Source organism: Homo sapiens, chromosome 18 (assembly GCF_000001405.40).
Source record: "Homo sapiens chromosome 18, GRCh38.p14 Primary Assembly".
NCBI lineage: Eukaryota > Metazoa > Chordata > Mammalia > Primates > Hominidae > Homo > Homo sapiens.
This window is the reverse complement of record NC_000018.10, coordinates 51,342,776-51,631,133: the sequence shown is the minus strand read 5'-3', so window position 1 is coordinate 51,631,133 and position 288,358 is coordinate 51,342,776. Positions and strand designations below refer to the sequence as shown.

General features: G+C 40.4%; 1 long non-coding RNA gene, 1 other non-coding gene and 3 pseudogenes across 3 annotated transcripts, besides 6 other annotated features; 2 read left to right on the top strand and 3 right to left on the bottom strand.

Annotated features, from left to right (window-relative positions):
• Positions 17,649-18,775, top strand: RSL24D1P9 (ribosomal L24 domain containing 1 pseudogene 9; annotated as a pseudogene).
• Positions 18,776-68,664: 49,889 nt separating this feature from the next.
• On the bottom strand, positions 68,665-239,092 carry LINC01630 (long intergenic non-protein coding RNA 1630). 2 transcript variants are annotated; one of them, NR_040074.1, is made up of 3 exons: positions 238,877-239,092; positions 70,248-70,541; positions 68,665-69,953 (listed from the first exon to the last, which is right to left on the bottom strand). It is a non-coding gene; the product is annotated as a long intergenic non-protein coding RNA 1630 (long non-coding RNA). The 2 variants fall into 2 exon arrangements; NR_040075.1 differs by lacking the exons at positions 68,665-69,953; positions 70,248-70,541 and adding an exon at positions 162,756-165,727.
• On the bottom strand, positions 84,686-84,787 carry LOC124904365 (small nucleolar RNA U13). Its single transcript, XR_007066483.1, has one exon. It is a non-coding gene; the product is annotated as a small nucleolar RNA U13 (small nucleolar RNA).
• Positions 183,622-183,681: an enhancer, noted in NCBI's record as "active region_13333". NCBI's record gives its function as "activates an Ori minimal core promoter by ATAC-STARR-seq in GM12878 lymphoblastoid cells {active_cell/tissue: GM12878}" and the evidence as "EXISTENCE:reporter gene assay evidence [ECO:0000049][PMID:35858748]".
• Positions 183,812-183,861: an enhancer, noted in NCBI's record as "active region_13332". NCBI's record gives its function as "activates an Ori minimal core promoter by ATAC-STARR-seq in GM12878 lymphoblastoid cells {active_cell/tissue: GM12878}" and the evidence as "EXISTENCE:reporter gene assay evidence [ECO:0000049][PMID:35858748]".
• On the bottom strand, positions 196,195-197,891 carry LOC100420949 (neuroepithelial cell transforming 1 pseudogene; annotated as a pseudogene).
• Positions 203,526-204,725: an enhancer, noted in NCBI's record as "MED14-independent group 3 enhancer chr18:48952779-48953978 (GRCh37/hg19 assembly coordinates)". NCBI's record gives its function as "activates an origin of replication core promoter dependent on BRD2, BRD4, P300/CBP and CDK7 cofactors, and independent of MED14, by STARR-seq in HCT116 cells {active_cell/tissue: HCT116}" and the evidence as "EXISTENCE:reporter gene assay evidence [ECO:0000049][PMID:35650434]".
• Positions 205,568-205,697: an enhancer, noted in NCBI's record as "active region_13331". NCBI's record gives its function as "activates an Ori minimal core promoter by ATAC-STARR-seq in GM12878 lymphoblastoid cells {active_cell/tissue: GM12878}" and the evidence as "EXISTENCE:reporter gene assay evidence [ECO:0000049][PMID:35858748]".
• Positions 208,945-209,719: an enhancer, noted in NCBI's record as "H3K27ac hESC enhancer chr18:48947785-48948559 (GRCh37/hg19 assembly coordinates)". NCBI's record gives its function as "activates a minimal SCP1, AML or CMV promoter by ChIP-STARR-seq in primed H9 embryonic stem cells {active_cell/tissue: H9 hESC(primed)}" and the evidence as "EXISTENCE:reporter gene assay evidence [ECO:0000049][PMID:30033119]".
• SS18L2P2 (SS18 like 2 pseudogene 2) lies at positions 209,893-210,481 on the top strand (annotated as a pseudogene).
• Positions 213,052-213,599: an enhancer, noted in NCBI's record as "OCT4-NANOG-H3K27ac hESC enhancer chr18:48943905-48944452 (GRCh37/hg19 assembly coordinates)". NCBI's record gives its function as "activates a minimal SCP1, AML or CMV promoter by ChIP-STARR-seq in primed H9 embryonic stem cells {active_cell/tissue: H9 hESC(primed)}" and the evidence as "EXISTENCE:reporter gene assay evidence [ECO:0000049][PMID:30033119]".
• Positions 239,093-288,358: the final 49,266 nt, after the last annotated feature.

The window sequence follows — 288,358 nt, the reverse complement described above, 5'->3', positions numbered from 1 at the left end:
TTTAAATACAAGCACACACACATACACATGCACATCTTGGATGTTAGCTTTAAATTAAGCTGACTTTTAACCATTGAGTTCCTTTAAACAAATCTTTTTAAATCTCATTACTATATTTCAGCTAGGACAAACTGCTGCTATTTCAGAAGTACCAAGTATCAAACAAGAAAGAGCTTGATTTAGGAACCAAAGCCAGGTTGTCATGGTGAAAAAAAGAAAGCAGAACCTTAGCTATGAAACTGCAGCATGGGGTGACAGCCATTGCTTTTTCAGTTAGGCCTAGCTAGCAAACAGGTGGCCTTGTTATATAAATAAAACCCCTTAAGTAGTCAAAATAAAAAATCTTTCCCTTTTTTTTTTTTCTTTCTTTTGCTGGCCATTTTTCTCCCCCACCACACCACCATTTTTGTGTAAGTGGGAATTTAGCCACTTCAGAGGCCTTGCTCCCCATAATTTGGAACTTTCCTTCAATTTGATCAAGTTGGATAGAGTTGATCAAATCCAATGGGAAAAACACTGAAACAACAAAAACAGACACAAACAAACAACAAAAAGAACCAGTTAAGCAAAACAAACAAATGATCACACAACTTACATGATTACTGAGCATTCTAATAGTAAGGAGAAAATAAGACCAGCTGGTTGTTAATCTTCAAGTTAGCCAAGACAAACCCCAATTCAGTTACTTTAGCCAAGACAAACCCCAATTCAGCTAGGGATTGGTCTCAGGCTGAAGACTACTCTCTGTCATCCTAGAAGCAGGAAAAAAAGCAACAACAACAACTCATCTTCTCTGTTGGAAGTGAGCTCAAATTTCATAAAGGAAAAGGAGTTACCTGCCTTTCATTGTCATAGAAGCAGGAAAAACGTGCCCTTCTTGTGTTGGAAGCAAGTAAAACTCCAAAAAAAAGAGGAGTTGTACAGCAAAATAAATTTTAGATCTCAACCAAATTTGGGAAGCTTAAGGATTCCCTGGAGGGAGGTGCTCTCAGGCCTCAGTAAATTATGCTATTGGTTTGAGCCATAAAGTTAGCTCATGTTGGTACCAAGCATCAATAAGAGATTAGTCAAAGGTCAGGGGCATCTCCACTCAGAATCCCTCTGTTGTTACCAAATGTGAACCCCGAATATCTGAGACAGTCTCAGTTAATTTAAAATTTTTATTTTGCCAAGGTTGAGAGTGCATGCCCATGACACAGCTTCAGGAAGTCCTGACAACATGTGCCCAAGGTGATCAGGGCACAGCTTGGTTTTACACATTTTGGGGAGACATAAGACATCAATCAATATATGTAAGATGTACATTGGTTCTGTCCAGAAAGGTGAGACAATTCAAAGCGGGTAGGAGGTTTCCAGGTCACAGGTAGGTGAGAGACAAATGATTGTATTCTTTTGAGTTTCTGATTGGCCTTCCAAAAGAGGCAATCAGATATGCATCTAGCTCTCTGAGCAGAGGGATGATTTTGAATAGAATGAGAGGCAGGTTTGCCCTAAGAAATTCTCAGCTTGACTTTCCCTTTAGCTTGGTGATTTTGGTGCCCTAAGATTTATTTTCCTTTCAAAATCCAAATGTAGATGAACATCCATCTTGGAGCATGGTGCACACCTCCAGTTCCATAAAAGGACAGGGGGCATGTGTATAAACAGCTCAGACAATGGCTCCAATGATTCAGCAAGATTCACCCCAAAATTGATGGTTGATGCTCAGCTGCCTTTGTGGTCCAGTCTTCTACAGTATAATGACTCTAAATCCATCACCTCCAAAAATGTTCGTGTTTCTCAATGGAATGATATCAATTTACACTTTTTGGTTAACACTTTTCAGTGATTTTCTTTCACTCATTTTCCATAGGCTTGTTTCTCTCTAAGGATTTCTTAATGTTCTTTCATATATCCTGGCTTACATACATAAAAATGCTTAGTACTGCTGGCATTCTCAACTCCACATTCATACATTCCAGTCCTTGGCACATTAATATTAGGAGCAAATGAAGTGCTGGATATGTGCCAAGTGATGTTCTAAGCAACTACATATATTCACTTATTTAAATTTTTGTGACAACCTCATGAATTACGATTGTTTTATAAAGAAATGGGAACGCAGAATGTTCCAGCCATTTGCCCAGTATGTATTGGCCAACAATATATTTATACTTCAACCCTAATGTCTCTCTTGTAGCTTTAACTTATTCACACTATATTACTAACTTCTACACATATACTAGTGCAAATGTTAGGGCAAGAAATTTTCCCAAAATATCAAAAACTTAAGGCAGTAATAATAATGGCTTCTATTTATGGAGCTATTGGCATTTCTTATACCTTACAGTTTCAATGGCAAGCCTGCAAAGCTGTACAGTTGACCATATTTTTTTAAAACTCTCTTAGACAAGTCAGATGAGTCAAGTAGATTTTTTAAGATCATCAGCAGGTCTGTGGAGATTTGACACAGATCTGATCTCTTTCACTATAATTCATCACCTTAATATTAGCACAATGGGCACAACCAGCCTAGTATAGGCAAAAAACCACTTGGATAAAGTATAATTATTTTAGAACTTCTTTTTTTTTTTTTTTTTTTTTTTGAGATGGAGTCTTGCTCTGTCACCCAGCCTGGACTGCAGTGGTGTGATCTTGGCCCACTGCAACATCCACCTCCTGGGCTTAAGCGATTCTCCTGCCACAGCCTCCTCAGTAGCTGGGATTACAGGTGTGTGCCACCACACCTAGCTAATTTTTTTGTATTTTTAGTACAGATGGGGTTTCACTATGTTGGTCAGGCTGGTCTTGAACTCCTGACCTTGTGATCCGCCTGCCTTGGCCTCCCAAAGTGCTGAGAGTACAGGCGTGAGCCACTGAGCCCGGCCTTTTATTTTAGAACTTCTGATATCCGAAGAAGGAAGTGTTGCCCACAATTAGACATGAACTCTAGGCCTTAGGAAAAATGGTTTCTAAAAGTTCAGAGAAAAGGTAGGTATGACTTCTGATGACACTAGAAAAGTTAAAATGTCTGAAAGGGGAAGGAAGGTTCACAGAAAGTAATTCAATCAGAACAATAACAAATGACATTGATCATGAAGGAAAAAATGAAGCATTTTTTAAAAAAGAAAAAAAAAGCTCTACAGAGATCTCTAATGATCTCAGATTTTTTTAAGAAATGCATGAAATAATTAAAGGAGGCACATATAACAAAGCAATACAAACCAGCCATGATGCTACTAGGAAAAAATGGAGCCCAAACTGCACTGAGGCTTAACAGGACAGTGTAAGAGCACTGAAAGAGGGCATTGCACTGGTTTCAGAGCAGAAAGAAGAATGAGGAATGGAATAGCCCAGTGCTTGGGGGTAAATGGTGTCATATTGAAAGCAAACAGAGAGAAATAGGACAATTCAACTTCTATATTGCTTTCTCTATCAAGGAAAGCAATCTTCAAACTGGGATGGCTAGAACAAATATGGTTAGTAGGAAATTGAAACCTCAGATAGGCAAGAAGACAATAAGAAAACACCTAGCCACTCTAAATGAGTTCAAGTCCACAGAACCAAGTGAATGACTTTCATCCCACTCCGAAGAAAGGTGTGGACTGTGGAGCAGCTGCAGAGAGAATTGTAGGATTAGGGAGAACAGGAATATGCTCCAATTTTTTAAAAAGCATGGAATGGGTGTATTACATAAAGTTGTAAAATATCAATGCCCAGCAAAATTTTAAAAGTTTAAATATATTTTAATATTTAAAAGATAACTACTAAACAAAATTACTTGTGCCAACATAATTCTTATAAAATAAACTTTACCAAACTAACTTTGTCTCTGTGTTGAGAAGTTACCATGGGATGTCAACACAGTTTTCTAGGTTGAGATTTCAAGAAGTCATCCTCAAACTATCCCTATGGACAATATAGATACACATAGATTGAAAGATGGTTACATAAAGAAGAGTTTCTTAACTAGTTGAATATCTGGAGATGTAGGCTATTTATACTTTCATTTCTGTCCACCTAGAAAGCAGTGTGCAGTGATGGAGGGGCGCTCTTCTTGCTCTGGAGAGACAGCTCATATATTTGGCACATTTTTTATTACTCATATGACTATATAGAAATTAGACACATGATATTTTGATGCAGTCATTTTGAAGACAAGTTGACAGCCCTAAAAAACAACTTAATGTTAAGAAACTTTTTAAAGTAGCAATTAACATAATTACACACAAACTTCATTCCTGATCTTTATTCCATTTCTCAGCGAATTTTAGAAATGTAGTCAGGTCAAGCCCAGGAATGGGACAGGGCTCTGAGATATCCATTGCTAGAGAATAAAAAATGATACATTTTAAGAAATATTTTGATATAAAATGTAAGCTATTTTGAGTTACCCATTTTGATATGACCAAATTAAAATAGCCACATCAAGATGACTGCATGAAAATCTCTTTCCATGTATTTATCTGCATCACAGGTTTTAAAACTCCACTGCAATAAGGACAAATCTCTCCAGCATATCACCATAAGTTCACTTTCCAGGTCGGCCATAACTCATTATGCTTCTAATATTTGTGAGGATAGAAGGATGGAGGAATAGCTGGTATGCTGGCTGGAGGGTCAGTATTTCATGGCTCTCCCCTAAGCCAGATGGTGTCTTCTCACCCATAGGGAATATAAGTAACTAGACTGCATGTCATTCTAGGTTCTTTGGTGCAAGCAACAGAAATAGACCCTGGCTAACCAAAGCAAGAAAAGATTTTGTAGGAAGAACACTGGGCAGTGGATGCAATAACAGAAAAGGTGAACAACCAGATCTTGAGAACGCCAAGAATCAGAGTAGCTTCAGGATGTCAGTAGACAACCCAAAGACTGCATCTGCAGGGAAGTGCCACGTACAGCTTCAGATCCACCATCCATCTGTCCCTCAGTGTTTCTACTCAAGTTTCAGAGCTCGTCTCTTGTGCCCTCCCTGTGATTAGGGCTCCTGGAGTCATGTGACTGAGGGACAGCCACATGGATAGAAGAGGGCAATTTCCCAAGGGAAAAAGAAGGGCACCATTACCAGAAGAAAGAGGCAGTATGCCAGGAAAGAGAGAAAAAGAATATACAAATATATCCACCAGAGACTTGTACTTCAGTCACTCATTTTCAAAAATACAGGTTTTGCCTCACCTGCTTCATGTAAATAAAGGATGTTGTTGACTGCAAGCTCAGTAACCGAGAACAACAGTGTTTATGCCACACGTATTTGATTTTAATAACACTCTACTGTCAATGCAAGGGTGAGGCTAGCTACATCGCTCAGCTTTATTCCCGTCTTATGTAGAGTTTAGTTTTCAATTATTGGTTTTACATTTTAGGAAGAACACTATGAAGGTATTTGTCTCAGGCCCCATTCCCTCTCTTCCGTCCTCTTCTCTGTAATCTAGAGGGCCTGAGACTCTGGAAAGTTAATTTCTGCAAGTCTCTTGCCAGTGGCTTTCAGTTAGGGTATGCCAATGGAAAGCACGGCAAGAAACTGGGATATGGGAGGAGGGAAGAAGCAGCTCTCTTCCTGAATCCAAGTTCTCTCCACATCTTTCCAGCAGCAGGTGGCAGCTCACATCCAAGGTCTTTTGGCAGTTTCCACATCTGCATGGAAAACCTCTTCCTTGGAGCCAGTGCCGATCTCACCTGCTGAGATGCAGCATGTTAGTGATGCCAGCAGCAGCCATGGTGGTCCCAGCATTAACCAGGCAGTGCCCCTTCAGATGTTCCAGCACCAGCAGCTCAATTCCCCTTGGTAATACCAGCGCTGTCCATGTACCTCTGCCATGGTTCCCACTCTGCCTAGGGTGCTCCCCACCCCCACCCCACTGGGATTCCAGGCAACAGGACACTTCCTATTCATTCTGTAGGAATGGAAGTCTCTTCCTGAATTTACTAATCTGTGGGTTTTCTCACTTTTGCCTTTATTAATTGCCTTATATTAATTTCCCTTTATTGGAAATATTGAGAGTATTTATAGCTTCTTTTTAGACTTGAAATGTGCATTTTGTACAAAGGAAAACTTAAAGAATGTGATAACTGGCTTCAACTATCTGAAGAGCTTTCATCTGAAAAGGGGACTATATTTATCCTGTGTAGCTCCAAAGGGCAGAAAAGGGATTAGTGAGCAGAAGTTTCAAGAAAAGGGTTTCAGCTCAAAATAAGGAACAGTTCTCTAAGCACTTAAAATGCCCAGGATGGAATGTACTGGGTTCCTTCTATTGAGGGGTAGTCAAGTAAACAATGGGTTTCCACTCCTCAGAGACACTGGAGGGGAACCTACCAGAGTGACAAGCTGGACCAAATCAACTCTCAGAGGCCTTAGAGTTCCCATGAAGAACTACAGACTTTAATGAAAGGTTTGATCATTTTCTACTGGAGCTGTAACACAAATCTAGGATATTTAGTGACCTGCAGAAAAATGTAACATTTATCCTCTGGGGTCTATCTTGGTCCCAGACTAATTTAAAACAATGACTCTTATCCCCAAACTGAAGAAATTCAATCTCCACTATTTTACACCCTTCTGAAAGCTGACACCAGTTAGTAGAAAGAAGCCCCTCATTTGCTTTCCTTTCTGCTCCCTCTGGGTCCATTCTGTGTGCCTGGGATTTATGCCCCGAGGGCTTTAGGGAGTCAGGGACAAGGATGACTGCAGTCTCCAGCTAATGGCATCAAAGTGTTCTAGTTCTCTGAAGAGAATTGCTCATCATTGTGAATCTTGCTTGATGGATCCAAATCTCTGAACTCTTCTATTCCAGGCTAAGGCTTCCCATCTCAGCCTTGGAATTGCAAAGGATGGGTAGGCAGTTGTGAGGAACCAGACAAGACATCAAAACCTTAACAAGATTATCTTCCTGCCATCACGAAAATCCCAACCACCCTTCCAATTATTACTACAGCTGTCAACAAGTATTGCACATCTGCAGAGCTCCCACCTTTCTGATGTTTGGGGCATATGTGATGAGTCTCAAAACAGCTGTTCTCCATCCAGTGGTTTTCCTTTCCTAGTATAAAATGGCCTTGAGTCTCACAATGGCAGTTTGGGGGTGAGGGGGACACAGAAAGCCATTCCTTCTTGGGTACAGTTCAACAAAATAGAGAAACATAAAATTCTAACCTCTAATATTCTCAGAAAATGGTTAAGTTCTGGCATACTGAAAAAAGTATTCTCACATTTTCAGTGTCAAGATAGGAACATTGGACTGGAGAGGAAATGCGATGACTTAATCCAAAGCAACATACCACAGATATAACATGACCAGAAATGAAACTGGAGCTCATCTTGTCCCAGTCCAGGGAGTACCCTCCCACCTCCACCTTATTGCTTCAAATAATCCTACATTACAAAAGAGAAAACTATGTAATTCAGTGTTTCAGTGTCTCAATCTAGCTGCTTAGCAAGTGAGGGTTCAAACTGACAGCAGGATTTCAGTGTCCTGGAAGTAGCATCTTTTGCAATACAGCCCCTTGCAGATTTTATTCTGCTTCCTCTTAATTCATCCCCAAATTCTTCCTATTTGTCCCATGTCATGCCGTGCCTGCCCAGAAGAGAAAGAGAAAATACCCCAGAAGTGGTGGGCAGACCGACTTGCCTATGAGTGTTCAACTCTCTGGGCACTTGTCATGGTTTAGGGACACGAGGGTTAAAATACTTACATGCCTGGAGGCCTAAAATTCCAACAACAGTAAACAATAATTTTGCATACAACATCCTCTTTCTAAAAATGTTCACACCCACCCTCTCCACCCCCAGTTAGGACAGTAAGGCCATGTTCTCTTAATGAAAAGCTCTTGGTTAGTTCCTAGACTGAAGGAGTAAGTCTAGGCAGAGGGCAGTGCTAAAAGGGAAGAAATCGGGATGAGTACAGAATATCATGGTGTGGCAGGAGGTGTGTGTGTAGGGGCTGGTATTCTGTCATGGGTGGGCCCACCTATGGGATCAACTCTCCCGCCAGGAGTCAGGAAACCCCTTCCTCATCTTCCAGCCCCTGAGATTTGAATTGAATGTTTATCCAGCTGCTCTGTTTCTTCCTCAGATAGCTCTCTTACTACCCCTCATATCGTTCCCCTCCCTGCCCCTTTCTGTTCCTGGACTCTCTCTCTGCTCACCCCACCCCCTCCAGTCTGAGGCAGCCACCTGGGGACCCTGCTATCCAATAATTAGCCAGGGCAGCTGCTAAACCAAACAAACTCCAGAGATCCGCAGCTGTCAGAGCAGCGTCCTGCCTGGAGGAGGGGGAAGCCAGAGGAGGTCCACCAAGCCTTCTCAGGTGGCCAGATGACGCCTAATTAGCCCCCCTGCTCCGGAGGCCTCACCAGATGGGCAAATGCCTGGAAGCCTTGGGGAGCCAGCAAGACGCTCTGGGAACTCCCAGCATGCTGATTCCTTTCCAGCTGCCTCTTGGGCAGTGGGGGAGGATGGTTAAAATAGTAATTGGCACCTTGGGTCAAGAGATGAGCCTTTCCCTGCCAGGAGGGAAGATGCTCTGCTTCCCCATGGGCAGCCCCCTACTCACCCTTCTCCACCAGCTTGGGTTCTGAGTTGTTGATGCTGTTGATTGAAAATGTGTGCTTTTTTAAAAAAATGCACACCAGAGGAGCTGGCACTGGGAATATTTTTCTAAATCTAAACTATGCACACCATGAATTCACAAAAAGCAAAATTTGTGAATTTTGAAACTTGAGGGAAATACATAGGTTTCATTCTTTTTCTCTCCAGCCTGCAAATGTGAGCGGCAGACAGCGTGGCAGAGGGAGGGTGAAGCAGTTAATAATTTAAACTTGACAGACTGCTATTTCTGGGCAAGGAAGAAGTCAGGACACAAAAAGTAAGGGGAAGGGGCACGATACGGAAGGCATAGGTTTTACATTTCAGAGTGTGACCAATGCCCGCAAGAGAATCCTGCGGTTCTGCTAATCAACCTGGCCACTGCACCACTGGCTACCCACAATGTGGTCGTATCTACAAGCAAAGAAGGTCGTCAGGATCCAGGCAGGAGAGCAGAATCTTACAGTGCCCTCCTCCCACTGTGCTCTGTCATCATTAGAAGGAGTTTACCTTTCAGTACCCAGCAAGGCAGGACTGGAAAAAGTGGGAATGAAGGTTGCAAACACTAAGACGGAAAAATGCAAGAAGCAGCGCTGAGAATGTACCACACGACCTCTTTGCCCTTCCCTTTTACTGGCTTCCCTAACTCTCCTTTTGTGTGACAAAGGATGTCTTTGCCTTTTGATGAAGACAATGACATCTGCGGTGTTCAAGCTCTTGACTCAAACAGCCTTGTTGTAGAAAAATAAAGGTTACGAAAACAGGAGAAATCTGCCTGCTACCACAGCCCTCGCGCCTCGGTTTGTGATTCCCTGCAAGCGCCCATATGGATTCGGAGAGGCAGCCCATGTGTTTCATCTGGTGGTTTCCTTTTTTAAGCAGTCGCAAAGTGAACTCACATCAGAATTGGTTAGCTTATAATCACCCTCTAGCCCAGTAATGATTGTTTTCTAATTAAAATATGAGGAAAACTTTCAGAAGAAAATGTAATAAGACTGAGAAAATAAGCATACAAATAATATTCCTTATTTACCCTTGCGATTAATGTCCCTTACTTATGGGACCAATGTGAGAATGGATTACATTTTTGGCCAGCAGAGGACCAAGCTAACAGCCAAACGTCTTTGAGCAATCTCAGCTCTCTGTAGTTTCTGGAGTATAACATATTTTCTGCCGGCTTTGGCTGATACAGTGGACATTAATTGTTAATTCTTCTCCAACAGCCGTCTGCTGAAACGCCGATTCCCTGCAAATCTGGGGAAACAGCGCCATCTAGCAGCCTTTGCTCCAAGTGCTTCAAAGCTGGGTTCATTGTTGACTGGGCTAGGTGGAAAGAGACAGTTCTTTTGGGGTGGACTAAGTTGGAAAGATGCTCCCCACAAATCCACCTCTGGTACCTGTGAGAATAATCAGTTTGCAAAAGTCTGGGCTCCATTTTGCTTCAGGAAGACAGCTCAGCTTTCTACTCTGGATGGATCAGCGGAGTTTCATAACATTGCATTAGCATAGAGCATTTTATCCAGAAGATACCTTGGGGCCATAGGTTTAACAGATGAGGAAATTGATGCCGGGAAGAAAAAGGTACCTCTTCAAGGGCACACAGCTAGTGTGTGTTTAAGTCAGGCTCAGAAGCCAGAACCAATTCTACCATTCCCAGAATAGGAACAACCATTTATCAAAGGCTAGCTAAAGATGAAGGCAGGAATAAGACACAGAAGTTAGAGCATCCATCAGTAAGCAGAATCTTTCTGAATCTATAATATAATATCAGTGGTATGGCAAGATGCAGATTAAACCCAAGGGCAGATTTCGACCTATGTCTAGAACACAGGCACATGCTATGTGTTAGAGCATCCATCAGTAAGCAGAAGGGATGGGTATCTTTCTGAATCTATAATATCAGGGGTATGGCAAGATGCAAATTAAACCCAAGGGCAGATTTTGACCTATGTCTAGAACACAGGCAAATGCTATGAACAAATCTTTGAGCAGCCAAACACTGATTTGGACTTATCTTAGTCTGCTTAGGCTGCTATAACAAAATACCTTAAGCTGAGTAAGTTATAAACCATAGAAATTTATTGCTAACAGTTCTCAGGGCTGGCAAGTCCAAGATCAAGACATCAGCAAATTTGGTGTGTGGTAAAGGCCTGTTCCTCATAGGTGGTGCCTTCTGTGTGCCCTCACATGGTGCAGGGGGAGTGGGGCTTGCTCAAGCCTCTTTTATAAGGGCACTAATCCCATTCACCAGGGTGGAGCCCTTACGACTTAGTCCCTTCCCACATGCCCCACCTATTAATACCATCACACTGGTTATTAGATTCCAACATATAAATTGTGAGAGATACCAACATCCAGACCATAGCAGGACCATTCCTCAACCCAGCTTCCCTGTGCTCTGACCAGTCAAATTTTTCCCACAGAGAACAACGGTGGCAGGTTTTAATTTTAGAAACAGAGGTTTTCAGGTTTTTCACCTCCAAAGGCTCTTTGTAACTTTAACTTCATATGTGTCAGACTGTCTCTCTCTCAGTGAAGGAATATCTTGTAAACTCCTCCCGTCGAAGCTGGAAGCTGGAAGAGACCTCAGGGAAGACTTCGGCCAGCAGGGCTCACCCCTGAATGCACATCTGAATCACCAGAGGAGATGTAAAAACATCAGTGCTTAGCCCCCACCCCAGACCAATTAAATCAAAATCTCTAGCATAGGACTTAAGTATTCGTCCTTTTTAAGTTCCCTGAGTGACTCCAATATGCAGCCAAAGAACGAGTGACTTCAAACCCGACTTCTCTTCTTAGAGATGAGCAAACCAAGGTTCAGAAAGACAAAGGGATGTGCCCAGTAAGCCACGTGGAAGTGATGGCAGAACTGAGACTGGTTTTCTCTTCCCTGCCCTTTGCTGCCTGCTCTGGTCTACAACAGAGTCCCTGCCTCAGCCTCAGTTGTGTAGCATGCTAGGCCCCACGGGCAAGCAGCCAGACAACCAGAGTGGGTTTAACTCTTCACACACAGCCCCTCAGACATCACTGTCTGTGTGTGACCAACTGTGTATGGGAAGTACCCTGAGCACTGGACACTCACTCAGCACTTGGGAACCTGAAAGATGACAGGCTAAAGAGTTCTAAGCAGTGTGGGACCTCTGCCCACACTGATAACATTTATTTTCCAACTCTGACTTCTGAAACTGGAGAAATAACCAGAGTAGATCTGCAGAACACTTTAGTTACACTGAGAGGAACCAGAGCCAAACTCCAATGGTCACATAACTGGCAGACAGTAGTGAGAGTAGCAGAGTTTGGGGTCTCCAGTGTCCAGCAGTTCCCCCAAAGTCTGGTTATATCCCCTTCCCTCATTAACAGTCACCCTAATAAACAGCCACAGGTCCCTGTGGGAAGATTGGGAGGACAATTGACAGTGTACATTGTTGGCTATGTCGCAAGATCTCCTTAAGGAGACTGGTCCTCCTCTCTTTCCCAGAGGCACTGAGTCTACAAACTGGTTCAAAGCTAGGAATTGGGTGAGGGGCTAGGACCTACTATTGTGGTGATTCCACTAGCCAGATCTAGAGCTTTTCCATCTATGCAAAACAGGTGAGATTGCTTTAGTCTGGCCATCTATTTCTGCTCAAGGAATATCATGATCAACAGCCAAGACAGTGATTTCTGTGGGTCATACTTGCTGGGCGAGGTTTCAGAGCCCTAGCATCAGAAAGTGGTCATCTCACGGGTTGATAAGAGAATTTACTGATGACAGTATAGGTTTGAAGAAGGAAAGTTTTATTAAAAAGAAAGAATGCTGCAGAAGAGGACAGCGGGGCTCCTCAGCGAGACAGGACAGAGCAAGCCGGTGGATTTTTCCTTAAGGGTATTTATGGACCTTAAAGTGGGAGCTAAATGGTAGTTTGCATGATAAATGATTTCATTTGTAGACATTTTGGTGCCTTAATGTCAGCAAGAGTTGCACAATGAATTTCAGCATGCATGGATTCTGGAGATGTATGAAAATTCTAGTTACTTATAAATTTTAAGTTGAAAAGAGGCCTGGAACCAGTTTCGGACTTCAGATAATAGAGAGGTCTAATTACTTCTAAATTCCTCAAATAAGGAGTCTTTTGGCTCCAGGTAGCCTACTTGATGGTCACCAGGTGGTTTTTGCTCTCCTCAATACTATTCTGATGACTACTTCAGCTCTGATAACCTTTACAATAGCCACACCCATCTTGTCTTTGATAATTAAATAGCGCCCCTTGGTCCCTGCCAGCCCCTCTCATCATCACCACTAAAGTCAGAGTCCTATCCAATGGCAGCCATGCCCAGTGCCACTCCTGGCGCACTACAGAGCTACTCAAGGATGCTGGGCTTCCTCTCACAAGTGTGTCTCAGCAGCCTTGGGAAAGGGAGTGGCCTCTGGGCCCTCTGTGGGGAAGCAGTTAGGGAGTGTGTGAGCCAGTCTCCTACAATCTGTTCTCCCTAAGCCTTTGGATACTTCTGCTTCACTGATGACATCCAACGTTGTCCTGTTCCCACTTGTTGGAAAAGTCTGGTCCAAGAATTGTTGCCTTATTTTCATCATGACAAATCAAAAACCCCAGAGAGTCCATGTTGCATCCAAACCACACCTCCCTGGCTGTTTCTCAAACTTTAAAATAATTCAAACATCCCATGTTAGACAAAGTGCCCCAGGTTGTATAAAAAGGCCTGCTCACAGGCCATGAAATAAATAATGGCATCAATACCAAACATTTAGAAGAGAAGGGTGACTCAGGCAATCTTAGCATAAGATCCTCTAGGGTGAGGTCTGCTGTGACCAGGAGCATCCTGGCAGGACATCAGCATGAAGATTCCAGCTTGAGCTCCCCTGACCCACCCCCCAGTTCCACCTTCTTCCTTCAATCAGGGAAGTTTAAAAAAGGAAGGTGAGGAATTTGGGCCTCTTGGAGCAGAAATAGTTCCAGAGCTTGTAACCCCTTCACCCTTGATTTTAACTTTTGACATTCCTGAGAGTAAAACACAGAGGTTTTAAGGGGTGGTAGTGTTAGTGTCATGTACAGGAATCTGCATCTGACTCCCCACTACACCTAGGGGTGACCTTGCCTGCAAGCCTTTTTTTTTTTTTTGACTTGGGTGTTTTGGCCAAACTAACGCAGGTTGTCAAATGATTCATTCCAGGAATCTTTTAAAACTGTGAGTCAGATCATGTAGCTCCTCTGTGAAACCTTGGGTTAGCTTCACATTTCACTTGGAATAAAGCACATAGATTATTCCACTGGATGTAGGCCCTCGGTGCTCAGCACCCCTTCCCTCCCTGACTCATTTCCTACCCCCAACCCTCCCACCCCGTCCCCTGGCTCACTGCCATCCAGAAACACTGGTCTCCTTGCTCTTCTTCAAAACACCTGGACCCTCGCACTGGCCTTTCCCTCTGCTTATCGTGCCCCTCCCCCTGACCTCTTAATATTTGCCTGAATGTCACCTAAGTGCCACCCTGATGGGCCCATTTTAAAGTGCATACTCCACCCCCATTTCTGCTGCTTTTTTCCATGGTGCATGTCGCCTTCTAATATATTGTATACTTTATTTATTTTGTTATTGTCTGTCTCCCCCACTGGAATAAAAGTTCCATGAGGGCAGGCAGGTTTATCTCTGTTGTCCCTGCTAAATTCCTAACCCCTAGAAAATGTCTGGCATGGTAGGTGATCAATAATGATCAATGGGGCTGGGGCTCAGTGGCTCACGCCTGTAATCCCAGCACTTTGGGAGGCTGAGGCGAGTGGATCACTCGAGGTCAGGAGTTTGAGACCAGCCTGGCCAACATGGCGAAACCCCACCTCTACTAAAAATACAAAATTAGTCAGGTGTGTTGGCGCATGCCTGTAATCTCAGCTACTCAGAAGGCTGAGGCAGGAGAATCTCTTGAACCCAGGAGGCAGAGGTTGCAGTGAGCCGAGATGGTGCCACTGCACTCCAGCCTGGGTGACAGAGCGAGACTCCCTCTCAAAAAAAAAAACTAAACAACAAAAAAGCCAAAACCAAAACAAACAAAGAAAAAACAATAATGGTCCATGGAAGAGCTAGTTGTGTGGCCAGTTTGACTGCTTTCCTTCTCTACCAAACCGGAACAATCTTGCCATGATTAATATGATTACTGTGTTTAGAAATTGTCCCAGCCTGGTAAAACATACAGATTCAGCAATTAACATTTCTACAGCATTTCTTTTTAAAATTCTTTAATTATAAACACACATGGGTGGTTAAAGCGAGAAGTTTTCACTCCATCTAAGCTTGCCATATGTTTCTTGTAAAAATAAGTTAATCTTGTCCCGCTAATAATGGGCTTCATCATTCGCTTGGGAGAGGCTTCAAGTAAAATGATGATTGTAAATAATGGGCTTCATCATTCGCTTGGGGGAGGCTTCAAGTAAAATGATGATTGTAACTCCTTTCACACTAAATGTATAATAACTTTACGAAAGTGGCCCACATTTAACCACACAGATATGCCTTGAGTGAGAATTCTATACCCGAAGATAAGCAGCATTTGTTTACAACAAGAGGAGGACACATTTCCCAGGCCCCCATCTTAATGTTCTTTTTGCCAAATGAAAGCTTTAGCCCATGAATTACTTAGTTTTTACAGTCTATGTTGAATTAAGACAGCTTTGTTATATTCTGGAAATTGATTACAAAGTAGATACATTGATGAATTGGGAAATTAATCGGATCAAAGTTATTCTTTATTTGCCAGATACTGACTTAGACCTCCATAGGCCCATTGAATATAGAAGGAAACACTTGGGGACACTGTAGAGATAGGAAGTGGAGGGCACTGGATGTCAGGAAGGAGGGGCTCCAGCCAAGCTTCAGGGATAAGGTGCACTGAGGGCAAGACCAGAGGGAAGAGGAAGCCATGCACGTGGAGGAGGGCGAGCACTGCGGAGAGAAGACAGGCAAAAGCCCCAAGGGGGAAATCAGTTTGACACCTCAGCCTCCTTTTTGACTTCTCTCCTTTCTCCCCTTGGCTGGAATCCAGACTGCTCATCCTGGCCCAGAAGCCAGCCTCCCTTTCTGGGAGATCCAGGGACTTCCCAGCCCTTGGTCTGACTGGACATCTCAGAGTAACTCTGCCCCAAAAACTGTGGTTGCCATGGACTCTAAAACTAGTTCTCCAGGTAAACAAAACTACTTTGCTCACCCACATACAGGAAACGGCAGATTTCTGGCCTTTCAACACAGGTTTTCCTCTGCCGGCAAACTCCAGCATCCAGCAGAGGTGTTGGCAAGACTCCACCTGTTTCCTGGCAGAAGCCCCAAACCACCCCACCTCACACCGGCACAAAGGAGCTCAAACCATGAAATATAAGGAAGAGCGGAGCTCCATGAAGGACAATCTGTGTGTGTTCATTCTGTTCCATTTCTCACAGGCTTGGTACACGTCATCATGAATGACCAAGCTGGACTCCCACCTCCATCCTCATCCCTGCCATTTGGGGATGGAAAGAGGGGAGTCCCCTCCTCCAGAGCCAGGCTAGGATTACAGATTAGGGACGTGTAGTCCAGGCCAGCCCCCACTCTCCAGCAGGCTCGCCCCACCCTGGAGGGAAAGCATCACAGGTAGTGGGGGAAAGAAGCCAGGCTGTGGGCCCAGCAGCTTTTCTAATGGCCAACAGTGTGCAGGCTACAGGCTCTGCTGAAATGGGTCCAGGTTTGTGAATGCATTAATGTTTTTAACTATTGTTTCCGATTTATCTCAGCCTCAGTTCTAGCACTTCCCAATTCTGTGCTCATAAGCAAGATTGGCTATTTATTTAAACAGAAATAGCATACAGAGGAAATTTAAAGGATTCTAGAAAGTCAAGGTGAACCAAAATCTCACTGAGTTATCCACTGCCTTCTCTCTGCAGTCTTTTCTTATTGTGGGGCTGCTGTATGCATTGTGTCAGGTACCTTCTACTTGTAACTTTATTTAACTGTCATTGCAATGACATGAGATGAGTCTTAGTGTTCACATCTTACAGAGGAAAGAACTGAGGCTCAGAAAGGTAGAGACACCTGCCCTAACACACAGCTGTGAAGGAGCTGGACCTGGACAAAAGGAGTGTATGGTTTTAGGGTGAGAATAGACTGCTCTTTGTGAAATCCATGCAAAGATGCCTGAAAGAGGAATAAATATTTACTGGATAGTTGTGGATGAGTTAAATTTTGTAATCCACCCTCTTAGGATGAAAGCACACGGTATCAGGATTGCATTATGTTCCTGGTAGGAAATGGGTCAACAGGAGTAGGAAGGGTGCCAGAAAGATGCAAGCCCAGAAGAGGTCTTTGCTGACTCTATGTGTTTGTTTGCCCCAGGCTGACTGAGCTGGCTTTTCGTCTCAGAGATAAGGTGAGAGATGCCTGCATTAGTCAGCACTTGCTCATAGTCCAGCTTCCTATCCTGCCTGGCAACCGGCTGGCCTGATGCATGAAGTAGAAAGCCACCCAAGCAGTGGGAAAGGAAGCGAACCAACAGGCCTGCCATTAAAAATCTCCCCACCCCACGGCTTGAAATTTCCGCTTATTTCACAGATGCAAATACAGAGGCACAGAGGAAAAAAAAAAAACTGGTCCAGAAGACATCACCAGTCAGGGAAGAATCAGGACTGAAAAGAATGGAGCAACTCACCCAGAGCTCATCCATCCATCCATCCACCCATCCATCCATCCACCCATCTATCCAGATTCATCAGAACAGTGAAGTCCTTGCAGTCATGGAGTTGATGTTCAAGTGAAGGAGGTAGATTACAAACTAATAGATATACAATACAGTGTAAGGTGATAGAGAAGAATATAAATGAGTCAGGGGAAAACCTCCCTGGGGTAACTTTGAGCAGAGACCTGAATTAGGTGATCAGCAAGGGCGAGGTTACTAAGGAGGAAACATAGCTGGGGTGTGCAGCAAACACCAAGGAGGCCAGAATGCTTGGACTGAATTCAACGAGAAACAGCAGGGTAGAAAATTATGTTGGGAGAGAATTGGTGCTGGATCATAAAGAAACTTCATATGCGAGGAACAGGAATTTGGATTTTTTAAATAGTAATATACAGCCATTCTCAAGTTTGCGTTTGGTCAGTGGGGAGCCACGTGGGTTCAACATGCATATCAGAAGTGTTATTTCTGGCCGGGCGCGGTGGCTCACGCCTGTAATCCCAGCACTTTGGGAGGCCGAGGCGGATGGATCACGAGGTCAGGAGATCGGGACCATCCTGGCTAACACGGTGAAACCCCGTCTCTACTAAAAATACAAAAAAATTAGCCGGGCATGGTGCGGGCACCTGTAGTCCCAGCTAGTCGGGAGGCTGAGGCAGGAGAATGGCGTGAACCTGGGAGGCGGAGCTTGCAGTGAGCCGATATCGCGCCACTGCCCTCCAGCCTGGGTGATAGAGGGAGACTCAGTCTCAAAAAAAAAAAAAAAAAAAAAAAAAAAAGTGTTATTTCTTTTCGGGGCCCATCTACCCTGGCCACGACATGATGTTTGTCTGCAACAATTGTAAGGTGTTCAGATTTTGTAAATCTAAATGTCATAAAAACTTTAAAAAGAAGTGCAATCCTCGCAAAGTTAGGTGGACCAAAGCATTCCAGAAAGCAGCAGGTGAAGAGCTTACAGTGGATCATTCATTTGAATTTGAAAAACATAGAAATGAACCTATCACATACCAGTGAGAGCTATGGAAGAAAACTATTGATGCAATGAAGACGGTTGAAGAGATCAAACAGAAACACCAAGCTAAATGTATAATGAACAGATTGAAGAAGAATAAAGAGCTACAGAAAGTTCAGGACATCAAATAAGTCAAGCAAAACATACAGCTTATCTGAGCCCCTCTTGCAGGCAAAGGGAAGCAGTTGGAAGAGAAAATGGTACAGCAGTTACAAGAGGATGTGGACATGAAGATGCTTCTTAAACATCTCTGTAATCATTTCTTTTATGTACATTTGAAAATGCCCCTTGGAGACTTGGAACTGCTCAATTATTAGTTTATTTTTTACATAAGATCACTTAAATGAAAGGAGATTAAAATATATATTTCCTACAAAACATCAGATACACGGATGTTAGATTGCATCTCAGTGTTAAACCTTCACCGATAGATGTACTTACGTAAATCATGAAAATTCTACTTATAACTATAGAAGTGAATTGTGGACATAAAATGCTTATGCCATTTGGATAATGGCACTAGGCAGCATTTGTATAATAACTAATGGCAAAAATTCATGGCTAGTGATATGTAAAATAAAATATTCTCTGCAGAAAATATTCTCTTTATTAATGTTATAGAAGGGGAGGATACAACAAGGAACTAACAACTTGTATGACAGTGTCAAATATTATTTTGATTTTAGTATTTCCTGTTTGGTTTATTTGCATCTTAGAAGAGCATAATGACATTGTTTGATGAAGCCTAATTATGCTGGACTGTTTTGACCTTGTTTAACCCTTCTGATAGGTAGTTGGGGATGAGAATTGAATAATCTTTGCCTGGAGTGACCCTATACTCTAGAATTTCCAATTTGGAGAATACTCAGTTCTAACTTGTGATTCCTGGTAGAACAAACTTTATTTTTCTAGCCTAGCAATAATCCAGAAGCAGAGGAATCCCAGTGCCTTTTAAAAGCTGTTATGTGGCTTTCTTTTAAAAACGCTCCTGATTTTGGAAAGTAGAATTTATGGGTAAAATACTTGTTCATTATTTGCACATAAAATAAAACCACTTAAAAAGTAAATAAGAAAAGTACTACACAGCCATGGAAGAGCTAAAAAGAACAGAATGTCATGACCTCCTTTATGTTCTTTTTTTTAAATCATTCTGGCTACCATATGGGAAGAAACCATAGAGAAGGATAAGTGTGGAAGATGATGTTGGCTGGAACTAGGGTGAGGATAATGAAGAACATGAAAAGAGGTTAGAGTCAGGTAGTGCTGTAAAAGGAGACTCAAAGTGCTTTGCTGATGGATTACAAATAGGATGTGTGAGAAACATACTATTCAAGAATGACAACATGGCTTTCAGCCTGAACATCTTACTGAATTGTGGTTGCCATTTACCAAAATGGAGTTCCTGACATAGATGTCAGAGTCTGTGTTCTATTATGCTCTCAATCTCTAGCCCACAGAACAGTCGATGTCACATAGGAGGGGTTCAATGAATTTAAATGATCAGATGAATGCAGTGATTAGTACATGCATATATACACAAACATGAATTCAACTACCCTGCTTCCCTTTGGCTTTTGCTGTGGTTTTCAATTATTTTAGCTTTTTTCAAATGAAATCTTAATTGGAACCAATGTAAGACAGGCAAATTGCAAAATTTTACCAACTAAAATTTATAATTTGACTTCATTTGTGATATTTGCCTATTATGAAGTCAATCAATGAAGCCAGATGATTCTGATGACCACAGATATTGAAAACTAAATGTTATGGATAACAGTTGCAGTTTTCTATAAGCTCTAATTTCCAATATATTTCTGTTTTGTTTGATCACATAAGAAGTGGTTACAAATGGCAAAAGTTTCTAATGTGTTGTGTGCCAGTTACTAACACCTTTGGCTCCATGTCGGAGTTAAATGTCAGTAGCTTAACCATAAGGGAATTTATTATTGATTAACAAAAGCCAAGAAATACAGAGAAGTATACCAATTAGAAACAGCACTTAGAAGACTGGAACCAGTGCTCCAAAGTAGACAATCTGGAACTAATTCAATAGCTCAACAATGCCATAAAGGACCAAGGCTTTCCGCCCTCCCATTCCACCATCAGCAGGCTGTCCTTCCACCCCTGGAGGGCCACTTCATGGTCATTCAAATGTCATCTTGAATTGCAATCTTCATAATCCCTACATGTCAAGGGAGGGACCAGATGGAGGTAATTGAGTGGTTTCTCCCATGCTGTTCTGATAATGAGTGAGCTTCTCCCATGCTGTTCTTCTGATAGTGAGTGAGTTCTCAAGAGATCTGATGGTTTTATAAGGGGCTCTCCCCCCTTCACTTGGCACTTTTCCTTCCTGCCACCTTGTGAAAAAGATGTCTTGCTTCCCATTCACCTTCTGCCATGGTTGTAAGTTTCCTGAGGGCTTCCAAGCTATGCCTAACTGTGAGTCAATTAAACCTCTTTCCTTTATAAATTACCCAGTTCCGGGCAGTTCTATATAGCAATATGAGAATGGACTAATACAGTCATGTTCATCACAACACCATAGAAAGCAGGAGCAAAGAGGCATCCAGGACAGAAGGAAACCGTTTCTTTGTAGACAACCCTCTCTTTCTATTAGAAAACATCTCTTCCAGAAGCCTCCAACAGAGTTCTCTTTAGTCCAATCAGCCAGATCTGGGCCAGGTGCCCACTCTCAGACCTTCACTAAGCTACAGGACCCTTTGCCTAATAGCTAAACAAGACCAGAGAATAATTTGAAGAAACTTTTTAATAACTAATCTGGAAGCTTGAAAGGCAAGTGGCAAAAACATTTGGTGTAAAGTGGAATAAACACTCCTTCATTTATAAAACTGGGTCATCTCCTGCTGTTGACAGTGGCAAAAGGCAATTTTGATTGGAGCTTTTCTGAAGACTTCAGAAAGTGGAAATACAAATTGATTGACATACATACACACACACACACACACACAAATACTAAAGATTATGTTTTCCCATTTTTCTTCTCAGAATCCCACTCATAGTAGTCCAAATCTCTCTTCTCTTTCCCAAGAGCCCTCTTTAAGAGCATCATCTTCTCCTGACTCTTCCCCTCCCTCAACCTCTTTCCAAAATCACTGGTCCTGATTTCTCCATTTGCTCACCCCAATCTCCACTATCTTGATGTATGAAAGGAGTCAGCAAACTTGGTACCTCTCTAAGGGTGGAGAAGGACATGACCCATGGGATGCACCCCTGCTTCAATATTTTTAAGTCTTTCACTTGATAATAATGAACCGTTCTCATTGCCCCTCACAGATACCGGTCAAACCAGAAGTGTCTCACATTAGCAATAAGGGTAAAAAAATTACATACCATTCAACATTATCAATATGTAGCATGTTATGAGTGAACCCACTAACCCACTGACTACAGCAACATGACATGAACAGGCTCTGAACAATGAGCCCAGGGTCCTGCCTGGCATCTACTTTAGTATGACCCACATATGCTTTAGGGCTAAGCTCTTTTATACAACTTTCTGTGATTAGTTAGATGCAGTCTTGAATTTTTTGTAAGCTGGTAGTATTTTTTCTCAAGTTAAAAAGTATACCAAAGATGGTAGAAAAAGCTTTATCTTGAAGGTTGCACTACTACACACACACACACACACACACACACGCACACACCACAGAGAGAGAGAACCTGACAACACAAAGAAAGATAGTAGTCACTAATATTAACTTTAAAATAGAAAATATTTACTGTGGGTCTTTTTCTTTAGTCTATAGTTTTTAGATGAGTTAAGGATATACTTTTTTTTTTTTTAAATCCTAGATTCATCTCATGGCCGGGTAAACATGAGTTGCAACTAGTTTTTCACATTATTTTTCCAGAGACCTTTGTAAATACTTAAATGTATTAACCAAAGAGGAATATCATGTTAACACGTTAGCAAGAAAGACAGGTCTTCCAATAAATTCCCAACCCTGCCTGTGTACAAGGGTTAAAATAAAATCAGGCAATTTGCTCTGTGAATTCCATGCAGTTGTCCCCTCTTTAAGAGCTATGTTGATTCTCTTTCCACTGGAAGAATTTTAAAATGTAGAAATTGAGCAAAAAAGACTCTGTGCCTGAGTGTGGAAAAGACCATGTCTCAAATCAATAGAAGACCCCACTCCCCACCATGCACAGGCTATTTGAAAAACGTATTTCCTGGAATTGTGGTTGTATATCTCAAAGGCAAAGACTGGGTCTCTCTTTCTTCTCCACCTTGGACAAGATAACCTAGTGATAATAATAATAATAATACCAATAAGGCAGAATGGTTGAACTATAGGAGAGTCTTGAGTCTCATTTTCAGTTCAATTTTCAGCATCAAAAGTTCAAATTATGAAGCATCACCTCTGATGAAATTGAAAACTGAAAGACTACCTGTGATTTCAAACCAACCTGAACTGAAATTTTCTGGCTTAGAAACTCTTCAGAAATTCTTTATGCACTTTTGATTTGAAGTAATAACTTCATTTTAAAATAAAGTAGCTATAGATGTTGAGGTTGACTTGCTTTTAATGACTGTGGGTTTTCTCAACCCAACACAGGACAACTAGCCTGGCCTTAGTCATTGCGCCAAACGAGTTAATTAACTCCATGGCTACTGTCCTATCCCTATTCTTTGACACAGATGACAGATAGGAAAAGTTATTTGCAAAAGCAACTCCAAGCCCCAATTTGCCTATATCCCTTAAGCCCCTTCTATACAGAAACTGGAGCTGCTTCTGTCTGGCCCTGCCTTGCTCTCTGCCCCCTTAGCTGAGCCACTTGATATCTTTGCAAGCTCAGACCTTACCCAACTCTCTCAGCCCAATGGCTCATCAGGCAAAGGAAATGTATGATTATAGATGTTCTGTCAGTATCTGCAGCTGGTTTTGTTTCTCTTAATCTCCATTTTCTACTCAATTCATCCACAGTTACCTGGATCATAAGTAACTGTATTCCAAGACATAGCAATAAAAACTTCATGCAATGTTTTTCATAGTTTATAAAGCGTTTTTCCTCTTTTTAGAATCATATATCCCAAGAGCTAGAATTTAACCATAAATTATGCTTTTCCTCATACTTTAGTTCTTAAACTAATGGTTTGTTCATTTAACATTTTCAGTATGAGTTCTTAGCTCACCAAAGAGCTGCTAAAATGCAATATGGTTTTATCAGATACCATGCTTTGGGAAACAATAAGAGAAAACCCAACTCAGATGATTTAAACAATGAACAAAATGTATTAACTCCCATAACTGGAAGATTGGAGACAGATTAGGACATGATTTTTAGCTCCATCCATTTCTTTGAGGACTCAGATTTCTTTCTTCTCTCTATTGTGTTTAATTCAGCAAGTTATCCTGTAGACCTCATGATCATAAGATGCCTACAACAGTTCTAGGCAGCACAGTCTGACATGACAACATCCAGAAGCCACAGAAGCAGCATATAAATTACTACTTTGCCCCCAACCTCCAGTTTTCTTTTTGTCACCTGGAAATTCTTTCACAGGAATCCCAAAGCTGCTTCTCCATCACCTCTCATTGGCTAGAAATGCATCACTTTCCCATATCTCAACCAATCACTGACAAAAGGGAAATTAGACCACCTAATTACCTTAAGGCTAGTTGTATTTACCTTGGGTTGAGACTGTAGCATAACTTTCTTTGAAAAAAAATGTACAGAAGAAAAGAAGAAAATGAAGTATAAAAAACAGCAAAGAAGAAAAGAGGGAAAGACAGATATTTGGGAAGGCAACCAAATCTGCTATAAGTTCCACTGGGGACCAAAATGTAAATAAATAAAAACATAGTCACCAATTACTCTATACCCAAAGCCACTACTTGATATGGTCAGAGTTACCACTCAGAACTGCCTTCCTAGTACGGATAGAAATGTCAACAAAGCCATTAGAAATTCATCTAATAAACAGCATTACCTTTTTTATTGAGTTTCATACACACTTCTGTATTTTAAGGTACATTACCCTAGAAGATTTTTGAAATATGAGTGATTCTTTCTCATCAAACATAAAATTAAGTTACCACCTAGGACACTAGATGCAGTTCATCTCCATTGTAGAGAGGTTTACAAATGCATTAGCATTACCTAAAGATAGATAGAGAGATACATACATACATACATAGATATTCACTACATAATGAGACTTACACTAAAACTACAGTAATCAAGGCCATGTATTATTGGCATAAGAGTAAGTAAGGAGATCAACAAAACAGAATAGAAAGCCCAGACATAGACCTACACACTTACAGCTGGTTGACAGTCAATAGGTGAGGCAAGGTAATACAATGAGGAAAGAAAAGGTTTCATTCAACAAATGCAGCTGGAAAAAAATGAACTTTGATCCCTACCTCACAGTATGCACAAAAATTAATTTGATAGATCATAGACATAAACATAAAAGAAAAAGATAAAGCTTCTAAAAGAAAATGCAGGAAATTATCTTTATCACCTGAAGTTAAGCAAAGATTTCTTAGACAAGTCACATTTCAAGAAAGACTTGTGCAGGAATGTTGAACAGTTTTCTTCATAATAACCCCAAACTAGAAACAACCCAAATATTCAATAATAGGGAAATAGATACATAAATGTGGTATATTAATAAAATAAAAGATTAACTATTAGTACATTCAACACTTGAATGAGTATCAAAAACATTATGACAAGTGAAGGAAGACAAATACAAGCATATATATGCTGTATTATTCTATTTAAGATGTTCAAGGACAAGCGCTACTAATTCAATGGGACATAAAGAACAATTGGTTTCCTCTAGGTAGGCCATTGACTGGAAAGAAACACAAGGAAACTTGAAGCAGTGATAGAAATGGTCTATATCTTGATTGGGGCTCTAATTTCATGAATGTATATAGGTATCAAAACTTATTGAATTGTACATTTAAACTCTATACATTTTGTTTATCAGTTATATCACAATGAAAACAATACATGAATGCATGAATACATGAGTGCTGAATTGTAAGTTGTATTCTTCTTTTGTCTACATTTTAGGATTTCTGGAATAATGACGTGTCTTTTAATTATGGCCTACAGAAACTTTCTAGCCATCCAGCATTGAATTTTTTAAATAAAAATGGTATTTATCTAGCAAACCGTTTACTACAAATAACATATAGGCAGAGACCTTAAATGTACAGCTCAATAATTTTTCATAAAATAAATTCTCCACATGTAACCCCCTCTCAGATCAAGATATAAAACATCACCAGCACCACAGATCCTCCCACTGACCCAAAGTGGGGGAAAAGATATTAGGAAAAGGTTGCTTGTCACAAATCCGGAGAATGCAATTCAAAGCAATAGAATTTCCCAAGTTTTCATAATAACCCCATGAAAGAGATATCACTATCTCTGTTTTATAGGTGAGGAAACTGAGTTCTGTAATTAGCAAAGTCAGAATTCAAAACCAGATGGGTCCAATTCTGATACCTGTGTTCCTTCCATGTACATCAAACAGAATATAAAAGAAGCAAAGAAAAATTCATGCTCCTTGTCCATTAATCATCATAATCTATACTTTTCAAATATACAGTCTCGGTAGAATGCCAGCTTTATTTACAATACATGTTTTTATAAAAGTATTGTATAAATATATTTTTTAAACATATATTTACAACATTCTGTGTGAGGACTAAGCTCCAATTTTTTTTTAATCTTGCCCAAATTCCTATCTAAAAGGTCTGGGGAGTCATGCCCTACAAACCATAAATTCTTGTCAGACAGGTTTTATTTAGCCCTATATATTGTGACTTTCTTTCCACCCTGAATCTGGCATAACATTATGAGACAAGCAAGAAAATCAAAATATTTTACCCCAAAACTTGTTTATTTGCCAGATCTTGAAATGGCCCCGCCAAGCTGTCCTTTGTGGGAAAATGTGAATCTGTAAAGAAGCTCTAATTACATAGTTAGATCTTTTTCTTCCAGGCCCTACCAATCCTGAAGAGATTCAGTCAGCATCTAGCATCTTTTTAAAGGTCTGAATTGGAAACATTTGTCATCTATTGTCTCTAAGGTCGGCCACTATAAGACATCAAAATAACCTTGGTCTCCACAGTCTTTTATCCTAACCTGAACATTTATTTTCTATTGATCCCAGATCTTTAGACAAACTCAACCAATTGTCAATCAGAAAATGTTTAAATTTACCTATAGCCTGGAAGCCCCCCTTTGCCCCCACTCTTTGAGTTGTCCTGCCTTTCTGAACCAAACCAATGCATTTCTTAAATATATTTGATTTATGCCTCATGCCTCTCTAAAACGTATAAAACAAAGCTGTGCCTCAACCACCATGGGCACATGTTCTCAGGACCTCCTGAGGGCTGTGTCAGGGGTTATGGTCATTTATATTTGGCTCAGAATAAATTTCTTTAAATGTTTTACAAAGTTTGACTCTTCATTGACACATGTAACCCAAGAAAGGAAGGGATATGGGAATACTTTACCGTGAGAAAATGGAGAAGTTGAGCTAGCCTCATGATCACAGAGCCAGGGCCAGGATGGGACTCCCCTACTCCCTGGGACTGTAATAATGTTTCACAGTCATAGGAGAAATTAGCCAAGCACACCCATCTCCTGTCACCTGCATCTCACCGCAAGTCTGAGCTACAGGGGTAAGTGGGTGGGATGCAGGGATGTCTTGGTCCCTTCTCCACCCCTTACTCAATGCTACATTCCCTTTTCTCAAACAAGCAGCAGAAGAGAACCGGGGAAAGGACATTTTTTTTTTCAGGATTTTGTGTTTCAATTGATTACTCCTCCCCTAAATTTATGAATTTACAAAACATCATTGCTTAACCTCCCCATCCCCTGCCACACACACACACAAAAGAGTAACCAATGATAGAAAATTCTACTTAATTAGAGAAGGAAGAAATATTTTAGAGATAAGTCTTGGCGCTACATAAACCAGGCTGTTGGTAAATTCTAAAGATTAAAATGTCCAGCAACCTAGTAGGTACTACTTGTGCTGAAACAGCCTCTCCATTTAGAACTGAGATTTTCTTTGAACCACATCACTCATGATAAGGATAAAGACTTCCCAGTCCATTGACTAAGATAAGCGTTTAAGTGGCCTAATTATCCCTGAAGTGGCAAATCACCCTTACAAGAAAGCTAATGCGTTTTGCCAACATAGCAACGATCCAACTGTTCCTTTGTCTTATAATGATTGGGTTAACAAGGCAGGAAACACCTTTAAAATCAAGTTTGTGTACATCTTGATTCATTGTAGCTGTCTAAAGTAGTTTTCCCAACTAGGGGATAGAAAGTCTTAGCCACTTGGACAGCTGGCAAAATAGAACATATGTTTCAGATGCATGGCCAAAAAAAAATTTATTTCCCAAGGTTTTTAATTAAGTATAATAATATCTGAAAAATAAATAAGTCTCCAAGCTGCAAGCAACCCTGGGAAAATGAATAATGAAGTTCTAGGAGAGTCTGGCTGCCTTCAAACAGTGATCTCTGCTAGTGGGAAAGTCCTCTTTGCTCAGCAGGGAGCCAAAGAGCAGGCCAGAGGCAGTGTGAGGATAGAGGTATGCCATCTCTAAGCCTCCATATGCTGAATCAACCACTGGCTTTCAGTAGGGCCTCAATCTTAACAGGAGGCTAAACAGGCATGTAAGAAAATACTTTTAAAGCCTAAAGTTACTAAAAGGCTAGTTCCTGCAGAACTTAGACCCAAAAAAAAAGTACAATCAATGAATTTCCTTCAGTGTCTCCAACTCCCTTTCTCTTTAAAATAAACCCTGGAAGGAATCATTTTGTAAAGTGAAGAGTTCTCTGTGATATGAATAGTTCTCCTTTCATTATTATGCCTTATATGTTTGGATTTTTATGTATTGACTTTTTCATACAGCTGTACTTCAGAAAATTGAGAATAAAAAACATCATTATATGAAGCTTGGGGAGTCAATAGAAGCCAAAGAAAAACTGCACCAAATTATTCAAAAGTACTCGGATAATTCCCTTTTCATTTGGCCATAGACAATGAACTCTTCATTGAGTCGAGAAGAAGGTTCCTGTTGGAAAACAGTGAAATACAGAGTGGCTCCCCAGAGGATGTGGATCTTCACAGGGACCTTGAAGGATATTAGGGTTTGATAGATGTTTCAACCCCCCTTCTAAAATGATTACTGCATCACCTTTTACTCCTGGATTCATAATGCTGAAACAACCTTGATGAACCCCAGTTTCTGTCACACAATACTCCCTCACTAACAATAAAAATCATTTTCAAATAAATTTTGGGAAAGGTTCATTTTAACTCCCTTATGAGAGTCAAAATCACATCTGCACAGTAGAAGCCACAAGAAGTTCTGTAGTAATAAAGCTGTTTACATTGTTTGATGCACTATTTCCAAAACATTTCACCACGGAACGCTTTTTCATTAGATTTATTTTATTTAACTCTTCAAGTGTAACACTCTTTGGAAGATGTTGATCTACTTAGGAAAATGTTGAAATAGCCCAACTTCCTCATTTAGTTGGTGGGAAAAAAAACGTTGGAGAACAGGCATGAGAAGGGAGATTTTCAAGTTAATCCATCAATTAGGCCAAGAACCTGATGGGACTTACAGTCAGGGTCTCTCTCCACTAAGTAATCCTTGGGCCACACTCATAAAGGAAGGCTACCTGGCTTTTGGCATCGGGAATGGTAATATGGAAGAGTATTTTGCACTGTATTCCCCTGTGGGAGGGGTGCATGTCACAAAGCAAATCTGCTGATTAATTTTCCAGCCAGTGCTTCTCCTCTGGAAAGAAATGCTCTGGTTCCATTCCAGTGTCTTTATAGGTTAAGTCAATGATTAAGAAATAGTGGCAGGTATCTGGCCCTCTGTCACAGGAGGTGACTTCTAGGAGTTGATACCTAACATGAGAGCCAGTCTGGTATAGAGCAGTTTGCTCCCCGGACTGTCTGACTTGCTTAAGGAAGCCTTAGGCCACTAATGACAGCATAGTTTCACCTTCATTTACACAGATTTGTTATCAGGTACTATTCACGAGCCCTAGGAAATCCAAAGCTAAGAGGTTTTAGTCAACCAAAGTTAAATTGAGGAATTAAACATAACTAAGTTTTTTTTTTAATTAAACATAAATACTTGTCAAAGTTTATGTTGTTATTTCAGGCCCAAAGAGGAATTATCCAAATTTCTTGTATGTGAAAAGAGAAAGGGTTCTGTGGTCATATGGTTCAGCTCCATCATTTCACAAATAAAGAAGCTGAAATTCAGATAAATTGGTTACATAATCAGTTAATGAAAGCTAAAAGGTATAACCAACAGAGACTTAGAGCCCAGAATTTTTTTTTTTTTCTCCATAAGTGCCATCTCCTCAGAGTCAGAGAGTGAAAACATAGACTGGGCATGGTGGCTTACATCTGTGATCTCAGCACTTTGGGAGGCTGAGGCAGGAGGATTGCTTGAGCCCCGGAGTTCGAGATCAGTCTGAGCAACAGAGTGAGATCCTGCCTCTACAAAATATTTTTCAAAAATTAGCCAGGTGTGGTGGTGCACACCCATAGTCCGAGGGGCTCGGGAGGCTGAGGTAGGAGGATTGCTTGAGCCCAGGAGGTCGAGGCTGCAGTGAGTCGTGATCATGCCACTGCACTCCATCCTGGGCAACAGAGTGAGACATGTCCTTAAAACAAAAACACCCTAGCAGCAGGACCCATATTACTGATCTTGTATTTGTCATGTTGCTGCCTCTTTTTCTTCCTCTTCTTTTTTTTTTCTTGATTACTAGTGTGTTCAATTTTTCCTCAGAACTAAACTTTCAGGGTTTAAAATTTGCCTGAACTGTTTAAACAGTTAAAACCATGATACTAAAAAAATCAGGTAAGATTATTTCTGTTAGTGAATATTTTTAAAAGGATCTGCACATTTGTAAACAGAAAATTATGGAGACTCACAAAATTGATGCAAACGATGGTTAAAATTAGAATGTTGTGCTTTCCAAGAAATAAAATAAAAATGGTACACAAGTAATTTTTCTGCTTACATAAAAGTTATTGTAAAATCCCACTACTAACTGAGACCACAGTAATTTCTCTTTCTGCACCACAGGAGAAGAGCTTCCTGGTCCAGGCTCAGCAAAGTGCCAGTTTTCTATCCCATCATCAGCTCCATCCCTCCAATCTGCTCTTAGGCCTTAAGCATTTATCGTAATCTTTAACCAAAAGAGGCTTAGCCCTGTTCCTCTCACATCCCAGTCTGTAATCTCTGGAACCTGACTTGACTTCCCAGATACAGTAAGTCCTGGCCGTGGTTGGTCAGGAAATGAATGGGACAGGAAGCTGACTGCAAATCCTGAATAAGCCCAGGGACCCCAGTCATCATCACTTGAACATCAACTCCATGAGTACAAGGACTTCACTGTTTTGATGAGTCTGAATGATGCACTGGGAGCCATGTTTGAGACAATACACTAAACCTTCCCAAAGCGGCTGGGATGTTTGTCAATTATTGCTGCTGGCAGTGGACCGTGGTCTCTGGTAGAAGCACTTCTTATTTAACTTAACTTAACTGTAAACCAAACTTGAAGCCAAACAAAGCTGAGTTTCAGTCGAGTTCTGTAGTTTACTTACTGTGTAGGATTTAGGAATAAGAAAAATAGTTTATATTTTTACAGTTATTATTCAAAAAGAGAATTTTCCTGTCAAAACATATCTGTCAGATGGAACAACCATGAAAGCATAGACTGATCAGTCACAACCTTGGGGGACGTAAACTAAAAAACTAATCTTGGATTATTAAAGTGGTATGATTTAAAGTAGAGAATTTATTTATAAAGCCTTTTAGAATAATTTCATTGTATAAAAATTGCAATGTTTGGATTTCCAGGTAAAATCTTTTCACCGCAGCTCTTGGTATTTGGGTAATATTTTTATTATAGCATTATACCACTGGGCCTCTACTAAGTTCCAAGTGATTCCTTGTGTCTATAAAGTGGCTCAGAATGTTGATCTCATTCATTGCATTCAGTCTCAACAGGTTTGCCAGCAAGCAGGGAAATGGGACTTCTTCTTAAAGAGAAAACTTCCCAGTGGAAGATGGGAAGAGATGGAAGCAGAGAGTGAGTCTCTCTGCCACCTTGACTGTGGGGAGTCCAGGCAACAGGGCCTGCACAGTGGACCATTCTATGAAACCATGAATCCATAGAGGCAAGCTGGAGCTAGGGAGGAAGTCAGTCTTGGAGGCTAGACTACAGCAAATTCGTTTTCCAGGATAAGCTCTGGAAGGTGAAAGAGCCTGTGAGCCTGGGAATGACCTAGAAAAAGGTAATTTCAGAAACCTAAATTTTGCAACCTGTTCTTGTTTCTAATATTTTCCTGTATGTCTCTGTTTATGTCTCACTTGTAAATGAATGATCCATTCTAAAATGGATCTCACTTGTAAATGAATGATCCATTCATTTTGAAAACCCTGACTTGCCTCAGTTGTGATCAAGGGAGTTTGGAGAATAAGATTTATCCCTGATCTGACGACAACTCTAGTGGTGCTGGCCCCTTCCTAGAGGCCAGCCAGACATGGGAGGCAGGGATCGATGGACACACATCCCACAGGGAAGTTGAAACTCAGGAAAAACGGCCAAGTTTCTTTCATCCAGCCCCCTTATTCATATGAAGATTTCCTCTCTCACACTTAAAACGTGAAGGCTCTAGAATTTTTAAATGTATGCTTTCCCTTATGCAGATCTCATTCCTCTATGTGACAGCAGCAGATCTAAAATGCTAACACTCTCCTCCACCACTCTCGCCCCAAACATCTTTGATTCCTGCTTTTCAAATAACATAGAAGTAACCAGGCATGAACTCCCTTGATTTTATTCCATCCTCCCCTCCAGAAGCATAAGTACATTTATCCAAAACTTCTTCTTCCTTTCTTCAATGTCTACACGGAGAAGTATTTCCTAATCCTTTCTAAGACTCACCCTTAATCTCAATCCAGTTTTCTTCCTCATCTTCTGGAACTCATGCACTGAATTAGTTCCTTTCCTTTCAAATATTCCCTTTCTATTAAATTCTTCTTCCATCAAAAAAGAGGTGGGGGAACTCTTTTGGATATTCTCCCTAAATACAACCATCCATTTTTCTTCCATTCTGTCAAAATATGTAAAAGTGTAAGTTATATTTACTCTGTCTACTTTTTCTACCTCTCTCACTCCTCAAAATTCTATGACTTAGGTCTTTCAACCACTCCCCCCAGTTACTCCGGACCTCTTAATTACTGGAGGAAGAGATTCAGACCTTGTCCACTGACTTGCCCTGCAGGTCTCCCTGCCTTCAATTCCTCCTAAAGCACAATATACTGCAACACTGCTGGACTCTTCTGCATCACCCAAAGATGTTATGCACTTGATCTGCCTTCCTTGAAAAATTACCCTTGTAGTTCAAGCAACAAACTCCTACTCATCCTTCAAAGCCCAGCTCAATTTTTACCTTCACTGTGAACTTTTGACAAGTCCTCCCTCTCCTCTTCCAAGAAGAATGGACACCTTTCTGTGCACCAAAAGCACCATGTTGTTTCCTCCCTTGTATAACTTTCAATGGTCTGTGATGGTAACTGATGCTCAGATCTTTATTTCCTACATTCTAATTTTTCTAAAAGTGATAGCAACAGGAGGCAGACAAATGCCTAGGCAGACAGGGGCAGGTCCCCTTGTGAAGCCCTATCTTCAAGCTGAAGACAGACCTGGATAAATCTACAGACTAGATTGAGAAACTGCCTTCCTCTTTGGCATGATTTCCTGTGATTGATCCCCACCCTCTACTTATTTTGCATAAACTTAACCTTCCCTAAATTTTTTTTTACACTGTCATGCCCACCTTTGAGTGATGCCTTTTCTTTAGCCTTTTTGCACACTCACACACCAATCAGCACATACTCCCCACTCTGAGCCCATAAAAGCCCTGGACCCAGCCACACTGAGAGATAAACCACCTCACTGCAGAGGTGGGGTACCACTCCCACATCCCCTCTCAACTGAGAGCTGTTCCATTGCTCAGTAAAATTCTTCTGTGCCCTTCTCACCCTTTGAATTGTCAGCATAACCTCATTCTTCTTGGACATGGGACAAGAACGCCAGAACCACTGAATACAGGTATAAGCTATAACACAGGTGGGCTGGTCACTCCCAGCTCAGCCATGGGCTGAGCTGGCACACAAGCCAGATGCAGCCTGGTGGGCCTGGTGGGCAGGCCACCTCCTGAGTCAGGCCCAGGGCTTAGGGAGGCCTAGGCAGGGGCACCTCTGGCTGGAGGTCCCTGGCTGGCAAAGTGGCCAAGAAAAATCCTGCATCAAAACTGCAACTATGTTTTGTTCATTTTTATATTTTAACATCTAATATGATGCTTGGAGCATAGTAAGCACGCAATAAATATCTGTTTGATGACAAAACAATCATATTTTAATTCTGGCTCCCCCATAAGCATAAACTGAAGGTGACAGAGACAAGCAAAAATTTCTAGAGCCAGAGCCAGGCAGCAGGAGAAGATCATTAGAATCAGTACAAGACTCTGGACCAAAATAAAGAATTACAATGAGGCTTAAATATGCACCAATGCCAATGTCAAAACATCTAAAAAGGACACTAAAAATAAAACCTAAGAATATGAAGTTCCTTGAGTTATAATTAAGAGAGTGTGTGGTGGTGGTAGTTTCTCAGGCACTAAGTCAGTCCATGCCAGGGGACCAGTACAGTGGGCACTTTCAGGCCCCAGTGACAGGTATCCACTAAGCATCATCACCAGACACAGTTGGTGTTTAGGACTTGTGCACTGGAATGGAAGAACTAAGATGGGGAAAATAAGGAAAAGATTGGCCATCTTTCCCCAGGGAAACCTCTATTCACATGGACTCTTAAGATCCATATTGCAATGGCTGAAATCTTGTAATTGAGTTTTAATGTACCTCCCATCCACAATAGAGAAAGCCTGCAAATATGTTTACTGTCTTAATCTTTGCAACTCATTTTATTGCCTCTTCAGCCTAACAATAATTCTGAATAAAAATCTGAAATTCCATGTGTTGAATCAAACATCACTTACAGAGGACTTATAGGGTGAGTCTCTCCACCTGACAACTGAGTTCATCATCCCTGCCCCACCAGCCCATATTAACTCTAGTCTTATGGTAAAATTTTCTTCCTTTTTTCAAATGATTCAAATAAAATTATGACCATAGTGACTTTTTTAAGGTCAAAGCAGAAAGGAAAAAACTGGAACAAAAGCAAATGGCTGGCAGAGAATCAAGTGTTCTTGGGGCAATATGAAAGAAATAAAGAAGGTAAACTGCACAGCTTTAAATTCCCAAAGAAATTGAGGGAGGGCAAATAAATACCTGCTGTTGAGAAGCTTTTTTCCCAATAAAGTGAGAAATCTGTTCTCTTTAACCTGATCCCAACAGGGAAATATCACAGAGGCTACTTCAACAGATGGAAACATTCCACCTGCCTCAAGGATATACCACAGCATAAACAGGTACTGTTTCTCATGTGTCTTGTTAATGTTTTCTGTACACTGAAGTCCTGTGCAATTACATAGTGTGTTTTCTCCTAGGAGCTTAGGGCCTTTTATAAAGAGCTTAATGCATTAAAAAGTGATTTCCTGACTCCTTCCATGAAGTTCGGATAATTGAAGGAGCTGTCATGATCTAAGCTGGCCAAATCTGGTTCTCCTCTCCTGAGTCAGATATCTCTCATGCAACACTCTTCTGACCCACCTTTTACTCCAGCTGCCACTGTAGAAACCAGCACCCTGTGGGTGTACCTTGAGGGGCCATGCCTAAGCTGCACTGAAATCTCTTATTTTCTTCTGGGGGCTTCTCTGATGAGAGGTAAGGGATACAGTAATGCATGAGCAACCTGAAAGTAGAAGGGACTTAACCCCCCACGGTATGACCAGTGGGCACATGAGCTAATTAATCAACACTCTCTCTGGGGAGTAGACTGGTGATTCTCAAATGTGAACATGCACAAGACTCACCTGATGAGCTTGTTGAAATACAATATACTGACCCACCCCCTCCCCACTTCCACCACATTTTGGATTCAGGATGTCAGGATGATGCCCATGAATTTGCAGGTATATCACAGTCAAGGTGATGCCAACAAAGCTGATCTACATTTGTAGAACTTTGGGGCATCAAATTTTGCCATGTATTCTGTGCAGGTCCTGAGGCTCCCAGCACAATTAAGCTATAGTCACCCACAAAGATGGCCGACTCTTAGTGTGTTTTTGCAATGCCTTCCTTGCCTCTGTTTCACTCTCCCCAGCCCTTTACTGCTGTTTCCTGGGATCACTTCCCAAATAAACTACCTAAAATGCCCTTGGCTCAGGCTCTACTTTCAGGGAAACCCAGCAAATGGCTCTTAACCTCCATTTGCCTTCAACTCTTCTACTGGAGTCACTTGGCCTTGTCCCTTAGAAAATGTAGTTATTAATTCTGCCTTCCTATTGCAGCAATAACATGTAATCAGAACTAACAACTTGATGTAGCTGTTCAAGCCAGCAGGGCTTCTCTACAATCAGCTATTTAATGGGAGTTTGGGATGGTGGCATTGTTTTATGGATTTAAATGAAGAACTTGGTTTCCTAACTTTTAAGTTGTCCATAAGCCCACCAGGGGCTTACATATTTTTTAAAGGATCTCTCACTGCATTGGAGAGTAACACATAGCTTTTGGCATTTAATATTTACATGTTAGGTTGTACCTACCCAACAAGCATTCCTCTCTTCTAGCTAATAGCACCTGGGTTCCTGCAGTATCCCAGCTCCGGGGCATGAATTATAATTGTCTGATCTAATCATGGCTACAGTACAGAAAACCATTGCCAGTGCTTATTTCCCAGGCTCCCTATTGCTGGTATGTGTGTGTGCAGAATACCTAATTCTGGCCAATAAGAATTAAGAGGAAGTTTGAGAGTGCTTCCGAGAAATAATTTTTATCTCCACTGAAAGAAGGAGTGATCACTCAAGGACCTCTTCATATTGCCTGCTTGTTGCCCTCACTCTTCCTGCCTTTGAATTCAGGCGTAGTGCTTGAAGCAATCACAGTCATAATGCTTGAAGCAATCACAGCCATCTTGCAACATGAGGTCACAAGCTAAGCATGAAAAGCCAAACTGCTAAGGATGGCAGATCTGCTTAGTTAGCCAAGGGCTGCATGGCTCTAGAGTTTTTGTTATATCAAAGAATTGATATTGTCATTGAAGTCACCACTAGTCAAGTTCTATTTTTTGCATCCAAAAGTATGGCTGGCGTATATGTGACAAAAGATTTGTATTCATAATATACAGAGAATTTTTACAAATCAATAATAATGAGACAAGTAACTCAATAAAAGTAGGTGATATATTTAAACAGGCAGTTTATAAAAGAAGATATGCAAATTGCCAATAAGGCCACAGAAAATTTTTCAAGGTAATTGCCCATCTGAGAAATGAAAATTAAAACCACAGTAAGATACTACTACAAACCCACCAGAATGGCTAAAAATGTTTTTAAAATGGCAGTATGAGAGTTAGTGAGTATGTAGGGTAAGCGGAGTTCTCTAACATTGCCAGGGGGAGTGTAAAATGTTGGAACCATCTTGGAAGACAAGCAGTAGCTTCTAACAATGGTGAATGCCTACCTACACTACAGAATTGTTTTAGCCAAACCACAGGGCTGCAACCAAAACCACCCACTGCTCAGCACTGGCCACACTCAGGGCTGGAAAGGAGAGACTCTGCCACTCCAGGAGAACCAGCATGTTCCACTCTCCAATCCCACCCATCCACGTGGGGCTGCCACCTCAGATTACTTCTTCTGTCCTTTAGCACTTCATGTATGATGTTCCCCAGATGAATTCAAAGACAGAGGTGGTGTCTTATGTGATTTTAACTATTTTTTAAACCAAAACTGATTACTTAGGCTGACAGGGACAGATGCAGTTATGGAGATAGTGAGTAAAATGTTTTACATCAGGACTTCTCTGGATAATCTAGGGCTTGAGATATGTACTTTCATTACTTTATAACCTCCTAACTCCTTACTAAATAAATTTGTATTTTATAGATTCTAAATAAATATCTGTTGATTTGAATTGATTTTACAGTTAAAGCCTCAGAGAATAAATACTAAGATTCCTAGATAGCTATCCCTTGAATGTGCCCTCACAGACACTCTCTCTATAGATATAGATATAGATATAGATATATAGATATAGATAAATAGAGATATAGGTATCATTTCTTCCTTTCTATGTTAAAGAAGAAAGCATAGCAAAAAAAAATTAGGGGGCAGGAGAAGCCATGTGTCACTTTATCAAAAAGGCATTTGTTTTACCACCAATAAAATGAGGATAAAATGATTTTACTTTCCTCAGTATGGAAACACGACCAGTGATGTTTTAAGGCTGCTTACAGCTCATGAGAGAGCTAAGACTGGGATTCTTTCCTCCATAGTTGTCTCTCTCTTTCTCTGTTTTTGCTGTTTATTGTTTTTCCCTCTTCTTCAATTCTCCCTCCTTTCTCTCTTGTCCTTCACCTTGCACAAGCATGTGTCCACTGCTCCCCTTCCTTCCCTAGCACAGACCTATTGCTCAACCCCTCCTCAAGGCCCCTGGGGTCCCCACTGTCTCAGAGGATTTCTCCAGCCCTTCCTAAACATTCACCATCAGAGAAGGGCTGCATTCCCTCTACGACACCACATGGGAAATACAGAATTCTTTGGAAAAAGAAGGTATGTTTGCTATTTTATTGATAGAATAAGAATCGGTAGGGGTAAACAGTTGATGGATTTTTTTCTCTATCCATTAAAAAATTATGATGCCAAGAACTAAAAGAAAAAATTATATACAAAAAGAAGACAATACTTTTATAATAGCAGTTGCATTCTTCATTTTTCTACCACTATAGGTAAAATCTATTCTTACTCTACACATATCTTAAAGGCATGATAAAATATATCTTAATGGATACTGTTGTCCCATGGAATTATATTTTAATGGTCAAAGGTGGATAGTTTCATTTAACATAAATATTGGAGAACAATATATGCCACAGAAGTGAAAGTTCTAACATCTATGCATTCTCATAATCATAATCATTAAAATAGTAAAATTTTATTCCAAGATTCACAAAATAGACATAAGGTAATGACCAAATGGATAAAAGAAGGTTTCTTGAGTTTTGTCAAATAAACAAGGAGCCCATAATAAAAAGATTTCTATTTTATGAGACATCTGACCTAAGTTTAATTCAAACTATACTAAACATCAATTAAACATCATTAATGATGGTTTGGCTTACCTTTTATAATTTAGGGATTTTAGAGGATAACTGGATATTCCTGTTGGGGTTTTTTACATTACTGGTAGAATTTTGAACTATCTCCTTTTAATTTTTTGTTACACCTTAATCTAGATCCTCTGGGAAGCAAAACAGATAAGAAATTAAGTGTTGATGCTATATTTGGTAGATGTAAACACAGGACAGGTAAACTGAGGTAAAAGGAAAGTAAGACAAGTAATAATGGAAGCAGTGCAAATGGTATGCATTGCTGTGGAAGCATTCTATTGGCGATAGCAAGTCACCAGATTTGCCCAGATCCAAGAGGTGGGAAATAGACATTGCTTCTCAATGGAAGTAGTTACAATGTCACATTGAAAGGGTGTGCATACAGGGAAGGAAAGCATTATGGCCACTTTTGCAATCAATCTACTATATCCTGTCTTTTAGGATCCAAATGATGTAGTTCAAATTTCCACGCGACTTTCCTAAAATTTCTCTGTATTTTCTGTATGCTCGTGATCCCCTTGTTAATACTCTGTAAATTTTTTTCCTGTTGAATTCTCTATCACTATACTAATTATTTTGTCTCTGTATCTGCTGCTATCTCTCTGTAGTCCAATCTCTTCTCCTGTGTTACCAAAGGCACCTTTAATGCAAGACTACTGTACAATAAACTGTGAAACTGTGGAGTGTTTGGAGATAATGGGGTGGAAGAAGTCATTACTACCAGTATAGAACAGAAAACAACCTAAAACTGAACATTAGACCCAACTATTCCGTTGTTGTTGTTGCTGTTTTTGAAGATTTTTAAAAATTTTTAAATTAATATTGTACATAATGAACACATCTGTTCTTTATAAGTTTTTCAGCTGTATTCACTGGCCAATTTGTTGTAGATTGTCATTTTGCTCCCACAAAATTTGTTTAAAGACTTTCTCTCTTTTGAGCTGCCAAGACACAATCCTTAAAAAAGGAAGCCTTTGAAAATAGTGCTTGAAATAACTGGAAAAATTTAAAGTCAAGGACGTGGAAGCAACTATATAGCTCTCTACACATGTATATGGAGTCATCATAGGCCAGAGGAAGGAAACTGATTTGTGCATTCAAGGGACAAATTTAGGTCTTATCGTTGGAAGATATAGGTTGACAGATTTCAACTCATTAAAAGAAAAATATTTCTAAGTGGTAAAATTGTCCAAACATTAAGGAAGTGGCTATGAAGTAAAAATTGATGAAAGCAGGAGACAGATGTTATAGAAGAGGTAATGCTTTGTCTGTGAGAGTGGACCACCAAGAATCTACAGTTCCTTCTGCTGTAATTGGGATATTTGACCCTCCAAATCTCATGTTGCAATCTGATCCCCAGTGTTGAAGATGGGGTCTAATGGGAGGCATTTGGATCATGCGGGTAGAGCCCTTATGACTGGCTTGATGGCATCCTTGTGGTAATGAGTGAATTCTTATTCTCTTAGTTCCCACAAGAGCTGGTTGTTCAAAAGAGCCTGGCAGCTCCCCCTACTCTTGCCTCTTTTTTTGCTATATGATCTCCACACACTCTGTCTCCCTTTCACCTTCCACCATGAGTGGAAGCAGTCTGAAGCCCTCACTAGAAGCAGATACTGGCGCATGCTTCTTATACATCCTGCAGAACTGTGAGCCAAATAAATCTCTTTTTTAAAATAAATTACTCAGTCTCAGGTACTTCTTTATAGTAACACAAAGGAACGAAGACACCTTCCAAATGTAGTATTCTGGGCAGAACTTAACGTAAAAGCTTCCCAGTGTCATACCATGCAATATAACCAAAACCATCTCATGTAAAACCTTCAGCATTGTCTAGAAGCTGTCAAGTGTAATGATCTTCAAAAATGAGGAACATATTCTTCACAGTTACACAAAAATAAGATACTGGGATACAGAAAAAAATAGATATTATATTTTTATTTAATTTTTATCTAAAGTATGAAAATTAAGCTTTTCTAATATTGTATATACAGACTGACAGTGTCTTTATTTACTCTATAAATAAATATGCATAAACATAAGTATATGCTCATTTTTGAGACCATTGAAGTGCATTTATTTATCCAGGTAAAAAAAATTTATTAAATGCTGTGTCCCAGACATTGTTCTAAATGCCAAGGAGACAGCAGAAAACAAGATGACAATATATATATTCTCTTGGAGTTTGGCTAAGAAAGGACTAATTGTAAAGAAATAAATAAATACAGTCAACTCTCTTTATTCACAATAAGTATGTTCTATAAAGTTGCCACAAACATCGAATTAGTGAAGACTAAACCATTGCTCTTAAGAAAAGTACGGAGTTAGATTGCTGTGAGCCCTTGATTACATCTTCATCAACTGATTAATACACAAGCTTGTTTTATGTGTGTTTTTGTTTAAAGGTACCTTATCTAATATGTATATATACACCATTGATTCATTAACATTGAGCTCATGTCCAACAGCAATATAACTTATGTCTGACTACAGCATATTTAACACCATGTTTTGTATGTAAGGCATATACAGCCTTCCTGCACATAAAACTCCAGACAGCACTTCAGAACTACACTTGGGGGCCATTTTAAACAGAGAAATCACCAACAAAAATGTGGGGAAAAAAACATGGCACTAAATATATCACAAAAAGGACACCTGTTTACAAGAAAATAGATGATTACCTTGTTCAACCCTAGCTGGGAACCTGTGCATCAGGTGACTCACGTATTTTGCTGCTCTGCGCATGCCTGCAAATGACCACAAAAGTAACTCCAGTACTCGCGCCTGTAATCCCAGCACTTGGGGAGGCCGAGGCGGGTGGATCATGAGGTCAGGAGATCGAGACCATCCTGGCTAACACGGTGAAATCCCGTCTCTACTAAAAATACAAAATATTAGCCGGTCGTGGTGGCGGGCACCTGTAGTCCCAGCTACTCGGGAGGCTGAGGCAGGAGAATGGCGTGAACCCGGGAGGTGGAGCTTGCAGTGAGCCGAGATCGCACCACTGCACTCTAGCCTGGGAGACAGAGCGAGACTCCGTCTCAAAAAAAAAAAAAAAAAAAAAAAAAACGTAACTCCAGTACTGATGTTGAAGTTACAAATAACTTTTAGCAAGCAGGCAAACTCACAAATATGGGATACAAGAATAATAAGAATTAACTACATATTCTAAACAGATCATGTGGTAATAGGTGCTATGAAGAAAAAATAAATCAAGTAAAGGGAGTAGGGAGTGTTGGATGAATGGTATATATGGCATCCATTCTCCTGTTCTCAGGCCTTCAGGCTTGAACTGAAACTCTACCAGCTGTTTTCCAGGATCTCCAGCTTATAGACAGGAGATAGCTGGACTTCTCAGCCTTTGTAATTGTGTGAGCTAATCATCATAATAAATATCTATCTATGTATATTTCTATGTATGTGTATGTATGTATCTATCTACCTATCATCTATCTATCTTGTGTTTGTTCTATTTCTCTGGAGAATCCTGACCATGGTGAAAGTAAACACACCATCTCATTTACTTTCCAAATTGGAAAATTTTGAAAGCAAAGGAGAATGCTATCAAAACTTACACTAGATGACAGGTATAAACTGGAACTGTCTCTGGCAAACTAGGATGTTTCATCATCCTACTTATGACTGATTTTAAGCAAATTAAGCAACACCCCTGCTGCAGCTGAAGAATGCTAGATGCCACCTTGCACAGCCCGTGCCACCAGACTTAGAGTTGCCTCTGCCTCTGCCATTGCGTCTGCTGCCAGAATGAATTCTCCACTGAGCCTACCTGTTTGCCTCATTTAGCAACGATTCAGAGGATGGAGATTATCTGAGGGATTGAGCCTTGCTCACATGCACACTCTAGCTGCAAGGGAAACCAGGAAAGAATCTGTCATTTTTGGACTGCTACCTTGCCACCTTCTTTAGCAGGAGGTGAACCCTGCTTCCTACCAAGACTCATAAGGTGGCAGATTTCTCAAACACAGGAGGGGGTTACAGGCTTGAAGCAGTTAAGAAAGACCAGAAAGAAAAAAAACAGTAAATGTCCTTCAGAGTCACCATTTCTTCTTCCTCCTTAGTTGAGACCTTGAAACGCAGCCAACATCCTCTGTGTCTTCTTAATCTTATAAGACACTATTAGGAGTTCAATTTGGGAATATTTGATTAATGACATAGATTCAATCAGAGTGCATTTATTACCAGTATTGCAATAATTTCACATCGGAAGACGTAAATGTGAGCAATAAATTCACTTTCTAAAATGCCAATTTTACACAAATAAAATCAATTTGAAATTGATTAACTCATAAGCACTGGTATTTTCTGATAAAATATGAACGGTTTAAATTATTCTTAATAAGTATTACAGAAGTGTTGAAGTTTTCATGGGTTATTCCATAAAACATTTTATGACTTCATGCTTCACTGTCCATTTATAAACAGATTGCAGAGACATCTCAGAGGTTGGGGCACACCCTCTAATCAATACTCCCTGATTAGGTGCAGCATTTCTCTTTCACTATGAAGACACTGCAGAGCTGTTTTTCTTAAATACAAACAGGCACTTGCTAACTTAAAAGCTACATCTCAGTGTTTGCAATGCAGAATTCCTTCCAAAATAATAACAAAATAACAATAACAATATGTTTACTCTGTGCTGGAGATTATATTGTGTGCTTTATAAAGATTAATTTACCTAATCTTCATAATACCTTATAAAGTGAACAGGATTATCAACATAACTTTATAGATGAAAAATCAAAGCTTGCTGAGGTTAGCAATTTGTACAAATTTATACTACTAGTAATTGTTGGAGTCTAGATACTGACTCAGGTCCACTTCAGAGTAACCCACCCCCTTGGCCATCCACCTTGTACAGCACATTCACACATACACACACATTCACCATCATCATTGCACAGCTGGGTACTTGTGATTACATTTAGGGTCCACCCAGATAATCCGGGATAATCTCCCCATCTCAAGATTCTGAGCATCCTCACATTGCAAAGTCACTTTTGCCATATAAGGTAACATTCACAGATTCCAGATGCAAAAGCAGGATCTATTTGGAGGTCATTCTTCAGCCTACCATTAAACTCCTAGTCACTAACAATTCTTCAACTTCAATGAAACCTCTATGCATGAAACCCACCACTATTTCACTCTCTATTACCCCCTCATTATTTCTCTTTCCACTTTATCCAGCCTAAAGTCCCTGACCCAAAATGACAGTCAGTCCATTGAAAACATCTTTAACAAATTCACCCCCTCCCTTTTTTACACACACCTAGAAAAACCCCAACCCTTGTCAAATCAAAATGTCCACACACTCTGAACCCTGAACCTTCTCCCCAACAGCTGAACGTTTCTTCTTCTTCTTTTTTTTTGGGTCGCCCAGGCTGGGGTGCAGTGGCACAATCTTGGCTCACTGCAATCTTCACCTCCTGGATTCAAGTAATTCTCATGCCTCAGCCTCCTGCATAACAGGGACTACAGTTGCTCACCACCATGCCCGGCTAATTTTTTGTATTTTAGTAGAGACTGGGTTTCACCATGTTGCCCAGGGTAGTCTCGAACTCCTGAACTTAGGCAATCCACCCACCTCGGCCCCGCAAAGTGCTAAGATTACAGGCATGAGCCACCATGCCCAGCCGAATTTCTAGTTTTAAACCCCACTCATATTATTATGTCAGGTAACCTCAATGTAATGATAAAAATCCCGATAAGCACTCAACTCCCTAGTAACTTCCACTTTACATTTCCTGGAGTTCTTTTACATCTTCTGTCATCAAATCTCCAATGCATACTCCCATCACCAACACCACACTCAGCAGAACTTGATGTCACCCAAAAGCCATCAAGAGACTAGAATCAATCAGACAGAAGCACCTGTGTCTTCCCACCATCGAATCTCCCAAGCCACGAGAACATCCACCCTAATTCTTTCTTCCTTCCTGACACAGTGAAAGAATTGATCCTCCTCCTATCAAAGGCCAGCTCCTGGACTTTTTCAGGACAGTGTGTGCCTCTTGCTAATCCAGGCTTTTGTCCCTGCAATTGTCCCCTCTTTGGTATCATTACTTATTACTCACTATGGGGTCATTCCCACTGGTATATATGAGTGCTCTAGTTTAGTCCATCTTTTTTAAAAAAATAAATAAATCACTTCTCTCCTCATTATAATCCCTCAAAATATCCATTCCATTTCTCTGCTGAATTTCAAAGCACAACCATTCACTATATGCTAGACTTTCTTCTGGTGTTCAAATTATCAGGTTTGATTTTAGGAATGGAAAATTCCTGACACTATACCCCACAGAATCTTCCCACCAACTAGTAAGAGCCAGAAATTCAACTCTGAGGCCTTCACATTGAGGCTTTTGTTCCTGCTAAAAACACACTATGTTACTTTGTTTCCTGTCATTTATTTCTTGAGTAAATGAAGTCTCCATGGTCATGTACATGTGGATGAGGGAGGGGGATGCATAAGAAACAATGCAATAAACAAAAAAATTAGTTTGCTAATTCGGGGGTTGGGGGTGGGGCATAAAATTCCTATGTCTGTTTGATGCTAGATCAGCCTAGGAAGCAGATTCCCAATTTTCCTGGGGTTGCTGGGGGGCAGACAGAGATGATGAAGGGAAGACCAGGGGAAGTAGATGGGCTACTTCTCTCTTTGGTAGTCCAGACTCCAGGATAGTTAAGAAGCGTGGGTCTAACCTGGGCATAGGATGTGTGGACAGGCAGGCAGCAGTCAGAACTAAGTCGTTAAGTGTGGGCCAAATAGAAGAGGTGGCATATCTGGCTGACTTTAAGTTGGAAAAAGACCCAGAGCAAATGGAAAAATGTCCCCCTGTTCTGAGGCCCAAGTCCCTAATGTCATCCAATCAGTAACTCCCACCACCTTTCTCTATGGGTATCGTCACTACTCCCAGTAAATTAGGTTCCTCATGGAGGTTTGGAGTCCCACATAAGCTGAATGAGGGCTGTTCACTCAGCCTTACAGTCCACCAGTGCTGGAATCAGAGTTTCCTCTTCAGGACCATCAGCCTAGCCTCCATGAAGACACAGATGTCCAGGGAAATTTGTCTGTGAACATCATTGTGGAAGAGTTTCACTACAGCATCAGCATCTAGTTCACATCATGAGAACAAGACAAGTCCAGTCCATGGTTTTGCCTGGCCTTGGTCCAGGGAGTCTCTCTCCCACAGCACACCTTTCTCCCCAGGCCCAGTAGAGAAGATGCAGCTGGCCTGAGAAAAACTTCCCTCTCCCCAGCTCAGTGCATTCACCCATCCCATCCATTTCTTTCTTTATCTTCCTACATCTTATTCACTTTTCAGAACGTAGTTTGGGCCCCTTCTCAAGTCTGCAAATGATGTCTCTCTTTTGGGCTCCCACAGTCTGGTGCTCATTGTGTGAGAATTGCCAGTTTCCTTGTCTAAGCCTTAATATACTTGTCTGTTACCTCTCTTCCAAGGGCATCAGTGAATATTTGTTGGATAGAACTATGGCTTCTTCAGACCTGCTGAGACCTGGGGGTAAAGTGGCCACACTCAATCCTTGACATTTTGGGGCACCTTTTAGCTTCAACTTTCCTTGTTTTGCTTCTTGAGTGGGACCTATAACTTCTCCAAAATAAAGTGAGTTCTTCTTACCCAACTTAGCATGGCGAGATTTCCAAAACAACACAAACCCAACTCCAAAGACTTGAAGAGCAATGAGCATCTTTAATGAAGACCTTTTCATTTTAAAAGGGAGGACAAAGTGAAGAGAGACCCGCACTACCCAATGCATAACAATACCTTCCTTTGAAGTTCTTTTCTCGTCTCTTTCCGCATCTCGCCCAAAGCCACATCACCACAGCTGATACAAGTTCATCTCCTCCCTGCTTTGTAAAAGCTTCAACTTTTGCAAGTTCTCTTTCTTACCTCACCTTTCCTCTCTCTCACTCCACCTCCTTTGCCCACCAAAACTACCTCCTTCACCCACCAAAACTACCTCCTTCCACTAGACTTCTCACCCCACTACCCCTGGAAGCACATCAATGCCTTGCCCAACAAATGTGTCTTTCTCTTTCGAAGGCAATAGAAAGAAGAGATAGTAAACACTTAACACATTTTTTAAGCACAAGGAAATTGGAGAAATTTGTCTGATCTTAGTATCTCTACATGTTCTTTAACATATTCTCCATTAAGACTGCAATTGTAGAAAAAATGTTAACATTAAGAACACAATGACAATACAAGGCAGAGAAAACAGAAGTCCCAAGAGAGAAACAAGGCACTATAATGAGGCCATGGGGAAGAAAACTGAAGATCTTGGGTGAACAACTTCCCTTTCCCTTCTTTGATGTGGTACATTTAGCCCTAGAAACAGTAAACTGGCCAAGACCTCAAGGTTTTCCCTTGCATATTCAGGCTACTCCTACATCCTGCTGGATTCCTGTCACATTTCTCTGCCTTCTCCTCTAACACCTCTATTCCAACAGCTTCCACCAGCCATTTGGGGATCTAGTTCATTTCAGAGCTTCACAGCTGGATGGAGAGAGGGGTACTCAAGGGGAAGCTTAGGGAAAAGGTAGTGTTAGCAAATGGGCTCAGTTCTGGGAAAGCTGAAGTATCTCCATGCATGGGCAAATACAACTGCTTTCCAGTTCTGAACGGCTGAGGGGTGGAAAAAAGGCCTCCTCACTTGCTCTGCCTGGAGAACTGTCTTTGAGAGAAAAACTACACTTACTGACCACTTACCATATATAAGCCGAACACCTGTTCATGCCCTTTACATACGTTAACTCCTCTTCTTCTCAATAACCATATAAGGTAGGTGTTGTCATTATGCCCATTGTTTTTAGACAGGGCCCAGGAAGGAAGCCTGTCTCAGAACACATGGCCAATAAGTGGTTTGGGTGCCCATGCCCTGACTCCTTCCCTGCTTTCTTGACCCCAGCACTGTACCTCCTCTTTAGCGCACAAGGAAATGTATTGAGCAGCTTCTGAATGTTTGGTTTAATCCACTTATTTCCCATCTTTTCTCAGGGGTGGTGGGTTGTGTTTCTGGGTGGAAGAAAGAGCTTAAAATAAAACCAGGGAATCACATTCTGGCATTGTGTCCATGGGAATAGAAGACACTTCTTCTAGGCCCTTATGGAAACACGCAAGTGTTCTGTGGAGCCCAGAAGCTCAAGGTAAAATCCTCAGTATGAACCTGCAATCTGTAATATAGGGGTACATGGAGGGACCACTCCACCCCTCAAAGTTCCCCGCTCCCTCAGAACTTCTTATTTTCTTGGCTATACATCCAACTAGAAATTCAGGTTGACAACTCTTATTGTCAAATACCAATACTAAGGCATATGATTCAAACCACAGCAGCCGCCACCCAGCGGAGTGCCCTCTCATATACACTTTGACATAGGATCCTGCATGCAACAAGTTTGAATGAATTGCTGTCTCTCTCAAAACTGGATTTAATCCCTAATATCAGCATTTGGTTGGTACTCTTTCAGAGATATACCTTGAGCATTCAAAAAATACTTAAAAGATTCATTATTTTACTATCATAACAGTAATAATGACAAAGGCTAAAATAAATTATTTATGTCTAAATCTTTCAAGAAGATTAGTCTGGCAGGCTAGAAAATCCAGCCAGTATTTTTTAAAATGTTTTTAGTTTTCTAGAGACAGGACAGGGATATCGCTATGCCACCCAGGCTGGTCTCAAACTCCTGCCAGCCAACATAACATGAGTCAGCCTCCAGCCTCCTTCTCCAACAGCAGCTGCAGTGTATCTCAGTTGCTTGATGTCAGCCAACACTCAGGTTCTGAAATTACTGAATGCATTACTTCCATTCCAGTGTGCAAATAGGGTAAGTTATTTTTTTTAAGCCAGGAATGAAAATAACCCTGTTAGGAATCAGTGCTATCAACAAATGAGGTAGGCTGGGCATGGTGGCTCATGCCTGTATTCCCAGCGCTTTGGGAGTCCAATGCAGGGGAATCCTTTGAGGCAGCAAGTTCAAGACCAGCCTGGGCAACAGAGCAAGGCCCCATCTCTACAAAAAAAGTTTAAAGTTAGCTAGGTGTGGTAGTGTGTACCTGTAGTCCTAGCTATTTGGGAGGCTGAGGTGAGAGGATTCCTTGAGCCCAGGGATTGAAGGCTGCACTGAGCTCCATCATGGCACTGCACTCCAGCCTGGGTGACAAAGCAAAACCCTGTTTCAAAAATAAAAATATAAGTGAAAATTCTTCTATTTCTCAATAATGCCATATCTTTCATGAAATCAAAGAGAAAAAGCAACCAACAAGTCTAGAGTATTACTCTTCATACCAGATATTTAGATCCACATATAGAGATAATTGTCTACTATGTATAGCTTGTTTGGAGCCTTTGCCTAATAGCACCATGGCTTCATCAAAACCACTAATAACTATTAGGTGACGTAATAATCTAGGACGTCTCAAAGGATCAAAGTCTCTTTTTGGTCTGACATTTCCAAGCACTGATAAATATATTAGTGACTCAAAATAGACACTACACAAATTTCTCATTGCAATGATACTTGATTAATTTACTCCATGTTGATTTTCCAAATATGTTGTTGCATGGTCTGACTACAGAATTTGCTTTAAAAAAGACAACTTCCTTGGATATTCTAGCACAAGTACACACATACATACATACACACACACATTCCTTGGCATTCTAACTTCTCAAAATATTTAAGAAAACCTGTTCTGCACATGGATGCACAAAGGGGAACAACACACACTAGGGTCTTTCAGAGGATGGAGGGTGGGAGGAGGGTGGGAGGAGGGTGGGAGGAGGGTGGGAGGAGGGTGGGAGGAGGGTGGGAGGAGGGAGAGGATCAGGAAAAATAACTAATGGTACCTGGGTGATGAAATAATCTGTACACCAAGCCCCATGACACAAGTTTACCTGTGTAACAAACCTGCATTTGTACCTCTGAACTTAAAATAAAAGCAAAAATCCCTCTATTTGTATACATTTATAGGAGACTTATTTTGCAGGATTATTTCATTAAAGGTAAAATATTTGGTATTATGAAAAAAAGAAAAGAAAACATGTTCCGTACTGAGACAGTGGGAACCTGACTAGGTGACAAGAACTGGGGAGGGGAGGTAATTTTCGAGCCTAGGGGACTTGGAGAGATCGGAGGCAGAGCAGTCAGCACTGCTGCAGGGAATTGGGGCAACTGAGTGTGAGCAGGAGGAAGATAGAAAAAGAGGGGCAAGGCCCTTGAGGAGAAGGAATGGAGAAGTGAATAATGGGCACAGAAAAGGAAGAATTGAGATGGATTTCACCTTCTCTGCAATGGTTCTGAGTGTAGTCTCTTCTTAACAATTCTTGACAATAAATTTTATGTCCCAGTCTGCTCATCAAACCTTGGATTGGCCTTTCCAAATTTTGCACAGGTTGCTTAAGCCTTTGATGCTTCTCAAACTGCTCCTTCCAGTTTTTTGGTTAACTGACCAAACATTCGTTGGTCAGTTGAATGTATTGGAAACCTGAACGTATTGGAACGCAGTTCTACCTCCTAAGTAGGAAAACTCTAATCTGAGAGTCATATTAATCATGTCTTTTTATTTTCTGTGTTTTTGATGCTTTCACATCTTGGGAACTTGCTGACCTGCAAGGGACAGCTTCTCCCAAATTACTAGAAATGACTCATCTGTACGTACATCTTTCATATGCAAACCAACCTATCCAGGGCGCTCTCTCCTCCACACTCTGGGTCACTATTCCTCTGCTCTAATCACCACAGGGCCAGGTACCAGACAACTACAGACAACTCCGATGCTCCAGAGCCTGCTGAAATTATTCAAACTAACCAATCCTAAGCTTGCTTGCCTTGCCTTTCCCACAGAAACCACAATAAAGGCTCTTGCCACATTGTCCCCTCACTCTGCCTAATGACCGACCCTGGTGCTTCTCCCTGTGACCCTGTGGCATGGTACAGTGTGCCTGGTCCTCTTGGGAACTGTAAGTAGCAAACTGTCTTTTAAATGGCAGTCATCCTCTAATCTGTTGGCCTTACCATACCTGAACAATAATAAAACCTACATGTAGAACAACGGTAGGCAGTTTTTAAAAGTGATGGTTGGGAGATTAATTTGCAGGCTCTATAGGAGGAAAGAACTCGGTATAGAAATGGCATTTTGGATATGGATTGGTGCCTATGTATCTATGTGTACATGTCAACGTGCACACACTTGTCCTCATTAACTTTTTCTTCTCTTTTCATTAATATTAGTAATGTGTTTATAAAAAGGGCAGAGGAGAACAGACTTTAAGCTTCATTAGACTTGGTTTTGAAATTAGATTTTCTGGCATCCAAGTTCCTGATCAAGAGCACATTGAGGCATCTCTGAACCTCAGTTTCTCTATGACAAAACAGGTCAACAATATCAATCCCACATTGAAGTAGGAATTAAATGAATAATATATGTGACAATGCATCCACTGTTTGGTTATCTAGAATATACAGTGCCATTTCAGGTATTATCTCATGAAACATCACAGGTCATTGGATTTAACATCCTTATTTTTGATATGAAAAAACAGAGGCTCAAATAGGTTAGGAAACATTTCCAATAAGAAATAGACAGTAAATCACAGATAGGAGGTTAGAGACCAAGGCCTTCGGGCCACCTTCAGAACATGCTTTCAATGTTTGCTTCTGGGCCTTCATAGCTGAGCTTTATAGTTCTGTAGGAGAAAGAACCTCACCAACTAATTTAATTTCAGGTATTTTAAGATGAATCTGGTTTTCAATGCACCTGACTGTGGGGATTGGGGGTGAGTAGAGAGAAAAGGAAAGGAGGCCGTGGCAGTGACTGCAAAGGAATAGCAGGAGGGATGTTTGTGATGAAACTGTTCTGTAACTTAACAGTAGTGGTGACATACAAGTCTACACTTTTGATAAAATTTCCTAGAACTAAGTACACACACACACACACACACACACACACACACACACAAAAATGAATGTACATAAAACTGGTGAAATCTCTATGCGGTCAAGAGATTATATCAATGTCAATTTCCTGTGTGTGATACTGTACTATAGTTATACAAGATGTTACCATTGGAGAAAATGGGGCAAAGAGTACACAGGGTCTCTCTGTTTTATCTCTCACGATTACATGTCAAGCTACAATTATCTTAAAATAAAATGTAAATAAATGCTCCTGAGAATGAGTCCAGGAAGGTGGAATTTTCATTTGGGGTAGGAAAGGAAGTGGAAGAAATATGTTGTAACCAAGATGAACTACAGAGGTCTTTTAGGTATGAAAGGTCCTTAGCCCTACCCCACCAGCTTTGCCCTGGCTGTATGCAATCAGACAGGAAAGGAAGGCTTTTAGTGAGGTGCTCTAAGCCCCCTTATCCAACCTTGACACCATACTCAGGGTCACTATTCCTCTGGAGTGGCCCAGAGACCACTGCAGCCTCTGTCTCAGAACACTCCTGCAGATTGCCAGGGAATCCAACAGGGCAGAGGGAAGGGAGTTAGTCATGGAGCCATGGCTCTCACTTTTCCTTTACCTGGAGGTTAGGCAGGGGTCAAGCACAAGTCACAGAAGACACCGGCTTAATACAATTATGCATCTCAAGTTTATGCCACAGTATGGGGTAATAGTCTGTGGGTTTTGAGGTGGGGGCTTATTGTGGGTTATGCTGTCCTTTGGTATGTGACATAGTTCTTCTGTTCCAGGGGCCTCATGACTGAAGCAAGTATTCTGCTGTCTCCTTATTGTCTTCAATTAATGTGGGAATTAGTTCCACATTCCCTTCTCACTCCTTTCTCTTTCCCTCAGAAAGTCTAAGGAAACACATACCAGCTGTAGAATCCAGCGTCACGCCTGGCTTTAGACACTTCAAAGCCAGATGCTCTCTTCCAACTGGCGCCGAGCAGGACAAAGCTGGTTAAACCTGCCTTTGTGCTCCAGATGTACAGTCTATGTCCCTTTCACATTTCAAAAGTGCCTCCTTAAAATCCTTCATGCACCATGGTCCTACAACATGCAGGTATCAGGGACTGAAAACAGCTTAATAATAATGCCTCCTATGTCGTAAAGTGCTTTATTGTTTGGGGAGCTCGTGACAACCCTGGAAGAAGACAAAAAATTAATTATTTTCTCCATTTTATGGATGTGAAAATTTAGTCTATAAGAAGTTAAGAGACTAGCCATAGACACAGAGTTAGTTAATAGTGAATCTAGGATTCCAGTTCAGATTGGGTTGCCTGACCTGGTAGTTTTCACTTTACTTCACAGTTCATTTCCTCATCCTCAAACTGTGTTAAGTTAACCCCTATCTACTGAAAAACCAGACCCAATGTGCATAATAGCTCAAGCATAGAACTTTACATCTTGCTCCACACAACAGTACTAGTACTGCATGGCCCAGTAACTCAGTGAGGTTGCCCTCCTCCATGCAGTCATTCAGGGAACCAGGCTGACAGAAGCTCAGCCATCTTCACCCTGTGGCTGTGAAAGTCACCTTGGGGCCATCTCCTTCTAGCCAGCCAGAAAGAGAAGAATCACAGGTAAGTGAGTGTGGGAGGTTTTTATGAGATAAGCCTGAACGTTTGTGCACCCATAAACTCATATATTTAGATCCCAACCCTCAGGTTGATGATATTAGGAAGTGGGGCCTTTGGGAAGTTATTAGACCATGAGTGCAGAACCCTCACAAACAAAATTAGGTCCTTAGAAAAAAGGACTCCAAAGCGATCCCTCCCTTCTTCTGCCATGTAAGGTCACAGCAAAAGACACCATCTATAGACCGCGAAATGGGCCCTCATTACACTTAATCTACTTGCACCATGATCTTGGACTTCCCAGCCTCCAGAACTGTCAGAAATACATTTCTGTTTAATTTATTCTGAGATTTGGCTTCTCCTAGAGGCATTTCCTCTTTATCAAAAACTGAAACCTTGCCAGGCACAGTGGCTCATGCCTGTAATCCCAACACTTTGGGAGGCCAAGGTGGGTGGATCATGAGGTCAGGAGTTCGAGACCAGCCTGACCAATATGGTGAAACACGGTCTGTACTAAAAAATACAAAAATTAGCCACGCATGGTGGTGCACATCTGTAGTCCCAGCTACATGGGAGGCTAAGGTGGGAGAATCGCTGGAACCCAGGAGGCAGAGGTTGCAGTGAGCTGAGATCATGCCACTGCACTCCAGGCTGGGCAACAGAGCAAGATGCTGTCTCAAACAACAACAACAACAACAACAACAACAACAAAAACTGAAACCTTAAGCTAAAAAGTATTTCAGCCAGTAGAATTCTAGCTGTTTGCCATTCACCTGGCAGCATGAATGGGGAGTCAAGGGACTTCTGCTGCTCTGAAACCTCAATGCAGAACTTCTGCCAAGACACAGGGCCAGGTAGCCCTATCAGGCACTCCCCAGGCATTTGAACACACAAGGAGACAAAATTATAAGGGATGCAAGAACAAAATAATGCTAGACCATGGTCCTACAACTGTTTGTATCCTTGACTTCTAAAAGTATTTGAACACTTGTTTAAAATTTCTGCAGTTCAGTTTTTACTTTATGAAATGGAGGAATAACTCAAACCCCAGATTAAGCATCAGACTGAGAGGAAGTCTCACTGACTCCAGTAATCCCATTGAGAATTCTTTCTTTGTAGTCCTGAACAATGACGTGTTCTTTGACTCCAAGAAAGTAGGGGTTGCCAACCCCCTCCCCTCAGTAAGGTATTTTCACTAAACATCCCACAAGGGTTGGTATACAAGTGGGGTCTTTTCCCCAGTACTATAAGGGGAAAGGGACTCAAGTCTCTTTTCATGGTCAAAAGGACCTCTGAAACTGAAGGATGTGATTAATGAAGATTGAAGAACCATCACCATCCAACAAGCAATCTAGACTGAGTGAGGGTGCTCAACTTAGACCTGCCCCTTTGCCTTGCTGTGCCTTCCTCCCTCACACCCTCATCCCCAAGGGTTTTCTTTCATAGCCTCATTTTGCACCACAGGAAAAAAATGAGTGTGCTGGCAAGGTAAACCCAATACTCCTGATTGCCTCACAAAGCCATGAAAAGCTAACTGAAGACTATCTATACAGCAGGGGAAGTACCCAAACCAAATATCCATCTTCATGCATCCCAGAAAGATTTAAGTCAAAGGTGGTAATGCTGTTTTCTACTGTGAACCACTGACCCATGGAAAAATCAATGGAAAGCCACAAACAAATACAAAGCAACCTGGTTCTTTATTTTCCTTAGAGAAATATAAAGTATTAACCTGCTTCCTAAATTATAAATAAGGAAGCCTTGGAACAAAGTCAGTTAAAGTATAATATTAAAAAGATTGAAGAAAAAGAGACTTGTAAGATTTAGAGGAAAAGGCAGAGTTATCTCTTTTTAATGCTTACTTTCAAAGATAATCAGCTTACTAATTTTCTTGACTTTTAGGTCAACCTTAACCTTTTAACACATTGGTTGTTATCTGGAGGGTGCACACCTGTGGAAAGTAGTAAAACTGTACTTTCCTGGGCCATCTACAAGATCTTGATTCATTGGGGCTTTATCATATATGTATTTTTTGCTCCATGGGTAATTCTCAAGCACCATTCTGGTTCAGAATCTTGGTTTTAACTTATGGTCTCAACAAGGCAGCCCCACCAGTCCACAAAAGGATAAAGATTTCAACTTCTCTACCTTCTTCAATATCATGCTTACCCATGTAGCTTGATTTGGTCAATGAAATGTGGGCAAAGTGTCACTTTGGGAAAAGAGTCTACTTACCCAAAATTCATTGGCTTTTACCCCCTCTGCCACCATGATTAGTATGTGTCAGATAGAGGCTGCACCATTCTCCTGAATTCTACAGTGAAGAGGAATAAAGATAAAGCTGACCCACAATGGACTTGTAGCATGAGCAAAAATTAGGCTTTGTTTTTGCAGCCACTGAGATTTGGGGATTTCTGATGGTTAATTTCAGATGTCGACTTGACTGGGTTAAGGAATACCCAGATAGCTGGTAAAGCATGATTTCTGGGTATGTCTGTGAAGCTGGGCCTGAAAGTGATGGACATTTGAATCAGTGAATTGCATAAGGAAGATCCACCATTAGCCAGTGTGGGAAAGCACCATCCAATTGGCTGAGGGCCCAGGTAGAACAAAAAAGCAGAGGAAAGGTGAGTTTATTCTCTCTCTCTCTCTCTTGCATGTGCGCACATGTCTTTCTCTCTCTCTGAGAGCTGGGAGAGCTGCCCTTATACATCAGAACTCCAGGTTCTCTGACCTTCAGATTCCAGGACTGGTACCAGCACCCCCATCAACCATGTTCTCTGGCCTTCAGACCTGAACTGGGCCACCCTATTGGCTTCCCTGCTTCTCCAGCTCGTAGACAGCATGTCATGGGGTGTCAGCCTTCATAATTGCATTAGCCAATTCCCCTCATAAATTTCCTCTTGTGTATCAATATATATGTATATATCTTATTGATTCTGTTTCTCTGGAGAATCCTGACTAATACAGGACTGTTTGTTACTGCAGCATAATCTAACCTATTTTGACTGATACACAGCTCCCCAAAATAAGATAAATGTTGTATTTCTTTCACTGGCTGGAAAATCCTTGTCTCTGCCTTACGTAAAAGGAGGAAAGTAGGCAGGTGACTCCTACCTGCCTGGTGCATTACATACCTGCCTGGTGTCTTTTCAGGTTTTTAACAATGCCATAAGGAAGTTGTCCCTTATTTCCACGCCCCAACCTCTTATCTCTGCACCCCGATCCCTTATTTCCATGCCCCGACCTCTTATCTCTGTGCCCCAACCCCTTATTTCCATGCCCTGACCTCTTATCTCTGCACCTCAACCCCTTATTTCCACGCCCCAACCCCTTTCCCACTTTTCTGGAGGATAAGAACCCCTCAACCCCTTCCCTCCGTGTCCCTACTCTCTCTTTTCTCTGGGCTTGCCTCCTTCACTATGGGCAACCTTCCACCCTCCATTCCTGCTTCTTCTCCCTTAGCCTGTGTTCTCAAGAGCTTAAAACCTCTTCAACTCACACCCGACCTAAAACCTAAATGCCTTATCTTCTTCTGCAACACCGCTTGGCCCCAGTACAAACTTGACAATGGCTTTAAATGGCCAGAAAACGGCACTTTCGATTTTTCCATCCTACAAGATCTAGATAATTCTTGTCATAAAATGGGCAAATGGTCTGAGGTGCCTGACATCCAGGCATTCTTTTACACATTGTTCCTTCCCTACTCTCTGTTCCCAATGCGACTGGTCCCAAATCCTCCTTCTTTCCCTCCCGCCTGTTCTCTCAGTCCCAACCCCAAGCGTCGCTGAGTCTTTCTACTCTTCCTTTTCTACAGACCCATCTGGTCTCTCCCCTCCTCCCCAGGCTGCCCCTCACCAGGCGGAGCCAGGTCCTAATTCTTCCTCAGCCTCTACTCCCCAACCCTATAATCCTTTTATCACCTCCCCTCCTCACACCTGTTCCAGCTTACAGTTTCATTCTGCGACTAGCCCTCCCCCACCTGCCCGGCAATTTCCTCTTAAAAAGGTGGCTGAAGCTAAAGGCATAGTCAAGGTTAATGCTCCTTTTTCTTTATCCAACCTCTCCCAAATCCGTTAGTGTTTAGGCTCTTTCATCAAATATGAAAAACCCAGCCCAGTTCACGGCTGGTTTGGCAGCAACCCTGAGACGCTTTACAGCCCTAGCCCCTAAAAGGTCAAAAGGCTATCTTATTCTCAATATACATTTTATTAACCAATCCGCTCCTGACATTAAATAAAACTCCAAAAATTAAATTCCGGCCCTCAAACCCCGCAACAGGACTTAATTAACCTCACCTTCAAGATGTACAATAATAGAGTAGAGGCAGCCAAGTAGCAATGTATTTCTGAGTTGCAATTCCTTGCCTCCACTGTGAGACAAACCCCAGCCACATCTCCAGCACACAAGAACTCCAAATGCCCGAATCGCAGCTGCCAGGGGTTCCTCCAGAACCTCCTCCCCCAGGAGCTTGCTACAAGTGCCAGAAATCTGGCCACTGGGCCAAGGAATGCCCATAGCCCGGGATTCCTCCTAAGCCGCGTTCCATCTGTGTGGGACCCCACTGAAAATCAGACTGTTCAACTCACCTGGCAGCCGCTCCCAGAGCCCCTGGAACTCTGGCCCAAGGCTCTCTGACTGACTGACTCCTCCCCAGATCTTCTCAGCTTAGCAGCTGAAGACTGACACTGCCCGATCACCTCGGAAGCCTACAGGACCATCACAGACGCTCTGGGTAACTCTCACAGTGGAGGGTAAGTCCGTCCCCTTCTTAGTCAATACGGAGGCTACCCACTCCACATTACCTTCTATTCAAGGGCCTGTTTCCCTTGCCTCCATAACTGTTGTGGGTATTGACAGCCAGGCTTCTAAACCTCTTAAAACTCCCCAACTCTGGTGCCAACTTAGAAAACATTCTTTTATGCACTCTTTTTTAGTTATCCCCACCTGTCCAGTTCCCTTATTAGGCCAAGACATTTTAACTAAATTATCTGCTTCCCTGACTATTCCTGGACTACAGCCGCATCTCATTGCTGCCCTTCTCCCTAACCCAAAGTCTCCTTTGCATCTTCCTCTCGTATCTCCCCACCTTAACCCACAAGTATGGGACATCTCTACTCCTTCCCTGGCAACCCGATCACATGCCCATTACCATCCCACTAAAACCTAATCACCTTTAACCCGATCAACGCCAATATCCCATCCCACAGCATGCTTTAAAAGGATTAAAGCCTGTTATCACTTGCCTGCTACAGCATGGCTTCTAAAACCTATAAACTCCCCTTACAACTCCCCCATTTCACCTGTCCTAAAACCAGACAAGGCTTACAGGTTAGTTCAAGATCTGTGCCTTATCAACCAAATTGTTTTGCCTATCCACCCCGTGGTGCCAAACCCATATACTCTCCTATCCTCAATACCTCCCTCCATAATCCATTATTCTGTCCTAGATCTCAAACATGCTTTCTTTACTATTCCTTTGCACCCTTCATCCCAGCCTCTCTTCGCTTTCACTTGGACTGACCCTGACACCCATCAGGCACAGCAAATTACCCGGGCTGTACTGCCGCAAGTCTTCACAGACAGCCCCCATTACTTCAGTCAAGCTCAAATTTCTTCCTCATCTGTTACCTATCTTGGCATAATTCTCATAAAAACACATGTGCTCTCCCTGCTGATCATGTCTGGCTAATCTCCCAAACCCCAATCCCTTCTACAAAACAACTCCTTTCCTTCCTAGGCATGGTTAGTGCGGTCAGAATTCTTACACAAGAGCTGGGACCGCACCCTGTAGCCTTTCTGCCCAAACAACTTGACCTTACTGTTTTAGCCTAGCCCTCATGTCTGCGTGCAGCAGCTGCCACTGCTTTAATACTTTTAGAGGACCTAAAAATCACAAACTATGTTCAACTCACTCTACAGTTCCATAACTTCGAAAATCTATTTTCTTCCTCATACCTGATACATATACTTTCTGCTTCCCAGCTCCTTCAGCTATACTCACTCTTTGTTGAGTCTCCCACAACTACCATTGTTCCTGGCACGGACTTCATTCCGGCCTCCCACGTTATTCCGGATACCACACCTGACCCTCATGACTGCATCTCTCTGATCCACCTGACGTTCACCCCATTTCCCCATATTTCCTTCTTTCCTGTTCCTCACCCTGATCACACTTAGTTTATTGATGGCAGTTCCACCAGGCCTAATCGCCACACACCAGCAAAGGCAGGCTATGCTATAGTACAAGCCACTAGCCCGCCCCTTAAAACCTCTCGTTTCCTTTCCATCGTGGAAATCTATCTTCAAGGAAATAACTTCTCAGTGTTCCATCTGCTATTCTACTACTTCTCAAGGATTATTCAGGCCCCCTCCTTTCCCTACACATCAAGCTCGAGGATTTGCCCCACCCAGGACTGGCAAATTAGCTTTACTCAACATGCCCCGAGTCAGATAACTAAAATACCTCTTAGTCTAGGTAGACACTTTCACTGGATAGGTAGAGGCCTTTCCTACAGGGTCTGAGAAGGCCACCGCAGTCATTTCTTCCCTTCTGTCAGACATAATTCCTCAGTTTAGCCTTCCCACCTCTATACAGTCTGATAACAGACCAGCCTTTATTAGTCAAATCAGCCAAGCAGTTTTTCAGGCTCTTAGTATTCAGTGAAACCTTTATATCCCTTATGGTCCTCAGTCTTCAGGAAAAGTAGAATGGACTAAAAGTCTTTTAAAAACACACCTCACCAAGCTCAGCCACCAACTTAAAAAGGACTGGACAATACTTTTACCACTTTCCCTTCTCAGAATTCAGGCCTGTCCTCAGAATGTTACAGGGTACAGCCCATTTAAGCTCCTGTATAGACGCTCCTTTTTATTAGGCCCCAGTCTCATCCCAGACACCAGACCAACTTAGACTGTGCCCCAAAAAACTTGTCATCCCCACTATTTTCTGTCTAGTCATACTCCTATTCACCGTTCTCAACTACTCATACATGCCCTGCTCTTGTTTACACTGCCAATTTACACTGTTTCTCCAAGCCATCACAGCTGATATCTCCTGGTGCTATCCCCAAACCGCCATTCTTAACTCTTAAAGTAAATAAATAATCTTTGCTGGCAAGGCTATGCTGAACCTCTTTAAGCACTCTCTAATTAGATGTCCTGGGTCCTCCCAATTCTTAGACCTTTAATACCTGTTTTTCTCCTTCTCTTATTCTGTTTAGTTTTTCGATTCATACAAAACCGTATCCAGGCCATCACCAATAATTCTAAATGACAAATGTTTCTTCTAACAGTCCCACAATATCACCCCTTACCACAAAATCTTCCTTCAGCTTAATCTCTTCCACTCTAGGTTCCCACGCCGCCCCTAATCCCGCTCAAAGCAGCCCTGAGAAACATCGCCCATTATCTCTCCATACCATCCCCCAAAATTTTCACCGTCCCAACATTTTACCACTATTTTGTTTTATTTTTCTTATTAATATAAGAAGACAGGAATGTCAGGCCTCTGAGTCCAAGCTAAGCCATAATATCCCCTGTGACCTGCACGTACACATCCAGATGGCCAGTTCCTGCCTTAACTGATGACATTCCACCACAAAAGAAGTGAAAATGGCCTGTTCCTGCCTTAACTGATGACATTATCCTGTGAAATTCCTTCTCTTGGCTCATCCTGGCTCAAAAGCTCCCCTACTGAGCACCTTGTGACCCCTACTTCTGCCCGCCAGAGAACAACCCCGCTTTGACTGTAATTTCCCTTTACCTACCCAAATCTTATAAAACAGCCCCACCCCTGTCTCCCCTTGCTGACTCTTTTTTCAGACTCAGCCCGCCTGCACCCAGGTGATTAAAAGATTTATTGCTCACACAAAGCCTGTTTGGTGGTCTCTTCACACTGACACGCATGAAAGAAGTATTATCTTCATTTTAAAAATAAGAAATGTATGATTCAGAGAAGTAATTTGCCCAAGATTAGCAGTAATAATTTATCTTGGAATTAGACACACCCATGTCTAATTCTCAAGTTCACATACTCCAACATGGAAAGTTATTCAAAATATAACTACTTATGTCATTCTGTCTTTTATTTTTTTCTTCCTCTCTGCCAGGGTTTCTGTTTATGATGTTAGAAAGAAAGTCCCATAAGAAGAAGAAGAACTAGGAGTGAGTGTCTCAAGAAGTAAGAAAGGGGTATTGCCCCTGAGTCAGCCTCAGTGAGAAGCACGCACCCCAGGATCCCTGTGACTGGGCCTCTTAGCACGTCTTTGAAACAGATGACTGTTGGGAGCATGTCTTACATGCCAGCAAAGAAAATGCTGATAATTAAATGAAAATGAAATATCTAATGCAAATTGCATTAAAATATAATCCAGCTTATTTTTGAGAGAGGGAGGGTGCTGGTAACTGATTATAAATAAAATAGACCCAAAAAGCATTGATGTCTTGCTAGAGGAGTTACATATTTATAACCCCTTTAAAAATAAATTGTCATCCAAGTGTCATGCTGGGTTCTGCATCTCCATTGCTCCTAAAATAAACATGGGAGTACAGCCCAGAGTAAGATACAAAGGCTTTTTGCTCCCCCAGGAGCAAAGCCTTTCTTATAATCATGCCCGAAGCAGGCCAGAGACACACAGCTGTCCTCCACTCTACAGTCCTGTCTGTTTATTCTGTCCACCTGCGGAACCATGGGCTGTGAACAAGAGTGAGAACACACTCATCATACTGTGACACTCCACCCAGGGCATGATGTGACTCTGAGGGCAAAAGATCACACAGTTCTTGAGATAATACAACACACACACTGCATATAAAGTGTGAATTACCAACAAATAAATATTTATGTTGTTTTTCCAGAACAAGAGTTATAAGAGAGGTTTCTATTATATTACAAAGCAGAAAGATATTAACCTGTCAGATGCCCAGTGCTCCTCATGCCGCCAGTGCCAGCTCACAGGCCTGTAAAGTAAGAAGTTTGTCCTTGACGAGGTCTTCTTCCTCTTTCTGAAATGATTCTCCCACTCCCTTAGGCTGCCGCCTCTCATTTCCAGTGTTTAGCTATGTCTTTATTTCATTTATTAGCCACTATCTCTCTGGAAGCTTTCTCTAAAATCCAGGACAAACAGCACCTCCTGTATGAAACATCCTCTGACTACCCTCAACTCTCCATGACTTCGCTGTCTTTAGGAGCTCCCTCTACACTGACTTTCTGAGTTCAGCACTCCAGTATTTAATGACACCCTGTATGGTACCATTTATGGTTTCCCATTGAAATACCATACTTCCCAGAGTGGACATGTAAAGATCTGTTACCTGTATAGCATCCCTTCCTATAAGAAACAGCTCCTCCCCATTCTAAAGTAATTTGGCTTCATCTCTGTGGTTGAAGTGGGGCTAATCCCCCCATACCTCCTTCCTAGAGTTTGACAGAAGATGCAGATTTGACTAATCAGTAGAATTATCCCCCTTCCCAATAAGTGGTTCTAGAATTGAGTATCCTAAGTTAGGATAATCTCTGGACCATTGTCCAAGAGGGTTCAGGAACTGTAGCAACAGAGTACACCTGTGGCTGCCAGCAGCTGTGAAAAAAGCCAAGGCAGGCAAACAGAGATGAGAGACAAGAAGACGGGAAGAGAGAGATTATACTGCTTGATAACCCTGGCTCCAGCCATGCCTGAAGCTAAATACACCCCCCTGAAGTTAACATTTATATGAGTTAATCCTTTTTTTTTTCTTAGTCCCAGCTGACATTCTGCCACTTGCAACAATAGGAGGCATAACTAATACAATTTCCCAATCTAATTATAAACTCAAGTTATTGGTCCATGCAATAATATTTGTATTAGGGGTATTACATGTATATTATATATTTTTTGTATCTTTTGTGGGAGGATAAAGTGGCAACAACCCTTACACTGATCATCATATTTAAAGGCATAGGTATATTAAGATAAAAGAAAATAATCAGAACTAGTGCCTGAGTTTCTGGGTAGCAATATAAATGTGCCAGACATTTACAGTAAGTGGGGTAGGGAAACCCTTGCAAGGTGAGTTAGGCCAAAGGAACAAGTCAAATTCCCCTTAACACAATAATGTCAAGGTCTAATATTTCAAAAGAAGTGAAGTTAAATCCATGTTAACTGTGGGACTGTCCATTCTTCATATGATATTGGACGGTGCTGTCTTTTAGAACTCTCTCTTTGGTAACATGTGACTGCTTCCTAGCTGAGCAGTGAGGAAAACAAGTTGTTATTGGGACCAGAACCCACTATTCCCAGTCTATCACAGCTAAACCAGGGAAGCACTTTTATTAATATCCGGCGAATGACTGAAGCCTGATAATTTATGAGAAAAGGAGGAACAAAGGATCCTGCTTTTCTTTTTGGGAAAAAGATAGGAGGAAGAACACCTTCCATGGGGCAAAGGGTGGAAAGATCCAGACTGATGAATTTGGAAGGGAGGGATGCATGAAAAAGGGGGAGAGACAGGGATAGGAGAGGGAACCTCATAGGCTATCCTCCATCCAAAGGTCTGAGCCTGAACCACACTTTGGAAGTGTGGTATAGAGCAATTAATTCTGCTGGAAATAATTCCAGTCTCTGAAATTCTGACCCTCTAGGTCTCTTTACGTAAGAATCCCTTATCCCTTCCCAAAGACTAGAGTATGTAATCTGGAGAAGTCTGGGGAGGTGGGAAAAGGGACTTCACCTTGTCATTTTGAGTGGTAAAGAAACTCTAGAAGACTTCTCCAAAGTGCAAAAGGCAGTAAGATCATATTTCCTGATTACTAAGTCCTCTCTATGAGGGTTAGCAAAGGCCACCCTTTAGAGAAAAAAGCAAGGATAATGCTATAACCAGGCCCTATGTGACACTGCCTGAGTGTACAGCAGATAGACAATGGCTACTCTGCTCATTCTTCTTGTGGTCAACATGTGACCAGTCAGAGTTGAAGGTTACTATCTTTATTAGAAATGATTGGCAGAAATTCAGTTTTCTCAAAACAATGATGCTGAGTCATGTTGGATTTTCACTATAGAATGTTATAATGTGTTTACTGAGTGAGAAATACATACGTGCTCACTCACACAACATATGGATATGGCATGTTCTTAATATTAATAGCCTGAAAGCCATTGAAAGAAAGGGTCTCCAGTGGTTTGAAAAAGGAGGGGTAGGAAGAAAAATATTGGTTTAAAATATGGCACTTAGAGAATCTATTTTTTATGTCCTTTAAAGCACTACCACTTTTCAGGAGAAGATGAACTGAAAGCCCTATTTTAATAACTGGTTAGAAGTAACCTCTCTGGAAAGAACAAAGCTCATTTTCTGAAGACAATCCCTGCACCATGATAGTGAAAATGATGGGCAATTCAGGAAAATAAAAGCTAGCCTAGAAATCATATGCAACAAACCAAACAGCTTGTCCACAGCCCATTCCTCAGCAAGTGGGCAGAATAAACAGACAGGACTGCAGCGGGGAGGACAGCTGTGTGTCCCTGGCCTGCTTTGGGCAGCCAAATGGCTCACTCAAAAGCTCCAACTTGGAAGCTACAAGTTCAGTGTACTCAGTTTCACCAAGTTTAACTGAAAGAATTGGCTAGCACACTGATCTACAAGTGAAAAGACTTAAAGTTTAGTCTTATCTCTGCCAATAATTACCTCTGTGACCTTGAAAAAGTCATCTAATGTCCCCAGAAATCAGATAATCTTCAAGGGCCATCTAACTCTAACCTTCTAAGAATAAGTAAATTCTAACTTGGGTTACAGAAGAAAAGTCTCAAACTTCAGGATATTGTGAGTTGAACAGTAACGTCTTAACTGATGAAAATCCATTTGCAATGATTTTATTGAGATTGAAATAAAAGCTACTATTTAATGAGCACTTATTATATGCCAAGTCCTCTATGTCATCTGCAACCATTAACCTCATAAAGAAATATTATTATCCCTGTTTCACAGATCTGTAAATTGAGGTATAAAGAGTTTAGGAAAATTGCCCAAGATTTACAAAATTATTAAATTTTGAAGCCAAGATTTATGCACAGATCTGATTCATATTTTTACCCCCTTTTTTTCCTGTAGCTGGCTACCAATTCTATTTTTATTTATATAAAAACTCACAGTAAAAGAAAGTTTCTGAGCTCTGTGATGTGAAGTTTCTGATAAATATATGAGCAATTATGACAGAGATGGATAGCTGAACACCAAAATATGTGCACATCTATAGTGGGAGTATTGCTGGGAGGTAGACACATAGTCACCCACTACATTTCCTAGCACAACCCCTCTTGCTTCCAGGAAGGCCCAATAATTCTGTTTCTCCAACAGAATGTTAAGGACGTGATATATTTTGACTTCCAGACCGTGGAATTTGAGAAGTGCATGGGAGTTCTGCATACTCTCTTTTCTCAGCCACCTACAGCAAAGAACTCCAAGGTAGAAGATGTAAACCATGAGAGGGTAGGAGCATGGGTCCCTGAATTACTGTGTAAAAGAGATCAGCCTACTGTTCAGGAACAACTACACTGAACTATCACATTAGTGAGGAAAGAACATTTGTTACATAAGACAGTAACATTCTAGGGTTTGTTTGTTACATCGGCTAGCATTTCCCTAAGACAGGTAATCAGATGAACTATGTAGTGAACTTCTTATCTCTTTGCCCCTACCTTCCTCTAACACAATATTTCTCAATCTGTGTGTTGGGGAGAGGCAAAAGAGTTGGGATAAGAGAATGGGGAAGCTTTAAAAGACAGAAAAGCAGAGGAATAGAATGGATATATCAAATTGTCTTAGCCCATTCACAGACACATCCCATTTTGGTAGTTATGACACACACACCCATTTGGTAATTGTATCTTGGTAATAATGATATGTGCCAACACACACACTACATCTACCTTCCTAATACCCAGCCACACGTATCAGTTGAGAACCACCGTCCTGACATTCAAAGATGGTCACAACTGTTGATTCGGTCCTTCGCCAATCTTTTAAGACAGTTCTATTCTCATGCCGGAAAATACAAGAAGGACCAGACCAGCACCGTAGTGGCTGGACTTCCCAATCTGTCAGTTTGGCAAACTAGCCCCACAACCAACTCAGAGATCCATCCTAAGCCCAAGAAAATTTACCTCTGAACTTGGGAAGGGAGTCAGGAGGACACATGAGATACCAGATCCAGGAAAGTGTTAAAAGCAGCCAAGTTCCTCTAGGAGAGCCCAGGACTTGATGGTGGAAAGTAGGTCTATGTGCCTAAGAGTCCTCGAAGGGTATGGTATGTGTGGGCCGGGTAGCTCTACAAATTCTCACAAAGTCTAACACAAGTACACGAAATGCAATTACCAAAGGACAAAGCTGAATTGTGGCTGGAAATCCCAGACAACCATCCCAAGTTTAGGAGAATGCAGGTATCTGCATTCAGATAGGGAAAGAGGTGGGGAGTCCCATAAGAGCAGCATAAAGCATCCATTCAGATCTTCATGTCTTACCACGTCCTCAGGTGAATCTGATAGGAGGCAGGTTTCCTGTTCAACTCCTCCTGTATTCCTTGTCGTGGCAGAAACACATTCCAAGGGCTGGGCCGCTCTGAGCTCATGGAAGAGGAGAGGTGGGTGAGTTATTATAAAACAGCATTAAGACTTTTCTAAACCAGGAGGTAACTTAGGGATAATTTTCCACCCCCTTACTTTACAAACGAAGGACCAAGCTCCATTTGCTGATTTGAACTAGATAAGAGACAGACAGAGAGAGAGATAAGGGGATAGCACAATGCCTGCAGCCTCCTCCTTGCCCAGTGACTGACCAGGAGCCACATACAGGAAGAACTACAGGTCAACTACATTGTCTCCCAAAGCTTTAAGTGGCAGGCTGTGAATGTGAGGGGAGAGCCTTGCTGGAAGAAATGGCTACACAATGCCAGGCTTCCCCATGGGCCTTCAGAGAGTCTCAGTTTAGCATCAGTTTGGAACATTCAGGCCTGAGCGTTCAGGACGGATGAAGCCGACTGTTGCCCATTTCCTCCTCACAGGTGGCAGTGGCACTGCTTCCACCCGGTTTCACTGGAAATCAACTACCCCCCACGCCAAGCTGTGTAGAGAAGGGTTTGAGAGCAATGATCAGGATTAAAAAACAACAATGACGACAACAACAAAAATCTTTCTTGGATCAGACATCGCAGATCCTGCTGAGAACTCTGTGCTGCTTTCCATGATGTACTCGAAGCAGAAGAATCCCCCAAATTGGGGCAACAGGAGGCACTGGAGAGGCTGGGCTGTAATCAGACTCCATTCATTAGTGAGCTCTACCCTTAGCACAATCAGAGCCAAGGAATTTCACGCTTGGGTCTTGGAGCCTCCTCAGTGTTTAATCAATCAGCGGGACAGGTTTGCTAGATTCTCCATCTCAGCAGGGGCCTGAGCTGCCTGCCAAACACTTCCTGTGAGGAACTTCTGAAAAAAGAAAAAGGACAGTGAAAGAAAACAAAAACCAGCAAGCTGTGTCGGTGTGACAGGAAGGGGCCCCGTGGGACTAAGGGCAACTTTTCAGATAGAAGAAGGGGGAGCAGGGCCAAGTCCCACCTTGCCTGGCTCTGAGCGTCCCAGGGGCAACCTGTCACCTGCTCTTTAAAGAAGCGTAACATCCAAGCATGCAGGAGCCATGGGAGAGGCATAGGTAGCATGTCTGAAGAAGGCTTGTTTATGCATCCCTCTCCGGACTCCCTCTCCCTACCCTCCCTAGATGGGATCAGATGCCCCCTGTCACCAGACCCTTTTGTCAGACTGCAGAGTCCCTACCAATCTGAGTCCCTCCAAAAGCTTTTGTGTTCAATGAATTTCAGTTTCCAGGAGGCAATGTTTTAAATGAGTCACTCTCCAACTCCCTACCTAAGTGATTTCATTTTTAATGAGCTTCATTACCAGCGGCTTCGTTGAGCAGGGTATTCTGATCAGAGAATACATAGGGAAAAAAAAGCCTTAGAAAGCATCAAATCCAGCCTCACAGTTTTTCAGAAGAGCAAACCGGGGTACTCTAATAAAGTGCTAAATATATAACGTGTGCTGGATATATTATGCTATATACTAAGATGGTAAAACCCATAATTTCTGCAGTATTAGGAGGAGAGATCATAAAACTTGTATAGAAGCAGGTGGTGCCTAAAACTATCTTACATTCCTCAGCATGAAAATAAGGGTAGTGTGTTAGTTTCCCAGGGCTGCCATAATAAAGTGCTACAAACTGGGTGACTTAAGACAACGGAAATTTATTCTCTCACAGTTCTGGAGGCTGGAAGTCTGAAATCAAGGTGTCAGCAGGGTTGACTCTCTTCAAGGGCTCTGTGAGGGCATCAGTACCCATGCTTCTGTCCTGGTGATGGCTGGCAATCCTTGGCATTCCCTTGGCCCATAGATGCATCACTCCAACTGCTGTCCCCAGCATCCCATGACACTGTTCCTGTGTTTCAACACATCATCTTCACTCTGCGTGTGTCTCTCTTGTTTATATAAGGACCCCAGTCATACTGGATTCAGGGTTCAGCCTAATCAAATATGACCTCATCTTAACTTGGTTACGTCTGCAAAAACCTATTTCCAAGTAAGGTCATATCCACAGGTACCAAAGGTTAGCACTTCAAAACATGTTTTTGGGGACACAATTTAACCCATATCAGGTAATATCTTTCCTGTCTACTTGTTCTTAAGGAGAGTAGATGTTAAAACACACAAACTTGTAAACTTTGTGTATACGTGTATACACTTTGTGTTTTTTAAAAACCTTTTGTCTTCTATTTTCCTCAAAAGTACGGGCTGTAAAAGATATACCCTGGGCCCCGTTCCAGTTCCTCCTTAGAGCCTGTGTTGTTTCCTCAGAAACCCAAGCTGTGTATGTGGCACAGCAAGTAATGTCCAGAGAGCAGCTTTCCCAAGGTCAGGCTTGACCTCACATGCATCCAGGCTCTCAGCCAACACAAGTGGCACCCCAGCCCCCAGTGCTCTGTCATCTTTTTGTGATGGTGAGTTCCTTCTGCGGTATGTGTGCGCTGCTGTGAAGGATTGGAGAGGCATCTGAAGGAGACTGGAAAATGAACTTTGGCTTCCTTTAAGGAATTTAAAAGATGGAAAAGTCCTTGCCTCTCTACACTTGCTGCTTTTCTTTCTGAATCTCAGCCACGTTTGCCACTTCCCTTTAGCCTCCCAGTAACCCCTTGTGGCTCTGACCATGAGAGCGCTGAAGTTCAGAGACCACCTCACCCACTTGAGATTACCAAATAGTGGCAGAAAGTGGGGCTTGGGCGCAGAAGGTATATTTTTCAGGTTGAGAACTTTCTGTTACATGCTTCAGCTCTGCAGAGAATGACTCTTCCCAGAAATATAATTGGAAAGGTAGGGTCCATAGGGTTTCTGGGTCTGCAGTTTAGATAAGAATACCAAAATCTAGAAAACATGAAAGATGGATCCTGTGAGGAGTTTCAGTGAGTCTAGTAACTCGAATGAATTCTGGTGTTAGCTCATAGCCTTACTGCCTATTAAAATGAAACCTTTCTTAGCAGGAATCAGATTCAAGTTCAACTCATTATAGTTTGCTCAGAGTGAGCCACAGGTCTAGAGCACCGGGTTTGATTGAAATACCAGGAAGCTGTTTGGTCTCTTCCAGTCCACATGTAATTAAATATCTATAGGGTGCCAGTGTCGCTATCCCCTGAGCACTGTGGAGGCTACATCAGAAGCCCAGGACTCCACTTCTTTCCTCAAGGAGTTTAGAATATCATGGGGAGGCCTGATTTGTACACCTAAAATAAAGAGTTTTAAATGTTAGCATAAAACAAAACATATCAAGGGTCAACAAGTACAGCAGTAGGATCCACAGGCAGTCGGCATAAGGAGAAACCAGTGTCTAATGGAGGTAAAGGAAAGACTTTCTTTGGAGTCAGTCCTGCCCATCCCAGCTTTGCCTGGCTACAGCTTCTGGTAAACCCTCAACTTGCAAATCCAGAACAATTCCATCTATTATCTCAGTTTTTCTTGAACTTTTTGACCACAACACATAATTAAAAAACTACTTTCTATGACAATTCAGTACTCACCTACAAAAACATAAAGAAGCAGTATTCTTCTGGATGGGTTTCTTCATTTCTCTAGATTCAGTGTCCATCCTGCTTTTCTCCCCAGGTAGCAGATGCAAGGGGACCACGTCAATGGGCTCTGTTGCCCTCCAGCCAAAGGTGGGTTTGGCCAAAAGGAGGCACCATTAGGAGATAGGGATGGCAGGAGGGGAGTGGTATTGGGGCATGTTGCATGCCAGCTCCCACTTGCCAGCTGGTGTGTGATGTCTGCCTCCCTCTTCCAGAGATCCCAGCATTCACCAAGCAGGTCAGCACCTGTAGATAACAAAGCCAGGGAGATGAGGCTTTGAGCCACTAGATTTGGAACTGCTGAGCACATTGTTTGGAGGCTAACTTCCTAGGTGGGCCAGTGCCTCCGTTCTAACAATACTCAGCCAAAATTTCTTATTCTCCTGGCTAACTGATTCAAGGAAGCATGAGGTGTTAAACCATGAAGCAAGGAAGATGGGTCCTGAAGAATGGAAAGGGTTTTGAAAAGTGAAAGAAATCATAAAAAAAAAAAAAAAAAAAAAGACACAAGGTAGCCCTGTTCTTTAATCAAGCAACTCATTTGATTTGATGCTCAGATTGGCAATAGCATCCCCTTTGAAGGTCTGTGAAAGCAAAAAGAACATCTTTCTTGCATGACTCTCAATATTTCTAAGACTAATTTCTCTTATATACTGAACAATGTCTCCCTGTAAAAATAAAAAGTGCTACTCACTTCTTTCAAAGATTATTTCATGAAATTGGCTATTCATAGGAGTCTAGCTCCATCTCCTGTTCAGGAGCACTGGGGCGTATCTAACCTCTGTGCCAGTGGCTGGGCTTTCTCAATCAACCTGTTGTATGTTGCTGTTGTATCTGACTTTGCAAAGAGCAGCCTCACATACATAGAGCTGAAGGTAACTGGTTGGCATTTTTATGAGCTTTTATTCTTTATTGCATTGCTTTAATCTAAGAAGAAAAAAGTGAATTTAAGGTTTTATAATCCTAATAACCCATGTTGCATTTATTATACATCCAGCCCATAAGCCTCTGATCATGAATATTGACTATCCTGAGTAATGACAAGGGGAGACAGTGGTTGGTTGAGCCTTCCGAATGTTGGCAGCTGAAGAAAGCTGTGGTTTTCATGTGGTCTGCATGTCTCATCAGCACTGAGGAGAGCGGTCAAGCCAGAGAAGAAAGCTGCTTCCCTTCCCCTGTGGAATGGAGACTGTGCAGCCCTGCCCTCTCTGGCAACCATCTCATCTGAAAACTGTTGAAGTAGATGAAAAGAATCTGAAAATTTCCTTGAAGAAGATTATGCCCATCCACAGGATTTTGAGCCACTTTCATTGGCTTGGTGTGGCAGTCTTCCCTCCATAAAAAGTATAAGTCACCTGGAGCCTGCATTGTTTCCTCTTTAAATGCTTTTATCTGGCTCCCCATGATGAGCCATTAGCAGCACTGTAAAGTGATGCAAGCTACCTAGTGGAAGTAAAGTGGACCTTGACATCTGAAGCATAGATTTGAGTCTTGGCCCATTCCCCACTGCCTTGTGAACCTGGGCTAGCCATTAAGAAGACTGAGCTTTTATTTTCTTGTTATAATTCAGAAATAATAGCAATATTTCACTTATGGGTTTGTTATGCAAGTTAAATGAGTGTTTGGAGGTTGGTCCTAGAGAGGAGTTTGGGTCATGGGGACAAATTCCTCAGGAATAGATGAATACCCTCTCATGGGGGTGAGTGAGTTCTGTCTCTCTCACAGGAATGGATGAGGTCCCACACGAATGAACTGTTAAAAAGAGGCTGGCTTCCTCCGCTTTTCTCGCTTGCTTCCTCTTGTGCCGTGTGATCTCTTTGCACTTGCCTGCTTTCCCGCTTTCCACCATGAATGGAAGCAGCCTGAGGCCCTCACCAGAAGTAGCTGCTCAATCATGAACCTTGCAGCCACCAAAATCATGAACTAAACAAATTTCTCTTTATAAATTGCCCAGCCTCAGGCATTCTGTTGTAACAACACTAAACGGAGTAAAACAGGGGATAATCCTTAGATTAAGGGAAGACCCTTAATCCAGATGCACTATTAAATGTAAAAGAGTAGCAATCCCCAACCTTTTTGACACCAGGAATGAGTTTCACAGAAGACAATTTTTCCACAGATTTGAGGGTGGGATGGTTTCAGGACGATTCAAGCGCATTACATTTATTGTGCACTTTATTTCCATTATGATTATGTTGTAATAGATAATGAAATAATATACACCTCACCATAATGCAGAATCAGTGGGAGCCCTGAGTTTATTTTCCTGCAACTAGATGTTCCCATCTGCGGGGTGACAGGAGACAGTCACAAATTATCAGACATTACATTCTCATAAGGAGCACACAACCTAGACCCCTCACATGTGCAGTTTACAATAGGGTTCATGCTCCTGTGAGAATCTAATGCCACCAGTGATCTGACAGGAGGCAGAGCTCAGGCAGTAATGCTCACTCACCTGCCACCCACCTACTGCTGTGCGGCCTGGTTCCTAAGAGGCCACAGACCAGTACTGGTCCATGGCCCAGGGGTTGCAGACTCCTGTAAAAGAGCGGCACAGGCAGTGGAAATTGCAAGATCGTTCAGGGTAGCTCCAGTAGCTGAAGATGCTGAGAGAGCAGGTGTATATAAAAGTGTGGTAGAAAGTGAAGAATGACAGGCAGGCAAGGACCAGTCCACGATAGCTAGAAAACTAGTTATGAAAGCCCCCAATAGGGTGGCAATTGAGCCATGGGTATACATGAGATTGTCCAGGGAGAATATGTGGGATTTAAAAAAAAAAAAAAGGAAAAGTCATGAGAATTAAATCATTTGGAATATTCAGATTGAATGGAAAAGTGAAGAAAAAGTTATTCACAATGGATACTTGAGAATTAGTGTCATAAAGTCAGAAAATGAGACTTAAAGAAAAGAAACCACCTTGGAAAGTGTAGCAGGGAAATTGCATAAGACAAGAATTAATGGTATCTGTTGGGTTTGGCTTTTAGGTAGTCTCTGGCAGTCTGGAGCAAAAGCAGTTTGAAATGGTGATCGTGAAAGCCTGATTTCAGAAGTTTAAAGATAAAACAGAAGATTAAAATCTGGAGGTCATGAAAGAAGCAATATTTTCAAGTGAAGAAAAGAAAGAATGTGTTAATAGATAGGTTACTGAGTAGAAAGAGGTTTACCAAAACCATAGAGACACGAGTCTATTTATAGAATTCAATAGAAATGGGATAATTTAAAACACAAGAAAAAGAGAGGGATAAAAAGAAAGAGGTAACTTTATGTTGCTCTCCAGAAACTCTGGAACTACCATGAAGGTGACTCTGAACTCACACTCTGAACATCTCTGCCTATTCCTTCTACCAAGCTATAACTAATGTGTCTATCCTTCTGCCAAAAACTTCGGCATAACTGCTATCCCATCAAACATACATAAAGGCCCTAATGTCAAGGTGTAGTAAAGACATAGAGTGCTTAGTGGTCCAGAAGCAGCAGGCCAGGAAGGTGGAGGAGGACAGAAGCAAGAACAACTTCCAGAGAGGAGGAGGAGAAGAGCTGCAGGAAACAGGCTTCTGTTCCCATGACCTTTAACCTTCTGCTAATTGCAGTAAGTGCATTGTGTGCCAGGTGGGGAGGATGCCAACAAAAAACAACAACAAAAACAAACACAAACACACACAAAACCATAGTCTTTTGGGCCGGGAGAACCTAAAAATTGAGTCTGGAGAATTATGACTGTGAAAGAGTGAGGGTGGGGAGCAGTCCCAACAGAGAAAGGGCCAGAAATGTGGTCTCCAAATTCCATCTATACACATTGCTGACTGACTCCTGAATCATACATTTGGGGAAAAAAAAAAATCCCCTCAAAGCAGCTCTGCTAAAGACAAAGATCTTAAATTGAGTCTACACTGCATGAGAAACAGAGTTTGTAACACAGGACCAGCCAAGAGAGTTGCTTGCTAAAATAAAAGAACTCTCATTCAAGAAAAGTGACAGGATCCAGAATCTGTACAAGATTGCATTCACAATATTAAACTTATAATCTAAAATTAGCCAACATGTAAGGGCTTTAAAAATCAGAAGACGGCCGGGCGCAATGGCTCATGACTGTAATCCCAGCATTTTGGGAGGCCGAGGTGGGCAGATCACGAGGTCAGGAGTTCAAGACCAGCCTGGCCAACATGATGAAACCTTGTCTCTACTAAAAATACAAAAATTAGCTGGGCATGGTGGCATGCACCTACCTCTAATCCCAGCTACTTGGGAGGCTGAGGCAGAAAAATCGCTTGAACCCGGGAGGCGGAGGTTGCAGTGAGCCGAGATCATGCCACTGTAAGTAAAAAAATAAAAAAACAGAACACATTCTCTAAAGAAAAGAAAAATCAAGTGAGATTTTATCCTGATCCTAAGATGTTGGAGTTAGCAGTGAAGATTTTAAAGCAGCTATTGTAATCATGCTCAGTGGAGTAAAATAAAATATGCTTGCAACAATTGCAAGGATAGGAATCTCAGAAGAAAAATGTAAATACAGCAAAACAAACATATAAAAATTTTAGAACTGAATTCTAGAACTGCAGCAACGTGGTTGCAAAGTTTTTATACTGTATGTGAACTGGTACAATTGTAGCTGAAAAGGGACTGTAGAAAGATAAGATTATATATTGTAATCCTACAGCAATTATGCTTTTATTGCAAAAGAGTACATGTAAAAATCATGAAAAAATTAAAATAGAATTCTAAAATATCTTCTAATAACGAAAAAGTCAAGACAGAAAGATTAAAGAGGCAAGTAAAATAATAATTAAATAGATTCAAATAAAACTATATCAATATTTAATGTAATTACTAATAATAGGCTAAACACTCAAAAGGGAAAAATTGTCAGAATAGATTAAAAAATACGAGCCCACTATATTCTATATACACAAGACTAACTTTAAATATGAAGACACAGATAGGCTAAAAGTAAATGGAAAGAAATGATAAATCATGTAAATAGTAAGTACAAAAAGATGGAGTAACTATATTAATATCAAATAAAATGAATTTTAAGAAGAAAAATATTAGCAGACACAAAAGTGATAATTCTTCATGTTAAAAGTGGCAATTCATTAAGAAGACTTAATCATAACTATGTTTGTACTTAATAGTTTCACAATATATAAAGAAAAAATTAGCAGATTTAAAAGAGAAGTAGACATTTTTACAATCACAGCTGCAAAGTTTAACACCATTCTCTCAACAATTGCTAAAACAATCATACAAAATATCAACAAAGACACAGGATATCTGAATAACACTATCAACTATCTTGACTCTATTGATGTTTATAGAACACTCAACCCAACAGAGGCATAATACATATTTTATACGTGCACGTAACACATTCACAAAAATAGGCATAATACATATTCTTCACAAGTACACAAAAATATCCTTAACCATAAAACAAATCTCGATAAATGTAAAAGACTGAGAAGAGTGACTTCACCAAAATGGCAGAGTAGAAGCAATCTGGCTTCACTCTCCCCCATGGAAAACTGAAAACAAATATCTAGAGCCAAGATTATCAGCAGCAGTATCTCAGAACTCAAATCTGAGGCCAAAATGATCCCCAGGGCCATAGAGAGGTGAAAAACTCTGAGTAGATGGTACAAGAAATGAACTCTACATCTGTGATGTCCTTTCCCCAAGCTGCCGCTCACTGCACAGAAAAGTCCCCACAGAATCAAACTTTCTACATTAGAAAAAGTGAGATCCAGGCAGACAGCTAGCTTTTCCACCATGTCGAATTTCTTCACTGGAAAACCTTTCCTGCCTAAACCACAGAAAAAATTCTGAGTGGCTGAAAGGAGGAAAAACCCTGAGGGCAGCTTGAGAAAAACAGAGAAGATGGGACTAGCAACGCTGGCCTTTGAAATTGTCCTGTTTATCTCAGCCAAAGGAGATGCCAAATCAGTGCAGCTTTTCAGCAGCATCACACCATAGGTGGTAAGGTCCACAGGTCCCTTGGACATGAAACCCTACCTAGTCTTTCCACACAGCCTGGGTAGCCCCTGCCCAATCGGGATGGGCAGCAGTCTGAATGTTTGTGAGAATCAAGGCAAACCTAGGCTTGAGGAGGTGCCATCTACTGCCAAAAAGGAGGCAGTGAGGTAGGGTAAAAGGGGCTCAACACGCGAACCGCAAAGAACCTCTAAGCAAACACACTCTAAGAAGACCAAAACAAGCCACACAGCAAAGACTGAAATAATTAACTAATCCTTCAGTGCAAAGACATAGATGTATGTCCACAAGAAACAACAGCAAACAGGGAACCATGGTCTCCCTAAACAGACAACGAAAGGAGCCAGTGATCAACCCAGCAAGATGGCGATGTGTGAACTCTCAGATCAAGAATTCCAAATTATCAGTTTTAAGGAAACTCAGTGAACTTCAACATAACACAGAAAATAAATTCAGAAATTTGTCACAGAAATTTAACAAAGAGATTGAAATAATTTTTACAAAATCAAACGCATCTTGGAACTGAGAAATACATTTGCTAAAATAAAAAAATGCATTAAAGGCTATTAACAGCAGAATGGATCAAGCAGAAGAAAGAATCAGTGAGCCTAAAGACAGGTTATTTGAAAACACATTGTAAGAGAAGAAAAAAGAAAATGAAAAGGAACAAACTACACCTACGGGATATAGAAAATAACTCCAAAAGAGCAAATCTAAGAGTCACTGGTGTTAAAGAAGGAGTTGAGAAAGAGTAAGGAGTAGAACGCTTATTCAGAGAAAACAAAACAGAAAACTTTTCAAACATAGAGAAAAATATAAATATCCAGGTACAGGAAGGTCAGAGATCACCAAACAGATTCAATCCAAATAAGACTACCTCAAGGCATACAACAGTCAGACTCTCAGATCTCAAGGACAAAGAAAGGAACATAAAAACAGAATGAGAAAAGAAGCAAATAACATATAAAGGAGCTCCAATCCATCTGGCTACAGACATCTCATCAGAAACCATACAGGTTCAGTAACGAATGGAATGACGGCGGGGTGCGGTGGCTCATGCCAGTAATCCCAGTACTTTGGGAGGCCGAGGCGGGCGGATCACAAGGTCAGGAGATCGAGACTATCCTCGCTAACATGGTGAAACCCCATCTTTACTAAAAATACAAAAAATTAGCCGGGCGCAGTGGCGGGCGCCTGTAGTCCCAGCTACTCGGGAGGCTGAGGCAGGAGAATGGCGCGAACCTGGGAGGCAGAGCTTGCAGTGAGCCGAGATCGCGCCACTGCACTCCAGCCTGGGCGACAGAGTGAGACTCTGTCTCAAAACAAACAAAGAAACAAACAAACAAAACAAAAATGGGATGACATATTCAAAGTGCTGAAAGAAAAAACAAAACTGCCAGCTGAGAATTCCATACCCCAGCAAAACTATTCTTTAAACACAAAAGAAAGTTAAAAGTCTTTCTCAGACAAACAATAGCTGAGAAACTTCATCACCATCAGACCTGTCTTATAAGAAATTCTAAAGGGAATTCTTCAATCTGAAAGAAAAGGACAATAACATACAACAACAAAAAAAAACTGAAAGCGTAAAACCCACTGGTAAAACTAAATACACAAACTCAGAATATTCTAATGTTGTAATTGTGGTATGTAGGACACTCACAGCTCTAGTATGAAGACTAAATGGCAAAACTACAAAAAATAATAACTAAGCAACTTGTTAATATGTAAAGATATAAATTGAGATAACAAAAAGTCAAAATGTGAGGGGATGAAGTTAAAGTGTAGAGGTTATTTTTAGATTTTCCTATGTTGGTTTATTTTCTTTGTGACCTGAGACAAGTCATCATCTGTTTAAAATAACTTGTTCTATCTATGGTTTTTGTAAGCATCATGGTAACCACAAAGCAAAACCTGTAGTAGATACACTAAAAATAAAAGCAATGAATTAAAACATACTACCAGAAAATAATCACTTACCCACAAAGGAAGATGGTAAGAAAGGAAGAAAAAAAGAGGAGTTACAAAACAACCAGAAAACAGGTAGCAAAATAAGTTACTTATCAATAACTCCTTGCCTATCAATATTAACATTGAATGTAAGAGTAGCCTAAATTCTTCAGTTAAAACAATAAAACATAGAGTAACTGGGTGGATTAAAAAAAAAAAAAAAAACAGGACCCAACTATATGCTTCCCATAAGAAAATCACTACCTGTAAAGACACAACAGACTGAAAGTGAAGAAATGGAAAAAGATATTCCATGCAAGCAGAAACCAATTAAAAAGCAGGAGTAGCTATACTTTTATATTAGATAAAACACAGTTGATCCATGAATAATTCAAAGGTTAAGGGTGCCAACCCCCTGCACAGTTGAAAATTTGTGTATAGCTTTTGGCTCCCAAGAAACTTAACTACTAATAGCCTACTGTTAACCAAAAGCCTTATCAATTACATAAACAGTCAATTAACACATAGACTAGCATCTACATATATTTTATGCACTCAAGATGTATCTAACTTTTTAAAATTTTTTTCAATATTTCTAGGCTATGTGCTTCGTCTGTGAGTTTTATCAAATTGTCACAAATCTCCAAAAAAATTTCCAATATATTTACTGAAAAAAATCTGCATACAAGTAAACCCACACAGTTCAAACCCATGTTGTTCAAGGGTCAATTGTAGACTACAAGTTAAAGATCATAAAAAGAGACAAAATGGTCACTATATAATGATAAAGGGGTCAGTTCAGTGAGAGGATATAACAAATGTAAATATATATGCACACAACACTGGAGCACCCAAATATGTAAAGCAAACATCAATGGATCTAAAGGGAAAATAGACCGCAATACAATAATAGTAGGGGACCTCACCACCCTACTCTCAGTAATTGACAGATCATCCAGACAGAAAATCAACAAACACATTGAAGTTAAACTATACATTAGACTAGATAGACCTAAGTGATATTTACAACCTTTCACTCATCTGCTGCAGAACACACATTCTTCTCATCAGCCCGTGGACATTCTCCACTATAGGACACAAAACAAGTCTCAACAAATTCAGAAAGATCAAAATCATATCGAGCATCTTTTTTGGGCACAGTGAAATAAAACTAGAAATCAATAACAGGAACTTTGAAAATTACAAAAACACATGGAAATTAAACAATATGCTCCTGAATAATCAATGGGTCAATGAAGAAATTAAGAAGAAAATTCTAAAATGTCTTGAAACAAATGGAAATGGAAATGGAACATATGAAAATACACGGAATACAACAAAATCAGTACCAACGGGGAAGTTTATAGCAATGTAAGATTGAAATAATACAATGTATGTGCTCTGATCACAAAGAAATTAAATTAGAAATCCATAGCAATAAGATAATTGAGAAAACCCAAATAATTAGATGGCGTACTTCTAAATAATCTTCTGGTCAAAGAAGATATCATGAAAGAAATTAGAAAATATTTTGAACTGAGTAACAATGAAATTATCATTGATATCAAATTTGTGGACTGCAACTAAATCAATGCCTAAAGGGAAATTAATAACTGTGTTTAAATGCCTATGTTAAAAATAAGAAAGATCTAGAGTCAGTGATCTGAGATCTCACCTTATAAAATGAAAAAACAAGAGCAAATTAAACTCAAAGTAAGGAGAGAGAAGAAAATATAACAAAGAGCAGAAAACAATAAAATAAAAAATGAACATGCAATAAAAAAGAAAAGTGAAAAGAAAATCTGATTCTTTGAAAAGACCAACAAACTGGCAAGCCTCAATAGATTGAGCAAAACAAAAAATAGAGGTACAAATTATCAGAATAAGGAATGAAAAAAGGGGCATAAGACTAGAGATACTATGGATATTAGAAGGATAATAAGGGAATATGTTATACAAGTTTAAGCTAACAGATCTGACAATGTAGATGAAATGGGCAAATTCTTTTAATAACGTGAATTAAGAAAATCGATCCAAGATGAAATCAATAAATTAAATTTCCCTATATCAAAAAAAGAAAATTGAATTCATAATTTAAAACTTTCTCACAGAGAAAACTCTAGGGCAAGATTGCTCTAATAATATTTCTATCAAATATTTAATAAATAACACCCAAATCTACACAAAGTCCTTCAGAAAACAGAGAAAGAGGAAATACTTCCCAGCTCATTGTATAAGGTCAGTATTATCCTAATACAAAACTAGACAAAGATAACACAAGAAAAAAAAAGAACTATAATTCAATATTTCTCATAAACATGGACACAAAAATTCTAACAAAATGTTGGTGAATGAAATACAGCAATATATATAAAGCCTAATGTATTCATGATTAAGTAATGTTTATGCCAGGAATGCAGACTTAGTTTAATATTCAAAACTCAGCCAATGTAATTCTCCATATTAACATGAAAAAGAAGAAAAGGCATATCATCATTTTAATTGATACTAAAAAATTTAAAAGCATTTTATAAAATTCAATACCCTTTCATTACAAAAATTCATAGTTTGGAATGGAAGGAACAAACTCAATCTAATTAAGGGCATCTGTGAAAAACCTATATAGCCAACTTCATATTCAGTGAAGGTCAATGGTGAAAGGTTCAGTGCTTTCAGCCCAAGATCAGGAATGAAGGACAGTCATCCACCCTCACTTTTCTTCAACATTATACTGAGGTATCTAACTAATGGGCTCAAAGAAATAAATAAAACCATAATAAAGGGAAAAGAATAATGAAAACTTTCTTTACTGATATGATATGATCATGTATATAAAAAATTCTGAGGAATAAACAAAAAAAGAACTAACAATTGAATTTAAGAAAGTCATAGAACACAGTCAATTTACAAATATCCATTACATTTCTATATTCTAATAATAAGAAATTAGAAAATAAAAATTTTTAATAATATACTTAAGAATAAATTTAATAAGAAATGTAGAAGACCTCTACACTGAAAACTATAAATCAACACAAAAGGAAACTGAAGAAAAATACACTGTGCTCATAGATTGATCAATAGTGTTAAGATGGCAGTTCTCCCCCAAACTGATCTATACAGTCAATGCAGTCCCGATCAGAATCTTAGTAGACAACTTTAAAAAAATTGACAAGCTGATTTTAAAATTTACATGAGGGGCCAGGCGCAGTGGCTCACACCTGTAATCCCAGCACTTTCGGAGGACAAGGGGGGGCAGATCACCTGAGGTCAGGAGTTCAAGACCAGCCTGGTCCAAAATGGTGAAACCTCATCTCTACTAAAAATACAAAAATTAGCTGGATGTGGTGGTGGGCACCTGTAATCCCAGCTACTCTGGAGGCTGAGGCAAAAGAATTGCTTGAATCTGGGAGGCGGAGACTGCAATGAGCTGAGATGGCACCACTGCATTCCACCCTGGGCGACAGAGCGAGGTTCTGTCATAAAAAAAAAAAAACAAAAAATTAAAAAAATTAAAAATATAATAAAATTTACATGAAAAGTCAAAGGACTGATAATAGGCAAAACAATTTTGGAAAAGAAGAATAAAATTGGGGGATTTAATTTCATGCTGACTATAAAGCTACTGTAATTAAACAGGGTGATATTGGCATAAAGATAGGCATGTAATTAATGGAGCTTGGAGACTCCAGAAATAGACAATTATGAGCAATGCTGCTATGGACATTTGTGAATATGAATCCTGATACACCTAAGCATAACTTTCTATAGGGCACATGTCAAGGAGTATAGGTATAGTCAATAGGTATGGGTATCTTCTACTCACTGCAAAGACTGTTTTCTAAAAGCAGCATACCAATTTACTCTTGTCAGCAATAAATGGCAGTTTCTGTCTTTGAGCACCCTTTCCAGCACTTGTAATTGTTGAACTTTTTCATTCTAGCCAATCTGATAAGTACACAGTGTTACCTTATCAAAGTTCCAATTTTCATTTCCCTGAGTAATAATAAGCATATATGTCTTTTCATACATTACTTGGTCATTTAGATATCCTATTTGTAATATGCTTATTTAAGTCACTTCCCATTTCTCTATTAGATAACATGTATTTTTACTATTAATTTGAAGAAGTTTTAAAATATACTCTAGATATAAACCTTTTATTCGTTACATGACAAATAAAAATATGTTACAAACATATTTTCCCATCTCGTGGTTTGCTGTTTGCCTCTCATTATTTGTATTTTGGTGAGCAAAAGATCTTAATTTTAATGTAGTCCAATATATTAATCCTTTAGAGAGCCCAGAAATAAACCCATACATCTATGGCCAATTGATTTTTGACATAGGTTTCAAGAATATACAATGGGAAAAAGATAGTCTCTTCAATAAATGGTGTTGGGAGAACTGGATATCCATATACAGAAGAGTGAAATTAGATCTTTTTCTCATACGATGTGAACAAATCAACTCAAAATAGACTAAAGATTTAAATATAAGACTTGAGACTATAAAACTACTAGAAGAAAACATGCTCCACAACATTGGCCTGGGCAGTAATTGATATAGATAGATAGATAGATAGATAGATAGATAGATAGATAGATAGATAGATAGATATGGATATAGATATCCGAAAACACAGGCAACAAAATTTATATATATATAAAATAGACAAATGGATAGTATCAAACTAAAAAGCTGCTGCATAGCAAATGAAACGATTAACAGAAGGAAGAGACAATCCACAGAATGAGAGAAAATATTTGCAAATCATGTACCTGGCAAGAGGTTAATAGCCAAAATACATAAAGAACCTAAACAACTCCAGAGCAAAAAAACTAATTACCCAATTTTAAAAATGGGCAAAGGATCTGAATATATAGTTCTCAAAAGAAGACATACAAATGGCCAACAGGTTCATGAAGAAAATGCTCAACATCACTAATCATCAGAGAAATGCAAATTAAGACCATAATGAGATATCACCTCACACCTGTGAGAATGGCTATTTACCAAACTGAGGAAAGATTAACATTGGCAAGGATGTGAAGAAAAGGAAACCCTTGTACCCTATTGCTGGATATAAATTATTATAGCCATTCTGTAAAATGGTATGGAAGTTCCTCAAAAAACTTAAAATAGAACAACCAAATGATCCAGCCATCCCACTGCTGGGTATATATCCAAAGGAACTTAAATCAATGTCTAAGGGCTACCTGTACTCCCATGTTCATTGCAGCATTATTTACAATAGTCAAGATATGCAATCAACCTAGGCATCTGTCAACAGATAAATGGATAAAGAAATGTGGTATATAACCTAATGGATTGCTACTCAACCCTATAAAGAAGTAAATCCTGTCATTTTCAACAATGTGGATGAACCTGGAAGACATTAGGTTAAGTGAATTAAGGTAGGCACAGAAAGACAGACACTGTACAATCTCACTTACGTGGGATCTAAAAAAGCCAAACTCACAGAAGTGGAAAATAGAATGATGGTTACTGGAGGCTGGGGGGTGCAGGGAAGTAGGGAGGGAATAGGGAGATATTGGTCAAAGAGTACAAAGTTTCAGTTCAACAGGAAGAATAAGTTTTTGAGGTCTATTGCACATTACATAATAATGTATTATACATTTCAAAAAACCTAAGACAGTAAATTCCAAATGTCTCACCACAAAAACAGAGGTGCTAGATATGCTAATTAGATTGATTTAGTAATTCCTTTTTGTATACATGTATCAAAACATCACATTGTACCCCATAAATGTATATTGTGATTTATCAATTAAAATAATATTAATGAAAATCAATAATTACTAAAATATATAAATAAAAGTAGTTAATATTGTCTTAAAAACAAATACATCAATCCTTTATTTTATAGTTAGAGCTTTCTGAGTCTTGTTTTTCCACACTCTGAAGTCTTGAAGGCATTCACCTGTATTACCTTCGAAAAGCTTTTCCACTTTGCCATTCACACTTAGGTCTACTGACTGCCTAGAATTATCTTTTATATATAGTGTGAGAAAAGGATCCTATTTCATTTTTTCCTTTATGGATATCAAATTGTCCTGGCGTTATTTATTGAAAAGATAGCCTTTTCCCAATATTTATATATACTTATATACTAATATACACATATAAATAAGTACTTGGCTTATGTCCCCTGTTCCATTGGTCTATTTTTCAGTCTTCATGCCAATATCACACTATCTTAATCATTATAAATTTACAAGTCTTGATAGTGAGTAGGCCAATTTTTCTCAAGCTTTTTTTTTCCTTCAAAGGTGTCTTAATTATTCTGTCTTTAATTTTAGTATCCATTTTTCTTCAAGCGTGTCTTAACTATTCTCAGTCTTTTAATATTAGTATTTTTAGGTTAATTTTAGAATAAGTTTGTCAGGTTCTGGAAAATACCTGACTGGTATTTTGTTTTGTTTTCATGTCAGATGGTTAACGTGCCTACATCATAACAGGGTTCGAGGGAGGCACATCTCATGCATGAGGGTGAAAACCCAGTCATCACTTACGAACTACAAAAGGATCTGCCTGGTAGTTTGACTGGGATTGCACTGAATCTTCATATGCATTTGGAAGAACCAACATCTTCATACTCCGTGTGAGCTTGAAAAATAATATGCATTCTATGGTTGTTGACTGCAGACCTCTATATATGGACATTAAGTAGTTTTGTTAGTCATGCTGTTCAAATTTTCCACATTATTAATAATTTTTGTCTGCTGCTTCTATCAATTACTGACAGAGGTATTTCATCATATCCCACTATAATTGCAGACTTGTCTATTTCTCTTTGTAGTTCTATCAATTTTTGATTTATGTATTTTAAGCATATTATTAAAAGTATAGAAATTTAAAACGCGATAAAGCCAAATTTTTAAAAATTCAAAAGCAAAGAAACTAGCAACTATAAAAAGTGGTAACAAACTTGAAAAAAAACCTGGAAGTTCTAGAATTGGGGAAAAAGGCAATAACAAAAGTTAAGAATTCAATGGATGGCTTTAATCCCAAATTAGATACAGCAGAATTATTAAACTAAAAATTAGGTTAAAAGAATCTATCAAGATGAAGTATGGACAGCAGACAAAAAGATGGAAAATACAGAGAAGTAGGTAAAAGACATAGAACATGCAATGAGAATATGCAGCGCGCAATTAATTGTTATTCCCAAAAGAGAAGCAAAAGCAATATTTGAGAAGATAGAGAATTTTCCAAAACTGATTAATTTAAGAAGCCTAGAGGGCTTAAGTCGACCAGGACCATCTTAATCCAATTTCAAGGCTTGGGGTTTTGTGATCTACCCGGAGGACTGGAAGCTCAGTTGTGGGAGCTGTTTTATTCCTGATTAACTCCTACTTACCAGGGTGAAATCCTTGATGGGTTCTGAATTCTTTTTTTTTTTTTTTTCTTTTTCTTTTTTTCATTTTTTGAGACGGAGTCTCGCTCTGTCGCCAGGCTGGAGTATAGTGGTGTGATCTCGGCTCACTGCAAGCTCCGCCTCCCGGGTTCACGCCATTCTCCTGCCTCAGCCTCCCAAGTAGGTGGGACTACAGGCGGCTACCATCACGCCCAGATAATTTTTGTATTTTTAGTAGAGACGGGGTTTCACCATGTTGGCCAGGATGGTCTCAATCTCTTGACCTCGTGATCCGCCCGCCTCGGCCTCCCAAAGTGCTGGAATTACAGGCCTGAGCCACCGCGCCCGGCCAGGTTCTGAATTCTTATTGTTTTTCACTCTAGTCTCAGAAAGCTGCCAAAGTGCAGCTCAGAACCTTAGATACTGTATCAGCTAGTGACCATTGAGAAAAATGAAACCACCCTATATTTCTAGCAGAGAAGGATTTAGTTGTTTATAATCAGAGAATTGGTAGTAAAAATGTTGCAAGAACTGGAGAAGTGAAAGGGAAAGGAAATATCACCCAGAGATCAAGAAGTCACCTTAACCCCTGGGTTGTAGTCCACCAGCCCACACGATTGCCACTGCTCCTGGCACTGCTACTGAAAATGACCTACCGCTTCTAAGAAGCTCAGGAGTTAACCCCATCAATGCTGCAGAAACCAACACCAAAGTTGTTGGAGCCTACAATAAGTCACTGTCAGAAGTGGAAAAATGGCTTTTTTCTCTCCTCGTCCAATCAACTTAAGACCACGGGGGCAACGCTATAGTTCGAAAAAGACAGATTTATTCGTCTGTTGCAACGAGGGAAACACCAGAGGAACCATGGAGCATCTCACCAAACACCAGGAAAGACAGCGTTATTACAGGATTTGGGAGAAGTGTACAGTTTAGATGAAATTAAAGTGAAGCAGTGTTTGAATAGGCTCAAAGCAAAACAAGGCTGTGTGTAAAGGGTCAATATCATATCTGGACTGCAAAGTGGATCAGAGTCCTGTTTCCTTCGAAACTAAAAAGTTAAGATACATGTGGTATGTTGTGTCTAGAAATCACTTATCTGAAACTCAGCATACAGATTGGATATCAAGTTTGCTTCTCTATATCAAAGAGGCTCAGATCCTTCAGGCAAAACTGAGATGTGTTTTATTCTTATAGATATAATTTCAAACCACAAATGATTTTTGGAAAAGGTATTTTCCAATGAGTAGGAAAGCAGTGGTGATTTAAAGAAGATATTATGACACTATACAACTGCAGCATGGCCTTAGAGAAATATTGTTTCCCATTAACTTTACACTTTGGCAGCTTTCTGGAACTAGAGAGAAAAACATTAAGAATCCAGGACCTATCAAGGCTTTATCTGTGGCTGTTGCCCTAGCCTGTTGAATGGCAGGACAGATTGTTACTTTCTCAGTCTGGGTTCACTGTTATATTCTCATCCCTTTCTTCCATTTTCAGTCTTCCTCTAGTGTTTCCCATTGCCAGAACCTAACTAGATCTCAGCTGGCAAGAAAGTCTGGGAAAAGTAGTTTTCAGGCTTGTTGCCCTGAGATACAAAGCAAAGAGATGAAATGGAGCTGAGAGCCAAGAGGAAAAACAACTGACAGAATATATCTTTTCAAGTTCAGTAAATGCTCAAGAACAAAGTAGTCTTGGATGATGATCTCATCTCTCTAGTTTCTCATCTCCACCGAGATCTTAGCCCATAGTTCCTGACTACCTTTTTCATTCTCTGACACATAAAATGATTTTTAGATTTTCCAGCTATTTTAGTTGTTTGAACAGAGTGGATATTTTAGCAAAATTACCTACTTCACCATTACCCATCCCTTCTACTTTCTGTTCAGTCTTATCAAACTAATCTTCCTAAACTCAGCTCTGATCATGTCACTTCCCTTTTCAAATATCTCACATGGTTCTGTGTCTCCTGAAAAAATCTAACATTTTTACCTGATATTCAGGGACCTCTATGATCCACTTTTGATGTAACACTTCATTCATAATTATCTTCCTCTACTCTCTCATAGGAATAGGATGAGTCACTTCTACAAGAGACTAGGGTCACCAGCCATGGTGGCTCATTCCCGTAATCTCAGCACTGTGAGAGACTGAGGCAGGAGAATCACTTGGGTCCAGGATTTCAGGACCAGCCTGGGCAACATAGCAAGACCTCGTCTCTACTAAAAATTTAAAAATTAGCTGGGTGTGGTGGCATGCACCTGTAGTCCAAGCTACTGAGGATGCTGATGCAGGAGGATCGTTTGAGCCCAGTAGGCTGAGGCTGCAGTGAACTATGATCATTCCACTGCGCTGTGGTCTGGGTGACAGAGCTAGCCCCTGTCTCGAAAAAAAAAAAAAGAGATGAGAGTCAAGCCACCAGTATGAGACTGCCTTCTTTAAAGCACAAGGACCACGGGTGGATGTTTATAACAAGCAATATCAATCACCGTCCTTCTGTGCTTTTCAAATGAACCTGGGACAGAGTCCCCATTTTCTGCGGTAAGGATCGGAGCCCAGGGTTTCCCATGCATATGTGTCCTGCTTTAAGGAAGCTGGTCTGACGAAATAAAGTCGTTGGGAAAAGCAGTCTTATGTGCACAGCATTTCAACCTCCTCTGGGCTGTGCAAGAACTGGACTTGGGCCTAAAACACTTCCTTACAAAGAGAAAAGGAGTCCTCACAGGCTGCACTGGACTTATCACCTTGTGTGGGAATGCTTTGCCCTGTTTCAGACTCAATGTGTACCCCTTTGTTCTGCTTAAGCATGTGTGTCTTATGGCATTCGACCAACCCCACCACTGTTCTATATACAGCTATAGTCTATCTGTGCCTGCAGGGAGGGGATGGGGTCCTTCCGCCATATATCCGTTCATGCAGGGAGGGGATGGGGTCCTTCTGCTGTAACACAGAGGGATGTGTTGCAGGCTCAACAGAGGACCTCAGACATTACACTCTCAGCATTGGGTTCTCATCTCCATTATAAATCCTATTGGTGTAGCAACAGCTGTCAAGAGGTGGCTCAATATGTGCAAATGAGAAATGAGACCAGCCAGTGTGTAGACAGGAACATTTTGCCTGTAGATGGTCCTTGATGCTGACCTCAATAGGTTATGTGAGCTCAGGACAGAAGGCAATTTTTCTTAGATTGCACCATTCAATGTCCTTAAATTCAGTGCAACCCAAAATGTTTTTCCAAGCTATCACTTCAGTAAAATTGAATCCATATTATTTTAATTCATGGACAATTGACCAGTTAACAAGTTGTATGGTGAGAACAAGTTAATGTCTCCAAACTTTTCAAACCTTGTATTGAAACTCATTTTTTCAGTTATTTTTCTTGGAAACAAAAAGCTTATTATGCAAAAAATAAGTAAATAAATAAACAAACTAACCCCAAACTCCATATGGTCTCAATTAGTCAAGCCCTAGGGGAGCTTAGAAGTGTGTGGTGGGGGAAAGGGTTTGTGACCTAAGAGAACCCATGTTTCTCCCTTTATAAGACTGTAATTCTTCCCTCTCTTTGACTTTCAGATCTCCCCTCCAGATCTATGACATCAAATTTTTCACCCAACGTATTTTATAGTTGTAAAGGGTTTTTTCATCTATCATTTCACTAGATCCTCAGTAAAACCCTATGAAGTCAGCATCTCTAGACAGTAATTTTGTTCCCATTAAGTAGAAGGGAAGGTGAGGCTGAAAGAAGTTAGATATCTAAAGGCTCACAGTGTGATATCAAGCCTTCAAAATAGCCCCCAGTGACCCCTGCCTCCCACATTGTACCAGGATTGGCCAGTGTGACCAATAGCAATCAGCTGAAGTAATGCTTTGTCACTTCCAATACTAGGTTATAAAAAGTCAATGACTTCAGTCTTAAGATCTCATGTTCATTCTCTCTCTCTAACACACCTCTCTCTCTCTCTCTCTCTCTCTCCCTCTCTCTCTCTCCTATGACAGGCCAATGTGATAAGGAACTGAAGTCTCCAGCCAACAGCTAGAAAGAAACTGAGACCTGCCAAAAACCATATGAGTGAGATTGAAAGTAGATCCTTCAGCCCCAGTCAAGCCTTCTGATGAGTTAAACACAGAAAAGGGTGAGCAATTCAGATTCATATTGACTCTGAAATATTGAAGTCACCTTTAGGCCATAAATTGCACCCATGTTATGGATATTAGATAGCATCTACTAAAGCCTTCTCATTTTATAGATGAGGAAAATGACACCCAGAAAGGAGAGGGACTTACCCCAGGTCACACAGCAAATGGTAGAAACAAGACCAGGACCCAGGCTCTCTCATATTGTATAGGAGTCTTCTATTACTTTTCCATCATCAAGACTGCTCTTAAATGTTTTCCAATGATGGTGTTCCTGGAGGCAGGCTAAACAGGTCAATCTCAGGCCAAAATTTAAAATGAATAGCAGAAATCATTAATGTATCCCCATGCCCTACTTCACAAATGGATTTTGGGGGGAATTTTGCTTAAATCTGAGACAAGCTAAAGGAAAAGAGAAGAGAGATGCTGATGCTGCATTTTTTTAAGAGCTGGGTCAGAGACACAGAAGAGAGAAATGAAATGAGGTTACTGACCACCCACTTTAAAACATTATACAATTCATATGGATCTTAAGAGGGCACCAAGAAAGAATGTTTATCAATTTCCCATAAAAATATGAAGTCAGTCTTTTAATAAGACACAAATATTGCAACTTCTTGGAGCAATTTTGCTGAGTGGGCTGAACTGGTATAGAATGCCCTTGTTACATATATCTTCACTATAATATACCCACTTAGTAATTTAGTGCTTGAGACCATCAAAATTATTTTGCGTTGCCATGTATTAGATTTCCAGTAATGGACAAAGCATTTTCACTGATCCATCTCTGCATGCACTGTAGTAGTTTAAATACTTTAACATCATTACAATTAAATACAAATGTTCTCCAAATATTTTTACTAACATTTAATTTATTTAAATGTCTAAAGCTACTGAAGTAAAGGTGAATAAGGTGAGTCATGTTAAAATGGTTACTAGCCTGATCGATGGGCCAAGAAGATACTGGGGAAAAAGAAATGGTCCCAAAATTAGCCCATAGTCAGCGATAAATAGGCCTAAATACCGACTGGGAAGCCCTGCTTCACTACTAACAAGAAAGAGGACACTCTCTCCCAACTTAGTTATAACAACAGTCACTACTAACATTTATTGAGCATTTACTCTATGCTAAGCAGTGTACCAAGCACTTCATATGTGTTATTTTGCATAACCTTTATAAGAACCCTATCAGGTAGCTAGTATTACATTTATTTTACCCATTTTATAGATTAAAAATATGAAACTTAAGGAAATTAATTAGCTTTACCAAGATCTACTGGCTAATAAGAGTAGATCTCAGAGATTCAATGACACCAGGCCTCTCTCTCCACCTCTCATTTCTTTTTTTTTTCCCCCACCTCTCATTTCTTTCTCATTCTCAACATCAACTTTATTCTTCAGCCTCCTCCATGTGTCTAGAAATGGGCAAAAGAGGTTCTGGGGTGACATTTATAAAGTTATTGATCCAAGGAAAAGTCTCTAGTTTGCATCCAATCCCAGGGAAGACGTAGATTAGCCTGGCTTAGGCCACATACCCAATTCTGGGTCAATCATTATGTCTGAGAAGGCTCCATGATTACCTATATCCATGGTCATATACCCACCCCTGCGATCAATAAAACAGATGCTATGACTGGCAGCATTATCAGGTTCCATTATTGTAGTGGATCAGCATCCTAAAGGAAGTGGAAGGGTGCCAGACAGACAAAAACAGATACCCACTTTAGTAGCCTGTCGTGGTAGTGGTAAACCCCAGAGTGGAGAAGTGTCCAGGCAATGGTCAGTCCAGAGGAATTCCATAAAGAAGATGAAATGTCAGCTGGGTGCCGTGGCTCATGCCTGTAATCCCAGCACTTTGAGAGGCTGAGGCAGGCAGATCGCTTGAGGCCAGGAGTTTGAGACCAGCCTGGCCAATATGGCGAGACCCCATCTCTACTAAAAATACAAAAATTAGCCTGGCATGGTGGCATACACCTGTCATCCCAGTTTCTTGGGAGGCTGAGGCAGGAGAATTACATGAACCCAGGAGGCAGAGGCTGTGGTGAGCAGAGATCGCACCACTGCACTCTAGCCTGGGTGACAGGGCAAGACTCAGTCTCAAAAACAAAACAAAACAAAACAAAAAAACAGTTGAAACATGAAGAAAGGCATGAAGATGTTAAATATCATAATGCATCCAGAGATCTGCAAGTATTTTAGATGTGTCTGGATAGTAAGATGTGTATGGCAAGGGAGAGAGATCTGAGATTAAAGGCTGTGAAGAACTTTGTACAATACCCTAAGGAGCTGGTGCTTCATTCTAAAAGCAAGGATAAAGTCATTGAAGGGTTTTAAGAAAGGGGAAAATATGAGGGGTTCTGATTGTGAGAAAGATTAGTCTTTGGACAAATATAAAAGGAAGGTTAGGAGTAGAAAAGTCAGTGAGAAAATCTACAATAGTCCAGGCAAGAGAAAGTGAGAAAATGAACAGCAGCAGTTTGCAGTGGGCTTGGTGATCAAGATATATATATATATATATATGCGCGCGCGTGTGTGTGTGTGTGTGTATTTTTTTTTTTTTTTTTTTTTTTTTTTTTTTTTTTTTGAGAGAGACAGGGTCTCACTCTGTCACCCAGGCTGGAGTGCAGTAGCACAATCTCAGGTCACTGCAACCTCCGCCTCCCGGGTTCAAACGATTCTCCCGCTTCACAGTAGCTGAGATTACAGCCTCAAGAGTAGTCAGGATTACAGGTGCCTGCCACCAAGCCCAGCAAACTTTTTGTATTTTTAGTAGAGATGGGGTTTCACCATGTTGGCCAGGCTGGTCTTGAACTCTTGACCTCAAGTGATGCACCCGCCTCGGTCTCCCAAAGTGCTGGGATTATAGACGTGAGCCACTGAGCCCAGCCATTGTCCCTTATATATTAAGGTGGTAGAATAAAGTTGACTATGTCATAACAGTGAGTTATTCATCCCAGTATGTGCATTGGAATTGAGGTGAATTAATTCCTTTTCTGTAACATTTTCTAATAAATTGCATCTACTTCTTGAGCTTAAATTGAATAAATAAAGTATCTCACAAAAATGTAAAGTTTTACTGTATTCATAGCCTTGTGGTTAAGATTATACTCCGTAGGAGATACCAATAAATATGCTTATGTAAATGGCAGACCATCACAGGAGAGTTTATTCGCAAATGAAGTTGTGAGAAATTTCAGCAATAAAATAGCAGATAAAGTAGTGATAATTTAAATTTAATAATTCAGAATATATATAGGTATAATTTTAAAGGGACATGTGTTCCCCCTGGCTAATGTTCTTTCTTGTTTGCCATTTTATGTTCATCAGTTTGTTAATATTCTTTAACCTCCTCTCTTATCTTTAAGACAAAAGGTAATGAACTAGCCCGATGCTTTGTATTCCCATAGTCACTTGGGTTAATAGTTTTCCTTTTCCTCTTCTACTTTCTTTAAATCTATTGAGATTTGTAGCAATAGTTCAGCCATAATTATGACCTAGAAAAATTGTGAATAGGAAAATAGGGCAATCACTTCACTATGTATATGTATATCAAAACATCATATTGTATGCTTTAAATATATACAGTTTTTAAAAGAAAGAAAAATGTGGCTTTTAGTTTTCTTTTTCAATGTATGTTAAGTGCCTAGCGCAGCAGCTGGCCGGAAGGAGGAGCTCAGACGCAGGCAAAACAGGGCTTGATCTGCATCCTGCTAGTCCGTGCCCTCCCATATGCAAATGAAGCCCTGGCAGAAGAAGTCCATCCGTTGAAGTGCTTCCTAGTGAACTCTCTGCCATGTCTGCTATTTAGTTCCTTCTACGTCTTACCCAGAAAATAGAGGCTTGTTTAGGGCTATTATAGTCAGTAATCTTTCATGATAAATAATCATAAATCAGACATGCAGAATATCTACTCTCCTCCTAAAGAAAAAATAAGTAATTTCTTACAATGCCAATCAGTTGGTTTGTTTTTGCTCCAGTAGACTGGCTGAGAGCCATTAATAGAAGGAAATGCACATTGCAGGTAACTGGAAGGATAAATCTTAGTAAAATTAGTACAATAAACCTTTCTCAATTACAAATATACTTCATATAATTCTAATACAGGTGACCCTGGCTTTAAGCCTGCTGCTGAACTTACAATCCTTCCTACTTTGACATTACTGTAAAGACCAAACCCCATACTGAGGACTATTAATTTCTGCAAGCAATGCTTCAGCATTTTGATTGCCAGCCTGATATGCTTACCGAGTATCATATGACAATAACTCAGCTACCATGGTCTACAGGTACACTTAGAGTAAGTGAATCTCTTTCAAGCTGCTCTACATTTTATTTTAGCATGTTTTCTGTAAACTTTTAAATGCCCTGCTCTTCATTGTGTCTAAGAAAAAGATGTGATGGAATGCATAGAGTACCAAAACTACTTAAAAAAAAGGTGAGATAATCCATCTCTTTGAAAAGGAAACATGAGAGTTTTAACAGTAAGAGAAATGAATGTGAATGAGCAAACTTCCAAGTCCACTTGTCACACTCACAAACACAAGCACAACTCTGAAGTTCAAGGAAACATCTCTGGAGACTCTGAAGAGCACTGAGCCAATGCAATGGTATTTTTAAAAATAAAATGGAATGATTTATCACATGGAAGACCTTACATTGTGTGATGGGGGGTGCCAAAGCCATGCTCCACTTCTTTGTCTAGTTGAATAGAGCAAGTCACCTTGGAAAGGGGCTTCCTTAGTCAAAATATAATTTTCAAGGGCCTCTCTTATCTAATAGATACTCACTGCTCCAGAAATGTCTGTAACAGATTTTTTTTTAATGTTCTGACAAAGGCAGGCCCTTGCAGTGTGTAACTTGTGGCAGGAGAAGTTACACCAAGTTTAATGATTTTTCTTTAGGCTTTTTAAGAAGGCAGGAACAAAGACCTCAACACTTGCTCCCCAAAATTCAAAGTTAAGAAAAACAGAGTAGATCAGGATTGGCTGACCCAAGTTCTGCTGGCCAAGGAGACCTAAAGGATATTAAAAGTAAACTCACCACTGGGACTGAGCTGATGTCCAGTTCCAGCACAGGAATCTTAAGAGTTCTGGTCCAGGCTGGAGCTAGAAGCACCTCTAAACTTGATTGCCTGGCACCATAATTCCTGCTTTGAAAATGCAATGGCTGAACATGCAAATTCAAACAACAATGAAAAGGCTCCAGCAATCAAGCCTGTGGCACTACAAGCAGAACCTGGGTAAGCACAAGCATTGTTCCAGGGTCTATAAGAGTCCATTGTAACCTGCAAGGCTAACCTTCAGATAAGATATAGAGCACCTGCAAAAGCACCATCAGGGCTGACCTGTTTCTACATTTATCACACCAGAATTTCAACTGATTAGAAAATTGGAAATGAAGGAAAGTCCATAGAATGAAAACATTAACTGCCTGTTAAAAGGTCATGTCAGGAATTGAACATTTAATTCAATATAAATTCAATAAATTCAAAAATTAATTCAAAGTAATTGTGTTTCTAATGAAATTAAGAAGCAATTCCAGGCCGGGCACAGTGGCTCATGCCTGCAATCCCAGCACTTTGGGAGGCTGAGGCCGGTGGATCACCTTAGCTCAGGAGTTGGAGAGCACCCTGGGCAATATGGTGAAACCTCATCTCTACTGAACGTACAAAAATTAGCCAGGCGTGGTGGCGGGCACCTGTAATCTCAGCTACTCAGGAGACTGAGGCAGGAGAATCGCTTGAACCTGGGAGGTGGAGGTTGCAGTGAGCCGAGATAGAGCCATTGCACTCCAGCCTGGGCGACAAGAGTGAAACTCTGCCAAAAAAAAAAAAAAAAAAAAAAAAAGAAATAATTGCATTTACAATAGCATCCAAAATAATGAAATACTTAGGAATAAAGTTAACAAAAAAAAATACAAAACATACGCTTTGAAAACTACAAAACATTGTTGAAAGAAATTAAAGAAGATCTAAAAACATAGAAAATCGTCCCAAATTCATCGATTTAAAGAATTCATGTTGTTAAAATGGCAATATTCCCCAAACTGATCTACAGTTTCAATGCAATCCTAATCAAAACCCGAGCTGCCTTTTGGAAGAAACTGACAAGCTAATCCTGAAATTCACATAGAAATGCAAGAGACCCAGTATAGCCAAAACAATATTGAAGAAAAATGAAGCTGAAGGATTCACACTTTCTGATTTACTACAAAACTTACTACACAGCTGAAATAATCAAGACAGTAGTGTGCTACTGGCATAATGATAGACATATAGAGTATAATTGAGAATTCAGAAATGAACCCATACATTTATGCACAATTGTTTTTCTACCATGATACCAAGACCATTTAATGGAGAAGGAATAGTCTTTTCCACAAATGGTTCTGAGAAAACTGGATATTCATATACAAAAAAAAAAATGTGTACCACTTCCATACACAAAAATGAACTAATTTTTAATTCAAAATAATTGTGTTTCTAATGAAATTAAGAAGCAATTCCAGGCCAGGCACGGTGGCTCATGCCTGTAATCCCAGCACATAAAAGTTGATCATAGTCCTAAATGTAAGAGCTAAAATATAAAACTCATAGAAGAATGCTGTATTAGGGTTCTCTAGAGAGACGAAACTAGTAGGAGATATATATATATAAAATACTTAATAAACTTCCCTTTACATATATATATCATATATATGATATAGTTATATCATATATATGATATATATAATAGTTGTATCAACTAACACTCTACTGTAAAAAGCATGAGTCTCCCCATCAATCTGCATCCTCACCTGCATTTTGTTTTTCAAACTTCTTGATTTTTTGCATTTTATGTGCACATATATATGAGATATATATATAAAGGGAAGTTTATTAAGTATTAACTTACACAATCACAAGGTCCCACCATAGGCTATCTGCAAGCTGAGGAGCAACAAGAGCCAGTCTGAGTCTCAGAACTGAAGAACTTGGAGTCCCTTGTTGGAGGGCAGGAAGCATCCAGCCCTGGAGAAAGATGTAGGCTGGGAGCCTAGGCCAGTCTCTCATTTTCATGTTTTTCTGACTGCTTTATATTCCCTGGCAGCTGATTAGATTGTGCCCACCAGATTAAAGGTAGATCCGCCTTCCCCAGCCCAGTGACTCAAATGTTAATCTCTTTTGGCAACACCCTCACAGACACACCCAGGATCAATAGTTTGTATCCTTCAATCCAATCAAGTTGACACTCAGTATTAACCATCACACATACATAGGTGCAAATCTTTGTGGTCTTGTATAGGACAGTGGTTTCTTAGATGTAACACCAAAAGCACAAGAAACAAGAGTTTCTTGAAAAGGACAAATTTGACTTTATAAGAATTTAGAATTTTTATCCTTCAGAGGACACCACCAAGAAAATGAAAAGACAACCTGCAGAATGATAGAAAATATCTGCAAATATTGTTTACAATAAAGAATCTGGTATCCAGAGTGTATTCTAAAAACTATCGTAAAGTCACCAATAAAAAGACAATTCAGTTTTTAAAGGGGTAAAGGAATTTTTTTTTTTTTTTTTTGAGATGGAGTCTCACTCTGTCACCCTGGCTGGAGTGCAGTGGAGCGATCTCTGCCCACTACAAGCTCCACCTCCCAGGTTCACGCCATTCTCTTGCCTCAGCCTCCCGAGTAGCTGGGACTACAGGCGCCTACCACCACACCCAGCTATTTTTTGTATTTTTAGTAGAGACGGGATTTCACTGTGTTAGCCAGGATGGTCTCGATCTCCTGACCTCATGATCCACCCACCTTGGCCTCCTAAAGTGCTGGGATTACAGGCGTGAGCCACCACACCCAACTAATTTTTTGTATTTTTAGTAGAGATGGAGTTTCACCGTGTTAGCCAGGATGGTCTCGATCTCCTGACCTCGTGATCTACCCACCTTGGCCTCCCAAAGTGCTGGGATTACAGGTGTGAGCCACCATGCCTGGCCTTAAAGGGGTAAAGGATTTTAATAGACATTTCTCCAAAGAAGATACACAAATGGCCAATAAACATGTAAGAATACACTCAATCTCATTAATCAATGCAAATCAAAACCACGTAAGATACCACTTCACACTCACTAGAATGGCTATAATAAAAAAGATGGGTAATAACAAGTGTTGGCAAGTATGTGGAGAAATTGGAACCCTCACATACTGCTAACGGAAGTGTCAAATGGTGCAGCCACTATAAAAAACAGTCTGGAAATTTCTTAAAAGTTTAAACATAAAGTTACCATGTGATCCAGCAATTCCACTCCTCCCAAGAAAAATGAAAACATATTTATACAAAAACCTGTACAGAAACATTCATAAAAGTATTATTCACAATAACCCAAAGTGGAAATAACACAAATATCCATCAACTGATGAATAGTTAGCCAAATGCTGTCTATTCATACAGTGGAATATTATTCAGCCACAAAAAGGAAAGAAGTACAGATATATGTTACAATATAAACTGTGAAAACATTATACTAAGTGAAATAACTCAGTACAAAGGCTATATATTATATGATTCCATTAATGTGAAAAATCCAAAATAAGTAAATCTATAGAGACAGAGTGGCTGTCTAGGGTGGGCAGGGGAAGGTTAGGGAGTTGACAGAAGAATTGACAGGGCTTCTTTGGGCATGATGAAAATATTCCGAACTTAGATCATAGTGATGGCTCTGCAACTGTGTGAATATACTATAAGCCATTAAATTATACATTTTAAAGGGATAACTTTTATGGAATATAAATTATATCTCAATAATGATGTTTACAAAAGAAATATACAAGTACGTTCTTATTTTCTCTAGGAAATGGAGATAACATTTTCCTGTGGGGCTATACAAACTTTAAAGAATCCACTTATTTTATATATTTCTCATAAAAAGATTCAGCATGGAGAAACAGTATACAGTAGTAGGTAAGAGCATGAACTCTGGAGCTGGACACCCCAGAACCAAAATATGACCCAGGCTGGAGTCACAGTTCAGTGCAGCCTCGACTTCCCAGGCTTAAGTAATCCTCCCACCTCAGCCTCCCAAGTAGCTGGGACCATACAAGTGCACCACCACACCCGGCTAATTTCTTACTAGATAATTTTTTTGTAGAGATGAGTTCTTCCTGTTTTTCTCAGGCTGGTCTCAAACACCTGGGTTCAAGTGATCCTCCTCCCTTGGCCTCCCAAAGTGCTGGTATTACAGATGTGAGCCACCATGCCTGGCCCAGTTGTATCATCCTATACCTCAGTTTTTTCATCTGAAAAACAGGGATAACAGTAAAACTCACCTCACTAAATTGCTGGAAAGATTAAATGAAAAGTGTTTAGCATAGTGCCCAACATGAAGTTAAGTGCAAAATAAAGTTTAATATTCAAAATAATTTTAATATACATATTTAATGTAGTCTTTAAGAAAATGATAAGGTTGCTTGCATGGGGGAGAGAATCTGTAGACTAGGTGAAGGATGCAGGAGGAAGATATTTCACACTGTATCATCTTTTCATATTTTTAGATTTTTGAATCATGTAAGTGTATTACACATGCACTGAAAAAATTAATTTAATTAGTTATTTTTTAAAAAATAAAGCAGACTGTAACTGTACTCCCAAACTGGTCTAGCAGGCTAGACTAGTTATGCTCGCATGACTGTAGGATCAGGTAGAGCAAATCTAATACCTGGCGAAAATGTTGGCAAAGGTATGCATCTCATCCAGATGATGCATCCAGATGGCATGTTGGAAGATACGCAACAGAAAAGTTTTTATTGTAAGCAATAGGTAGATGTGTTTCTTCAGATAGAAAACTGATTGATAGGGAGGCTGAGGCAGGCAGATCACGAGGTCAGGAAATCGAGACCATCCTGGCTAATACGGTGAAACCTCATCTCTACAAAAAATACAAAAAATTAACCAGGCGTGGTGGTGGGCACCTCTAGTGCCAGCTACTCGGGAGGCTGAGGCAGAGAATTGCTTGAACCCAGTAGGCAAAGGTTGCAGTGAGCCAAGATTGTGCCACTGCACTCCAGCCTGGGCGACAGAGCGAGACTCCGTCTCAAAAAAAAAAAGAAAAGAAAAGAAAACTGATTGATAAAAAAATTAAACAGCTGCTGGGCATGGTGGCTTATCCTTGTACTTCTAGCACTTTGGGAGGCTGAGGTGGGTGGATCGCTTGAGCTCAGGAGTTCAAGACTAGTCTGAGCAACATAGTGAAACTCTTTCTCTACCAAAAATATAAAAATTTGCCTGGGATGATAGCATGTGCCTGTGGTCCCAGCTACTCGGGAGGCTGAGGAAGGAGGATTGCTTGAGCCTGGGATGTGGAGGTTGCAGTGAGCTATGATTACGCCACTGCACTCCAGTCTGGGTAACAGGGTGAGACCTGTCTCAAAAAAAAAAAAAAAAAAAAAAAAAAAAAAAAAAAAAAAAAAAAAAAAAAGATGTGGTGGTTAGGAGCATGGAATCTGGAACTAGACTTCCTGGTTTGAATTCCAGCTTTCTTATGACATTGAGTAAGATTTTTTTAACCTCTCTGTGCCTCAGTTGTCTTATCTGTAATGTGGGGATACTATCTTAGGGTTTGTGAGAATTGCAATAACACTTAGACCAGAACCTGGTGTATAGTAGTGCTACAGAAATGTTAGCTATTGTAATTATTGGGGAAATTGCAAGCACTGACACAGAGGCATGGAAGAATTATCTGAAAAGTTAAATTATCCCTTGGTTTCCAGAAAAAGAAAAATGAAAAGTTAAATTAAAATATCAAAAATACAGGCTATCATTTGAGAAAGCTCTTTCACACTGACAAATAAAAATATTTTGGAGGCAAATGTCTTAGACATAATGCACGCTCAAGGAATCAGGAACATTTATAAATTGACAAACTATCAATAATTTAGTTGAAATTAATAAAAGGAAAAAGAAAAACAAAGGAGAGAAAGGAAATGTTGCCAAAGAGTCATTCTTCTGTTACTTACTATTGGCAAATTTCAAAGGCATCCATGAACACTGAAATCAGAAATGAAAATTGTTGAGAAAGGCAACTCTAATTTTGAACACTTCAAAGGTGCTTGGAGAATGAAGAAATTCCCATTGCTAGAAGAGCTTTCCAATGAAAAGACATACCTTTTATTCAAACTTCACTGGACACTTATTTGAAAACTACTATTCTTCCTATACAAGGTCTTTGGGGAAAAATATATCAGATTCATTGCATGTGTGACACATGCATAAAGAAGGAAGCATGATAGTAAAATGAATGCCTATGGATCCATCACCCGCTTAAGACTTGGAGTATTAACAAAATTACTGTATCTATATGTGCTCCTTCCCTAGCTCATTCTCTAGCTTCCTTCTCAGTATGTTGTTTTTAGGCATTTTAAAAATGGTACCATTCTATATGTACTATTCTACTGTATGACTTTTTTTCTCACTCAGTAATATTTTTAAAGATTCATTCATAATTATGCATGAATATGAGACTCATTTACTTTTCATTAACTTATGTAAAATTCCATTTAAAAGATATTCCACCATTACGGAAATTATATTCTGGTCAGTGAGCATTTTGATTGTTTCAGGATTTTTGTTCTTACCAACCATGCTCCAGTGAATGTTACCACATGGGTCTCAGTGTGTATATTTAGAGTATTTCTTCATGACACCTATGAGTGAAATTGATCATTTGTAGAATAATTAAGTGTTCAGCTCTATCAGGGAATGAAAACAATGTTTTTTAAAGTAGTTGTATCAACTAACACTCTACTGTAAAAAACACGAGACTTCCCATCAATCCGCATCCTCACCTGCATTTGGTTTTGTCAAACTTCTTGATTTTTTGCATTTTTGTGTGCACTTAATTTGCATTTCTTGATAACTAATGGTGTATCTTCACTTATATCCATTTGCCATTTGTGTTTCCTCTTCTATGAAATGGCTATAATCTTTTGCCCATGAACAGAATTATTTTTCAGTTATCGTTTTTCTTTCTGATGTGTGATCCTCTGCAAATATATGCTGTGTGGCTTACCTTTTCAGACTTTTTTTGATAGAGACCTTTATTTCCTTAATTTTAATGTAAAATATTGACTCATCAATTTTTTTCCTCTCTGTTAAGAATGATTTCTCTACCGAATGTTTCAATTAAATTTAAAATGTTTGCCTTTCATGTCTAGCTCATTAATCCATTGGGAACTGATTTTTTATATGAGAAAGGGGACTAAATCCACTTTTTTTCCCATGTGGAACACCATCTTTCCCAACCCCATTTCCTGACTATTCTATTTTTTCTCAGTGGTCTACAATATTACCTATGTCAAATATAAAATTTCCCAATATGCTTGGGGCTGCTTCTGAACTCTCATTTTCTTTTATTGGCCATTTTATCTATCACATTAGCAATACAGCACTATTTTAATTACTAAAGCTTTATATAATTACTAAAGCTTAATATAAAAAGAAAGTCTCCCTACCCCTCCATCTTACTGTTCTTCAGGACTATCTTGGTGATTCTTGGGCTTGCCTATGACATACAATATTCTAACAAGTAACACCGGCCTCACGATAGGCCAGATTATGCTCTAAGAACTAACAATCTCCATATCTGAGTGGTTTAAAACAAACAAAAAAAAAGGTGATTTCTTGTTTATGCTACATAATCTTTTTTACTCTTTTCCATGACAGCCCCATTCTAGGGGTCAGGCTAACAAAGCAGTCATCTAAGACTCATTGTTTTCCCTCCACGGTAGAGGGTAAGAGGGCAGGAGGACAGCTCACTGTCAATCAAACTCTGACAGGAAGTAACGTGTACTTCCAAATACAGCTCCTGGGCCAGAGCTGCTCAAGTGCTCGCAGCAAACTGCAAGGAAGCCAGAAAGTGCAGTCTACTATGTATCAGAAAGACAGTCAAAAACCTTTGTCAAACTAATGGCTACAACCTGGACCATGACCTCAAAAGCCCATGCCTCAGTGCCTTCCAAGAATCTTACACAAGAATACAGATAGAAATAGGGGGTGGCAGGTCAATAACCTGGATACAGAATCTGAAGAATCCCACTTCATCATTTGTCATTTATTTGGTGGAATTTTAGGTTTAAATCAAGACTTTAGTTAAATAAGCTTCTGCCAAATGCTGTGGAAGTAGAATAATATCAGTCACCTCTTTGAGAATGGAAAGTATTGAATCAGAAAATGGGTTTACCTTCTTATATTAAAGGAAAATTAGGAAGCTGTCCACTTGAACCTAAAATTCCTTTGTTCCAGATGCTTTCTTATAAACCCCTTCCCTGTGCTAGCTAATCAGAAAGCCCATTTGTTGACTAATCCCATGGAAGATGATGTTTCAAGTAAGAGTGTGTCTGACTATTCGTGACTAATTTTTGCCACAAATTACAAATCCTCTCTTGTTATTTCCTGACATTCAATGTAAAGAGATGAGGACTCTGTTGCTCTTAATTCTTTTAGTATGCATCCAGCCTATACTAGCCTGAAATAGGAGACATTTTAGATAACTTTGAAAAGTCATAGAATATGACTTTCAACTAATTATTTATCATTGTACCTGGTGTTAATAAATTTATTGTTTCAAGTAAGACAGAATTGACAATGATCTTATCTATTGATGTTTTGTTCTTTTTCCACTTAGAATTGACTCCATTATTACACAAAGTCTAAAATGTTTGCTGCAACTGGTTAGTGTTTGAGATAGATATAATTGCAATCTTCCTGCTGCAGTTGTTTACAACAAGCATGCTTTTTAAAAAATGCCTCTATTTATACATCTGGGTACAATACAATGTCTCATTCTCCCATTAATGTGTATAACTAGTCTACACTGTAGAGTTCCTAACTACTAAGCAATAAGCTATGAATCTCCTGAATCCACCTGTCGTCAAGAAGAAAAAGAGCTAGCACTCAATTAAGCACATCTGGTAGAAATATGTAAAAACACACACACACAAAAATTTAAACATAGTAAAATGAAAAGAGTGAGGCCTTGAGTCAGGCTGCCTGGGTTTGAGCCTAGCCTCCACCTGTGAACTGAGACAATTATAACACAGAAATAAAGACCATGGGTTCTAGAATTAGGTTTGCAGATTCCGCCTCATGAGTCTTTGGGAAAGTTATTTAACCTAAGCCTCACTTTCTTCATCCGTAAAATGAAGATGATAGTAGTAGTTACCTCATGGTATATGTATTACATTATGCTTTTAAAGTTCTTAGCATAATTCCAGGCACACAGTAATTGTTCAAGGAATGAAAGCTGCCGTTGCATTAGTAACATTGATATTATCATAAAAATTTATGTATATTTACTACAGGGAAATTTTATTGTGTTTGTCATTATAGGCAACAGCAAGTTCATAAATGATGGATATAGATTTGTCTTCACCTTCCAAAGATCACATTTTTTTTCTACTGGGTCAGCTGGAAAACATAGACTTTTCTGGAAAAATGAACACAGGATCCTAGGAATGGACACAGGCTCAATTGATGGATATTCACAAATGTAGTGATATGAAGGTATATAGTCATATGGCAAAGACTTTCCATACATAGGGGCAGAAACCTACAAGGCAAGCAAGCCCACTGCCTGACCACTGGCTGCATTATCTGCCCCAGGGCTGCTTCTACCCCAGGGGCCTGCAGGTGGTCCTGGAGAGCAAGACCTCAAGAATACAGCCTGGCTTCTAGAAGACAAGAAACCTCCTATGCTTTGTACAAGGATGTGTGGTTGCAGCACAGTAAGAGGCAAATTCAGGTCATCCTTGCAGCCCTCCTGATTTCAGAGGGAGGGTTTCCACTGTGGGCAGAGGGAAGACTCTTGCCCAAGTTACCACAGTAAGTTGGCTGCCACCTTGTCCCCAATTTGTAAACACCCCCACAATCGACAGAAATTTCCAGACTTTCTAATTCAGTGGAACTTGGATGTTCTAAAATAGAATAGGAATCTTATTTTATCTTAAGCATTATATCAAGTACTGGCTTTTTCCTCCCAGGGCTGAGAAATAGTGGAAAATGTCAATGATGATGCTGAACAGAGTAAGACAATAACAAAATTAGCCTCTTTCATGCTAAGGGTCACGAAGATGGGTCTTTTCCATGGATGGCTCGGGGTTGTGTGTACTGCAGGAAGCTCATGACCCATGAGCCACTTGTGCATGATTTGGCCCAAAGAACCGTGCTAATTGGTAACAGGTTGCAACTCTTCATTTCCTTCTCACTCACCTTCTACAAGCACCTTTGGCCTTCTCCTTCACCCTAGCTGTTGCTCATGTGTTCTGAAAGATTTCCCTTCTGCTTTCAAGGGCTAGCCTGGCTTAGTTAGCCACAACGCCCCCACTTCCTGCCCAGATGCCCCTTCATGAATAACCCCATTCATCCCATGCATGGGAGAAATTGGCTCATCCTCAAGCTCTGATTAATACAACCTCCAATACTAGTTTCTTTCCAACAAAGTAACCTGGTTTCCTATCAACAGACCAGTACCTAAAATCTAGGTGGGGTGAGGGGGTAGTTTAAAACAATGAGAAAGTCCAAGAACTTTTTGTTTAATTTTCTATTTGCTAATGACTTGTGCAACTCCCTCCTTTCGTCCCTTTTGCTTGGTTGATTGGTTGGATTTTTCTTTCCTTACTGGGGAAAATTCAGGCTATAACATTTTAAGAAGATTTTCTCTGGTTTGTATGTCAAAAGAATAGGTAAATCTTATGGTCCAGATGGGCCTGTGGGCGTAGTGAATTCCTGAAGAGATTCCAATTCCTAAAAATGTGGGAAACTCCCTCCCTCTGCCTGTAAGTGGCTGATGGGACACAGTGGTGATCATAGACTCAGGAAGACCACAGACAGAGAGGAGTGCATCAGATCATCATGTACTAAAAACCTCCAGTATTAGAATCAAGACCTGGCTTAATCAAAGATATTTACCCATGTCCAGGCACTGTGTGGGTTGCTGTTGAGAAATTGAAAATTGTCACATTGCCCTTGTCACTAATGGGCTCACAATCTATGGTGAAGAAGAAATACATATACAAAGAACTCCAATCCAGGATAGAATGATAGAAATTCCTTAAAAGTTCAAAATAAAAAGATCTGTGAGTTAAAAGGGAAAGAAATAGACAAAGACTAAATGGGGAGACAAAGAATGATCCTATGAAGGAAGTTAGGCTTGAGAAAGACCTTAGAGGAATAAGGAAGTAAGGAGGAATTAATCAGACAGAGACCCTTGCACCGGCTTTGTCTATCTTCATAAGGTGAACCATAAGGAGACATGATGTTATACATCTACTTACTCATCAATCGGTCGTCTCTCCACCCAATAGAATATGAGATCCATGAAGACAGAGGCTCTAGATGTCCTGTTTTTGTCACAGCACCAAGAGCAGTGCCTGCCACATAGTAAGCACATCATGGCTATTTGTTGGATACGTGATTGAAGTGTCCAAGTAGTCCAGGCAGAAGGGACAATGTAAGCAAAGAAAGACTGAGATTTATAAAACGAACAAACACATACTCATTTGTTGGCTATTCTGTTTCAGGAATTAAGTGCTTCCAAGGTATTCACATTTACTGTCTGTGTCTAACGCAGGGCTCAGCAAACTTTTTCTGTAAAGGGCCAGATAATAAGTATGATAGGCCTTCCAGGCCATACCGTCTCTGTGGCAACTACTCAATTCTGCTGTGGGAGCACGAAAGCTACCATCGATGATATGTTAAAAAATGGGCATGGCTGTGTTGCAACACAACTTTATTTACCAAAACAGACAGCAGGCCCAATTTGGCCCACAGGCTGTAGTTTGCCAATCCCTCCATAAATCAAAGGTAAATAAATTATTGCACTATACACTATTAACCACTGCACATAAATATGTGAGTAAAGAGAGAAAGAGACATATTATGAATCTGTTATGGACTGAATGTTTGTGTTTTCCCAAAATTCATATGTTAAAGCCCAACCTTCAGTGTGGTAGAAGGTGGGGCCTTTGGCAGTTGATTAGGTCATAAAGGTAGACCTAAGCCTTTAAGAATAGTATTAGTGTCCTTATAAGGAGAGGCCAGAGAGGGACCTAGCTCACTCTCCTTCTGCCTTGTGATGATACAACGAGAAGTCGGTGGTCTGCCACCCAGAAGTGAGCCCTCACCAAGAACCCAACCCTGCTGGCACCCTGATCCAGAACCCAACCATGCTAGCACCCTGATCTGGGACTTCCAGTCTCCAGAACTGTGAGAAATAAATGCCTGTTGTTTACAAGCCACCTGGTCTAGGGTACTTTGTTACAGCTGCCCAAACTAATACACAATATCTGCACCATTGATTGATTACCTGACTACAGGTATTTTAGTCCCACATTATCCTAAGGAATAAAGGATTTACTCAGTCACATTAACGTTCCCAGGCATGAGTTGAAAACTCAGCTCAGTTCCCTCCAGAGCATTTTGAACCGTTATCAGATAGGATGAGCAAATTCCTAAGCACATGGCAGAGACACTGGAGCAGATGTCCCCAGGAGAACTTCCTTTCATGACTCAAGTTTAAATTTTCATTTGAAATATATAGATGACTCAGCACACCTCTTGTCAAGTGCAAATATATATGTGTGAATGTGGGATAAAATATTCATGTCTTTTGTGGGGATTTCACACAGAAATTCCAACTATTAGTAGACCATAGTCACGCTGAGATGAAGACAGCAACAGTATAATATCGACCAGGTTGTACCACAACCCAGATTTAGTGACATGGAGGTGGCTGGCCATGTACTCAGACAAGTTAGAAGGAAAGCTGATGCAGGCACAGCTAGGGCTGCAGTAACTGACACAGAAATTCAGGCTGTCAGGAAGTGGAGCCCAAGGAAATCAGCCAGAGCAGCAAGGGTCAAGCAAGTATCAAAGGTGTAAGAAGGTCAGGGGTAAAACCTAGAAAACAACCAAGACTGAAAGGTTCAGACAGCTTGCCACTGGTTCAGAGAAGTCAGGAAAGGGAGCCAAAGGAGCCCAGCACAAAGCTGACCATTGGCCTCTTGGCCACATCCCAGGAGATTTGTCAGGTGGAGACTTACCAGCCCTTCCAGTGTATAACATTGTTCTGTTCATGCAGTTCTCCTTATCTTGTGAGCAATGAATGTTGGCCAGGAAGACTCAAAAGTCACATCCAGGTTCTTTACCCAATGTCAAATATATCAAGTTAAATCAAAGGTTTAATTCCTTGCACCTTTATCATTCCTCATTTCTACACTTTCTATGGATGAGAGATTGATGCTAATGAATAAATAAATGGGAGTCTTGTGGCAGACTCATCTTCCATGCCTGAGCATGCAGATAGATGCATGCCTGCCTGCATTCCCCACCTTCCTGTCAGCCATATGACTATGCATAATCATGCATTCCCAACCTGCCTGTCAGCCATATGACTGTGTACTAACCGATGGGATGAGAATAGGAAGTGATGGGCTGTAACTTCCAGGCCTGGCCCCTAAAACTTCCCAAATGTGGTCTTTCATCTTTTTTTGTTTTGTTTTGTTTTGTTTCGTTTTCGCTGTTGTTGTTGTTTTTTACAAAGAGAAACTCAATATTCTTCTTCAAAAAAAATGCACCAAAAAGGATTGAGTACAGAATCACCCCTGGCCACATCCCCCACCCTAAGCAGGGTCTGAGATGAGGCCAGGCCTCACCTGGGCTTGGGAGAAACTGAATGGGCTCCCTGTAGCCTTGGCGAGGGAATCAGGGAATCAGGCAGGCCTGGGAGTGTGACTTTGCTGTTAGCACCAGGAGCCGCCCGCAGCTGGGCTCAGCGACAGGGCAGCACATGGCCTTGTTGGCTCTACCTGAGGGTCTGGGGAAGGGCTGGTGTCAGAAAGCTCCCTGCAGGAAGTCACCTGAATGACTCTCAGATTCCCAGACCCCCTCCACCCCCCACCAACCGCTGTAAACATGAGAATGGGCTCGAGAGCCCCCCACCGTTTCAAGCACCTCAGGACAAGATGAGGGTCTGAAATGTGTGGCTGGGCTTCAGGCAGCCCAGGAGCTGCCAGGCTTTCTCCCCTTCCACTTGGCTGGAATGGAAAAGACCCCCAGGGAAAAATGGGAGTGTATATAAGATGGCAAAGGGACAAGATTGAAGGAACCCGGGTTCCTGAATCACTGTGTGGAGGGGAGACAGCAGTCCAGGAGAACCATCATTGTTCTGTGATATGGGCTTTAAGCCTCTGAGATTGGCAGTATATCTATTGTGGCAGTCCACATTACTCTAACTAATGTACAGTAGAAGAACACACTTAGGTATTGGAAAATCTCTGCGACCATCTCCTGACTTCACAGAGCCTTCACACTGTAAAACTCAGTGTGAAAAAAAATGAATAAGAAGAAATAAATGAAATTAAGTTAAATGAACATTCTTCTCATTTAAGCAAAGTTCAATCATATTTCCTATGCATAAAGAAAATAAATAAGTAGACAAATAGCCCTTGGGAACTGAGATAGGACTAAAGGATCTAAACGGATCTAATTCTTATAGACCATTGAGAAAATGGTGAAAATAAGAGACTTCTGAAAATGACCATACTATGAAATGCATAGGAGGACCACTGGCAGACACCAAAGAATAGTTTCTTTTTCTTTTGCCTTAAAAATTACTGTTATTTTTTCTTTTTCCTCTCTATTCTCTCAACTATCATAGTTGTCAGTTAGTCCCACCTAACACTTGATTATGTAATATCTTTCCTTATTAGTTTCATGCAAATAACTGCAACTAAATTGCAATTCCCTAAGGGCAAGGACCAAGTTGTCAACATTTTTCATTCTGTCCCTTACCAGCTTCTAAATTGAGTCTACCATACGTCTCGGCCCAAGATCCACAATCATCATTGATCTGTGACCAGGTCCCTGTTTTGTTGTTCGGTTTGGTTTGGTTTGGTTTGGTTTGGTTTGATTTGGTTTGGTTTGGTTTGTTGTTTTCCCCCTTTATCCTCCAACCCCAATCTCAATTTCCCTTTCCCCAATAGAATTACTCACTTTAGTTTATTAAATGCATATATTCCCATTCCATCATTCATATTGTCATTTAGATATGTGTTCAACCTTGAAAAATAGTTGACATTATTTTGTGTGTGCATATTATATTTATAAATGATATATTACTATTGATCCCATTGTGTACCTTGCTTTTTTCATTCAGTCTTTTGTTTTTGAGGTCTATGTATGTTGCTACATGTAAATTTAGCTCACTTCTTCTGACTCATCCATAGTATTCTCTAGCATGATAATTGATTTTGAATCCATCCACACATCATAAAAGTAAGTATAACAAAACAACTTGATGAGAAAGTTCCTAGTTGGCCATGAATTGTCTGGATTAGACTGGAATTTTATTAAATTTAACTATTTGGTTAATGACTCAGAATCAGATTTGGCAGTGTGTTCATTTCATTCACAAATGATAAGAGTTTTAGAGGTAAAGAGAGTAACCGGATGACACCCCACTCTCACCCCTCCCAGCCTGCTGTCTCTGTCATAATGTCCTCTGTCTTTATCTGATTGTAAATTTGTGAGAAATTAACTTCAGTAGTTTCCTGTTTTGCACAGCTTCTGTAAAATTGGCATGTTTGGGCAGTTCTTGGGAAGACAGAAGTGACTTACTGATGTTTTTCTTTAGATATCAAGAATACCATATTTTATCTTTCCTCTATCCTACACCCTACCATAATCACTCCCTCCTTTATGCAAAAAAGCGACGGTTATGATCTGAAACATGAAGCCCTAATTCAGTGTTTCTTAAGGTATGGTTCACGATGTCACAAGAATGTCACAAGAATGCCTCACAATGGCATCAGAAAGCCTCAGCATTTGTTAAAACGATGATCCCAGAGCCTTCCCCAGCTGAATCAGATCCTCTGATTAGGAGTAAGACCCCAAAAATTGCACTTTTTTCCACCTCCTTTGGTGACCATTGTGCATATAAAGGCTCAAACTCCTCCGTTATTTATTATGCATATAAAGGCTCAAACTCCTCTGTTAGTTATTCAGTGTGGAAATTAATGGTATTTAATGGGTCCAGATCGCAGCATACTTCATGGTTTTAGAATACTGTAATGAAAGCTACTCACCTGGCTTTACCACCTGGGCACTTGATCTTGAAATGTATAGCAAGAAGGATCCATGTAAGTACAAGCATTTATATGAAACAATAGCCAAAGAGGCTTGTTTCACTTCAGGACTTTATAAAGATAACAGATTACTTCAAGATATCAGTTCAAGTTCTATATTCTATGCAGAAAATCATACTCTATTTTCTACACACACTTCTAGGTAACTGAATTCTGAACAGAGTTTCCTAATTGAGGAAATGGTGACCTCCTTTAAAGCTAAAAAGTCAAGCCTCATCCAATCCACATTCTCTTCTCCTGGAATACAGATGCTCTACTGTTAGAATTTTGTACATTCATCTTTGTGCACATGTTTGCCAATACTTGACTTAAAAAAATGGTGCCTGAGCCTGCTCTTTCCACAATTGGAAAGATTCTTTTAAGTTCACTGTAACCGGCAGAGATCCTTCCTACTAAAATCAAAACAGAAGTGAGATCCCTTGTTACTTAGAATGTGAGAGCCCTGCTGCTTCTTGTGCAATCCCATTAAACATGACTCCAGTGATAATGAGGTTCACATTGGCTGGCACATGTGAGAAGGCAGGGTGTATTCAGCTCTGCCTCCTGCTCCAGGGCCATCTTTAGCAGGGCAATGGTAGGGGGAGCAGCACTGTCAGTGGGGGGAAAGACACAGGTCCAAGCCTCATGGGAAGTCCTGATGCACAGGCGTGTACTGAGCCACACAGCATGAGCCAGGCATCTATTTGCCTCTGGCTGCCACATAGCACCCGGGCACTGAGGGCTAATGGCTCACAATTCAATGAAGTACCCTTGGAAGGGTTCGATGCAGCTTGCCTCATCAAATCAAGGCTCAGATGAAGGCTTTATTTTTTGGACAATAATCACTTAAAACAAAAAATTGCAATCAGCATTTCTGATTATCAACAAATCATTTGGAAATTATTATAATGATCTGATGAAATTTGTAGCTATTTTAAGCTACTTCCTAAGCAATATTTTAATACATGCATTTATATATGTATTATACATTACATTATTAAGTGTTTTTAACATCACCTTTGAGTGCACACATATGCATGCTTGTGCACACATGAGTGTGTTTGGCTGGGAGAATGCAGTGAAGATTAGTATTTGATTTCTTTATGCCCAGTTTTGTGTAAGAAAAATCTGACTTTAAATCATAGAACTAGGTTTATATTTTAGTGGCGAGATGTTCTCAGCCTGATACCAATTAAGTAGATTGGCTGGGCTTCTAATCATTCTTTTAAATCCAAAGGCTGAAAGAGTGGTGTATCTTATTTTAGCTTATAACGCTTAGGAAAATATCTGTCCCTTTATCAAGACAGATAGTCCTTAGTCTCCTTGCACATCTTAATAAGTGTTTGAAGACACCCAAAGATTTATGTGAGATTACACTTATCAAGGGAATGGAGATCAAATACCTTGACCACTAAGAGCCCCCATAGTCAGGCTTAAATCACCCAACCTTCCACCAACACACACCTTCACTCCATTCCAGACAGGCTCTTCTATTCACTGTCTCCAAAATAATGCATGCTGTTATGTGCTTTCTTGCCTCTTTCCTTTGCTATCTCATGTATCAACATCTCTACCTTTTCCCAAACTGGGTTACCTTACCCGTTCCTTTTAGCTTTTCCAAATCTTGTTCACTCTTTAGGATCCAAAAACTGTTCCCATTGCTTAACATGCATGGCCTTGCCCCATGCCCAGCCCTCAAAAGCCCTGCTCCATCTGAGTTCATGTAGCATATACCACGTACTCATTTTACATTTATCATGTGCTGTCGTGATGTCTCATGTCTGTCCTGAATTTTTGTTTTTGTTGTTGTTGTTGCCGTGTTGCCTGTTCTATTGCCCTTAACTTTTCAAATGCATTATGCCTTCTATGCCTATGTAGATTGTAAACTCTTGAGGGCAGGGCTTATTATTTTTGAGTCAACGGTAGCCCTGGGTTCAGGAACCTGCACAGAGAAGTGTACATCAAAGTCCCCTTGTTTAATTTCTCTTGAAAGACTTCCTCACTGCTTCAGGCACTCCCTTTGTCAGCAAGTCTAAAAAAGTTGCTTGTTGTTGCCATTCAATCCCTTCATAAAGTGGGCAGTGTCCTCTCACAGTAAATGTCTTTCTTCTCATTTATGACATTTTTTAGCAGAAAATATATGAACTACATCACTTAAAAATACATTTAATATACCCTTTTTCAGACAGGCAAAAATAGTTATTCTTAGTTAAAATACATTTTGAAAATTGTCACCTAGGGTCGAAGATTCTAGATTGTAAGCTCCGCTGGATATAGTGAGCATTTTAAAGATAAGAAGTAAAAATGATACCTTTTAATTTATGCATTATTTTTAGACTACATCTCATAGGCAAGATTCAATCTATAGCAAAGGCACCTTAACTTTAAAAAGAGCAGTTTAGCAAATCATTCCCAAGGATGCTCAGACTCACTGGTGTAGTTCAGGAATTCATGACAGCTTAAATCTGCTTTGGGGCACATAAGTGCTTTCTCCGGAATGCAAGTTTCTCATTTAGACTTCACTTAATGCACAGACTCAGGAACAGAATGGTTGGGAAGCAGCAGTTCTCTGTGTGTGACCCACTGAGGATTGATACAGGAAAGGGAAAGTTTGCTTCATTAGAGTTTAGGTCCTTGGTGTGATTTTGCAAAACATTAGATCTCTCCTAACTGTGATAGTAAGAAACTAGCATCAGTCAAACAATTTTTTCACTCAATCTTGTTTTCCTCACCTGTGGAATGAATATCCTAATATTATCACTGCCTCATAAGGTTCTTGGGTTGACCCCAGAAGAGGCAAATACCATCAACAGCATCTGGGGAGTAAGTTAATGAATAGACTTCAGTGCCTGCACTCTTGCTTTTGAAATCACACTAGTTCGAAACTCTCACTTTCTCTTGAATTACAATATGTGTTTCCTTGAAGGTTTATCTCTCAGGAAAACTCCCTCAATGCCAATGTAAATTCTGTTCCAAGCCCAAAATTAAATCACATCCTATGCAACTCAGAGGTCATAAAAGTAGATAAAAGGAAAGCTGAGTGAATAAAGGACACCAGTTCTTCTTGGAGGGAAAACAAAGTTTGATTGTTTTTTTTTAAACTCTGAGACTTCTGAGATGCAATTCTTCTAATCTCTGAGATGTGCAGCCTAGAGATTTTCAAGAATTGAAAAAAAGAAAATCCAAACAAAGAGAAAACACATTTTAAAATTTTAACCATGGTCTTGAGGTTCTGTGGGGATAGCACCATCTAACCTGTTGTCTGTTGATGCATAACATACCATCCCAAAACTCAGTGGCTTAAAAATAACAACCATTTTATTTGCTCATGATTCTGTGGGCCAACAATTTGAACTGGGCTCAGCTGAGTGGTTCTTCTTCTGGTCTCACTTGAGATCACTTACGTGGCTGCAGTTATTTAGTGGCTCAACTGCAGTTCAACGATGTAATGTGACCTCACTCGCTTGTATGGTGGCTGGTGAGACTGTCGGCTGTGTCATGTGTTTCCAGCAAGCTAGCCTGAGCTTGGCCACATGGCAGATGATTTTCCAAGAGGGTGAGATCAGAAGCCTACACCTAGGCTTGCAATTCCCACAGTGTCCCTTCTGCTGCATTCTATTGGTCAGAGCAACCACAAAACCAGGCCAAATTCAAAGGGAGGGAAATAGAGCCCAGTCTCCGTGGGAGAAACTGCAAAGAATCTGTGGCCTTTTTAGTCAACCACACAGTCTAGTTTCCAAAACACAGAGGTGGGACTAAGTATTCTGACCTCAGAAGAATTTTCTTTTTTTAAAAGATTACTTCACAGGACAAAAAAAAAAATTGTTTTTTGGTAGAGATGGGGTCTCTCTTTGTTGCCCAGGCTGGCCTCAGGAACACTTATTTTGTGACAATATCAGGACCACAGGTATTAAAAAGACTCAAGGTTAAGATATACATAGCATGGAATCAGAACACAAATAATGAAAATTGATTATTCATGAACTGAATAGTCCAACAGTGATAAAAAAAAAGTGTGTGTACATATATATATATATATATATATATATTTTTTTTTTTTTTTTTAAATAATACATGACCATGGTATGAATATGAAACTTGATGAGTGATAGGGTTAAATCCCCTTGGAAATAAGCTGGGAAGATTTTGCAAAATATTCATACCCAAGCCTCACCTCAGATATACTAAATAAAAGTTCCCTGGATGAGAGTTTTTCCTTTATTGCTTAAATTTTTATAATGGAAATTTTCAAAGATACGCAAAGGTAGAGAGAATAATATCATGAATTCCCAGGTACTCATCACCCAGCTACAACAATTAACAGTTTCCCAATCTTCTTTTATCTTTCAGTGCTCCACACTCTTTTTTCTTTATGGTATATTAAGGAAAGTTTCAGACAATATGGTATTTTACTTGATATGTGTATCAAGTAAAGACTTCCCAGATGATTGATACACAAGTGGCTGTGACAGAAATAGTTGGTGGTCACCATGTAGTCCATGAGCTCCTCTACAATTCCCAGCCTTCTTTGTACTTGGGTCAGGGCCATGTGACTTTTTCTGGCCAATAGCATAGCCTACGCTGAGATTTAAAAAAAAAAAAAAAACTGGTAAAAAAGAAACACAATGTTAGGGGCCCTATTTGCCACTAGCTTACCATATGAGCAGAGGCAAATCAGCAAAACTCTTTAAGCCTCAATTTCTTCATTCATAGAATGGGTAACAATCACATCCGTGGTCTCTACCTCACAAGGTTATCATAAGCGTGATATAGTGAAAGTAAAATCATTTGACAAGTTAGAAATTATTGTAAAATGTGATGTTTTACATCGTACGAGCAATAATTTTAAAACATAGTAACAGCTACGCACACTTGTCAGAGAGAAAAGCTTTTATAATTTATAATGTTCATATTTTTAAAATTACTAACATTGGAGTTGCATGTGTCTATATCCACGATCTGAAAACTTTAGTGGTAGAGTATATGGAGAAGAGATAGTTTTGAATCAAGCGATCCATTCTCTGCCACTCTTTGTTTATTTTGACAAATTTTCTTGAATACTGTATTAGTATTTTTATTGCTGCCGTAACAAATTGTCACAATCTTAGTGGCACAAATGTATCATCTCACAGTTCTGCAGGTCAGAGGTCAGGGCTCGTTGTGTTAAAGTCAAGGTGTTGCCGGCTGTGTTCCTGCTAGAGGCTCTGGGGGAGAAGCTGCCTTCAGGCTCATGCAGGTTGTTGACAGGATTCAGTTTCATGCGGTTGCAGGACTGAGGTCCTGCTTCCTTGCTGGGTATAGCTCTCATCTTCTCACAGCTACCTACATGCCTTGGCTCATGACCCCTTTGTCTTTAAAGCTAGGAAGAGCAGTTGAGTCTTCTCATGTCTCAGGCCTCTCTCACTAACTTCAGCTGATTTTAAAAGCTCATGGGGTCAGATTGTCTACTGAACAACGCAGGATACTTTCCCCATCTCAACATCTGTAACGTTAATCACATCTGCAAAGTCCCTTTTGCCATGTAACTTAACATATTCACAGGTTCCGGGGATTGGAATGCCATTATCTTTGGAAGGTCATTATTCATCCTACTGTAGCCATTGATTCTTGCTTTATGTTCTCAGTATCCTATCTTACGTCACTGGAAATATTACTATGGCTGGGTTTTAGCTTTTTATTTTTAGCATACTGTCTTTTCAGTATGTTTAGTTAGATCTAGTTACTGTGACATATTCCATTCTATGTTTTACATTGCATTCCACTTGTTGTCTTTCTTATATAGTGCTCGGGCTTCTTAATGCCTCATGAAATTTGCCAGAGAGCTCATCCACATGACCTTTAGACTGTAGGCTGCCTCTCCTTTTCACATCGTGTGTGTACTCTTGAAAGCTGTGACTCAGCTTGTGTTTTCCTCCCCAGGCCTGAGGCTTGGGCAGGCCATGTCTTGCATTTGAAGGGCTCACATTTGAGGGCCTCTCCTGATATCCTGTGAGAGACTGGTTTGGGTTTTTGAGCCACTCTGCCTCTAGCTGGGACTTCTATTTTCTGTTCCTCTCCCCAGTCCCCATTGAGGCAGTGCTATTTAAGAGGCTGAGGCTTGAGGCAGGCAGGTTGTTTTGCCAAGCCCCTGCATTATAGGGATGCTGAGATGCAATTCTGTCTATGGATGAGAGGCTCAGCTTAGCTCTTCCTGTCCAGAGGTTGAGATTGGAGCTTCCTACCCAGTCAGCGCAAACTGATGTTGGAGGGGAGAGTATATGCCCAGAAATCTCCACCTGCCCTTCTGTAGTCTGTGGCCCTCTGGTCTTCTCCCCTGGTCCTCTCTCACCCAAGGCTGTCTCTCCACCCTACATCATGTCCCATTAGCTTCAGATGGTAAGGGCTTTTCACAGCTTTCTCCCAGTCTGTTGAATGTAGTTGGGTATTCCCTCTGGCTGTCCATGCCTTTTCTGGCAACTTCCTGGCTGGTGTTTAGTGAGTGATGCAATGCCAACCTTAATCCCTTTGAATCACTTGGGCAGTGTCTAGCTGTAGCAGCCACTCACTGCATTAGGGACTGTCTAGATCCAGCTAATTCATTCAGAACCTCCTAAGCTTCCTGTACAGTGTACATAATGAAAGTCAAACTGGGTAAAGCCAAAGATTACATTTGCAAGCTAGGAAACACACATACACAAAATCAGAAGGAAGAAAGACATGGAAAATATACAAACTATGTTAATGAATATGAGGTCAGGAGTAAAAGTGTCCATAGCAGCTTAATAAAAATCCCATAAGAACAGGAAAAAGAAGCTACAGAGGGGGCAATATTTGAAGACATAATAACCAAGAAATTGCCTCGTAATTAAAAATAATTATAGTACATACTGAAAGGGCTAATAGAATATTTACCAAGAAGACATAATAATATTTCAAAAATATAAATAAATAAGCAACCAAACCCACACCCAGGTATATCATAATTTAGTAACATCAAGAAGAAAAATTGAAAACTAAAAACTTTACAGAGGGAAAAAGTAGAATAAAAATCAGAAGAACATCATTCTTCTCAACAGAATACTAGCAGTCACAGGAAAATAAAGAATAACTTCTACCACTGAAACAGTACATTTTAAGTGTTCTCACCACAAAAAATGCTAAGTATGTGAGGTGATGGATATATTAATTGGCTTGATTTCATCATTCCACTATGTAAACGTATATCAAGACATCACATTGTTAGGCCCCATAAATATATAATTATCATTTGTCAATTAAAATAAAAGTAAATAAATTTTAAAAGTGAAACACCTATGTAAAGTTTTTCTTAAAAACTTTAATGGTTTTAATTACATGTGAGTGATGAAATAAAGGTGTTTTCAATAATACCAGGCCTTAAAAGTATTCCAAGAGAACCAAGAGCAAACAAACCCCAAAGCTAGCAGAAGACAAGAAATAACCAAGATCAGAGTGGAACTGAAAGAGATAAAGACATTTTTAAAAACCCTTCAAAAAATCAATGAATCCAGGAGCTGTTTTTTAAAAAATTAATGAAATAGACAGACTGCTAGCTAGATTAATAAAGAAGAAAAGAGAGAAGAATCAAATAGACACAATAAAAAATGATAAAGGGGATATCACCACTGACCCCACAGAAATAGAAACCACCATCAGAGAATACTGTAAACACCTCTATGCAAATAAACTAGAACATCTAGAGAAATTAATAAATTCTTGGATACATACACCCTCCCAAGACTAAATCAGGAAGAAGCTGAATCCTGAATAGACCAACAACAAGTTCTGAAATTGAGGCAGTAATTAATAGCCTACCAACCAAAAAAAGCCCAGGACCAGATGGATTTACAGCTGAAGAAAAAGAAGTTGTCTAAATTTTCCAATGAGGTTAATATTATGTTGATAGAAAAACAGAGAGACAGCACAAGAGACTTTTGTTTCCAGTCTAAAAGGGACTAGATTTACCCTCTCACCTGAGACAGTTTTTAAAAATAGAAATATTAGACATTAGACACATTAGACAACAAAAGAGAATAATCCCTGAGAAAGGGTAAACAATGTAAGCTCCATGATTGCCCCAGAATATTGCCTGCAGAGTTTCCAGAGAAAGCTCAAGAGATCAGCAGAGGCTCCCCATCAAGTCTTCAGCTGAGTACAGCTCAGTGGATACATGTGAGGAAATTAGCTAATGATGAGGAAAAAACTATCCAAAGAAGCCGAGGGAACGATGCTTAAAGCTCACATAAGGCTAAAACTAGTATGTATTCAAACCAGCCAGAGTGGAAAACCTTGTAATTTCACAGAGCATTTAAGTAGAGTATATGGAATGGTATGGTTTCAGTAGTGGGGTAAAATTAGCCTTAAAGGCCTCTCTAGTTCTGCCTAACAAAAGTTGAAAGCAAGCCTTGAAAGGAACAACTGTTTCTAAGTAACTTAACTGCATTCTAGAACAAAGTTCAAATATTTATAGAAGAATAGATAAAACTTTCAGCATCCCATATAGTAAAATTCTCAATATATAGCATCAAATAAAAAATTACCAAGCATGCAAAGAAATAGGTAAAGATTAGCCATCATATAGAGTAAGATTAATCAATGGAAGCTGATCCAGAAATGACACAGAACTACAAAATTAGTAAATAAAAATAGTAAAGCATGTAACTATATTCTATATGCTCAGGAACATAGAACAAAGATTGTGCATGCTATGTAGAGACATAGATGGTTTTTAAAAAATACATGACTTAAAATTTTAGAGATAAAAATATGACTGTGATGAAAATACACTGGGTGAAATTAACAGTATCTTAGATACTAAAGAAGAAAAGATTAGTGAACCTGAAAACTTAGCATTAGAAACTGTCTGAAATGAAGCACAGAGAGAAAGAAAAATTGAAACAAAAGTGGCCAGAGCATTAATGGGCAGCCTAATATACATGTAATTTAAGGAGAGTAAAATGTTTGAAGAAACAATAGCCGGAAATTTTCAAAATTTAGTGAAAGAAAAACACGGATCTAAGAAGCTCAGCAAATCTCAAGCAAGAAGAAGCATGAAGAAAAGTACACTGCAACACATCATAGGCACAGTACTTAAAACCATTGATGAGAAATTCTTGAAAGCAGAATTATTGTAATAAAAGTTGTATTATGTACAGATAAAGATAATAGCCAACTTCTCATTGGAAATAATACAACATTGGAAATGTTGAAGCAACATTGCTAAAGTGCTAAAAGGGAAACAAATGCTGACTTAGAATTCTACACCAAGTGAAAATAATTTTCAGTAATAAAGGTGAAATAAAAATGTTTTTCAGATATACAAAAGCTGACTAAATTCATTGTGCACAAACTTGCACTACAAGGCAGAAGGAAAATGATATTGGTACAGTGTACATTGCTCGGGTGACAGATGCACCAAAATCTCAGAAATTACCACTAAATAATGTATCCCTGTAACCAAAAACCACCTGTTCCCCCAAACTATTGAAATTTTAGAAAGATGGAAGTAGGGGTCTACACAAAATAATGAAGAACACTAGAAAAGGTAAATCTGTGAGCAAATATAAAAGACTACTTTCCTTGTTTTTAAAATCTCTTGAAAAGATAATTGTTTAAAACAAAAATAAAAAAAACAGTTTTTAATATATATAAAATGTATTACAATAATAGCACAATAGCCAGGAGGGGGACATGAAAATCTGCTATAATGAGGTTGTTATGTCTCATGTACTATAATATTACTTGAAGGTAGACTATGATAGGTTAAGGAGGTATACCATAAGCCCTAAAGCTATCTAAAAAATAAAAATAAAATAAAAATTAAAAAAAAAGAGGTATTGCCAACAAGACAACAAAGGAGGTAAAATGGAGCCATAAAGTGTGTTTACTTAGTCCAAATAAAGACAAAGAGGAAAAAGGGAACAAAAAACAGATTGGAAAAAAAAAAACTGAATAAATAGCAAAATGGTAGATTTAAGCCCAACTATAGCAATAATAACATTAAATGTAAGTGGTCTAAATACCCTAAAGAAAAGACAAATTATCAAATTGGATAAAAAATGAAGACCCATGTAAGGCAGGCACAGTCTTGTTTATAATTATCTAAACTTAGAACCTAAACAGATATACACAAAATTATGAAATAATGTTGTATGGATTTCAGGAATACAATTACCTCATAAATTTTTAAAAGACTGCATTTTGATATTACTTTAGAAGTGTATCATGATATTTTTAACATTTTGCAAAATAACATTATCAACACCAACACTTCTCACAGCATTTGAGACACATTTCAACCTACCTAATGTGTCTGAACTTGTAGCTGTTGATTTGCAACAATGCTCCAAATAGATACAAACCTCTATAAAGGGGTTTTGTTTTTTTTTTGGATAGCTAATGACCAGTCATTTACATATTGAAAACACACTACTTTATTAAGCAGCCAGGGTGGCAGTTAAAGAAAAATTTTAAAAATAAATAGAAAACATGTTATTTTATAACCAATTACTTCCTTTCTATTTATTTTTCTTTATCACATTTATGATATAGACTTTTAAACATTATATGTATTGGTGGTTTACATTATATATGAGTTCTATTTCAGGACAACAAAAGTAGCATTCAAGCTCAACCATATCAAGGAAACATTCAAAACGTTTCCCACTGATCAATGTTATTCCATCTATTAGACCTGGAAACCACTGGCATTGACCAGCTTTCATAAATCACAGTTGAGACACCTGAAGTCTAAAGAGGGAAAAACCGACTTATCTGAAGTCACACAACTAAGTTCATACTCCCAGTGATGATATATACTGGATTTTTCAGGACAGTCTTAAATTTAAATATTATGTCTCATTGTTCCTACAAATCACTGAACTATCTTTATTACAATTTCTAGATTACTTATTATAATGCGAAGAAAGACTGAAAAATCAGGACACCAGTTCTTTAAAATGTCATAGATAATGTCTCAAGCAGGAATTAAAACCAACAAAATTAAACACAGTAAGGTACAACAACAGGAGGACAGATACTCTTCTTTATGAGCATTCAAATAATCTTGGTGGGGGATAGAGAAAGTGGGGAAAGGCTTCTGTCAGTTGAAGACTGTTGGGAGCAAGCCCCCCAAAATCTGGCCATAAACTGGCCCCAAGACTGGCCATAAACAAAATCTCTGCAGCACTATGACATGTTCAAAATGGCTCTAACGCCCAAGCTGGAAGGTTGTGGGTTTATTGGAATGATGGCAAGGAACACCTGGCTCCCCCAGGGCAGAAAACTGCTTAAAGGCATTCTTTTTTTTTTTTTTTTTTTTTTTGAGATGGAGTCTCGCTCTGTTGCCCAGGCTGGAGTGCAATGGCACAATCTCGGCTCACTGCAAGCTCCACATCCTGGGTTCACGCCATTCTCCCACTTCAGCCTCCCAACTAGCTGGGACCACAGGGGCCCGCCACCACGCCTGGCTATTTTTTTTGTATTTTTAGTAGAGACAGGGTTTCACCATTCACAGGATGGTCTCGATCTCCTGACCTTGTGAACTGCCCGCCTCAGCCTCCCAAAGTGGTGGGATTACAGGTATGAGCCATCATGCCTGGCCAAAGGCATTCTTAAGCCACAAACAATAGCATGCGTGATCTGTGTCTTAAGGGCATGTTCCTGCTGCAGTTAACTACCCTAACCTATTCCTTTAATTCTGCCCATCGCTTCGTTTCCCTTAAGGGATACTTTTAGTTAATTTAATATCTATAGAAACAATGCTAATGACTGGTTTGCTGTTAATAAATATGTGAGTAAATCTCTATTCAGGGCTCTCAGCTCTGAAGGCTGTGAGACCCCTGATTTCCCACTTCACACCTTTATATTTCTGTGTGTGTGTCTTTAATTCCTCTAGTGCCACTGGGTTAGGATCTTCCCGACTGAGCTGGTCTTGGCAGAAGACAAAATTGTTTACTAATATAACACTTTCTATTGGAAAGAAAAAACTTGCTTTGAAACTAAAAAGTTTCATGAAAATATCCTGGCTAGTGAAAATAGAGGCTAATAAAAAATTGAATGGTTCAATTGTTCTTAATCAGAGCTATGCCCTGCTAGGATTATATCCAAATATCAGTACAGAATGACAATGAGATTATTATCCTTATCAAAAGATGTTTTAGAAGTTATAGAAACACTAATATAAATTATCTTTAATGGTTCAAACTGGAGTGCCCAGTTTGCCAGCAGCAGCAACCAACACTGTGCCCCCAATATGGTACCATGACCCACCCAGGTGGCAGCTTGGGTACATTGAACCTCTGCCATCAAGAAGGAATTCTCACTGGAATAGACACTTATTCTGGACTTGGATATGTTTTGCTGCTCACCACCCTTCTGCCAACACCACTATCCTAGAACTTACTAAATGTCTATTCGTTTTCAATAGATCCACAATATTGCTTCTGACCAAGGAACTAATTTACAGTAGGTGTAAGAATTTATTGATCTTATCATGTATCTCATCTCCAGAAGTGACCGAGCTTGTAAAACAGTGAATTCCCCTGTTGAAGAAAGATTTGAATCCCCATCTTGGAGACAATTCCTTCCAGGGATGAAGGGCTGTCCTAAAGTGTGTGGAATATTCTCTGGGCAGCAATCAATATATGGTGCTTTCTCTCATAGTAGAAAGATTCAGATGTGGAAACTGAAAGGTGAACTCAGGAGGGCATCTTTTCTTACTCTCCTATAGCACTGATCTATGTTGGTTCAGTAGTGGTAGCCCCCATAGAGAAAAATACTGCCACCATAAGACAGAGCAAATAGTTCCACCAAATTCGGAGCTTGTGCTCTTCCAGTGTCTGGGACCTTTTTGCTTTCTCGTTATTTGGGGATGTAGATGCCTACTTCTGAGAGGCATATTCGGCTTTGGAAATTCAAAGTAGTGGCTAACAACAAGTAAACAGGTCAGTCCCTGCTTAGAACAGAAGAGTACACTAGAGTTAAAGAGGAAAGATTCAAAAGGAAAGTCAGGATTCTTCTAGGGTTTCCAACGTGACTCAACAGAGTGAATAAGAAAGTAGAGAGACACAGCAGAAGCTGGTCTTGGAATAAAGCATGGGCATTAAACCTGAGCTTCCTTCTACAGGGAGAGAATGGTTGCTTTTCCCATGTTACCGATGAGCAAGTTCATGCTTAAAGAAGTTAAGTAACTTGCCCAAGGGTGCACAGACTCGAAGCAGATGTGCCCAGAACCCAAGTCTTAAGAAATAAAACATGCTATCTCTGACTCAATAGCTCTTTAGAAAAATAAACACATACTCCAAAAAGAAGTCACTAAATGTTCTGGGGTGAATTTATGCAGCTGCTGCTTTCCTGTTTACTGGAGATGAAGAGTAAGGAACAGAATATGTTCAAGGGGACAAGGTTGCTTGGTGACCATAAGATATCCATTGGAAAGTCCATGTACTTTGAGGCTAGCCTTGGTTTTGAGAGCAAGCCTGAATCAAAACCACAGCTCTCAGGAAAGCAGAGGATGAGTTTCTCCCAGGAAACTGGCATCAAGTTATCTCATTCACCTTTCTCTCTGTGCCCCAGATCTGACCAACGGGAACTTCCTGCCTGGCACTTTTAATCTCAAGGGAGCAGTGTGCAAAGGTGTAGGGACAGTCTAGTTCACCATTTGATACCACCATTCCTCTGAACTATTGCTGCAGCTAGCTAACTGATCTCCCTTTTGGTCACACCCCTTACTCCCTCAAATCTCTCTTTGCAATAGCCAGACTAATCTATCAAGAAGGCAAAACCAACCGCAGTCCTACACAGACACCTGCATTGGCTCACTACACACACAGAATGCAACCTAAGCTCCTTAACACATTCACTGCCTCCAAGATCTGGTCTCTGTGCAACTCTCCAGCCCCATTGCTTACCACTCTACCTGTTCCACCTTCACAGTAGACTCTACCATCATTGAACCCGTTAGACTTTCTCACTAATGCCCATTCTGTTCTTTTACCTTGCCAGGCCTTTTTGCCTGGATAACTCTTACTATTCTATTCTTGAATCACTCAGATATTTTCTCCACTAGGAAACTTTCCATAGCCATCCCCAACACCATGCAGAGGCCCAGACTGGTTTAGATGCTTCTCCTTTCTTCCAGGGTCCACTCTGCACACTTCTGTTTCAACATTAACCACAATTAAATTATGTGCTATATTTGTGGCTGTATCCTCAGTGAGGAATTTGAGGACAAAAAAATAAATAAATTAAATAAATATGTCTTATTCATCCTGGGATGTAATAAGGATCATTCGTACAAGTGAATTGCAAGCATAGGAGTTCGGATTTTTTCTTATTATCTCTGTAATAAGCTTGCTCTCCTGTCTCCCACAATGATTACTTCATCCCTTCTTCCTGACTCTCATAATTCTGATCAATTTCAGAATTAATCTTCACTTGCAGAGACTCTCATCTCTTACTTCATAATAAAACCAGAAGTCCACGTGAGGGAAATGCCTGCATCTGTTCGCCTCTAAGTCCCCTAGCCTGCCTATATCCCCACCCATCTTCTCCTTTCTTCCTCCTGTTATGATCCCTCCCCCGTCGAAAGGCCCAGTCCACTTTCGTGTGAATATTTTCATGGTTAATGATAGCATTAATATTGGCTCTAAATCCTTCAAGGACCTTCAACCTAGTTTATTTCTGAGTCCAAACAAGCTCTATTCTCTTCCATCTTAAATTAAAAGCAAACAAGGCAAAAAGAACTGAAAACCTTCCCTAACCCAACAATTGCCCTATTTCTCTACGTAACATTCATAGCCCACCTACACAATAGAATTTTCTGCATATCGTGTCTCCAATTCTTCATTTTACTTTTCCTCTTCAGTTTATTCCAATCTATCACCTATTTCTTGCATTCCACAAAACGTGCTATTTTCAAACACATCAACAGTCACACAACTGACGAAATCTTACTAACCCTCTCAGCAGCATTCAACACAGCTCTGTTCTTCTTTTTGAAAAATTATCTTTTCCCAGCTTATGTGACACCACACCTTACTTTCCTGGCTGCCCTTCTACTTTTCTGGCTATTCCTTCTCAGTCTGTATGCCTGACTCTCCTCCTCCATCTGAACATTACTGGAATGAATCAGGGTTGGAACCTGGGCCCTCTTCACTCCTCACCCATCATTTTCTCTCTTGGCAATCTTAGGCACTCCACAGTGCCTATGATTTAGCCCTTTAGATGCCAAAGACTCTCAAGTACTGATCACCAGCCAAGACCTCGCTTCTGGGCTTCACATGGGAATATCCAACTGCTTAGTTGATATCTCCACCTGGGATGTCTCAGGAGCATTTCAAACTTAACGTGTCCAACACTAATCTCTTGATCCTCCCAGCCCCAAACCCTCCATTATCTCCTCTTCCAACCTTTCCCATTTCAGTAAAGGCCCTTTAATCCATGCAGAGCTCATGCCAGAAACCTGAAAGTCATCCTTGGCTCCTTCCTTTCCCTCAGTGCTTATATCCAACCAATGACCAAATCCTGTAGATTTTACTTTCAATATAAACCTCTAGCCCATCCATCCCAGTTGCCACCCTGCTAGTGTGGCCACCATCAGCTCTCCCCTTATTTACTAAAGACTCTCCAATCTAGCTTCTATTGTCTGCACCCTCTAGAATCATTTTTAATTAACAAATATCAAATCTTAACATTTCCCTGTTTAAAACACACTGATGACTTCTATTGCACTTGAGATAAAATCCAAAACCCTTAAAAAAACCCACAAGATGTTACATGATCTGGTCCCTGCCTAATTCACCAGCCAAAACTCATTTCACCCATGCCACAATGGCCTGTTTTCCTTTCCTGAAAACTATCTAGCACATTCCTGATACTGGGTCTTCCTATATCCTACATCCCTCTACCCTGCCCCTGGCTAGTATCTATTTATCAGGATCAATCCTAAATTCATCTTCATTAAAGAAGGCCTCTCTCCTCTCCCAAGTTAAATATGATCTTTTTTTCATATAACTTCCATAGTTCATAATTATTTATTTATTCATTTGAGTACTCATCTAATGACCATAAGCTTCATGGCACCAGGAACTACATTTATGTTGCTCAGAGCTAAGTCCTAGTCCCTAACCCAGTTCCTAGAATGTAATAGGCATTCAAAATATACTTGTTGAATAAATGGCCAAATGAATTGTAGACAACAGAAAGCTACTAGATGTTTTTGTACAAGAGGCTGACCATGTGAAGTCATTATTTGGTAAATTAAATCTTGTTAGTGAACAGAGAATAAATTGGAATGTGAGAAGACTAGAAGTCAGTGATCTGGTTTATTTAAATTGGGGATACTTGCAGCGAGCATAGAGAAGAACATTTGAAGGCTATATTTCAAGAAAAGATGAACTGACTGTGGTGGCCTGAAAAGAGGACTACTTAAAGATGATTATCAATCAACTATTACTTAAGAAACTATTATGCATGTTTACTATGTACCCAGCACTATACTAGCTGCTTGTGGTACAGAGATAAGAATCCTCCAGCCTGCAATGGAATGTTATTCAGCCATAAGAAGAAATGAAGTACTGATAAATGCTGCAACATGAACAAGCCAGATGCAAAAAGCCACAAATTATCTGATTGCATTTATTTGAAATGTTCACAATAGGGAAATCTTTAAAGACAAAAAGCAGAGGCATGGTTGTCAGGGACTAAGAGAAGAGGGTAGTGGGGAGTGCTGATAGGTATGGGGTTTCTTCTGGGAAGATGAAAATGTTCCAGAATTAGAAATGATGGTTGCACAACTCTGTGAATATACTAAATAGGACTGAATTGTAAGTGTTAAACAGATGAAATATATGGTATATGAATTATATCTCAACAAAGATTCTTTTTTTAAAAAAAAAAAAAAGAATACAATAGCCTTGCCCTCAAAAGCTCACAGTGAAGATATTACACAAATGCAAAGCAAAATATGGAAAGTGCTTTGAGAGAGGGAACCACTAAGTCTCCCCAAGACGCTGTAACCCTGGGCTTAATCAGGGTCATCTAGATTGCTGACGCTGGGAGGGGGTTCTGACCTGATTAGACTGGCATTCTAAGGGATGAACATTTACTGCAGGGACAAAGAAAAAGGGATGCAAGATGATGAGGAATTTTCTTCCCACCCCCTCCATACTTTCCCTGGTCACTTTGCAAACCTAGGAACAACCTTCCCTTAAACAGAAAGATATCTTTCTGCATACGCACATTTCAGTGAAATATCAGTTCATGAAAAAGACACACAGCTCAATGTACAGCCTCCAACCTCTATTGTCAGCCCAAAATGATGGCTGACATACAAATCGGGGAGGCCTGGAGACCACAGTACTGCCAATATCAAACAGCCAGTAACAAGCAAGTCTTCATCTCAGATCAGCCTCTGATTGCTTGATATAAAATTGTATAAGGTACTTTCCCTTCATTATAAAAGTGTTTGTCATTTTTGCCTTTTTCCATGCAATAATTTTATTTTAATATAATCATAAAATGTGTATAATTTAAAATTCTATACTTCCACATAACATTATGGCATGGGTACTTAAAATGTTATTACTTACTTTCTTAAGCAATTGGCAACTTTATGATGTTCCATCAAATATATATTTCACAGTTATCTTAACTAATCCCTGATGGTAAAACATTTAAGTGGCTCCCAATCTTTGGCTATTATGAAAATGCAGCAATAAACATTTGTACATAAAACAGTTTCATACTTCGCTTTATTTCACTAAGATAGATTCCCAAAAGTATCATTTATATTCCAATTTATTCTTTTTTTCAGTCCCCTAGCAAAGGCACATTATTTTGTTTATATTGAGCTGAGTCCTTTGATCAGAACTTACAACAGCCTGCTCCTCAAAATGACAATGCAATAATTAAAACTGTGGGAACAGGCCGGGCATGGTGGCTCATGCCTGTAATCCCAGCATTTTGGGAGGCCGAGGTGGGCAGATCACAAGGTCAGGAGTTTGACACCATCCTGCCTAACACGGTGAAACCCCGTCTATACTAAAAATACAAACAAATTAGCTGGGTGTGGTGGCGTGCACCTGTAATCCCAGCTACTCGGGAGGCTGAGATGGGAGAATTGCTTGAACCCAGGAGGCGGAGCATGCAGTGAGCAGAGATGGCGCCGCTGCACTCTAGCCTGAGCGAGAGAGGGGGACTCCATCTCAAAACAAACAAACGAACAAACAAACAAACTGTGGGAACAATCTCCACACTTTCTTGATACATTTAATACAACTAAATGATACATAGTAAAACACCCCTTTAACACTTGTATTGGACCTACTCTGTGCAGAGCATTGGTCTGTTTCAAAAATATTAACTCATTTAACCCTTTCAACAACTCTAAGTAACAACTGTCATTCTTTCCTGTCCTGGTTTTAGTGATGAGGACACCAGGGCAAGGCTGCACAGGTAGTAAGTGATGGAGCCAAGGTAATCCACACTGGGTTCAGAATCTGGCTGCAGAATCTGGGTTCTGGGCCACTACGTGGCACCCACATTTCGATCAGAAGATCCAGGTTCAGGTTCTAGCTCCTCCCCTCACTGACCTATCCGCAGGTCAGTAGGCTGCTCCAACTAGTTCTGTCAAATCTCTTACTAAAACATAAGCACACATGATTTTCCATAAATTCATGTATGTTATCATATAGTGAATTTTTAGTGCAGTCTTCTTTTCTTTTTTTGCTTAGCTACACCCTTCCCCCTTTCCACTCCCTCCACCCAATAGGCACTCACAGCCACCCCTAGATTCCATGTTAATGACCCAGTACTTATCTTTTTATGATTTCCCCATTCTCACAGAATCATATGCATGCACATACACCACACACAGTCTCATTTTATATGGGTTATCATTGTTTACACAGGAAGATCATATTTGTTTTAGTCAGGACCCAATCAGGAAAAGAGAAATCACGCTAAGATAATTCAAGCAGAGGGAATTTAATGCAAGTTATTGGTTACACCAGTGATGAGAGAGCTAAGAAACCAAACATGGAACAGTGAGTCAGCTGAGAGATTCGCAAGAGTAGGGAACTGCTACCAGCCCTAGCTGGAAGTGCAAAAGAAGGAGGTAATGTTATCTCATCCCAGCAGCTGGGGTCACCTGGTAGACGTGGCAGCATGGCAAAGCTGTCCAGAGCCATGAAGAAATAGCACCCCTAAAGATGCAGCCTGAGGTGGATACCCTGGCTTCTCCCTTGCTTCTAACCCACAAATGACTCCCATTGGCTGAATTCAACTGTAGCCAACTGACACAGAAGCCTGGAAAACACATCCTTCAGGAGTCGGCCACCCTGCAGCACAGAGGAGAGCAGAAGGCTGCGGAATGGATCAGAGCGCCAACATGCCAATAACCACCATGGTGTTATACACACTTTCCTGTACCTGCTTTTCTCAATCACCATTACCTTGGGAAAATCCCAGCAAATCAACAGGTAACCATCTCATACATCCTTTTCATGGCTACTTAATTATGTATGTAACTATTCTGCTGTTAATGAGTATTCATGGTCTCATGTTCTTAAATGGGAATAATATTACCTTTCCTGCCCAGTCCCTCTAAATATAAGGTGCATCATGTAAATTAATGGAAGTGAAGCTACTTTATAAACTAGAAACCTCAGTATCAGAATGTAAGTTTATTTAAAAGTAGTATGTCACTGTGAGGTGGCATTCATGCTAATTGCTGAAAACCTGATGAAACCACAGTCAGGCTGTAAGTCATGACTGAATCAGGATAGACTCAAACTCTGGGCACCAGAGAAACGCTCACTGGCTTGTACTTACCCCCTCAGGGAAGGCAAGTCCTAAGACCTCCCTCCACACTCTCACCTTGTTCTGCTTTCCAAAATGCTGTTTCTTCATTTAGAATGAACAGTAAGTAACATCGGATTTATGCGTTGTAACAGCACTGTCCAACATAACTTGCTGTGATGACGGAAACATTTTACATTTGCACTGTTGGATACGGTAGCCACTAACCTCATGTGGCTATGAGTACCTGAAAGTGGTTAATATGACTAAGGAACTGAATTTTCCCCTTTATTTTACTTTAATTAATTCAAATTTAAATTATTGCACATGACTAGTGGCAACTGCATTCCATGGTGCAACTTTAGAGCCTCAAAAATCATTATCTCATGACAGTAATATTTCTTTTTCTTTTAATCAATAAAAAAGCAGGTTTTTATTTGCATATTTTGTTACATTTAAACCTAAGTATTTCATTTGGGGGGCTGCTAATGTAAATGGCACTGTGTTTTTAATTTTGAATTCCAATTGTTCATTGCTGGTATATAAGAAAGTGATTGAATGACTTTTATATATTAACCTAGTATCCTGCCATCCTGCTACAATTGCTTATTAGTTCCAGGATGTATTTTTATTAATTTTTTTTTAATTTTCTACAGAGACAATCACATCATCTGTGAACAATGACAATTTTATTTTTTCCTTCTCAATCTGTATATCTTTTTTATTTTTCCCTCTTCTCTTGTTGCATTAGCTAGGATTTGCAGCATGATGTTGAAAAGGAGGGGTGAGAGGGGACATCTTTGCCACATTCTTCATCTTAGTGGGAAACATCTAGTTTCTCACCATGGATTATAATCTTATCTGTACGTTTTCTGGACATGTTCCTCATAAAGTTTAGGAAGTTTCTCCAAAAGTCCAAGCACCAGATATTCTGATTCAGTAAATCTGGGGTGGAGTTAAGTGTACGTATCTGGAAAAATCTTCAGTTGACCCTCACATGTCACCCTGAGTAAGAAATATGTTTTTTTTTTTAACATGGGGTTTTTTGGAGGGGGATTATAACTTACAATATATTTTCATTTTCTCCCCAATTCTCATCAATTCTAGGGCAGTCATCTTACATTTTTTGGAGAGCTTAAGGTTTTAATTTGTTCTACTTTCAAGGCAAAATGTAAGTATTTTGTGCATTGTGGAATGTTAGCGTCTCTCTTTTAGAGTGTAGTATTTCTTACTCAGGGTGACATGTGAGGGTCAACTGAAGATTTTTTCCAGGTACAGATTCCTAACCCCACCTCAGATTTACTGAATCAGAACCTCAGGTGCTTGGACTTGAATGGTCTGTTAGGTGCCTTAAAGCTATAAATTCTCTATAAGAAGGAGAAGAAACAGAGAGAAGGTGCCTGCATTGTGTTACCTGGAAAGATTAATACATTAGCTTACCTACTGATTAGTGGAGATTAAAATTTCTTGGACTGACTTGTACTTATTATCTCGTATGGTCATCCAGCCGAGAACAAGACCCTACAGCAATGGAAAAAAGAAAAAGAAGCAGCAGGTTTTAATAGAGTAAAAGGCAGACAAGAAAGTCCCCAGAATTTGGCAATTCCTTCTGAAGCCTTTGTGTTTGGCATCGCTAGGCAGCCCAGGGTCAGCATAAAGGCACTAGAAAGAGAGGCATGTTGTCTACAACTTTTACCTACTTAAAATGTTTCCCAGGGTCACCTTGGCAGTTCAGAGGGCAACGCCAGGGGATCTGGAACTTAACAGGCTCACAGTGTGAAAAGGAAAGGTGGCCCATGCCAAGATGCATCGTGGCTAATTAAGCAGTCAGCTGCTCCCATTGCACAATGGGATGGCTAAGAGTGCTGCTGAAAGACAAATGATGAAGCAAAGCACTTATTAAATATCAACACAAAGTTGGAGGTGAGGTGTTAATTTTCAAGGCAATAGACAGTTGCCAAGACCTGTCACATAATTCTATTTCATATTAAACTTATTATAAGCAATAATATAATACTGTCAATGACTTACCTCTATTCCTCAACAGGAAAGAAATTAATGGTGAGCTAAAACATTTCTAGCCCTGAAGTTAGTACATGACTTGAGGGGATAAAATTAGAAAGGGAGAGATATGAAAAATGCAGAATGAATGCTGCTAATGGTATCCTGGGCCCGATTGTTCAATGTTGCTAAGAAAGCATTAGCATGCCCTGCTCTGCTCTGGGTTCTGCCTGCAGCAAGAAGGAAAACTTCTTAGACCTCATTACAATGCCTTTAATAAGTGCAAGTGTGGTTCAATGGAGCCTCACACACTCCACCTTCTCCCTTCCCCTTGGAGAAAGGGTATAACCTAATAAACAAATTAGGATTGACAGGAACTACAGTGGAAACCTGACATTTCAAAGATGAGCTGAGGGATTTGCACTTGTCAGGTTAAATTCTTCCTAACTCACTTCTTTTATTATATCATAAACTTCATTCCCTACCTACCTCCCAAACTGAAAACTTTGAAAGTGTTATCATTGCCTATAAGGAGAGCACATACTCTTCAGTCTGACTTCGAAGCCTTTACAAAATTGTCCAACCTAACCTTTCTATCTAATATTAATGAATTGTTCCCCTCTGAACCTTCACAGAATAATATAGATGGGAGAACATACTGGTGAGGTGACCAATGACAGGTTAACTCTTATGAGCTGCTTCCTTATCTGTGAAATGAATGGAGAATCAAGGATGTGATGGAATTGCCATGAACATGAAGTAAAGCTCCTGGCACAGTGTTGGCTTTATAACATGCAGGCTGTCTTCACCTTCCCACCCTAGCTCACCAGTCAGACTTGTCTTCTCATTATCTCTAAAACACCTAGCAAATTCCCACTTCCCTTTCTCTCATTCCTGTCCCCCTTCCCCTCCATCACCTCCAAGCTCCTGCTAGAATCTGCACAATCTCCATTTCCCAGTTGTTCACTTAGCCAATCCTACGGTCCAGGCCTGACGGTCCAGGCCTCTCTGCACCCTTCCAAAGTAAAGTCAGACTCAGTTTCTGCATTAAAAGAAGGACTTAAGGCAACTTAAATTTTTCTGTCCAACCCTAACATTTTATGACACAAAGAATACTTAGATTTTGCTTTGAAAGGAGAACAAATTAAGACCTCAAACTCTCCAATGAATATAAGATGACTGCCATAGAATTGATGAGAATCAGGGAGAAAAAGAAAATACATTGTAAGTTATAACCCCCTTCCCAAAAAGACCCACCATATTATGTAAAAGGTTGGTATTTTAAAGTCTTTCGTAACTTGGAGCTTGTTTCATGCCAGGTAAGGACTCTACCATGTGTGTATCTTAATCTTTCCTGCAAGGTAGTGTTAATCACCCGTAGTTTCCAGATGATCGGAATACTGAGGGTCAAACCACTCAGTTAGTAAGTGAAAATCTAGACTGTGAAATCTAGACCATGGACTATGGCTGTGGTCTTGTGTAGAAATCTGGAATCACCCTTTCCATGATGTTCAACTTCCACAAATCCACCTATTTATCCAGTGCTGTTATGTACAGGATTCTTGGTTAGATACTGGGAAAGATGGACACTTGTATATAAGATGTGCTTCCTCCTCTTAATAAGTTTAGAGTCTAGAAAGAAAAATGAGGCACTATGTAAATATAATATAGAGGAAAGTCTCAGGATGTATCTTATTGGCATAGTATTTGAAGAAAATCAGAGAAGTGGGGACTCCTTGGAATGAATATGATCAAAGAGCTCTGTCCAGTTACCTACCTTTTCCAAACTGCATCTACCCCGCTCTAGAGAAAAACACAAAGCTCTAAAAGCTCTGCAAACTCTTAAAAAATACCTCAGAAGCTTATTTTTTTATACTTCCTTCATGATCAACTTTTGGAAGTCTTGAAATCTCCTCCCTAGCAGTAATTCTTCTGTAATTTCTCATTGCAAATGTGCTGAAGACAGTATATAAAATCAAAGTGATAAAGTTGGATTTTGTGACATGAGATTGAAATGTAAAAGCTAATACTTCATCTTAAAATGACCATGATATAAAAGAGAAGATAAAACATTTTCTCCAAATGGACTAAAGAAATCCCTAGTCATATTAAAAATTACTTACGATTCTCTTTCTTGGCACTCAGAAAGTAAGATAGTAATAATTTTCCTCAGAACTCCTGAATTGATCATGCTTCCTTTGTGTCTGAAATCCATCTTTCAGAATCCGGTGTGATTCATCAGAGTCAAATATGAGCCACATTTACACACCAGCCTTACCCCTTAATAGTCCGACCTCTGCACAAGTAGCCCCGTGCATCAAAATTTTCCATAAGAGTAAATAGAAATTTTACACTTACTCTTCACCTTATTATGAAGCATATCTTTAAATTGACAAAACATTTGGGAGCTGGGCCAACCTGACAGCTTCAGTCACTTTGGAAAAGAATAGTAAAAATGTGTAATAATAAAAATAATAATAGGTTATGTTCATTGAACACTTTGTTATAAGCACTTTCCATGTTTTATGTTATTGAATAATGTTTTCCATCATTTAGTCCTCTTAAGTGACCCCATAATATCAGTAGTATTATTGCAACCACTACGCAAATAATGATTAACCACTAGCTGGACTAGTGGTTAATATGCCAATGTGACAGCGTGAATGAAGAGCCCTATCCACTCAAGTGAATCAAGCTAGGAAGAGGTTTCCTCTCCTACCTTCCACTCTCACCACCACCTCAACGACAGAAGTAATTTCATATTGGTACAATGTACACTATTCGGGTGATGGTTACACTAAAAGCCTAGACTTCACCACTACACAATTTATCCATGTAACACAATGGCACTTGTACCCCTAAATCCATAAAAATTGATGTTTCTCTTTAAATGAATCATTTTATAAATCTTCCTTTTTCCCAGGGGGTAAGGAAAAAGACAATAGGTGCTGATCTGGGTGAGGATGAATTTTTTGGGAACCCAGAGATGGAGAATGGCCATAAAGGAAATAGGCATGGTGGGGTGTGGGGTGTGGGGGAGTATGCACAAAGTATGTACACAACCAGACCTGCAGCAACAGTAGGTGCTCCAGCCAGTTCCTAGCATGGGGTGGGGAGGAAGGAGGTTTACTCACTTTGTCTGAATTGGCTTAGGATGAAGAGAAGCTCCAGAAAGATAGAAAGTAACAGCCTGTGATGGTGCCTAGAAATGATGGCCAAGTGTCTATTACTGTTGGTTAGCTAGTCAGACAGAAAGACATAGACAGAAATAAGCAGGCAGTAGGGTAAAAGCCAAAACTCGCCACCTCTTTCTCCTGAGTTTTTCTGTTGCTTGAACTCTCACGTGTGAGCACACATATTTCTTTACAGACTCCTTTGCACCCATTTTGCTTCTCCATCTCTTTCTTATCATCATGTGGTCTCTCTTTCTCCTGCACAACATGCCTCTCTTACCAGTGTGCCTCAATGCCCTGTAACTCAAACACTTAACGAAGTTTCCATTACTGTGGGAGAAATAAAGATGTAAGGGACTCAATCATTGCTTTTTTTTTTTTTCTTTGAGACAGAGTCTTGCTCTGTTGCCCAGGCTGGAGTACAGTGGTGCGATCTCGGCTTACTGCAAGCTCCGCCTCCCAGGTTCATGCCATTCTCCTGCCTCAGCCTCCTGAGTAGCTAGGACTACAGGTGCCTGCCACCACGCCTGGCTAATTTTTTTTTTTCTGTATTTTTAGTAGAAACAGGGTTTCACCATGTTAGCCAGGATGGTCTCGATCTCTTGACCTCGTGATCTGCCTGCCTCGGCCTCCCAAAGTGCTGGGGATTACAGGCGTGGGCCACTGCACCTGGCCAATCCTTGCTCTTAAAAGGCTTATAGTCTAGTGGGAGAAGCATTATAAGTCAAATATAGAGCAGTTGTGTGATGCATCACTATCTTCTCCAGAATTCTTTCTGTTGCAAGCAATTGAAACCCAACTCAACATGGTCTAAGGAGAATAAAGCAATGTATTGAGTTTCCTAGCTGGAAAAGGTAATGAGGTATCTCATGGGATAGAAGGATGAGCTGGAAGAACCAAGACTTTATAGACTAGAACTGGATCTCAAAATGAGCGGAATTCTATTCAGTCAACAAATATTCACTGAGCAGCTATTATGGGCCACACACTGTGCTAGGCACAGGAGAAACAATAGGATGCAAAATTGATGTTTCTTATCTTCCCTCCCCTTGCTTTCATACTGCAGATGACTTTCTCCATATGGCAGCAAAGATGCCTGCTGGAAGCTCCAGAGTCACAATTTGAATCAACAAACACAACAAAAATAGAGTTTCTTTCTCCCAACATCCATAAGTCAATTTCAGGGAAGACTTATTGGTTCACTTAAGTCATATGTTCAATACATGGCCTAATCAATATTCGGAGAGAATGAGGAGCTCTGATCAGCTCAGCTGGGTCACATGCCCTCCCCTGTGTTCATGAGATGACAATCCCTCTGAGTGAATATAAGTGTGAGATGAATCCCAAAGAAAAGGTACAGGGCAATCCTCTGGCTGTTTCTCTCCCCTTTCTTGTTTGTAATTCTCAAGAATAATTATAGAATGTGCTGGGAATACAGTATCCTAAGACAGGGAGAAACTGCCTGAAACAGCTCGGGTCTTGCTCCTGTTGCTTTTAGAGATTGTAACGTCTTGAGTTAGGGGGTAAGAGCTGGGCCTTGTTTCTCTCTCCTCTAGAAGCAGGATGTCCTTCAAACTTTAGCCTAGTGAATCAAGTACACCCTGAGTTACATAACCAGGGTGGGCTAACTTTTAGGATCCCTAATCTGTGGTTCAAGTGAAATTGAGACTCAATCTGTCCCAGGGAAACTTTCTGAGCCCTGGGGGACTGGCTCACAATGAATCCTAGGATTCTGTTTTCTCTTGCTTCACATCTGTAACTAATAATTCCCCTTCATATAACTTGTCACATGTGACTATATTTTGTCTCACCAGACTCAGAGAAGTTGGAAACTCATGCACAGTGAATTTGCTTCACAAAGGGATGCAGTAACTTGAAGCAGAAAAGTAATAAGGAGCAAAAACCAACACAGACATCAAGAGTAATGCTTAGGGTTGGGCACGGCGGCTTATGCCTGTAATCTCAGCACTTTAGGAGGCTGAGGCGGGCGGATCACCTGAGGTCAGAAGTTCGAGACCATGCTTGCCAACATGGTGAAACCCAATCTCGACTAAACATACAAAAATTAGCCAGGCATGGTGGTGCATGCCTGTAATCCCAGCTACTGGGAAGGCTGAGGCAGGAGAATCACTTGAACCCAGGAGGCAGAGGTTGCAGTGGGCCAAGATTGCACCACTACATTCCAGCCTGGGCGACAGAGCATGACCCATTACCCTATCTAAAAAAAAAAAAAAAAAAAAAAAAAGCTATGCTTAGGACAAACCGTTATGAGAGTTTAGATGAGGGAGTAGGTTGGGAAGATAAGGAATAGCTTCATAAGAAGAGGTATCTTGGCATATATGTCATCTCTGTCCAGTGGTTTAGGTTTCCTAATGCACTGTGGTAGGTGAAATAACATTTTCTCAAAGATGTTTATACCCTAATCCCTGGAACCTATGAGTACGTTGTGTTATGTTGCAAAAGAACTTTGCTGATGTAAAGTTATGGACCTTAAGATGACGAAATTCTCCTGGACTATATAGGTAGACCCAGTATAACCACGTGAGCCCTTAAAAGCAGATAATTTTTTCTGGCTGAAACCAAAGAGATGTGTCAGAAGAGGAAAGTGGAATGATTCCAAGCATGAGAAGGAGTCGATGTCCATTGCTGGCTCTGAGGCGTAGCAGCGTGGAAGGACTAGAGGTCTCTAGAAGCTAAGAGCAGCCACCAGTTCCAGAAAGTTCCAGAAATGCAGGAACTAATAGCTTATGATGGTGCCTAGAGATTATAGCCAGGTGCCCCATTGCTGTGGGTTAAATCAAAGTTTGGAAAACTGCAGGCTGAATTCAGCCCACCACCTGTATTTGTAGATCCCAAGAGCTAAGTATGGCTTTTTACACTTTAAAATAATTTTTAAAAGCAAAAGATGAATAATATTTTATATGTGAAAATTACATAAAATTCTAATGCCAGTGCCCATAAATAAAGTTCTGTTGGAACACAACCACCTGCATTCATTTACATATTGTCTATGGCTATATTTGGCTGCCATGGCAGAGTTCAGTAGTTGGTATTTGAGAGCAGAGGGTTTGGGTCTAGAAAGGGTATCATGTGAAAATGTTTGACCTATTGAGGAAAACACTAAAGGAAGAGGTGAATACTAGCTCAAGCATTTTTTAAATCTGTGATATGAAACAGAGACCACAGCTACAGAAACCTAGAATGTGAGAAGTGGAAAGGCTATATAGCCTAACTCGGGCCTGGGAAAGACATTTCCAGTGGCCTGAGAGAATCCAGGTCTCTGGATTCTAGCCTGTGTTCTTTGCACGGTGCTACAAGCTCCACGCTGGTGTTTCCCATTAAGCTCCTGAATCTGTCCCAGGGCCTTGTAGTTAGAGAGGGAGGCAGGGCCATTGTCTTGGCTGAATTCCATCAGCCACAGCCATCTATGTCAGGCTGACCCAGCAACTTGCCTTCCTAGGGCTAGCTTGGGTAGTCCCCTTGGTCATTCAGTTCATCGCAGACAAAAACAATGCTGAACATCTATGCAATGCTTTTTCTAATTAACCCACAAATTCCCTTTCCAAGCACTTCTGGGAGGTCAGGCAAGATGATGATGATTCTATAGGTTAGTATTTACCATTAACACTGCACTACACACTGAAATCAGATGGTCTCTCTCTTACTCAATTTTCCCTTTAGAATAAGCAAGGTTACATCATTCACCCACAAAAAGTCAATGTCCCAGCCAGTAATTTTGAAAAGGAGAATTCATTACGAGAATCAAAGAAGAAGCAAGGCCAAAAAGCACTTGATCTGGGGAGGCAGAATCGTGCCCTAAGAAGTGCAGTAGACTTCAACCTTAGTGAAAATCCCACTTCTTTTATTAACAGGGCACCTCATTTTTCTAAGCCTGCAGTATGGGGGATAAAGCCTGTATCCCAAGTAGAGAGAATGGATAAGACAATGTGTCTGTGACTCCCAGACACTGCTCAAGGAAGGATTCACTAGACATTAGTTGTACCTAAAATGAAGTAGGTGGGCATAAGGAACCCGGGGAACACTAGAGACTCAAGGGATAAAAAGGGAACCTAGTAATGCATGCTCCCCTACCCCTGCCTCACCATCAACTACACCAGGAGTTGTTCTCTTGTGCCAAGTTGTTGCCTCCTCCCTCCCAGCCCTTAGGACATAAGAGAGGGATAATTGGAAAGGATGCACCAGCGAAGTAGACAGCATACCAATGAATGAGTCAGAAGGGCTAACAGGCTTAATTCTTGTAGGGTTAAATGCAAATCATTCATGCAACCTGGTAAATTGCTCAAACCATGTAGTGGAGTGCCGCTTTGCTGGGGAGAAATAAAAGTTCTGAACCATAACCCAAGTTTCAGAGGAAAAAGTGGCTTCTAGACACTTCAAGAGAAGGAAGGCTGGCCACGTGGACACATTCCCTGGGCATTCAGATACTAGAGACTGCATGAGGCAGGCATGGAACAAGAGGAAACCAGACACCAAGAAAGAGGGCTTGGAATAAGCAAGTGAAACAACACAAGGAAACTAGGGCTTGATTTGTCATTCTGCAAAGAACACTGGTGACCATCTTGTGCAGCATTGCACTGATGCTCACAATGGTTTACATGTTGACCTTGAACCCCAAGATGCCCAGCGGAAGCTGCAGTGAGGTTACTGCTAGACTTAGAAGTGCATGCGGTTTCAAACAGGAAGACCTGGTTTTGACTACTGTTTCCATCTCTTGCTGGTTTCGTGACCCTGGGAATGTCACAGTCCTTTCTTTAGACCTTGATATCTTCACTTATAAAATGAAGGTTAGACCAGGTAAACTCAAACCTTTCTTTAGGCTCTGGTTCTAAGAGGAAAGGGCATATGACTAGGGAAAAAAAAGCTTCCCTCCCACATAGAGTTTGCTGCATTCCTTGTTTATATTTTTCTGGGGCAGGGAACATGGTTCTGTAAAATTCTCACTGAGTTGAGAGAATGATGATGTACATGAGTCTCGATGGCCAAGGAGCTCAGGTTATTACTTCAGTCCACAGACACTCTGCACTGTAGCCATCTCTTCAGATCTATAGCAAAAGAAGACTGTGTTTGCTTCAGCTGCTTTGGAGTCAGGAGGAGGGAGATGGCCAACTCCATTGTCTTGCAGCTCTCAATGCATCTGTGTCCCTGTGTTTCTCTAACATATCTTCACCATACTTGCCAATTTTCATGCCTTTTAGCATGTGTTCTTGGTTCCTGGACTGTTTCATGTCCCAGCTGGTGTTCTTTTCTCCCACAAGCTGCCTCAGAAAACATGGCCCTGCTGTCTGTCCACCCACCTCCCTCAAAGCTACTTTCTTTCCCCAAATGGTGCCATGCCACTGAGTCCAGAGAAGTTGTCATTCCAGTGTTACTGAGGGCCAGAGAGTATGGAGCCAATTCTAGGTCTCCGTGTCTCCCATTGATTGCACACACACACCAGAAGATGAGTGCACACAGACTCTGCTTCTGCCTTTTCTCTGTCTTTAACATCTCTTTTCATCTGGATTCTTCTTCAAAATGAATGCAGTCTGGTTGTAAAACCAAAGAGAGGGATTGGATATCTCCCTCCTGTATAAATGATAAAACAATGCATTAACTCCTCACAAATTTGTGATGTGCCTACTATGTGTCAGGCATTGGACTGGCTGAGATGAATGCAGTGAAGAATCAGGAACGGCCCAGAGAAGATTAAAAGCCAAATCACTGACCAGTGAGGCATCCCAAAGCTGTTCCTTCAAGGGAGTTAGCCAATGCATTCAAGTGAATGATCTTTTCAAGGAAGCCTTGTCAACAGTTCAGGTCTACTGCTGTCGGAATTGGAAACACTTTTCTCCATAACATTCCCAGTAAGGTTCCCTGTTCTGTCCATCACTCGGATGTAGGGAGAGGTGTGTCATATGGTGTCGGTGTGGAAAGAGTACTGGATGGGGTTAACAGCCCTGGAGCTTAGGCCCAGCTCTGACATTTAACTAGCTTATACATTCACTGAGGTGTTTGACCTAAGGTAAGTTCTCTCACTGTGAACTATCCAATGTAGGAAGATTGGAGCCCATTGTTTTCAGTGTCCCCTTGAGCTCTAAAATGCTCTCATTCTATTACCTGCTGCCTGAAATTCATTAAGAAAGGCATAGTTTGAGACCTGTAGGAAGGAGAAATGATGTGGGGAAAGGTTCTTACAGGGGAAGAGGACCCAAGAGATGGTGTGTGGTATTTGTAGGGGCCAAGTGACTGAGGCTCCCTGTGAAGAGGGATTGGGATGCAGACACAGATCAATTCAGCCAGCAGGGAAATCCTGCCTGGGCAGTTAGATTGACATTATGAATGACTTCATCTTGCCCCATGAAAAGCCTAATGAGCATAGGGCTTTTTGAAGCACAGCAGACCCGATCATGAAGGGTGTGTGTTCATGCATGCATGTGTTTACATGTGTGTGTGTGCATGTGTGGGCACACATGTGCACTTCTCCCTGCCTGTGTTTAAGCACAGGCTTCCACCTCACATCTGAGTGTCAACCATTCATCATTTTAACAATCTTCTTTTTGCTTTCTAAATGTCCTCCAGCCTCAGCTACTTTTATTTCTTCCCTCTTTCCTTTTTTCCTCCTTCCTTTTTCTCCCTTCCTTTCTCTCACTCTCTCTTGTGAATACATGGTTTAAAAAAAAAAAAAAATTAAACAGCATGGCTGGGTGCGGTGGCTCATGCCTGTAATCCCAGCACTTTGGGAGGCTGAGGCGGGTGGATTATGAGCTCAGGAGATGGAGACCATCCTGGCTAATATGGTGAAACCCCATTTCTACCAAAAATATAAAAAATTAGCCGGGCGTGGTGGCAGGCACCTTTAGTCTCAGCTACTTGGGAGGCTGAGGCAGGAGAATGGCATGAACCCGGGAGGTGGAGGTTGCAGTGAGCCAAGATCGCACCGCTGCACTCCAGCCTGGGCGACAGAGTGAGACTCCGTCTCAAAAAAAAAAAAAAAAAAAAATTAAACAACACAAAACAGCGTAAAGTGAAAAGGCTCCCTCTCTTTCCTTCCGCTGGCCCCTAGTTCTCCAGTTCCCTCTTCAGACACAATCGCCATTACCAGTTTTTGGCAAACTTTCAAGGATATTATCTGCCCAGACCTGCATGTATTTATTCATAAAGCCCTTTTATACAAAGGTTCTGCCTCCTAATTTTCCCAAGTTTTGTTCATTTACAGTACAACTGTACCTCATTTTATACAATACATGCACTCAGAAAGCTGTATAAATACAATTTTTTAGTTATTAAAGAAGAAAAAAAAAGATGCACTAAAGAATAAGGTAATTGATTTTTTTTAATCCTTGTGCTAATAATTATTTCTTCTCACCCCTCTACCATTGAATCAGTTGTGTGTGTACTTTGGTATTGGGGTTTTCTTAAAACTGAGCACTCCTGCATTTTAATTGTTCTCATGGTTAAAAAACATTGCTCTCAACTCAAAAAAATACATTATGACTTTTCAGACTATTGTGCATTTTATAGTTTTCCATAATGAGCCAAGCAAGCCTATTAGTATTCAAACCCCAGCAGGGTAGTGGCGCCCCAGAAAAGTGCACTGCAAGTGACCTAGATGAGAGGATCAAGTTGAAACTGTATCACATAACTGCCAGCAAGATGTTCACAAGTAGCGAGCAAGGAGCTAATCGATGCTGAGCACTGCCTTAAGCGGTGCGAGAAATTCAAGAAGTTCAGGTACTTACACCTTAGGTAAAGACAAATCTTGAATCGAGCTGAAGAAAAATCATAAAACAGATTGAAATTACCTGCCAAAATTATGCATAATTGTGCCAGGCTTCAAGCATCATTGGAATTCTGAGAAGGCAGACAGAGGAGGTCAGTGTGACCAGTGGGATCGGAAAGGCTTGCTGGAGAAGCTGAGGCTGAGTGGGCCTTAAAGGATGAGTGGAGCTGAATCAAGGGGGAACAGGGGTGTGTTAATTTCCTAGGACTGCTGTAACAAAGTACCACAGACTAACCGGCCTAACATAACAGAAGTTTATCCTCTCGCCTTCAGGAGGCTCAAATCTAGTATCCTGGTGTCAGCAGGGCGGTGCTGCCTCTGAAACTTGCAGGGGTGAATCCTTCCTTGCATCACCCCAGTCTCTGCCTCTGTCCTCATATGACCATCTTCTTGTGTATCTCTGGGTCATCACGTGGACTTCCCTCTTACAAGGACACCAGTCATATTGGATTGGGGCCACCTTCCCTGGGATAACTTCACCTTAACTTACCTAATTGCAGCTTTAGTGACTCTATCTCCACATAAGCTCACATTCTGGGGTACTGGGGATTAGGACTTCAACCTATGTTTTGGTGGAAACAATTCAATCCATAACAAGTAGCAAGGATTTTCCACATGGCTCTGTTTCCAGTCTGCCTCACCCTCTGCCCTCACCCTGGGTAAATTCAGTGCCCAAGGACCTCACGTCTCCTTCAGCAACCCATTCACACAGCCTCACTACAGAATGAATATCTTATCCCGCCAGAACTTCTATTTCTGCAAAATAGAAAACTCTGCGATCATCTTGTCTGAGCCCAGTTTCCTGCCCTTCTACTTTGCCTTCTTCCCTTCTCCCTCCCTCCTCATAGTCCCAGTCCACCAGCTCCTTTTCCTCATCTGCTCCCCACTGTCTGGATTCACAATCCTCTCCAACCACCTCAGACCACACTAAGTCACCTGCGCTCTCACCAATGATATCAACATCCTTGCCCTCTTGACAGCTCAACTTGCACAAGGCCTGCCTCTTGCAACCATGGATCTATAGTGCAGTGGAAAACCAGGAAAAGGCCTAGATACTTCTCTAGAAGAAAAAAAAAAAGTTAAGTTCAATCTTAGCTGTATGTTAGCATGCACATTCTCATTCCCATTCGTTTCTATTCCCCGTTTCCCACATGAACTCCCATACTCTCCCCACCCTTCCCAAGTCCAAATCTTATCTGCATTTTCTTCCTTCCCTCTGGAAATGACATTGTCCTCTATTACAAGCAGCAAATTGAGGTCCTCAAATATAAACTTGTTTAACCTCCTCCTGCTATGGCTCAAAATGTATGCCTAGCTTTTCTCCCATGCCCATCCCTCCTCTAGAGTTCCATGGCACTTTCATAAGGAGAAGGGAACTCCTATTTATTGAATCCCCTCTCAAGTTCCAGGCATTAGGCTAGGAGTTTGCATATATTATTTCATTTATGTTTCTGCTGTGACACTGACATTGTTCTATCTTTGCTTGTTTACCCTTCTATGTGACCCTCCAACTACAAGCTTCTTGGGAAAATCTCTTGGCCTCTTTACTCATTATGCATTATTTCATGTAATCCTCTAAAACTTTAAGAACCAAGCGGAGAACTGCTATTATCTCTAAGTTACAGATGAGGCAAGAGAGGCTCACTGAGGGTAAGTCACTAGACCAACCTTATACTGCTTGGAAGTAGGGGAGCAGGACATAGGCAGAGATACTTCTATTTACAAAGCCTGTGTGCGAAGGACCAGATCGCATTGAATGAACTGAAGGGCACAGCACCAAGCCAGGCCTAGACAAGAGGGAAAATGAAAGCCTGCTCCTACTTCCTCCATCAGACGCCTCTCTTCTCTTTCACCGGGAGCTGCTCCCAGAGTCTGGAGTGAAAAACATCTGAAAATTATTCAATTTCCGTAGGCATCCTCGCATCCATTAGTTCAACAGATATTTAATGAGTACTCTGTATGTGTCAAACTCTGTGCTCAAAGCTGTGAACACAATTATGACCAAAGCAAATCTGACTCCCTTTCTGCCCCCAAGAACCTTGCAGGCTAAGGACCCTCTCCAGAAATGAACATAAAGATGAACGGGGGCCATTCCTAGCCCAGCGCACAGCCTGTCCACAGCCTTTCCATTTCATCCAGGACATTCAGGCCTGAGAGCAGGGATGCATTCCCTCCTCCAGGGAGCCCTGGGGAAAAGGAGAAAGAAGCAGGCTGCACTGTAGTTTTCTCTTGTCATCCCTAAAGGGAAATGACAGGCAGGGCTTCTTCCCGTCACTGGATTTAGATATCTCAGCTAGAGCTCAGACTGTTCCCAATGTGCATGAGGAAGCAGAATCCCACACCAGCCCTGACTGCAGCTGTTCGCCTGTCCCCACTGCCCAGGTATATAGAATATGTGTGTGTATCTCCCAGTAAGCTTCTGCTTGTGCAGTGTTTCTCCACTTCAGCACTATTGATGTTTGGATTGAATAACTGCTGTCCTGTGCATTGTACGATGTTTAGAAGCATCCCTGGCCTCTACCTACTAGATGCCAATAGCAACATCACCAGCCCCCATCCCAGTTATGACAACCAAAAATGTCTCCAGATATTACCAAATATTCCTTTGGTGGGGAGGGGCGAGGAGTGGAAATCAGCCCCAACAGACAACTATTGCTCTAGTGCATTGAAAATTGCTTGGATGATCTCCCAGAGACCAACTGGGGATGCACATTACCTGAATGCCACAGAGAGGCCACTCTAAGGAGGACGACCCTGTGCAGCCAGGAATCTCCCGCAGCAGAAGGCTGCAGAGGTGACCGCCGCAGCTAGGATCCACAGCTCAGATTCAATACGTCCAACCCCACCTGGAAACTCAGGGAAGGCCTACCTGTGCCTGGGAGCCGCAGGGCATTTGTAGCAGGGCCCACAACAGGATAAGTTATAGGATATTCCTGCTGAGGTCTCTGATCTGAATGGTTGAAACTTGTATCTTATTTCCAAGGCATTTCCTGCTAGCTACCTCGTTTGCAATCACTTCCTGGAATGCTTTTGTTAAAGTATTGTCTTTTTTTCTCATGCCTTCTCCTTTAAAATGTGAACCTCCCCAGGAGAGCGCAGTATATCATGGACATTTTATATTGTATTAGCCGATAAATCACCAGATCCTGTGAAAATCAGACACATGTCAGACAGCTTTGACTGGAAGTTTTCTAGATCTCCCAGAGCTTCTCAACAGGTGGCTTTTCAGCCATATCTTTTATGTGCCAGGGTGAAAACTGGCTGAATTTGAGTGTATTATTATTATTATTTTATAATTATAATAATAATTATATTATTATTTGACAAGGAGTCTTGCTCTGTCACCCAGGCTGGAGGGCAGTGGCACAATCTCGGCTCACTGCAACCTCTGCCTCCCAAGTTCAGGTGATTCTCCTGTCTCGCCTCCTGAGTAGCTGGGACTACAGGTGTTCACCACCACGTCTGGTTAATTTTTATATTTTTAGTAGAGATGAGGCTTTGCCATGTTGGCCAGGCTGGTCTCTGACCTCAAGTGATCTGCTCGCCTCAGCCTCCCAAAGTGCTGGGGTTACAGGTGTGAGCCACCGCACCCAGCCAAGTGTATCAATTTACGGGGAGTTTTCCTGATTCTGTTATGCAACCCATCACAACCCAGAACATCTTAACTAGTGTAATGGTACTGAATCAGAAAACACCTCTTCCTTTCCATGACCCTCCATTTCCAGGAGGGTCCTCAATGGGCACCTCGGTACTGTGGTGGAAAATAAGGGCTAGTGCTATGGAGCAGAGAAGGATGGAGGTAGGGAATATGGGGACCCCTGCCAATTTGACTTTTCCCACCTGCTTGGGTGAGGACCTGTGGAGACTGACCTGCTCTATTTATTTCTTAAGGAGAAATCATTCTATTGGTATTTACTGAGAATTTACTTTGTGCCAGACCCAGAAGGGTTGATTTGCACTCTCTTTCCTTGCAGGCCTCGTTCTAAGGTGGAAGTGGTCCCACTGGCTCCCCAGTAATGGCTGGAGAATGTGCCATTGGAAGCATGTTGCCAAGAAATAAAGTCATGTATCCTGCTCAAAATCAGTTCAGTTCCAACCAATTATAATATGTGGATTTGAAGCTGAGACAATGGTGTACAGGAAGGCCCAAGAAATCCAGATGTGACTGGCTGTCACCCAGAGTTTTTGACTAGATAGACAGAAGAGAAGATCCAGAAAACTTCTTTGGGCTTCTTTTCAGCAGACCCAGAGATCTGGGCTGGGAACACGCACTCATGCCAACCCCACCCTAGAACCAAAACCACTGGGAAGCTGAAGTGCACCCCTTGTGGGTCTCCTGGACAGGGAAACTAACCCATCTGAGTTAACACCCCACTTTCTGTGATAGATTCTCTGCTTCTACATGGCTGCAGATGCCCTGAAAATGGCTTGGCCATTGGTATAGGCACATTCCAGTGTTTCTTCAAGTGTGGTTGTCTTGGTCCATTTAAGTTGCTGCAACAGAATACCATAGACTGCGTGGCTTATAAACAACAGAAATTCATTTCCCATGGTTCTGAAGGCTGGGAAGTCCAAGATTAGTCACAGCAGATTCAGTGTCCAGTGAAGCCTTCCAGGTTCAGACATAGCCATCTTCTCACTGTGTTGTCACACGATAGAAGGGGTGAGGGGGCTATCTGGGGTCTCTTTTATAAGGCCACTAATCCCACCACTAGTCTAATTAGACTAATCTTGGGTCTCATTGATGAAGGCTCCACCCTCATGACCTAATCACTTCCCAAAGGCCTAGGTTTCAACAGAGGGATTTTGGGGGGACATAAACACTTAGTCTCTAGTAACGGTACTTGCTATGGTTTGAATGATGGTTGTTCTCTCCAAAATTCATATTGGAACTTAATACCATTGCAACAGTATTAAGAGGTGTGGCTTTTGAGAAGCAATTAAGTCATGAGGGCTCCCGGCTCATGAATGAGATTTGCACCCTTATAAAATAACTCAATGGACTGGGCGCAATGGCTCACACTTGTAATTCCAGCACCTTGGGAAGCCGAGGCGGGTGGATCACTTGAGGTCAGGAGTTTGTGACCAGCTGGCCAAGACGGTGAAACCCCATCTCTACTAAAAATACAAAAACAAAAACAAAAAAAATAAAAATAAATAGTTGGGCGTGGTGGCTCATGCCTGTAGTCCCAGCTATTCAGGAGGCTGAGGCACGAGAATTGCTTGAACCCAGGAGGCAGAGATTGCAGTGAGCCGAGATTGTGCCACTGCACTCCAGCCTGGGCAACAGAGTGAGACTCAGTCTCAAAACAAAACAAAAACTCAAAGTTAAACAGGGCCCTTCTCTTTTGCCCTTTTATCCCTCCTACCATGTGAGAAGCCAGCATTTGTCCTTTCTGGGATGCAGCAACAAGGCATCCTCTTGGAAGCAGAGAGCAACCCTCACCAGACACCAAACCTACTGGCATCTTGATCTCAGACTTCCAAGTCTCCAGAACCATGAAAATAAATATTGATTGTTTATAAATTGCCCAGTTCGTGGTATTTTGTTATAACAGCAAAAAAGGACTAAGACAGGACTTCAACCACCTGCATCAAAATCAACTGTGGAGTGTGTTTAAAATGTACATTAAAAATGCAGCCCCACTTTAGACCTAATAAATAAGAATCTCATAAGGATAGGGACCAAGTCTCTGACTTTTGTTAGGCACACTGATTAAGGAATCATTGACAAGGTGAAAAGAATGCAGACTTTTAAGCCAATTGACCTACATTCAAACCCTAGCCCTGCAACTTCTAGACTGTGTGGCCCTAGGAAAGTTATTTAACCTCTTCTTCATTTCTAAAGTGGAGAGTAATAAAACTACCTAATAGCATTTGGGATAAGAATCAATATGGCCGGGCGTGGTGGCTTACGCCTCTAATCCCAGTACTTTGGGAGGCCAAGGCGGGCGGATCACGAGGTCAGGAGATCGAGACCTTCCTGGCTAACACAGTGAAACCCTGTCTCTATTAAAAAATACAAAAAATTTGCTGGGCGTGGTGGCGGGCCCCTGTAGTCCCAGCTACTCAGGAGGCTGAGGCAGGAGAATGGCGTGAACTCGGGAGGCAGAGCTTGCAGTGAGCCGAGATGGTGCCACTGCACTCCAGTCTGGGTGACAGAGTGAGACTCCGTCTCAAAAAAAAAAAAAAAAAAAAAAAAAAAAAAAAAAAAAGAATCAATATGATAATGTGTTAAAAAATACAAGCTCCGTGCATTGTTTGTGCTTTCATAGTAAGTGCTCAATAATAGTACGCTGCTATTATTTTCACAATAATTTTGTGGAATTTAGTCAAATGATCCAATGAACTGTGAGTCCTCAAACCTGCTGAATCTTTCTGGAACCCTCCAGCTACGCCCTTGCTGCAGATTGCAACAGCCAAAAACAAGAGATATGTGTTATCCTGGATCATTGTTACTCTCCAGTGGAACCTCCCAGGCAGGCTCTTCCCAGCCCAGAGGACCTAACAGAACTATACTCCCACCAGACCTCTGAGAATGGCAGGCAGGCAGAGTGCTGCTAACCCATCTGCTCTTTTTTAAACCTTCAGACACCATGACTTCTAAAGACCCTGATCTCAGCAGCACAGACATCACCCAGAACCGGCCTTACCCATCATACCACTGCACTAGGCTGGCACCTACAATGCAGCTGACAGGCACAGTGTGATAAGTAAGCTATTTTCTGAGTCTGCACAAGAAATGTTTCATATTCCAGAGCTCATACAAATGGAAGAGTCTGCTAAACAGCAGTGTCAGAGAGTTATGCATAAGAGCATTATGCGTTTCACAAGGAAATTATTTTTAAAAGCTTTTCCACTGACAGTTTCTTCAAAGGGAGACAACTGTTCCCTTTGAAAGTTCCTATTTTCTAACATAGATAAGCAGCTTAGGCCTGCTTAGGGGATGACTAAGTGCTCCTTTACACTCTTATTTCTACCCTGGATTATTTCAAACCCCAGGCCTCACAGGAAATCAAGTCCCAAGCTTTGGGATTAGGCAGGAGGTCTCTTGATCCCCAAGTTCTGAGCTGTAAGAAAAAGACTCCAGTTTAAAGGGGAGAGGTTCCTCCAGTTAGGTATTTTGGGGACTAACCTTCCTTATTTCATAATCCCCTCAACAATCACAGTCCTAATTCATCCAAGGACCTGCAAATGTTAGGTCCTATAAGAAGACAGCCCATTGAGGATCTTAAAGACAAGTGCAAACTCACTGAGATGTCTCAGGAATGGTTACACAAGGGACTTTATCTGTGTTTTTTGTTTTTGTTTCTTAATTTGGGTGATGAGCACATAAGTACCCAATGTTTTATCCTTTACAAATTTTTATACATCTGAAATATTTTCGTAGGATAATCTTTCCTGATATGCAATGAATATGCCTGGAAGACATCTTCTGGACAGTCCCTAACCAATCTGTGTACCATCCAGCCTCTGACATGGATTCTTTCAGCTCCTTCCCCTTGGTCATCCTAGCACGTGGTTGCTATGACCCTCTAGCGGACAACATCATTTAAGAGCAGGGACCTTTGAATTTCCAGCACATTGCGTAAGGCTGAACACCTGATAAGGCTATAAGTTGACAATTTTGCTCATTAAATTGTGGCCTTTCCCCCTCTAAGAACCTCGCTTTTAGAACTACAACTATTTCCCTCTCTTTCCCCAAATGAACCTACTGTATGACGGCCAAGGCCATTTCAGTGAACACACAGTTGTATAACAGTGTGTTGGGATCTCAAAATTGATAATATAGTTCATATAAGTTATATGCATATGCACTTATATTTCATTAAATCAGCTTGATGTGAGTTTAAAGCATAACTAGTTTCCCAAAACTCATGCTGTTCTCATACCAGTTATCTCTCTGGTTCTTCCTTTAGCCTAGACCCTTGGGTTATTTTCTTTCTTTCATGGTCATCTTGAGGTAGAAGGTGGAACTCAACTCAGGAGGTGACACTCAACTTCAGAGGCAGGACTTGGACACTGGAGCAAAGTGAGGACTAGCTAAAACAGGGACAGGGCAGAAGTAGCTTTCCATAAGACATGCCCACCAGTGTGCCATGGCAATTTACCATTTCCATGACAACACCCAGAAGTTGCCATCCCTTTCCATGGCAATGACCCAACAACCTGGAAGTTAGCACCCTTTCTGGAAATTTCTGCATCTGCCCCTTAATTTGCATATAATTAAAAGTGAGTATAAATATGACTGCAAAACTGCCTTTTAGCTGCTACTCTGGGAGCACTGCCTACGGGGTAGCCCTGCTCCATAAGGAGCAGTACCTCTGCCGATGCTGTACACTGCCACTTCAATAAAAGTTGCCAACACCACCAGCTCGCCCTTGAATTCTTTCCTGGGTGAAGCCAAGAACACTCCCGGGCTAAGCTCCAATTTTGGGGCTCGCCTGCTCTGCATCAATCTTACTTCCATCTTCCATGTGAAGATGTACTCAGAGAAATGTTCTGACTTTCTCCTGTTCGTGGTTTATTACACTCTCCTGGCTTCCCTGAGCAGCCAGTCTCCACCAGCAATTCTCGAATTCCTCTTGGCCCTCCTTTTCTCTCCTCCTCTCTTCCCAGCCCCAGCACCCTTGGGAAGCCCAGATCCCTCACAGCTTTGTTCACCAGTGTCACCTTCCAGGCCTCCCCACTCCACACCCTTCCTACTCCTGTGTCTTCCCTCATCCAGAACCAGAGGCCCACCTCTGAGCTTTCAACCCCTAGTAACTTTTCTCCTTGTGCTTTCCTTTATCCACATGGGAGCATAAATGAGCTAAGCCAGGTTTTTGTAGGCAAGAGCCTGCTCTGGCCTTCAGAGGTGCCCTTGCACACGAAGCAACGATGCCACCACTGGCCAGGTGCAATCAGTGAAAATCCATAAGAGCAATGTTCTTTCCCTCTGACTTATGCTGTGTTTAAAATGAGGAAAGGGAGGAGGTACAGTGGTCTTGCTGGAAACCCAAGATCTCATCAACTTATGACGTTCACCTTGTATACAAGGGTCCCTAAGCCTGCAGGCACCACAAGGGAAGATGGGTAAGGCTGCTTAAATAACAGTCCACCAGAACCAACTGCTGCTCCTCTCTGATCCACAGGCTTTGTTGCAAGGTCTAGATTACTCTACAGAAAGTTTCTCCCTTTACAGTCAAATTTCTCCAGGAGACACCGTTTTCCTTCTTCCCATGATGCTTGCCCAGTGGTCCTACCCCTCCATACCCGCATTATTCCTCTTCCACAACCAATGGAAGGGATTCAGTTTATCTTCAGCCCAATTGCGAGCAGTGTTTATGTTGTTGTGGTCAGTGTTGTTGCCATCGTTGTTTATCCTGGAGGCAACACCACAAATGTAAATGCCTCTCAATGAACTCTCAATTCCCAGGACTCCAGCCAAAGCAGAGCTGTCCCCCAAATCTCACGTCATCTAAGTAAATAGGTTTTCTGCTACAGAGTAGATTAAAATCAACTTCAGAAATTAATACCCTTAATCATCCAACTCTCATTTGACCCTAGTTTGGGTAGTATTCTTGGAGGACCAGGAATCAGAGCAAATTATTTTTTGGAGATAAATTCACTGGTAGCATTGTCCAGTTTTGAGCTAGAGTGTCTCACATTTGATCATTTTTCATCCCAAGGAGATACCGCAATCTCAGTAAGAGCTTAACTCAATTGCATTGCATCCTCCTCCTCCTCCAAGCAAGTGCATTTCTCAAGGCCAGATGCCCATTACTAACACTGACTCCACATGGGAACACATCCACCCCACAAGCAATAATCATTATTTCCTTCCCTAAGAGCTGTGTCACTGTCAGACTGATCTTTGGTTAGGCATCACCAAGACTTAAGAACCAGAAGCAAAATCCCAACAGAAAAAGTTCAGTATCTGAATAAACAATAACTGTATAACTGAAAAACTGTTCAAATAGTTGGAACAAGTTTATTGCTGAGTTATGCAAGGCAGAAGGAAAAAAGACTACAGGCTTATTTCTTCATTACTAAATTCATTTATAAAATGCTGAACATTAAAAAATATGTATGTTATTCATTGATTAAAGATATGAATTCAACCAAAGTTCTATTTGCAGAATTTGGAAATTAGGATTTTTTATGATATGAGAGGTAATAAAGGTTAATGCCAGCAGTTACCTTAAGGAATCAGTATTTGGGTGGCAAGAGAAGGAAGGAGTGGGGGATGTCTGGTATCTTTGTCTCAGTGCTTAGAAGCTGATTACCAGATGAAGATTTATTAAGAAAGTTCTCCCAGGGAAAATCAGTAAGGAGGTAGACGCGAACATTTATCTACCAACTGTAGATGACTTCAAGTGCAGTTTTTTTAAAAAATGTGTCTAAGAGCCTTGCTACACTAAATGTGTTCCTTGACTAACAACATTGGTGACACCTACAAGATTGTTCAAAATGCAGAATCTGGGATTCTACTCTAGGCCTTCTGAAGCAGAATCTGCATTTTGCAAAGTTCTCCAGGCAGTTAGAATGTACATTAAATTTTGGAAAGCACTGCCTTATAGAAAGCTAGATACAGTGGGAAATAGCCATATCAGGTAGCTAGTGACATAATACCAATTGTGAAAATTCAGACAGATGAGCTGACAAATTCCCAAAAATAGCAAATTAAGCCCTTTGACAAATTAGTTATTGGATCATACAGAAATAGCCCAAATCTGCAAATTTTGGATTAAAATTGTGACCCTATTTTTAAAAAGAGAAAGCTAGTAGATACAGCTACAGTCTAAAAAGAACAGAGATGAACGTCTACTGCCAGAGACAGCCATTAGTCAATTGATATGTACACATCTTGTTTAAACTTCTGTTGTGAATAATAAATAATTACCTGTTAAAAATTTATTTCTCCTAGTAAATAATGAGCTCTGAGAGACCAGAGACAGTGATATGTGAGCTATTTCATAAAATCTTCCAACACATGTCTACATAGTTGAGGTTCAGTAAACATTTGTATGTGAGTGTCATTTCTTGATAAGACTATAAAACCAGTGAAAATGAGTATTTCAAAAATTAAACAATATGTACTTAAGCAATGACACTAACAGTTAATTTCTTCACCAAACTCTCGTGAGATATCTACCATGTTGCGAGCATGTGTCAGGTGCTATGCATTCAAAGACAAATAAGATGCCAACTGGCCTGGGGGGGAGGGGACAAGAGTTTAGTTAGGAGATAGATACATCTGCAGGGAGTCTCAGTATCATGTGGTAAGATCTGTGATGTATGAATGGAGTTTGAAAGCAAATTTAAGGGACTCCAAACTCAAACTGTGGCAGAGGGGTAGAAATCAGAGAAGTAACTCTGACCTCAGACATGCAGGATTAAAATACGACTAGGAACACAAAAAGCAATCGGAGGAAGGTATTTTAGGTAGATGGAACAGCATGAGCAGAGAAAATCTACAGCTCATATACCGAACTAGGAGTACTTCAGAATAGTTGGACTGTGTATGTGTGATAGGGACTGGCATGAAATAAGCTGATGAGAGAGGCAGGAGCCAGACATACAGGGCATTATATGTTGGGATGGAAGCTGGTGATCATCATACTCCCCATTTGGGACCAAGGTGCTGGGAGTGTTGGCTCCTGTTGGCTACAGCTGGGTCCCTCTGTGAGCATTAATTGCTTCATCCAAAGGGAGCCAAACCCAAGATTAAGGCCTCTTCTCAGGAGGCAGTCCCACAACCAGTGACTGGTGGGTGACTACAAAAGTTTTTGCCCATTGCTTTAATGCTAGATAACTGTGAAGGGTCAACTCAGTCCACCAGCTCCCTGTGGGATCAGCTGAGGCCTCTATTGCAACTACTGCTTTGCAATTCATTCAATTCACTGCCCAATTCTGCTTCCTCCCTTATTGATTTCATGCTCGAGAACAGTCCCCATCTCAGCATATGCTTCCTGGGGAATTTAATCTGACACTATTGTTATTAGCAATGATCCTAGGAAGCAAACTTTAAAATGAGATTTTGGAGCTGGATCACCCACCAGCTGGCTGAAAATGAGAACCCCATCCATGTTTATAGGGTGAGTACTGATAACCTCTGCCACGGCGTAGTGGTGCAATCGTTAGAACTCTGACTGGTAGTAACCCGGGATACAGTGCCAGTGGAAAGAAATACATGAAAAGAGTGCTGAGAGAAATAATATCTCAGGTTCAGCTCAATTTACGGGCTTGAATTTTATCCCACAGACAGTGAGAAACCACTGAAGAATTGTTTTAAATCATCTTCTTAATGGTTGAATGAAGAATGGATTCAGAGAAAGCTTGAGGCTAAAAAATAAATTATAATATTATTATAGTACTAGAAGCTAGAAATGAACCGCAAGGGATAGTGGCCTCTCCTGGAGATAATTACACTAAGTCTTGATTGCCATTGCTAGGCCAGAAAGGACGAGGGAGGGAAGAAAAGTTACTAGAACCCAGAGACAGACAGGGCTGTGTGAAAAGGACTGCCTGGCAAACACCTTTGATTAAGGGGCACAGCTGGCATGTAGTAAGCCCACAGAAACAGAGCTAGGGCCATAAATACTCCAACATCATTCTCTTCACTCCCTACAAGCTCCTGGTGCTTGCCATGGGCTAAGCCCACATGAAACCCAGAGGGCACAGAGACCTGTTGATACTGTCCATAGAGGCCAGCCACCCAAAGCTCAAAGTAGAGAGAAGGGTGAGAGTGGATTTGGGAAAACAAATGAAGGATACTCGGCACTCCTATATGCAAAATAGAGGCCAAAACACACAAAAGAAAGGAACCCAGAGGAAACAGAGGCAATACACAAAGAGAAAGAAACCATCATTATTATCTTCCTAGAGGTAAGTGAAGACATTGGATGCATGAAACAAGAAAACAGTACAATTTTTAAAAACTCAGAAAACAAAAAGCTCTTAGAACTCAAATTTTGTAATCATCAGAGGCCAGGAAGGGTAGCAGGGAGGGAAAAAAATATGAATGTATTTATTATTACTGAACTGTATACTTAAAAATGGTAAATATAGTAAATTATATGTGTATAATTTAACCTCAATTTAAAAAGTTTTTAAATGAAGTTAAATTTTGATGGCAAAAATAAAAATTAAGTAGAAAGACTAAAGAATAAAGTTGCCACAGTTATCCAGAAATTAGTGAAAAGACAAAGTGATAGAAAACAGAAAAGAGAAAATTAAGGACATATCCAGAAGTCCCAAAATTTGAATAACAGAGGTTGTATAAAGATAGAACAGAGAAATGGAAAGGAGAAAATCATTAAGAAAATAATTCAAGAAAATTTCCCGGAACTGAAAGGCATAGATTATCCCATCAAAAAAGCCCACTGAATTTCCAACACAGTGGATGAAAGTAAACTGACTTCAAAGCACCAAGAATGAAAAAAAAAGATTCTACATGTTTTTTGGGGGAAAAAAGCAAGTTACATGCAAAGTCTAAGAGATGAACATGGCTCCAGGCTTTTCAACAGCAACATCAGAAACAATGCCTTCAAAATTATGAAGGAAAATCATTTCCAACTTAGAATTCTCTACCCAGCTAAATTATTAATCAAATATAAAGGAAAAATAAAAATATTTATATATATGAAATGTCTTAGAAATTTAACCCCTCATGTGCTCTTTCTCAAGATATGCTTAGATGGTGGCGATAGAGAGCCACAGAGTAAATTAAAACATTAGCAAATGCAGCAAAGAAAGAAATGAAGAGAATTCCCAGGAAGACAGGGAAGAAACACCCCAGAATGACTGCTGTGAATCAGACAGAGAGGGCAACAAGAGCAGATTAGAGCAGAGTAATTCAAGACATTGACAACACTAGCATGCCCCCTGTCATTGTATCATTGTGTTGACCTAAGAACAGAATGCCTGGGAGACTCTGGTCCAGATTCTAATCTGTACCTGTTTTATCCTGATCAAGTGCTAATGAAGCCCTCATTCTCCTCACATACCTATTGCATGGACCAGCTTAGGACACTCATTTTGTTCTACAGAAAAGTTCAGCTTTGACCTACCCCTAAGAGCTTAAAACAGGCCATGGTAATCTTTGAAGAAGAAAATACACAGCAGCCCACTTCCCATGCCTGTAATCCTGCTGGACATATAGTACCTGGCCTACGTGGGAGCCCTGCCAAATACTTCAACGAGGTAAGCCTGTGTTTCCAAGAATCTCTTGTGACTTTGCTCATTGACTGTCCTAGAAAGAATACCTGGCAACTCTTAGTCTCAGAGAATCTAAGACTCTTCAGTCTATCTTCTACTGAGAGCACTCATCTACTACATTCTGTTTGCACAATTGTATTTGTTCTTGCTACCAATTGTTTCAAAACTTAATAATGTATCTTTTAATAATACCTAACCAAGTGGCAAAATTATAAATAAAAGCAAGAGAATGATTAAAACAGAAATCTAGACAGTGGTTACCACCGGTTGGAGGAAAAGGGAAGATACACTAGTAAAGGGGAATTTCTAATTAGTGTAATAATTAAAAGAGTGTAATTGGATTGTTTGTAATACAAAGGATAAATGCTTGAGGGAATGGATACCTCATTCTCCATGATGTGATTATTCCATAGTGTATGGCTATATCAAAACATCTCATGTACCCCATAAATGTATACACCTACTATGTACCCACAAAAATTAAAAATAAAAATTTAAATAAATTAGTGTAATATATTTCTTAACATGAGTTTTAGATTATTTTTTAAATTGTACATATACATTGTACATTTTATATGATATTCTGTAAGTTTGGAACATTGAACAATAAATGAAAATTTAAAAAGAAAGGAAATGAAATCAAGAAATTTTAAATAGATGAAAACAGTAAGTGAGATCAGGCAGCAGATGAAGTCAGGGAGAATTCAAAGATGAAGTTTTGGCCATGGGACACAACTGTTAAGAGTAAGTCTGAAAATAAATACAAAGAAAATTATATACATTGAGATGGCAGCCCTATAGAAATTCAGGAAGAGGATATACAGTAGGCAATAGAAATACATGGGTGTGGAACTCAGCAGAGGAACCTGGGCTGAGAGAGTAGCTCTGGCAGAGTTAGGATATAGTTGGCAGTTGAAGCTATGACACTAGATGAGATTGCTTAAGAAGCATCTCAAATGAGAAGACAAAGAACACAGAGAACATAAAGATTTAAGATGTAATCAGAGAAAGACTTGGATTTCAAGTTCCTAGAGTTGAAAGTGGAGGTTAACAATTTAGTGATGGATCTGTCCTGCTTAGTGTCAGGCCTCTGAGCCCAGGCCAGGCCATTGCATCCCCTGTAACTTGCACGTATACATCCAGATGGCCTAAAGTAACTGAAGATCCACAAAAGTAAAAACAGCCTTAACTGATGACATTCCACCATTGTGATTTGTTTCTGCCCCACCCTAACTGATCAATGTACTTTGTAATCTCCCCCACCCTTAAGAAGGTTCTTTGTAATTCTCCCCACCCTTGAGAATGTACTTTGTGAGATCCACCCCTGCCCACCAGAGAACCCCCTTTGACTGTAATTTTCCATTACCTTCCCAAATGCTATAAAACGGCCCCACCCCTATCTCCCTTTGCTGACTCTCTTTTCGGACTCAGCCCGCCTGCACCCAGGTGAAATAAACAGCCATGTTGCTCACACAAAGCCTGTTTGGTGGTCTCTTCACATGGATGCGCATGAAACTTAGAACATTAGTTTTCATCTGATTTCTTTTTCTCAGAATATCTGCCAGTACATTTGTCCTCTGGGTCTTGGAAAGCTATGACCAATTGGTATGTAGGATGGAGAAAAACATGATAAACCAGGTCCTGGACCCTCTTCCTAAAGGTGTGATGATTCCAAATGTCTTGAGAAGTTCAACGAGAAGCCCACTAGTAGCAAATAAGTACCAGGCACAGGACCAAATGGGAAGATAAAATTCAGAGTTAAAATGAGCAAAGGTCAAGAAGAGAAAGCATACAGCCGGTGTCCAAGCAGACAGATTGAGTTGAGGATATCAACAAAAACAAGGAGTAAGCCTGCATTGACTTCATACTAAAATCAGCCAAAGAAAGACATTACAAGGAATATGAAACTGCACACCAATATACTCATAAACATAGAAACAAAAATCTTTAACAAAATATAGCAAATTAAATATATACATAAAGTATAACACAGCATGGCTGTACTAGGCATCTCCAGAGAAACTGGCCAGTAGAATATATACAGATATATAAGACGAGCTTTATTATGGGAACTGGCTCATGTGATTACAGTGGCCAAAAAGTCCCATGATGCACCATCTGCAAGCTGCAGAACCGTGAAAGCCAATGGTATAACTCAGCCTGGGTCTGAAGGCCTGAGAACCAGGGAAATCAATAGTGTAATTTCCAGTCCAAGGCCAAAGGTCTGAGAACCCAGGGCCAGAGGGGTCATGGGTTGGCAGGGTAGGGAGCAGCCACCTGTGTAAGTCCTGGAGTCTAAAGGCTCAAGAACCAGAAACTCAGATGTCTAAAGGCAGGAGAAGATGGATGTCCCAGCTCAAAAAAAAAAAAAAAAAAAAAAAGGGAGAGAGAGAAAATTTGTGCTTCCTCTGTATTTTTGTTCTATTTGGGCCCTTAATGGATTAGATGATGCCAGCCTACACTGGTGAGGGCAGATCTTCTTTGCTTGGTCCATTGATTCAAATGTTAATCTGTTCTGAAATACCCTCACAGACACATCCAGAAATAATGTTTTTCCAGAGCTGTCTGGATATCCCTTGGGCCTATCAAGTTGACACTAAAATGAACTATTACAATGGCCAAAAAGAGTTTATGAATGGAAACTGTCAGGCCTCTGAGCCCAAGCTAAGCCATCGCATCCCCTGTGACTTGCACGTATATATACGACCAGATGGCCTGAAGTAACTGAAGAATCACAAAAGAAGTAAAAATACCCTGCCCCACCTTAACTGATGACATTCCACCACAAAAGAAGTGAAAATGGCCGGTCCTTGTCTTAAGTGATGACATTACCTTGTGAAAGTCCTTTTCCTGGCTCATCCTGGCTCAAAAAGCTCCCCCACTGAACACCTTGCGACCCCCACTCCTGCCCGCCAGAGAACAACCCCTTTGACTGTAATTTTCCTTTACCTACCCAAATCCTATAAAACTGCCCCACCCCATCTCCCTTCGCTGACTCTCTTTTCAGACTCAGCCCACCTGCCCCCAGGTGATTAAAAAGCTTTATTGCTCACACAAAGCCTGTTTGGTGGTCTTTCACACGTATGCACATGAAATAAACAATAGTGATTTGAATTCAAAAATCAATCAATGAAATTCACCATATTCAAAAGACTAAAAGGGAAAAGTAATATGTCTTCTCAATAGATGCAGAAAAACTTTGGTGAAATTCAACACCCATTTACAGCAAAACACACATATACACATACACCCCCCTCAGCAAATTAGCAACTTGACAAATGGCATCTACCAAAAAAAAATGTACAGCCAACATTATATTTTGTGATAAAAAGCTCAACACTTTTTGTTTGCTAAGATAGCAAACAAGGCAAGGATGTCCACTCTCACCACTTCTGTCCCACATTATACTGGAGACCTTAGGCAGTACAATAAGGAAAGAAACAGAAAAAGACGTATACAGATTAGAAGGAATGAATTAAAAGTATTTGCAAGCATCATGATCATATACACAGAAATTCCTAGAAAGTCTACAAAAAGATCTAAAAGTGAGCTTAGCAAAGTCTCAGGATACAAGGCCAATATACAAAAGTTAATGTATTCAATATACTAGCAATAACCAATTAAAAATTGAAATTTTAAAACATACCATATATAGTATCATGCAAAAACATTTAAAAATTAAGAATAAATTTAGCAAAATATATACAAGACGTGTAACTGAAACCAATAAAACATTGCTGGAAGAAACTAAAAAGACTTAAATAAATGGAGATTCATGCCATACATAGGGATTGGAAGACTCCATATGTTAAGACATCAATTCTCCTCAAATTAATCTACAGATTTAATCATATCTCAATCAAAATTCTAGCAGCATTTTATAGAAATTGGCAAATACTCTAAAATGGAAATGCAAATGCAAAAACCGTGAATATCAAAATAACTTTTAAGGAAAAAAAGGTTAGGAGACCAGGTACATTATCTGATATGACAACTTATTATAAACCTAGTATGCAAGATAGTGTGGTATTGTGGGGGTGGGGAAGATTTACAAATCAATAGAGCAGAAAAGTGTCCATAAATAGAACGACAAATACATGGTAACTTGGTTTTCAACAAGGGTGCCAGGGAAATTCAATGAAGAGAAAGGATAGTGTTTTCAATAGCTGGAGCTGAAGCAATTAGATATCCATATGGATAAAATAAACCTTGACCCTTACCTCGTACTATATGCAAAAGTTGATTAAAAATATATCATAGGTCTAAACATAGAAAATAAAACTTCTATTAAAAAAATAGGAGAAATCTTTGTGATGACCTTGAGGGAAGCCAAGATTTTTAATATAGAACACAAAAAGCATAAATCATAAAAAGAAAAAAAGACAAATTGGACTTTAAACTCTTGTTTACTGAAAAATACTGCTGAAAAAATGAAAACGTAAAGCACAGGCTGGGAGAAAATATTTACAATTTACATACATGGCAAAGGACTTGTATCCAAAATATATAAAGAACACTACAACTCAATAAGTCAAACAATACAATTTCAAAATGAGCAAAAGACACTTTACAAAATAAGCTATTTGAATGACCAATGAGCACATAAGAAGATGCTCATTATCAACAGTTACCTGGAAATGCAAATTAAAACCACAATGAAATATCTCTGCACATCCACTAGAATGATTAAAAGTGAAAGGACTAATAATACTAAGTGTTGGTGTCCATATGAATCAACTAGAATTCTCATGCATTACAGGCAGGAGTGTAAAACAGGACAACCATTTCAGAAAGTTTGGCAGTTTCTCATAAATGTAAATATATACATATTACGTGATCTAACAATTCCCATTCCAAGGTATTTGCCAAAGGGAAATGAAAATATATGTCCATGCAATGACTTACACATATGTTCATAACAGCTTTATTCATAACAGCCAAAAATCACTGTGAACAATTGACCATTTCAAATCTGAATGTATTATTTTCACTAACAAAGGGATAAAATCAATATGTTTTCCTTGTAATTCTGATTCCTTAGAGAAGTCCAGCTATCTTGTGCAGGATCTGGATTTTATGAATTAAAAAAAAAATTAAAAATACATTAATAAAAATTTTTTTAAATTTAGCCATCTCTAATTTCTTGCAGGATAAAGAAACTCTTTGAAGACAAACATTACACCTTATTTAGTTTTATATCCTTCATACCTAGTTTAGTGCCTGGCACAGAGTAAATGCTAAACAAATGTTTCTTGGTCATGATACAATTTAGCACTATTTTAGGTCCTTCAAAGGACATAATATTACTTTATCACAATGTTAGTATGATTTAAAACAGACATATTTTCCCTTTATCCTATGTCAGGGGCTCTATAGGAAGCTCTCAGCAGCCACATCTTCCATACGGGTTGAAGTTGGCCTTGCTATAGTAGCTCTGGCCCCAGGGGTCAAGATGAAGTCAGTCTTTCCTCTTCTAATTGCCCTTGGCTAAATCTGGGCAGTCATAATTGAGGAAAATATTAAGCATTATAATTCCAAAATCAAGAGCGTTCTAGATCAAGTTTTAAAAGTAACTGGCCGGGCGCAGTGGCTCATACCTGTAATGCCAGCACTTTGGGAGGCCAAGACTGGCGGATCACCTGAGGTTGGGAGTTTGAGACCAGCATAGCCAACATGGCGAAACCCTGTCTCTACTAAGAATACAAAAAGTAGCTGGCTGTGGTGGCACACACATGTAATCCCAGCTACTTGGGAGGCTGAAGTAGGAGAATCGCTTGAACCCGGGAGGCGGAGGTTGCAGTGAGCCGAGATTGCACCACTGCACTCCAGCCTGGGAGACAGAGTGAGACTCCATCTCAGAAAAAAAAGGAAACTGTAAGGTCAATTCTTTCCTCTGATTTAAGAAACATTTTACTGCTGGTATAGGGTGCCTCATGAAATGAGAAAAAAAAAAAAAAAAAAAAAAAAAGAATTTGTTTCCTAGCTCCTCCTAGTCATATCATTAACGTCAAATTCAGCCTGATTGAATATGTAGTATAACTTGGGTGTGATTCCAGACTTAATTTCCAGCCATTATTAGGTAGTTAAACATTATAAACTTAAAATGGCAACAGGAATTCTATTTCGATCTGGCTTTACATCATGATTGTCAACTTCATCTAAACTCAAGAAAATCAAAAGTACATTCTAAGCAGGGTGCAAAACAAAAAAAAAATAATATTTAGAAAAAAATTATGTTCACATAAACACCAGAGCTGTTTCACACCTTTGTTTCCTATCAAGAAGTGGTTTGGAATGTCAGCAGGTAAACACATTTAATTGTTTCATCCATTGCAACTAAGAGAGTCATCCCTTAATCATAGCTGTTCTTGTAAAGGCAATAAAAGTGCCAAAGTTCAAAAAAATGTTTTAAGATAAGATACATGCTCAAAATTCCCCTGGGAAGATTAGAGGTCATTATCAAAATAAAAATGAGCTATAGTTTTCCCAGAGCAATCGCTACATTGTTTATTCCTTTCACTTTCTGGTCTCTTTTATCATAATTGCTGTTCCTTGCCTTTGAGAGGATGTTGGTGCAGGGCAAAAAAACTCCAAAGAGCCTAGAAGTTCTTCCCTGCAGATTTTGCAAGTTTTAGTCACTTGTTTCTCAAATAATTACATCTTATAAAAGACACAGCCATCTTAACTTTCTGGAGGTTAGCTGAAAAGTTACAGGCACACTTAATTGCTACAGGAAAAATGCTTTGGAAGAAAGATGTGTAGACTGTATTTTGATATATCACACTGGGTTCCACTCTGAGCTCTGCCTCTTATTGTATGACCTTGGCCAGATGGCTTAGCCTCACTGAGCCTCAGTTTCCTTCTCCATAAAAATATTGTTGTTAGGATTAAGATCTAGGTAAAGTAATGATCTGTGCCACAGTTGACTCTTAACAAAAGTACCTATAAAAGGATGAGAATGACTGATATGATCTCTGCCCTTCCATGAGCTTATATTCCTTCAAAGATCCTGGAGAACTGTTATTTAATGGGATGGTAGGGAAAGATCAGTAAATATTTAGGTCTCTGGGTTTGAAAAAAATATATTAAATGCCCATTTAATCAATCAACAAATTTCCAGGCATATATTCATTTGCATGTATGTCCTTCCAATTGGACAGTAATCCTTAAGGGAACTTTTGTCTTTGTGACCCCAATACCTGGCATCCAGGAGGTCTCAATAAAGATTTCCTAAAATAAGTAAGTCTGACACTGCCTGAGACTCAGTGCAGAAAAAGAAGGCTAAAAATAGTTCTTCGTCCTCCAGGAATCAATAGTCTAGAGTTGGAAAGGGCAAAACAAGTGTGGACTGGACCAGGCTGGAAAGACTTTGCAGATTTTCTCAGCATGGATTACCTGCAGAAGCATCCTTGGGGGCCTAGTGTGGAACATGAGAGTCTCACTGAAAAGTGCAGTTACCACCCAATACTGACTCTTTGGGACTGAGGCTCCTGAACGCAGCAGATACGTGAGGAAGCTTTAAAAACACTGACCTAGAGAACCACAGAATGAGCCAAATAAAACCTCAAGCCTTTCTTAGCCAAGCACTTTATTTTTCAGGTGAGGATGTGAAGACCTAGAAAGATGAAACGATTTCCCTGGGGTCACACAGAAAATTTAGACCTCAAGACCCTTGACTTCGAGTTTTTGCTATTTTTGCTATTCTGTGGAGACTTTTCTCTGTTCAGGAAAACTCCTGCGATGAACTGCATTTCTGCAGCCTGGCTCCTCCACCCGGTCCAGGAGCCACTTCGGATGATTTGGTAACTCCACGTCCACGGCTGCTTTTTCAAGACACTTTTTTCCTTGGCATTGGCGTCAGCATTTTCGGTCCATCTATGGGAAAAATGCTAGTGATATTCCCATGTTAATAATTTCAGCTACAAGAAATAAAACAGCGGATTGAGTATTGCTTCTTTACTTTAGGGAAAAAAAGTGTCTCCGTGTTTTGATTTATTCTGTTTCGTTTTGCGCGCGCACACACACACACACACACACACACACGACATCCTGCCAGCCTGCCTCTCCCTAAACCATTCATGCACTTTTACTGTTGGTCTTTGTTCCTGCTCTCTCCTTGGCCTCTCTCTAACAGTCTTCCCTAACTCCCACTCCACCTGTTTCTTCCTCTACTCAACCATCAAGGTTTCATTTAAGGATTACTCCAGTCATAACAAACAGTTCTTTTCTCCAAGACCCCAGACTCCAGATGTGCAGCCTCTGCCTCTGTGTTATTTCTCAGATCCTTTACTCCAATGCTGTTCAAGCCACCTTCTAGATGGCCAACCTCCAGGAAGCAGGAACAAGATACATCCTTTTATTTATTTTTTGTTTTTTGGTTTTTTTTTTAGTTTTCCACTAAAAATCACAGAATAATATTGATAAAAAAGAAAAGTCACAGGCTTGGAGAAATTATTTACAGTTTACATATATGGCAAAGGACTTGTAGCCATAATATATAAAGAATGCTACCATTCAATAATAAGAAGTCAAACAATAGGATTTTGAAATGGAAAGGGTACACAGCTGCTAGCATTAGAGCTGGGGTTCAAGGCAGGTACATTGGGTTCCCAAGCTCCTGCTGTCCTCCCAGCCTCTCTGCTCTGCTGCATGGGCCTCCCTGTTCTTGATGCCCTCTCCTGCCTCAATCTACTCCATCCTGCCTACCTCCCAAACCTGAATAAAAGTTTGATAAATAAAGAGAGAAACAAAAAATCCTTTCCTATTTGTATACTTCACGATATTTAGGGCCAGGCGCAGTGGCTCACACCTGTAATCCCTGCACCTTGGGAGGCCGACTTGAGGTCAGCAGCTTGAGACCAGTTTGGCCAACATGATGAAACCCCATCTCTATTAAAAATACAAAAATTATCCCGGCATGGTGGCGCACACCTATAGTCCCAGCTACTCTGGTGGCTGAGGCAGGAGAATCGTTTGAACCTGGGAGGCTGAGGTTGCAGTGAGATGAGATCATGCCACTGCACTCCAGCCTGGGCAACAGAGTGAGACTCTGTCTCAAAAAAAAATTTATATATATATATATATATATATATATATATATGGAATTAAGTAAATTATATATTAATAATTACATGAGTGAAGGAATAGTTAAAGGGCAATAAGAGAATTCAACTAAAAAATATGTCTATTATTACTTTAGGAAATAATACTTGTGAGCTTTTTTTAAAGTAAGATAATAAATTTTTAAGAAAGGTTAACCAGGTCAACAGAGCAGCCAGGATTTCAGGCCCTTAGGCAGAGCCTCCGTGATGCCACAGGGTGAAGAGGAAGAATGCAGGAGGACCACCTGAAAACACCAGACAGCTGGACGGCTGTGACTCCGCAGCATTAGGGAAATAGACAGCTGGACGGCTGTGGCTCCACAGCATTAGGGAAATAGACAGCTGGACGGCTGTGGCTCCACAGCATTAGGGAAATAGACAGCTGGACGGCTGTGGCTCCACAGCATTAGGGAAATAGACAGCTGGACGGCTGTGGCTCCACAGCATTAGGGAAATAGACAGCTGGATGGCTGTGGCTCCACAGCATTGGGGAAATAGACAGCTGGACAGCTGTGGCTCCGCAGCATTAGGGAAGAAGAGGTGGTGGCAAGGAGATGGCTGTGGTAATTTTTATTTCATATTATATAGGTCAGTGCTTTGAGAACACTTTCATTCAATATTTTTATCCCCACATATTTTCGAACAAAGTTTAAGGACTCTGGAAGTCATATCACAAAGAAGAGGCATGCAGAACATGGCAAGAATACTATAGTTTTCATTTGTGTCCGTGTATGTAGGAAAGATTAAGAAAAAAGTGCACAAATGGGCACTTGGCATAGAAAGAATTTTTACAAAGACCTGGGCGTTAGAGGAAAGGCAACAGCATCCAAAAATAATCCTCTATACCTATAATCACTACAAATAATAAGTGGTAGCTGTGAAAATCTTCCATCAGAAGTAGAGTCATTAATGCCTATAAAAGAGATGAGAAGCATCTGGAGATTTGGGTAGAAGCTGAAGACAAATAGCCTCCCTGAAAAGCTCAGGTGATCACAAATAATTCACTTAACAAATATTTATTAAGCATCAAATGAGTTTAAGGCACCAAAGATGAAATACTAATGGAGCTTATAGAGCTTATAAGGGAAATAAGACATTTTCATACATACTGTATTACAACTCAAAACTGTTGAATAAGCAAACACTATGTCCTAGAATTCCTCTAGATACTAAAATCAGATTCATTAAAAAAGACAGTCCCTGTCCCCAAAGCACTGACACTCCAGATAGGGAGACAAGCAATGCATATAAAATGATGTGCAAACCATATAAAACATTTTAAGCAAATATCTTAATCAAATAGTACAGCAAGTAAATGCTCTCTGAATTTTGAAAATGAAGACTTATAGTCTAAGATGATGGGGTTTAGGGAGGTTGGGAATAGATGAAGCTAAGAAACTGAGGTAATCCTTGAAAGGTGACTAGAATTAGGATACAAGGAATGACAGGGTGAGGGAACTCAGAGTCAAAAACACAACACACAGAGAAGACAATCAAGAGAGTGACTTGAAGATGAAGAGTCTGCTCATGATTGAGTCATAAAAGTTACATTTCGGCTGGGCACGGTGGCTCATGCCTGTAATCCCAACACTTTGGGAGGCTGAGGCGGGCGGATCACGAAGTCAGGAGATCGAGACCATCCTGGCTAACAAGGTGAAACCTACTAAAAATACAAAAAATTAGCCGAGCGTGGTGGTGAGCGCCTGTAGTTGCAGCTACTCGGGAGGCTGAGGCAGTAGAATGGCATGAACCTGGGAGGCGGAGCTTGCAGTGAGCCGAGATCGAGCCGCTGCACTCCAGCCAGGGTGACAGAGCGAGACTCCGACTCAAAAAAAAAAAAAAAAAAAAAAAAGTTACATTTCGAGAGAGGATGAGGAAAGATTTTTTGAGTGTCTTGAATCCTGTTCCAGAACTATGTGTTCTCAAAATGTGTTTGTCAGGCACATTGGCATGTGGCATTACATCAACCATGTACAAAACCAAGTTGATCCACTTAACCCTAAGGGTAGGTCCTACCACCACAGAAATGACCACAACCTAGGTTTCCTGCCAAGCCTCTCTTCCCCAAGCTAGGAATGCAATTCCTTCATCTAATTCCAAGAGCTCAAGATTCCAAGGACACAATAATTAACACAGAGCAGAGGAAAATACAAAACTTAAACATCAGCAGGGTAGATGCTGAAATCCTGAGCAGCTGTGTCACAGTGTGCTTAGAAGTAACTCATTAAAGCATCTTTTTTCTCAGCTATTCTTAGTGGTTCTATGCAACTTTGAAAATTGGATCTCTCTGCCTCCTTTTTCACAATTTTACAATACAGAGAAGAAAAACACTCAACTCTTTTGCAAACTGAAAAAGGAATATGCTTACATTTCTTCCCATTCCACAATAACTCAGAGGCAGCTAATGAGATTTTCTTTCCTTCCTTGTGCTCCCAGAAGCCATCCATTCTCTACCAGACAGGGTCTAGCCACAAAAATTCCCAAAAAATTTACAGTTTTTCAGACAGCTAGGAGAGGGATGAAAATGGTTTAGTAATGGGAGTTGCCATAAAACTTATAATTACAGAATTTGCTACAGTGAATACCATAATGGAATGTTTGTTTAAATCAAATAACCATTGACTCTCTCTGAAGATGAATGATTATTCTATATCCCATTTTCCCCAAATGTACTAAGAGAGCATTTTTACACAACAATGGTTCTTCTATCTTTCTTTGCCACACCAGTGGGAATGGCTACAGCAAGTCACCTCCCCTTTACTCAGGAACCCCATGCAAACAGCTAAGCCTAGCAGTGGCCAGCAATATAACTAATCCATTCTCATAAGACCTTCAAGATGAGCAGACATGTCATCTAACAGACACAGCAAGGGCAGGCCAAGGAAAAAACCACTCTAGCCCTGTGTGACCTTGATATAATCTACCTTTGTCAGCCTTAGTTTTTGCATCTGTAAAGTCAAGGGGTTGACTTACTGCATCTCTAAGATCTGAATCCTCTAACATTCCATGATTTTAAATCAGAAGGAAAACTAGGCTTAGAATAACTAATTGGTACTAGGCTTACTACCTAGTGGTGATGAAATAATCTGTATAACAAATCCCCATGACCCAAGTTTACCTACGTAACAAACCTGCACATGGACCCCTGAACTTAAAGGTTAAAAAAAAGAAAGAAAACTAGTCTCAGGATTAAGCTCATACTCACGTCCTCAACAAAGCAGGCTCCACATAATTTATCCCCTGAAGAACCTGCACCAAATTCCTTGATGAAGAAGTTCATGAAGGAGGCAGAAGGATTTTCCTCTCAAAATCTCTCCTTTTCCTTCTCTTGCTTATTCTATATTCTAGCTGGTGTTGGGAATGCACTTTGCAGCTTGAAGCCATTTATGAAAAGAGTAAGAATCATTTTCATTCTCCTTCCTATTGTTGGCCAAGTATGAATTGTCCCCACAGGACAAGGGGAATCGAGAGGATTAATTAATCTTTCTGAAGTGCTTTGAAGAAGAGGAATGCCATGCATAGTACTAAGCAGAATTACTACTAGGCCCATTTTCACACCAAAGAAAAGCCCCAGAATAAGAACACATTTCAAGATTTAAAATAACAGGCCAGGTGTGGTGGCCCATGCCTGTAATCCCAGCACTTTGGGAGACGGAGGTGGGCAGACCACCTGAGGTCAAGAGTTCCAGACCAGGGTGGTCGACATGACAAAAGCCCATCTCTACTAAAAAATAGAGAAATTAGCCAGATGTGGAGTGTGCCTGCAATCCCAGCTACTCAGGAGGCTGAGGCACGAGAATTGCTTGAACCCAGGAGGCAGAGGTTGCAGTAAAGCAAGATCGCTCCACTGCACTCCAGCCTGGGTGACAGAGTGAGACTCTTGTTTCAGGGGAAAAAAAAAAAAAAGATTTAAAAAACAGTACAGTAAACAAAAGCAGGGAGTCGGGGAAGTCAGAGTGGGGTGATTCTATTTTGCTTTGTTTGGAAAGCAGGGAAACCCAACAAAGGAAAACAGGACATTAATCAAAAAGATCCACAAGAAAGCTCTGGAAAGTACACGTGTTTTGAAAGAGAAAAAGGGGAAAGATAAGGATGGAGGGACCTGAGTCTGCAGATTAAAACCCCATCCTGTGAAGGAGAAGTATTTGGGAGCCAGCTCTTTCACTGGAGGCATGTGAAAGACAACTTTGTGTCCCATTCTCCAAGACCTTCTGTAAATCTCTCTTTCAAAGAGAAATCTATTCCCACAGACAAGCTATGCTGTAACCTGCAACAGAGAAGGAGACTTCTACAGTGAGTTCATCACTCAGGTCTTGGGAAGAATTTTACACCACTGGAAAAACCCCAACCCCATGATAACCAAGAAACTCACACTACTTTCTGCAGGGTGAGTACAACTTTTCATAACAAAAACACTTAAATCTTGGGCAAACTGACATAGAGAACTGAGGCACTTATTCTACCAATTCAGACCGAGCAACAAAACACTGGCTTTCTTCCTGGGTGTAAGAAAAGGCCTGGGGCTAGCACTGTTCCTTACTATATGAGGTACAGTTTCACCTTCTGCAGTTCATAGATTGTCAAATGCCCCTACCATGTGAGCTAAAATTCTGGTCAATGCTGTTGTTAAACATGTAGAGGACCAGGTCTCAGCAACACACTCAGAATCATCCCTCAGAGCAGCCTCTGCTATTCCAGATCTTTGTTTTGCAAAGAAGATTGTAAATTCCTACTTCTTCAATGCATTTCATCAAGTATTGGTGGATGGTCCACAAAAAATTCTAAGTAATCACATACTCTGTGAATGCTAATGTCTGTCAATCAACTAAAGTTCTTCCATGATCAAAAACAAACAAACAAAAAAGGGAGTCCATGTAAACACAACATGAAAAATGAGTTAGACAATTTAACGATCTATGGTCCCCTTTGCGTGACACACATTGAAGAATTGTTGCTGTCTAGGATAGAAAGAAGCAGAGAAAAAACCCAGGTCCTCCCTGTCTTGACTTGTAGCTTTATAACCTTGGAGAAGTTATTTAACCATCCTAAGACATGGGGATGTGGAAATCTGCAAAGTGGAAATTATAATATCTACCCCATGAAGTTGTGATTAAATGGAATTAGGCATGAACTTAGCCCAGTACTTCCACTCAGGTGTTTGTTTTTATTACTATGTGAATTTTTAATTTATTTTATTTTTATTTATTTATTTTATTTATTTATTTTATTTATTTATTTATTTTATTTATTTTAATTTATTTTTAATTCTATCTATAGAATAGATAGATATCTATAGAATAGATAGATAGAATTATCTATAGAATAGATAGATAGATATTTACGGAAAAAATATGAAAATGTAGTTCCAATCCCGTTAACACAACTGTTTCTTATTTTTCCATGTTGTCTTCTAATTTTTATCTTTAAATATACATACATTATACATTTATATATAAATGCAACCTTTTTATATTATGTTATAACTTAAATTATACTATAAACACTTTTTCATTCTGTTTCATAGTCTCTGTTATTACAGTACGTAGAGATTCTATGATGTTCATCAGGTTGGCACAACATACGTTAATAACAAGTTCCTCCACTGGGAATGGTGATTGAGTAGTAGAGAGACACTAAACTTGGAGCCTCAAGACCTGGATTTCTCATTTTCTCTTTCAAAGCACATGTGCTTTGCTGTGGATCTTTTTGAGTAGTGCCCTATCTCCTGGTTGAATTTCTCTGCTTCCAAAATAAACAAAACTTTCCAAACTCTACCACTCACTTAGGTCTGAAACCTTAAAGAAATCACACTATCTTTCTAAGCCCATTTCCTTATTTATAAACTATGAGAGAAAAACAATAAAGCCAGCTACCTTGGAGGATTGTTTTTGAGATGAAATGAAATAATATGTGTGAAAAGTCCTTGTAAACTATAAATTACTACACCACATATGTTTAAAAAAATACATCAATGTATTTTATAACTTTCTCTTTCTTTTAAGTGATTTCCTTGATATAATTTCCCAAGAAGAAGGAATTACTGTGTCCAAGAGTATGTCTTTTTTTTTGTTTGTTTGTTTTTGAGATGGAGTCTAGCTCTGTTGCCCAGGCTGGAGTGCAGTGGCACAATCTTTGCTCGCTGCAACCTCCGCCTCCTGGGTTGAAGCGATTCTCCCACCTCAGGTTCCTAAGTAGCTGGGATTACAGGCGTGCGCCACCACACCCAACTAATTTTTGTGTTTTTAGTAGAGACAGGGTTTCATCACATTGGCCAAGCTGCTCTTGAACTCCTGATCTCAAGTGATCTGCCTGCCTCAGCCTCCCAAAGTGCTGCGATTACAAGCATGAGCCACCACGCCCAGCCCAAGAATATGTCCATTTTAATGTCTCGTGATAGGTACAGCTACATTACCTAAAGCAGGAAGGGGAGCTTGAAAACAAATGGATAAAGATAAGCTCAATCCATTACTCCAGCACTCTCAAGAACCATGGCACAAACACAGAGCTATGTGTGTGTATATGTATCAGATGCATACACACATGGATGTGAAAATGATATGTGTGTGTATGTGTATATAGAATATATAATGGTTTGTTTTGAAGAGTGTCAAACCTGACACTAGAGAGTTGGACATGAAAACAGGAATGCAAGTAAAACCTTTCTGTTTATTTTATTTTTATTTTTACTAGTACTATTAATATCCATCCGCAAGTCATGGTTTAAAAAAAAAAAAAAAGCACGGGAAAACCAGCCTTTGCCATTCAAAAAGAAAAGCCTTTGAATGCAAGTGGATGCTCAAACCTTGCCCTGGCACATGCTTGTCCACCACATCTGCTGCTCCTCTGTGCTGGAGGGGATGGGCACCACAAGGGAGAAGAAAATGGGAAACTTCCAAGGACAGGCTTCAGAACATGGTCCCTTAGACAGGATGAAAATGAAGAAAAATGAGATGTACTGGCTCAGCTCATCTGTGGCCAGAAATACTCCATTCAGCTCAATGCACCTCACTTTTTATACCCTTTCTCCTTTTTTTAATCACCCCTTAATAAAAGCTCCTTTGAAAATGTTCAGTCTCCTCTCTGGGGTGGGTGGGGAGAGCTGAGGGGTAATGGGGCTGTGTCCTCCCCGGATGATACTGGGCTGACAGGCTGGTGCATGCCAAGTGGCTGGATATGCAGTGGCAGCTGCTGTATAAGGGCTCTTGGCAAGCCAAGAGTCTATGGGGTACTAGCCCATCTAGAAGGACAGATATCTGAGGCTGGTGTCCCCTTTGTGTTGGGAAGCAGTAACAGGCAGAGAGCACCCAGACCCACAGCAAAGGTCATCAGTTGCCATCAAAACCGATCTCATGAACTCTCATCTAAATCACTTTATCATACATATATACTAAATCAGAGGGACAGAGAACCAACACCAAACCACTGTGACCTCTGGCCTAGAGAACAGTCTTTTCAATCTGAGCCTCATTCATGTACCTAGCAACACCTAATTCTCCTTACTTCATGGAGTTTGGCAGTAGTTCACGGCCTCCTCCTAATGAAGAGGAAGTCCCATGGATGCCAGAGCAGACAAGATGCACTTTGAATCTCAGCTTCACTTGGGAAACCTGGGACAAGTTCCTTAATTCTCCTGTCCCTTAGGTTCCCGATATTTTAAAATGAGCTAATTCAAACCTCCCTCACCCGTCCCCTTAAACAATCAAAGTTACATTACTAAACACATTTTCTAAAACCAGCAATTGAAGCCTACAAATGCAATGTCTGTTTTACATTAACACTTAAAAGATCTGCAGGCTCATACATATTAAGTAAACAGCATAATAACAGAATTTGGGCTTTCATTGTTCTTTCCACGAAATACTTAATTTAATTTAGTGGCATCGTGGACACAAGGAGTCAAGCTCTGGTCTCAATTACTAAAATGCAACTCTCAAATGTACAGAGAGGATCTTCTGAAAGCTACTTTGATTCCAAAATGCAACAGCCCAGAACATCATCTCACCATGTTTACAATAAAAATCAGAGAGACTATGAAGAAATTGTTCATATAAATTGATTTTTTTCCAGAGAATGGCTGCAGCAATACCACAAGGAGAGTTTTCATGACCTAGTTCATATCCTGTACGGCTTTCAATTCGGTGGAGTTATCAAAATCCTTATCCCCCTACCTTCCTTCTTTTATCCCAGACATGTGCATATAAAAGGCAGACGATATAAATAAAGGTCGAGCTAATCTCTGAGTTCCATAGTCCATCCTTACAGATCAATGTCCTTAAACCATCTGAAAGCTACAGAAATCTCTCTGTTCCCGTCTTGGTTCCTATCATATTATTAAAGCATTGTACAAATGTCTCAGTCAAATTTTGTATCCCATTAATTGTGGATAGAAAATTCTGGCCAATGAAGCGAGAGTGGAAGTCTGCAAGAGAAGGATCTAGGAAGGCATTTGCATTTCCCAGTAAAAGTTTATGTCAACCCTTCCTCTTTATCCTTCCTCTTTTGCCCTTCTTTCCTCTCTCTTGTCCCTTCCTGGAATGGTTACATGGCTACTGGAGCTGTCGCAGCTATCTTGCAACCATGAGAAAAGAACCAGGAAAATTAAAGAGATATGAGCCTTAACATCAATAAGCCACTGAACTAAAGCTGAGAAATGCTACCTCTCAGCTTCTTGTTATGTGAAAAATAAATGAATCTCCATTTGCTTAAGTCTTTATATTTGGGTGTTCTATTATATCCAATTGGACAAAATGCAAACTGATATACCTGACAACTTTTCTTTCCCTCAAGATGATTTTAGAGCAGGCTGTCTTTTTTATAGCTCCACTGGAGAGGCATTCACTCTTACACAGGCTCTAATTACACCAGGCCTCAGAGCATGACAGCAGCCCCCTCTCCATAACCCCAGTTTCCGTAGATCTTGACCATCAACAAACACGTGTCACATAAACATACACACAAATAACACTACCAACCTGTGTCACATAAATACACATGCAAACTTACCAGCAAATAACCCATGTCTGTTCAAGCTAAATTAGAAAAATCAGTCAAAACAGTATCAGCAGCCTACAAGATGTACTTTATTTAGGGTGAAACATGTATCATCAACTTAGAGAGAAAGAGAGAGCCAGGCACAGTGGCTCACACCTGTAATCCCAGCACTTTGGGAGGCTGAGCTGGGTGGATCACGAGGTCAGGAGTTCGAGCCAGCTTGGCCAACATGGTGAAACCCCTCTCTACTAAAAATAGAAAAATTAGCCGGGCATGGTGGTGCACGCCTGTAATCCCAGCTACTTGGGAGGCTGAGGCAGGAGAAGTGCTCGAACCCGGGAGGCAGAGGTTTCAGTGAGCCAAGATCGCACCACTGCACTCCAGCCTGGGTGATGGAGCAAGACTCCATCTCAAAAAAAAAAAAAAAAAAAAAAAAGAGAGAGAGAAAGAGAAAGGCAAAGAAGAGAGAATGACAGAGTAACAGAAATACCTATCAAACTGCTATCATTATCTTAATAATTAATAGGCACCATAACTGAATACAATCTTTGTTCTTTATAAAGTTGATGAGTAAGGTGCCAGAAATAAAAATATTTGTGTTATCTCTTTACTGCATGTGTACCACTAGGATCATCCCCTCCTTCTTCCTCCTTAGCGTCTTCTCTCTCCCTTTCCTTCCCCTCTTCTTCTTTCCCCAATCAGGAATACAGAGAAAAACCCATCCTCTCGAATATCCCAGCTTCTTTATGATATTCATCCACACAGAGTCCTAGAATTTTTTAGTCTTATAATCCAAACTTTAATGAATTTAAGAATCCCCTGTAACCCCCTCTTGAAATGTGATCACTCTACCTCTGCTTGAATAATTTCTGCCTGTTGCTATCATGGCAGCCAAATGCCACTGTTTTACAGCTCTCCTTGCTAGAAAAAATTTCCCTGAGTTAAAGTTGGCTTTGTAACTGCCTCCAATCTCTCTTAATGACCACTAGAATGACACATTATAGCCTTTTGTTGCATGACAGGCCTTTAAGATACCTTTAAAATTATTGCTAAAAGTCTCATTTTCTTTCAGTTCCACAATTTGGCTATCTACAGCTTAAGCATAGCCCTGGGAACTAGATGAGATAATGCAAATAAAGCATCACCAAGATACACTAGGAGGACTTTGTATAAGTTCACCCCATGTCCCCACTTGTATCTGGGATATGTCACTTAGGTTAAATTCCAGGCTTAATTTTCCTGAAATACATATATGAATTTTTCTCTATAGATAAGTCTGTTCTTCCTTACTTTGCTTACCAGTTAAAAACTGTTAAGAATACAAGAGTCTATACATGTGATAAAATTGCTTGGAACTATACACGCATACACAAATAAGTGAATATAAAAACTGCTGAGTCATGGATAAGATCCGTAGCATGTAAAAATGTCGATTTTCTGATTTTAACATTGTATTGTAGTTACAGAGGATGTTACCATTGAAGAAATCTAGATGAAAGGGGATTTCTGTACCCTTTTTGCAAATCTCTGCAAGTCTATCAGAATTTAAATTTTTTAAAATTAAATATTGTTGAGTAAGCCAGAAAGAACCTAAGACCACACTGGCTTTCTTGCTTTTCCTAGTATACCATTAACTCACTATGAACTAAAATTTTGTTGAAGTTGTTATTTATATGAATTTCTGGTATTCCAGGACTTCCCATCTGTTCTTGTATACTTGAACTGTAAAAAAATACAAATATTTGATTTATCTCTTTTAAATTTGACTTGTTTTATTTTTAAACTCAGTGTTTTGGCCTGTCAAGATCTTCTTAAATCTTGATTATGTTATCCAGGGAATTAAATATCACACCTTGACCTTTCTGCTATCTGAAAATAGGCGAATTATACCTTTTATCTTCATCAAGGCCGAGGGAATCCAAGCTGACAAGGATCCATTAATCAGCACTCTTCATGTACATTTATAGTTTGCATTATTGAGTAAATTATAAAGACACTTTGATGTATATCATCATCCAACCCTCATTTCTCCATTTTACTCTCAAGGATATCATGGAAAATTTTACAAAACACGTGGATGATGTCCTCCGAAATGTTTTTGTGCATTTCCCTAATCTACAAATCTAAAAACCCCATTTAGATTTTTAAAATAATGAGCTCAGAAGCCACAAAAGAAAAGGACAATAAAGTTGACTACATTTTTTTAATAAATGTGACAAAACAAAAAGTCATAAGCAAAGTTGAGGACAAATCACAAACTGGAAAAATATTTGCAACATATGAGATCAAAAGACAATGTTATTTAATTTATAAATATTATTTATGTAATAAAAAGTTAAGCAACATAGAAATGAACAAAGGTTATGAAGAAGAGTTCAGGAAAATAAAAACATGAATGGTGGACAAATTTTTGAAGCAATGCTTAACCTTATTAATGAATAAATGCAAATCAAAACATAGAAATATGATTTTCCCTTATTAGATTTCCAAACACAAAACAAAAAATGTTAAAGCCTCATAGTGGCAACGCTGAGAAAAAACAAGCATTCTCTTCTGCTGCTGGCAAGATGTGTGTACATACCCCTAGGGTCTCTTTTTATGTTGTTCCAGTTTCCTTGTCTTACAACGATACCAGTCAGATTGAATTAGGGCCCACCCTAATGGCCTCATTTTAACTTCATCACATCTCTAAATGCCCTGTCTCCAAACATAGTCACATTGAGGTACTGGGAATTAGGGCTTATGATGGTTAATTTTATGTGTCAACTTGACTGGGTTAAGGGTTGCCCAAATAGCTGGGAAATCATTATTTCCAGGTGTGTCTATGAGGATGTTTTGAGTCAGTGGACTGAGCAAAGAAGATCACCTTCACCAATGTGGGTGGGCATCATCCAAGCCACTGAAGGCCTGAATAGAGCAAAAAGACAGAGAAAGGGCAAATTCACTCTCTCTTCTTTTTGAGCTGGGACACCCATCTTCTCCTGCCCTTGGACATTGGAGCTCCTGATTCTTGGGCCTTTGGACCCCAGAGCTTACACCAGTGTCCCCCTCCACCCCCAGGTCTCAGGTCTTTGGCCTTAGACTAGAAGTTACATTGTTGGCTTCCCTGGATCTCAGGACATGAGACTCAGACTCAGTGACACCACTGGCTTTCCTGGTTCTCCTGCTTACAGATGGTAGATTGTGGGATTTCTTGGCTTCCATAGTCATGTAAGCCAATTCCTATACTAAATCTCTTTTTTTATAAATATTTTTATGTATACACACATATGTAAGATATATATGAAATCCATATTATATATACACACATTTATATAATTTATATATATCTATATTCTATATATACCACGTGTGTGTATATACACACATATATACATATAAATGTGTGTATATTTAAGTATCACATATATCACCAATTGTGTGTGTATGATATATTATATATAATATATACACACCATATAATATGTAATATATTATGTATACATATACAAGCATATATACATATATTAAACTATATATTACATATAAACATATATATTAGGTATTATGTATATATATAATATGTATATATAAACATACTGGATATGTTTATGTATATATTATATATAATATATACATATATACATATATATGTATATGTATTATATATTATATATGTATTATATATGTATATATACATATATGTATGTATACATATAATATATGTATGTATACATATATACATACATATATATGTATATATTATATAATACATGTATATATTATATATAATACATGTGCATATTATATATAATACATGTACATATATAATACACGTTCATATTCTATATAATACATGTTCATATTATATATAATGCACGTACATATATAATACATTATATATAATATGTACATGTATTATATATAATATGTACATGTATTATATATATACATGTATTATATATAAAATATGTACATGTATTATATATACATGTATTATATATAATATGTACATGTATTATATATAATATATACATATATACATATATAATATATATACATATATAATATGTATGTATATATGTATATATAATATACATATATAATATATACAATGTATACATATACACATATACATATATGTATATATTATATACACATATTTACATATACATATATACATATATGTATATATTATATATACATATTTACATATACATATATAATATACTTACATAATATAGACATATGTATATATTGTATACAGGTATATATTATATATATTACATGTATTACATATAATATACATGTATATAATATATACATATATGTACATATATAGGTATATATTATATATAATATATATGTACATATATGTATATACTGTATATATTATATATACATATGTGTATATACTGTATATATTATATATACATATATGTGTATATATACAATATACACATATATGTATGTATTATATATACATATATACAATATATACATATATAATATGTACATGTATGTATATATTGTATATGTGTTATATGTATATATTATACATGTATGTGTGTATATATTTTATATATGTATATCATATATGTATATCATACACACACACAATTGGTTCTGTTTCTTTGGAGAATCCTGACTAATAAAGGGCTTTAACATACAAATTTGGGGGGACATACACCCATAAGACCATCAGTACCAGAGATGTTCACAGGAGGCAGGGTCATTGGAAGGACACCCCCAGGAAAGGCCTCAGAAGCAGGAGAGAATGGCCATGCAGGACAGCGGGTGGTGTTACATACATGGAAGGGAAGGGTGGTCATGGCAGCCAAGGGAAGAAACATGACCAGAGCCCCAGAGCAAAAGGTTGCAAGATGAGCTTGTGGGCTAACAAGAAAGTAGAGTTTCTGAAACCAAAGAGTAACCTGAAGGAATGGGAGGGAAGCAGATTCCAAAATTTTGGGAGACCTGGCTGAAGGGTTTAGCTTTGAAGTGACAGCCCAATAGGGAAGTGGTCAAGAATTCTGGGAAGGAGAAAGCATGAATGAAATTGCTCATTTGGGAAGATTTCTCTAGAACTGGTACTGGGTGGTGGTCAGCAGTTCACACAGAGGAGACATGAAAGAGAGTGAGACAGAAGCGTCTTTACTGACAACGAATCAGGACACACAGAAACAAGATACTTGCTCAGGAGGAAATAAGCAAACAAGGAGCATTAGAGGAGCAAAGTCACTCACTCCCATCACTCCAGGCTTCCCCAAGACCGTCGCAGCATTTTCCTGAGTCTCTTGCAGGTGTGAATTCAATTTTAATAAATATTGGTTTCTCCAGAGTTTTGAGATCATTGATAATGGCAAAAATGTTGCCTGGGAAGTTTAAATTCTACGTAACATCATTATTATTGCCATGGCTTTTGTTAAAAAAAAAATCATCCAAATCATGAGAGAGAAACAAAAGGTTGATATCTGCCCCTCCAAAACACAGAGAAACATACAAATTATATTTCCCTGTTTCCAACCCCTAGCCCCGACTCCCCAGCACCACCATTGCAACTTCCTGTTCATGAGCAATTTCTGTTTAAATTGAGATCCCATTGGGCAAAAAGCCTGATTCTAATTCTGCTCTCTGACAATGCCCAATGCTATTGATGATGCAGAATTGATGTTGAAATAGTAGTGATAATAGTAATTATTCCTGCATGCCATACTCAGTACTGATCACACCACCATCCACAATGAAATAAAAACAGGCACATGCATCCAGGACATCCCCATCTCCCCAGACAGCTCCAAGGAGGCTGCCAGATGATAGAGAAAAGCTGTGCCCTTCCTCTCCAGGACAACTGCTGCCTTCCAAGTGGTAGAAATTAATTCAATAGCTCCCAGGACGGCTTCGACAGGTGATTCTTCTAAGAATGGACCATTGTCAGAGGTGCATGGAGTGGCCTCGCTTTTGCATTTTGAAAGAAAGCATGTACTCAGAACAGCAGAGGTGTCAGTAATGTGAAACTGAATTGCCTGAATTGTCTGGGAGTGCCAAGAACCACAGCAAGGTCAGAGCTAGGTCAGCACTAGCATCCAGCTTCCTGCGCGGGGAGTCTCTGCACGCATCTCTTTGGTACAAGTCTGCGGCAGTAGCCCTGCTGAGGATACTCTTCATCCTGGTGCCATAGTGCTCCCAAAGCCTTCCAGGAAAGCAAGATGGCAGGGTAGTCCAAAAGGCAGGCTCTGCAGCGAGATGGTCTGAGTTCACGTCCTTGCTCTTGGTGTGTGGCCTTGAGAGTGGGACTTTACATTTATCTCAGTGATTTGAAATCCTGAATCTGCCCTTCAACGTAGGGTTGGCAGCCTTGTGAAGCTGGGCAGATCAACTGACTTTATCTACAAGTTGATGATGATGCCTACATCACAAGGTTGTCGTAGGTTCTAAGTGAGATAATGCACACAGCACACTCCTCCACCCCCGACGTGATAAATCCTCAATAGGCAATAGAAAGTTTACCTCTGTTATGCCTCTTATCACATCGTATTTTAGTTATCTGGCATGTTTCTATTCTTCCCATGAGTGTTTCTTTAAACAAAAATGTGGGTGCCTCCAGTTTCCAGGGCTACATTTTATTAATAGGTGCATCCCAGCACCTAGCACAGTAGAAGCCTCTCAGTTGGCAATAAACACATATTTGGGGAAATAATGAGCAGTCAAATCATTGAGGCTGATCAGACTAGAAAGGGAAAACAGGAAATAATCATTTATCTCACAAATATAAAGGAAGGGCTTTTATTTGGAGGGGAAGTCAGCTAACTATGGGATGTCCAAAGGAAAACCAGGATTAGAGATGCAGAGTGGCAAGGAAATTAAGATCTGTATAAGGAATAACTTTCTTAGGATTAGACAGGTGGAGAGGGAGGAGCGGCTGCCTTCAAATGTGGCCACTGTGGAGGGATGGGACTCTGCCCGGATGCCCTCCCATCAGGATGGGAGTGCTGCTGCCTGAGCATGGAACGGTGAAGCCAACGCCACCGGATAGTGGGGGATAACGAGCCTGTAAGGGAGCAGTAGCAGCAGGCAGATAATTTTGTATTCACTACTACAGCGCAGTGTTCCAGGAGTGTGCCAGAAGAGATCGTGGGTTCTACCTTTCCCCTCTCAGACTCCAAACTCCACACACACACACACACACACACACATACACACACACACAAAGAAGAGAAGAGAAGCTCTGGGAAAAATTTTCTTCCTATTTCACAGCAAAGATTTATTTTTAATGCCCCCATGTGGGAAATGAGCACTGAGCCGGGACGGGCTACCCAGGGGAGAACACAAATGCGCCAAGGCATTAGAAAGACTCTCCAAGGAGACAGATCCTTGGGAAAGCATTGCCCTCGGTGTGTTGCCAAAGCCAGTCTCCCTGTCTGCCAAGACAGTGCAACTCCCACGGGCTGGAGCTGCCCCAGGAGCCAGAGAAAGCCAGCCATGAAGGACGTCTGCCCAGACAGATAAGTGACAGTCAAGGAATTCTGGCCACCCTCATTCTCACATGAGCCTCGCAGGCTCCAGGGCTGTGTTCAGGGTGACCAGGATCCAGGGCTGTGCCCAGGGTGACCAGGCTGCAGGGCTGTGCTCTGGGGCCAAGCAACCTCGCACTGACTCACCACAGCTGGAGCTTTAACCGGCTCTTTGCACCCCCCTGTTTTTACTCACAGGCTCTGAACTCACCGACCTCAAGAGCAGGTAGTTTTCTAGGCTGCCAGTGGATGCTAATTATAGCCAGGCCAAGCAGAGCGGCTGCTGGGTCACACCTGTGCTGTTACTGCAGTTTCCCATGACTAGAGATTCTTAGCTGTTAGTTAAGGACAAAGTTGCCCAGGGTCAGCAGCTGAGAGCACAGGTGCCTGGGGCCACCACTGACACAGCCGCTCACCCTTCTCTCTGCCACTGCTGGCCTTGGTCTCCTCTTTGTTTTTCTTGCCTTCTCTCTTCTTTCTTTCCCTGCCCCACACCCTCTTTCCTTCTCCTTTTGCTCTCTTCCCTCCTTTAGCCATTCCCATCTGCCTTGAGACAGCAGATTTCCTGGTAATATTTTGACTAGGAGGTGGCTCACTTCCACTTGCAAGATCACATTTTTATTTAAAAAATTCATTATGCACCTGGCATGTGCCAGGCACTGTGCATTTCTATGCTGTGTGTTCGGTTGTGTGTGGAGGTGTGGGTGTGGGTGTGGGTTTCCCAAAATTCTGCCAGAGGAGTATGTTCCATAGATTTTGCTTTCCTCAAGTACTTTTTACTCTCATGCCTAGAATCACTCAACATGAACATTATTCACATTCTTTATCTTTCCAGAATAGCCTCCCAAAACACAGCACTGCACCTGCAGCCTGGACCCCTCCCCTCCTCAAGAACTGTGCTCCTGCAGTGATAGCTTCTCCCTCCTGAATCATCATCTATCTCTGGTCTTGATTCTTCCTGTCAACCTATGCGCATGCTTTAGGGTGACAAGTTGACAAGGGGTGAACATGTGGACTTAATTTTAGGTGTCAAATTGATCACAGAAGAAGTGAAAACATGGGCAAAAAATACAAGAAGTCTGCCCTCCAAATTATTGAGTCATGTACAACTTCTGCCCCTTGACACAAAGTGTCATGCTTGCCTTTCTAGAATGCCCTTTGTCATAGAATAAAAAGAATTTGACAAGCTCAGTGACATTGAGATTCCTCCAGTGTTCCAAAACACATTAAATAGCGAACTATTCTTGACTGGGGATTTGACTAATGAAGAAGATACACTACTTATATTTACCACTAAATATAACATGAAAAAAACTAGCTCATGCTTCAATTTGGCTAATGGATGGCACTTTGAAAATTGTCCCCACTGATTTTTTTTTTATCATCTATATACAATTCATGCAAAAGATTCTAAAATTTATCCACTCAATTATGTTTTAATGGCTGGGAAAAGTGAAGCACTTACAAATGCTTATTTGCAGATCGGGTGGACTTTGCAGAAGAAAATAGATTTCAAGGGAATTTCAAGATGTTACCAATAAAGATGTTTTTTTCATTCAGCCCAATGCATCTGACAGAAAATTTAGATGAGTGGCTTGGCCATGACATACAGCAACAACAGAAACTTCAGTTTAAAAATTTGCCATTTGCCTGCATTGGCATTTCTTCCAGCTGATGACATTACAAAAACTTTTAATGAATTAAAGCTGCATTTGCCTGGAGAAGCCAGCAAAGTTAATGAATGGTTGAAAAATAATTAAGTGCATGGTAAGATAAGAAGGCACTTACATAATGGCGTTCCCTTCAAACACCAGTATTGTTTCTGCCAAATGTGTGGTATGTATATGAGTGCGTGAGGAATGGATTTCCACACACCCAAAACAACATCGAGGCATGGCACAGAAGATGGGAAATTTTAATATGGAATGTTCATGTTGTTGTATGTCAAATCACAAGAGAATTTCAAAAAGAACAACATCGTGTAGAAAATGAATGTGAACATATTCTCCAATGAGAGCCATGGTCTAAAAGGAAAAAAGCATCTATTCATTATGATGCAAGACTTCAAAATATAGTTAACGATCATGAAAATTGGCCAGCTCTTATGATGGACTATCTTGATGAAATTACCCATAATCTATTCCTGTAATACACTTTTTCATATATTGATTTTTTTTCCATTTGGGTTTTTTTCTTTTTTTCTTTTTTAGTTTTGGTTTTGTTTGTTTGTTTTTGAGATAGAGTTTCACTCTCATTGCCCAGGCTGGAGTGCAATGGTGCAATATTGGCTTACCACCACCTCTGCCTCCTGGGTTCAAACGATTCTACTGCCTCAGCCTCCTGAGTAGCTGGGATTACAGGCATGCGCCACCATGCCCAACTAATTTTGTAATTTTTTTAGTAGAGCTGGGGTTTCAGCATGTTGGCTAGGCTCTTTTAAATTGACAGCATTATGTTTTACCATTCGCTATCCTATCTTTGCATCATTTCCAACTCTGGAGGTATAGGTTGTGTAGAGGCTTTTAGAGAGTTCGAATTCATTTAATGCATTTTTTACAAATTTGACTCCATGAAATTATCACATTATCACACTGTTGACTTTGTGTGTAAGCATTGTGCACTACGCATAATTTAAAACACTGAAACTTTCTCAATAAATTAAGAGATGTCCTTTTTGTACATCTGCATTTGTGAAAGATAAAATTTCACAAGATTTCAGCTCTTTAGGTGACTGCATGTTCTGTGGTAACCCATCAAGGTTTTTGACCGATCTTGTCAAAAAATTTAGGTTGTTTGTCATGGTATTTCAGATGACCACAGTTATAAATCTGGGTACACACAATTCCAACCATAGTCATATGCATGTCTACATTTCCCTTTTGACCTATTTCTTTTTTAATATAGTTCATCTACTTATAACTATTATGCCCATGCAACTGCCATTAACACACTTGAGTGTTTATGCTTGCAAAAATATGTATAGTGTCACCTCATTAATTGTGTAAAGTGGGCTGTGAAATATCCTGTCATGTTTTTATGTTTCTTAAATAAACCCCCTTTTCTAAATGTAAATAAATCTCTTAAAGATTTTTTTTCCAGAATTAAATTTTAAGGATTTTTATCTTTTCGGATTTCAACATCCAGAATTATGGTGTTCTGAATTAGAATCAGCTTCCTTTGTCAGGTAGTTTCATACTTAATATTGGCCATCTGTGTTTAGTGTATATCATCACATAGTTAGAAGATGAATGGAGCTGATGGTTGAGATGGCTGAGCAAAACTTCAGTTGTCTTTTATTTCATATGCATGGGATTTGTGCCTGTAAATCAAAACTTTCTGCCTTCTTCTTCCACTTAGCAGTGTGTGCTGGCCTGCAAAACATAGATTTATATTTGAAGTTCTTACAACGTGTCCAAATAATCATATGCCATTAGTTTTTTTATTAGCTCACAAAAATAACAAATATTTATAAAGAATTATTTATGTGGTAGACTGATTAAAGAGACCAATACATTCTAAGATTAAAATTTTAGAACAAATAAGACTTAGAGCAATTATTTCCCCAGAAAGGGACACAAGCCAAAATTATGAGAAAAAAAAAAAAAGGCAGGTAAAGTGTAAAACCATTCATTAATGACGCATTCTCTCTGAGTAATTAAGAGTTCCATTTAGTATGGGGGCACTCCCAATCTTTGAATCTGACAGCCTGGAGGCCGACTACTTCTCACAGTGCTTCACTGTGGGTCCCCATGGGACAGAAATCTAAACTTAGGTAGAACATAAGGGATATTCATGGACCCGTCCAGGACAAGACTTCATCCATCTCAAACTTGTGTCTTTGTACCTTAGGGAGAGCTAAAGCTTGGCCATCTGTGCCCCATCAAGGAAGGGTGACAACTGGTGTGAAGTAGAATGAAAAACTGTCCTTGTTACACTGTGTGTGTGTGTGTGTGCACGCGCACGCGAAGAGTCAGAAAGGTAGCTCATCTCATATTCTGCTGCTAGGAGTGATCATGGACATGACCTCTAAGGAAGGGAATTTGACAATATTTACCAAAATTACAAATGCATACCCTTTGATTCAGTGATTCCATTTAAGGAGTTGATCCTACAGGTATGCTCTCCCATGCATGCATGAATGTACAGTTATTCGTTGCAATAGTGTTTGTTAAAGCAAAAACTAGGAACCGCCCTTATATGTCCTTCATCAATGGACTGGTCTGTGGTTTAGACGCTGTAAGCAGAGGCATTGCTGGCCAAAGTTCAAGCTCTTTATCCAGCGCCAGAACATCTCACAAGGTGGAATCAGCCCAACTTCTCAGCTTCATTTTCCAACTCTCTCGCCATGAATTCCACCCTCCATTTGAACTTTAAACTCCTGCAGGACAGAGACCTGTCCTGAGGCAGCTTTGTATGCACATAGGTGCCACAGTGGTCAACTCAGATCGTGCTATGTGGACTAAGTCATTATCTGTGGGTGAATGGACACCCGAATAACCAGTCCTGATGCCCTAAACTCCCTCTCACACCCTTTCTTCACACTGCTGCCTCTGTCTGGAATAACCCTCCTCCCTCTTTGGTGAAACCCTAGTTATTCCTTACAGCCCACTTTAACCTTTCCCAAGCCAACATGTTTCTCTCCCATCTCTATCCCCAGAGCCCTTTCCCAGTACCTATTACAAGGCAGGTCTCGTTATACTCTTGTCGTTGTGTAGATCTGCCACCCCTTTCAGATTATAAAATCCTTGAAAGTGAAGACTATTTGGTATTTTTATCCCCAGGGTCTGTCATAGTTCCTGACACACATTAGGTACTCAACAAATATTTGTTGTTGAATGACTTGTGAGGGAAGGAAGAAACTTGGAGAATCTTCACTAGTCATCTTATTAGCTGAGAAATATACATCAGCATTTCAACTCAGTGAACTGCTATCTTGGAAATCCAGAGGTCCTAGCCTTTGGGATTCAGATAATGAAGCAACAACATTTTAATGGGGAGGAGGAGGCATGGAGTTACTTTATCATTTCCAAAACCCAATTATTCTTTGAGATATACCAGAATTCAAAGAGAGTTTTTTCTTATCAACAGAGTTTCCCGCAGTCCTTTTTTGAGACATGGTTTTTGAGCTCTGTAACCCCTGAGTCCCCCATAAGGAAACTGAGCAAGTGAAGACATCCAGGCAAAAAAAAAAAATATAGCCACCTTCTAGGGAATGCCCGAAGTTGGAGCAACCATCCCAGTTGCTATAACCACAGTGACTAAATGATGAGCTACTTCTACCCTCTCCTAATTAGGTGGGAAAAGTCCCCAAAGAGGCAACTGAGACAGCAAGAACCTTTAAGCTGTGCAGCAGACACTAATGCTGAGCTATTTTCAGTAGCAGTCAGCATCCTGGCCAGGTAAACACCAGAAACCTGTTCTGTTTAGGGGCAGTCCTGCCTGACTGGCTAGTGGCAGCAATTTAGTTGATTTATTTATGAAGAACCCATATGAATGTACTCCCTAAATCACTGCTAGCTCCTCCAAGGATGCAGTTTTAATGTTATCACTGCTCATTCAGCCAAGAGAGGCAAAAAGACTTCCCCATAACTCACAAAGCTCCTAATCCCCAGAGATTCATCACATTTTGATTCACAGCAGCCCCACTCCAGGAAGGAACAAAGGCATCATTCCAATGGGTTCATTGTTCTTTCATCCACTCTCTCATTCATTTGTTCAGCATACCTTATTGAGTATCCACTGATGCCAAGCACTGTGCCAGGCATTATGAGACTAACAAAAATTAAAAAGGCAAAATTGCTGCCTTCAAGCAGCTCTTATAGTCCATTAGAGAGGGTAAAACATGTACGTAATTAACCCTAATTGATGGCAATACTGTAGACTACAAAAGCTTTGCACAGTTTTAAAAAGTGCTAAGGGTGATTGCAAAATTCTCTTGTGTCTGGGTCCATCTATAAAAACTTCCTGAAAAAGATGGCATTTGGACAAAGTTATGAGGGAAACCTAGGCTTTGCCTGCATAGCATCTAGAAAAGAAAGTAACTCAAGTAAACACAATTACATCATGAAAAGGCCATCAGATTGAGATAGAAGTAATCTGAGATCTTGTCCCCTAGCTGCCACTTACACATATGTGATCTTGAGCAATGCTCTTGGGCATCTGTTTGTTCATCTAGAAGGTGCAGGGTAAACCAGAGAATCTGTGGCCTCCATTCAGTTCTGGCATTTTGTGTGGTACCCTGCGCTCCTGACATAGTTTGGATCTGTGTCCTTGCCCAAATCTCATGCTGAAATGTAATCCCCAGTGTTGGAGGTGGGGCCAGGTGGGAGGGAATTGGATCATGGGGGAGATTTCTCACGAATCATTTAGCACTATCTTCTTGGTGCTGTCATCGTGATAGTGTGTAAGTTCTCATAAGATCCAGTCATTTTAAAGTGCATGGCACCTCCCCTCTCTCTCTCTCTCTTGCTCCTGCTCTGGCCATGTGATGTGCCTGCTCCCACTTTGCCTTCTGCCATGATTGTAACTTACCTGAGACCTCCTCAGAAGCCAAACAGAGGCCGGCATCATGCTTCCTGTACAGCCTGCAGAACCATGAGCCGATTAAACCTCTTTTCTTTATAAATTACTCAGTCTTAAGTATTTCTTTATAGCAATGCAAAAACAGACTAACATGGCTCCCAAATTAGGAGGTGAGGTATCAGGAAGAAAGGAAGACAAGGAGTTAGCCAACCCTCAACTACATACTTCTGCTCAGAGACCCCCACGACAGATGATCAATAATTCCAAGGCATGTCTGCTGGTGCACATACATTGAGGCACACCAGTCAGATGTCAGCAGAGAGGTGTACATGAAGGGGAGAGCAGGAAGGAAAAAGATTAGCTAATTTAAGCAGATTTTTAATAATTTCTCAGGCTGGACATCTCCATCTCCAATAGATGATGTCTCAACTCCACTACTGCAGAAGCAGAAATGAAGGAGATTTGAGGTGGCTGTTGGTTTTTACTTTTTCTTACTTGTTCTAAACTGTGCTATTACAATAGAGGAGGTAGGCTGGGCAAACCGTATATCTGCACTGCACTTTCAAGAGCCCAATGAGAGGTATCATCGAGAAATCACAGCCCCTAAGTATGATGGCAGGAAAGGGCAGGAGGGGAGAGAGAAGAGAGAACAAAGCAAGATTAAGCACCAGAGAAAAGGAAAGCTAAAATGACTTCCTTTTTTCCAATGAAACTTCTAGTTTTACTCTTAAAAACCTCTACTAATAACCCCTGTGCCCATTTAAGAGCAGGGTTCTCAAAACTTCAGAAACTGGCAGCCTGTTCTTTCCTTTTTTTAACCAGCCGTATTTCATTTCTGGATCATCGCATAATATGCCAAGGGCCCTCCTCCCCCATACGCCATCACCTGCTCATTTACCTGAGCTATCTTCCAGACTCTGCATCTGTGAGAGCCCAGCAATAGTTCTTCTGATTCCATTCCCAGACACTCTGAGAAAGAGGCAGCCACAAGTCCTAATGTGGACACGTTTATACAACCAGGCACAGACAGATATAATTAGGCAGTAGTGCACCTAATCAGAGTTTGAATTTTCTTAGAGGTGCACAAACAATACTAATTTGATGGTGAAAGCATCTGTGTATCAAATTTAGAGGAAACGACCCAAGGAAAGCATTTGATTAGAAGAGACAAGAAAATGGAGGAGAAGGCAGTGGCTAAGAAGCAAATTTGTTTTTTTTGTGTTTTTTGTTTTTGTTTTTGCTTTTTGATATTTGGATAGCAGGTAAACAACACTATTTACCTGAAGTGGATCTCTTTCTTTTGAAAAATTAACTTATATTCAGAAACACGTGTGGCTCATGGCTTCATATTGAGGCTGTAAGCACTGGCAGGTTGCAGTCTTGCATTTGATCAGCCCCTCTTGAGGGCAGGGAGGCCTGCCTTTCACCAGTCATTGGCTCAAATCTCTGTACTCCATCTCTGAGAATTTGTGCAACAGGCACACAATTGTTAAAGTGTTTAGAATATCAGTTGATATGTAATTTTACATTCTGCTTTCCTCCCATTACCATTACAATATTTTTTCATAATGATCTTAGTAATTATTTATAATAATGTCATGGGCGTCCCACAAGTAGATATGCCATATTTACCAAACTGTTCCCTTTGATTAAACATTTAGATTGCTTGCTCTTTTTAAATTAAAAATAATACAATACAGCACCATGGAATCTTGGGACGAAATGAAAAATGAAAACTACCTTGAACCAAGCATGAGATAAAAATCTCCTAGTGTCTCCCACCTTACCAGGAATTCCTCACTGGGAGCAGAACTAACAATCAGTATTTAACTGAGCACCTGCTAAGTGTCATACTGGAACCCTCTAAACTTGTCATTATTGAGCTTGCTAAGCAAAAATAACATAGATAAAGATCTTCCTTTCATTTTCTCATCTGTCAGCTTTTGTTTTGAGTGGTTTTAGGACCAAACTCTTCTCAGGGAATGAGATGTTGCTGTGTTCCTTAATGTTTTCATCTTAGCTATGATGCAATAAACAATATTCAGGATGCCATCTATTGCTAATTGCATGTATATGTTTTTTTCTTTTCAAAGACAGTCATGAAAAAGGTGAGAAAATGTATTGAAAGTTAAAATTGGCAAAACTGTGGTCCTGAACTCTCAAAAGCATCAAAGCAAATGAAACTGCTGTGTGTAGATAGCACTAGAAGGCAATCAAGAAAAGCCAAGCAAAACAGTGGGACCTAGATAAAAAGGGTTAGCAGAAAGCAAGGGATTCAAAAAGGGCATCTCAGCAGCCAAAGGAACTCCAGGTTTTCCCTCTTAACAGATGAAACTGAGAGACACAGATTTAACTACAAATAGGCAGATAAACAAGAAAGCCTTTGCAATGAAGTACAGGCAATGAAGACTTTGAAGTGCTCATAGAAGAAAATCCAAACTCCCAAGCAAAGTAAGCAAGGCTGGCTTACCACTTCCCTCCTCACCCAGTGTTTACTCCAACCCAGACCATCCCTGGCCTCCTGCCCTCTCCTGCCTCTGTGTCTCTGCTCACCTCATTTCCTCCACCACGAAGGCTGTGCCTCTTTCTCCCTAACATCCGGCCAAAACAACCTTATTCCTTACATCTGGCAAACCCAGTACTAAAGTCGCTCTCATGGGTACAAAATAGTAGTTAGAAAGAATAAATAAGACCTACTATTTGAAAGCACAACAGGGTAACTGTCATCAATAATAACTTAATTGAACAATTTAAAATAAAAAGTCTAATTGCGTTGTTTGTAACTCAAAGGATGGATGCTTGAGAAGATGGATATTCCATTCTCCACGATGTGCGTATTTCACACTGCATGCCCATATCAAAACATCTAATGTGCTCCATAAATATATACAACTACTATGTACCTACAAAAATTAAAAATACAAATAAAATTTTAAAAATAAATAGGTAAAGTCGCTCTCATCATGAAACATCTCCATGCCCTCCCAATTGGAAGCAGTCTCTTCGCCATTGCACAAAGCTGTGGTCCCTCCCCTGCCCCGCCTGCCACATTCTGCCAGACTGTGCCTCTCTCAGCTCATTGTGACTTCTTGTTCATCTCTGTATTGCTCACAGCACTTGGCTCAGTGCCTGCTCATAGTCACCTCCCAATAAATGTAATCAAACCACGGACCAAACAAAATAGTTACTCCATTAATTGAGGTGGAAGTTGTAGCCTGGAGCCCAAAGAACTTTCCTCAGTTAAGGGAAAGTGCTACAGGGAAGAGTGATGAGGACAAGATGTGTAAAAGTAGCCTCGGGACACAGTGACTTTGTGAGAAAATGACTACTTAGAAGTCATCAGGAAAAGGAAATTGGGGGTTAGACAAACCACCTTATCTCTTAGCTCTCCCTCCCCTTCCCCTGTCTCCCTGGAACTCCCCATCCTCCGCTAGATAACAGAAACTGCCGCAAGCTTGTGTGGTAATAACCCCGAAATTTTTTGATAAGGAGTATGGGTTTGGAGATTTCTTTTTCTTTCTTCTTTCCTTCTATGTTTTGCTTCCAAGATTACAGAGTAAATTCACAAGAGAGAATATTAAAGCCAAAATTATGTCAACTGTGTCTCAAGAAGGTGCTTTTAACAGGATGAAGTGGATTGGGGGAGAAAGGCAGGAAGCTGAAATAATGTCAGAGCCCGATTTGCTGATGGATGTGCCGCTCCTTGTGAGTGTAGCCAGCCTCCCAAGTGTGTACAATGGGAGGTGTCAGAAGCAAACAACGTGCTGAGTGTACGGGAGGGAAAGGGTTCCAGACAGCCCCCACCACTTAAGCCCTGCACTTTTTAAAGGTCAAAACAAGTCCAATGCTCACTCCTCCATCCAGATCAACGACCCTGTGTCCTCCCTTCTTCTCCGTCACTTTTTGAGAAACACCTGAACCATATTCACATTGCTTCTCATTGGCTCTGGCCACACTCATTGCACTCACACAAACCTTTTCCCAGCTCAAAACTCCAGTGTAAGTTCTCCTTTCAGCTCAGTAAGACAATGAGTGACCTTGCCTCCTCCAGCATGCCCAAGACCAAGGTTATTAACAGAAGTCCCTGAATTCTCTCCTCTCCGGAATTCCCAGTGTGTGTCTACCATCTCCATCTCTCTGTGCTCAGAGGAAGGAGCCTCAGGGGACACCCTAGTTTCTCTCCCCATCTTTACCCTTCCACTCCCTTTCATTCTCTTGGTTCTTCCATCAACACATGAAATCTGAGTTCATCTGGGTTTCTTCTACATGTGTTTTTTGTTTGTTTGTTTGCTGGCTTGCTTAACTGTATCATTCACTGATACAGAGAATTTATTTGGATTGATCTATTTACCATCTTTTCTAATTTTCATTTCCACTGGGCAAACATATTTTACAAAATATTCAACATATACTTGGATTTTTCACTATTATAGCGCAGCCAGGGCAAGGGACTTCTGGTCCACCCCATAGTCCCTTTTTAAAGGATATGATCTCACTGTTATATTAACAAAGAAAATTAAGTTATAAGTTTACTCTTTCTATATGTCACCCATGTAACATTTTACATCATCAGCCTTTTCTCCATCTTATGAATAAATCCATTGAAATTAACTAAATATTGTCAAATTTTTAATACATTTTATTATTTCTTTTCAAACATTATTTTCAGGGAAATAAAGTTAACTTCCCCTCAGGTGTTCTACAATGACTCTACACCTCTGATTTAGCTTTTACTATATTTTCACATGATGGTATAACCAGACATTTTTTGCTTTAAGACAAACCCGCCCTCATTCCCCATTATTAAATTTATTATCAGTCAATTTGTCTTCCCTCTTGCTTTTCAGATAAAGCTAAAATTTCCAGTGAATGTCTTACAGCAGATTTTCAGTAGAGTATAATAAGTCATTTCACATGTATTCATCACCCCAAAATGTTGTATTTTAAAACTGCAATTTTCTTAATTGGCTGAAAAATAGTATGGCTTAGTTTCATTTGGTTATGCTGAAATAATTAAACACACACGCATTTTTAATCAAGAAAGAAAAATATCTTTAAGATATGCCGATTTGAAAAGGCTGCAAAGTAAAAAACAAAATAAAGCCAAATATCAAATCTAGTTTGTAGTAAACAAAACAATAATTGGCAGGTTAAATGGATGAAAAAATGAGGCATGTGCAGTGAAAAATAAAAACCAAGGTAAAGATTTCAGTTGGTGAAATTAAAAGCCTATGAAGTTTTATGGTCTGTTTTCCAAAGAATGTATGTTTCAGTGTGAATTTTTTTTTCTTTTTTTTTTTTTTTGAGATGCAGTTTCACTCTGTTGTCAGGTTGGAGTGCAGTGGTGCGATCTCAGCTCACAGCAACCTCCGCCTCCTGGGTTCAAGTGATCCTCCTGCTTCAGCCTTCCAAGTAGCTGGGACTACAGGCATGCACCACCATGCCTGGCTAATTTTTTGTATTTTAAATAGAATCAGGGTTTCACCATGTTGGCCAAGGTGTTCTTGATCTCTTGACCTCGTGATCCACCCATCTTGGCCTCCCAAAGTGCTGGGATTACAGGGTGAGGCACTGTGCCCAGCCTCAGTGTGAATTTTTAAATACTGCAAACATATATGTCATGTAGAATTAGGTGTCAATGTTAAAACTTCCAATTTTGCATGCTAAGTTTATTGAAGAAACACTGTAAAAGCCTAGTGTTTACAAAATTCTATGTGTTGGCAAATATTATAAATACCATAATTAGTTGATACTATAAAGTCATGATGAATTCAGAATTAAATGAAAATCCACTTCATAAATATTTCATTTGATTAAAAATGCCAGAGTTGGATGTTCTAAATGAACTAAAAAAAATTAAAGTCTTTTAAAAATAAGACCATAGACCCAGTGGCTCATGCCTGTAATCCCAATACTTTGGGAGGCCAAGGTGGGAGGATCACTTGAGCCCACAAATTCGAGACCAGCCTGGGCAATACAGTGAGATCTGTTCTCCACAAAAAAAAAAAAAAAAAAAAAAAAAAAAAATTAACACCATTTATATAATGTAGTCTGTATATGTATACCTTTAGCTGCCATTTGAAACAACAACAAAAAACATAGAAAATATTAAAGCTGATATGAAGTAAGCTTATAATTCTCTCATGCTTACATTTCAAGAAAAGAAAAACCCTTATACTCATTTATAAATAGTCTGTTTACCAGTAAATACACAGAACTCTCCTTATCCCAAAATCCGTTTGCATTTGCCACTTAACTAGGCTTTGTCCCTTGCTTTTTGGAACCCAGATTGCGTTCTGAGTGTTTTTACGCTTTTGGTGTGTTCTGCTATTTGTGCAGGGGAACCATATTATGAAGTTTTTTTTTTAACTTCTATTTGAATAACACCAAAAACTGTGGAAGCCTTCCTCCAGTCTTTGATGATCCAGACCAAGGGATTGTTCTTTTCCCACTCTTTTTGGAGCTCTGGCTAATCCTCAAACTTAGTTAGACTGGAAAGGAGCAATAGTGACTTAAGTACAATGGAACCACTGCTGCTTATGAAACACATCTTAGACTTATGGAGTGTGAGACTGGCCCAAAGAAGGGTCTTGGAAGCAAACTACAAAGATATTTTTAGCTTTATCTGAATTACAGAAACATCTTCAAAAGGACTTTCTCATTCTCACATCTCCATCCTTCAGGTCTTCAAAGACTAGCTCTTAGACTAGGGTTGGTTGCTAGCAAAACGGATAAAAGTAATTCTCCTTTTGTGTTTCTTGTTACCAGGTCAAGTCAAAACCAAGAAGTCTTGAAACAGAGAAATGTAAAGTTTATGTCTGTCTTATTTTTCAAGTTCCCATGGCAGAGCAATACTTTGCTTGTTTCAATTCTACGATCCTTTCACTTTTTCATCCAGTTACTCCAGTTTGTCAGTAAAATACTGGCACTCTAATTGGCCTTTCTTCTAGTTAATATCGGAGGGAATTCCCTGTGTTATCAATACAACGTTCTCTAGATGCTCAACCTCAGGGTGATCTTTTGGAGAATGTCTAAAAATGCCTTATCACACTAAAGATTATTTGATGAGGCAACTTTAAGGAATATCTAGGAAATTCTAAAGATCTAATTTTTGACTGAAAGGAGACTCAAGACATTGCTCAAGAAGTCTTGCATTCTTGAATCTTGTTTTTTTGGAAAGAAGTGCCTTGGCCACCAGCTGGTTATGACGATAGTCTTTACAGGTATTTAAGCTTGGCAACCAGTTCATGAGAATGGGCCCAGTCTGTTCCACTATTTCATCAGGTTTGGTTGTTTCTCCTATTCTTGCCAACAAATCTTCATGCAGAGATATGTAAGCATTCAAGTCACCAAATATAAGCATGAGTGCCCCCCATGAAACAAGAGACAACTGTAGTATGAGCTCATGGTATGCCTTTCTTGCAACCTTGAGATCCTCCATTAAATCCTGTTCCCTTCGGGACATTTCACATATAGCCCTACACTGATGTTTCTCCAGTAATGACTCCTTCACATACCATCTAATATCATTAACCACAATATCTTCTTTTAGTTGGTGTTGGGACCATTGATCTGCTAAATGACCTCTGAGCACAAGTCTCGGATGTGTTGTCACCATGAAGCGTAAATATATTTTTACACTAAAGCTCCATTTCTCACAGGAGAGATTAAGATGCCAAGGATATGACTGGAGCTTAAAGTCAGGGCTGCTAAGGCTTACGACATTGCAATCTTTCTCCCTTCAATTCCTTTTCAAAGTGAAGGCTCAGTGGAGTGCAGGTTTTCAAAAATGGAAAGGAGCTACCTCTCTAAGATAGAAAGGAATATCGCTTGTCAGGATCTGGCCCTGGATTGGGGTGTTGGCAGAAGTCTAAGTGGCACCAGAAGTACTAAGCCCAGAGACCTGGAGGCTCTGCCTCTGTGGCTGGGCTGCTAGCCTTGATTTCCCATCTTTAAAAAACCCCTCCCCACAGCTCTTCTACTGTCCCACTTTCCTTTGCTGATAATCATCTGGAAAATAATAATAATAATAATAATAATAATAATCCCATTATTCTTTTGTCAATTCAATGATATTTTATTCTACCCTACCTCCTCCAGTAAACATAAACTGTGTCTCAAAAGTTATGAATTGCTTACTCTTAATTGTCAAAATCCAGCGATCCCTCTTCAAAACACCTGACTCTCTGTAATTTCAGAGCAATGCTGATCACTTCTTTCTCAAAATTCTCTCTTCCCTGGGCTATTAGGAGACCCTTGTAAGTGTCTTGTATCCTGACCCCCACCTTGTCCTTTAAAAATATTCCAGAATAATCTGCCTTCATATTCTTTCCTTTTCCTTTTCTTCTCTGTACATTCTATATTAGGGTTCTCCAGAAGGACAGAACTAATAGGATATACACATATAGGAAAGGAAGTTTATGAGAGAAAATTTGCTCACACAATCACAAGACAAAGTCCTACAATTGGCTGTCTCCAAGCTGAGAAAGAAGCCAGTTGTAACACAATCCAAGTCCAAAAGCCTCAAAAATAGGGAAGCCAACAGTGCAGCCTTCAGTCTGTGGCCAAAGGCCCGAGAGCCCCCAGCAAACCACTGGTGCAAGTCCAAGAGTCCAAAGGCCGAGGAACCTGGAGTCAGGTGTCCAAGGACAGGAGGAACACATGGAAGCACCCATCATAGACGAAAGATGAAAACCAGAAGATTCGACTAGCCAGCTTATCCCACCTTCTTTTACCTGCTGCCATTCGATTGGAAGGTGCCCACCGACATCGAGGGTGAGTCTTCCTCTCCCAGTCCACTGACTCAAATGTCAATCTCCTCTACAATACCCTCACAGACACACCCAGAAACAGTAATTAACCAGCTATCTAGGCATCCTTCAATCCAATCAAATTGACACCTAAGATTAACCCTCACACATCCGCAGCAGCCTCATTGTTTCCATCATCTTTATAAAAATATTGCCCAAATCTACATCAGGATGGTGTTTTACAAAGATGCATGAGCAACAGTGGTCAAATGCAGCAGGAAGGGAAACATGGAGGGCAGGTATATTCCCAAGGAGACTCTTTCATCAATCCAGGTGCAAGGTGATGAGGTAAAAGACTGTGAATCATAATGAGATATCATTTCACACCCATCATGAAGGATATTACTTTTTTAAAAAGGAAAAAAAGTGTTGGTGGAGATATGAAGAAATCAGGATCTTCATGTATTGTCAATGGGAATGTAAGACGGTACAGTTGCTGTGAAACATAGTTTGATGGTTCCTCAAAGGTTAAACATAGAATTACCATATGATTCAGCAATTCTACTCCTAGGTATATACCCAAGGGAATTGAGAAGAGAGACTCAAACATATTCCTGCACACCAATATTCAGACCATTAATCTCAATAGCCAAAAGGTGGAAATAACCCATGTCCATCAACAGATGAATTGATTTTTTTAATGTGGTATATACATACAATGGAATGTTATTCAACCATTAAAAAGAAGAAAATTCTGATCCATGTTACAACACGGGTGACCTTGGAGACATTTGCTAAGTGAAACAAGCCAGTCAGTCACAAAAGAACAAATATTATATGATTCCACTTATATGAGGTTACCTAAAATAGGCAAATTCATAGAGACATACTGTAGAATAGAGCTTACCCAGGGCAGGGGAAAGAGGAAATGGGAAGTTATTGTTCAATGGGTACAGCGTTCCCATTTGGGATGATGAAAAAGTTCGGGAAATTGATAGTGGAAATGATTGCACAACCTTGTGAATGTACTTAATGCCACCAAATTGTACACTTGGAATGGTTAAAATGGTCAATTTTATGTTATGTGTATTATACCACAATAAAAAGTTTTATTTTATAAAAGGAAAAACCAAAACGTATGAATGGCAAGTGAATGGAGGACAAGTTTCATCTGAAATAGTTTCAAAGGAAGAAATAAGAGGCCTTAATGGCAAATAACATAGCGATACAGAGGGCAAGGAGTGCAGAGAGAATTGAAAGAGTAAGATCAATCTTCATCCTCACTTTGTGTTCATTTTGAAGTTACTCACTCATTTGTTCATTTATTCTACTAACATTTATTAAGCATCTACTACGTGCCACGCACTGTTCTAAGTACAAGAGATAGGGGATACGGAAGTTAATAAAATAGGCAAAGTCCCTGATCTCATGAAACTTATTTTCTAGTGGAGGATAATAGATAAGGAACACATAATCATATAAATGTAAAATTTGTTAAGATGTCAAAAGTGCTATAAAAAATAATAAAAGGAAATAGGAAATCATGGGGCGTAGAATGCTATTTTATATGCAGTAGTCAAGGAAGACCTTTCAGTTAGGTCTAACTGATTGATCAAAGGTCTAAAGGAAGTGAGTGAGTGAGTCACATAGGTATTTGTGTAAAAAGCCTTCAGGAAGAGGAAACACTAAATGCAAGTATATACAAAGTCCTGAGGTTGGAGAGTTCAAGGAAATCAGCAAAGAGCCCATGAAGTGGGAGCTGAGTGAGTGATGAGGAAGTAAGAGTTGAGGTCAGAGAAGAAGTCAGGAGGGGGAGATCCTGTGGACTTTGGCTTTCACTGTGAGAAAAACAGAGAACTATTAAAAGTTAGGGGCAGAGAAAGGATATAATCTACTTTGTATTTTAAAAGCTTATTATGAGGAAAATACATGGTTGGGGTTGCATTCAGGGGGATCCTTCAAGACCACCCTCAGATTCAGTGATCTGCTACAAATAACTCAGAACACGGCAAAGCTATTAGACTCACTATTGTGGTTTATTCCAGCAAAATGGCACAGATTAAAATCCACAACGGAAAGAGGCACACAGGATATGGTCCAGAAGAAAAAGGTGCAAGCTGCCGTTTATCCCTTCCTTGTGGAATCAGATAGACAGTGTTTAATTCTACCTGCAATGTTGTGTGAACTGAGCAATACTCACAAGGCATCAGCCATCACAGAAGCTAACCCAAGCCTTGATGTCCAGGTTCTTTAATGGGGGTTGGTCACGTCGGCATGACCAATCACCCATGCGGTTGATCTTAATTACTCAGTATATTAGTCAGGGTTCTCCAAAGAAACAGGACAACAAGATGTATATACAGAAAGATTTTTTTTTTTAAGGAATAAGCTCATGCAATTGAGGCTTGGCAAGTCCAAAATCTGATGGAGTAGCCCAACAGGCTGGAGAATTAGTGAAGAGTTAGTTCAAAAACAATCTGCTGACATAATTCTTTCTTTGCTTTACCATAGACTTCACACACACACACACACACACACACACAAACACACACAGAATTCCTTCCTCATCAGGGAGGGTCAGTCTGTTCTCTTATGACCTTCAACTGATTAGATAAGGCCCACCCACACATTATGGAGGTTAATCTGCTTTACTCAAAGTCTACTAAGTTATATGTTAATCTCATCTAAAAAAGATCTTGACAGAAACACCCAGAATAATGTTCCAGCAAGTATCTGAGCTCTGTGGGCTCACCAAGTTGACACATAAAATTAACCATCATACTCAGTCTCAATTCCTCCAGAAATAAAGTTGATACCAGTTTTATTACTGGTTTTATTGCCTAAATTTTATTACCCAAGGCCCTCGCCATTAATCACATTATTAGCGTAAACTATCTAGAGTGGCCTAAGACGTCAGGTAAACAAAGGCACTCTTAACAGTCAGAATATTCCAAAGCCTTACAAGTTATTTCCCAGTAGCCAGGTAAGGGCCAAACTTTCTTTGAAATGTACAAGGTTTGGACAACTAAAACCTGCTGAGTTAATCATTTACCACATAAGGGTTAGGGTGGAAGCAAGAGCAAGTTAGATTTTTGTCTAGATATACAGCAAAAATCCAGATGCTAGATAGTAGTAGTTTGGGTGAGGGGGGTAAAGATGAAAGTCGTGAGAGGTGGGCACACACCTTGGAAATCTTTTCCTGGTAGAACCAACAGGGTTTGTTGTTGAACTGGGTATGAGATGTGACAGAAAGAGAAGAGTTGGGGTAATGCCAAGGTTTTTGGCCTAAGTAGTTAGAAACATGGGGAAAACTGAGGAGGAACAGGTTTGGGGCAGCAGAGAAGAAATAGTGAGTTTGGTTTGGACATGTTATGCCAGCCTCATCACAGTTCCCAGTGGAGATGGACAGTCAGCAGTTGTATTTACAAGTGAGGAGAAATTGGAACTGGAGATAAATATATTGGGAGTCGTCAGTCCATGGGTTAAGTGAGGAGAATGAAGAAAATTATGTCCAAGAACTAAGCCCTTGGCCATGCCCACATTGAGAAAGAATGACTAAAGGGAATATCAAAGGATCACCTGGTAAAGGAGCAGAAAAAGCAAGACTGAGTGCTTATCTGCAAGCCAAGGGAAGAGCTTTTCTTTCTTCTCTTTTTTTTTTTTTTTTTTTTTTTTTTTTTGAGACGGGTCTCACTCTGTCACCTAGGCTGGAGTGCAGTGGCACGATCTCGGCTCACTGGAACCTCCACCTCCTGGATTCAAGTAATTCTCCTGCCTCAGCCTCCTGAGTAGCTGGGACTACAGGAGCATGCCACCATGCCCAGCTAACATTTTGTATTTTTAGTAGAGACGTGGTTTCATCATGTTGGCCAGGCAGGTCTTGAACTCCTGACCTCATAATCCACCGCCTTGGCCTCCCAAAGTGCTGGGATTACAGGCATGAGCCACCGTGCCAGCCAGGAAGAACTTTTCAAGAAGCAAATGGTCAATTGTGCCAAATGCCTATCGACAGGTCAAAGAGAATATCTTTGAAATGATCATTGAATTTGGCAATTTAGATGTCATGGGTGACCTTGCCAAGAGAAGATTTCAAGATGAGTGGAGATAAAAATCTGTTTAGAGTTGGTTAAAGAGGAAATAGGAACAGAAGTAGGAATGGTGACTACTGGTAGCTGTTGTCCTTGTCATATTCTCCTCCCTGCCATGCCTTGGAATCTACTCATTGCCCCGTGGCCCCTGCCTAGAATTCTGTATGTTCTGGCTTTTAACTAATGCTGTCTTCAACATGCTGGCCTCGGCAGTGGAGTGGTTCTAGGGAAGTCACACTTCCTTTTACTGCTCTTCCCTAATCCCCCTGCAGCCATGACACCATGTAGACTATACTGTATGTTTGAACAGACTTCATGGAAGTATGGAAGTTAACTGGGGAATAATGTAACCTGATGTCAAATATAACCATTCCAGCGTTCAAGAGGAAAAGGACCAAAAATTAAACTCTTCATGGGGGGGTCCCCTCATGGGCACACACCAGCTTCTAATCTTTCTCCCATCTCTAGAGTTTTTTTCCTCCTCTCCCCTCTCCCATTGAGCCATCACAAGGTTGGTCTTACCTTAAGATTCATGCCCCATCACCACTATAGCAATTCCTGGGACACAATGATTCCTCCATGATATGATCTGCAGAGTCTTTAGCTGAGAATATACCATTGAGGACAATGTGAGTCATGTTTCTTCAGATTTAAAGCTTCATATCCAAGTCATTCCACACCCTAAAGCAATGGTTTCCAAAGGTTGGCATGCCTAAGAGTTACTCTGGGACTTGGTGTGTAAACCAAAAGTATCTGAGATAGGTCTCAATCAATTTAGATTTTTTTTGCCAGGGTTAGAGGACACACACAGAAGAAAAAACACAGAATCACAGAAACAGTCTATGGTCTACCTTTCTCAAAAGATGACTTCGAGGGCTTCAATATTTAAAGGGGAAAAACAGGCTGGAGGGGAAACAGGGAGGGCATGGCAATCCACATGTTGCAAGAGAAAAGGAACAGGTAGGGGAACAGTCAGTTATATATATTGTCTCATGCTCAGTAACTCAGCACTTTACAAAAGATAAGGTGAACATAAATTAGCTACCTACGGAGATACTTAACCTTTTATCTGTAGCTCTCTGCTTAGGGACAAAAGGAAAGGCAGTTTCTGGCATGACTCAGCTTTCAGCTTCATTTTTTTTTCCTTCTGGCAGAGTGAATTGGAGTCCTAAGTTTTTATTTTCCTTTCACAAGTGTAAATGCACATTCCTGAGCTCCACCCCCAGAAATGCTCATCCAGTGAACTTTAGGTGAGGCCCAGGAGCCTGCACTTTCAAATGATACATTAAGAAAAGCATTTCTTAAGCAGGTGGTTCTCTGACTTCCCCGGTTAGGGATCTGCATTCTTCAGAAGTTCCTTGTGTCTTCTGTGGTGCTGAGACCCTTCAATTCTAGGTCATACCTGTGTAACTTATAAAGTGGTTTATTTTGGGTCACAATCCTGCAGGCTCTGCAGGAATCATGGTGCCAGCATCTGCTTCTGGAAGCTTACAGTCATGGTGGAAGGCGAAGGGGAGCAGACACATCACAGGGCAAGAGCTGGAGCAAGAGATTCAGGGAGGTAAGTTCTCAGACTTTTAAACAACCAGATCCCGCATGAGCTAACTGAGCAAGAACTCACTTATCACCAAGGGGATGGTGCTAATCCATTTAGGAGGGATCCATCCCCATGATCCAATACCTCCCCCTAGACCCTTCCTCCAACATTGAGAATCACATTTCAACATGGGATTTGGAGGCGACAAACATCCAAACCATATCAACACCCCCATTGAAGCTGGTTGGACCTGCAGGAACTCATGCAAGAGATGGGGGGTGGGGAATGAGGGGAGCTTCCAAGACCCCTCTTACCTCCCTACCAGAGATGATGCAGTCATTAGCACAGAATGGAAACATAACTTGAATCAAGCTACTGATTAAACTTGGGTCTGGTTTCTTGGCTGAGGTCAAAATACATTCATTTCCCTGTCCCTAGGGCTCACTCAATTTTATAGGTCAGTCCTTGGCAAGCCCTATTGACAGAAAAGTAAGTGAAATAAAATAACTGGCCCTTTGGACCAAAAGTTCTGTTAAACAATATGCAAGACTCAAGCTTGCATATTTGTCTCCTATGACACTTGGCCTCTGACTGCTATTGGGCTGATGGTCCAATGACATCATTTCGGCCTCTCCGGGGAGCATTTCCTGCTAAAGATCCTTCCTTATAACACCTCCTATTGCCTCACCCTCTTCTACCCAGGAAGTACTTTCTCTTTGTTCTCTTCCACGGCTCACAGTGACATCAGTGATCCTTGACAGCCAGAGCCAAAGTGGCTTGAAAGATGGGGGAAGCCCACCCAGGCTCAGACACATGGGCATGCCCAGCTCCCCCCAGAACAGTTTCAGGCCCCACTTGAAGCATCAGGCTAAAGAAATACCCTCTGAGGCAAGATTTCTAACTTGTTAATGTGTTAGCAGCAGAATGCTTTTTCCCTCTCAAGATTTATACAAAACCCACTGTACACTTGTGCAAAAACCAGATAAAAGTAATCTTTCATGATTCAAATTGAGTTTGGAGCTTACAGCCCAGCCATCTCCGCCTTTGCTACCCTCTCGGCAGTGCCGTAAATGAAGTGGCTTGAAAAGTCCCTGTTCAGTAAGATCACCGTGACTCGTAGAACCTTCACAGCTTTGGGCTCTGGGTCTTCCCAGCCTTGAGTCATCTCTTACACAGAAATGACCTGGATCCTCTTCTTCTACCTAAATGAGAAATCTTGCACATCTGTGAAGTCCTGAACCTTCCATCTGACTGCAAATTCGTAAGATAAGATTGAACAACACAACCCCTGATGAAGAGTCAATGCTTCCCACAGGTCCTGGGGCTCGCCTCCCAGTTCAGGGACCTCTTTCCTGCTGGGATCAGCACCACCTGGGAACATGCCCTCTGCCTTGTCAGAAATCGTGTTCACAGCCTACTCGCTTCTTGACCCATCACATTCTTCTCTTCCCCATCTCTCTTCTCAGATCTATATTTTTCTTTCTCTTATCTTTGTCCCTCAAAGTATTGCCCAAGCAGCCATTTCATAGGTTAGCAAAAAGACCTGATGTGAAGGTTGTCTGTAAACAGTGGTAAAATAGGACACCGAAAAAAAAAGCAGCATTAATTTAAAAAGGCCAGGAATTTCCACTAAACACACAGGATTGTTATAAATGCCAACACTTCCTTTTTACAACACACATCACATAGAAAAAGTGTAGTAAGAGGGGTCAGGAATTTTTTCTTAGAGTTTGTCTTTTACATGCACCTAAATAAATAAGAGCATATATATAGTTTCAGTTTTAAGTCAAGACCCAAACCTTTTCTTTAAACAGTAGATAGGTAAGTGTAACATTACAAAGTAATGATAAATTAACTTCACATTTCATTTTTTTCAGTACTTGGTGCATGCAGAAAATGCTAAAAGGTACATTTGAAGCAGAAAAATGTTGTGCATGTCTGAAATTTCTTCCTGGCTTCTATTTCCAATTACTTATTTAATGATACTAAGCAAGTCTGAATGAGAAAGAACATCTATTCATTCAAACCCCTGAGATGTGGAAGAAAAAATCTGATTGTGTTCCATATAGGTATGTGCTATGTAATGCATTTTTTAATGATCAGAAAAATGCCCACAAAATTTGATGATATGTCACTGATGTAAACTGAGAGCTTGAATTTGCTCATGGAAGGCATCATCAGCCAATGTAAAATACCTGGGATGCTAAGCCTACCAGGCTTACATATTAATTACGTTAGGTTGTGATGACCCATTAAAATGATGCTCCCAGAGGCAGCTGACCCACACTTTTGAACCTTTCCTGGTACTTTAGATGCAGTGATCATTCCCATGTCTAAATACTTACTACCAAATATGAAATGGATAATAGTGTGTCCTATAGACAGCATAGGAGGGTCAGGGACCCACCTGGGTCTAGGAGAACAATGGCATCAGAAACATGGATGCTGTCAGGGGTCCCAGAGGACTCATCCCCTCATGTGGGCTTCATTCTCCTTACCACGTACCACCTTCTTTCACACAGCAGGAGAAATGACCACCTTGTCTCCAGCTCTAGAGAGGCCGTGGGACCTGATGTCTCAGTTACCAGTTCCAAAATCTCAGGGTAGTATCAGCGGGGTCAGGCTTCCATCCCCAAACTGGACGGGGGGAAAGGGCCTGTGTAAAGACCATTTCACATGCTCCCCTGAAACACAAGATTGGAAGGAGCATTTCCCAGCAGAAGGCAGCGCTGTTCTAGGCGTACAAAACCCCAGATGTCAAAACAATTTCTGAATATTTATGTTGTATTTGGTGAGGCAATATACAAAAACACTTAAAGAGCAATTAAGCACAGGAGCTATCCCTAGACAATACATGATCTCTTATCAAAAAGATATCATGGGAAACTTGGAAAACATCATGCCAAATTAAAGAAGCTAGTCACAAAGAGCACATATTATATGATTTCATATATAGAAAATGTCCAGAATAGGCCAGGCACAGTGGCTCATGACTGCAATCCCAGCACTTTGGGAGGCTGAGGCAGGCGAACTGCTTGAGGTCAAGAGTTGGAGGCCAGCCTGGCCAACGTGGTGAAACCACATCTCTACTAAAAAATAAAAAAGAATTTAAAAAATTAGCCAGTTGTGGTGGCACATGCCTGTAATCTCAGCTACTCAGGAGGCTGAAGCATGAGAATCGCCTGAACCCAGGAGGCGGAGGTTGCAGTGAGCTGAGATCAAGCCACTGCACTCCAGCCTGAGTGACAGAGCGAGACTCTGTCTCACGGAAAAAAATGTCTAGAATAGACAAATTTATAGACAGAAAATTGATTCACAGTTGTATTGGCCTGGGGTGGGGTGGGAAGATAGCATTAGGAGGAAATGGGAAGTCATCATAAATGTGTGTCATGGTGGTTTTCCGCACAGATCAACCAGTCACCAAGGTATTAAGCCCAGCATCCATTGGCTGTTCTTCCTGATTATTGACTATTCTTCCTGGATAACCAAAGGGAATTGGTTATTCCCTTTCCTCATCAACCCCTGCCCCTCCGACAGTCCCCAGTGTGTGTCATTCCCCACCATGTATCCATGTGTTCTCATTGTTTAGCTCCTACTTCTAAGTGAGAATATGTGGCAGTCACCATATCTTGAGAATGGACATTGGCTGCAGAGCAGGAGCAGAGTCCAGAAGGCCCCCGCTGTGCCAGACATTAACTCTGCAGTTGCCGAATTTAGCCTTCAATTTTCTAGATTGTGTGAGAGAATTGGGGTGATGGCTATTGTATAATTTTAACAACCAGGATAACCAGGGTTCTGGTGCACTCTCACTGAATACTAGCTTGATTCCCATTGAATATAGATTGAAAACACCTGATATTAGCAGTAAATATTATGACTTCTGAGGCTATATACAGTTAGACAATAAGAATCTAGCTTTTCCTGGGCCTGAATCATATGAGAAAGTTGAAAATGTTTGTGTCCACTATTACTACTAATCAGTGAATATATTTTATAGAGAAGGGAAGAGGACTTAAAAAGGGGGCATCTTCATCTAGCTGACACCAACAACTCAGCCAAGACAAAGTTACTGGAGATTCCTAACAGAATTGATCTTCCTTTTGGAACAAAAGACTAACCAACCTTGAAATTATGACTTAGTTCTTAGCATATAGCACAGTGGAGAAGAGCTCAACCTCTGGAATCAGACTGTATGAGTTTCAGCGATGGCCCCATCGCTTACTGGGTGTGCCTCAGTTTCCCCATCTGTAAAATGGGGATCACAACATCCAACTCATAGGATTTTTTTCTTAGAGTTAAATAAGCAAGTGGATGTCAAATGCCTGAGACCCGGTGAGTGCTCACTAAATGTTAACCATTACTGTTAGCTGTGAGGAACAACCCACCAGGATTAGAGGACTCCAGGAGGGAAAGGGCCAGAAACGGAATTATAATAAGAACCCATATGGTCTGGAGACAAAAATTCTAATTGCCACTCTGCCCACGATAAAGCTATTTTCATCTTCAATACTAATCTCCTTTTTTTCTATATGTCATGCCACCAAGGAAGCATTGGTGAATGTCTAGTAAACTAGACGATTATATGTTTTCTCTAACTCATAAAATGAGGTGATTTCCAAATGTTTATCCCTAGGTTTGTTGATGTAATGAGCACATTCTACTTGTTACTAAATAGAAAAAAGAATCTGAAGAAAAGCTTAGAGGCGTAGCATTCTAACATTAGGCACTAGGGGGAAATCTTATTTGATGGATGTGGTAGGAGGTATTATCTCTTATAAATATGGGATGCTTCTTTAGGAGGCAAAATTGTTTCAAATAAAAAAAATAGAAAGCCTTTTTATGACTGTTGAAGACGATATGCCCAAATGGATAATGCTTTAAAACTTGGAATGGATTGCACATTTAAAACTAAACTCTAAAATAAAATAGACATTCTAATTCCAAACAAGAGCATCCCTGGCATTTCCTGTAAAAGGAAAGGACTTTTGGTGTGAGTTGGGCCTTGGCAAAGGACACAGCCTGGCAGGCCCCAGCGCATGTTGCCAGATGAAATATGCATGCCCAAGTGGCTGATTGGCTCTAACTGAGATACATGGTGGCCCAAGGTTTCTGAGGCTCCTCAGAATGCAGGTGGCCTTCGTATCAGACTGGCTGAGGGGCAAGGCAGAAGTCAATTGATACGATTCAGCTCTGTGTCCCCATGCAAATCTCATCTCAAGTTGTAATTCCCAGTGTTAGGGGAGGGACTTGGTAGGAGGTGATCGGATCATGGGGGCAGATTTCCCCCTCGCTGTTCTCATGATAGTGAGTTCTCATGAGATCTGATGGTTTAGAAGTGTGTAGCACCTCCTCCCTTGCACTCTCTCTCTCTCTCCTGCCACCCTGTAAAGAAGGTGCTTGCTTCCCCTTCGACTTCTGCCATGATTGTAAGTTTCCTGAGGCCTCCCAGTCATGCTTCCTATTAAGCCTGTGGAACTGTCAGTCAATTAAACCTCTTTTCTTCATAAATTATCCAGTCTCAGGTAGTTCTTTATAGCAGTGTGACAACAGACAAATACATCAATCGACTACCCAGTGGCTCCTTAAGGAGCATGACCAGCTGAACTGCTGTATTGTGGAGTATCAGAACAAGGGCCAGGCTAACAAGTGCATCCAGCATCAGCATGGGTTACAAAGAAATCTCATTTATTTTGCTACCGTCACAGACACCAGCCCAACCAGTACTTCAAAAGCAATGAGACAATCTTCCAGTTGGCTGTTGTGAGGAGTAATTGAATGTAATCCATCTCTTAGAAAATGGAGACAGGATTTTTACCAACTTAATTGCTTAAAACATGAACGAAAGCCCTATGGCTCTTTTAAAAACTGTGAGTGTGCAAAGAAAGCTAACTTAACTGTATTCTCAATGTAAATATTTATTTTAATGATTAAGCAAATCCCTCAATAAGGTGACCCCAGGTGTTCTCTTTCCTGGATGTGGAGCATGTTTGGATAACAAAGACATCACTGGCATCTGCAAGCCTACTTTTTAGTTTCAACCCAAAGAGGAAATTGAGTAGGCCTCAGGCAGGAATTGGTGGGACTCCTGACTGAGCCCTTGCTACATAGACAGGTAACTCTGTGCTCCTTCCTACCAGTTTGTCAATGCCTTGAAATAAAGCTTACTTTTCCACACAATCCTCCTTCTCCTAATACTTCTCCTCCTCCTTTCTTCCCAATAAAGGAATCTGATGGAATCAAGAATGTAATGAAGCAATAAAAGGCCTAATTGAAGCTGAAAGCCAATTCCATCCCTGACCTTTTGCAGGAACTTATTTTGGTCACTGAAGTGTTGATGTTGCACTACAGTGTTATATCATGCCCTGGTTACCAGGAAGAATATCTCCCCAACCTCAGGACAATCAAGGTTTCTCCTCCCTGATTTTGGCAAATATGGAGAAGCTACCCATAAGGAATGAAAGCTGAACCTAATAAGCATTAGGGCAGTGTGTCTAAAGTGCTCTCAAGGAAATCTGGAGGCATCTTTAGAGCCTTTCTCCAGACACATCACATGTATCATTTAGGGTAAGCCAGTCTAGTTGCTGTAATAAGCAAACCCCAAAATAAGTAATGGTGCCAGCATAATAAAAGCTTATTTCCTTCTCAAAGTCCAAAGGGAAGTTGCTGCAGGCCGGGCGCGGTGGCTCAAGCCTGTAATCCCAGCACTTTGGGAGGCCGAGGCGGGCGGATCATGAGGTCAGGAGATCGAGACCATCCTGGCTAATCTGGTGAAAGCTCGTCTCTACTAAAAATACAAAAAAATTAGCCGGGCGTGGTGGTGGGCGCCTGTAGTCCCAGCTACTCAGGAGGCTGAGGCAGGAGAATGGCATGAACCTGGGAGGCGGAGCTTGCAGTGAGCCGAGTTCAGTGCCACTGCACTCCAGCCTGGGCGACAGAGTAAGACTCTGTCTCAAAAAAAAAAAAAAAAAAAAACAGAAGTTGCTGATTGGACACAGCCTCCTTCATCTTGTGTTTCTGAATATATTCAATACGTGGCTTTCAAGTTTTCTTAGTTTGTCTGCATCAAGCCAAAGAAACGGGAAATAGCACAGAGTTCCCATTAGAAATCTTTGTGGCCCAAGTCCTTTCTGCTCAGTTACATAGCCAGACATTACTGCCTGAGAGGCAAGGAAAGATAGGGTAACTGTGGGCTCCAGGAAGAAGAGAAGCGAGTTCGTTGAATAACTAGGCAGTTTTTGTGTGTGGATTATATTGCTGTCCCTTCTTCATCACCCTCCTTGTCTACATGATCTTCCAATAAAACCTTGCAGGACCCTCTCACTATGCAATGGCATACATCACTTCCCCTTCCCTTTGGGTATGGCCATAAGACACTTTTGGACCATAGAATGAGACAGGAGTGACAGGTTGCCAGTTTTGAACCTTGGCTTGAGAGATCCTGTATGGGTGCACCTGCTCTCTTTGCCTCTCATCACCATGAGAAGAGCATACCTGGGCTAGCCTGCTTGTCCTCAGGCAGGATCAGGGACATGCAGCAGAGCCAAGTCTCTCTAGTCTAGCCCAGCTCAGATCAAACTACCCTTAACATCAGATTCATGAGAATTATCATTTTAAGCCACCGAGTTTTGGAACAGTTTGTTAGGGAGCAGATTTCGGCAATATCTGTTACATTCTGCTACATCACCACTCAACAAATATTTTTTAACTCTGAAACAGAAATCTACAACAGTTTCACTACTGATATCACAATTAAAAGTCAATCCTTCTTCCCTTCAAGCCTTATTTAAAAAGCATATGTAATAGTCCAAAATTTAGCTAAAATTAAGTTCATTTTAGATTACCTAACAAACCTTTGGTGAATTGGAACACAAATGTCTGTTTTTAAATGCATCCATTCCTATATTAACAGTTTATGATTTGGTTGAGGGAACTAATGCATTGTTGCTGGTTATGAAACAGAATAATATGGTTATAGTTAGCATCATTTTCATATACTTTATAAAGAAAATTTTTATGATGATATAATAAAGATATGAGCGTTGTTTGTTCTGAAAGCTCCAAAAATGTACTTTGAGTTCCCATGGATCAAGTTGAAGGGTAATTATTTATTTACTCAACAGACTGTGTTTCAATGCAGTTGTTGTGCCTCTTACTGAAACGGCTCCGTTGTCTGCGGTATATACCCTGGCTCTTGGTCTCGGTCAAGAAAGAATTCAGGACACGGACATACATGAGCAGTGGGTTCAGGAGCAGAAAGTGTAATAGCAAAAGAAAAGAGAGAGAAAAAGCTTCCTTATGTTGAGAAAGCAGGTCGCCGAAAAGAGGGTTTATCTTTTGTGGTGGAACGCAATTGGTTTGTACAGAGGCTTGAGGAGGCGATGTTTGATTTACATAGGGCCCAGGGGATTGCTTTGACCAGGTGTGCCATTTACATAGCCCACAAAAAGGCTGGCCCTCCCACCCTAGTCTTTTATTATGCAAATGCGGCCTCCACCTGGCAGAGGCCTTGATATCTGTACACGTGATTTTATCTGGAGGCTGCCATGACACCTGGCACATGTGATGACAAGGAAAAGAGGGCGGGAAACGCCATATTGAATGTACCTGACTTCCAGGTACAGCTGCTTCCATTTACATATAAAAGCTTCTAGTTTGCATGTCTATGCCTGACTTCTCAGGCTGCTTTCTGTTAGAGAAGAAATAGTTTGGGGGTTCCTTCTTTTTAAAGGAAAATTCCAGGGAGAACTTTCACCCTTTCTAGCGCCTAAAAATAATTTCTTAATAACTACTGTATTATAACTTCAAAATCTCTAGAGATATGGGGAGACAGACACTGGTTGGTTAATGACCAGCCAATGATATGAGTAACCCTAGTTGCAATCAGGTGTAATGGGTGGGGTGGAGAGAAGAAGGAAAGAACAAAGGGAGACAGGAAGTGAGGGAAAAAGGAAGAAAGGATGGAGATGACACAACACATGCCTGGCCAAGAGATGAAAGGAATGGTCAGATCCCAGAGAAAAGCATATGAGAAAAGCAGCCACCTCAAAACATGCCTAGTCCAGGCACCACCTAGTGTGACTGTCACAGGACTCCAGGCAGAAGCCATCACATATGCAAGAATCTAGAGCAAAGAGAACATGCCTCTGTTATTAGTCGTCAATGCTCTTTCATCCCTTTATTAGTTCTTCGTGTTATAATCTACTATTTCTCGCTACTCAATACTGAATGAAGTGCCCCTCCTCTGTTTGTGAGCTCCCTGGATTCACCTCATCCTATTATCCCGCACATCATCTAAAAATTGCTGTCTACACATCTATATTCCCTACTAGCATGTAAGTTATATAGAGAGCAGAGACTATGTCTATTTTGTTTATCCATCATCTCCCTGGCACTAACACAATATCTGACATGCAGCAGGCATTCAGTAAGCATTGTCCGAGTCATGAGTATCATTTACCTATATGCCTTTGTGCTTGAGGAATCATGAATATCTACACAATGGATATATGCATTTGCAAACATTTCATTCACTCTGTCTATTTCAGGAGGATTTTTTTTTGCTTTAGCTTCCTGAAATCCTTGGAGATTCTGAGCTCAAATATTAAAAGATAGCTACATAAATAAACATTTAAAATATACAATAAATTCTTGTCATCCTTGAATTATTCAAATGGCTTTGAGAATATTTCCACTGATATGATGATTATAATTGCCATTTCATTTTCATACTTTTTTTTTGAGACGGAGACTCGCTCTGTCACCAGGCTGGAGTGCAGTGGCACAATCTTGGCTATTGCAACCTCTGTCTCACGGGTTCAAGCGATTCTCCTGCCTCAGCCTCCTGAGTAGATGGGACTACAGGCATGCACCACCATGCCCAGCTAATTTTTGTATTTTTAGTAGAGACAGGGTTTCCCCATGTTGGCCAGGATGGTCTCTTGACCTCATGATCGGCCCACCTCAGCATCCCAATGTGCTGGGATTATAGGCGTGAGCCACCACACCTGGCCTTATAAACATGCACTATCTAATGACATTTTGGTCAACCAGGGACCGTGGCCCTAAAAAATTATAATGGAGCTAAAAAATTCCTACCACCTAGCGACATTGTAGCCATCGTAAAGTCATAGCACAATACATTACTCACATGTTTGTGGTGTAAATACACCTACTGCAGTGCCAGCCATTTAAAAGTGGAGCAGATACATTTATATACAGCACATAAAGCTTGATAATGTTAATAAATAACTATTACTGGTTTGTGTATTTACTATACTATACTATTGTTGTTAATTTAGAGCGTACTACTTCTATTTTTTTTTAATTACCTATAAAACAGCCTCAGACAGATCCTTCAGGAGTCATCCCAAAAGAAGACATTGTTATCATAGGAGATGACAGCTCCATGCGTGCTATTGCCCCTGAACACCTTCTAGTGGGACAAGATGTGAAAGTGAGAAACAATGATATTTTTAAAGTTTAAAAGTTAAAAAAAAAAAAAAAGAGCCAGGTGTGGTGGCTCACGCCTATAATCCCAGAACTTTGGGAGGCCAAGGCCGGTGAATCACTTGAGGTCAGGAGTTCGAGACCAGCCTGGCCAACATGGTGAAACCCCATCTCTACTAATAATACAAAAATTGACTGGACGTGGTGGCCTATGCCTGTAATCTCAGCTACTCAGGAGACTGAGGCAGGAGAATCACTTGAACCAAGGAGGCAGAAGTTGCAGTGAGCCGAGATCATGCCACTGCACTCCAGCCTGGATGACAAGGTGAGACTCCATCTCAAAAAAAAAAAAAAGTAGAAAATAATTGCTAAATAGAAAAAAAAACTTTTGGAATAAGAATATCAAGAAAGAAAGTAATTTTTACAGCTGTACAATGTGTTTGTGGGTACTTTTTTCTTCCATTAATTTATTTATTTATTTATTTATTTATTTATTATTTTTTATTTTTGAGACAGGTTCTCACTTTGTTGCCCAGGCTGGAGTGCAGCAGGACAATCATGGTTCACTGCAGCCTCGACCTCCCAGGCTGGAGTGATCCTCCCACCTCAGCCTCCTTAGTAGCTGGGACTACAGCTATGAGCCACCAGACCTGACTAATTTTTGTATTTTTTGTGGAGAAGGGGTCTTGCCACGTTGCCCAGGCTGGTCTCTAACTCCGGGGCTCAAGCAATCTGCCTGCCTCGGCCTCCAAAAGGTGTTTGTGTTTTAAGCTAAATGTTATTATAAAAGAGTCAAAAGTTAAAATTTAGAAGTTTGTAAAGTAAAAAAGTCACAGTAAGATAACTTGTTATTGAAAAAAGAAAAATATTTTTATAAGTCTAATGTAGCATAAGGCTACAGGGTTTATAAAGTCTGCAGTAGTGTCCAATAATGTCCTAGGTATTCACATTCACTCACTTCTCATTCACTGACTCACCTAGAGCAACTTCTAGTCCTTCAGGCTCCTTTCTTGATAGGTACCCCATACATGGGTACCATTTTTTTAAATCTTTTATATATTTTTACTGTATCTTTTCTGTTTTGATATACAAATACTTACCATCATGTTACGATTGCCTACAATATTCAATACAGTGACATGCTGTACAGGTTTGTAGCCTAGGAGCAATAGGCTATACCTTATAGGCTAGACACGTAGCAGGCTATGCCATCTAAGTTTGTGTAAGTACACGCTATGACGTTTGCACAACAGTGAAATCACCAAGCAATGCATTTCTCCTAACCTATCCCCATCATCAAGCAATGCATGACTATTTATTGCAATATCATTTTATTGCATATTTGTCATGACATTTTTATTTTAAAAAAGTATTTTCTGAAAATGTTTAAGATATTTTTAATCCTTTTAAAAGTGAATAGCTAACTTAGATCCTTTTGGATTTGTGACCTTTTGCAAACATCAGTTCATACTAAATAATGTTTATGGTACAAATTTAATATTACCTTTTTTCTGCAAAGACTACAATCACTCTACTTGAGAATCTTCTGCTGTTCTGTCTAACTCTTCTAATGCACCTTGCATCATATCTGATTAAATCTAATTGCTTTCACATTTCCCAACCATGTTATCTGAGAGTGATTGCAGGATCAAATTTTATATGAATTTCTTCAAAATATGCCAATTTATACTGGTGAAGAGATTATCAGACATAATCTCTGAATTATTCCCCAAAAATGTAATTATAATTGGCACAGTCGAGGCCACATCTCCTAGTAATGAATTCTAAGTATGTACAGTACCTGGAACAAAGATTCGTTCTGGATATTTCAGCCCAAAGTCTAGTTTGCCCATGTTGTTTTTGCAGCCACATCAACACCATTGCCTTACACTGCCCTCGTCAGTCTTTTAAATTAATGCCTGTTATCTAAAGAAGATTTTTTGATTCTTCAATTAAGTAAAAAAAAAAAGGTGTGCACTTTACAACAGGTGTAGAATCAATGAAATACTCATTTCGACCTTCTTGTTTTTGTCTTCTGATTCAAACATATGTACAACAAATGTTAGTTGTCTGACATTTTGTCCCTGCCACAATCTGATTGAACTGAGTAACACATACCTTTTAAATTTTTATGTGTGGCATTTTGTCTCACTTAATTACCTGTTAAATTAATCATTACGAATCAAATTCTCCATCCTAGAGAGTGATAATTTATTTTACAATTTCTTATCCATCTTACATGTTTGGCCATTCAAATTTTGAAATTATTTCTAGCAAACTTAGAAAATTTTCTTTTTTCAGTAAATATTGTGCCTCAGAAATCTTTGTCATGCTTTGTTTTGAAGAACATCATGCCAATGTTCTCGATCAGCACTGACTTGTCTGTGTGGAATACTATTGATTGTTCACTGTTTATTCAGCCTTTTTGTTCCATTGTAGTAATTGCATATGGGACTTTTTGTGTACAAGTGACATTTCACGACTGCAATTAAATCTTCATTCAGGGAAGAATATGAAGTTGCAAGTTTGCCAGGATTTCTTCTGATGTGTTCAAGTTACGAATGTGATTAGAAAAATGTTCTGACTCTCTTTCTTTTCTTTTTTTGACCAATAACTAAATCCTCATTAAATAAGCAATTTGCAATGCACTGTTTGCATATCTTATGTGGGTTATATTGAATAGAAATCTGCTCCTTTTCATTGTTTTCCACTTCTAAAAATTTAAGCACACTACTTCTTTGAAATTTTTCTTTTTTCAGCTTTTTTTTTAATTTTTCTGAGCTACATTTTTATACTGTCAGTTTTAATTTCTATCCAATCTCTATTTGCATTCATTCTCAATGACCTAGGAACTTCTGCCTCTCAAAGCCTCCCTGTAATATGACAGTGTTCATCTCTGATACACAGCCCCTAAACTTTGTGGTTGCCTTTTTTCCCCTAATGTACATCCTTTATAGTTTTTTTACATTTTATTGTGCTAAATATATATAACTTAAAATTTACAATTTTAACCATTTTTAAGTACCACATTTCAGCATTAAGTACATTTACAGGTTGTGCAAGCATCACCACTGTCTATTTCCAGAACTTTTTCGTCATCCCAACTGCAACTCTTTACCTGTTAAACAAGAACTCCTGGGCCGGACGCGGTGGTTCACACTTATAATCCTAGCTCTTTGGGAGGCTGAGGTGGGTGGATCACTTGAGGTCAGGAGTTTGAGCCGAGATCATGCCAATGCACCCCAGCCTGGGCGACAGATCAGGACTCCATCTCAAAAAACAAAAACAAAAACTCCCTACTTTCCCAGCCCCTGGAAACCACTGGTCTACTTTCTGTCTCTATGAATTTGATTACTCTAAGGATCTCATATAAGTGGAAAAATATAATATTTGCTTTTTGTGATTGGCTTGTTTCACTTAGCATAATGTCCTCAACGTTCATTTATGTTGTAGCATGTGTCAGAATTTCCTAATTTTTAAGGCTGAATGATATTCCATTGTATGTATTGTGTGAGTCCATTCACACTGTGATAAAAAGGAATACCTGATGCTGGGTAATCTATCAAGAAAAGAGGTTTATTTGGCTCACAGTTCTGCAGGCTGTACAAGCACGACACCCACATCTGCTCGGCTTCTGCTGAGGCCCAGGAAGATTTTAGTCATGGTGGAAGGGAAGGAGAGCTATTGTATCCCTGGCAAGAGGGGGAACAAGAGAGCAAGGAGAAAATGCCTAGGCTGTTTTAAACAATCAGATCTCGCATGAACTCATTACCACAGGGGATGCAGCAAGCCATTCGTGAGGGATCTGCCCCCGTGACACAAACACCTCCCATCAGGCCCACCTATGACACTGGGAATCACATTTCAACATGAGATTTGGAGGGGACAGATATCCAAACCATATTATGTATTTACCACATTTTGTTTGTCCATTCATCTATTGATGGACATTTGGGTTGTTTCCACATTTTAGTTACTGTGAATAATGCTGCTATGAACATTGGTGTGCAGGGCTCTATTTGAGTCCCTGATTTTAGTTTTTTGAGTTTATACCTAGGAACGAAATTTCTAGGTTATACAGTAATTCTATATTTAACTTCTTGAGAAACTTGTGGCTGCCACTTGCACCTAAATTTTCTTCTGCTCCTTTAATATTCAGTTGTTTTAAAAGGTGAAGTTCTTCAGAATATTTTTCTGGGTATTGTGTGTGGGACAGAGCTAACTACATTTTAATGTGAATGGATATTCAATTGTATCAGACTCATTTATTGTATAGTGTTTTTCTCCCGCTGCTTTGAAGCTCTAGTTTTGTAATACTCTAAATTGTCACATAAACATAGGTCTCTTTCTGGATTCCTACTTTTTCTATTGAGCCAATGTCCAGAGCTATACAAGAGCTCACATTGTGCTTTTTTCAAACTATTCTTAGTTTTTCTTGCACATTTTTTTCCTCTAGATGAACTTTAGACTCAAGTTTGTGAAATTCAGTTACAATTTTCTAGGAATGTTAATTAGAATTGTATTGATTGACAATTGAATAGGGAAGAAGCAACACTCACAATATCAAACTCTTGCATACAAAAACTTGGTATTTCCCTCCGTTAATTCAGATCAGCCTTTCCTTTCTCCACTAAAGATCTTCTGCATCCTCTTCACCTTATTTTTAAATTTTGTTGCTACTGTGAATGCGAAACAAGGATTTCTGTCTTTAAAATCATTCAGGAAAAGATCTATTTAATAATAGCAATATTATGCTTTAATCATTCCCATATTTTTAGACATTTAAGCTTTTTCAACTTTTGCTATTATAATTTAGAAAAAATGCTGCTATATATAAATCTTTGACTACATTATAGATTTTTTTCTTGGACTCTTTGGAATAGATTCTGCATATTTCTGGATCAGAGAGTAGGGACAATTTTAAGGTTCTTAAGACACATTCTTGATACATTGCTTTCCATTGCACTAAAAATCAAATTTAAACTCTTCCCCATTATCCCCACAGCCCTCCCTACACAGCTCTTGCCTCTCTCTCCAACATAATCTCTTGTCACTTTCTCCCCAGTCCACTGTGCTCCAGCCCCATTGGCCTTCTCTCTGTTTCTATAACACACCAAGCTTATTGCTGAAATTTTGATGGCTTAACACCATAAAAACTTATCCCCCACTCCTCCATCTTGCATCTACAGTATCTGGAACGTGTGGACTCCAAGACTGCTGCAGGCAGCAGAGGGGGCTGGAGGAAGCACCCTGGTTCTTAACTGCCTTGACCCAGATACCAAGATATCACATCTGCTCATAGTCCATTGACCAAAACCAGTCACATGACCCAGCCTCACTACAAAGAAGGGCTGGAAACATCAAGAAGACATGGAACATTTGGTGAGCACTGTCTGTCTCTGCCAAAATGCCTCCCAACCTCCCATTTGCCTTTGCCTTTCTATCGTTTCCCTGGAAGTCAAATAGTCTTTTATAGGATTATTAGCTATTAATAGCATGTATAATAACTACTGATATCTATTAATAGCATGTGTTCATGAATCACTTGCACATATCCTTTCCACAATTATTTATAGGAATTCTTATTTGTTCATTAGAGCTATTTATATATAAAAGCTATTTTAGGATTTCTTAATGATTTCATTTGTCATCCGTTCTAGTTTTTTTCTGTTTGATTTGCATTTAATGTTATGTATTTGGCTGGCATGGAGAAGTTTTTATTTTAAAATAATCTGTTTTCTATTCATTACATTTGACTAGCAATAATCAGATTTTTGTTGTTGTTGTTGCTTTTAAACCTGCTTTCTTATCAAAATACTACACATTCACCTATATCTTCTTATTCTTATGGTTAGACTTTTTACATTTTACTTTTCAATAAAAAATATAAAATTATTCGTTGCTAGCCAATGGAAAATATGAGGAACTCTCCCAGAACCTAAACATGAGATTACATAATGAACCAGAACACAGATATGCATCATTACCTTAGACAAATTGGCTACCAAGCTGAAGCTTTATTTAGCATGGAAGGTGTGGGGAATATGCTAAATAAAGGAGTATCAGAGAGATGCAGTCCAAGGAGAAAGTATCATAATCAAACCTATGTGGCAGATACATCCCTTTGGTAGAAACAGACACATCTGGCTATCATCAGCCACTAGAACATCCAACTCTCGTTCCAGTTTTGATTCTAGTTCTCAGTGTTCAATTATGAGTTGTCTTACCATGTTGCTTGCCAAATCTGGTCTGCTGTTTATGTTTGTAAATAAAAAATAAAGTTTTCTTTAAGCATAGCCACACCCATTCATTTATATTTTATATGGTTGCTTGCCTCTCCAACAACAGAGTTGGAGTAGTTATAACAAAAAGGCCAAATGGCCCACAAAACCTAAGATACTTACTATCTGGCCCTCTGCAGAACAAGCTTCCTGACTCCTGCCATAGTAAGTGGAAAAGGAACAAGATAAAAGGAACCTGGACCCTCTCTTTAACAAGACTTTAGAAATACACTTCTAAGCCAGCCATAGTGGTTCACACCTGTAATCCCAGCAGTTTGGATGGCCAAAGTAGGAGAATTGCTTGAGGTCAGGAGTTCAGACCAGCCTGGGCAACATAGCAAGAACCCCATCTCCATAAAAAATGTAAAAATTAGCTGGGCATGCTGGTGCAGGCCTGTAATCCTAGCTACTTGGAAGGCTGAAGGAGGATCACTTGAGCCCAGGCATTCAAACTATGATCACACCAATGCACTCCAGCCTGGGCTACAGAGCAAGACCCTGTTTCTGGGAGAAGAAAAAGGGAAAAAGAATAAAGGGTATTCAATTAGGAAAAGAGGAAGTCAAATTGTCCCTGTTTGCAGATGACATGATTGTATCTTTAGAAAACCCCATCGTCTCAGCCCCAAATCTCCTTAAACTGATAAGCAACTTCAGCAAAGTCTCAGGATACAAAATCAATGTGCAAAAATCACAAGCATTCCTATACACCAATAACAGACAAACAGAGAGTTAAATCATGACTGAACTCCCATTCACAATTGCTACAAACAGAATAAAATATCTAGGAATACAACTTACAAGAGATGTGAATGACCTCTTCAAGGAGAACTATAAACCACTGCTCAAGGAAATAAGAGAGGACACAAACAAATGGAAAAACATTCCATGCTCATGGATAGGAAGAATCAATATTGTGAAAATGGCCATACTGCCCAAGGTAACTTATAGATTCAATGCTATCCCCATCAAACTACCATTTACTTTCTTCACAGAATTGGAAAAAACTACTTTAAATTGCATGTGGAACCAAACAAGAGCCTGCATAGCCAAGACAACCCTAAGCAAAAAGAATAAAGCTGGAAGCATCACACTACCTGACTTCAAACTATACTACAAGTCTACAGTAACCAAAATAGCATGGTACTGGTACCAAAACAGATATATAGACCAATGGAACAGAAAAAGAGGCCTCAGAAATAACACCACACATCTACAACCATCTGATCTTTGACAAACCTGACAAAAACAAGAAATGGGGAAAGGATTCCCTATTTAATAAATGGTATTGGGAAAACTGGCTAGCCATATGCAGAAAGCTGAAACTGGTTCCCTTCCTTACACCTTATACAAAAATTAACTCAAGATGGATTAAAGACTTAAACAGAAGACCTAAAACCATCAAAACCCTAGAAGAAAACCTAGGCAATACCATTCAGGACATAGGCATGGGCATAGACTTCATGACTAAAACACCAAAAGCTATTGCAACAAAAGCCAAAATTGAAAAATGGGATCTAATTAATCTAAAGAGCTTCTGCACAGCAAAAGAAACTACCATCAGAGTGAACAGGCAACCTACAGAATGGGAGAAAATTTTTACAATCTACCCATCTGACAAAGAGCTAATATCCAGAATATACAAGGAACTTAAACAAATTTACAAGAAAAAAACAAACAACCCCATCAAAAAGTGGGCAAAGGATATGAACAGACATTTCTCAAAAGAAGATATTTATGCAGCCAACAAACATATGAAAAAATGCTCATCATCACTGGTCATTAGAGAAATGCAAATCAAAACTACAATGAGATACCATCTCATGCCAGTTAGAATGGTGTTTATTAAAAAGTCAGGAAACAACAGATGCTGAAGAGGATGTGGAGAAATAGGAACACTTTTACACTGTTGCTGGGAGTGTAAATTAGTTCGACCATTGTGGAAGACAGTGTGGCAATTCCTCAAGGATCTAGAACTAGAAATACCATTTGACCCAGCAATCCCACTACTGGGTATATACCCAAAGGATTATAAATCATTCTACCATAAAGACACATGCACGCATATGTTTATTGTGGCACTATTCACAATAGCAAAGACCTGGAACCAACTCAAATGCCCATCAATGATAAACTGGATAAAGAAAATGTGGCACATAATACACCATGGAATACTATGCAGCCATAAAGAAGGATGAGTTCATGTCCTTTGCAGGGACATGGATGAAGCTGGAAACCATCATTCTCAGCAAACTAACACAAGAACAGAAAACCAAACACCACAGGTTCTCACTCATAAGTGGGAGTTGAACAATGAGGACACAGGGAGGGGAACATCACACACCATGGCCTGTTGGGGGCTGGGGGGGTGCGGGGAGGGATAGCATTAGGAGAAATACCTAATGTAGCTGATGGGTTAATAGGTGCAGCAAACCACCATGGCACGTGTATACCTATGTAACAAACCTGCACGTTCTGCACATGTACCCCAGAACTTAAAGAATAATAAAAAAAGAAAAAAGAAAAAAAGAAAACAAAACATTTCTATCTTGTTTGTACCACTGGATTTTTGTGGTATCTTGCCATAATTAATCATCATGAAACAAATCCCTTCAGAATATATATACATCAGTCAGATTGGGATAGGCTATGTTGTACCCATCACAACGCTTAAAATCTTGTGTGCCTATAAGAAATAGGTTTATTTCTCACTCCTGCTATGTGTCTGTCCACTGTGAGTCAGCTGCTAGTTCTGTTCCACTTCTTCTCACTCCAGGACGAGTGAAGGGAACCCCCATCATTTGAACTATCATTGTCGCCCCAACAGGGAGAAGGAATATGGAAATCATGAGTTGTTTCTTAAAGCTTCCACCAGAAGTGACAGTTCTTACTTTTGCTCATGTTCTGCTGACCAACGTTAAGGTCTGTGCCGGAGCAGGTACGGTGAGGCCCTGCCCCACCTCACCTCAGCTGCTGGAGCTTCCCTGGAGCACAGTGCAGTTCCCAGCAAGCTGGCAGCTTCCACCTCAAATGCCTGCTTCTCTCTCCTATTCCCAGGGACTTTTCCCAACACCAGGGCTGGTTCCACTCACACAATCCAGAAATACAAGGATGATAATGCCACTGCAGCAACATTCAACAGCTGGAAGGTGGTAGTTGGTGATCAATGCCCCAGTATCCCACTTTTGTTTTTTTAATGACACAATTCTAAGGCAAAATTCACTTTATTTCTCTGAGTGGCCTCATTAGAATTGAGCACCAGTTGCCCATAGCTAGCTTTCCCTCATCCCTGTCTCACTTCCCCACTTTTTGTGTGTGTGTGTGTGTGTGTGTGTGTGTGTGTGATAGAGTTTTGCTCTTATCACCCAGACTGGAGTGCAATGGCGCAATCTCGGCTCACAGCAACCTCCACCTCCCAGGTTCAAGTGTTTCTCCTGCCTCAGCCTCCTGAGTAGCTGGGATTACAGGCAAGCACCACCACCACGCCCAGCTAATTTTTGTATTTTTAGTAGAGATGGAGTTTTACCACGTTGGCCAAGCTGGTCTCGAAGTCCTGACCTGCCCACCTCGGCCTCCCAAAGTGCTGGGATTACAGGTGTGACCACTTCCTCACTTTCGTTTCCTGAGATCACCTTCCACATATGCTATACTGCACCCAAGACTTTGTCTCAGGGTCCACCTTTACGGGAAATCAAATTAAGATAAATGGCCATGCCTAATTTAAAGGGAACAGGAAAAGCCATTTCAATAAGACTTCAGAATGACAATAGCTCTACTGACTCCCACAGCTTCCAGCACCTTCTAGGGTTAGTTCCCAAGAATCAGGGCCACACATTCCAATCACACTGGGCTTTGTCCTTTTGCCTTCGTTTTTTTGCTTCTATACCACTTGTCATATTCTCTGCCTGGATTATTCTTTCCTTCTTGTTTTTAATATCTGTAATCCAAGTTACTCCTTAATTTAAGACCCAACCAAATATTGCCTCCACACTGCTTTATCTGATCCTGCCATCTCTTACCCTATCCCCCAAAGAAGGAAAAAATTCTTCCCTCCTTTAAACACCTAATAGTCTTTTACACTTCTTACTTTCTATCTTGCAATGTAATTATGTTATGTTTTACCTACCCTCATCTATTGCAGTCTTATCAATGACAAGATTTTTTCTCAATCCATCTTTATCTTCCTCATTGCGTAAGAGTGCTAGTGCATAATAAATGCTGTTGGCCCATGATTGGCTAGGTGAGTGGCTGATTTTCTTCATTTGGGAATGTATTTATTCCACTCCTACTGAGCTAACCAAAACACATTTCCCATCAGAAGCTAATACAGAAGAAAGTTGGTTTATGTTTGTGTACAAAATCTGTGACAATTCATTGTAGCTCCCTCTTTTCTCACAATAAATGATTGATTGCAAGAGAAGTGAACTTAATTTTGTAGGGCATTTTCTATCTTCTGAAGTACATGCATATTTTTACTTAGCACCGTGTTATTCTGTTTAGGATGCTGTAGCAAAAAACACCATAAACCAGGTGGCTTATAAACAACAGAAATTTATTGCTCACAGTTCAGGAGGCCTGAAAGTCTAAGATCAAGGTTCTGGCAATTCGGCATCTGGTGAGGACTGTTTCCCTGCTTTGTAGATGGTGGTTTCTTGCTGTGTCCTCACATAGGGGATGGGATGAATGACTTCCTTTGGGGTACTGTCCTCATGACCCAGTCACCTCCCTATAACCCCACCTTACCCCACCTCTTAATAGCATCACCTTGGGGATTAGGTTCCAACAAATGAATTTTGGGGGCACACATTCAGCCCATAGCAAGAGCATTTGTGTTGTGTGTAAACTTTACTGAAAGCAGAAATGAGAGTGGTCTCACCTCTGTATACAATTTGGGGCTCCTAATACAAGAGACTTAAATAACAAGAAGACCCTGTCTTTTAACAATAATTGCACTTAATTTGAAATTAAATACAGCCTAGAAAACAAGCTGTCCTTGGACTCCATGGCAAGCCTCTCAGAAGTTTGGGATAAGCTTTGTGCCTGAAGAAGTGGCTGCAGCTATTGTTTTACACTTTTTAAAATGAAGGTGGTAGCTGCCAATGTAAAATCAACTGTGGGCCAGATAAATAGACCCACATATTTTGGACAGTTTCCTGCATTGTCTTGGTGATCTGACAGCCCCAGGCTCAAAGAACCCTGTTCATTTAACAAATATTGACTGGACTCCTGTTATATGCCAGGGCCTGTCCTAGGCCCTGGGAACATGACATTGAGCAACAGCATGGCCCCTGTCCTTAGAGAACGAACATTCCAGTGTGTGTGTTGTTAGGGGAAGCTGTCCTGACCTTACCATATATTAGCTATGTCATCGTGGGTAAGTCACTAGATCTATTTTAACCAACATTATTATTGCTGTTTATAAAGAGGATATAGCATCCAGCAGCCTCATCTTTCTGCAGTAGGATTCAGATGAGATCGTCTAGGTGAGTCCAGACTTAGCTATGATTGGGTATGGGTGCCCAGGTAGAATGAATACTTGAAGGGAAGCCATGATGGGTCCCTAAGGATTCATGGAGTTATTTGCATATCTTCTCCAATGTCAAGGGCAGGTAAGTCTCAGCTGGGCACACCAGGGAGAGAAGCAGCTGCCTCAGGAATCTGTGTCTGGAAGGAATTATACGAACATTTCCAAGGGAGAAAAAGAAAAGCATAAGAAACCTATAGTTGGTCCAAAGTAGGACTTGCCTTTTCCAAAGCCCAGCCCTTACTGGCAATTTAAAGAAAGCTGCCTTTTGGGAGAGATAGAAGATTGGGAATATGTGGTGGGAACTAGGACAAAGAGGTATGAGGAGATTCAGGGCAGATGCAGCATTTGGTTGTCTGTCTCCAGTGTATGTAAAAGGTTCCTTCCAGTTATTTTCTCAAGAGTTCACCTTAAGAAGAGCCACAGTGGATGGCCGGGCACGGTGACTCATGCCTGTAATCCCAGTACTTTGAAAGGCTGAGGAGGGCAGATCACTTGAGTCAGGAGTTTGAGACCAGCCTGGCCAACATGGTGCTACCCCGTCTCTACTAAAAATACAAAAATTAGCCAGGCATGGTGGTGCACGCTTATAGTCCCCAGCTACTTGGGAGGCTAAGGCAGGAGAATCGTTTCAACACAGGAGGCAGAGGCTGCAGTGAGCCAAGATCATGCCACTGCACTCCAGCCTGGGAGACAGAGTGAGACTCCATCTCAGGAAAAAAAAAAAAAAAAAAAATGGAGAGCCACAGTGGGGAATATGTTAATATGTTTAAAGTGCTGGTTTTACCTGAGGGAGGGAGATCAAGGAATATTTATCGTGGGTAGTTTCCAAAGCCACAGAAGAGATGTGTGCTCCAGAACCGTGTTTCTCAGACTTTTTTTTTCTTTTTCATTATTGTACCTCTACGAAGAAAAAAAAATATTTAAACTTTAAATTAATTAATAAATTTCAATTTGAAATTAAATTTCTCCCTAATGAGAGAAATTAAGTATTAAGGACTATGATTTTGTCAGGTAGCATTGAGCTACCTGACAAACCACAAACCATTGCAATATCCAAATTTCTGCAATCCCCTAAGAATCAATTTTCACCTCTTCAAGCACAATTTCACCCCTGTGGAAAATTGCAAAGGAATTCTTTAATAGATCGATGAAATATCCTGTAGGATACTCCCATTCACTTTTCCCAGGTCCCATGCTATCTGGTGGGCCAGGTGCCTTAATACAGCCCTGAACATGCGAAACTGAAGACAGGGCCCTCTGGGTGCAAAGGGTCTACCAAGATGCAATGTCCTGTGAGACTTGGCCTAAAATACCCACCTAATCTTAAACTAGGAAAAGAACAAAAGAGCAGCGAAGTTAGCAACCCAAAGGGCTTTCACAAAGCAATTTAAATGTAAATGCCAGATTGACTATTGGATATTTACTCAACACCTATTCCGTGCAACACACTGGGATAAGACATTATTTTGGGCTTGCTGATCTTAAACAATGTCAAATTTTCAGTGGTCATTTGCAGGGAATACATGAGGGAGCAGCACAAGCCTTGACTCAAAGGTGGGGACAGAACACTGCGGCCTTCACACAGGAGGCCCTTTCCGTCTTTATAGGCAGCCATCCAAACTGGATTCAGCAATCCATTTCTCCAAAACATCATACATGGCAACCCTGAATTAAAGACAGGCTTCAGAGAAAAAAATGTAGGGAGTTCCTCTCCCAGACTCATCTCTTTTCCAGAAAAGTCTAACAGGAAATTAATCAAAAGGTACAACAGATCTTATGAAATTTCTTTTGGAGCCTGAACATATACTATTCTGCGTAGCTGGGCTAGTAACATTCTGGTTTAGGGAACCAAATGTCCTCACTGATCACAATAATTTGTGTCTTCATATAAATTACTTCTGATCTGGAATGTTGTTTCTTCTTCTTTCTTAGTCTCCTGGTGAATTTTTATACTTTTGCCAAAGATCTGATACTCAGGAGAAATTAAAATCAACAGAGAAATTAATGGGCCTGATTCTTATGTAACTATGGAACTCTGTAGGACAATTCTTTCACAAAGAAAACTGGGCACCTTGAGAGTGTAATTAAAGGTAATTCGAATCTAAATGTGGGGCAGAGTTAAGAGGATCAGGACAGGTACTCAAATCAAGTCCCATGGTAGGGTGGGAAGAAAAGAGAGAGGAGGTAACCAGAGGGAAGGCAAGTTATCAACATGAATACGTAAGTTTGATTATGTGACCAAATTCACCTTAACCATATCAAGTCTTTACTTCACACCATTGGGCAAAACAAATTTTAAATTCATATGTAATTTTAAAAGTTCAGGAAACCAGACTTCAAAATTTATTCAATATGGATCTCAACTTCAAAATTTAAGGCTAAGTCAGGCAGTATTTCATTATCACAGTTGAGTACATGTCAGACGACAGATAGCATCTTCTGGTTGAGATTTCAACTGTATTTTATTTGATTAACTCGGCAGAAATATTAAGTCACACAGACTTGAGAGTTATTTAGCATCTGCAGCTAGCAGTTATTCAAAATGCCAAAGGGAAAACCATCAGATAGCTTTTCCAAATGAGCAGAACAAGCATATTGGGCTATTGTAGGTATTTGTATTTGGGAAAGTTCAAAAATGCAAATGAAGGAATGAATTCAAGCACATGTTTATGTATGACAAAGCTGTGTAGATTTATTTGCAAATTTTTGCAGGTCCATTTATGGAATTGAAGGAGAAATAAATGTGAGTTGACTGGCTTTTAACAACTATTAAACAATCAAGACCGAAGCATTTGGGTACACTCTGCTTTGCCTCCCCAGGCACCTTCTAATGCTGCCTAGCTTTCCTAAGCAAGAAACCTTGACATTATTTAATTTCATTGTTGGTGTTGCTTCCATAGTTCCATCAACATTATCATTCACATGGGAAAGAGAAATGGAAACGGTTAGATCAAATTCAGTTTTGTTATATGTATGCTTGGAGTCATAAACAACTAGGAAAGAATAATTTATCAGACACTTCAGCTGTTTTGACACAATACCAAGTGAAATGAATACTTGAAACAATTTGATTAGTGTAGAAATTCAGTCTGGATAATACTTGCATCAGGAAGTGTTTTTAAACTGAATATGTTCTGGTCTACTTGTTTCAAATCAACTAGACACTTTGCCAAATCTCTTCTTCACTTTGTGTTTTATGAACACACTGTTATTTAACATCACCTCTCCAGTTAGGTTCTACCCAAACTGGAAATGAGGTAAAAAGATAACAGCTGACATTTGCCAACAGTTATCAGTTTCGATTTGCAAGAAAAATCCTATGAACCATACTTTGTCATTTTGCCAAAACAACTGAATTTTAAGGAATTGTGTTTTTAAAGGTGATCTGTATAATGTATGTAATAAAATCAAAATTTTAATTTTATACATTTAATTTATAACTTAAAACATTTTTCTATATCTGAATGTACAAACTGGGGCAGGGGGAGTCCTTTATCAGACCTGTGCCTGCGTTTTTGATTGGGAAAATAGTTAATTCTCAATCATGATTATGTAGACAGTTCAGGAACTGCAGCATAAGAAATGTCAGTGCCTTGGATTATGGCAGTGGACAGAAGCCAAGGGTATTGCCAAACATCCCACAATGTACGAGACAACCCCCAACAACCAAGAATCATTAGGCTCAAAATGTCAATAGTGCCAAAGGCAAGAAACTCTGGATTATGGCAAAGAAAACCAAAAGGTTAGATTTTCTTCAGGAACAACTGTTAAGTTATGATTAGAAGGTAGAGAGAAAGATAAGCACTGAGCTGGGAGTTAAGAGGTATTTCTAGTCCTTTTTCTGTCAACACGCCAAACAAAAATTTAATGACTTAAAACTGAAAAATGATTAATTTAAGCAAGTTAAATATTTATAGGAGCCTCGGTTTTCTCCTACGTGAAATAAGGACCCCAAGCTTTACATTTTGTAAAAGCCTTTCAATTATGCCTTTCCATTAGGCCAGAACTTGATTTACTGAAGTATTTTACCATTTATAAAATTATTTTACATCCAGCATTTTATTTATTTAAATAAATAACATAAATATTAACACTTTGTGATCAATAACATTTGCATAATAAATTTAAATTGGGTTATCTAAAGGAAAATACAATCCTATCTGTGCTTGGGACCCTCCAAGAGACGAGTTGCCTCAACCCAACCTGCCCCCCAGACACCCCAGCCCACCAAGAGTTGGAGGCTACTTCCCTTCCCCTTCAATCTCAGTTGGTCTTGTGACTTGTTTTGGCCAATTAAATGAGTGCCAGTGCTGTGCCAGTCCCAGGTCCAGGCCTAAATAGGCCTGGCGGCTTCCACTTTTACATTCTCAGAGCCAGCTGTGATGCCATAAGAAATCCAGACTAGACTACTGAACTATCAGAGGGCCGTCTGAGAAAAGTCCCGGACAATGAGAGGCCACTTTGGATATGCCACCCCAGCTGAGCTCCCAACTGAGTGCAGCTGCAGTAGTGACCCAGTCAACATCATGCAAAGCAGAAGAACCACCAAGATACGCCCCACTCCTGGGCCCACAGAATGTCGCAATCATACATCGTTGTTTTAAGCCATTACGTTGGAATTTTGTGTTTCACATCAATAGATAACTGAAACAGAGCTTTGCTGGCAACTCAAAGAAATCCTCTTCAGCGTCATCTACACGTGACTTTATCTTCTCTGTCAGGGACAAAAGGCAGAGGCATGACTGTTCCCAGAATGTTCAGTGGCCTATCACTGCCTTTTATTTTTCCTAACCAGAAAGAATTTCTATTGCAACCAAGTTTCTTACTACCCCCTCCAACTAATCTGCTTAGCTTTGCTGAGAAAGTTAGTGTGATATTACTAGAGAACTCAGGGAATGATACGATGCTGGAACAGATCCCTGCTTTCCCAATTATAACACAAGCTGTACAGAGTTTTAGCTGCTGCTTCTAATGTGTGCAAAATTCAGTCACCTCGCTTCGATGTACTCAGTATAATCAACACAAAATGGCTGAGCCAAGCCTGGAAATTCTTATTTTTTTCCACATAAAATACAGGTGGCTAATTGTTCCAACACTCAAATCTCCAGACTATTTTTGACTTGGCTAATGCTGAAAAAGATCAAATGTGGGAAAAAAAGTGCAATAAGTTGCCAGATGCATTTTTGTCTTGATTCAGGTGTTTCTATGTAAAAGTATAAAACCCTGAGGATAGCTGGGCAGTGGGAGACCTTGAAGATGACTCCCAGGCCATACTTGCAGGCACCATGGTCTGCCTTTGATTTCCTGCTTCTCAGAGGAAAGCTTACAAGCCAGAGCACTGACCCAGTACCCTGAGCACAGAGAGGACAGGAGGAGCCTCACCCCTGCTAGGCTTTGCGCACTCCATCTCATTATTTCCTACCGGAAAGTTTTGGCAGGAGAATGCAAAAGTTGGAATTTTGGGAAAGGGAGTCTTTGGTCCAATCAAAAGTCTCAGAGTTAAATTAAAAAGCCGTGAGACTTCTTCTAGAGTCCATAAAGCCCCATCCTCAAGCATATAGAAAATCTAAATATAATCTTTGAACCAGCCCAGTGCTATCAGGTCCCACATCCCACCTCCCTATCCTTGCATCCTCTAAACATTTTCTCTCTCTGAACATTTTAATTACATTCAAACACAGTAAGATACACCTTCCGTTTTTATTGTAAAAACATCCCTTTGAATGTTGCCAACTGGCTTTCTAAAAATGTTATTTCAATTTGCACTGCTACCAGTTTTGCCAAAGCATGACAAAGACAGAAAATAATTATTTTAACAATTAAGGGTGGCTTAACAGATGAGAAATGATATTTGATTTTTTAATTAACCTTTTTTATATAGGAATATATACAGTGTTTGCTCATAGGAGTCATCTCAAAATCAAATTATTACCTAGACTATGAATATAGTCAGTAATTAAAACCAAAAGAAATCAAGATCTCAAAAATTTCCATAGCTTTTCATTTAATAATTCTTATACCTCATACAACTGGAAATTCATGCACATAAAATAACTAAAAGAAAAAAGTTATAAGGTCAAAGACAGCTGATTTATCCAGTGTAAAGTGATTTAGTAATGCAGTCAAAATTTGAAAATGCCATTCTTCCCTAAATTCTTTGACATGTGACAAGAATTTTAAATGGATTATTTTAGCTAGTAGGCAACTGCAAAAATACCAGGCAGAGATAAGGAAGCTGTGTGAGTATTTTTGGAATTCAAAATTGTGAGAGCAGATGAGATTACGCAAAAGATTACACAGATGGAAACTGGCCCAGGATTAAGCCAGCACTGACAATAACACAATGTGGACTGTCTTCTAAAAGAAGCTAAAAGAATAGAGAGGCCTAGAAACAGAGCTAGGAGAGAGTAGGGTCTTCCAAGTCTGAGAGAAAAGGATTTGGGAAAAGGTTGGGGGTAGGGGAAAATTGTCCAGCCTTAACAAGCAGAAAAGTGAAGGTATTTTCAGAAGAAAAGGATGTTTTTGAACTTGAATCTGAAGGGACTATGGATGATCTTCGACTTACAATGGGCTTACCTCCCAGGAAGCCCATCAATAGTGGAAAATATCAAGTTGGAAATGCATTTAATATATTTAACTTACTGAACATCACAGGTTAGCCTAGCCTATCTTAAAGATGCTCTGAACATTTATATTTGCCTACAGTTGGGCAAAATCACCTAACACAAAGCCTATTTCATAAAGTTGAATGTCTCATGTAATTCATTGAATGCAGTATACTGTAGAGTGCAGTATTAGTTGTTTACCCTGCTGATCGTGCAGCTGAATGGGAGCTGCGGCTCACTGCTGTTGCCTAGCATCATGAGAGAGCATCATTCTGCAAATCGCTGGCCCAGGAAAAGGTCAAAATTCAAAGTACAGTGTCTACTAAATACATATCACTTTAGCACTGTCATAAAGTCTAAAATTCATAAGTTAAACCACAGTAAGTTGGAGGCCCTCCAATCCTGCCCTCCAATAACTGTGTCACCTCTCACTTCTCACCATCAGCTGTAAGCTGATGGAGAATGCAGGACAATGCATTACTCCATCCTCAAATAATTAACAATGACTAGAAAACAAATCAAGGTCATTTCAAGGTCTTGGATCCAGAAAGAGACAGAGGACCGGGTCAGTGGACACCTTAGTGTTTGAGGAAGTTGTAAAGCAGGAATCAGGTGTGAATGCAGAGAGGAGGGAGGCAGAGGGCAAGAGTTAGCTGATCTCTAGACAGGGGACTCGAGGCCAGAATTCTGGTCCTGCCCTCCTGGTTCCTGCCCTAGCCATGTTGGGCAAGTCACAGACCTTCTGGAGGACCAGAAAGGAAACAATCTCTAATGTCATTCCTAGTTCCAAAGATCTATGTCCTAAGGACAGAAGATTTGTGGTGGGAGGAGAGCTGGGGTGGGGGGAAGCTGTGCAAAGAAATATATAAGCTTGTGAATTAACCCCCTTCCTTTTTTAAAATAAAAGACAATATATAATAATTTAGAAATTTTAATTTTGTTAGAAAGCAATAAGAAATGGTAGGGGACAAGAAAACAAACAATGAAGAAAAGAAAAAGAAAAGAAATGGTAGGGGACAGAAAAGATATTTGTATTCATGGGCCATGCCTCCAGAGTTCAAACTCTGGTCATCCTGATATGGAGTCTAGTTTTAATATAAGGAACCAGGATAGTGCTTGAAAAGGAAATATCACTATTACCTGATTTTTCAAAAGATACTCAAGTCTAAGTTTTGGCAAAAGGTAGTTGTTAGTTTATATAGTTTAAAACATTAGTAATAGCACATTTTCTTGTCTATATCTTTCTGAGACAGGTTAATTTTCATTTCAGGGACATGTACTGATGTTGGGAGATGGTTCTCCATGGGCTTTTTGCATTCCTGCACATTCTTGCTGGATGTGCCAGAAATGCAAGGTTCTTTATTGGGGCCATTTTGCAGGGGTGCATTTGCAATGTGCACCTTGAGAGCTGAGGGAAAGGCTGGGCGCTGTGGCTCATGCCTGTAATCCCAACACTTGGGGAGGCCAAAGTAGGCAGATCACTTGAGGTCAGGAGTTCAAAACCAGCCTGGCCAACAGGGTGAAACTCCGTCTCTACCAAAAAATACAAAAAAAAATTAGCTGGGTGCGGTGGTGTGGCCACCTGTAATCCCAGCCACTCAGGAGGCTGAGGCACGAGAATCGCTTGAACCCAGGAGGCGGAGGTTGCAGTGAGCCGAGATCGCACCACTGCACTCCAGCCAGGGTGACAGAGTGAGACCGTGTCTCAAAAAAAAAAAAAAAAAAAAACAGAGCTGAGGGAAAAGAGCAAGTAAGCCACTGCCTGCTATAGAATGGCTGGTTCTCCACCCTCATTGTTTTTTATGACATGACCCACTGCATGTGTAGGTATCTATGCAGGACCTAATTCTTACCCTTGTGGGAACTGGGGTTCAGGGGGAAAAGCACAAATTCTGATACTCTGGCTACTGCTTTTGCTGTGAGTAATAAAGTCATCTCTGGGGAAAAAAAGAGAAGAATTTAAATTGCCACTCAAAATGCCCATGACAGTCACAATAGTTATAAATGTACTCCCTTCTTTCATGTCTGCACATCTGAGGTTCTACATACAAGGATGATGCTATTAAAGAGAGCTGAAATGTAACTGGTCCCCAAACAAGGTGTCAGTAATAAAGTTTTATTGGAACACAGCCATGCCCATTCATCATGCCCATTGTCTATGGCTGCTGTCCTGCTGAAAGGCGAAGCTGAAGCACTGGGATGGAAGCAGTATGACCACAAATCTGGAAATATTTACTACATGGCCCTTTTCACAACAGTTTACCAAGCCCTGCTCTAAAGCAATGGTTCTAGATCCTGATCACACACTGGAATCACTTGTGGAGTTTTAAAAAAAAATACTAATGCCGATATCCTACCCCCAGAGATTGTATTCAATTGGTCTAAAGAATACAATTGCATAATTGATAAATGAACTTCGGCATGTGGGTTTGTAAGAGTTGCTTCCATCCTGTGATTATAATGTGTGGCCGGAGTTGACAAGTTTTTGCCAAGGTTCCCTGAGCAAGACCCTACCAGAGCAGGGGCTACATCTTCAGAAGGCAACATACTCACAACTTATCTTAGTTCCCCTGCAGAAACTAATCAAAAGCTAATATTGGTATTCGAGTTTCTGTTTTCCCAGAGAAATTGTTTCACAAGTGTCCACCTAAAGAGTATTTCTCTGTCTTCTGAACAACCAAAGCCAGGCATTGACGGTTCTCTTTCTCAATGGCCCTGATGAAAGAATACATTTAATAAAGTCCTTCTAAAATTCAGTGTCAAGAGGAAAAAAATAACTCTTCAGGTAAATTTGTAAACAACCTTTTACCCAGCAACTAGAGCTACAAACACCTAAGTCCTTCATCCTTTACATTGGAACTATAATCTGTCCAGATGGCAGGTATATCTGTTTCTTTGATCCATTTATTATTTATTATTTGTCTTATTTTTAATTGCTCTGTTTTTCTCAATTATTAATTATGCAGATCCTTTTTAAAGGCAAATATTAGTAAATACAGATGTATATGCTTACTTCATAAAAACAATATAGTGTTTTTAAACATGTCTGCTGATGTTTTGACACTTTCACTGTCAAGAGTGGGATGTGTGTCCCTTCCCCTTGAATCTGTGCCAACTGTCATGACTGGTCAACCAATAGAGTACTGTATAGTGATGCTACATGGCTTCCAAGGGCCAACTGCAAAGGACAAAGCCATTTCCACCCAGCTCACTGGAAACACGCTGGAACCCTGAGCCCCTGTCTTAGTCTGCTCAGGCTGCTATAACAAAATACCATAAACAGCACGGCTTAGAAACAACAGAAACTTATTTCTCACAGCTCTAGAGGCTGGGGGGTCCAAGATGAAGGCACCAGCAGATTTGGTGTCTGGTTCATAGACGACATCCTCCCATTGTATCCTCACATGGTAGAAGGGACATGTGAGCTCTCTCTGGGACCTCTTCTAAAGGCACTTATCCCACTCAAGAGGGCTCCACCCTCATGACTTATCACCTCCTAAAGAGCCCACCTTTTAATAGCATCACCTTGGGAGTTAGGATTTTAACATGTGAATTTTGGAAGGACACAAATGTTCAGTCCTTACCAGCCACCATGTAAAGTCCTACCACCCTGAGGACACCATGCTGCAAGGAAACCCAAACCACCCCATGCAGAGAAATGACACAGGGTGGGCCTGAGATAACACAAAGATAAAAACTCCCTGCCAGTCCCCAGATAATCTAGGTTCCGGCTTTTCTAGCTCCAGCCCCATCTGACGACCACCACATTGGAGACCCTAAGCTAGAAGCACCCAGCCATATCCTCCCAAATTCCTGACCCACAGAGACCAGGAGAGATCATAAATGTATTGTTGTTGTTTGATGTCACTATATTTTGGGACAGTTTGTTAGGCTGCAATAAATAACAATACATATATCCATAATAATAGTAACATGCATAACAATCTCCAACAAAGAAGATTTCATGCCTCCGCTTCTCAGTCTCCCTGTAGCCTATCCTATTGTCAGAAAATATTAGTTAGTGACAAAGTTCATCCATTCCAGAAAGAATCAATAGTAGATACTAAAATCATTAGGTGAAAGGTTAATGGAAAACTCAATAGTATCACCCATAGCTTATTTTCTTATCACAAAAGGAGATGCCTTCCTTTACAATAGAGGGATCTGGCAGTCATCACCTTGAACAGAGTAACCAACACAGTATCACAAATAGTGGGACAGTCATCCAGACATTAAGTGCCTCCTGCTGTGATGCAATATGAAATACACAGCATAACCACCTCTGAGCTATTATCACCAAAAATGTAGTGGATAAATTACCCTTGGATCAAGTGACCATCCCTGTACTACAAGAGGTGGCTGAGGAAGAGAGTTGGCTTGAAATGTAACTTACATTGTATAGGAATTACTGGGAAGAGAGAAACAAGATAAACAGGACTGTGAGGAAACTATCAGACAGATCTAGGATGTAGGACAGTCTGCCAAATATCTGGCCTAATTTCTTCCTTTAAAATAAAGAGGAAGACACTTCTAGATTAGGAGAGACTTGAAGGACAAAATTTAACAATTCAATGCCGTGCCATCTTTATATCAAGGTGTGAAAAGAAGCATCTATAAAAGACATTTTGAGGAAAATTGGGACTATTTAAATGAGTCCCAATTTTTCTTCTTTTTATGCTTGTCACATAAAACACAATTGGCACTATTTTCTTAATAGTTAGGTTATTAATGACATTAAGAAAATACTGCCAATTGTGTTTTATGTGACAACGGTATTGTGGTCATGTAGGAACACACCTCTTTTAGAGATGCATACTGAAGTACTTAGGGGAAATATATTACAATATCTGTAGTTTACTTTAAAATAATCCAACAACAGAAAAGAAATACGGAGATAGAGCAAATAGGGAAAAATGTTAATAAGTGTTAAATCTAGGTGGTAGATTGATGGATACCTATTCTACTATTCTTTCTACTGGTCTCAATATTTGAAAATTTTCATGAAAAAAGTATTAAAAGCTTAAAAGTGTATTGAAAGCAATGTTTTTTATTGTTTTGTTTTGTTTTTTGGTTTTTTTTGAGATGGATTCTCGCCCTGTCGCCCAGGCTGGAGTGCAGTGGCGCCGAACTCGGCTCACTGCAAGCTCCGCCTCCCAGGTTCACCCCATTCTCTTGCCTCAGCCTCCGGAGTAGCGGGGACTACAGGCGCCCACCACCACGCCCAGCTAATTTTTTGTATTTTTAGTAGAGACGGGGTTTCACTTTGTTAGCCAGGATGGTCTCGATCTCCTGACCTCGTGATCCGCCCACCTGGGCCTCCCAAAGTGCTGGGATTACAGGCATGAGCCACCACTCCCAGCCAAAAGCAGTATTTTTTTAAAACACTCATCATCCAGCTATTCTAACTCAGGTGACTAATACTACAATTAAATATACATTCTTCAGGAACCCCCACACCAAAAACAAACTGTCAAACAAACAAAAAAAAAAACCCAGCTGATAACCATTCCCCCAGTGCCACCTATTTTATAGAGGATAATTTTGTTGAAAGGAGCAGAGACCCCACACACACGCATTCCCTCAAGCCTGGTAAAGATAAGTGGGGTTTATTACTAAGCTCAAATGATCTCATGAGGAGTCAAGAACAGGAGTAGAGGAGACCCAGAATTAAGGAACAAGAAGTTACCTCATGAGAGTTCGAATAGAGAGTGTTTCTAGAATCAGTGCAGTTGCAGGAACAGATATTCTTGCTTTCCCTCGGCCAGAAGAATCATTCTCTTTCTCTCCCAGACTCATCTTCTTTCTCTCCATCCTCAGTGTGTTGACTTCTCATTGCCATCACAGCTTCCCCGACCCTGACTCAGCTCGCAAGACGTTTCAGCTACAATACCCATATCCAATTGGCAGCTTTCTTTTGTGTTTCTTCATTTCTATTCACCCAAGCAAGACCCTGATTGGCTCAGCTTATCTCTGTGCTGGTACGGTAAGTCCAATCAGCTGCTATGGTTAAGTCCAATCAGCTGTGGCCAGGGAGAAACTGAATCAAGTGATAAAAAGAACAGCAGCTGAGACAACAAGGGCTTTCTGTGAGTAAGTTCCCCCTCTGAGGGGACTGTGGGCAGGGAAGACAATAGCATCCTAAAACAATCTCTATCCTGTCTTATAGAGAGCATTCTGAGCTGCAGGGCGATTTTTGCAAGGATGTGAAGAAGAAATTCCTGGGTTTCTACATCTCTGCACAGGACCATTGTATCCCATGAGATCATTGTCTAGCTGATTAGTATAAAGCAGTGATTATCTCAGAACACAACATTTACCTATGATTTTTCTCTGAACTGAACACATACCTGAAAATAGATGAAGCAAGATGACCAATCCTCTGTCTGGGTTTGAGCAATACAAAACAATCACAGACTTTCATTGAGATCTAATAGTACCCTTTCTTTATTTAGCCAGTAAACATACATTGAGTGAATGTCTGCTGTGTGTGTCACACTTTACTAGGGGAAATGCAGGTACACACAAAGAAGGAGAAGGCAAAGCCTCTGTGGGTAAGAATATTACACTACTGTTGAGTGAAATGATATACACACTCCAGAAAACACAAATAACAAAAGTAATTGCATCAGAGGAGAGCTGTCATAGCTCAATGTATGCTAAGTGTAAAGTGGATGCTACGAGGAAAGCTGGAAAATTCAGATAAAAAGCTTTCTGGAAGGAGATTGGCCTTGGAGGACGGTAAGTAATTTTAAAGAATGTACTTCATGGTAGAGAAAACAATAAGATCGAATGCAAGAAATGTGTCAGGCAAGTCTTGAAAAACAGATCACAGGCAAACCTGATTAAAGAGGATTGTATTGAAGACAAGTGGACGGTCATTTTGAAAAGGGGGATATGGGGACCAGGTGGTGAAGGAAAGACCTTGAATGCCAGGATAATGAGCTTCATCTTCTGAGTAAGGCTTTAGAGTCAGGAAGGGAAGGGATGAGATCAGTGTTTTAGGAAGTGCTAGTGTCAAGGGTAGGCTGAAAGGCCAGAGCGCTTTGCAATTTACAAAGCATCTTCACATATGAGTCATCTACTTCTCTCCTGGCAAATGGTTTCTTATGAGGCTTTTAGAGGCTGGTGCAGGGCAACATTCAGAAATCTACCCAGACTAGAGTTACAGCAATTAAAGAGAGTAAGTTACTGGCGCCAGAATGGTCAGACAGATCAATGATGCAAAATGGAACATCTGGAAACAGACCCAAATATTTATATTTATATATATAAACTTAATATTTTATCATGGTAGCATTTTAAGTCAGCGAAGGAAATAGAATAATTTAATAAATGGTTTTAAGGCAATTGACTAACCACTTAGGGAAAAAAAAATAGGTGAGAGGCCTGCCTTACAACTTACACCAAAAAATTTTTTTGAATGGATGAAGAAGTGGATCTCAAATGTTGGTTGATATTTAATGACCTGGAGAGTTTGTAAAAAGAGAGACTCCCAGAGATTCTGATTCAGTAGTTCTTAGGTGGACCAAGAAACTACAGTCTATAAGCCAGACTGTGATAAACACTTGCTTAAAGACAAATATAAAAGATGAAACTACAAAAGCATTAAAAATAGATAAATATTTATGTGGTTCTTAGGAGGGGAAGCATGACAATGAAAGCAAAAAAAAAAAAAAAAAATTTGACTCCAAAAAAAGTAAATACTCTTTATATCATGTAAACACCAATTTCCCCTTTCCTTCCATTTAGTATAGCTAAAATCTCTGGAATATATATATAAATGAGGAAACCCTGAAGGGTGGAGAGAAGAAGGCAGGAGGCTGGGCCATGCGTGGAAGCTCACATCTGTAATCCCAGCACTTTGGGAGGCCCAGGAGTGTGGATCACTTGAGGTCAGAAGTTTGAGACCAGACTGGCCAACATGGTAAAACCCCATCTCTACTAAAAATACAAAAATTAACCAGGCATGGTGGCAGGTACCTGTAATCCCAGCTACTCAGGAGGCTGAGACAGGAGAATCACTTGAACCTGCGAGGCAGAGGTTGCCGTGAACTGAGATCACGCCACTGCACTCCAGGCTGGTCAACAGAGTGAGACTCCTTCTCAAAAAAGGAAAAAAAAAAGAAGAAGACAGAGGGGCTAAGGACTTTGGGACCTGAGGTGAGCTCCTTGATTTTCTTTTTGTCTCATGAACCCCAGCCTGGATGGTGGAGAAGCCAGCAACCCAGAAATGCCATCAGGTGCAGACAGAAAAGCCCAAGAAAAGCCTGCTCTCTCTAGCCCAAAGAATGTGGAATGGGCAGCCGAGCAGGACAAAAACTTTTAGGCAATGATATGATTGGGCTCTGTGTCCCCACCCAAATCTCATCTTGAATTGTAATCCCTACATATTGAGGGAGGGACCTGGTGGGAGATTATCGGATCATGGGGGCAGTTTCCCTTATGCTGTTCTCATGATAGTGAATTCTCACGAGAGCTGATGTTTTAAAAGTGGGACTTCCCCCTTCACTCTGTCTCTCTCCTACCACAATGTAAGACAAGCCTTGCTTCCCCTTCACCTGCTGCCATGATTGTAAGTTTCCTGAGGCCTCCCAGCAATTCAGAACTGTGAGTCAATTAAACTTTTTTTTTAAATAAATTACCCAATGTGATGGTTAATACTGAGTGTCAACTTGATTGGATTGAGGAATACAAAGTATTGATCCTGGGTGTGTCTGTGAAGGTGTTGCCAAAGGAGAATAACATTTGTGTCAGTGGGCTGGGAAAGGCAGACCCATCCTTAATCTGAGTGGGCACAATCTAATCAGCTGCCAGCGTGACTAGAATATAAGTAGGCAGAAAAATGTGAAAAAAGATTGGCCTAGCCTCCCAGCCTACATCTTTCTCCTGTGCTGGAACACTTCCTGCCCTCAAACATTGGACTCCAAGTTCTTCAGTTTTGAGATTCAGACTGGCTCTCCTTCCTCCTTAGCCTCCAGATGGTCTATTGTGGGATGTTGTGATCATGTGAGTTAACACTTAATAAATTTTCCTTTATATATATATTCCATTAGTTCTGTCCCTCTAGAGAACTCTGACTAATATACCCAGTCTCAGGTAGTTCTTTATAGTAGTGTGAAAATGGACTAATACAGTCAATAACCACTCTATTGTATTCAAACACCACAGAAAAACTGTGGCCTTACCCCTGCTAGCCAAGGCTAAGTGGAGAGCCTGGACTTCCACTTTGACCTGATGGAAACAAGATTTCCCTTCCCCTCCCTGCTGTGGTTGTGTCAGAGGTGGCCTAATGGAGAGCAAATCCAGCTGTAAAGAGTTGTCCCTCCACGGTGTCATTGGAAGCCATGTAGGGGCAATGACAGGGAACCTCTGCCCTTCCAAGCCAGAGTGGAACCAGCAGAGGCCTTGTGGGGACCCTGAACTTCCACCCCACCCAGCAGTAACAAGGATCCTCTGTTGCAAGGAAAGCCAGAGGGGAACCTGGGCTAGAACCACACATGGCAATAATGAGACAGTGCTCCCTCTTCCTTTGCCAAAGCTGTGTCAAAATAAAAACCTTCTATAACAGAAATTTTAAATAGGATCCAGAGCCTCACAACATAATATCCAAAGTATCCAGGTTTCCATTGAAAAGCATTTATCATACCAAGAACCAGGAAGATCTCTACTTGAAAGACAAAAGATAATCAACAGATGCTGGTGTAAGTTGAATGGTGGCTCCTAAAAAGAGGTAAGTTCATGGACCCTTTGAGTGTCACTTTATTTGAACAATAGATATAATTGCAGATATAATTAAGAATCTTGAGATTAGATCATCCAGGATTACCCAGATGGGCCAAAAATCCAATGGCAAGCATCCTCATTCCTCATAAGAGACAGGAGAGAGCACATGAACACAGAGGAGAAGATCATGTGAAGACAGAGGCAGAGACTGGAGTTATGCAGCCACAAGCCTGGAGTCACTAGAAATTGCAAGAGGCAAGGGAAGATTCTCTCCTAGAGCCTTTGGAGGGAGCACAGCCCTGCCAACAACTTGATTTTAGAATTCTGGGCTCCAGAATTGTGAGAGAACACACTTCTGTTGTTTTAAGCTGCCAAATGTGTTGTAATTTTTTGCCCTAGGAAATAGCCCTAGGAAACTAATACAGATGCCAATACCAAGATAACACAACTATCAGAGATTTTAAAACAATCATCATAAAAATGCTTCAATAAGCAATTACACCTATACTTGAAACAAATGCAAAAATTAGAAAGTCTCAACAACAAAAAAAAGATATAAAGACCAAGTGGAATCTTTAGAACTGAAGTGTACAATAACCAAAATAAAAAACTTTGTGGATGAATTCAACAGCAGCATGGAGATGACAGAAGAAAGAATCAGTGAACTTGAAAACAGAAATATAGAAATAACCAAATCTGAAACACAGAAATTAAATAAACTGAAAAAGAGTGACCAAAGAGATCCTCAGGGACCTGTGATACTGTCAATAAAGTTAACACTTGTGTTACTGGGGCTGAAAAAACGAAGAGAAAGAGGGTAGAGTTAAACACAATTAAAAAGTTAAAGAAAAATGGGAAAAAAAAAATCCATCCTATATATGATAGACATATATTTAGTTTAAGATCCTTTTATACCTACATGCCTTTCTAGGGGATCTTTCCTGCTCACAGTCTATCCTCTTCCTCAGCCAACTCTTATTGTACAGGGATGGTCACTTGATCCAAGGGTAATTTATCTACAGGCTACCAATAGCCCAAGACAAGGTTCTCTGGGGAAAAAAGAGAGAGAGAGAGAGGTGACAGTTATCTGCTGAGCCAGTTTCTCTTTCAGCTGGTGCTATAAACTATGGCTATTAAAATTATAAACAGGGTTGAGCATGATGGCTCACGTCTGTAGTCCCAACACTTTGGAGGGCTGCAGCAGGCTGATCATTTGAGCTCAGGAGTTCAAGACCAGCCTGGGCAACACAGCAAGACCCTGTGTCTACAAAAATTAGCCAGGTGTGTTGGTGCATGCCTAAAGTACCAGCTACTTGGGAGGCTGAGATGGGAGGATCACTTGAGCCTAGGAGGTCCAGGCTGCAGTGAGCCAAGATCACACTAGAGCACCCCAGCCTGGGCAACAGGACAAGACCCTGTCTCAAAAAAATAAAGTATAAACAACCATAAAGATAGGTGACGTTTTCTGCTGAACCAGTTTCTCTTTCAACTGGTGCTATAAACCATAGCTATTAAAAGTATAAACAACTATAGGGAATTGGGCTAAGATAAGTATAATAATTGTAATATGAGAAAACTTGTACACTAGTTGACAAGAAATAATATCAATAATATATTGGTAAGTGTTAAAAAGAAGATACCAAAACAGAATGTATAGTGTAATCACATTTGGCGGGAAATATCTATGTATCAAAATATGAAGAGTAAAGTAAAGTAAAGGAAAGAAATTAAGATTTTTCTCTCCTATTTTTTCTTTTTTACTAAGTTACACCTTCTCCTATTCTAACAATAAATACAGTTACTTGCATAATTTTTAAAGTAAAAATAAGAACTTAGAAATGGAACAATTTGATTTGCTTTGTGTGGGCTTGGTTTTTATTTGAAATTCACATAACCTATAAATCCTAGTCCAGTGTTAGCTGAGAAATTAGACAAATTTTAACACTTAAACAGGAAGAAACTATTAGTCAAAAAGACATCCCCTTCATCCACACACTAAGGCCGATTCATCTGAGGACTTTCTTTCTTAATCTACATGTATTACATTAAATTATTACTATCAGAGAAAATTATAAATAATGAACAAAATGAAGAGCATGCTTCTAAAAAATATTTGCTTTTGAAAGAACAGGAAGTCTATTACATTCATTTTTTCTTTGACTACATCCAAATAACAGATTATGAGACTACATAATAATAAAAGAACAAAATTGACCCATGTGTGCGCACACACACACAAACCTCCGAAAGGCCCCAATACAATATCCAGCATAACATAGATTGGTCCCCAAAACAGGATCCCCCCGGAGGCAATATTCATGTAGGTTAAATTAAAGTAGTTGAATCTGTTGAGAGTCACACTCTAGCTTCCACGTGGATTTTATGGAGCCTCTCCAGTAACTGTTCCCACCTAGAACATCTCTTGCTCAGCTGGAACAAAGTTGTAATTGGAAGCGGTGCCATGAAGATGACAAAAGAATTGTTAGATGTGCCACCATCATCACATAAAGTGCCAGACCTGCTAATTCATACTCAAGCCCCACCTGCTTCTAAATAGTAGACATTGACCCAAATTACCCAGATAAATACATGCAGCTTTCTATCTACCTGGAGCTCAAAGCACCCTTGGTGTTGTAAGACAGAAAGGAAATGGACATCAGCCAAGGGCCTGGCCAGTGCTCAGCATGCCCTTGGTGTTACCTATGTGTTGGGTCATGTAATCCTTGCTTTAACACTTCGAGCTTTCTATTATCTCCATTACACAAGAGATGGCTAAGGCTCAGAATAAAGAAGCTTGGGAAACAGGCCGATTTGTGCAGTGGCTCATGCCTGTAATCCCAGTACTTTGGGAGGCCAAGGTGGGTGGATCCCTTGAGGCCAGGAGTTTGACACCAGCCTGGGCAATGTGGAGAAATCCCATCTCTACTAATACCAAAAAAAAAACAAAAAACAAAAAAAAAATAGTGGGGAGTGGTGGCGGGTGCCTCTAGTCCCAGCTACTAGGAGGCTGAGGCAGGAGGAAAAGCTATGAAATTCCTGTAAGTCTTCAATAGGTGCAGCTTCCACATCAGTCCTTCCCCGAGATGGTTTCCCTGGGTTAGTGCTCCTTGCCCCTCAGCCCAGCAAACCCACTATTCCCACCTAAAGCTCCAGGTATTGTTTAGCAATCTCTCCACCTCCATTAGAACCTATTCCCAAGACATACCACTACATTTGGACCTTTAAAATCTAGCCAAAATTGGCCAAGTGCAGTGGCTCACTTCTGTAATCCCAGCACTTTGAGTGGCTAAGGTAGGAGGATCGCTTGATCCCAAAAGTTTGAGGCTACACTGAGCTATGATTGTGCCACTGCTCCCCACCCTAGGCAACAGAGCAAGTCCCTGTCTCTAGAAAAAAAAAAAAAAAAAAAAAAAAAAAAAAATATATATATATATATATATATATATATATATATATAGCAGAAACGAAAACTACCACACTCTCTTCTTGGGGAAATCGCATTCTCATCCTGAACTGCTTTTGCTTCCCACCACTAGTGAAGCAGTCCTTTTCCATCCTTCTGAAATGCCACCAGTAGGGGGCCATCAACAGGCACTGCAGGGTAAAAAAAGATGTTATGAAATCCCGCTACATAATTTGCAGGGCCTGCTACAAATTAAAAGCACAGGTTCCCTTGTTCAAAAATTATTGAGAATTTCAAGATCGTGGCAGCAGAGCATAAAACCAAACACAGGGTCCTGCTAAGCAGGGGGCCCTGTGCAACTGTTGGAGCCCATGAAGCCAGCCGGGTCCATACTGCACTGTCCTGCCATGGCCTGGGCTCCTGCTTAAGCCCAGAGCCGCACCACGATGGGCCCACATCCTCCCCACCTTCCTGCCCTCTGCCTCTTGGCCACCACACCCACTCTCCTCTCCGTCTTCTCCTATAATCCTGTCCATACACAAGGAATCACCTTCTTCATCCTGCTCCCGAAGACAAGTGTACAAGCCCTTTTCATGTCAAGGATTTCACTCTTAATTTCTACACTGCAACAGATAAGGGGCAAGAATCATAACCAGCAGAGAGGATACGGAGCTTCTCAAAGTTCTCACAGTAGGGATCCCTAGTCTCCAGGGCCAGACTCCCTCCTGAGATGTCTTAGCTGTGATGTCTTTAGCTTGCATTCCTGGAAGTGGGGCTCACAAAACACCCCCACCCCAAGGGAGGGCCATTTAGAAGGCTGTGTTCCAAAGTGATTATTACCAGGACCAGGGTTGCTAGTTCCATCATTTAGTACCTATCTGACACTCAGAAATTACTTACATAGCTTCTCCAAGCCTCAGTTTCCTTATCTATGACATAGTGATGATAAAGCAACCGAGAGCAGATAAAGCCTGAGACTCACTTTGAGGAGCATGTAGCTAAAACCACAGGTCCTGCATGTTCATCCTCTCAGAATCTCCCCATCTATGAGTCTGTTCAAAACTCCCAAAGTTCCCAGTGAATAAGGTACAGGGCAAAGGGGAACAGAACATGATTTTATGATAATCATTCAGGGGTTTCCATTTGAGGCCCCAATACAGACAGCTGTGATGTCAGACATCTGGACTGGTACTGGTACAGGAGAGTTGAAAGAGGGTATTTAAAATAAGTCTCTGACTAAGGGGTCAAATCCCACAGCTCTGCGGGCCCCTGATGACACTAGCTGCTGCAATGTTTTGGCAAAGGACAGCACTGATGGAAAGCCACTGTGAGTGAGAAAGCCACTGTGAGTCCTCCCTGTAGGGAAGTGGACAGTAGGGAGTCACCAATGGGGACTGCAATAGCAGCAGCAAAAGAGGCCCCCTTGGTTCTGGAAGGCCACTGTCATCCCTTCCTAGCCTGCCATCCCCACCACTGTCCCACAGCTCCACACAGAGCCTGAGATAAAGTCTGCAGATAATTCGTTTTGGAAGTGAGCCCAAGGAGCAGGTCTGAGAGACAGGGAAGGGAACAAGGGAAGGATGTTACCGAGGTTGCCAGCCTTACAGTGACTGGTGCTTATGAAATAGGTCTCCGAAAAGTCTGCTTGGGGAATGAAAGAGGAAAGCATTTATTCATTGACTCTCTTCCCCATTGTCCGAGAGCAGCTCCATGAGCATTAACTCCCACCCTTCTGGGTAGTGCTCCTACCCCAAGCCCAGATATCAGAGAAGCCCCAGGGCAGGAAGGGAGAGGTAGAAAGCTTAGTCCAAGGAGCGACTCCCTCTGGCTGCACCTACACAAAGCTGACTGAAGCCTGCTCAGAACAAGTCGCAGCAATAGCAGCTGAAGCAAAATATGGGGCCCAGAAGATTTGTAGTGTCCAACATAGTACAACATCCAAGAGGGTTATTGTGAAGATGAAAGGAAAAGGGCAAATGTAAATGCACTTAGTCTAGAGCCTGCTGCACAGCACGTGGGCAAAGAATATTGGCTATTGTTGCTATAGGTGGTCTTATTATTTAGACTCTTTCCTCCTCAAACCTGAAGATATGACCTGGCAGAACAACAGGAATCTTTTTTTCCCTCTGCTAGACAGCTTACATCTTAGAGCATCTCCAGATTTGGTGACACCCAAGACCCGGGGCTTCTCAGCTGGGCATGTCCTTGCAGAGTATTCATTCCTGCTGTTTTTCCCATGATAAGCCCTATTTGAAAATGATTTTTTAAAGTACAAAACACATGTGCAGTTGAAGAGTTGGCTCTGAAGTGTTTGGGCTTTTTTTAACCTCTTTTTTTCCTTTTTAAGTAGAAGGCTATCCAGACAATGAGGTCATAATTACACAAAGATTTCTCCAGTCTAAATGTAATGTAAGACAAATAACCATCTAACTTAAGACTCAAAAGGGTATCAACAAAATAAATGAGATAACTGACTGGCCCAATATGACCAAGAAATTCCTTCACATCACAGGAGGCACAGTGATCATTCCCAACACCATTACTCTGAGATAAAGAACTCATGTGGGGCATCAAAGTCGATAACAACTTCAAGCACAGAGAGCCTTAATCTTAACTAGATAATTTATCCTCAAAACCCTGGAATCCGCAGACTTTGCATTGCTCATCCTTTTCCCAGAGCAATCCCCGCTTTTTCTCTGTGTCACCGTAAAACAGCAATTAATGGGAGCACATGGGGAATGGAGTGTTCTAGATAATTGAATTTTCTAGTTAAAGAAAGGCCAGTGCCTAACAACCCTTTCTGTCCCATAACGTTTTCAAAACATGAGTCCGTTTTTCTACATCCCAAAGAGGACTTTAGATGACAGAATGGAATCTTTGTTTTAGGATTCAGTCTCTTAGATTTTAGAGCCTTCTTCATTCTGAGCACTAAAGAGAGGTAATATAGTGAATAGGAGATGGCACTGTTTGGGAGACAGACATTCAAATCCCCAGACTGTCACTTACTAGCTAAGTGATTTTACCCAAACTACTTAACCTCTCTGAGCCTTCCTTTTGTTTTTGTGACATGGGGGTAATAACATCTGTATCATACATGTTCCATAAAGGTTACACAGGCCTGACACACAAGACCCTCAATAAATGGCAGTGTCATGAGTATCCTCAGGGCTCACAGTTGGGGATGCAGAAGATGGAGAAGGTATAGGAGATAGTGCTCAGTCTACATTGATGCCAGGAGGCCCTCTGAAAGTTTCTTTGCCAAAAACATTCTTCAATATCTGCTTATTTTTCTCTTGCTTGCATCTTTCTCAAAAAAATAAATAAAATGAGAACAAAGAGAGCTATGCTTTGCTTAGCTCGTCTCAAATTTATGAATTTAAATGTCTTAAGTGTCTCTCTGCTTACTCTCTATCTAGGCCACATTATATGTGAAGGGACAGAATAGATCTTATAGTTGTAGAATGCAGAAGGCAGCTTCCAGCCCATAGTGACCATCAGGCCCTGCCTGCTCAAATACACCCTCCCCAAACCCTGCTACTTAAATGACTTCCATCAACATCACTGCTTGGGGTTAAAGCATTTCTCTAGAGAAAAGAAAATTCTCCAGAGAAAAGAAATATGTTACCTAGGAGAGAGAAGGACAGTCTCTCCTCTCAAAGGATTTACTCAAACATTAGTTTATCAGATTAATTCGTCACTATTCAGAATTCCTGGTGTCTGGCCTCTCTTTACCATACTCTCTGTGTTTAGGCATCCTCATTCATACCCGAAGCTTGGATCACCAAGCTCCAACTCCAACCCAAATCACTCTTCTAAAGGTTGTACTCAGACATTCAATGGCCTAACACCTCAATTTGGATGTCTTAAAACTGCTTCATAATAATTGTACCTAATCTAATCCTATGGCCATCCTGCTCCGAGGCGCTCTATCTCAATGACTGGCACCGCTAACCATCCAACCATGTAAGTCAGAGACCTAAGACGTGTCCGTTATTTATACCCCTCCTTCACTTTCAAAACATTAAGTCCCATAGATTTTACTACTGAGGACCTTTTGAGTCCACCTACCTCTCTGGATCTCCATGGCCACTTCTTAATCCAATCCAACATCATGTTCCAGCTGAACATTCACTACTTATATAATATCTCCTCAAATATGGCTCTTTCCACTAGAGCCAAATCTCATTCTTATAAAAAGAAGAACCAATTCATGTCTCTCCTCCAATTCAGGTCATCCCACTGTGGTTAGGATAAAGTCCAAAATTCTTAACATCGTGTACTAAGCCTTACAGAATAAAGACTTCACCAGTCTGTGAAGCCACATACCCCATCCCTCTCCTCTCATCGTCTTTCAGTTTTCGCAAACACAATGTGCTTCCTCCCACTTAAGGGCCTTTGGAAAAGTTGTTCTCCTTGCCTGAAATGATGTCCTCAACCCTATTTCTCTTCATGTAGTTAATTTTTAATCAAGGCCCAAATTTTAGCTCAAACAGCACTTCCTTAGGGTAGTCTTTCATGAGCCTCAAAATGATCAGGGATTGCTATACACACCATGGGAAGAGCTATCAGAATTATCTGGAGAAATCTTCAAAATATATGTGCCTCTGCCCTTATCTCCTTCTGTCTCTCTGTCTCCCTCTCTGTCTCTCTCTCACACACACACCACTGCTGCCGCCGCCACCACCAGATTCTCATTTCATACTTACATATGTCCAGTTGAGAAACCATTAATTATCATTATTAGCCATTATTGTGAGTGGAAGTGTGTTGTAAGCCTCAAGAACATGAAAGTGGAAAGACATCGAGAACTATTCTTCTAGATGACCTTTAAGATCCCTTCCAACTTTCAGATCTGCAGTTCTCTTACGTGCAAAGTGCTATGCTAAGACCCAGTCAATGTTCCCACGGGTACTGTCTGGAAGTGCAGGGTATTAATACTCAGTAGTGCTGGGGTTGCCAGACAAAATATAGGATACCAATTAAATTTACATTTCAGATAAACAACAAATAAGTTGTTCCTTATCTGAAATTTGAATTTAACTGGTATATTAGTTTGCTAGGGCCGCCATAGCAAAACTCCACAGGCCCAGTGGCTTGAATGACAGAAATTTATTTTCTCACGGTTCTAGAGGTTGGGTATCCAAGATTAAGATGTCAACAGGCTTGAGTTCTCCTGAGGCCTCTCTCCTTGGCTTGCAGATGGCCACCTCCTCGCATGGCTTTTTCTCTATGTGCATGCTTCCATGGTGTCACTCTGGGTGCCCTCATCTTCTCTTCTCATAAGGACATCAATAGTATTGGATCAGGGCTCACCCTATGACCTCATTTTACCTTAAAAACCCCCTTTTAAAGGCCCTATCTCCAAATATAGTCAAATTGAGGATTAGAGCTTCAACATGTGAATTCTGGAGGAGGGGATACAATTTAGTCCATAACAGATATAGTATTTTAGTATTAATATATCTTTTAATCCATAAAACTACAACTGTTGTTTATGGATACATACATATATAGTAAAATATAAAATTATGGACAGGAATAAAACAAACAAACTTCAGGGCGCTGGTTATCTCTGGTGAGGGAAAGAGGGAGAAGGGACAAGGATTGGAGTCAGTGTAGAGAAGTTGTAAATGTACCTTTTTTTTTTTTCTTAAGGAAAAAGCTATCTAAAGCTAATATAAAATGTTATTTGTTAAGTCCAAAAGGTGGGTACATGGTATATTACTCTCTGGACCTTTCTGTATGATTGGCATTTCACACTTAAAAAAAATTACATTTGGCCAGGCGTGGTGGCTCACTCCTGTAATCCCAGCACTTTGGGAGGCCGAGATGGGCAGATCACGAGGTCAGGAGATCTAGACCATCCTGGCTAACACGGTGAAACCCCGTCTCTACTAAAAATACAAAAAATTAGCTGGGCGTGGTGGCCGGCGCCTGTAGTCCCAGCTACTCGGGAGGCTGAGGCAGGAGAATGGCGTGAACCCGGGAGGCGGAGCTTGCGGTGAGCCGAGATCACGCCACTGCACTCCAGCCTGGGCGACAGAGCAAGACTCCGTCTCAAAAAAAAAAAAAAAATTACATTTAAACTAAGGATGATGATCTGCTGCTTCTAGCTTAAGAAAGAACAAAGCAAGTAGAAATTGATTTCAGCTGCACTATGGAAGACAAAAGAAGTTGTGAGCCACTTCACTGAATAGCCCATAGAGAATGAGGAATCTCCCTCTTCAATAGTTTAATATCCATGCAACACCTCTTCTGTGTAAGACACTGTAGTAGGCATTTTGGAAGAGACGATTGTATGTAAAACAGTCCATTACCAAAAAAGAGTTTATAATCTGGATGGTCCTACTTGCAAAAGAATTATATTCTAAATATTTATTTCTATACCTGTTGGTTAGAATACAGCCCTAAAGGAAGATTTCCCTATAGAGAAAAAAACAATTTATCAACTCTGGTAAAGTTCTTAAGTTAGCCATCAAAAGTTCTATTTGTTCTACAATATAAAATTATTGAATTCCAGGGTTGGAAAGGATCTTAACATAATTGAAATTCTGTGCCTTTCTAATGAAAAATAGTAGAAAACAGCATGTTTCGGAACTAGTAATGAAACAGCACAGAAAAACAGTTGAATAAGAAATAGCTTTTCTCATTACCTTGAATTCTGAAGTTTCAGGAAAAGAAGAACTAATTAAAGGCAGGTTGGAATGCAAAGGAAGCTCGTGGAAACTGGAGGGTGGAGGGAATCATGGGCATTCCAAGGTCTTTTGAGATTGATGGCACTGATTCTTTTTTGTCATTTATGGTTTCTACATTCTGTTTTAAACAATGAGCTTTATTTCCCTTGATATTCAAGTTGTCACTGATGATCTTATGTTCATTTATCTACCATAATTAAAGATCTATGCTTCAATGAATTTATTTTTTTAGTTTATTTTTAATTTTTGTGAGTACATAGTAGGTGTATACATTTATGGGGTACATGATATGTTTTGATACAGGCATGCTATGCATAATAACGACATCAGGGTAAAGGGGGTATCCATCCCTTCAAGTATTTATCCTTTTTGTTACAAACAATCCAATTATACTCTTTTAGTTCTTTTTTTTTTTTTTTAGATGGAGTCTCACTCTGTTGCTAGGCTGGAGTGCAGTGGCGCCATCCTGGCTCACCGCAACCTCCTCCTCCCGAGTTCAAGCAATTTTCCTGCCTCCGCCTCCTGAGTAGCTAGGGTTACAGGCACACGCCACCACGCCCAGCTAATTTTTGTATTTTTAGTAGAGACGGGGTTTCACCACGTTGGCCAGGATGGTCTCGATCTCCTGACCTCGTCATCCACCTGCCATGGCCTCCCAAAGTGCTGGGATTATAAGCGTGAGCCACCGAGCCCGGCCTTAGTTCTTTTTAAGTGTACAATTACGTTATCATGACTATGGTCACCCTGTTTTGCTATCAAATACTAGGTATTATTCATTCTTCCTGTCTTTTCCCCCCCATTAGCCATCCCCATCTTCCCTCCACCCACTACTACCCTTCCCAGCCTCTGGTAACTATCCTTCTACTCCCTATGTCCCTAAATTCAATTGCTTTGATTTTTAACTCCCACAAATAAGTGATAACATGAGATGTTTGTCTTTCTGTGTCTGGCTTAGTTTACTTGACATAATGAATTCCAGCTTTATCCATGTTATTGCAAATTACAAGATCTCATGCTTTTTTATGGCTCAATAGTACTCCATTGGGTATAAGTACCTCACTTTCTTTATTGATTAATCTGTTGATGGACATTTAGGTTACTTCCAAATCTTGGCTATTATGAACAGTGCTGCAACAAACATGGGAGTGCAGCTATCTCTTTGATATACTGATTTCCTTTCTTTTGGGTATATACTTGGGAGTGGGATTGCTAGATCATATGGTAGCTCTATTTTTAGTTATTTGAGAAACCTTCAAACTATTCTCCACAGTGGTTGTACTAGTTTACATTCCCACCAACAGCGTACAAGGTTTCCCTTTTCTCCACATCCTCGCTGGCATTTGATATTGCCTGTCTTTTGGATATAAACCATTTTAACTGGGGTGAGATGATATCTCATTGTAGTTTTGATTTGCATTTCTCTAACACTCAATGATATTGAGCACCTTTTCATATGCCTGTTTGCCATTTGTATGTCTTCTTTTGAGAAATGTCTATTCAAATCTTTTACCCATTTTTTGATCAGATTATTAGATTTTTTTCCTATAGGATTGTTTGAGCTCCTTATACATTCTAATTTTTAATCTCTCATCAGATCGGTAGTTTGCAAATATTTTCTCCTACTCTGTGGGTTGTCTCTTCACTTTGTTGATTGTTTCCTTCACTCTCTGAAAGTTTTTAACTTGATGTGGTCCCACTTGTCCATTTTTGCTTTGGTTGCCTGTGCTTGTACAGTATTACTCAAGAAATTTTTGCTCAGATCAATGTCCTAGAGAGTTTTTCCAAAGTTTTCTTGTAGTATTTCATACTTTTGAGGTCTTCGATTTAAGTCTTTAATTTATTTTGATTTGGATTTTTTATATGGTGAGAGATAGGGGTCAAGTTTTATTCTTCTACACATGGATATCTTGTTTTCTCAGTATCATTTATTGAAGAGACTGTCTTTTTCCCAATGTATGTTCTTGGCACCTTTGTTACAAATGAGTTAACTGTAGATGTATGGATCTGTTTCTAGGTTCTCTATTCTGTTCCATTGGTCTCTTTGTCTGTTTTTATGCCAGTAACTATGTTGTTTTAGTTACTATTGCTCTGTAGTTTAATTTGAAGTCATGTAACGTGATCCCTCCAGTTTTATTCTTTTTGCACAGGATAGCTTTGGCTTTTTGCTCAGGATAGCTCCATTCAGAAGCATATTGTTTAATTTCCATGTGTTTATATAGTTTCCAAAATTCCTCTTGTTAGTGATTTCTAGTTTTATCCCATTGTGGTCAGAGAAGATGCTTGATATTATTTCAATTTTTTGAATGTTTTAAGACTTACTTTGTTCCATATACATTTTAGGATTTTTTTTCTATTTCTGTGAAGAATGTGGTTAGTATTTTGATAGAGATTGCATTGAATCTGTAGATTGCTTTAAGTAATATGGACATTATAAGAATATTTATTCTTCAAATCCATGAACATGGAATATCTATCTTTTTCTGTGTCCTTTTCAATTTCTTCCATCAGAGTTTTACAATTTTCATTGTAGAGATCTTTCACTTTTTTAGTTAAGTTTATTCCTAGGTATTTAATTTTATTTGTGGCTATTGTAAATGGGATTAATTTTTAGTTTCTTTTTCAGATTGTTCACTGTTAGCATTTAGAAATGCTACTGATTTTTTATGTTGATCTTATACCCTGCAACTTGAGTAAATTTGTTTATCAGTTCTAATAGTTTTTTGGTGCAATCTTTAGGTTCGTCCAAATAGAAGATCATCGACAAGAAAAATAATTTTACTTCTTCCTTTCCAGTGAGGATGCCCTTTATTTCTTTCTGTTGTCTTATTGCTCTAGCTAGGAATTCCAGTACTATGTGGAATCACAGTGGTGAAGGTGGGCATCTTTGTCATGTTCCAGATCTTACAGAAAAGGCTTTCAGTTTTTCCCCATTCAGTATAATGCTAGCTGTGGTTCTGTCCTATATGGTTTTTATAATGTTGAGGTATGTTCCTTCTATTTCCAGTTTTTTGAGGGTTTTTATCATGAAAGGATGTTAAATGTTATCAAATGCTTTTTCAGCATCAATTGAAGTGATCACATGGTTTCGTCCTTCATTCTGTGATATAATGTATCACACTGATTGATTTGCATACGTTGAACCATCTTTGTATCCCTGGGATAAATCCTACTTGCTCATGATGAATGATCTTTTTAATGTATTGTTGAATTCCCTTTGCTAGTATTTCATTGAGGATTTTTGCATCAATATTTAGCAGAGATATTGGCCTTTAGTTTTCTTTTATTGACATGTCTTTGTCAGGTTTTGGTACCTGGGTAAAACTGGCCTTGTAGAATTAGTTTGGAAGTATTCCCTCCTCCTCTATTTTTTGGAACAATTTGATTTGAGAAGGATTGGTATTAGTTCTTCTTTAAATGTTTGGTAGAATTCAGCAGTGAAGCCATTATGTCCCAGGCTTTTCTTTTCCGGGGGACTTCTTATTGTGGCTTTGACCTCATTAGTTGTTATTAATCTGTTCAGGTTTTGGATTTCTTCATGATTCAATCTTGGTAGGTTGTATGTGTCTAGGAATTTATCCATTTCCTCTAGATTTTCCAAGTTATTGCGATATAGTTGCTCATAGTAGTCACTAATGTTCCTTTTAGTTTCTGTGGTATCAGCTTTAATGTCTCCTTTAAAATAAATCTCTGATTCTATTCATTTGGGGCTTTTTTCTTTTTTTCTTCATTAGCCTGGCAAAAGGTTTTTCAATTTTATCTTTTCAAAAAACCAACTTTTTGTTTCATTGAACTTTTGTATTGTTTTCTTCATTTCAAATTCATTTATTTCTGCTCTGGTCTTTATTATTTCTTTTCTTCTGCTAATTTTAGGTTTGGCTTGCTCTTGCATTTCTAGTTCTTTAAGATGAACCGTTAGGTTATTTGAAATTTTTCTACTTTTTTGATGTAGAAGCATATCGCTATGAATTTCCCTCTTAGTACTGCTTTTGCTGTATCACATAGGTTTTGGTATATTGTGTTTCCATTATCATTTGTTTCCAGAAAATTTTTAGTTTCCTTCTTAATTTCTTGATTGACCCAGTGGTCATTCAGGAGCATATTGTTTAATTTCCATGTGTTTGTATAGTTTCCAAAATTCCTCTTGTTATTGATTTCTAGTTTATTCCATTGTGGTCAGAGAAGATGTTTGATATTATTTCAATTTTTTGAATGTTTTAACACTCGTTTTGTGACTTAACATATGGTCTATCCTTAAGAACCATCATGTGCCGAAGAGAAAAATGTACATTCTGTAGCCTTCGGATGAAATGATCTGAAAACGTGTATTAGGTCAATTTGGTCTACAGTACAGGTTAAGTCCAATGTTCGTTTGTTGATTTATGCCTGTGAGATCTGTCTAATGCTGAAAGTGGGGACTCAAAGTCTCCAATTATTACTGTATAGAGATCTATGTCTCTCTTTAGCTCTAATAGTATTTGTTTTATATATTTGGGTGCTCCAGAGTTGGGTGCATATATATTTACAATTGTGATATCCTGTTGCTGGATCAACCCCTTTATCATTATATAATGACTTTTCTTTGCTCTTTTTACACATTTGTTGTGAAGTGGGTGAAGTATAGGAACAGACACTTCCCGGAAGAAGACATTTATGTAGCCAACAAACATATGGAAAAAAGCTCATCATCACTGGTCATTAGAGAAATGCAAATCAAAACCACAATGAGCTACCATCTCACACCAGTTAGAATGATGATTATTAAAAAGTCAGTAAACAACAGATACTAGAGAGGATGTGAAGAAATAGGAATGCTTTTACACTGTTGGTGGGAGTGTAAATTAGTTCAACCATTGTGGAAGACAGTGTGGCGATTTGTCAAGGATCTAGAACTAGAAATACCATTTGACCTAGCAATCCCGTTACTGGGTATATACCCAAATGATTATAAATCATTCTACTATAAAGACACATGCACACTTATGTTTATTGCAGCACTATGTACAGTAGCAAAGACTTGGAACCATCCCAAATGCCCATCAATGATAGACTGGATTAAGAAAATGTAGCACATATACACCATGGAATACTATGCAGCCATAAAAAAGGATGAGTTCATGTCCTTTGCAGGGACATGGATGAAGCTGGAAACCATTATTCTCAGCAAACTAACACAGAAACAGAAAACCAAACACTGCATGTTCTCACTTATAAGTGGGAGTTGAACAATGAGAACACATGGACACAGGGAGGGGAACATCATACACCAGGGCCTGTCTGGGGGTGGGGGGCAAGGGGAGGGACAGCATTAGGAGAGATACCTGATGTAGATGATGGGTTGATGGGTGCAGCAAACCACCATGGCACATGTATACCTATGTAACAAACCTGCAAAAAAAGAGAGAGAGAGAAAGAAAATTCTGACACATGCTACAACATGGATGAACTTTGAAGACATTATGCTAAGTGAAATAAGCCAGTCACAAAAAGACAAATATTGTACAATTCCACTTATGAGAGATACCTAAAGTGGTCAAGTTCATAGAGACAGAAAGAATGATGGGTGTCAGTGAATGAGGAAAGGAGGAAATGGAGAGTTGTTTAATGAATACAGAGTTTCAGTTTTGCAAAATGAAAAAGTTCTGGAGATCGGTTTCAACAATGTGACTATACTTAACACTACTGAACTGTAAAAAGTGATTATGATGGTAGATTTTATGTATATTTTACTGCAATTAAAAATAAAAAAAAGCAAAACAAAAATTTTTTAATTTTAAAAAAATTAAAAAAAATACACACCACTGCAAGTGAGGGATGTTGGTGGGGCAGATGGAATAGGGTCAAGGAAGATGAAAGAAATGAGTTGGGAGCTGTAAGGACATCTGGTGAAATCATTTACAGGATACTCACCACTTTTATTAGCACAGCTCCTGATGCTTTCTCTTCTTAGTACTTCGTACCATTGCAATCAGACATTTGCATGGCAATATTTTGACCTTTGTCTCCCATCCAAATCCCAAAGTCCATGAAAGCAGAAGCCTCATAGATGTACCCATCACTGTATCTCCCAAGCCATCATATTGACTGATAACTCATAGGCACTTAATATTTGTGGAATGAAATAAATGAATGAATGAATGAATGAGTGTGCAACCATAGAAATCACTCCTCTTAAATGAAAGAAAATAACTTCAAAAAATTACTATAATTGTAAATAGAGTACTGAGGTAAGTAATGTCATTGTGACTTGGCAAGTTTGCATGGAGAAGGAGGGGACTGAGTTGAGCCCTAATGTTGTCCCCACCTCTCTTTGCTGTGTGACATCCAAGTGAACTATAGACACTTCACCACTATTCCATGATAAATATGTCTCACTTGCTAGTAATTAACTACGATAGTTATGTTTTCAAGGTTCTCTAATTTTATTTGCAAAGTTTCCCTTTTGTCCTGTGAGTCTGTGATTAAATAGGAGAAAACTAGTGTAATTCATAGGATTTTAAAGTTTTGATCCTGCAAATATCAATTGCTCTGAGCTGCACCTTATTTCTCTTTAAAATTGGCATGGCCTTTACACTAAACTTCCTTGCATCTCAGATCTAAATAAATTTCTAATGAAATAAATTAAAGCTCCCTGTAAACAAAATATATATGTGATAAAAATAAAACCCTGAATTTGTGCAACAGCTCCAAAAAGGGTGCCTCATTTATCTACCCAAAAAGACAGAGAGAGAAATAAAAATTCTCTTTGGGTAACAAATGGATAAATACCAGTATTGTTATTATCCTTGCCTATAGGATGAATAAAAGAAGGAAAGAAAGGTCAGGCAACTTGCCCAAGGTCACTCTGGAAGTCAGTGATAAGGATGAGAATGGAATCCAGGTTTCCAGGCTCCTGGCCGAGTACATTTCTCTGAGGGCCATAAATTACCAGGCTGTTGAGGCCTCTAGATTCTCCAGATGTTGCCATCTCCTCAATGTCCTTGTGCCGCCACCCAATGCCTTCACATTTTTTATCGAGTTAGATGAAAGTCTCCCTCCTTCTGACATTTTTATTACCCCAAGAAACCATTATCTCCCTCTAACTCAGAAAGTTATACTCAATTGTTGGTGCAGTAACCAAACAGGAGTCAAAGACATTTCTATGATTGATGCACCCTTCACTGGAAAACAGCGGAAAATATTATTGCTTTGATATTCCCATTTTTTTCAGGCCTAAAGGTTAATCAGTTGACAATATTACACAGAAAGGCTCTTTAAGAAGTCCAACAACAGAGACAGGGTGTAAGTTGGAGAACTCTCCCCAGGTCAGGAATGGTCATTAATGCCCAGAAGAGAAGTTTTAACAAATGGGGGAAATGTAAGCATTGTTAAGGTCATGGTGGGGGTTGGTGGCACTTTACGTAAATTCAGGGATCAGAACCTAAGCGGCACCGAGTGGAGCTAAAATTGCTAATTGCTGAGGTCTTGAGGGAAAAAAGAAAAAAACAAAAAAATATGAAAAATGTAGAAGAGAAAGGGAAAGATATAGAAAAGCAAAGACAAGGAAAGTATGAGACATAAAAAGGAAAGAGAGTAAAAGAAAAGAATGAAGTTTAAACTAATAATAGCTAATGGCTATAACACGTACAGCTTATTAAAGGTTTTTCTTTGTTTTGTTTTGTTTTGTTTTGTTTTGTTTTTGAGATGGAGTCTCGCTCTGTCGCCCAGACTGGAGTTCAGTGGCGCGATCTCGGGTCACTGCAAGCTCCGCCTCCCGGATTCACGCCATTCTCCTGCCTCAGCCTCCGGAGTAGCTGGGACTGCAGGCGCCCAGCACCACTCCCAGCTAATTTTTTGTATTTTTAGTATGGTAGTAGAGACGGGGTTTCACCGTGTTAGCCAGGATGGTCTCGATCTCCTGACCTCCTGATCCGCCCGCCTCGGCCTCCCAAAGTGCTGGGATTACAGGCGTAAGCCACCGCGCCCAGCCTTATTAAAGGTTTTGACCTTTTCACTATTGCTGCAAAACTCCTGCACAGTAATAGTATCATCCCAATGTGATGAATGAGGCTCATATGCCAAAAACCAGAATGTTAGGAAATAGAAGGTGGTGGATTCAACCGCAGTTTTCTTTGCCATTTCCACCAAGGACCCAAGGAAGATCGCACTGAGTGACAGCAAGGGCATTAAAACCTCGTCTCTGACAGTAGCCCTAAGGGACTTGCTGGAACCCTCAGCTGTGTAACATAACGTGAAGGGACCTAAGGGCTTTCACTGTAGACCTTGCACAAGTTGCACTCCTCCAAGTTAAAAAAGATGAGAGGGGGATGGCAAGGGTGCCTGCTTCTTCAAAATTGAATCGAATTTGTAAGCATTCTGCTTTTAGAAAGAACCACCCATGCAAGGATACTGAGGCACCAAATAATGTCCAATGTTAAACAAACTGAAAAATGATTGCATGGGGAAAGCATATGGTAAAGATGTAAAATAAAAGACAATGCTGGTTCAGTGGCTGAGTGTTAGATCCTGGAGGGCCTAATAAACCATACTAAGGAACATAAAGTTTATGTATTGGCAATGGGGAGGCTTCAAAACATTTAAAGACAGGAGGAGGGGTTGTAAATGATATAATCAAAGCTATTTTGAAAAAAGAACCCTGATGGCAATATAAAAGAAGAACGTGTCTGTGAGACAGAATATGAGGTAAAATTCAGGCATAGAAATATGGATTAAGAGAAAAGGGGTGGTCGGGCATGGTGGCTCACTCCTGTAATCTCAGCACTTTGAGAGGCTGAGGAAGGCAGATCACGAGGTCAGGAGATCAAGACCATTCTGGCCAACATGGTGAAACCCCGTCTCTACAAAAATACAAAAATTAGCTTGGTGTGGTGGCTTGTGCCTGTAATCCCAGCTACTCGGGAGGCCGAGGCATGAGAATCACTTGAACCCAGGTGGCGAAGGTTGCCGTGAGCCGAGATCACACCACTACACTCCATCCTGGTGACAGAGCAAGACTCCGTCTCAAAAAAAAAAAAAAAGAAAAGGGAAATTTTCTGGAGAATAGAAGTAGAATCGAGGGGACAGAGGATGAGCAGGGAAGGAGTCAAAGGTGATTCTTGGAATTCTGGCCTTCATAACTGAATAAATGGTAATTATGTCCATCAAGAATGAGAAGATAACAATTTCGATTTAAGGCATATTGAATTTGAAGTAGCTGTGGACATGCAGGTGTATGTGTCCAGTAAAATGATGGAATTATGGTTCTGGAGCTCAAGAGAAAGTTAATACTGATAAGACAGGTTTAGGAATTGGCAGTATATAGATAATGATGGAAGCCACGGGAGTAGCAGCAAACATCAGTTTCCAGCCTGGATCAAGCACTCTAAAGACCCAGCCCCCAAAGGAGCCCTAGACCATGTAATAAACAGACTGGAAATGTTCATTAGGGAATTGGCTTTCAAGGAATTATTTTCCAATCAGCTTTTCTAGACTCACCAATATAACTATTTTCACCCCTGCTGTCCACCATTTTGAAGCATGTTCCCTACAGATTAGAATATCTCTTGACAGGCTTCCCTGGCTCTAGGTCCTACAGCTTTGTTTCTCAGATGCTAACACTTCTTGCCAGCTGCAGGATCTCCAAAGAATGATAAACCAGTGACCACCCACATCATCACATGGCCCTAAAAAACTTGTATATGTGTGCTCCTCTGAGGCAACATTGACCTTCCTTAGACACCCTAAAACTAAAGAAGAGAAGCTTCAATCGCCAAAATGTGGAAACACCCCAAATGTCCATCCATGAATGAATGAATGAACAAAATGTGGTATATACGCACAATTAAATCTTATTCAAAATCCTTAAAAAGAAATGAGATTCTGATGCATGCTACAACATAGACAAATCTTAAAAACGCAAATGGATAAATAACAGTATTGTTATTATCCTTGCCTGTAGGATGAATAAAAGAAGCAAAGAAAGGTCAGGTAACTTGCCCAAGATCACTCTGAAAGTCAGTGATTAGAGTCAGTTTTAAGAGAAATAAGTCAGACACAAAAAAGTCATACACAAAAAAAGACAACATTGTATCATTCCCCTTATATAAGGTACCTAGAATAGTCAAATTCATAGAGACAGAAAGTAGAATGGTGGCTACCAGGGACTGGGGCAGGGAGAGATGGGAAATTACTGTTTAACAGGTACAGAGTCTGTTTGGGATGATGAAAAAGTTTTGATATGGGTAGTAGTGATGGGTGCACAGCAATGTGAATTTACTTAATGCTGCTGAATGGTACATTCAAAATGGTTAAAATAATAAATGTTATGTTTATGTTTCATTGGTATATTTTACTACAAAAAAAATCTTAAAGAAGTGTCATGGTTGGATACAAGTATTTAAGAGGTAGAGAATGAAGAAACATTAAAATACCGAGAAGACACAATCAGAAAAGAAAAATCAGAAGAGAACAGTGACATAGGAAAGCCAAGAAAAAAGTTTAAGAGGAAGACAATCCTTTACTGAGATGGGTAATAAAGAGAAGTCACACAGGATAAAGACTTAAAAGGGTCTTTGCCTTTAACTCTGAGAAGGTCACAGACAACATCGGTGAGGGCAGCTTCTGCAGAAACTGAAGCCAAAAGTCAGATTTCAAATGGTTAAGAGAATGGAAATTGATAAGTACCATGGGAAATATACACATTTCACTTCTAGAAATTCCCCTTTCAAAGGGAATGGAAACATGCCCCTTTCAAGAATTTTGGCATTTAAGGAAAATAAACAGGGCAATATTTAGAAACGGTGTTAAATTTGAGGAAAAGGGTTTTTGTTTTGCTTCATTCTGCTTTGGTGAAACATAATTATGCCTACAGACTAAGAGAAGGACTCGATGAATAGGGAACTCTTGCATCAAGGGGAAGGGGCTCACACAAGTTCAAGGTTTGAGTGAAGGAAAAAGGATGGTATCTGCACCAGATGGAGAGATCAGCTTTAAAATAAAAGAGGGAACTTATCTTTCTCTACTGCAAGAGATGAGCCTTTTTTTCTGTGAGGCAGGAGAGGAAGGACACTTTGTATATAGATCATCTTAGAGGCCACAGCAGGGGATTTCATTGGTTCACACCTGATGTCCTCTATTTTCTCCAAGAAAATCATCTACCGAAGGAAACAGGGCCCAAAGGGGGTTTGTTACTAACACATAGTAGGTGATCCGTGAGTATTTATTGATGAAAATGATCACCAACGATGAGTATTCACTCCTCATTTTATTACCCAGTGATGGTACAATGCCTGTTACAAACTGGATGTTCAATAAATGTTGAATGAATGAATGAGGAATATATGACTGATACTTACAATGAAGGCCCTGAGTCATCAAAAGGAGTTACATTATGCTCCATGCACTCGGTTTGATAAGAAATTATATAATACAGGTTAAAAGATATCCAACATAAAAACAGTTGATTCATTTTATATTCATAAAATTAAATACAACAGAGTAATGACAAAGAAAAATCTATTGCTGTTTACAAAGACATAAATAGATCTCACAGACGTACTGTTGAGCACGAAGATCAAGATACAAGAGGATATTCTATATAATTTCATGTATATAACGTTCAAGAACAGGTGAAACTAATCTATGATGATGGAAGTCAGAATAGTGCCTACCTTGAAGAAGGGTGTCTTATATGGAAAATGTCATGAAAGAACCTGCTGAGTGCTGGACATGCCCCATGTCATGATCTCAGTGGTGGTTACACAGGTGTATGCATAGGTAAAATTTATCAGGCTGAATACCTAAGACTGCACTCTATGTAAAGTATATCTCAATTTATAAAAGATGCCCCCAACAAAAATTGATTCAGTGTTTTAAGTTTATTCAATTGCTATCTGAAATTAGCTTTAGCATGTTAAAAACAAAACTGTTTCTCTACTCATAACATTTCTGACACCAAATATGTGGGGTTTTCCTCCCAGCACCAACAAATTCAACTCTCCAGACACCAACTGGGTGCCCTACAATTTAATTTAATTTTGACACGAAGTACCCAATGTTAGCACAGACCCCACAGATTAAGGGCTCACTCCACACAACAGCATTCCACTTGAAATGCCAATTGCAAGTCAAGGCCACCCTAGTTCTGACCAAGCAGCAATAAATTGGTTCAATAATTTGCTAGAACAGCTCACAGAACTCAGGGAAGCACTGTTACTGGTTTATTATAAGGGATATTACAGATAATATGAATAAACAGCCAGGTCTGAAGAGGTATATAGGCCGAGGTCTGGAAGGTTCCTAGGCACGGGAGCTTCTCTCCCTGTGGAGTTGGGATGCACCTTCGTCCTGGATATGGATGCACTCACCAACCCAGCAGCTCTCCAAAAGCCATACTTTAGGGATTTTTATGAAGGCTGCATCACATAGGCATGGTCAATTATTAACTCAATTTCCAGCCCTCTTCTCCTTTCCAGAGGATAGGCGAGAGCTGAAAACTCCAAGCTTCTAATTATGGCTTGGTCTTTCTAGTGACCAGCCCCCATCCTGAAGCTATTCAGGAGACCACCAAGAGTCATCTCAGTAGAACAAAAGATGCTCCTGGCCCAGGCACAGTGGCTCACGCCTCTAATCCGAGAACTTTGGGAGGCCAAGGCAGGCGGATCATGAGGTCAGGAGATCGAGACCATCCTGGCCAACATGGTGAAACCCTGTCTCTACTAAAAATGCAAAAGTTAGAAGGGTGTGGTGGTGCGTGCCTGTAATCCTAGCCACTCAGGAGGCTGAGGCTGGAGAACTGCTTGAACCAGGGAGTGAGAGTTTGCAGTGAGCTGAGATCGCACCACTGCACTCCAGCCTCGCGACAGAGTGAGACTCCGTCTCAAAAACAAACAAACAAGAAAAAACAAACAACAACAACAACAACAACAAAAAAGATGCTTCTATCACCCAGCGAATTCCAAGGCTTTGAGGAGCTCTGTGTAAGACAATTCTATTATCCCCATCATTCCAGAAATTACAAAGATTTTAGGAGCTCTGCGTCAGGAACAAGCGATGAAGAACAAGTATGTACTTCTTATAATATCACACATGTGAATGAAAGTTCTGACTGGAAGAAAAAGAAAGAAATGATTTGGAGAAGAGAAGAGAGGGATTAGGTATTAGAGGGACAGGTACTAAAAACATCCATCATGGGGGTTGGGGGCTGGTAGGGAGAAAGTATAGAAAAGAAGATAAGAGGTTACCGTTTTGTTTCAAAGTTCAGTTCAATAAATCCAATTAATAATTATTGAGCACTTATTTAGTACCAAACACAATGCAAAGTTCCAGGGCAATTTCTAAAAGTGGACCAACTGCATCAGAATCATGTAAGTTGATTCTTTAAAGTGCAGATTCTTAGACCCCATCCCAGATCTACTAATTGAGAAACTCAGGGAGCTAGGCCCAGGAATCTCATTTTTAACAGTCAATCCAGGTAATTCTGCAAAGATCACAATAGTTGAGACTTGGGTCTGCACTGACTTCTCTGCCCTCAAGGGGTCAGGGGATGGAAATGAGACATATGAAGAGATGATTTCCATACAACTTGGTAAATAACAATGACCGAGATGCTGAGAGGCCGCCAAGGAAGCTTAAGAGGAATATCTAAGGGTGGCAGAAGTAACAGTAGTCAAATCAAGCGAGGTAATACCTGTGCTGAATCTTAAAGGCTGCATAGCAATTAGCAGAGGAAATTGGGGTGAAGGAAAACATGGAAAGGGTTGTTGGTTTGCAAAGTGTGGTCCCTAGAGAGCAATGTTAGCATCACCTGAGAACTTGACAGACATAAAAATACTCAAGCCCCACCCCAGACCAACTGAATCAGAATTTCTGGAGGTAGGCCTCAGCAATCTGTGTTTTCAAGCCCCAAGGGGATTCTGACCCACATATAAGTACCCTGGCTAAACAACCAGGACTGCTGGCCATGGAAGAGGCAGAGAGGCAGCAGAGTGGAGCTAGTAGGAATAGAGCCTCGGTGCCAGGCTGCCTGGGTCCAGATCCAGGCTTTGCAGCTTCCTAGCTAGGGGACCTTAAGTGAATTGGTTAATATTTTTGGCGTTGGTTTCTTTATAATAATAGACTTCATGCATAATTAGCATATATAAAGTGCTCAGGACCAAGCCTAATACATATAAACACTACATAAGTGTATGTTTTATGCAGTGTGGGCCAGCAAGGGAGATGGTAGGACTGTGTCATAGGAGACCCTGGCCTTTGAGCATCAGGATGGAGCAGGATATGGCAGAGTGCTAGGGCGTCAGCAAGGGTCAGAGCATGATATTTCACGTTTAAAAAAGAAAAAGACATCTGGGAACATCCACTTCCAAAAAACGATGAAGTAAGTGTACTTTTTCCTACTCCTCCCACTAAGTAAAACTGAAAACCCTGGACATTATAGATAACAACATTCCAAAGAGTGGAGAGAAGAAGGCAGCTCAGCAAGAGACTTTAGGACCCTTGGGACCTGAGGAATGACATAGTAATGAGTTCACTGGATTTTTCCTTTATTTATTTATTTATTTATTTATTTATTTATTTATTTATTTATTTATTTTGGATTCATATATCCCAGACTTGAAGCTGATGCAACCAGCAACCAAGAAATACCAACAGGTGCCAACAAAAAAGCCTGCTGTCTCTAGCCATAGGACCAAGAAATGGGCAGCCTAGAAAGAGAGTGTGGAAATAAACCAAGACCAACCAAATGAGGAAAGCAAAGGCTATTTTAGACATTTCTCAAAAGAAGACATACAAATGGCAAGCAAGTATAAGAAAAGATACTCAACATCATTAATCATCAGAGAAATGCAAATCAAAACTACAATAAGATATCATCTCACCCTAGTTTAAATGCCTTATATCCAAAAGACAGGCAATAACAAATGCTGGCGAGGATATGGAGAAAAGGGAATCCTCATACACTGTTGGTGGGAATGTAAATTAATACAACTGCTATGTAGAACCATTTGGAGATTCCTCAAAAAACTAAAAATAGAGCTACCATGTGTTCCAGCCATCCCACTACTGGGTGTATACCCAAAAGAAAGGAAATCAGTATATTGAAGAGATATCTGCCCTTCCGTGTTTGTTGCAGCACCATTCACAATAACCAGGATTTGGAAGCAACCTAAGTGTCCATTAACAGATCAATGGATAAAGGAAATGTAGTACATATACACAATGGACTAGTATTCAGCCATAAGAAACAATGAGAGGCTGTCATTTACAACAGCATGGTTAGAACCAGAGGTCATTATGTTAAGTGAAAAAAACAGGCACAGAAAGATAAACTTCGCATGTTCTGACTTATTTATGGGACCTAAAAATTAAAACAATTGTATTTATGGAGATAGTAGAAGGATGGTTACCAGAGGTTGGGAAGGGTAGTGGGGGGCTGGGGAAGGAAGTGGGTATGGTTAATAGGTACAAAAACTAGTTAGAAAGAATGAATAAGATCTAGTATTTGATCATGCAATAGGGTGACTACAACCAAAATAATTTAATTATACATCTTAAAATAACTTAAAAATATATAATTGGATTATTTGTAACACAAAGGATAAATGCTTGAGGGGATAGATACCCCATTTACCCCAATGTGATTATTACACATTGCATGCCTGTATCAAAACATCTCATGTACCCACATCTAATGTGGGTACATGAGATGTGCATCTGCTATGTACCTAAAAAAACTGAGTTTTTATTTATTTTTATTTTATTTATTTATTTATTTTGAGATAGAGTCTCACTCTGTCGCCCAGGCTGGAGTGCAGTGGCATGACCTCGGCTCACTGCAACCTCCGCCTCCCGGGTTCAAGTGATTCCACTGCCTCAGCCTCCTAAGTAGCTGGGATTACAGGTGCACACCACCACGCCTGGCTAATTTTTGTATTTTTAGTAGAGACGGGGTTTCACCGTGTTGGTCAGGCTGGTCTTGAACTCCTGACCTTGTGATCCACCCACCTCGGCCTCCCAAAGTCCAATTTTTTTAATTAAAAAAAATAATAATAATGGCTGTTTATTCTGAGATTGCCTCATCAAGGGAGTCAGCACAGCTACTCACATTTGGGCAAAGATTCAAAGGCAGACAGAGAAGCAGGAAAAGTTTTGTAGTGGAAAACAGGGAAGGCTTCAGGTGTGCTCTGATTGCAGGCTGTCAGCATGGGGAAGCTGTAACGGGGCTAATAGAAGCGGGGTATCCTACATGATTAGTTAGGGGTGAGTGCATCATTTGGCCTTCTCTGGTTGGCACTAAGTTGAAAGCAAGGACAAAAGTTAGGAAAGCTGTCCATTATTAATCAGGCCCTGGCCATTTGAGGCTGACTGTTACAGAGGGTATTGTTTAGTTTCCTGGATTATCACTAAAGACAGCAGTCTGGCTTCCTGGAAGTCTGACTTCTAGCAGGCTGGCTTCCTGAATTGCTCACTGTAGATCAAAAGTTGGTTTCCTGAGCAGATTGCTGCAGGCTGTGGGTCAAAGTTCTATTTTTAGATGTGGCCTGGTCATTGTCGGTTTGTATATTTGGTTTCTCAGGCATGAAGCAAGATGTGACGAGAGTATCAGAGAACTCAGCAAGGAACAGATCATGGTGTTTCATGTTTAAAACTGAAAAAGACACCTGGGAACTTCTACTTTCAAAAACATGGAGTAGATGTATTTTTTCCTATTCTTCCAGCTAAGTCGACTAAAAGTCCTGGGTATTATAAATAAGAAGAATCTGAAAAGTGCAGAGTAAAAGGCAGACCGGGAAGGAGCAGCCAAGCAATGACTGGGCGATGAGTCCCCCAGATTTTCTTCTGGTCTTGTATATCCTAGACTTGCTGATGTACCCAGCAACATAGAAATGCCAGGGGGTGCAGACAAAATCAGCCCCCACAAAAGCCTGCTCTCTCTAGCCAAACGACCAGGAAATGGGTAGCCTAGAAAGACAAAAAGCATTTAGACAACAACTGCTCTATTCCAACCAAAGAGAAAAAAGTACGGCCCATTGGAAGTGAGGAGCGCCTCTGCCTGGCTGCTGTGCAATCTTCCAAGTGTGAAGTGACAGCCTTTCTGCAGGTGTACCCAACAGCTCCGAAGAGACAGCGACCATGGAGAATGGGCCATGATGACGATGGCGGTTTTGTTGAAAAGAAAAGGGGGAAATGTGGGGAAAAGAAAGAGAGATCAGATTGTCACTGTGTCTGTGTAGAAAGAAGTAGACATAGGAGACTCCATTTTGTTCTGTACTAAGAAAAACTATTCTGCCTTGGGATGCTGTTAATCTATAACTTTACCCCCAACCCCGTGCTCTCTGAAACATGTGCTGTGTCAACTCAGGGTTAAATGGATTAAGGGCAGTGCAAGATGTGCTTTGTTAAACAGATGCTTGAAGGCAGCATGCTCGTTAAGAGTCATCACCACTCCCTAATCTCAAGTACCCAGGGACACAAACACTGCGGAAGGCCGCAGGGACCTCTGCCTAGGAAAACCAGAGACCTTTGTTCACGTGTTTATCTGCTGACCTTCTCTCCACTATTATCCTATGACCCTGCCACATCCCCCTCTCTGAGAAACACCCAAGAATGATCAATAAATACTAAAAATAAATAAATAAATAAATAAATAAATAAATAAATAAATAAATAAAAGTGACATTTTGGCCGGGCTTCACTACCCACATGTAGGTGGCTCAGGCCTGTAATCCCAATGTTTTGGAAAGCTGAGGCGGGTGGGTCACCTGAGGTCGGAAGTTCGAGACCAGCCTGGCCAACGTGTTGAAACCCCGTCTCCACTAAAAATACAAAGATTAGCCGGGTGTGGTAGTGCATGCCTGTAATCCTAGCTACTCTGGAGGCTAAGACAGGAGAATCATTTGAACCCAGGAGGCGGAGGTTGCAGTGAGGCAAGATGGTGCCATTGCACTCCAGCCTTGGCAATAAGGGCGAAACTCCATCTCAAAATCAATCAATCAATCATTCAATAATAAAAGTGACATTAAAAAAAACAAAAAAAAAAAAAGAAAAAAGTATGGCCCACCTCCACCCACACCAATGAAGGCTGGGTGAGATGCTTGGACTTCTGCTTCACCAGGCTATAACAATATGCCCCAAACTCAGCTTCAGGATGGTGTCAGAGAGGCCAGTGGGAAGCTGGGACTCTTGTTCCCATTGGGCAATAACAAATCCCCCAAGCTTTCTCAGTGAAGACCACATGGGGACCCAGAGCTCCACTCCCACCCAGCAGTTATAAGAAGCACCCATGTTTTGGGAGCCAATGGAGGCTGAATTGAGACCTGGAATTCTACCTTCTCCTGGCAGGAAGGAGGCAGCACCCACACTTCTTCTGCTAGTGCACGCTGCCCCAACCCTGCTCTAGGACGTCACGGTAAATTTGTGCTATTGGGCTCTAATTTTGCCATGGGAGCAGTTACCAACGGAGAGACTTGGTAAAGAGTACAGGGGCTCTTTCTGAATTATTTCTTAAAACTGCATTTGCATCTACAATTATCTGAAAATGAAATATTTAGTCTTTTTAAAAAATTTAAAAACAAACCTGGACTGACTCATCTGGCAAAGAAGAGCTATGGGTTTTAAGCAGAGTGAGAGATTAGGTTTGTGCCACCAGCCACCTTTTGACTGCAGCTACACAGAGGGCCCCATCATGACAATCTTGGAATACCACGGAAATTTCTCTAAGAAGAGGCTTTGGTACAGGCTGTAGGCTGCCTGCTCTGGAGAGAGAATCTTCCACTTCGCATCAACAGAGCTGACATCTGATCACCCTTTCCCATAAACTATAGGAGACAGCCAGGCACAGTGGCTCACCCCTATAATCCTAACACTTTGGGAGGCTGAGGAGAGAGGATTGCTTGAGGTCAGGAGTTCAAGACAAACCTGGCTAACACAGCAAGACCCTGTCTCTTAAAAAAAAAATTAAATAATAATAATAAAAAACATGTAGGTAGTGAAGCCCAAAGCACAGTTCAAAGTGTCCAGGTTGCTGGGGTGATGAGCTTAACGCCCCTGTGGGAAGTCATCAGGGGAAACAACCAGGAGGCGATGGATGATATTACTTATAGAGAGCTAGATCTTGATTTGAGAGACTCTTGTTTCTGACAAATATGCTCATAAACCTCCTCTGTTAATGTCAGTAGTTTCTGGAAATCCAAAAGGATAAACACAAATCAATATGACTGGTGACCAGAGGAGACTGTGGAGCACTTTTTCAACAAGAGAGATTTTGAAAATGAAACCTGTAAGATGCTATCTATGCAGTCAGTTTGTTTCCATCTGTGCCACTTGGACTCTAGCATTTCAAGCCCTGGACCCTGGGTAGGATGGAGCTGTCCTGGCCAGGGACGGGGGCCAACGTGGGGAGGGTGAGGAAGAGAGCAGTTTGGTAATCTATAAACACTTGTCAAAACCCTGCAACAAAGAAAACAAACAATACTTGGTGGGAAATAAAATGGAAAGATGGGTACTAGAAGTCAGAGAGTGCTTGAGCTCAAAGAAGACGAAGATCCCCACTGGCAGGAGAGGTCAAGGTGGCTCCTAAGAGGAGTGGGGGCTGTGCTGTCCTGAGATCAGAGAGCACCCAGACAGAGCGAGACACAGTGAGTCCTTAGGCGGAAAGGAAGGGACCTGGCAGGGAATAGGAATTCTCCGTTGGAGCAGGGCGTTTTGAACCCCATCCATTGTTAAGCTGGGGCTAATCAGTTCAGTTAACAGAAACATGAAACGTAGGATAGAGTTGCAAGATGCCTCTTTGAGGCAATTTGTTTTGTGTAAAAGCAAAATTTTTGGTAAATCAATTTTTTTAATGTTTTTTAAAAATCTATTCCTGCTCAGCCCTAGATGTGTAGTTGGCTCAGGTACAAATCCATACCCAATCCCAGCCCTAAAGGATCTTACATTCCTGCAGTGCAGATGCACAAATACAATTAAACCAATAACAAGAGGTTTTCTCTCTGGTGGTGGGAAAATTACAATATTTTTTATAGCGTCTAGAGCAACATGATTTTGTATTTATTCCCTGTTTTAAAATGTAGTTTTTGTTATCATTCAGGTATGGTGAAGCCAACAGATCAGGAGACCGCTGCCATTGAAGAGATACGTCTGTTACTCACAGACGTCTGTTAGTCACAGAAGAGGAGATGGGAGATGTGTCATGTCGTGGGAGCCACACAGAGAAGCACCAGGGTTAGTCAGGAGGCAGAGGGTGCAAGAAAAAAATATGGGCAAGAGGCTTTATTCTGCTTCCCTGGGAGGAACAGATGAGATGGAGTAAGCAGACTTAGGATTGGCTAGTTTGAATAATTTCAGCGGTCTCCAGGGTGTAGGGGCTGTTTCTAGTTGTCTTGTACCTGGCTCTGGGGTGATTGGGGCAGATGGCTGAGAGTGTTAAGAGGAATGGGAGGTGCAGCTCTGGATTGGTTAAGCTACACATGAAAGGCACACTCGCAGGTGAGTTGTTTGTTATCTCTAGCAATTAACTAGCCCCAAGAGGGGCAGTCTCTCTAAGGTCACCAAGGCCCCCGGTAACAAAGTATCAGAAATACGAAAAATAAAAAGGCATGATTAAAACATTATCCAAGTATTTACTGGGCACCTTGTATGTGCCTAGCACTGCCACTGGGCCTGTGGATTTTCAGAAAACTTGTAGACTTGCCCATCACCTGAGAGAGCTCCCACCCTCTTTAGCGGTTACTTAACAATTTAAGAATTAGTTATATTCGTCAGCTTGGGCTAGAATCACAAAATACTATAGACTCAGGAGTAAACAACAGAAATTTATTTTTCATAGCTCTGGAGGCTAGGAAGTCCAGGATCTTGATGTTTCCACATAGTGGAAAGAGAGTTCTTTCTTTTTTCTTTTCTTTTTTTTTTTTTTTTTTTCGACAGAGTCTCACTCTGTTGCCCAGGCTGGAGTGCAGTGGTGCCATCTCGGCTCACTGCAACCTCTGCCTCCCAGGTTCAAGCAATTCTCATGCCTCAGCCATCCAAGTAGCTAGCAGGTAGCTAGGATTACAGGCGCATGCCACCACACCCAGCCAATTGTTGTCGTTGTTGTTGTTGTTTTGTATTTTTAGTAGAGACAGGGTTTTGCCATATTGGGCAGGCTGGTCTGGAACTCCTGGCCTCAACTGATCTGCCTGCCTCAGCCTCCCAAAGTCCTGGGATTACCGGTGGGAGCCACTGCGCCCAGCTTCTTCTATTATAAAGCCACTAATATCACCCTCATGATGTCCTAAAGGTTCCGTCTCCAAATACCATCACATTGGTGATTAAGGCTTCAACATACAAATTTCGGGGGGGACAAAAACATTCAGTAAATAACACTAGCAATTCAAAAATATATCAGTATGAATATTGCAAATCAGTATTTCTCAAACCTCAGTAATAGATGGACCCTTCTGAAAGAAAAATATTTTTCACAGATCTCCAGTGTTGACTTAAATTATTTTTTGTTATGTTACTTAAGTCTATGCAAACAGAAAATGATTTATAAAATATTTATACTTACAGATTAAAATCACAACATAACAATTATATACAAATAAAAATACAAAATCAATAAAATGTAAAATGGTGTGTATTTAGTGTAATAATTGATAATGCTTTACATAAACTTGATTGACACTCTTGGGAATTTTAGTGGAAAAATGAATTTGAACATTTCCTTTTTCACTTGTTCCCAATATGGATACAATTTTTGTATTTAATTTTTTTTCTCATGCCACCTTCTCTAAGATGGATCTGATTCTGAACATGACAAGTCATATTTTGAATCATTGTCACTGAGTTCATTATCACCACTGTGTTAATCACCAGGTGAGTTTCAATGAATTCACTTTTAATCACCGATGCACTATTTTGATAGATAATCAACTTAGTAGGAAATGCAAAACTTGGAGAAAAAAGATTTCCATTGACCTACTTAAAATCCATTTACTAGTAGTGAATCGTTACAAGTTGATTTGGACCAAGAGAGAATTCATTAACACCTCTGCTGGCAAAGCCAGCATGGTGCTGCCTGTTACCATTCAGGTTCAGACACTGCCATGTGCCCTTTGATCACTCCAGTTTTCCCTCCACTCTTTTCTGTTTAAGCTTCCTCGAAGCTTTTGTTTATTTAGCCAGCCTGGACATCATTTGACCTTCAGATGGTACCACCAAGGCACTGAAATTTTAAGATGAAACTGAGGCATGTGCATTCAGATGAGACCTAGGCTTATATTATTTTAAAACTTAGCATTGAAATTAGAACATTCTCAGAAAATCTCAGGATGCCTCCTAAAGGATAAATCTGAGTCCTTGGAGGTCCACGGATCCCAGTTTGAGGAATGGAGCACAGTCTGGATGAAAGAAGGAGATTGGTAAAATCTGATAAGGTCATGGAAGGCTTTGGAACAAGGATATAGTTGAAGCTAAGTGGGAAGACAAGAAGGATCTAGAAAGACAAGCAGAAGAGAGGACTTCTACTATCCATCTTGATAGTAATACAGGTTATCTGTGACTCAGCCAACCTCATCTGATGCAATATGGATATTTATGAATCAATTGACCCAATCTGACACCATGCTCCTCTTCTTATCCTATCCCATAAGTCTTCTTTCAGTTGCTATAACTAACAATCAGAGCTGTCTCTTTTAAAGTCATTTGCAGCATTATTTCCCTGGATACAATTCCCAGCCCCTGACACACTTTGTAAGGCTGGCTCCTTCTCTTCAATTAAGTCTTATCCAAAATAAACTTTTTCAGAAAGGTCTTCTCTGACACCTTAATCTTATTAAGTTTCCCCGTATTATTCTTTTACATCATCCTCTATTTTCCTTTGAAGCTTGTATTTCCTTTGAAGCTTCTGTAACAAATTACCACAAACTTAATAATTAAACAATACAAATTTATCCTCTGGAGGTCAGAAGTCCTAAAGTCAGGTTAGCTCCAGGGCTGCGTTCATTCTGGAGGCTCTAGGGGAGAACCTTCATCCTTCCCTTTTCTAGCTCCTAGAGACCACCTGCATTCCTCCGTTTGTGATCTCCTTCCAATTTCAAAGCCAGTGGCATAGCATTCTCCAACCTCTGTCTCTGCAGCCATCATCACTTTGCCTTCTCTGAATTTGACCCTTCAGCCTCTGTTTATAAGGACCCTTGTGACTAGATTGGACCCACCCAGATAATCCAGGATTATCCACTCTCCCCATCTCAAAATCCTTAACTAATCACATTCGCAAAGTCCCTTTGCCACATAAGATAACACATTCTCAGTTCTGTAGAATAGAATGTGGGCATCTTTGGGGGCCATTATTCAGCCTACTACAAGACTGTTATCACAGCTCATAATCCTCTGTTAGTTTACCTTTTCATTGTCTGTCTCACACACCAGACTGTAAATTCTATGGGTGAAAGAACTAGGTATTACAGTGCCAAGTGCATAGCAAATGGTCATGAAACATTTAATAAGTGAGTAAAGAAATAGCAGGATATATGATGGTGGAGCATATGCCCAAGGTAAATTCTAAGGAAGATTGGCAAAGCTATTCCGTCTATGCTAGATTTCACTAAAAAATTGTAAAAAGCAAGCCAGTCTTGCTCAAGATGATTTCCTTTCACTGCTTTAGAGTATATCTCAACCCTAGAGTAGGACTCTAACTGACCAAGTTGGTTCCAGTGTCCACCCCATGGACCAATACTTATGGCCATGAAAATAAGGTGATGTAACAGCACCATCAGAGCCACCAGGGTGGAGTCGGGAGGGGCATGCTTAAAGAGAGGGATGGGATACCAGACAAAAGGAAAGTTAGGGAAACAGGTAGAACCAATTTCTGCCCAATAACACCCAACAATTCCAGCATTGCCATTAAATCATCTTAAATTATTTAGCCTTCTTTCTTTTCTTCTGTATGTTTCTTCCATCTCTAGCTTTTTCCATTTTTATGCCAGTTTTTCTTCATCCTCTATCTTCCCCATTTTTTCCCTTTCCTCCAATATACATGACCCACCCAGTTTAATATATAAAACTGAACTATTTATTTAAATGTATTATATCTACAAAATGAAGCTTTGTATTTCCAGCTATTAATTTTAAAATCAAATGAATTAGCACTTTCTTGGGGTGGGGTGGTAAGAGCCATCAGTTGGAAGCTTGGATCCTTGAGATCTGGTACTAATTCTCTAGCTAGCTGCAAGACCTGGACAAGTCACTTGCCCAAATTTGGCTTTAAATTTCTTCTGTGAAATGAAGAAATTGGTCTAAATGATCTGTAAGATTATAAACACCTCTAGGATTCTGGTACACAAAGGTAAAAATAACTAAAATGGGAGAAGGTTGTTCATAATCAGGAAGGTGGGTTGCATATAAAGTGGGTGGTTGTTTTGTTTTGCTTTTAGAAATTATTGCCATTCAATAATAACGATGAGAATAATTATAGCTTACATTTACTGCATGTTTACCGTGTTATAGGCACTGCTTTAGGCAGTTTATATGTGTTGACTCATTTAATCCTCATTTGGAAATAACTAAAGTACAATCAACAGAAAGATGTTATACCCCTGTATTACAGATTCCCGAAAACAGTCTCTCCCCATGAGCGTTGATCCCCGAATCCAGAGGAATATAACCACTTATTGACCTGAATGCTGTGTTTGTGCCAATCTCATTTAATCCTCACAACAATCAGTAAACAGTAATGTATTTCTCACCTTGGCTGACCATCAGTTTTTGAAAGAAGATGTAATAGATCAAAGATGGCCACAAGTTATTTGCTTCTCTTCTCATCAAGAATGGGGAACTATTTCCCTTTTTCTTGAATCTGGGCTGGTCCCATGACTTACTCTGACCAATCCAAGGAGATAGAAGTTACACAGGACCAAATCTAGACTAAGGCCTTGTCCTGGTGGCTTCTCCCTTTGGATTCTGGGAACCCAAATGACATGCTATAAGGAAGACCAGGCTATTCTGTTGAAGAGAAGCATCACAGGAAGAGGCCCAGGAAGATGGAATGAGAGCTGGAGGGAGAGCGAGGAGATTGGAAGGAAACCAAGCCATGTAGAGGAGTGCTCCAGCCAACAAGCAACCCTCAAGGCCTCAGACATGGGAGAGAGGACTTCTTAGATCATCCAGCCAGCCCATCTACCAACTGAATGCAGCCTCAGGAAAGACCCCAAAGAAGACCATCAAAAGAACTTCTAGTCAACCTTCAAACTCATGAGAAACAATAATAAGTCATTGTTTTAAGGTACTATACTTCTGGGTGGTTTTTAATACAGAATTATAAATACAAAATAGGGACAATGAACTTTCTCATCCCCTCTCTGTTACACAGGTGTCCTGACCCAGTGAGAACAGTAAATGTCAGTATTACTTAATACAACTCAAGGGAGATACAGATATAGACATAGAGAGATAAATATAATAAGGATACTGTTCTCCCACAGAATACAAGGAGTTTAGCCTGGAGTGAAATGGCACTGACTTTAGGTATTGTCTGTGCATGCAAACTAGACAAAGATGAGTAGATGCATTTGGCCATCTTAGCCATCAAAATCAACTGACACATGATCACTTTGGCTGCTACAGTCAGAATCCATCACAAAGAGAAAAGAAAACAGCTGATTTGCCTTGCTATAGTCTCAGCACCCAGTCAACTTCATCTTTTGATTCCACATGGACCTCAGTAGTCTGGCATCTTTGGTCCCACATGATTGTGGGTGACAGAAAGTGACCCCACAGTCACTCACACACAATGGGAAGCTGTGTAGCCCACTATCTGCCTTGTACTTCCACCTTCTGGAACTGTTCTCAACATCATGAACCCCTGGATTGGGATCTTTTTGTCTGTTCCGACCTGCATGCTCTATGCGTGAGTTTTCCTAACTTGTAGATTTTTGCAGCCTGTTCTGATCCCATCTATCTGAGCTTTCAAGTTTAACAAGAATATTCAGGCCTCCAGTTCAGGCCTGCTTAGAGGATAATCCTTTAGCAAACCTATAGCTACCCATGTTCCTGCACCACCCAATCAGCCAGTAGGCACCCTCTGAGCATCTGCTAGGCACACCAGAAACAAAAAGAAGCATTGCACTTGACCCCTCTCCTGCCATCAGAAGCTTCCAAATCAAAAAAGTCCTGTTTTCCATCTCTCCAAAAAGAATATTGGATTCCACTTAATAAATACTCTGGAAAACAGAAAGTTATATCCCATACCTGGACAACCAATTTGCAATGAATCAGAAAACCATAAAATACACCTGACACTAAAATTTTACTGCACAGAAGTCAATCATTTTTTGAGAATTCATGAGACCCTTCAGGATCTTGCAGAGCCTCCAGAATATCATTATAAATATCAGTTATCATTCTGCTTGCAAAGCAGAGAAATGCCAATTAACAGCAATTTCTGATTGACAGAAAGCCAGCTAAACCAGCTCTCACTTGAGGGAAAGAAAGACATAAGCAAAATAGAGAAACTATGCAGAAATTAAAAGGTAGAGGAGAAAGCATATATCTTTTAGAAATGCAAACCTGATCCTTCTGGTCTCCAGGCTTTGGGATGAGGCATGGGGTGAAGAGTGGTTGCTATTTCCAGTGGACAGTGTATCCTCACTAGGTTCTCTCTTTCAGACTCAGGACCCGGGTGGGGTTTCAGGAGGATTCCCTTCCTTTCTTCTTTTGGAACAAAGGCTGCTGGCCATTTGGAAAAGATGAAATTTTTCTCATATCCAAAGCGGGGAGCCGGGCAAGGAACTACTGAGAGGAAATCTATGCATCAATGTTAGAAATGAAGAAGCTGGCTGGGCATGGTGGTGTACACCTGTAATCCCAGCACTTTGAGAGGCCAAGGCATGAGGATCACTTGAGGATAGGAGTTCAAGACCAGCCTAGCCAACATAGTGAGATCCCGTTTTTACAAGAAATAGTAACATTAGCTGAGTGTGGTAGCACATGCCTGTAGTACCAGCTACTCAGGAGGCTGAGTTAGGAGGATTGCTTGAGTTGGAGGTTGAGGCTGCAGTGAGCCATGATGACACCACTGTACTCCAGCCTGGGCGAGAGAGTGAGACCTTGTCTCAAACCAAAAGAGAAAGAAAGAAATGCAAAAACTAGTCCAAAAAAAAAATGTTTATAGACTATAATGTGACCAGAGTCATTGCACCAAAATGTTAATGGCACCCAGCTGAGTTCTGGAAATAAATTTCGGAGAAATGTCCAAAAACCAGAGTGAAGGATTTATCTTCCCACAGAATTATTTAAGGCCTCTAATTTGTTGAAAAAGGAATTACTGGCTCAAGACTTTGCAAGGCTGCAGTAATTAAACTAACAAATTATAAGTACATTTATCTGGATAAAAGATATTCATCACCCTCCGGATATGACTGCCATATTTCACTGCTCAGCGTTCAAAATTTTTCTAACTGAGCATCTGTCTTCTCTGTGCTTCAGGAAGAGTTTGATAAGAAAGGAAGGACCCCTAATTCAAGTCCTGTCTTTCCATACCCTGAATGACAAGCCACATGGATGGCTTCAGGTTTCAGGGAGAAGGGAAGGGGGAAGGGAGGTCTGATCCATTTTAATGCCTGCAGCAACAGGAAATTAAATCTTCTATGCAAAGCTCTGTGGCCAGCATAAGATATGAGAAGAAATACCTAAGTGTGCTTATAAATGAGAAAGGTCAAAGACTTATTTTTCTTGTTCACCTTCATGCAATTTATTGGGAAACTGGCATATCATTACTCAAAAAGATAGAAATGAGACCATTACAGTTTCTTTTACTTCACTGGCTGAGTCAAACTTTGCATTCAGAGCAGTTCCTCATGCCAGGGGTGAGGACATTTTTGCCTCGAGGTTTACCCATGGGTGGAAATTAAAACGATTAAGTCTTGGCACCCTGTCTACATTCCTAGTTAATGATTTGCATGTTATTTAATGATGTCCACAGTGTCACCAGCAAACCTAACAGGCCCACTTGCTAGTCCATCATCCTGATCACTGAAAAAATATTAACTAAGAGCTTCTATTAATGTGCCTTTGGGTTGACCCAGAGTCTTGAAAAGCTCTTTTTAGGTGAAAAACTTGGTCATTGATTCCCTGACTCATCTCACAGTAGTCTGGGGCCTGATGTCCTTGGAAATAAGAATGGGGGGAAAAAAACCAATGCCCAGCATTGCAATGGTCAGCATGTGAATTAATCTTAACTCTGGGCTTCAATGAAGCCATCCAATTTTTCCACCTTAGCTCTCCTGCCCTGTGATTATAGCCATTCCCTGCCAGTGCTACACATAGCTGCACACGCATGCACATGACACCTTAATTTGGTTGGCTGGTGTTAGGGTAAAATAAAGCTATTAGAGTGGGCCCTAATCTAATACAACTGGTGTCTTTACAAGAAGAGGGGATTAGGACACAGGCAGGCACAGAGGAAAGACCATGTGAAGACACAGCAAGAAGGTGGCCATCTACAAGCCAAGAAGGGAGATGTCAGAAGAAACCAGCTCTACTGACAACTGCATCTTGGACTTCTAGCCTCCAGAACGTTGAGAAAATATATTTCTGTTGCTTAAGCCCAGTCTGTGGTACTTTGGTACAGCAGCCCTAGAAAACGAATACAATTGATTTGTCCTTCAATCTGCCTGAATGAGTTTACCTTCCCTAGAATATAATCTAAGTAAGGTCATTCCTGGTTGCTGGCTCTGAAGGGCAGGTAAATTAGATCAATGTGGCCTGGAGGGGACCAGGACCAGGATGACAGTCTGAACTGCTCAAGGAACCTGGATCATCAGCTTCTTCTCTGTATCAGCACCTGCTGGGCTGCTAGAAAGGTGATCAGGAGATTCAGCAGGGCTGGGAGCTGTGACCCAATTGGATCCCTAAATTGAGCACCTCAAGCCAAATGCAAGAGGACTGAAAAATGGATGCCAGGTCTGATTTTCGCTAATTGCCTATTTTAAGAGCTTATATTCACAATGACATGGTTGCAAAAACATTCTAATGAAATATTGGGATAAAAGGATTAGTGAGGTGAAGCAGAGTCATAGCACATCAAAAAATTTTGCTCAGTTCTAGAAGCCACATCTCAGCCAGGTAGTGAAAAACTAAAGAACAGTCAGCATGGCAATATTTGGAAAACATGGCATATAAGAAGCAGTTTTGGGAAATGAGAGTGTTTATTCTGAAAGTGGGATGTTTTAAAGGGAACAAGACCGCTGTCTTTAATGCTCACATGGCTCTCTTGTGGTCGTAGAGATAGACTATTTCTTTAATACCCCAGGGTAAAACCAACACCAAAAGGAAGACATCACTGGGGAGGATTTCAATAAGTTTTAACAATAATATACTGGAATCCTGAGTTTGAGTTAGTTTTGAAGTCATTTTGATCATTTAAGAATGATTAAAAATCATTCAGTCAATAAATACTTATCAAGCATTTACCATATGTAGAGTTCTGGGCTGACATATGTGGAGGATTTCTGTGGGGGGAATTGATTCTTTCCATATTCCGCTGGTCATGGTAAGGTTGTCAGATAACAAAGCCTAGTTCAAACTATGTACAGCCACAGAGTAGGGCATGTGACCCAGGCAGAACCAGTCATAGCACCTCACACCCCGGGAGCAGTGAATGGCCAAGAAGAATGAATAATCCAAGCAGGTTAAATTCAGCCCTGAATTCATTTATAGATGAAGGGAGAGGCACATGCACTCATGCACATGTGTGCACATGCTCACACATGTGTCTTTTCCCAAAATGTTTGCTAAACTGGGAAGATGTAAACCTGAAGCTTTCAGTAGCCATTTTCCTACCAAAAAGACATAAGGGGAGAAAAAGATAATCTAAAAATACAGTTTGAGTTCCCAAATCTCACCGATGATTCCCTCCTTCTTTTGATTGGTGGGCACAAGTCTACCTTAAACTAAATTTCTCTTACTTTCAACCAGAAGAGTCTTGATTAGCACAAGTTGATACTTTTTGAATGAATAAGTTGTTTTGGAGGAAATCCAGCAGTATAATACATAGTCCTTGCATCAATAAGTTTACAAAATTGACTTAATAAATCCTATTAGATGGAATAGATGGCTGGATACATAGATGGGCAGCTAAAGTTGTAGACAATAGGTGTGATCAGAGTTCAGAGAAGAGAAAAGCGTCTATAAGACCTAGCTGTTAGGGATGGTTTCAGGAAGGAGGAAGAATTTGAAGAGCCCTAAGGATATATAGGATTTGAAGAGGTCAATAGAGGTGAAGCTGGGAAAAGAAGAGGGATACCCACCACAGGTGGGGGCAATGGGTGTGTGCAAAGGCCCAAGAAGGGACATGGGACATTTGTGGATCAGAGAATAGACCTGGTTACTCCAGAGTTGAGGATTCACAGAGAAGGTAAATGGAAGACAGCATTGGACAGGTCAATTAGACCAGATACTTGAATTCCTCAAACACTAGATAAAGGTGTTTGAACAGTATCAAAACACTGAAGATTCTTGAACAAAGAGTGGTGTAATGAAAGTGGGATTTCAGGGTACAAAATTTGATAAGTGTCCACTATGAATCTGGAAGCCAGGCTGGGAAGATAAAGAGTGCCCCACCCAAGGAGACGATTCTGAAGCCCTCTGACTGTGATCATGAAGATCCGAGCGGACGGGCTCTACGCACAGAGGAAACAAGGGGTTAAACCTGAGCTATCCATTTTTGCAATGTCTCTTAGGACACATTTCCAGGACTCACTGACAGATAAAAACCCAAAGGACACAACGAGGTGGATTTCATTTTAGCTCCTCCTGCCCAGGACCAGATTAAATTGTGCTCATTTGGTTTCTCTGGCTGTCATGCCACCAGCGAGGCAGAGTCCTGAATCAACTTGCACAGATTCCCAAACGAGTTAACATTTTTAATCAGGAAAGGTCTATAAAACATACTGGCCCCATCACTGTGGATTACACATGCATTTTCTAAGCAAATACCCAGTAACCTACCTTGAGAATATAGAAAGAAAACTTAAATATCATTTTGGAATAACTTTCTGAGAGCACAAGTGAATAACCATTATCAGCCAAAATCCAGAGAAAATACTATTTGGATATTGCTGCAGGGCTCAGGAACTGATTCAGAAAGAAGTGTTTCTGCATTCAACCATTTAATAAGAAAATATTTGTTGAAGACTTACAGTGAGTTACACTAAAATACAGCAAAAACATTTATAGAGGACAATCCAGCTTCCAATTCATATATTTCACCTGATTTTAGCCCTTCCATAATACATTTGGGTAGACAGAGCTGATGTGATGACCTCAAATTTTAGGTAAGGACAACTTGAGGCTCGGAGAAGAGACTTATCCAAAATCTCTCAATAGGCAGTGTTGAACCCAGGCTTGGAATCCAACCGCTTTGACTCTGAGTCCAGAGGACTTTACACTGCACCAACAGAATACAGAGGCAGGGGAGTCAGGGGTCACTGCAGCACTCACTGCAAGGCCGGGACATGCCCTATCATACAGCGAGAATGAAAAGGTAAAAGCTCTGCTGCAAGCCAGCTGTGTGACCTGAGGTGAGCCACTTCCCCTCTCTGGTGTCATCTGGAAAACAAGACCAGGAGTCCAGTATAGAAAACTCCAAGAATACAAGAACTGAAAACAGAACCCACGAAGCTCTGCACTCTAATCTACCAGAGGAGTGGGAGTGAGTGGGGCCAGGATTTCCACCTCAGAACCATAACAGTGTTTGCTCTAAAACCCCCAAAAAGCCCTATGGGAAATAACTTACCCTAAAGAAAGAGAGATTCTGGGAGTTGAGGAGAAGGGTAAGAGTTGAAGGAGATTTTCAGTATCACACAATGTCTGTCTCTGAGCCTCCTCCAACTCATGCCTGAGCTCTAAAAAGGATACAGTAAATCATAAGAATGAGGAGGAGGATTGAGTGAAAGCTGAAAGAGCTGTGTTAGTCAAGCCTCTGTGAGACAAGGAGTATCAGCGTGTGACGTGGGCAAGCCGCTCACTGCAAGCCTCCGTTTTCTCACTTGAAAATGGGATGGCTAAACTATGTACCTCACAGGATTGTTGTAAGGATTCAATGCAGGAATGCACAAAGCACGTGGCAAAAATGCCTGGCACATGGTAATACATAATTCTTATATTTTATGATATAGCTGTTATTAATATGGCTTCCCTGTTTTGTAGCCTGGTGACAAAGTGTGGCACAAATGATTTCTGTTTGAGGTTTCCAGCAGACAGCTCCTGTTTTGGCTTTGCCTGAATCCCTCTTTCTCATTCCAGAACCTCTCTTTCCTTGAGGAAACCCATTCTGGGGGCTGGACAGGACCAGCACAACCCCCTTCAGTCACAAAGAAGGCAGATAGCCAGGTCTGGCCAATCAGAGCTTCTCATTCACTTAGCCACACTGATGAGTTCTGGAAAGGGCAGGTGATCCCAGCAAAGCCCATCGAAATCCCCTCATAAAAGTTGATACATGGATTCTGGGAGAAAGAGAGGTCTTTCTCCAGGACTCAGAACTGAAACTAGAATATGGGCTTAGAGCAGCTCCAAGAGCAAAGCTTTGTGAGAAAGAAAGCCAGGAGAGTTCATGCACAGCCAAGAAGAGTGCTCAGTCCAAGGAGCCGCAAGGTCCAGCTGCCTATGAATGTGGCTCCCTTCTTGGACTTTCCAGTTAGGTGAGCCAATAATGCCCCTACTGTGTTGAGAGCAGCTAGCATTGGTTTCAGTCTCTTTCACTCGAGAGTCCTACTATTTCAGATGGCTGCTGGCATAGTTGGAGCTCAGAATGGACCTGGCAGCCTGAGCACCAAGGAACCTCCACATAGAACTGACAAGACACCTGGTGATTGAGGACTGAGGGGGATGCAACAGCCCACCTGCATTTTGGCAGATCCCGTAGCACATTACACCATAGCAAGCAAGAGAAGAAAGCAGGAGATGGCAGAAGCCAGGTGTCATTTGAAAGGACTACCTGCCAAGAACAAAATTTAAAGTATACTGAGTTTTCCAATTGTATTTTTCCTATAAAATTCATCTTACTTTACGCTTTTTTATTTTCTTTCCATGTTAGAAGCCATTTGATCTAGCCTTGGGATAGGATTTGGTGTTAACTCCAAAGGAAAGAATGAAAGCATGTGTTCTCCCTCCACGCCCAACTCCTGTGTGAAGGCTGGCTCCATGTCTGCAAAAACTAGGCCTTTTTTACCCTTGAGGAGGGAGAAATGTTTAATGTTGTCGAGATTTGGAGCTTTGTCTTTTGGGCCATTTATGTTCCTCTGTACTTCAGCAAGAACCACATGTTAAATCAAGTTTAACCTAAAACTGCCTCCTTACATATTTTAGGCTTGGCCTAAAGGTTTCTCCATGCATAGGGAACTGTAACCTAACTGGATATGTAAACAGACTATAACCTACTCTTGTGCCAATCAGCAAATGTCAACCAAAGGCAGCCAACTGTTCAAACCACGTTCAAATAAGGCAAATGCTGAGCAGTAACCGATCTGGCTGTTTTTGCACCTCACTTCCATTTTCTAAATATTGCTTTCCTTTTTCTGTCCATAAATCTTCTTCCACCATATGGTTGCACTGGAGTCTCTCTGAGCCTACTGTGGCTCCAGAGGTTGCCCAATTCACAAGTCATTTTTTTTCTCAATTAAACTCTGTTATATTTAATTTGTCTAAGATTTTTCTGTTTACACATGTGATAGAAAAGAAAGAAAGAGGGATATTGCAGGTTGAAAGAATAAAGAGGATTTGGGCTGGAACCAACTGGAGTAGGGAGAGACCAAATAAAATAGGTTCTCTGTCAAAATCCAGAGCCTTCACCCTTGTTTGATAGTAAGTATCTTCCCCCAGGAAGTCAGAATAAGCAAACAGTGAGAGAAACCACTGGGAGCAATACTTTCCAGTGCCCTAAAGCCAGCCTAAGACCAAGACCCGATTCTGGCCACTGAGGCCAGGGACACTCATCAGGTTCCTGTTGATGGGTGCATGGGAATATCACTGAGCCAGCATCCAGAAGCTCACCAATGATCCAGGTCTATTATGAGATGCAGCCAAGCCTGGTCTGTGCCTCAGGTCATCAGAGGCCACATAATTTGACAACGGTGGAGATACTTCCCATCGTCCCTTAGTCCAAGGACACCAATAGACCCCTCTTAGAAAGGAGGATGCTATGGAAAGGAGCTCCGTAGCTGTGTCTTCAGGCCACCCTGGATACCCAAGATGTCCAGAGAAGAGAGACTAGAGTGGACTAATAAGCATCAAATGATTATTAGTAAAGCATGGAAAAACACTCACAGGACACCCAAAGGGCAACGAGGGACCTATAGGCAGTCTGTGTGTTTATTGCAATTTCTCATTGCCTAAAGCAGTAGGCTTCAAAATTTTGTAATGGAAAACCAATTCAGTAAAAATTCTGAAAGCTCATTCCCTAATTTTATATATATATGCATATATATGTACTTATTTATAGATTATGCACATATGTAATTGTTCTAATAATATATATATTATAACACTCGTTTTAAAAAAGATATTTTTGAAAAGTATAATAAAGAAGCCAATAACATTTCTACTAAATATCTTGCTGAATTTACTATTGGCCAATATACATTTAGGTTAAGGTTTGACAGTAGCAACAGTGGATATAAATTCGTATTTTAAATAATCTTCTCGATTTCTATTTTGGGGGCCAACTTCTTGTGAGATGATTCCATTGCCACTGTTTTTACCTCGTGTGGGGTTTGACAAAGACCTCGCACTAGAAATAGAGGGGTTTGCTCTGCCATCTGCCCATACTCTGCCTGTTGTTTGTATTAGTGCTACCTTCAATCTGCAGTTTCATTTCAGAATTCTTTCAGCTACTTGTCAATTTTGTGCAGGTTAAATGAGATATGACCAAATAAAACAATCTGTGGATACATTTAGCCAGGCAAATGTACAGAAAAATACACTAGAAACAGGCAAAGGAGTGGAGTGGAGCCTCTGTTTATCCTTCAGAATACTTCAAGTCCTGTATGACTCATGGCTGCTCACCATATGGACTAAATGAGGTGAAGGTGCAATGTCACTCTGTAGATAAATACCAGGCAATGTTTCACTTGCTTTTTTAGCATACATAAATAAGTTTTACTATTTTCCCACAGTCTAGTGAGTCATTTGCCACAGCCCCACCCACTTTGGAGATTCCATCACAGGAATCACTGCCTAGATGCTGGCAGTGGCTGTCACCTCCCAGCACCTCTCTCCTTCTCACCTGTCCCACAGCTGCCATGACCAAATCTTTGTTACCTATGCAATAAAGTCCAGATTCTTTCACATTTACAGAAACTGTTGCACCAGACTGCTGTATCTTTCCAGCCTTATCCCTTTC